Genomic DNA, 288,358 nt, shown 5'->3' on the forward strand with positions numbered 1-288,358 from the left:
ACAGTTTGGACACTTTACTTAGCTTCTAACCAACTCTAGTGATGAAACTGTCCTTTCCAGCCTCCAAATGTAGCCTTGGGTTCAAATCTGACTTCTGACAAAGACTCTTTTGTAGTGAGCAGACTAGAAATACAATTGTAACTAATTATGAGACAATCAAAAATATATATATTTGGATCCTTTATTTTTTCCATCTGACCAACTTCACTGTGAGAATTGCACTTCAGTTATTTGGGTGAATATGTCAAAAAGGCACAGTGCTCCAAGGCGCCAAACTCAAGAATTTTCACCCCTCTCAGTTGCTGAGTTTTCTGATTCCCCAATGGAGGTGCGGGATCTACTCACACTTCTGACAAATGCTCTTTTGGAATGACTAGACTAGAAATAGAAATGGAATTAATTATGAGACAACAAATAATATATTTTACATCCTTTATTATGACATCTGAAGAACTTCACTGATAGAATTTCACCTCAACTATTTGCAGAATATGTCAGAATGGCCGAGTGGTCTAAGGCGCCAGACTCAAGACACATTCCCCTTCTCAGTTGCTGAGGTTTCTGGTCTCCAAATGGAGGCGTGGGTTCAAATCCCACTTCTGACAATGGTTCTTTTGAAGTCAACTGACTTGCAATCAATGTTTAGAGATTTAATTCTACAGTTTGGACACTTTCCTTCGCTTCTAACCAGCTCTAGTGATAAAACTGTCCTTTCCAGCCTCCAAATGTAGCCTTGGATTCAAATCGGACTTCTGACAAAGACTCTTTTGTAGTGAGCAGACTAGAAATACAATTGTAACTAATTAGGAGACAATCAAAAATATATATATTTGGATCCTTTATTTTTTCCATCTGACCAACTTCACTGTGAGAATTGCACTTCAGTTATTTGGGTGAATATGTCAAAAAGGCACAGTGCTCCAAGGCGCCAAACTCAAGAATTTTCACCCCTCTCAGTTGCTGAGTTTTCTGATTCCCCAATGGAGGTGCGGGATCTACTCACACTTCTGACAAATGCTCTTTTGGAATGACTAGACTAGAAATAGAAATGGAATTAATTATGAGACAACAAATAATATATTTTACATCCTTTATTATGCCATCTGAACAACTTCACTGATAGAATTGCATCTCAATTACTTGTAGAATATGTCAGAATGGCCGAGTGGTCTAAGGCGCCAGACTCAAGACACATCCCCCTTCTCAGTTGCTGAGGTTTCTGGTCTCCAAATGGAGGCGTGGGTTCAAATCCCACTTCTGACAATGGATCTTTTGAAGTCAACTGACTTGGAATCAACGTTTAGAGAGTAAATTCTACAGTTTGGACACTTTACTTCGCCTCTAACCAGCTCTAGTGATAAAACTGTCCTTTCCAGCCTCCAAATGTAGCCTTGGGTTCAAATCGGACTTCTGACAAAGACTCTTTTGTAGTGAGCAGACTAGAAATACAATTGTAACTAATTATGAGACAATCAAAAATATATATATTTGGATCCTTTATTTTTTCCATCTGACCAACTTCACTGTGAGAATTGCACTTCAGTTATTTGGGTGAATATGTCAAAAAGGCACAGTGCTCCAAGGCGCCAAACTCAAGAATTTTCACCCCTCTCAGTTGCTGAGTTTTCTGATTCCCCAATGGAGGTGCGGGATCTACTCACACTTCTGACAAATGCTCTTTTGGAATGACTAGACTAGAAATAGAAATGGAATTAATTATGAGACAACAAATAATATATTTTACATCCTTTATTATGCCATCTGAACAACTTCACTGATAGAATTGCACCTCAACTACTTGCTGAATGTGTCAGAATGGCCGAGTGGTCTAAGGCGCCAGACTCAAGACACATCCCCCTTCTCAGTTGCTGAGGTTTCTGGTCTCCAAATGGAGGCGTGGGTTCAAATCCCACTTCTGACAGTGGTTCTTTTGAAGTCAACTGACTTGCAATCAATGTTTAGAGATTTAATTCTACAGTTTGGACACTTTGCTTCGCTTCTAACCAGCTCTAGTGATAAAACTGTCCTTTCCAGCCTCCAAATGTAGCCTTGGGTTCAAATCTGACTTCTGACAAAGACTCTTTTGTAGTGAGCAGACTAGAAATACAATTGTAACTAATTATGAGACAATCAAAAATATATATATTTGGATCCTTTATTTTTTCCATCTGACCAACTTCACTGTGAGAATTGCACTTCAGTTATTTGGGTGAATATGTCAAAAAGGCACAGTGCTCCAAGGCGCCAAACTCAAGAATTTTCACCCCTCTCAGTTGCTGAGTTTTCTGATTCCCCAATGGAGGTGCGGGATCTACTCACACTTCTGACAAATGCTCTTTTGGAATGACTAGACTAGAAATAGAAATGGAATTAATTATGAGACAACAAATAATATATTTTACATCCTTTATTATGACATCTGAAGAACTTCACTGATAGAATTTCACCTCAACTATTTGCAGAATATGTCAGAATGGCCGAGTGGTCTAAGGCGCCAGACTCAAGACACATCCCCCTTCTCAGTTGCTGAGGTTTCTGGTCTCCAAATGGAGGCGTGGGTTCAAATCCCACTTCTGACAATGGTTCTTTTGAAGTCAACTGACTTGCAATCAACGTTTAGAGATTTAATTCTACAGTTTGGACACTTTCCTTCGCTTCTAACCAGCTCTAGTGATAAAACTGTCCTTTCCAGCCTCCAAATGTAGCCTTGGATTCAAATCGGACTTCTGACAAAGACTCTTTTGTAGTGAGCAGACTAGAAATACAATTGTAACTAATTATGAGACAATCAAAAATATATATATTTGGATCCTTTATTTTTTCCATCTGACCAACTTCACTGTGAGAATTGCACTTCAGTTATTTGGGTGAATATGTCAAAAAGGCACAGTGCTCCAAGGCGCCAAACTCAAGAATTTTCACCCCTCTCAGTTGCTGAGTTTTCTGATTCCTCAATGGAGGTGCGGGATCTACTCACACTTCTGACAAATGCTCTTTTGGAATGACTAGACTAGAAATAGAAATGGAATTAATTATGAGACAACAAATAATATATTTTACATCCTTTATTATGACATCTGAAGAACTTCACTGATAGAATTTCACCTCAACTCTTTGCGGAATATGTCAGAATGGCCGAGTGGTCTAAGGCGCCAGACTCAAGACACATCCCCCTTCTCAGTTGCTGAGGTTTCTGGTCTCCAAATGGAGGCGTGGGTTCAAATCCCTCTTCTGACAATGGTTCTTTTGAAATCAACTGACTTGCAATCAACGTTTAGAGATTTAATTCTACAGTTTGGACACTTTCCTTCGCTTCTAACCAGCTCTAGTGATAAAACTGTCCTTTCCAGCCTCCAAATGTAGCCTTGGATTCAAATCGGACTTCTGACAAAGACTCTTTTGTAGTGAGCAGACTAGAAATACAATTGTAACTAATTATGAGACAATCAAAAATATATATATTTGGATCCTTTATTTTTTCCATCTGACCAACTTCACTGTGAGAATTGCACTTCAGTTATTTGGGTGAATATGTCAAAAAGGCACAGTGCTCCAAGGCGCCAAACTCAAGAATTTTCACCCCTCTCACTTGCTGAGTTTTCTGATTCCCCAATGGAGGTGCGGGATCTACTCACACTTCTGACAAATGCTCTTTTGGAATGACTAGACTAGAAATAGAAATGGAATTAATTATGAGACAACAAATAATATATTTTACATCCTTTATTATGCCATCTGAACAACTTCACTGATAGAATTGCACCTCAACTACTTGCTGAATGTGTCAGAATGGCCGAGTGGTCTAAGGCGCCAGACTCAAGACACATCCCCCTTCTCAGTTGCTGAGGTTTCTGGTCTCCAAATGGAGGCGTGGGTTCAAATCCCACTTCTGACAGTGGTTCTTTTGAAGTCAACTGACTTGCAATCAATGTTTAGAGATTTAATTCTACAGTTTGGACACTTTGCTTCGCTTCTAACCAGCTCTAGTGATAAAACTGTCCTTTCCAGCCTCCAAATGTAGCCTTGGGTTCAAATCTGACTTCTGACAAAGACTCTTTTGTAGTGAGCAGACTAGAAATACAATTGTAACTAATTATGAGACAATCAAAAATATATATATTTGGATCCTTTATTTTTTCCATCTGACCAACTTCACTGTGAGAATTGCACTTCAGTTATTTGGGTGAATATGTCAAAAAGGCACAGTGCTCCAAGGCGCCAAACTCAAGAATTTTCACCCCTCTCAGTTGCTGAGTTTTCTGATTCCCCAATGGAGGCGTGGGTTCAAATCCCTCTTCTGACAATGGTTCTTTTGAAGTCAACTGACTTGCAATCAACGTTTAGAGATTTAATTCTACAGTTTGGACACTTTCCTTCGCTTCTAACCAGCTCTAGTGATAAAACTGTCCTTTCCAGCCTCCAAATGTAGCCTTGGATTCAAATCAGACTTCTGACAAAGACTCTTTTGTAGTGAGCAGACTAGAAATACAATTGTAACTAATTATGAGACAATCAAAAATATATATATTTGGATCCTTTATTTTTTCCATCTGACCAACTTCACTGTGAGAATTGCACTTCAGTTATTTGGGTGAATATGTCAAAAAGGCACAGTGCTCCAAGGCGCAAAACTCAAGAATTTTCACCCCTCTCACTTGCTGAGTTTTCTGATTCCCCAATGGAGGTGCGGGATCTACTCACACTTCTGACAAATGCTCTTTTGGAATGACTAGACTAGAAATAGAAATGGAATTAATTATGAGACAACAAATAATATATTTTACATCCTTTATTATGCCATCTGAACAACTTCACTGATAGAATTGCACCTCAACTACTTGCTGAATGTGTCAGAATGGCCGAGTGGTCTAAGGCGCCAGACTCAAGACACATCCCCCTTCTCAGTTGCTGAGGTTTCTGGTCTCCAAATGGAGGCGTGGGTTCAAATCCCACTTCTGACAGTGGTTCTTTTGAAGTCAACTGACTTGCAATCAATGTTTAGAGATTTAATTCTACAGTTTGGACACTTTGCTTCGCTTCTAACCAGCTCTAGTGATAAAACTGTCCTTTCCAGCCTCCAAATGTAGCCTTGGGTTCAAATCTGACTTCTGACAAAGACTCTTTTGTAGTGAGCAGACTAGAAATACAATTGTAACTAATTATGAGACAATCAAAAATATATATATTTGGATCCTTTATTTTTTCCATCTGACCAACTTCACTGTGAGAATTGCACTTCAGTTATTTGGGTGAATATGTCAAAAAGGCACAGTGCTCCAAGGCGCCAAACTCAAGAATTTTCACCCCTCTCAGTTGCTGAGTTTTCTGATTCCCCAATGGAGGTGCGGGATCTACTCACACTTCTGACAAATGCTCTTTTGGAATGACTAGACTAGAAATAGAAATGGAATTAATTATGAGACAACAAATAATATATTTTACATCCTTTATTATGACATCTGAAGAACTTCACTGATAGAATTTCACCTCAACTATTTGCAGAATATGTCAGAATGGCCGAGTGGTCTAAGGCGCCAGACTCAAGACACATTCCCCTTCTCAGTTGCTGAGGTTTCTGGTCTCCAAATGGAGGCGTGGGTTCAAATCCCACTTCTGACAATGGTTCTTTTGAAGTCAACTGACTTGCAATCAACGTTTAGAGATTTAATTCTACAGTTTGGACACTTTCCTTCGCTTCTAACCAGCTCTAGTGATAAAACTGTCCTTTCCAGCCTCCAAATGTAGCCTTGGATTCAAATCGGACTTCTGACAAAGACTCTTTTGTAGTGAGCAGACTAGAAATACAATTGTAACTAATTAGGAGACAATCAAAAATATATATATTTGGATCCTTTATTTTTTCCATCTGACCAACTTCACTGTGAGAATTGCACTTCAGTTATTTGGGTGAATATGTCAAAAAGGCACAGTGCTCCAAGGCGCCAAACTCAAGAATTTTCACCCCTCTCAGTTGCTGAGTTTTCTGATTCCCCAATGGAGGTGCGGGATCTACTCACACTTCTGACAAATGCTCTTTTGGAATGACTAGACTAGAAATAGAAATGGAATTAATTATGAGACAACAAATAATATATTTTACATCCTTTATTATGCCATCTGAACAACTTCACTGATAGAATTGCATCTCAATTACTTGTAGAATATGTCAGAATGGCCGAGTGGTCTAAGGCGCCAGACTCAAGACACATCCCCCTTCTCAGTTGCTGAGGTTTCTGGTCTCCAAATGGAGGCGTGGGTTCAAATCCCACTTCTGACAATGGATCTTTTGAAGTCAGCTGACTTGGAATCAACGTTTAGAGAGTAAATTCTACAGTTTGGACACTTTACTTAGCCTCTAACCAACTCTAGTGATGAAACTGTCCTTTCCAGCCTCCAAATGTAGCCTTGGGTTCAAATCTGACTTCTGACAAAGACTCTTTTTTAGTGAGCAGACTAGAAATACAATTGTAACTAATTATGAGACAATCAAAAATATATATATTTGGATCCTTTATTTTTTCCATCTGACCAACTTCACTGTGGGAATTGCACTTCAGTTATTTGGGTGAATATGTCAAAAAGGCACAGTGCTCCAAGGCGCCAAACTCAAGAATTTTCACCCCTCTCAGTTGCTGAGTTTTCTGATACCCCAATGGAGGTGCGGGATCTACTCACACTTCTGACAAATGCTCTTTTGGAATGACTAGACTAGAAATAGAAATGGAATTAATTATGAGACAACAAATAATATATTTTACATCCTTTATTATGCCATCTGAACAACTTCACTGATAGAATTGCACCTCAACTACTTGCAGAATATGTCAGAATGGCCGAGTGGTCTAAGGCGCCAGACTCAAGACACATCCCCCTTCTCAGTTGCTGAGGTTTCTGGTCTCCAAATGGAGGCGTGGGTTCAAATCCCACTTCTGACAATGGATCTTTTGAAGTCAGCTGACTTGGAATCAACGTTTAGAGAGTAAATTCTACAGTTTGGACACTTTACTTAGCCTCTAACCAACTCTAGTGATGAAACTGTCCTTTCCAGCCTCCAAATGTAGCCTTGGGTTCAAATCTGACTTCTGACAAAGACTCTTTTTTAGTGAGCAGACTAGAAATACAATTGTAACTAATTATGAGACAATCAAAAATATATATATTTGGATCCTTTATTTTTTCCATCTGACCAACTTCACTGTGGGAATTGCACTTCAGTTATTTGGGTGAATATGTCAAAAAGGCACAGTGCTCCAAGGCGCCAAACTCAAGAATTTTCACCCCTCTCAGTTGCTGAGTTTTCTGATACCCCAATGGAGGTGCGGGATCTACTCACACTTCTGACAAATGCTCTTTTGGAATGACTAGACTAGAAATAGAAATGGAATTAATTATGAGACAACAAATAATATATTTTACATCCTTTATTATGACATCTGAAGAACTTCACTGATAGAATTTCACCTCAACTCTTTGCGGAATATGTCAGAATGGCCGAGTGGTCTAAGGCGCCAGACTCAAGACACATCCCCCTTCTCAGTTGCTGAGGTTTCTGGTCTCCAAATGGAGGCGTGGGTTCAAATCCCACTTCTGACAATGGTTCTTTTGAAGTCAACTGACTTGCAATCAACGTTTAGAGATTTAATTCTACAGTTTGGACACTTTCCTTCGCTTCTAACCAGCTCTAGTGATAAAACTGTCCTTTCCAGCCTCCAAATGTAGCCTTGGATTCAAATCGGACTTCTGACAAAGACTCTTTTGTAGTGAGCAGACTAGAAATACAATTGTAACTAATTATGAGACAATCAAAAATATATATATTTGGATCCTTTATTTTTTCCATCTGACCAACTTCACTGTGAGAATTGCACTTCAGTTATTTGGGTGAATATGTCAAAAAGGCACAGTGCTCCAAGGCGCCAAACTCAAGAATTTTCACCCCTCTCAGTTGCTGAGTTTTCTGATTCCCCAATGGAGGTGCGGGATCTACTCACACTTCTGACAAATGCTCTTTTGGAATGACTAGACTAGAAATAGAAATGGAATTAATTATGAGACAACAAATAATATATTTTACATCCTTTATTATGCCATCTGAACAACTTCACTGATAGAATTGCACCTCAACTACTTGCTGAATGTGTCAGAATGGCCGAGTGGTCTAAGGCGCCAGACTCAAGACACATCCCCCTTCTCAGTTGCTGAGGTTTCTGGTCTCCAAATGGAGGCGTGGGTTCAAATCCCACTTCTGACAGTGGTTCTTTTGAAGTCAACTGACTTGCAATCAATGTTTAGAGATTTAATTCTACAGTTTGGACACTTTGCTTCGCTTCTAACCAGCTCTAGTGATAAAACTGTCCTTTCCAGCCTCCAAATGTAGCCTTGGGTTCAAATCTGACTTCTGACAAAGACTCTTTTGTAGTGAGCAGACTAGAAATACAATTGTAACTAATTATGAGACAATCAAAAATATATATATTTGGATCCTTTATTTTTTCCATCTGACCAACTTCACTGTGAGAATTGCACTTCAGTTATTTGGGTGAATATGTCAAAAAGGCACAGTGCTCCAAGGCGCCAAACTCAAGAATTTTCACCCCTCTCAGTTGCTGAGTTTTCTGATTCCCCAATGGAGGTGCGGGATCTACTCACACTTCTGACAAATGCTCTTTTGGAATGACTAGACTAGAAATAGAAATGGAATTAATTATGAGACAACAAATAATATATTTTACATCCTTTATTATGACATCTGAAGAACTTCACTGATAGAATTTCACCTCAACTATTTGCAGAATATGTCAGAATGGCCGAGTGGTCTAAGGCGCCAGACTCAAGACACATTCCCCTTCTCAGTTGCTGAGGTTTCTGGTCTCCAAATGGAGGCGTGGGTTCAAATCCCACTTCTGACAATGGTTCTTTTGAAGTCAACTGACTTGCAATCAACGTTTAGAGATTTAATTCTACAGTTTGGACACTTTCCTTCGCTTCTAACCAGCTCTAGTGATAAAACTGTCCTTTCCAGCCTCCAAATGTAGCCTTGGATTCAAATCGGACTTCTGACAAAGACTCTTTTGTAGTGAGCAGACTAGAAATACAATTGTAACTAATTAGGAGACAATCAAAAATATATATATTTGGATCCTTTATTTTTTCCATCTGACCAACTTCACTGTGAGAATTGCACTTCAGTTATTTGGGTGAATATGTCAAAAAGGCACAGTGCTCCAAGGCGCCAAACTCAAGAATTTTCACCCCTCTCAGTTGCTGAGTTTTCTGATTCCCCAATGGAGGTGCGGGATCTACTCACACTTCTGACAAATGCTCTTTTGGAATGACTAGACTAGAAATAGAAATGGAATTAATTATGAGACAACAAATAATATATTTTACATCCTTTATTATGACATCTGAAGAACTTCACTGATAGAATTGCATCTCAATTACTTGTAGAATATGTCAGAATGGCCGAGTGGTCTAAGGCGCCAGACTCAAGACACATCCCCCTTCTCAGTTGCTGAGGTTTCTGGTCTCCAAATGGAGGCGTGGGTTCAAATCCCACTTCTGACAATGGATCTTTTGAAGTCAGCTGACTTGGAATCAACGTTTAGAGAGTAAATTCTACAGTTTGGACACTTTACTTAGCCTCTAACCAACTCTAGTGATGAAACTGTCCTTTCCAGCCTCCAAATGTAGCCTTGGGTTCAAATCTGACTTCTGACAAAGACTCTTTTTTAGTGAGCAGACTAGAAATACAATTGTAACTAATTATGAGACAATCAAAAATATATATATTTGGATCCTTTATTTTTTCCATCTGACCAACTTCACTGTGGGAATTGCACTTCAGTTATTTGGGTGAATATGTCAAAAAGGCACAGTGCTCCAAGGCGCCAAACTCAAGAATTTTCACCCCTCTCAGTTGCTGAGTTTTCTGATACCCCAATGGAGGTGCGGGATCTACTCACACTTCTGACAAATGCTCTTTTGGAATGACTAGACTAGAAATAGAAATGGAATTAATTATGAGACAACAAATAATATATTTTACATCCTTTATTATGCCATCTGAACAACTTCACTGATAGAATTGCACCTCAACTACTTGCAGAATATGTCAGAATGGCCGAGTGGTCTAAGGCGCCAGACTCAAGACACATCCCCCTTCTCAGTTGCTGAGGTTTCTGGTCTCCAAATGGAGGCGTGGGTTCAAATCCCACTTCTGACAATGGATCTTTTGAAGTCAACTGACTTGGAATCAACGTTTAGAGAGTAAATTCTACAGTTTGGACACTTTGCTTCGCTTCTAACCAGCTCTAGTGATAAAACTGTCCTTTCCAGCCTCCAAATGTAGCCTTGGGTTCAAATCGGACTTCTGACAAAGACTCTTTTGTAGTGAGCAGACTAGAAATATAATTGTAACTAATTATGAGACAATCAAAAATATATATATTTGGATCCTTTATTTTTTCCATCTGACCAACTTCACTGTGAGAATTGCACTTCAGTTATTTGGGTGAATATGTCAAAAAGGCACAGTGCTCCAAGGCGCCAAACTCAAGAATTTTCACCCCTCTCAGTTGCTGAGTTTTCTGATTCCCCAATGGAGGTGCGGGATCTACTCACACTTCTGACAAATGCTCTTTTGGAATGACTAGACTAGAAATAGAAATGGAATTAATTATGAGACAACAAATAATATATTTTACATCCTTTATTATGACATCTGAAGAACTTCACTGATAGAATTTCACCTCAACTATTTGCAGAATATGTCAGAATGGCCGAGTGGTCTAAGGCGCCAGACTCAAGACACATCCCCCTTCTCAGTTGCTGAGGTTTCTGGTCTCCAAATGGAGGCGTGGGTTCAAATCCCACTTCTGACAATGGTTCTTTTGAAGTCAACTGACTTGCAATCAACGTTTAGAGATTTAATTCTACAGTTTGGACACTTTCCTTCGCTTCTAACCAGCTCTAGTGATAAAACTGTCCTTTCCAGCCTCCAAATGTAGCCTTGGATTCAAATCGGACTTCTGACAAAGACTCTTTTGTAGTGAGCAGACTAGAAATACAATTGTAACTAATTATGAGACAATCAAAAATATATATATTTGGATCCTTTATTTTTTCCATCTGACCAACTTCACTGTGAGAATTGCACTTCAGTTATTTGGGTGAATATGTCAAAAAGGCACAGTGCTCCAAGGCGCCAAACTCAAGAATTTTCACCCCTCTCAGTTGCTGAGTTTTCTGATTCCCCAATGGAGGTGCGGGATCTACTCACACTTCTGACAAATGCTCTTTTGGAATGACTAGACTAGAAATAGAAATGGAATTAATTATGAGACAACAAATAATATATTTTACATCCTTTATTATGCCATCTGAACAACTTCACTGATAGAATTGCACCTCAACTACTTGCAGAATATGTCAGAATGGCCGAGTGGTCTAAGGCGCCAGACTCAAGACACATCCCCCTTCTCAGTTGCTGAGGTTTCTGGTCTCCAAATGGAGGCGTGGGTTCAAATCCCACTTCTGACAATGGATCTTTTGAAGTCAACTGACTTGGAATCAACGTTTAGAGAGTAAATTCTACAGTTTGGACACTTTGCTTCGCTTCTAACCAGCTCTAGTGATAAAACTGTCCTTTCCAGCCTCCAAATGTAGCCTTGGGTTCAAATCGGACTTCTGACAAAGACTCTTTTGTAGTGAGCAGACTAGAAATATAATTGTAACTAATTATGAGACAATCAAAAATATATATATTTGGATCCTTTATTTTTTCCATCTGACCAACTTCACTGTGAGAATTGCACTTCAGTTATTTGGGTGAATATGTCAAAAAGGCACAGTGCTCCAAGGCGCCAAACTCAAGAATTTTCACCCCTCTCAGTTGCTGAGTTTTCTGATTCCCCAATGGAGGTGCGGGATCTACTCACACTTCTGACAAATGCTCTTTTGGAATGACTAGACTAGAAATAGAAATGGAATTAATTATGAGACAACAAATAATATATTTTACATCCTTTATTATGACATCTGAAGAACTTCACTGATAGAATTTCACCTCAACTATTTGCGGAATATGTCAGAATGGCCGAGTGGTCTAAGGCGCCAGACTCAAGACACATCCCCCTTCTCAGTTGCTGAGGTTTCTGGTCTCCAAATGGAGGCGTGGGTTCAAATCCCACTTCTGACAATGGTTCTTTTGAAGTCAACTGACTTGCAATCAACGTTTAGAGATTTAATTCTACAGTTTGGACACTTTCCTTCGCTTCTAACCAACTCTAGTGATAAAACTGTCCTTTCCAGCCTCCAAATGTAGCCTTGGATTCAAATCGGACTTCTGACAAAGACTCTTTTGTAGTGAGCAGACTAGAAATACAATTGTAACTAATTATGAGACAATCAAAAATATATATATTTGGATCCTTTATTTTTTCCATCTGACCAACTTCACTGTGAGAATTGCACTTCAGTTATTTGGGTGAATATGTCAAAAAGGCACAGTGCTCCAAGGCGCCAAACTCAAGAATTTTCACCCCTCTCAGTTGCTGAGTTTTCTGATTCCCCAATGGAGGTGCGGGATCTACTCACACTTCTGACAAATGCTCTTTTGGAATGACTAGACTAGAAATAGAAATGGAATTAATTATGAGACAACAAATAATATATTTTACATCCTTTATTATGCCATCTGAACAACTTCACTGATAGAATTGCACCTCAACTACTTGCAGAATATGTCAGAATGGCCGAGTGGTCTAAGGCGCCAGACTCAAGACACATCCCCCTTCTCAGTTGCTGAGGTTTCTGGTCTCCAAATGGAGGCGTGGGTTCAAATCCCACTTCTGACAATGGATCTTTTGAAGTCAACTGACTTGGAATCAACGTTTAGAGAGTAAATTCTACAGTTTGGACACTTTGCTTCGCTTCTAACCAGCTCTAGTGATAAAACTGTCCTTTCCAGCCTCCAAATGTAGCCTTGGGTTCAAATCGGACTTCTGACAAAGACTCTTTTGTAGTGAGCAGACTAGAAATATAATTGTAACTAATTATGAGACAATCAAAAATATATATATTTGGATCCTTTATTTTTTCCATCTGACCAACTTCACTGTGAGAATTGCACTTCAGTTATTTGGGTGAATATGTCAAAAAGGCACAGTGCTCCAAGGCGCCAAACTCAAGAATTTTCACCCCTCTCAGTTGCTGAGTTTTCTGATTCCCCAATGGAGGTGCGGGATCTACTCACACTTCTGACAAATGCTCTTTTGGAATGACTAGACTAGAAATAGAAATGGAATTAATTATGAGACAACAAATAATATATTTTACATCCTTTATTATGACATCTGAAGAACTTCACTGATAGAATTTCACCTCAACTATTTGCGGAATATGTCAGAATGGCCGAGTGGTCTAAGGCGCCAGACTCAAGACACATCCCCCTTCTCAGTTGCTGAGGTTTCTGGTCTCCAAATGGAGGCGTGGGTTCAAATCCCACTTCTGACAATGGTTCTTTTGAAGTCAACTGACTTGCAATCAACGTTTAGAGATTTAATTCTACAGTTTGGACACTTTCCTTCGCTTCTAACCAACTCTAGTGATAAAACTGTCCTTTCCAGCCTCCAAATGTAGCCTTGGATTCAAATCGGACTTCTGACAAAGACTCTTTTGTAGTGAGCAGACTAGAAATACAATTGTAACTAATTATGAGACAATCAAAAATATATATATTTGGATCCTTTATTTTTTCCATCTGACCAACTTCACTGTGAGAATTGCACTTCAGTTATTTGGGTGAATATGTCAAAAAGGCACAGTGCTCCAAGGCGCCAAACTCAAGAATTTTCACCCCTCTCAGTTGCTGAGTTTTCTGATTCCCCAATGGAGGTGCGGGATCTACTCACACTTCTGACAAATGCTCTTTTGGAATGACTAGACTAGAAATAGAAATGGAATTAATTATGAGACAACAAATAATATATTTTACATCCTTTATTATGCCATCTGAACAACTTCACTGATAGAATTGCACCTCAACTACTTGCAGAATATGTCAGAATGGCCGAGTGGTCTAAGGCGCCAGACTCAAGACACATCCCCCTTCTCAGTTGCTGAGGTTTCTGGTCTCCAAATGGAGGCGTGGGTTCAAATCCCACTTCTGACAATGGATCTTTTGAAGTCAACTGACTTGGAATCAACGTTTAGAGAGTAAATTCTACAGTTTGGACACTTTGCTTCGCTTCTAACCAGCTCTAGTGATAAAACTGTCCTTTCCAGCCTCCAAATGTAGCCTTGGGTTCAAATCGGACTTCTGACAAAGACTCTTTTGTAGTGAGCAGACTAGAAATATAATTGTAACTAATTATGAGACAATCAAAAATATATATATTTGGATCCTTTATTTTTTCCATCTGACCAACTTCACTGTGAGAATTGCACTTCAGTTATTTGGGTGAATATGTCAAAAAGGCACAGTGCTCCAAGGCGCCAAACTCAAGAATTTTCACCCCTCTCAGTTGCTGAGTTTTCTGATTCCCCAATGGAGGTGCGGGATCTACTCACACTTCTGACAAATGCTCTTTTGGAATGACTAGACTAGAAATAGAAATGGAATTAATTATGAGACAACAAATAATATATTTTACATCCTTTATTATGACATCTGAAGAACTTCACTGATAGAATTTCACCTCAACTATTTGCGGAATATGTCAGAATGGCCGAGTGGTCTAAGGCGCCAGACTCAAGACACATCCCCCTTCTCAGTTGCTGAGGTTTCTGGTCTCCAAATGGAGGCGTGGGTTCAAATCCCACTTCTGACAATGGTTCTTTTGAAGTCAACTGACTTGCAATCAACGTTTAGAGATTTAATTCTACAGTTTGGACACTTTCCTTCGCTTCTAACCAGCTCTAGTGATAAAACTGTCCTTTCCAGCCTCCAAATGTAGCCTTGGATTCAAATCGGACTTCTGACAAAGACTCTTTTGTAGTGAGCAGACTAGAAATACAATTGTAACTAATTATGAGACAATCAAAAATATATATATTTGGATCCTTTATTTTTTCCATCTGACCAACTTCACTGTGAGAATTGCACTTCAGTTATTTGGGTGAATATGTCAAAAAGGCACAGTGCTCCAAGGCGCCAAACTCAAGAATTTTCACCCCTCTCAGTTGCTGAGTTTTCTGATTCCCCAATGGAGGTGCGGGATCTACTCACACTTCTGACAAATGCTCTTTTGGAATGACTAGACTAGAAATAGAAATGGAATTAATTATGAGACAACAAATAATATATTTTACATCCTTTATTATGCCATCTGAACAACTTCACTGATAGAATTGCACCTCAACTACTTGCAGAATATGTCAGAATGGCCGAGTGGTCTAAGGCGCCAGACTCAAGACACATCCCCCTTCTCAGTTGCTGAGGTTTCTGGTCTCCAAATGGAGGCGTGGGTTCAAATCCCACTTCTGACAATGGATCTTTTGAAGTCAACTGACTTGGAATCAACGTTTAGAGAGTAAATTCTACAGTTTGGACACTTTGCTTCGCTTCTAACCAGCTCTAGTGATAAAACTGTCCTTTCCAGCCTCCAAATGTAGCCTTGGGTTCAAATCGGACTTCTGACAAAGACTCTTTTGTAGTGAGCAGACTAGAAATACAATTGTAACTAATTATGAGACAATCAAAAATATATATATTTGGATCCTTTATTTTTTCCATCTGACCAACTTCACTGTGAGAATTGCACTTCAGTTATTTGGGTGAATATGTCAAAAAGGCACAGTGCTCCAAGGCGCCAAACTCAAGAATTTTCACCCCTCTCAGTTGCTGAGTTTTCTGATTCCCCAATGGAGGTGCGGGATCTACTCACACTTCTGACAAATGCTCTTTTGGAATGACTAGACTAGAAATAGAAATGGAATTAATTATGAGACAACAAATAATATATTTTACATCCTTTATTATGCCATCTGAACAACTTCACTGATAGAATTGCACCTCAACTATTTGCAGAATATGTCAGAATGGCCGAGTGGTCTAAGGCGCCAGACTCAAGACACATCCCCCTTCTCAGTTGCTGAGGTTTCTGGTCTCCAAATGGAGGCGTGGGTTCAAATCCCACTTCTGACAGTGGTTCTTTTGAAGTCAGCTGACTTGGAATCAACGTTTAGAGAGTAAATTCTACAGTTTGGACACTTTACTTAGCTTCTAACCAACTCTAGTGATGAAACTGTCCTTTCCAGCCTCCAAATGTAGCCTTGGGTTCAAATCTGACTTCTGACAAAGACTCTTTTGTAGTGAGCAGACTAGAAATACAATTGTAACTAATTATGAGACAATCAAAAATATATATATTTGGATCCTTTATTTTTTCCATCTGACCAACTTCACTGTGAGAATTGCACTTCAGTTATTTGGGTGAATATGTCAAAAAGGCACAGTGCTCCAAGGCGCCAAACTCAAGAATTTTCACCCCTCTCAGTTGCTGAGTTTTCTGATTCCCCAATGGAGGTGCGGGATCTACTCACACTTCTGACAAATGCTCTTTTGGAATGACTAGACTAGAAATAGAAATGGAATTAATTATGAGACAACAAATAATATATTTTACATCCTTTATTATGACATCTGAAGAACTTCACTGATAGAATTTCACCTCAACTATTTGCAGAATATGTCAGAATGGCCGAGTGGTCTAAGGCGCCAGACTCAAGACACATTCCCCTTCTCAGTTGCTGAGGTTTCTGGTCTCCAAATGGAGGCGTGGGTTCAAATCCCACTTCTGACAATGGTTCTTTTGAAGTCAACTGACTTGCAATCAACGTTTAGAGATTTAATTCTACAGTTTGGACACTTTCCTTCGCTTCTAACCAGCTCTAGTGATAAAACTGTCCTTTCCAGCCTCCAAATGTAGCCTTGGATTCAAATCGGACTTCTGACAAAGACTCTTTTGTAGTGAGCAGACTAGAAATACAATTGTAACTAATTAGGAGACAATCAAAAATATATATATTTGGATCCTTTATTTTTTCCATCTGACCAACTTCACTGTGAGAATTGCACTTCAGTTATTTGGGTGAATATGTCAAAAAGGCACAGTGCTCCAAGGCGCCAAACTCAAGAATTTTCACCCCTCTCAGTTGCTGAGTTTTCTGATTCCCCAATGGAGGTGCGGGATCTACTCACACTTCTGACAAATGCTCTTTTGGAATGACTAGACTAGAAATAGAAATGGAATTAATTATGAGACAACAAATAATATATTTTACATCCTTTATTATGCCATCTGAACAACTTCACTGATAGAATTGCATCTCAATTACTTGTAGAATATGTCAGAATGGCCGAGTGGTCTAAGGCGCCAGACTCAAGACACATCCCCCTTCTCAGTTGCTGAGGTTTCTGGTCTCCAAATGGAGGCGTGGGTTCAAATCCCACTTCTGACAATGGATCTTTTGAAGTCAGCTGACTTGGAATCAACGTTTAGAGAGTAAATTCTACAGTTTGGACACTTTACTTAGCCTCTAACCAACTCTAGTGATGAAACTGTCCTTTCCAGCCTCCAAATGTAGCCTTGGGTTCAAATCTGACTTCTGACAAAGACTCTTTTGTAGTGAGCAGACTAGAAATACAATTGTAACTAATTATGAGACAATCAAAAATATATATATTTGGATCCTTTATTTTTTCCATCTGACCAACTTCACTGTGAGAATTGCACTTCAGTTATTTGGGTGAATATGTCAAAAAGGCACAGTGCTCCAAGGCGCCAAACTCAAGAATTTTCACCCCTCTCAGTTGCTGAGTTTTCTGATTCCCCAATGGAGGCGTGGGTTCAAATCCCTCTTCTGACAATGGTTCTTTTGAAGTCAACTGACTTGCAATCAACGTTTAGAGATTTAATTCTACAGTTTGGACACTTTCCTTCGCTTCTAACCAGCTCTAGTGATAAAACTGTCCTTTCCAGCCTCCAAATGTAGCCTTGGATTCAAATCAGACTTCTGACAAAGACTCTTTTGTAGTGAGCAGACTAGAAATACAATTGTAACTAATTATGAGACAATCAAAAATATATATATTTGGATCCTTTATTTTTTCCATCTGACCAACTTCACTGTGAGAATTGCACTTCAGTTATTTGGGTGAATATGTCAAAAAGGCACAGTGCTCCAAGGCGCAAAACTCAAGAATTTTCACCCCTCTCACTTGCTGAGTTTTCTGATTCCCCAATGGAGGTGCGGGATCTACTCACACTTCTGACAAATGCTCTTTTGGAATGACTAGACTAGAAATAGAAATGGAATTAATTATGAGACAACAAATAATATATTTTACATCCTTTATTATGCCATCTGAACAACTTCACTGATAGAATTGCACCTCAACTACTTGCAGAATATGTCAGAATGGCCGAGTGGTCTAAGGCGCCAGACTCAAGACACATCCCCCTTCTCAGTTGCTGAGGTTTCTGGTCTCCAAATGGAGGCGTGGGTTCAAATCCCACTTCTGACAATGGTTCTTTTGAAGTCAACTGACTTGCAATCAACGTTTAGAGATTTAATTCTACAGTTTGGACACTTTGCTTCGCTTCTAACCAGCTCTAGTGATAAAACTGTCCTTTCCAGCCTCCAAATGTAGCCTTGGGTTCAAATCTGACTTCTGACAAAGACTCTTTTGTAGTGAGCAGACTAGAAATACAATTGTAACTAATTATGAGACAATCAAAAATATATATATTTGGATCCTTTATTTTTTCCATCTGACCAACTTCACTGTGAGAATTGCACTTCAGTTATTTGGGTGAATATGTCAAAAAGGCACAGTGCTCCAAGGCGCCAAACTCAAGAATTTTCACCCCTCTCAGTTGCTGAGTTTTCTGATTCCCCAATGGAGGTGCGGGATCTACTCACACTTCTGACAAATGCTCTTTTGGAATGACTAGACTAGAAATAGAAATGGAATTAATTATGAGACAACAAATAATATATTTTACATCCTTTATTATGACATCTGAAGAACTTCACTGATAGAATTTCACCTCAACTATTTGCAGAATATGTCAGAATGGCCGAGTGGTCTAAGGCGCCAGACTCAAGACACATCCCCCTTCTCAGTTGCTGAGGTTTCTGGTCTCCAAATGGAGGCGTGGGTTCAAATCCCACTTCTGACAATGGTTCTTTTGAAGTCAACTGACTTGCAATCAACGTTTAGAGATTTAATTCTACAGTTTGGACACTTTCCTTCGCTTCTAACCAGCTCTAGTGATAAAACTGTCCTTTCCAGCCTCCAAATGTAGCCTTGGATTCAAATCGGACTTCTGACAAAGACTCTTTTGTAGTGAGCAGACTAGAAATACAATTGTAACTAATTAGGAGACAATCAAAAATATATATATTTGGATCCTTTATTTTTTCCATCTGACCAACTTCACTGTGAGAATTGCACTTCAGTTATTTGGGTGAATATGTCAAAAAGGCACAGTGCTCCAAGGCGCCAAACTCAAGAATTTTCACCCCTCTCAGTTGCTGAGTTTTCTGATTCCCCAATGGAGGTGCGGGATCTACTCACACTTCTGACAAATGCTCTTTTGGAATGACTAGACTAGAAATAGAAATGGAATTAATTATGAGACAACAAATAATATATTTTACATCCTTTATTATGCCATCTGAACAACTTCACTGATAGAATTGCATCTCAATTACTTGTAGAATATGTCAGAATGGCCGAGTGGTCTAAGGCGCCAGACTCAAGACACATCCCCCTTCTCAGTTGCTGAGGTTTCTGGTCTCCAAATGGAGGCGTGGGTTCAAATCCCACTTCTGACAATGGATCTTTTGAAGTCAGCTGACTTGGAATCAACGTTTAGAGAGTAAATTCTACAGTTTGGACACTTTACTTAGCCTCTAACCAACTCTAGTGATGAAACTGTCCTTTCCAGCCTCCAAATGTAGCCTTGGGTTCAAATCTGACTTCTGACAAAGACTCTTTTTTAGTGAGCAGACTAGAAATACAATTGTAACTAATTATGAGACAATCAAAAATATATATATTTGGATCCTTTATTTTTTCCATCTGACCAACTTCACTGTGAGAATTGCACTTCAGTTATTTGGGTGAATATGTCAAAAAGGCACAGTGCTCCAAGGCGCCAAACTCAAGAATTTTCACCCCTCTCAGTTGCTGAGTTTTCTGATTCCCCAATGGAGGTGCGGGATCTACTCACACTTCTGACAAATGCTCTTTTGGAATGACTAGACTAGAAATAGAAATGGAATTAATTATGAGACAACAAATAATATATTTTACATCCTTTATTATGACATCTGAAGAACTTCACTGATAGAATTTCACCTCAACTATTTGCGGAATATGGCAGAATGGCCGAGTGGTCTAAGGCGCCAGACTCAAGACACATCCCCCTTCTCAGTTGCTGAGGTTTCTGGTCTCCAAATGGAGGCGTGGGTTCAAATCCCACTTCTGACAATGGTTCTTTTGAAGTCAACTGACTTGCAATCAACGTTTAGAGATTTAATTCTACAGTTTGGACACTTTCCTTCGCTTCTAACCAGCTCTAGTGATAAAACTGTCCTTTCCAGCCTCCAAATGTAGCCTTGGATTCAAATCGGACTTCTGACAAAGACTCTTTTGTAGTGAGCAGACTAGAAATACAATTGTAACTAATTATGAGACAATCAAAAATATATATATTTGCATCCTTTATTTTTTCCATCTGACCAACTTCACTGTGAGAATTGCACTTCAGTTATTTGGGTGAATATGTCAAAAAGGCACAGTGCTCCAAGGCGCCAAACTCAAGAATTTTCACCCCTCTCACTTGCTGAGTTTTCTGATTCCCCAATGGAGGTGCGGGATCTACTCACACTTCTGACAAATGCTCTTTTGGAATGACTAGACTAGAAATAGAAATGGAATTAATTATGAGACAACAAATAATATATTTTACATCCTTTATTATGCCATCTGAACAACTTCACTGATAGAATTGCATCTCAACTACTTGCTGAATGTGTCAGAATGGCCGAGTGGTCTAAGGCGCCAGACTCAAGACACATCCCCCTTCTCAGTTGCTGAGGTTTCTGGTCTCCAAATGGAGGCGTGGGTTCAAATCCCAATTCTGACAGTGGTTCTTTTGAAGTCAACTGACTTGCAATCAATGTTTAGAGATTTAATTCTACAGTTTGGACACTTTGCTTCGCTTCTAACCAGCTCTAGTGATAAAACTGTCCTTTCCAGCCTCCAAATGTAGCCTTGGGTTCAAATCTGACTTCTGACAAAGACTCTTTTGTAGTGAGCAGACTAGAAATATAATTGTAACTAATTATGAGACAATCAAAAATATATATATTTGGATCCTTTATTTTTTCCATCTGACCAACTTCACTGTGAGAATTGCACTTCAGTTATTTGGGTGAATATGTCAAAAAGGCACAGTGCTCCAAGGCGCCAAACTCAAGAATTTTCACCCCTCTCAGTTGCTGAGTTTTCTGATTCCCCAATGGAGGTGCGGGATCTACTCACACTTCTGACAAATGCTCTTTTGGAATGACTAGACTAGAAATAGAAATGGAATTAATTATGAGAAAACAAATAATATATTTTACATCCTTTATTATGACATCTGAAGAACTTCACTGATAGAATTTCACCTCAACTATTTGCGGAATATGTCAGAATGGCCGAGTGGTCTAAGGCGCCAGACTCAAGAAACATCCCCCTTCTCAGTTGCTGAGGTTTCTGGTCTCTAAATGGAGGCGTGGGTTCAAATCCCACTTCTGACAATGGTTCTTTTGAAGTCAACTGACTTGCAATCAATGTTTAGAGATTTAATTCTACAGTTTGGACACTTTGCTTCGCTTCTAACCAGCTCTAGTGATAAAACTGTCCTTTCCAGCCTCCAAATGTAGCCTTGGGTTCAAATCTGACTTCTGACAAAGACTCTTTTGTAGTGAGCAGACTAGAAATATAATTGTAACTAATTATGAGACAATCAAAAATATATATATTTGGATCCTTTATTTTTTCCATCTGACCAACTTCACTGTGAGAATTGCACTTCAGTTATTTGGGTCAATATGTCAAAAAGGCACAGTGCTCCAAGGCGCCAAACTCAAGAATTTTCACCCCTCTCAGTTGCTGAGTTTTCTGATTCCCCAATGGAGGTGCGGGATTTACTCACACTTCTGACAAATGCTCTTTTGGAATGACTAGACTAGAAATAGAAATGGAATTAATTATGAGACAACAAATAATATATTTTACATCCTTTATTATGCCATCTGAACAACTTCACTGATAGAATTTCACCTCAACTATTTGCGGAATATGTCAGAATGGCCGAGTGGTCTAAAGCGCTAGACTCAAGACACATCTCCCTTCTCAGTTGCTGAGGTTTCTGGTCTCCAAATGGAGGCGTGGGTTCATATCCCACTTCTGACAATGGTTCTTTTGAAGTCAGCTGACTTGCAATCAACGTTTAGAGATTTAATTCTACAGTTTGGACACTTTCCTTCGCTTCTAACCAGCTCTAGTGATAAAACTGTCCTTTCCAGCCTCCAAATGTAGCCTTGGATTCAAATCGGACTTCTGACAAAGACTCTTTTGTAGTGAGCAGACTAGAAATACAATTGTAACTAATTATGAGACAATCAAAAAAATATATATTTGGATCCTTTATTTTTTCCATCTGACCAACTTCACTGTGAGAATTGCACTTCTGTTATTTGGGTGAATATGTCAAAAAGGCACAGTGCTCCAAGGCGCCAAACTCAAGAATTTTCACCCCTCTCAGTTGCTGAGTTTTCTGATTCCCCAATGGAGGTGCGGGATCTACTCACACTTCTGACAAATGCTCTTTTGGAATGACTAGACTAGAAATAGAAATGGAATTAATTATGAGACAACAAATAATATATTTTACATCCTTTATTATGCCATCTGAACAACTTCACTGATAGAATTGCACCTCAACTACTTGCTGAATGTGTCAGAATGGCCGAGTGGTCTAAAGCGCCAGACTCAAGACACATCCCCCTTCTCAGTTGCTGAGGTTTCTGGTCTCCAAATGGAGGCGTGGGTTCAAATCCCACTTCTGACAGTGGTTCTTTTGAAGTCAACTGACTTGCAATCAATGTTTAGAGATTTAATTCTACAGTTTGGACACTTTGCTTCGCTTCTAACCAGCTCTAGTGATAAAACTTTCCTTTCCAGCCTCCAAATGTAGCCTTGGGTTCAAATCTGACTTCTGACAAAGACTCTTTTGTAGTGAGCAGACTAGAAATATAATTGTAACTAATTATGAGACAATCAAAAATATATATATTTGGATCCTTTATTTTTTCCATCTGACCAACTTCACTGTGAGAATTGCACTTCAGTTATTTGGGTGAATATGTCAAAAATGCACAGTGCTCCAAGGCGCCAAACTCAAGAATTTTCACCCCTCTCACTTGCTGAGTTTTCTGATTCCCCAATGGAGGTGCGGGATCTACTCACACTTCTGACAAATGCTCTTTTGGAATGACTAGACTAGAAATAGAAATGGAATTAATTATGAGACAACAAATAATATATTTTACATCCTTTATTATGCCATCTGAACAACTTCACTGATAGAATTGCATCTCAACTACTTGCTGAATGTGTCAGAATGGCCGAGTGGTCTAAGGCGCCAGACTCAAGACACATCCCCCTTCTCAGTTGCTGAGGTTTCTGGTCTCCAAATGGAGGCGTGGGTTCATATCCCACTTCTGACAATGGTTCTTTTGAAGTCAGCTGACTTGCAATCAACGTTTAGAGATTTAATTCTACAGTTTGGACACTTTCCTTCGCTTCTAACCAGCTCTAGTGATAAAACTGTCCTTTCCAGCCTCCAAATGTAGCCTTGGATTCAAATCGGACTTCTGACAAAGACTCTTTTGTAGTGAGCAGACTAGAAATACAATTGTAACTAATTATGAGACAATCAAAAATATATATATTTGGATCCTTTATTTTTTCCATCTGACCAACTTCACTGTGAGAATTGCACTTCAGTTATTTGGGTGAATATGTCAAAAAGGCACAGTGCTCCAAGGCGCCAAACTCAAGAATTTTCACCCCTCTCAGTTGCTGAGTTTTCTGATTCCCCAATGGAGGTGCGGGATTTACTCACACTTCTGACAAATGCTCTTTTGGAATGACTAGACTAGAAATAGAAATGGAATTAATTATGAGACAACAAATAATATATTTTACATCCTTTATTATGCCATCTGAACAACTTCACTGATAGAATTGCACCTCAACTACTTGCTGAATGTGTCAGAATGGCCGAGTGGTCTAAAGCGCCAGACTCAAGACACATCCCCCTTCTCAGTTGCTGAGGTTTCTGGTCTCCAAATGGAGGCGTGGGTTCAAATCCCACTTCTGACAATGGTTCTTTTGAAGTCAACTGACTTGCAATCAACGTTTAGAGATTTAATTCTACAGTTTGGACACTTTCCTTCGCTTCTAACCAGCTCTAGTGATAAAACTGTCCTTTCCAGCCTCCAAATGTAGCCTTGGATTCAAATCGGACTTCTGACAAAGACTCTTTTGTAGTGAGCAGACTAGAAATACAATTGTAACTAATTATGAGACAATCAAAATTATATATATTTGGATCCTTTATTTTTTCCATCTGACCAACTTCACTGTGAGAATTGCACTTCAGTTATTTGGGTGAATATGTCAAAAAGGCACAGTGCTCCAAGGCGCCAAACTCAAGAATTTTCACCCCTCTCAGTTGCTGAGTTTTCTGATTCCCCAATGGAGGTGCGGGATCTACTCACACTTCTGACAAATGCTCTTTTGGAATGACTAGACTAGAAATAGAAATGGAATTAATTATGAGACAACAAATAATATATTTTACATCCTTTATTATGCCATCTGAACAACTTCACTGATAGAATTGCATCTCAATTATTTGTAGAATATGTCAGAATGGCCGAGTGGTCTAAGGCGCCAGACTCAAGACACATCCCCCTTCTCAGTTGCTGAGGTTTCTGGTCTCCAAATGGAGGCGTGGGTTCAAATCCCACTTCTGACAATGGTTCTTTTGAAGTCAACTGACTTGGGATCAACGTTTAGAGAGTAAATTTTACAGTTTGGACACTTTTCTCTGCTTCGAACCAACTCTAGTGATAAAACGGTCCTGTAAGGATGAAAGAACCTGAGATACTTTGATCTCCTGAGAAACAGACAATACAAACATACACAGGCATCTTCAAGACACCCCACAGAGTGGAGGAGCAGGAGACCTCCTTCCCTTCTGGCCATTTGTTTCATTTTAAATCCCTTCACCCATTCTTCCTTCTACTCAGTCTGCTCAAAATGATTACAAGAAAATGTCAATGCAAGTGAACTAACACTCATGTCTAGTATCATTGGAAATGTCTCAGTGCAACTGGTACAATGGTCTCACTCTCACAAAAGTAGATTAGAAGATAATACAGATCTGAAGAGTCAAGAGATATCTTGATTACTGTGATGGGAGTGTCCTTTCCTGGGGCCCTCCATGTAAATTACCCCCTGTTCCCATTGAGTTGTAAAACCACCCAGGCTTGGGACCTGAGGTAATGCAAATACCAATTGTTAGTTTCTGTCTTCATCTCGGGGGGTTTGTCTTGGTGTTTGTCTTGGTCTGAGGTATTTAAAGGATTGCAGCAAAAGGATCAGGGCGATTTCTGTAGCCAGAAAGTCCGTAGTGTGTTGTGTGTCTCTTCACTTCATACTATGTATTTTCTAAGGTCAGGTATGCATATTTTACTTTTAGATTCATCTTTGAGAATTTGATGTTTTGTATTGATATGATTTGATATGATGTGTTTCAATTGGATATGTAATTGGCAAAATACATATCTACCTGACTGTAAATAAATTGTTACATTTTGATTCTATTCTGTCTTACTCTGTAATTATTGACTAGTAGATTACATTGTATCCTTGTTAGCAACATGAGCACCCGAATGAATGAGTTAATATAAAAATAGAGTTAACTAGAATAATCAAATGTCAGAAGAATATTAATTAAAAAGGCATACAACCAATTTGCATTTCAACCTAAATTCGAGGTCATACTAAAATGGAGTCAGATTAAATAATAAAATGGAGTCAGATTTGAGTTTAACCTAAAATGAATAACTCTACGCGCTGAAAGACAGAACACGCAGGAAACCTTCATCCAGCACCGGATACCTTCCTTGGGCTGAGTGTCTGGACCTTACAAAGTGGTGACCCCGCCGACGTGATCTCCCTAATTATGCGAGTGACGTCTTTCCAGCGCTAATTTCAAATTGATTCTCTCTGAAGATATAAGGTTTGAGCTTCTTCCCTGTCTACAACTGCTGTGGTAAGTTCATTCCTTTTTCTTATAAGAAGTATTGAGGGAAAGCTTTTTGCATTTCACATACAGACACATTTTTAGAACGAGTCGACATACCCATTGTTAGACCGGAGACGTAGAAATCCGGTTGGGGGAGAATTAACCGGGAAACATGGCTTTTCAGGGACAATACAGTGACAGTGTAGATCAGGAGATCATGGAAATTCAAGCATTACAAATAAAAGACACACTTCTTAGTTTAAACGATAAAGGATTCAATCTTAAATGGAAAAACAATGAAATTGTAGCTTGGTTTTTGGCCGAGGGCAAAAAATTGGCATCTAAATCGAAATATAAGAATATCCCAACTGCTATCGTCTACCTGCTTCGTAAAAATGACCTCGAGACAATAGCTGAAAACAAACGAACAATAACAAGCATCAAAGAAATTGAAAAAGGGCGCTCTGAAGAATTGCAAAAACTAAGAGCACAGATAGAGGCATTTACATTCGAAAAACAAGGTTGGGCAAGACAGAGTGAGATGATGTCAAGAAAACTCGAAGAGCTTCAAAAGAAACTACATACCGGCAATAATTATATATCAGCTCTTGAAGACTGCTGTAATAATGCGGGCTTCCCAGTGGCTGCAGTTAAGCAAGCGGCACTGCATGAAACCTTTGATTATGATAGAAACAGCGATAGTGACGATGATGATGTTGCCGCATTAGATTCTCAGAGAAACCGAGATCCCGTTCAGAGACATGGAGAACAAAATCAGCGAAGTCCGATTAAAACCAGAGCAAAATCCAGCGAAAAACCCTCCAAATCAGTTAAAATTGCTGTACTCAAAACCATAACAAATACAAACGATGAAATAACCACGATTAGCCGCCCATTAACATGCGAAGAGTGTACAACACACAAACAGATCGTGGGAATGATGCCCAGAAGAGGGCCATTCCAACCCTATTGGGAAACACTGATGCTACAAGCCACAGTGTATAAATTGGAAACTAGAGATGTATGGCAAATCGCACTCTTAACCATTCCTGAAGAACTCCGATCTAAATTAACCCCTCGAATGAAATCTGGAGACATAATCAAGCGAAACAATAACGAAACTGATGAAAGTATCTTTGAACGATTAAAACAGGCATTGCTAGATATAAGGGGTCCAACAAGCGCAGATTGGAGCAGGATACTCCAAATTAAGCAGGAAAGCAATGAACCGTTTGAAACATTCGCCGAACGTCTGTGGACGACATACAAAGAATATTCCGGTCTAGAAAATGCAAGCCGTGATCACGAACCATTGTTACAACTCATAAAGAACAATGCTGGCACTCCAGTCCAAAATGCTTTGTTAAACGGAGCAGATTCAGCCGAAAACACATTCAGAGCGATTGTAGATTGGGGTTCAAGGATAGAAAACAGATGGAAATCAAAGCCCCAAACCATTGCATCTGCACAGTGGATGACAGAAGGGAATTATTCTAAAAGCAATGGGGCTGAAAAGCATGTCCACTTCTTGGAGGAGGTGACTTGCTGTGATGAATCTAGAACTTTTAGTTCAGAGGAAGCCTGTGCCACTGGTCAAGATAGTGTGCCGATTTCAGTTCTTAAGGAGATGCAGCACCATAATAGCGTAGAGTCGTGGACCAGTGCGCAAGGTGTAAAAAAAGCATTAGAGATTCATAAAAATCCTCAAACTTCAGGAGAACACAGCAAACAAACCTGTGGCAAAGATAGCAGGTTTTGTTCTTCCTGTCAGAAAATAGGCCATACAGAGGAAAAATGCTGGTCACTGGGAAGGGGTAGACCTCCACCTTATTTTCTGAAACGTAGGATATCACTTTCTAAAGGAAAAGATCAGGGGTTGACATGTAACAAGTCTACCTCTGGTAACACTCTTAGTGAGTTGACTGCATTGTTAATGCAAGGCCTTCAGCTACTGACTTCACTTACTAGTGGGTTAGCAGTTTAATAGCAATGAGTTTAATATGAAAACATCCAAATTTCAATAATCTTGCTTGCATTTTCAAATTTATAATTGTGCTGAACATTGTGAGCATAGAAAACACATTATAGTTGTTTGTGCTACTAAATGTACACATAGCTTAGTTGAGTTTATTCTTTAAAAAACACATGACTGCTTTACTGTAAGTGTGTAAACACTTAGGTTTAAGGTTGTAGATGCTACATGCATTCTAGACCATGTGTCTTGTGTAAAATTGGAATAACTTTAATACTGGAATTGCATCGCAATTTCAAGTTGCATGTGTGTCTGTGTTGAATTTGTTTGTCTCCTGAGTGGTACACTCTGCTATTTTCTGTATAGCTGCAGTTAAACCATGTAGAGGAGCATAGAATAGCCATGTGGCCACAGTGTGATTTCATAAATGTCTCAATGAAAATGCTCTCCTCACATGTGAGAACTTAAACCTTGTGGCAGATTGATTTGCTTCACAGTGCCAAAAGGGAGGAAGTGTGATTTCATTTCAATAGTGTGGCACAAGCGATAGCAAACCAATTCATCATTCACTGAGGAGCGACAACTAAAAATTTGATCTGATCAGAGAGAATGGCTAACATTATTTGGAAATGGAAACTCTGAATTTGCAACTAATCTTGCAATAATAAAAACATTTTATGGAAGTATTTTGAGCCAGATCTCACCTCACACTCGCTCTTAGAGGCTATTACCGGTTACAGCAACAGGACCAAATTTACATAACAATTGTAAAACTTCCTTTCCTTTGTTTGGAGCATGACAGCATTTACACAAAGCCACAGTCGTATACAGCCACAAAAGACCATTTGATCTTTTAATCTTTTAAATTGACTTGAAAAATAATGAGAGGGGGGTGTAAAATACAAGAAGTTTTTATGTGCCACAGAGATCTGCATGTGTGAACAACACCATAAAACAACAATTGTCAAACAGACAACACCAAAACAGGTGAACACATTTCTGCCCACAGATCTGACTGTAATGAGAGCAACAGCAACTAAAGCCATGGACATTGGTCCATTGGAATGCATGATGACATGGGTGATAAAAACACCAATTAATCTAGAAAATGTCCCCAGTAGAACTGGGATCTCTAATGCTCATGACACAGCAGACTGTGAGGGCTCTACTGCAAGAGCAGCATCAGGTGTTACACACTCAGGCTGCACTGAAACAGGAGCAGTGATTCAGATCGGACCAACCAAACTCCGTTTCATGTGACATCTGGATTAAAACTACAATACATGAGGATGAACGTAGTTAAAATAATTCCACATGCCTGAACATGAAACTGATGAAAAGTTCAAAATTAACTGTGGTTATCTTTGTATCTGTTTCTGTCTCAGGTTGACCACTGCAATTCTTTGGAGGACAGATACCAGGAGGGTGTCTTGTCCCCTCTGCACCAAGCCAGGACAACAGAATTGTTACATAACCTGAAATGCGGGAGATGAATGTGAAGACACTTGAAGGGGCCATTCACACCTCACAGGAGAACATCACCACACAAATATCTACATGGCCTCCCGGATTAGAACCGGAACTAAATTTTTGCAACACAGATTGCTATAGATAAGACTCCATTCATCTCCCAGACATGACCATAGAACACACATCTCACCCATTGCATCATCACCTCACCTAGACTATCCAGTCTGTACACTACAATCAGTAGACAATGATGGCTTAGATCACAAACGTGATACTCCACTAAAGATCTATTGTCCATCATCACACTGACAGAACCACATAGCCTCACACACACAGGACAATAGAATTAATTACATTCCCAAAAGATATAAAATATCTACTATCTGCAACTGTCTAAAAAACTAGTGGAACAACACTGTAACACATTTGTACGACAAGTCACATATCGATGGTGCAAATTTTTTAACACAGAGGCAGACAAGCCTTTACAATTTAAAATTTTGAATCTTTCAGATTGTTATTGGGGTGGTTGACAAGCCAGAGGGCCCCTTGTTTCCCAACACATTACTAATGACAATAAACATTATTAAAATGATCAAATATGAAGTGCCTGCACTTCATCTCTATCAATCAATTATAAAATTAAACATTTTACCTAACCATCAACTGTGACTTAGCCTTTATATCTTTACATCAGATACCCATTCTCACACACACACACACACACACACACACACACACACACACACACACACACACACACACACACACACACACACACACAAACACACACACCTGTTACAAGGAATTTAGGATTTACATTGTAGAAAAATGTTTTAATCATGTTCTAAGTCACTTCTTAAAAACCTTAGATCATCTAAAGTGGCTTGCAATAGAAGATTCCTGAATTAACAGTGTGATATACCTTCATAATTATGATTGAATGTTCCTATTGTCATTATATGACTTGTTTATTGATTGCATACCTCTAAATTTATGCTCAAGTTACTGACCTCTTGCTGCATTTCCTTTGAGTCATTCATACCAAAATTTGTTTACATGGGACCACTTTTAACATCAGATGTACCACTTGCACTGGCTGACATGAATTCATCAGGTTTCTTTTTTGTTTTATTGCTCTTATGTTAATTTATGACCTTTTTATCTTACTCCATGGGTGATGACATTAAGCTGATCCGAATTCAGTCATTGAATGGCCACTAAGATGCTTTTCAGGTGTCCCACACAAATCGGTGTGTAAGCAAGGAGGACACCTTCATCTACTGAAGCCCACCGCTGGAGGAGAGAGGATTCACGAAGATGGGTCAGACTACCGTCCTAGAGAAGGTGCCATAAGGAGCAGAGGTTTCTCCACAAAGGAAGGACACGTTAACTGAACAAGTCGTAAAGGCTCAGATTGACCCACTGAACTTTGCTCACATGCTGAGCTCAACCACAGGTAGAAACCCTGGAGATATTCATCCACTTGCCAAACTCAAGCGACACACACATGCTGAGACAGAGTGTTCTGCAGATGAATACAGCCCTCAGAAGGTTTCTAAAGCTGCTTACATCACAAAGACAATTTTGAGATAACATCTCGAAGATAAACAATCATCTAACGGTGACCCCATTGGATTCATCTGAATGTGACCCATTGGGGGTCAAACGGAGGAACTGTAAGGACGAAAGAACCTGAGATACTTTGATCTCCTGAGAAACAGACAATACAAACATACACAGGCATCTTCAAGACACCCCACAGAGTGGAGGAGCAGGAGACCTCCTTCCCTTCTGGCCATTTGTTTCATTTTAAATCCCTTCACCCATTCTTCCTTCTACTCAGTCTGCTCAAAATGATTACATGAAAATGTCAATGCAAGTGAACTAACACTCATGTCTAGTATCATTGGAAATGTCTCAGTGCAACTGGTACAATGGTCTCACTCTCACAAAAGTAGATTAGAAGATAATACAGATCTGAAGAGTCAAGAGATATCTTGATTACTGTGATGGGAGTGTCCTTTCCTGGGGCCCTCCATGTAAATTACCCCCTGTTCCCATTGAGTTGTAAAACCACCCAGGCTTGGGACCTGAGGTAATGCAAATTCCAATTGTTAGTTTCTGTCTTCATCTCGGGGGATGTTTGTCTTGGTCTGAGGTATTTAAAGGATTGCAGCAAAAGGATCAGGGCGATTTCTGTAGCCAGAAAGCCCGTAGTGGGTTGTGTGTCTCTTCACTTCATACTATGTATTTTCTATGGTCAGGTATGCATATTTTACTTTTAGATTCATCTTTGAGAATTTGATGTTTTGTATTGATATGATTTGATATGATGTGTTTCAATTGGATATGTAATTGGCAAAATACATATCTACCTGACTGTAAATAAATTGTTACATTTTGATTATATTCCGTCTTACTCTGTAATTATTGACTAGTAGATTACATTGTATCCTTGTTAGCAACATGAGCACCCGAATGAATGAGTTAATATAAAAATAGAGTTAACTAGAATAATCAAATGTCAGAAGAATATTAATTAAAAAGGCATACAACCAATTTGCATTTCAACCTAAATTCGAGGTCATACTAAAATGGAGTCAGATTAAATAATAAAATGGAGTCAGATTTGAGTTTAACCTAAAATGAATAACTCTACGCGCTGAAAGACAGAACACGCAGGAAACCTTCATCCAGCACCGGATACCTTCCTTGGGCCGAGTGTCTGGACCTTACAGTCCTTTCTAGCCTCAAAATGTAGCCTTGGGTTCAATTCTGACTTTTGACAAAGACTCTTTTGTAGTGAGCAGACTAGAAATATAATTGTAAGTATTTATGAGACAATCAAAAATATATATATTTGGATCCTTTATTTTTCCATCTGACCAACTTCACTGTGAGAATTGCACTTCAGTTATTTGGGTGAATATGTCAAAAAGGCACAGTGCTCCAAGGCGCCAAACTCAAGAATTTTCACCCCTCTCAGTTGCTGAGTTTTCTGCTTCCCCAATGGTGGTGTGGTATCTACTCACACTTCTGACAAATGCTCTTTTGGAATGACTAGACTAGAAATAGAAATGGAAGTAATTATGAGACAATACAAATATTTAATATCCTTTATTTCGCCATCTGGCCAACTTCACTGATAGAATTGCACCTCAATTGCTTGCAGAATATGTCAGAATGGCCGAGGGGTCTAAATTGACAGATCTTTTTAAATTAGGTCCCACTTTATATTAGGTGGCCTTAACTACTATGTACTTACATAAAAAATAAGTACAATGTACTTATTGTGTTCATATTGTATTGTAAAACACTTTTGCTGCTATTGAGGTGGGATGGGGTATGGTTAGGGAGAGGGTTGGAGGTATGGGTAAGTTTAAGGGGGGTTAAGGTGTAAAGTATGGGTCAACAGTGTTATTATAAATGTAATTACAGAAATTAAATACAGATGTAATTACATGTAGTTTTTTTAAATATAATTATACTGTAAAAACATGTATGTACACAATTAATACATTGTTCTAAATTATTAATTAAAATGTAAGTACATAGTAGTTAAGGCCACTTAATATAAAGTGGGTCCTTAAATTATCTATGTAAAGGAAATATGTGTAATGTAGAGATGTGTAAAGACAATTTTCTGTATTTTCTATTGATTGTGTTTAATATATTTTATTTTATTGATTGAAATTTCTTAATAAAAAAAGGCACCAGACTCAAGACACATGCCCCTTTTCAGTTGCTGGGGTTTCTGGTCTCCAAATGTAGCCTTGGGTTCAAATCTGACTTCTGACAAAGACTCTTTAGGACTGAGCATACTAGAAATATAGTTGTAACTAATTATGAGACAATAAAAATACAGTATATATGTTTTGATCCTTTATTTTGCCATCTGACCAACTTCACTGATAGAATTGCACTTCAATTTTTTGGGTGAATATGTCAAAAAGCAGAGTAGTCTAAGGCGCCAGACTCAAGGAGAGGTTTCCACTCCCTGACTGCGGGTGTCGCTGTTGGACAGTGTTTTCTCTACTTCCTGCTGGCCTTCTGTAGCTAATCATAGCTCTGTGTAGCTGTTTTTTTCTAGAATCTTTATCTTACTATCACTCTCTGTTTTTGAAAGTGATAAAATATAACTTAATTCACACTATATTTCTGATATTATCGATCAATCTTATCAGATTAATTTTGAACGTTCACTTTTATTTTATAGCCATTTTCATTTGAAACTGTTGCTGTTTTTCTTTTCTCACATGTACAGTTTATCTATCTCTGTTGCAGATGAGGGATTCACATGTGATAAATGCAGGGAAGTAGTTAGGCTGACAGAGAAGATTTCAGAATTAGAGACACGCATCCAAACTTTAATTGAGGACAGTAAGAATGATAGGGCTCTAGATACGGCTTTGGATGCGTCTAGCTCAGGGATTCCTGTACATTGTTCGGTTCCGGCAACAGAGCCCCTGGGTGGCAGTGAGGCAGCGTAGTCGTGGGTCAAAACACCGCTCTTCTGTTCCAATCAAAACATTAAACAGGTTCTCCCCACTCAGTGATGCACCCACTGAGAAACCTGATGAAAGTGCTCTAGTTAATATAGAGACATCAGCCACCATAGTCAAATGTTTACCAGGAGCCAGAGCACCTGACATCTTGGCAAATAAAAAAGTGCTGGCTAATGCTAAACGTAAATACAGTAAGATTGTTATTCATGCCGATGCTAATGATGTTCGACTTCGCCAGTCGGAGATCACTAAAAATAACATTAAAGAGGTGTTTGAACTTGAAGCACGATGTCAGACACTGTAATATGCTCTGGTCCCCTCCCTGCTTACCGTGGTGATGAGATGCATAGCAGATTGTCATCACTCAATGGCTGGATGTCTAAGTGATGCCCACAGAATAACATAGGTTTCATAGACAATTTGACAAGTTTTTGGGGCAGACCTAACCTGTTGAAAAGAGATGGTCTTCATCCCTCCTGGTGTGGCGCCACTCTTCTCTCTATAAATATGGCAAATAGTCTTAGTGTTTATACTTGACTAACTGGAGCCCAGGTCAGGAAGCAGACAGACTGGCTAAACCAACTGTCTGCTACCTGACTCACGTCACAGATGTCAGCTAATTCTCAGCACATAGAGACTCTTTCACCTAGATATCACACTATAGAGGCTGTGTCTGTTCCCCGAACTAGAAAAAAAAAAAAAAAAAAAACGTTCAAACCAAGTTAAGATTAACAATTTAATTAAGGTTCAACAAATAAAAAACAGATGCAATATGGATAAACAAATGATAAAGCTTGGCTAATTGAATATCCGATCCCTTTCTACGAAAACACTTTTTGTAAATAATATGATCACAGATCATAATAAAGATGTGCTCTGTTTGACAGAAATCGGCTAAAACCTGATGATTACATTATTTTAAATGAGTCCACCCCCCCAAGATTATTGTTATAAACACGAGCCGCATCTAAAAGGCAAAGGGGAGGTGTTGCTTCAAGGGCAGGCTTCAAGTATAACTCGTTTGAAGTAATGGTGCTTCATATAACATTATCCAGAGAAACAAATGTTAATGATAAATCCCCTGTTATGTTTGTACTGGCTACTGTATACAGGCCACCAGGGCACCATACAGACTTTATTAAAGAGTTTGGTGATTTTACATCCAAGTTTTAATAGTTGGTGATTTTAATATCTATGTTGATAATGAAAAAGATGCATTGGGATCAGTATTTATAGACATTCTGAACTCTATTGAGGTTAGAAAATATGTTTCAGGACCTACTCATTGTTGAAATCATACTCTAGATTTATTACGGTCACATGGAATTGATGTTGATAGTGTTGAAATTATACAGCCAAGTGATGATATCTCAGATCATTATTTAGTTTTGTGCAAGCTTCATATAGCCAAAATTGTAAATTCTACTTCTTGTTACAAGTATGGAAGAACCATCACTTCTACCACAAAAGACTGCTTTTTAAGTTATCCTCCTGATGTATCCAAATACCTTAGCATATCCAAAACCTCAGAACAACCTGATGATGTAACAGAAACTATGGTCTCTCTCTTTTCTAGCACTTTAAATACAGTTGCTACTTTACGCTTAGGGAAGGTTAAGGAAAACAGTTTTACACCATGGTATAATGAGCATACTCGCACCCTAAAGAGAGCAACCCGAAAAATGGAGTGCAGCTGGAGGAAAACAAAACTAGAGGTATTTCGTATTGCTTGACAGGAAAGTAACCTATCCTACAGAAAAGCATTAAAAACTGCTTGATCCGATTACTATTCTTCTCTTTTAGAAGAAAACAAACATAACCCCAGGTATTTATTCAATACAGTAGCTAAATTAACGAAAAATCCCCATTTCCCAACACCACAGCAGTAATGACTTTATGAACTACTTTACTTAGGGAAAAAACATCATCCAAAACAAACCTGTCACGGAGACGAACCCCTGATTCCCTCTACTGGCCAGCAGAGGGCTCCATCTCCGGAATATTGACACTCACGCACTCTCTCACAACTACACTTCCCATCTACCCCGTGCATTGGACTCTGATCACCACACAGGTGCAGCTCATGAGTACTGCTATATAAGCTGCACAACCACATCAGTTTAACGCGAAGTCTTGTTTTGCTCCGGCTGACATTTCCAAGCGTTATTTCCCGTGTTTGATTTCCCGTTTACCAGTTCTGTTTGTTTACCGTTTCTTGAACCATTTCTGCCCGCCTCCTGACCTTGGATTGTTTATTGGACTCTGAATCTTGCCTGTGATCCCAATCTATTGCCTGTGTTTGACGACGATTCTGGTTATCTCTACTGTTGTGTTTGCTGGTTTTGACCCCTGCCTGTACGACCACGAGTTGTTTATTAAAGCTTGCAAGATGGATTCCCCGTCTGGTGATAAGTCATTACAGAAGACTTCGCCACAACCGAATCCAGCGGCTTACGATCATCTGTGTGCTACAATGGCAGCCCAGGCAAGTCAAGTTGCTGCTAACCAGCATCAATTGAATCGTTTGACTTCGATCACAGAGGAACTGGTAAAGGCTGTTCAAAGCCTCCACAGCACTGCCGTAACATCACCACCACCGGCAGCTGCTGCCATTGCCCACGCGGCAGGAACGCCAGCGCAAGTTAATCCACGACTGGCTTACCCGGAGAAATTTGACGGGGATTCTACCAAGTGTAAGGGCTTCCTACTGCAATGCTCGCTGTTTGTCGAGCAACAACCTACCCTTTACATTACAGATGCTGGTAAGATCGCCTTAGTTTTCTTACTATTAACGGGAAGAGCTTTGGAATGGATAACGGCTGTATGGCGCGAGGATGGAACAGCGTTCACCACTTTCACTGACTTTCTGGTGCGATTCCGTGAGGTGTTTGATCACCCCCGAGAGGGGAAAGGAGCGGATGAGCGTCTGCTTGAGTTGTCTCAGGGAGAATTAACAGCAGCGGAATATGCCATGAGCTTTCGTACACTGGCTGCTCAAACATCATGGGTGAGTGACACGCTGAAAGTATTATTTCGCAAGGGGCTTAATCACGAACTGCAAACCGAACTCGCTTGCCATGATGAGGGGAGAACCCTAAATGATTTCATTTCGCTAACTATCACCATTGACAATCTACAACGCTCCCGCCATGTCAGCGCTCAACGCCTCTTCCCCGTTACGACAACACGATCCGCTGAAACTACGGAACCCATGCAGATCAACTCCTATCATCTGACAGCTGAGGAACGCCACCGCCGCATATCTAACCGACTCTGTCTCTACTGTGGCGCTCCTGGGCATCAACAAATTACTTGCCCGTCACGTCGCTCTTCTGGCACTTCTAAATCGGTGAGTGCATCTTTAAATTCAGTCAGTCCCCTAAACTGTGTCTCAGTCCCTCTTGTGATCAAGACTAACAACGATCGTGTGGCTACCACTGCTCTACTTGACTCAGGAGCAGCTGGGAATTTTATCTCTGAAGAATTTGCCAAAAAGAATAACATTTCTCTAATGTCATGTACAAATCCTTTGTCTGTAGCCACAATAGATGGACGCCCTTTGGGGTCTGGACTGATTACTCACCTCACTCAAGAACTGCTAATGTTTACCGGTCTGCTACATCAAGAAACCATTCAATTCTACGTGCTCCCTGTATCTAACACTCCTGTTATTTTGGGCTTGCCCTGGCTCAGACTGCATGACCCTCATGTATCGTGGAGAGAGGGACAAATTCTTAGATGGAGCACCCAGTGTCAGAAATCATGCCTTCCGACCATCTCTCCCTTGCCTGTGCAAGTCGTCACGTTAGACTCGGAGTCCACCAGCATTCCCAATCTGCCCAAGGAGTATCACGATCTCGCCACCGCCTTCAGCAAGGTGCAAGCAAACACATTACCACCACACCGCAGTCACGATTGTGCCATTGATCTAATTCCAGGTTCCTCACCACCCCGGGGCCGAGTATTTCCATTATCATTACCCGAGTCAGAAGCTATGGCCAAGTATATCGAGGAGGAGCTGGAGAAGGGGTTCATACGTCCGTCCACTTCTCCTGCTTCAGCTGGCTTCTTCTTTGTCCGTAAGAAGGATGGAGGTTTGCGCCCTTGCATCGATTATCGAGGACTCAACGAGATAACGGTAAAGTTTCGCTATCCACTTCCCCTGGTGCCCTCTGTATTAGAACAGCTACGAACTGCACAATACTACACCAAATTGGATTTGCGCTGCGCATACAACCTCATCCGCATTAGGGAGGGGGACGAGTGGAAAACAGCTTTCTCAACCACCAATGGGCACTACGAATACCGGGTTATGCCGTTCGGACTGGTCAATAGTCCTTCGGTTTTCCAATCATTTGTCAATGACATCTTCAGAGACATGTTAAACAAGACTGTTATCGTATACATTGACGATATCTTGATCTATTCAGATACCCTGGAGGAACATATCCAACGTGAGGGCCGTGCTGCAGCGACTCATTGAACACCAACTCTATGCCAAGGCGGAGAAGTGTGAATTCCATACCACCTCTACCACCTTCCTGGGGTACGTCATCAGTCCAGAGGGGGTCGCCATGGATGAGAGCAAAGTCAACGCCGTTCTCAAATGGTCCGAACCCAAAACACTAAAGGAACTCCAACGCTTTCTGGGATTTGCTAATTTCTACCGCCGTTTCATCAGAAACTTCAGCTCTGTGGTCAGTCCCCTCACGTCAATGGTTAAAAAAGGAACCCATCGGCTACACTGGTCAGAGGCTGCCCTCCAAGCATTCAGAGAACTAAAAAGACGGTTTGTGACTGCTCCCATACTCCACCATCCTGACCCATCTCTTCCGTTTCTCGTCGAAGTGGACGCCTCCAACACTGGTATCGGGGCTATTCTCTCTCAACGCCAGAGTTCTACCGCTAAACTCCACCCATGTGCCTTTTACTCCCGCAAACTCAATGCTGCTGAACGTAACTACGACGTAGGGGACCGTGAACTCCTCGCCATGAAGGCGGCCTTCGAGGAGTGGAGACACTGGCTGGAGGGGGCCAACTTTCCTTTCACTGTACTAACAGATCATAAGAACCTTGAGTATTTGCGCTCAGCCAAGCGCCTCAATCCACGGCAGGCAAGATGGTCATTGTTTTTCTCCCGATTCGACTTTTCAGTTACCTACCGTCCGGGCTCCAAGAACACAAAGGCAGATGTGCTATCCCGTATCCACGAAGATGAACAGATCTCATCCGAACCTGAATCCATACTCCCTTTCAAGGTAATCATTGCACCCGTACAATGGGACATCATGACGCTTATCCAGCAACACAACTCTCAACATGCACCTCCAACAACTTGCCCTCCTGATAAGGTTTACATACCACCCACTCTACGCGATCAAATACTCAACCACACGCACTGTCTGCCCGCATCTGGCCACCCAGGTATCACGGCCACCATTCATCTGCTTCCCACCGGTTCTGGTGGGAATCATTGCCCAAAGACACCACTGCCTTCATCCAACAATGCCAAACCTGTAATGCACACAAAACTCCACGCCAATTGCCAACCGGATTACTCCAACCACTCCCTATCCCACAACGACCTTGGTCCCACATTGCAATAGACTTTATCACTGATCTACCTGTCTCTCAAGGTAACACTGTCGTTCTTACTGTGATTGATCGATTCTCCAAAGCCTGCCGCCTTATTCCCCTGCCCAAACTGCCTACTGCTCTGCAAACTGCTGAACTACTCTGTAACTGGGTCTTAGTACCTGAAGATATCGTCTCCGATAGAGGCCCTCAGTTCACTTCTCGTCTCTGGAAAGCCTTCTTCCAAGCCCATGTACACCTTCAACGAGCCATCCGTCATCAAAAGGAACATGCTGACCACCGTCTGCGTCCTGGGCCTGTATACCAACCAGGTCAATGGGTGTGGCTCTCTACCCAAGATCTCCGTCTTCGACTACCCTGCAAGAAGTTGAGTCCAAGGTACGTGGGTCCATTCAAAATTACACATCAGATCACTCCTGTTTCTCCCACGTTTCATGTATTTCTGCTCAAGCCCGCTGTTGCCCCTGGAGAGGAGGGAGAGGGGAGGTCCCGTGAGCAGAGTCCCCAGCCCGTCCAGATTGAGACTGAGGAAACTTACCAGGTGCGAGAACTTCTTAACTCCAGACGTCGTGGACGCATCCTGCAGTATCTGGTCGACTGGGAGGGGTACGGTCCGGAGGAACAATCCTGGGTCAATGCTGATGACATACTAGACCCCAACCTCATCACTGAGTTTCATCGGTTACATCCGGAGAGACCGGCCCCTCGACCACGCGGTAGACCCCGACGTCGTCTACCATCTCGCGCCAGGAGTCGCTCGCAAGGAGGGGGCTCTGTCACGGAGACGAACCCCGTGATTCCCTCTACTGGCCAGCAGAGGGCTCCATCTCCGGAATATTAACACTCACGCACTCTCTCACAACTACACTTCCCATCTACCCCGTGCATTGGACTCTGATCACCACACAGGTGCAGCTCATGAGTACTGCTATATAAGCTGCACAACCACATCAGTTTAACGCGAAGTCTTGTTTTGCTCCGGCTGACATTTCCAAGCGTTATTTCCCGTGTTTGATTTTCCGTTTACCAGTTCTGTTTGTTTACCGTTTCTTGAACCATTGCTGCCCGCCTCCTGACCTTGGATTGTTTATTGGACTCTGAATCTTGCCTGTGATCCCAATCTATTGCCTGTGTTTGACGACGATTCTGGTTATCTCAACTGTTGTGTTTGCTGGTTTTGACCCCTGCCTGTATGACCACGAGTTGTTTATTAAAGCTTGCAAGATGGATTCCCCGTCTGGTGATGAGTCATTACAAAACCATGGCTAACAGTCGGAATCAGCCATACATTATTTGATCCAGAATCAGATCCCGAGGCTGAAATTGAACAAGAGCAGCAGCAGCAGCGACTACAGTAGGACGTCTCTATGTGGTATGTATTGAAACTGTATATATTTGCTTAGCGGTTTTGGAAAATGACTAAGTTCCATTTTATGTCTTTTTTTTCTTTAAAGGTGTACATGTGGGAAGTGCAGTTTGATGCCAACATTGTATGTTGTTTACTTGATGTGCTTACGCGCTGATAGTTAAGTTAACAACACAGAGATATTTGAAGCAGTTTTACTCACCGCCTGCGGTTCCAACACACGATCGTGACCCTTTTTCATTGGGACTGCATCATCCTTAAGAAATAAACAATATGCAAATCCGGCGTCAAACTGGGCCTTGTTTGTAAAACAAGCATCTTCTAAATGCAGGGAACAAACAAAAACACTTGCACAACTCCGTTGATGCTCTGTAAAAATAAACTCCATCCACTGGTCCCTTAATGCTGTTTTTTTTGGTAATCTGTGCAGGGTTGTCTTGTCCTGGCAACCAAAAACACATTTCACTCTCTCACTCTGGTCAGTGAATGTCTATGCTCTGCTCTACGGGCGTGTGTGCGCTCTTCCGGGAGAAGTAGGACCCATATAAGGAAATTCCGCTCCATCTAACGTCACACAGACCCATACTCGAAAAAAAACTTTCCGAAACTTGTGACAAACCGGAAGTTCAAACATACAACTTAATTTTTGAAACTTTGTCCATGTTTAGCATGGGAATCCATCTCGTTAACAGTGTAAAAAACTCAGTATGCATGAAATAGCATTTCACCCCACCTTTAAATCATCTAAACCAACAACATGTATGTTAGACCCTATACCATCTAAGCTCCTAAAAGAGGTGCTTCCAGAAGTCAAAGATCCTCTTCTGACTATTATTAATTCCTCATTGGCATTAGGATATGTCCCCAAAACCTTCAAACTGACTGTTATTAAGCCTCTCATCAAAAAACCACAACTTGACGCCAAAGAATTAGTTAATTATAGACCAATCTCGAATCTCCCTTTTCTTTCCAAGATACTAGAAAAGGTGGTATCTTTACAATTATATTCCTTCTTAGAAAAAAATGGTATATATGAGGATTTCCAGTTCGGATTTAGACTGTATCATAGTACTGAGACTACTCTCCTTAGAGTTACAAATGATCTGCTCTTATCATCTGATCGTGAGTGTTTCTCTCTATTAGTTTTATTGGATCTTAGTGCTGCGTTTGACACAATTGACCAAACATTCTTTTGCATAGACTTGAACACTTTGTTGGCATTAATGGAAGTGCATTAGCATGGTTTAAATTGTACTTATATCTTATGTCTCAATATGATTTCCCCTGGTTAAATAAAGGAATAATAATAAATATATGACCGCCATCAGTTTGTAGCAGTGAATGAAGATGTATCATATTGATCACAAGTGCTGTATGGAGTATCTCAAGGCTCAGTACTAGGGCCGCTACTCTTCACGCTTTATATGTTACCCTTGGGAGATATCATCAGGAAACATGGTGTTAGCTTTCACTGTTATGCTGATGATACTCAACTCTATATTTCTTTGCGGCCCAGTGAAACACACCAATTTGAAAAACTAATGGAATGCATGGTCGATATAAAAAACTGGATGACGAGTAATTTCTTACTGCTAAATTCTGAAAAAACAGAGGTGTTTATTATAGGACCTAAAAACTCTGACTTTAATAACCTAGAACACTGTCTAAGACTTGATGGCTGCTCTGTCAATTCTTCGTCGTCAGTTAGGAACCTAGGTGTGCTATTTGATCGCAATCTTTCCTTAGAAAAGCCACGTTTTTAGCATTTGTAAAACTGCATTTTTCCATCTTAAAAATATATCTCAAATACGGCCTATGCTCTCAATGTCAAATGCAGAGATTTTAATCGATGCATTTATGACCTCAAGGTTAGATTATTGTAATGCTTTATTGGGTGGTTGTTCTGCACGCTTAATAAACTACAGCTAGTCCAAAATGCAGCAGCAAGAGTTCTTACTAGAACCAGGAAGTATGACCATATTAGCCCAGTCCTGTCAACACTGCACTGGCTCCCTATCAAACATTGTATAGATTTTAAAATATTGCTTATTACTTATAAAGCCCTGAATGGTTTAGCACCTCAGAATTTGAATGAGCTCCTTTTACATTATAATCCTCTACGTCCACTACGTTCTCAAAACTCAGGCAATTTGATAATACCTAGAATATCAAAATCAACTGCGGGCGGCAGATCCTTTTCTTATTTGGCGCCTAAACTCTGGAATAACCTACCTAACATTGTTCGGGAGGCAGACACACTCTTGCAGTTTAAATCTAGATTAAAGACCCATCTCTTTAACCTGGCTTACACATAACATACTAATATTCTTTTAATATCCAAATCCATTAAATGATTTTTAGGCTGCATTAATTAGGTAAAACCCGAACCGGGAACACTTCCCATAACACCCTATGTACTTGCTACATCATTAGAAGAATGGCATCTACGCTAATATTTGTCTGTTTCTCTCTTATTCCAAGGTCACCGTAGCCACCAGATCCAGTCTGTATCCAGATCAGAGCGTCACTGCAGTCACCCGGATCCAGTACGTATCCAGACCAGATGGTGGATCAGCACCTAGAAAGGACCTCTACTGCCCTGAAAGACAGCGTAGACCAGGACAACTAGAGTCCCAGATACAGATCCCCTGAAAAGACCTCGTCTCAGAGGACCACCAGGACAAGACCACAAGAAACAGATGATTCTTCTGCACAATCTGACTTTGCTGAAGCCTGGATTTGAACTACTGGTTTCGTCATGTCAGAGGAGAACTGGTCGCCCAACTGAGCCAGGTTACTTCCAAGGTTTTTTTCTCCATTCTGTCACTGATGGAGTTTTGGTTCCTTGCCGCTGTCGCCTCTGGCTTGCTTAGATGGGGTCACTTCATCTACAGCGATATCGTTGACTTGATTGCAAATAAATGCACAGACACTATTTAACTGAACAAAGATGGCATCACTGAATTCAATGATGAACTGCCTTTAACTATCATTTTGCATTATTCACACACTGTTTTCCTAATGAAGGTTGTTCAGTTGCTTTGAAGCAATGTATTTTGTTTAAAGCGCTATATAAATAAAGGTGACTTGACTTGACTTGACTCAAGGATTTTCAGCCTTCTCAGTTGCTGAGCTTTCTGTTTCCCGAATGGGGGTGTGGGATCTACTCACACCTCTGACAAATGCTCTTTTGGAATGACTAGGCTAGAAATAGAATTGGAAGTTATTATGAGACAATACATAATATATTTTACATCCTTTATTTTATCATCTGACCAACTTCACTGATAGAATTGCACTTAAATTTTATGCGCGAATGTGTCAGATAAGGTGCCAGACTCTAGAGTTTTCTGCTTCCCGAACAGAGGTGTGAGTTCTACTCACATATTTGACAAATGTTCTTTTGGAGTGACCAGACTAGAAATTTAATTGGAAGTAATTATTAGACAATAAATAATATATTTTACAACCTTTATTACAACCTTTATTTATTACCAGACTCAAAAATATTCACTCTTCTCAGTTGCTGCAAGATGTAATTCTAAATACTATATTTTAGATCCATTATTTTATCCATTATCTCCAAATGGTGGTATGGGTTCAAATCCCACTTGTGACAGACATCCTTTCAGTGTGTCAAGACTAAACATACAGTATTTGAAGCAACTTTTAGGCATTAAATGTTATATTTTGGACACTTTATTTTGCTTCTGACCAATTCTAGTGACAGAATTGTTCTTTTTTTGGTCTCCAAATGGAGATGTCAGTTCAAGTCCCACTTCTGACAAAGGCTCTTTTGGACTGACCAGACTACAAATAGAATTGGAAATAATGAGACAATAAACAATATACATGAAATCCTTTTTTTTACCATCTGATCAACTTCAGTGATACAACTGTCCTTCCCGTCCTGGATTGAACATCAGAATGGTCGAGTGACTCCAGACTCAAGATGTATCATTCTTCTCAGTTTCTGAGCTCTCTGGTTTACAAATGGAGGCATATGTTCAAATCCCACTTCTTACAGAGGTCATGTCAGAGTGACAGTATTGGAATTGGAGTTAATTATGATACAATAAATAATATATATTAGATCCGTTATTTTGCCATCTTACCAACTCCAGTAATAGAACTGACCTTCCCATCTTTATGTGAATATTTCAGAATATCCAAGTTATCTAAGGTGCCAGACTCAAGCCCTAGCACCCTTTTCTGTTGCTGAGGTTTCTGGTCTCCAAATGGAGTCATGGGTTTAAATCACACTTCTGACAAAGGCCATTTCAGAGTGACAGGACTAAAAATAGAACTGTGAGCAAATTTTGAAACCTATATTTTGCTCCTTACCAACTTCAATGATATATATGTCCTTCCCATTGCTGTGGCTATGGCAGAGTGGCCTAAGGTGTCAGATTTAAGAACTTACACCTTTCTCAGGTGCTGAGGTTTCTGGCGTCTAAATGGAGATGTGTGTTCAAATCTTATTTCTGACAATGGCTATTTTGGAGTGACCATACTAGAAATAGAGTTGGAAAGTAATTTTAAGATTTTTTTGTTTTTGTTTTTTTGACCAATTCCAGTGATAAAATTGCCCTTCACACCCTTGCATTATTGTGTCAGAATGGACGAGTGGTCTAAGGTGCCAGATTTAAGGCATGACACCCTTCTCAGTTTCTGGTTTCCCATTGGAGGTGTGTGTTAAAATCCCACTTTTGGCAAAGGCTCTATTAGAGTGACCAGACTCGAAATTGTATTGGAAGTAATGTTGAGATAGTACTTTTCATGGACTTTGACAATTTATTGAATGGACTATTAAATGGACAAATGTGTAAAGTGAGAAAAATTTGCTCAACAGAGAAGGTGGTTTCTTTTTTACGTCTGCCTAGTTATATCAAAGACAAGGATGTGCTACAGAAACTGCTAAGCTGGAGAGTTACTGCCTTTGAGAATGAGGTATTGCTTTGGGACAATGGTCAATGGAGTCAAATTCTTTAAAGGGTAACTAAACCCTTAACCAACTTTTTGAGTTAATGAGCTGTAAGAATGGGGCTTTATTAAAGCTGTTCATTGATTCATGTAACTTTTTTGACATTTGAGTATAAAGTGTTTTAATTCTACAATATATGATGTAAATATGTCTGAATGCTGCCCACTTCAGGATGAACGGTGGCTACTGCAGTTGATTTTTCCTATTGGATGTTTGCAGTGGTACGTGACCTAAGCGTAAGTTTCCAGCTCACCACGCCCTTGGCAGTATAAAACCATCTTGCTCCATCAAAATCACTGTAGCGAATCAGGAGTTGGAATTGCGAGTATTGAAAATGATCAGGATAGAGTATTTTAGCATCTATTTAGCATAGCATTCATATTGAGAGTGAGGAGTTGTCGTCGTAGTACAGTGCCCCTCCCCTCGATAGCACAGTCTTCGCCATGTTGGCAGGATCCTGGCGGCAAAACATGATTGTTTACATGTGTTGTTAACTCGGTAGTACAGGAGGTTTTTGCAATTCCGCACTGTTTTACCATGCCTGGAAGTCACTACTGCATTAAAAAACTGCTCCAGTACCACACACGATACATATGAGAAACATAGGAATACAGTTTTTTTTAGGTTACACCAAGTGCAAAACAGCAGTATTTGGAGAAGTTCTTTGGCATCCAAAATATTGACACATACAAGCTTCCTGCAGCGGAGTGGCAGAGAGACCTGAACCATTTACCTCCACGCACATATATGGACATTGTGAACTATCTTGTTTTTGGTCTAAGTTACTATACAATGCAGGAGTTTAAAAGCCACAAGTCTTTGGAAAGTTACGAGGCTTTCTGCTGATGTATGGAAATGGAAAAAGGTGGACTCTCGAAATTGAAATAAAAGACTGTTTCAGTGTTGTTGCTACGTAAAATTTAAAGTTCTATGTTGTGTGTGCTGTTGGTTGCCTCTGCATGAGCAAGATTAATTGTGCTGTTATCATTGAGTGCTTTGAACTGGATGCGCTTAATGCATAAAGATGATCGCAGAGGAAGAAACTGAGCTCGATAGAGCCAAAATTGCTTCTGTGGCTACAGATAAAAGTGATATTTCTGATAAGTCGAGTGTTGCTGTTGATGACTTGGGGAGGCTTGCACATAAAACAGTGGAATTTAATACATTTGAGAATGACATGAAAAAGTGGTTGGCCGATGCTGCTGCAAAAAATGATGACGGGAATCTTGATGTGCTGTCTATAGCAAATGTTGATATAAGGCCTCAAGATAGTATTTCCAATGTCTCAAGTAAAGGCAAAACATAAAGATCACTCTTCTGTCCATTCAAAGGCTTCCACGGTTAGTTCTGTGCATTTAAAGGCAAAGGCTAAAAGAGCTGCACTTTTACAGTCTACAGCTGCTTTGAGAAAAAAGCATGACATTGATGCTGAAGAAGCAGCCCTTCAAATGGAAAAGGCAAAGCTGAAAAGGAAAAAGGAACAGCTAGAGGCTGAGGCCAAATTGGCTGTTGCTACAGCTAGATTGTCTGTGTTTGAAAATGTGTGTGGTGGTGAAGATGTGGATGAGTATGAAGAGGATAACGGAGAGGATGCCATGAATACCTATCTTCATGCTCATTTGAAATCACAAACATCAAGTTATGCAAACACAGTTCCTGTCTTGCAACTTCCTAAAACTGTCTCTTTCCAACAGGACCATTCTCTGCCATTGGCTGTACGGCCTAAGGAAAGGCCGCATATTCCACAAGCCCAGTCTTCTGACAGATCCAGACTCACCAGTGCTTCAACAGCAGGGTTTCAACCGCTGACCTCACAAGGGAGTACATGTATCACAGTCACATGTAAGGGAAACAGGTCAATTTAGCTCAAAGGGAATCATTTAAGATTTTAAAGGGAATTTGAACAGAATCACTGTTTCACGGCTGTTCACGGAGACGCGCCTGCGGTTCAGTGAACGAGCCGTTTAACATCAAATCTGCGCTGAATACTAATATCCAAACTATAGTGAAAACACTATCAATTAGCACAGTAACAAGATCGGCAGTTTAAGACATTAACTTGTAAGCACAAAACACAATATACTTCTCTTTTCAATATGAATAAGGCTTTATTAGATAAATCTAAGACATATAAACTAATCTAACACATAAACGCACGCACTCACACATTCACACAAGTTGCAAGAAGATCGACAGTTAGGAAAAGATGAGTTTAAGAGAATGGAAATATGGAATCCCAAGTTTACAGCAATACGTTAAATTGCATAGGCATGAACAACCATCAATCACGTAATTAGCGCTCGCACTGAGTTCCTCAATGGGGTTAAAATTATATTAGATACAGCAGCACAACAAATATCTGGGAATACGTTGCCTTCGTTTGCTGTGAAAGGGACTCCCGTTGAAAGGGGTATCCCGGTGTCGCTGATTGGCTGGAAGTTCAGTTGGCTGAAGTGACGTCTTGGGGAGCCCGTGCTTGGGCGTTGGCTGAAGCTGGAGTTGTGTGGCTGGTTTGAGTTCAAACGCACAGACGAGGTCGACGTTACAAAACTTAACTCAGAACACGAAACTCTCAAACGGAAAAGAAAAGAAATAAAGTTTGACGAGACTAGGTTGTGTTCCTTCTCATCGTGGCATAGTAGCAGCAGGCAGGCCGAAGCACGCAGGAACCCCGCTCAAACAGTGATGACTAAACCACATGGCTAGGAGCTACAAGCTAGCAGAAGCATAGCTAGAGACTAGAAACAGACATGGCTAATAGCAGCAGCAAGGGACTAAAAGCAGACTAAAAGCAAGGCATGACTGATAGCACAAGCAATGCTCGAACTAAAAGCAAAATTTCATGGTGTCCAAAGTATTTAAACTTCCTTGTTGGCCACCCCTCAAATGTTGCCTTGACCAATCAGATATGGTCTTGGGTCTGGGGTATCATAAATCATTTGTTTATCTTACCAAGCATGTGGTTCTTGCCTCACAGGGTCTAATTTTGGACATGATTCCTATAACATGATTATGATATATTTTACAAATAAATGATTGTCAGGACAACATCAAGCAAGAAAATTCGATTATATCAATACTAGACATGACTATGTATCCTATAGTTATCAAAAGACATACACAATAAGTGATTATACATGATAGTCAAATGTGTGGGTTACACATAAATGAATATGGAGTTAAGCAATGGAACGATTCATTTATAAGTCTTTGTGAGTTCATTCTGGTCCATATATAATGTACAAAAAGCAGTTTCTTTGCCATTCTCTGGCAAAGGGACTTTTCTGTGAAGACAAAGGTTTAAAGCCCTTCCCCCTTAGGAATTTCAGTCTGGTTCTGCTGGCTGGGGGGAAGTCAATGCAAGTATTTAACTTGATCTCCTGGGTTTACATGTGATGTCCAGCGTTGCATTTCAATCACGAACAATAAATTTGACAATCTCTTCTTCGAATTAAAATTGTCAATAATTATTCTATTGGTGTTAATGTTGAAAGCTGTTGTGCGAACAAGTTGGTTGGTTGGTTATCTTGCTTGGTTCTTGTGGCACTAGAACTGATTTATGACTTCCTGAGGAGTTCGGCTCTCGTTTCAATGCACACAGCTCTGATAGACTCTTTGATTTGTCTGGTTCGACTCATTTCTGCTACACACACCATCATTCCTCTGTTGATAATGTTCAACACCCTACATTGTATGACCTTATGCAACAGCAAACTAACATAATCGGTCAGCTGGTACAGAACCAAGCTTTAGCCTCTCTTCCGCCATGAGCTATCCTAGAGTTTGATGGTGATCCACTTAAGTATGCTGCCTTCATTAGAGCTTTCGAGCAAGCAATTGAAAGGAAAACTACAGATAAACAAGAATGTCTTTATTATCTTGAACAACATACCAGAGGGCAGCCCAGAGAACTGGTTCGGAGTTGCTATAACATGGCTCCTGGGCATGGCTATGAGAGAGCAAAGAATCTATTGAAAGAATTCTTCGGAAATGAAATAAAAATTGCTGTAGCTTATATGGAGAAGGCTATGACGTGGCCTACGATGAGGGTTGATGACATTAATGCTCTGCAGTCCTTTTCCATCTTTTTAAGGGACTGTAATGTTATGGAAGATTTACAGCATATGGAGGAGTTGAATGTGCCATCCAATCTTCACCTGATAATGATGAAGTTGCCATATAAACTGAGGGAAAAATGGAGGTCTGTCGCCTGGGAGCTACAGGAGCGCAGTGGTTAAAGAGCTATGTTCCCAGACTTTGTGGCCTTCATTGAGCGTCAGGTAAAGATTCTGTCTGATCTGGGGCCGGAAGTGATGAATGTGTTCTCTCTATTGTGCCTGTACAGGTGAAGGCCAAGTCCGGGAGCGCGATTATGAACACCTGTGCCTTTCTAGATCCTGGGAGTTCAGCTTCTTTCTGTACTCAACATCTCATGAGAAAACTGAATCTTTCAGGAGTCAAGACTAGCATTCTTCTTCGTACTCTTGGCCAAGAGAGGTCTGTAGACACATTTTTGCTTAGTGGTCTTGAGGTGTCTGGTTTGAATGAAGAAAACTTCCTTGACTCACCTGAAGTTTATACCCAGAAGACCATGCCTGTGAGCAGAAATAACATTCTCACTCAACAGGACCTAGGGGGATGGAAATACCTCAAAGGCATCACAGTTCCCAATCTTGAGGCAGAGGTGGAATTGCTGATTGGCACCAATGCACCGAAGCTCATGGAACCATGGGAAATAATAAATAGACCTTATGCTGTCAGGACTCTACTGGGGTGGGTCGTGAATGGCCCGCTGAGAGGTGGTGAGCCGCGTAAAGGCAAGAAAGGCCATCCTGAAGTCACTGTCAATAGGATCTCTGTCGCCAAGCTACAAGACTTATTGGTTTCCCAATACAATCAGGATTTCAATGAAAAATCAGACCACGTTTGCCTTTCTAGAGAGGATCAAAGATTTATGCAAATAATGGAGTCCTCAATTCAGCTTGATGAAGGACACTATTGCTTTGACTTGCCGTTTAAGGCTAGAGATGTCATCTTGCCAAATAATTGTAGCATTGCAAAACAGCGTCTCTTAAGTCTTCACAGGAAGTTCAAGAGGAATAAAGATTATCATCAAGAGTCACAGCTTTCCTCTCCGAAGTCATTGAAAAGGGTTATGCTGAGCTTGTTCCACATCAGCAGTTGAAGCGAGATGACGGCAAGGTGTGGTATATTCCCCATCATGGGGTATACCATCCAAAAAAGAAAACCCTTCGAGTTGTCTTTGACTGTGCTGCTGTGTTTAAAGGAATTTCATTGAATTCTCAGCTGTTGCAGGGGCCTCACCTCACAAGCACCTTACTTGGCGTACTTACTAGGTTTAGACAAGAACGAGTAGCGCTGATGGCAGACATCCAAGCCATGTTCCATCAGGTGAGGGTGACTCCGGAGCACACAGACTTTTTACAGTTCTTGTGGTATCCTGATGGCGATACAAGACAAGCTTCCATGCAATACAGGATGAGAGTTCACCTCTTTGGGGCCGTGTCTTCGCCCAGTTGTGCGAACTATGCACTGTGGATAATTGTGCAAGACTACAAAGACAACTTTGAACCTAGTGTTCTGAACACAATACTGCACAATTTCTATATGGATGATTGTTTAAAATCTGTGTCATCAGAGGCTAAAGCCATACAAATGGTGCATGAATTGACTGAAGCCTGTGCGAAGAGAGGATTCCTCCTGTTGAAGTGGACAAGCAACAGCAGTGAGATCTTGGCTAGTATTCCTCAGTCACAGCGCTCCAAGACCACCAGGGGCTTAACCTGGATCAAAAGGCAAGTCCTGTCGAAACAGCTCTTGGTCTTCATTGGTGCATAGATACAGACATGTTTATCTTTAGGATAGCCATCGAAGAGCGCCCACATAAAAGACGTGGCATATTGTCTGTGGTGTCATCTATCTATGACCCTTTGGGTTTTCTTGCACCATTTACTTTACCTGTTAAAAGGATGCTGCAGGATATGTGTAGGCTGAACATCGGCTGGGACACCAACATACCTCATGTCTTCTCCGAGCAGTGGTCTAAATGGCTGGTTGATCTCCATCATATCACTGATCTCACTGTGGACCGGTGCATCAAGCCAAAGGATTTTGGAACACCTACTCACCTGCAGTTGCATCACTTCTCCGATGCCAGTGAGTATGGCTACGGAACTGTGTCATATCTCAGGATGGAGAATAAGAGAAATCATGTCAGTATTGCTTTTATCTTGGGCAAGGCCAGGGTTGCTCCTTTAAAGCAAATAACAATTCCTCGCCTTGAGCTGACTGCTGCTGTCCTGGCTGTCCGGGTGGACAACATGCTGAAGAGGGAGTTGCAGCTGGATTTATACCTATCAGTATTCTGGACAGACAGTACAACTGTTTTAAAGTATATTGGAAACGAGATCAGGAGGTTTCATACATTTGTGGTCAATAGGGTGGCTGTGATTAGAAATGAAACGGATGTCGCACAGTGGAGACACATTGGCACAAAACTTAATCCAGCAGATGAGGCCTCCAGGGGTCTAAGTGCGGAAGAATTTATTGCATGTAGGCGGTGGCTGAAGGGACCAGACTTTCTCTTGAAGGGGGAGGTGGAATGGCCTAAGACCGTCATGGAACAACCTCTAATCCCTTTGGGTGACCCAGAGGTGAAGAAAGATCTACTGGTGAATGCCTTTGTATCCCATCATCCACTGAATGCAACAAAGGTGTTTCTAAGCTACTTTTCAGATTTTAAGAAGCTGAGAACGTCTGTGGCATGGATGTTCAGACTCAGAGATGTGCTTCTAACCCTGTCCAAAAGGAGAAAGGTTCTTGAAGCCTCTAAAGGCATTGGCCATGATAATGGAGGCCGAAGAAGCAACTACCTCTATGCCGAAATGTGAAATGTGAAATTTTCAGTTTTGAAAAATGGAGGATTTGTCAAAAGAAACAGTGACCTCTACAAATTGGACCCAGTGTTGGAGGATGGATTGCTGCATGTGGGAGGAAGGCTTAGTAGGGCTGCCATGCAAGAAATTGAAAAACATCCTGTCATTCTTTCTAAAGAGCAGCATGTGTCCAAACTCATCTTAAAGTATATCCATCAAAGACTGGGTCATGCAGGTAGAAATCACATGCTCTCTTCTCTCAGGAAGCAATACTGGATTACTCATGCCAATTCTGCTTGCAGGAAGGTCATCTATGAGTGTGTAATTTGTCGCCGCCTCCAAGGAAAGATGGGGGAACAAAAAATGGCTGACCTACCAGTAGAGAGGATTGTGCCAGACTTACCTGCTTTCACAAATGTGGGAGTCGACTACTTTGGGCCAATTGAGGTGAAGAAGGGCCGGGGCAGAGCAAAGCGCTAAGGCGCACTCTTTACCTGAATGGCGAGCAGGGCAGTTCATCTCGAAATTGCTTATGCTTTAGACACTGACTCATGCATAAATGCCATTCACCGTTTCATTTGTCGTAGAGGTCAGGTGACACACCTGACATCAGATAATGGCACCAACTTCATAGGAGCTGAGCAGGAGTTAAAGGAAGCCATTGCTGAGTTAGACCAACAGAAGATTCAGCATAAACCCCTCCTTTAACCCTCCAGCTGGGTCTCACCATGGAGGGGTTTGGGAGCGTCTTATTCGTCTTGGGAAAAGGGTCCTTTCTTCCACGCTCAGACTCCAAACATTGGATGTTGAAGGGTTTCATACCATTCTTTGTGAAGTTGAAGCCATTCTCAATAGTCGTCCCATTACAAAGGCTTCTGATGATGCAAATGACCTCGAAGCACTTACACACAACTACATCCTGCTCTTAAAGTCAAAGCCACACCTCTCTCTTGGGCTCTTTTGTAAGGATGACCTGTCTCTGAAGAGAAGATGGAGGCAGGTGCAGTTCCTATCTGATCTATTTTGGAAACGCTGGGTGAGGGAATACTTACCAGTATTCCAGGAGAGACAGAAGTGTATGAGACCAAAAAAAAGCTTTTCTGTTGGAGACATTGTGGTTATAATGGATCCTGTCGCTCCACGAGGGTCCTGGCTGATGGGAAAAATTATGCAGACATATCCTGACAAGAAAGGCTTCGTTCGCTCAGTGCTGCTGAAAACAAAAACGGGTCAGCTGGAACGGCCAGTAACAAAGATCTGACTATTGATGGAAGTCAAAGTGTCACAGATGAGGTCCTGACTAGCTGATCTGCCTACAGATGTCCTAAGCTCAAGAGAAGAAGATTGTACTTAAGATTATCATTGCACAAATGGCTCCTTTAGTTTAAAATTGGTAATTTGGGTAATTGTGGTTAAAGTAAACATTCACAATTATGGTGCCGGGGTGTGGGAGCCATTTATTTATTCACCTTCTCTGGATAGGTAAATATTGCTATTATTATTCTAGCCACTGGGTGGGAGTGTTGCACTATGTGTGACACGTCACTGGGATGTAGATATATTTACAGGTGTTGCAATTAGTTAGGAAAGGGTGTGGATGGCGAGGAACACACGGTTCTTACCATAGCCTGCTACGCTACGCGTTGAGAACACCATGCCATTTATGCCGAGGCTTGTAGGATAGCCTCAACAGTTAGGATATGTTCAAGTTAAGACTGCACGATTTCAGCCCAGTTTTTGGCTCGCCAAACGGTTTTGAGAAATCATCGACAATTGCTTTAAAATTACATGCCAATTTGGTGCTCATTCACGCGAGTGACAATCACGCAGTGTGAATGAGCAAAAAAGTGAACTGAGAGAATTGCAGATGAGTCGCCGGCGCCCGTGAGATATTTGGGATGCTAAATATCTGGACCTGTCTGCGATTCAAAATCATGCTGTGTGAAAAGTGTTCTGACAGAAAACTACATCTGCGATGACCGATAGCCAATGAGAGAGCAAGATACAGAGCAGCGGGGAGTTCGGATAGGAGTTATAGACCACAATATCCTAGCGTCTCCCCAACCATTTCCTCCTCCATATTCTTCTTTTCTTTTTTTTGTTTTCGCTCCAAATCAGTGCACAGACAATTCATATTGCAAGCTTCTTGCAGGCTACCAATTAAGAAAATAATCCCAGTCTCACGTGAGAACTCCGGTCTTGCAAGCATGATATCACATTGTTTCCTTGTCACATCTCGCGTGCTCTATATTTAGAACAGTGGTCAGGGTGGTACGTAGGTTTCGTATCGCTGGTTGCAACAGCACAGCTGGACTGCATAGTTTTCTAGCAGACTTGAAAATTAGGCGCCAATGGCTGCATGCACTTAGCCTGGAAGACTGCGAGTTCCTGCCTAGAGCTGGAGTGTGCAAACTGCATTTTACACGGGATTGCTTCTCCATTGTAATGGAGGTGGAAATGGGCTCCTCCACACAGCTCGTGCTGAAAAGCAATGCAGTGTCGATCGCGATGCGGAGTTAGGACCGCAGTTTGAGCCAGCGGCTTGAAAAGATATGGCTCAGGCCCTGGCCCTGTGTCCACAGACACCTCGACATCCTCCACTTCAGGTGGGGGGGGGGGGTCCTCTGCTTCAAATGAACGCTCTGTTGCAAAGCTACTTGTGTCACTACAGTCACTCTCCATTTTAGCGACTCTGACAGCAGCTGTCAGTTAATCCGTCACTGTAGGTCTCAGGTTCACACCTCACCCGCTCAGCCCCACCTCGGTTCTTCCACTCATTCTCCGCTGTGTTCTGCCCACTTTTCAGCATTTAAAAAATATTGCCAGTGGGTGGAGTCAGGCTCTGACCAGGGGTCTAGTTACACTTTAAGGACATGGTGTCACTTCCATTTAAAACCCAATTTAAACAGAGGAACATAGTTTTCACAGTCATTCATGATTAGAAGGTAAAAATATGCAGAATATGTTCATGTGCTGAAAGACTGCCCTCAAATAACTTGCAGAGAATCCCTGGAGCAGGGGCACTGTACAGCCCAGAGGTGCCAAGGCTGCAGAAAGGCATTGCTAAGATGCACATGTGAAACAGATGAAGAGTTTTATGAGGAAATGGAGATGGAAACAAAAAATGAAGTGGAGTTTTTGGAGGAGGCTGATGATGGATATGTATCACAACAAACAAGTGGATAAACAAGGGATGTACTGAGCAGTGAAGTAGAAGAAGAAGAAGAAGAGGACGCAAGTTAGTAAGTTGAGTAAGTTATAAAAATGTGATTAAAAACACACATTTTTAGACATATGGTGGGAAAGAAATGGAGCATAAAGAGAATATCCCAGCAGGCAAATTGTGAGCACATTCTTAAAGCAAAGTATGCTTGATTTGGTTTTATGTAACAGACAGGTAGAACTGTTCATATCAAAATTTTTATAAAAACTTCAATGAAAGTGATCATGATTTTTTTAAATGTAGTCATTGATTTTTGTGGAGTTGAGAGAGGTCCAGGGGTGTGGGTTTTCAATGCAGAACTTGAGTTTTACTAAAAATTAGTCTTACAAATTGGAAATAGAAAAGTGTATAATTTATAGCATAAACAATGTCCTATGTGAAGAAGCAAAAAGCATGTAGTGGGATAACTTGAAAAAAGCTATTAAAAATATCCATTAAATATTCAAAAAGAATACAAAAAGTAAAGAAAAGTAAAGTAAGATTTTTAAACGAAGAATGGGAAGAAGAAATTAAAAAGGTGCCTGAAGGAAAGATGTATGTGACGAAAATAGTGTTTTTAGAAGAAGAATTTAGGAAAATGGAGGAGGAAAAGTGCAGGGGAGCTAAAATTAAGAAGCAGAGAGAAAAAGAAGTAAGAATTTATTTTATGAGTTGGAGAAAACAAGAAAATATGCAGAACTGATCAAAAGTATATTAAAGGATGGGAAAGTTGTGAAGGAAACACAATGTATTATCAACGAAGTGAAGGATTTTTGTACTACTTTGTTTAAAAAAAATGATAGAAATGTGAAAGATGAAGAGTTTTTATTGAGTCAAATTCAAGTGCAAGTAATTGTTTGACAAAATTTTTCACAATTGTTATTTTTAACAAAATGCAATTTAAGACAAATTATAAATGAAACGTTGTCCTTTTATTATTTCTACAATGAAATGCTGCACATTTCTTTGTGAAATTGACATATGTCAAATAATAAAACTAACTAGAATTTTTTTTAAACAAATCCCAAATAAAATTATTAAATAATACAAATAAAATATTTATCTTTGTATAAACAAACTAAGGCTTTGGCTGTGCTTTTTCCATTTAAAATCAGTAGCAACCACTGCATTTTGATCATGATCCAAACAAAGATGCTAAATACATGTTATTTAGATTGCAATTAGATAGTATCATTTTGAAATTTGAAGCAAAAACAGAATGGTCTGATTTTAGCTTTGCAAATTAGACTCAAATCTCAGTAGCCAAACACTACGGAAGGGGGTATAGTGGCTCCATGTCTAGGGGGTTGAGATTGGTAGGTTTACTGGTGGAGATCAGAGGCATCATGCCCATTCAAAAATATTTTTAAGCTAAGTGGATTTTGAATGCAGCTTCCAAAAGACAAATAGCCGAATAATATTTTCTATATTTAATATACAGTCAAACTGGCGTGATTAAATGTCTGAATACCTCTTTCTGGTGAATTCTCTCATCTGAAACAAAAAAGTACAAATGTCAAGTCAAGTCACCTTTATTTATATAGCGCTTTAAACAAAATACATTTCATCAAAGTGTAACCCCTCTCTCCCGGGTCCACTCTGCCGCTCCAAGCGGGGCTCAAACCCAGGTCTTTGGCATGGGAGGCAGACACACTAACAAGGAGGCTAAATGGCTATAGTCACTAGTGTGTCTCTTGAGATCGGGGAGTGAGGTTTTACCTGCACAGCACTACTCGCTGGCCTCCGTTACACTCAACCCCCTAAACCTCATTCCCATCCGGCTCACGGCACCAATGTAACCCCTCTCTCCCGGGTCCTCTCCGCCGCTCATCGAACCAGGTTCCGGCATGGGAGGCAGACACACTAACAAGGAGGCTAAATGGCTACAGCCACTAGAATCAGTCGCTAGTGCATGTCTTGAGATTGGGGAGTGAGGTTTACCTGCACATCACTACTCGCTGGCCTCCGTTACACCCACCCCCCTAAACCTCACTCCCATTTGGGTCTCGGCACCAATGTAACCCCTCTCTACCGGGTCCTCTCCACCATTCCTCACACTCACTCCCGAGTGGGGCTCAAAACCGGGTCTCCAACATGGGAGGCAGATGCACTAACAAGGAGGCTAGTGAATGAGGTTTACCTGCAGAGCACTACTCACTGTGCCTCCGTTACAAAAGCAACTGAACAACATTCATTAGGAAAACAGTGTCAATAATGCAAAATGACAGTTCATCGTTGAATTCAGTGATGTCATCTCAGTTCAGTTTAAATAGAGTCTGGACAATCATTTGCAATCAAGTCAACGATATCGCTGTAAATGAAGTTACCCCAACTAAGCAAGCCAGAGGCGACAGCAGCAAGGAACCAAAACTCCAAAAAACCTTGGGAGAAACCAGGCTCAGTCAGGGGTCAGTTCTCCTCTGACCAGATGAAACCAGTAGTTCAATTCCAGGCTGCAGCAAAGTCAGATTGTGCAGAAGAATCATCTGTTTCCTGTGGTCTTGTCCCAATGGTCATCTGAGAAAAGGTTTTTACAGGGGATCTGTGTCTTAGGCTCTAGTTGTCCTGGTCTCCGCTGTCTTTCAGGGTTGTAGAGGTCCTATCTGGGTGCTGATCTACCATCTGGTCTGGATACGTACTGGATCTGGGTGACTGCAGTGACCCTCTGATCTGGAAACAGACTGGATCTGGTGTCTACGGTGACCTTGGAATAAGAGAGAAACAGACTAATATCAGCATAGATGTTATTCTTCTAATGATGTAGAAAGTACATAGGGTATTATGGGAAGTGTTCCCGGTTCCGGTTTATCTAATTAATGCAGCCTAAAAATCCTTTAACAAATTTAGATATTAGAAGCACATTAGTGTGTCATGTGTAAGCCAGGTTATAGAGATGGGTCTTTAATCTTTAATTTAAACTGCAAGAGTGTGTCTGCCTCCCAAACAATGTTAGGTAGGTTATTCCAGAGTTTAAGCGCCAAATAGTAAAAGGATCTGCCGCCCGCAGTTGATTTTGATATTCTAGGTATTATCAAAGTTTTGAGAACGTAGCGGACGTAGAGGAGTATAATGTAAAAGGAGGTCATTCAAATACTGAGGTGCTAAACCATTCAGGGCTTTATAAGTAATAAGCAATATTTTAAAATCTATACGATGTTTGATAGGGAGCCAGTGCAGTGTTGCAGGGAGCCAGCAAGTCTTAGACAGTGTTCTAGGTTATTGCATGCAGAGTTTTTAGGTGCTATATTTAACACCTCAGTTTTTTGTTTTTTTTCTTTCAGAATTTAGCAATAAGAAGTTAAAGAATGTTGTATTAAAACTAATAGAGAGATACATCCACGATCAGATGATAAGAGCAGGTCATTTGTAACTCTAAAGAGAGCCGTCTCAGTACTATGATACGGTCTAAATCCTGACTGGAAATCCTCACAGATACCATTTTTCTCTAAGAAGGAATAGTTTTTCTAGTATCTTGGACAGAAAAGGGAGATTCGAGATCGGTCTATAATTAACTAATTCTTTGGGGGTCAAGTTGTGTTTTTTTGATGAGAGACTTAATAACAGCCAGTTTGAAGGTTTTGGGGACATATCCTAATGACAATGAGGAATTAATAATAGTCAGAAGAGGACCTATGACTTCTGGAAGAACCTCTTTTAAGAGCTTAGATGGTATAGGGTCTAACATACATGTTGTAAGTTTAGATGATTTAACAAGTTTATACAATTCTTCCTCTCCTATAGTAGAGAATGAGTGGAACTGTTCCTCAGGGGATCTATAGTGCACTGTCTGATCCGATACTGAAGCTGATGGCTGAATGGTTGCAATTTTATCTCTAATAGTATCGATTTTATAAGTAAAGTAGTTCATAAAGTCATTACTGCTGTGGTGTTGGGAAATGTCAACACTTGTTGATGCTTTATTTTTCGTTAATTTAGCCACTGTATTGAATAAATACCTGGTGTTATGTTTGTTTTCTTCTAAAAGATAAAAAAAAAAATTGGATCTAGCAGTTTTTAAAGTTTTTTAGTTTTTTTTAATGTTTTTATCACCAAGCAATACGAAATACCTCTAGTTTTGTTTTCCTCCATCTGCGCTCCATTTTCCGGGCTGCTCTCTTTAGGGTGCGAATAGCTCATTATACCATGGTGTCAAACTGTTTTCCTTAACCTTCCTAAAGCGTAAAGGAGCAACTGTATTTAAAATGTTAGAAAAGAGAGAGGTTTTGGATATGCTAAAGATGATATGATGATTTCAACAATGAGTAGGTCCTGAAACATGTTGTCTAACACCAATAGAGTTCAGAATGTCTATAAATGCTGATCCCAATGCATCTTTTTCATTACCAACATGGATATTAAAATCACCAACTATTAAAACTTTATCTGCAGCCAGAACTAACTCAGATGTAAAAACCAGGGCGGGACTCGCCGGGCGGACGGGACCTGGGTAAAGGGACTGGCCGAGAGAGAGAAGGAGAAGAGAAATAAGGAGAGAGAGAAGCTGATGGGAGAGGTTCACCGACCCAAACCACGTCATAGTTGAAATAATAATATTGCCAATGTTTTTTGTTTGGTTGTTGTTGTTGTTGTTGTTGTTTAAGAAAAAAAATCAACATTGTTTTAACATTGAACCATTGTCACTTTGTAATGCTGGTTAAAATAAAATCACAGAGCCCACAACTGCTCCCCGGGCACTGAAGCATAAATGGCTGCCCACTGCTCTGGGTGTGTTCACGGTGTGTGTGTTCACTGCTGTGTGTGTGCACAAAAAAAGCCCAAAGATTAAGTGGCAGTCACAGTGTGCAGGTTTGGCCTAAGTCAAGCGGAATCACTCTCTCCTCCCATTTGTCCTCCCTGGTCCTTCATTGTTCTCAGCTTCATTAGTTAGTGCTAGAGATGCCAGTCAAGAGAACCCAGCATTCATTTAAACTGGACCACAAGAAGGGTGCTGAAAACTCCTCTCAAAGAGTACAGGATCAGAACAGGATCTTTGGGGATAAACCGTGAGAGACTCTAGACGCGGGCTGTGCTTCTGAAAGGGTGCTCAGGATGAGGAGGAGAGGCAGTTATGATGGCACCACTGCCCCCATACAGCCAGTGAGTAACTCTGTGGGTAGCTTTTAAAATTACAAATAAAAATTCTTAGGATTCAATTTTCTTAATTTAAATCAATAATAAACTAGCTAATTCCAAAGACTATCTTTGCATTGCCAAGTTTCACATTCATGCTAATAGTGAATGTTTTTGTGGGTTTTTTTATTTATGTAAATAATACAAAATATTTTTGTACTAATTAGCTTTGAAATAAACAATACCAGTATTAGAAAATGTATGTGCATTGTCTGAATGTGGACTGAAGCTGGATTAAGTGGCTTATTTTATGGCCAGTGTTTAGAATGGAATAACTATTTACAAAAAAAAAAAAAAAAAAAAAAAACATATTAGCATGTCAATTAAATAATTATTTTCTTTCTTTCTTTACTTATTTGGCAAGCAACACTTATTTTCATGCCTAAATATTTACATTTTCTACAGTATGTCTATCAGAAAGAGATTATTCAAATATATTAATTATAGCCTCTCATTCTTATGTTTAACACTTGAATATTACAAGAATACAAGACTATTACAAGAATATTATACAAAATATTTTCTATTTCTGTCAGTTAACTAAGCTATGAGCTATTATAACTACATTTTTATACTACATTTTATATATGACGTTTATGCAAGTTGTAGGCAACTTTAGAGGCAATATTTTATAATTATTATATTTTAGTAAAGTAATTCTAACAGTGAAAATTACTGGTCAAAGTGGGATATTGTGAGTGGAGTCTGCCTTGCCATCACTTGAGTGTTATACACTTAATACTCACATACAGGCGAATACAATTTCTAATAGAGAAATCTGATGGCATATTGACTTTGCTATGAATAAAGTGCCTATTTCTCCTTTTTGCAGCCAAGAGTTCATTGCCAATCTCAGACAGACTGATAAATTGGCTCCATGCTATACAAATGACACAGTATTGTTTTTCACTGGCTGTGTGAACAAGTGATAATTGTTTGGGGCAGCATAATTGCCCCAGAATTCAATAGTGCGGAAAAAAAGTTTCCAGGAAGGCTCGGTAATTATGTCATGTTGCATTAATAAATACTAAATAACTGATGCATGCTGGGCTTGAATAAGTTTTGCTTCTAGTGGGACTCAGATTCTTACAAATCCTGATGACGTGTGAATATTAAACACATACTAAAGGGAATTCTTAATTATTAAAATATATGAAAGCATAATTAATCATGTATGCATTGACAGTCTACACAATCACTTTAGAAATGTATTTTCATAATCCAGTAGCATGCTTTCTTCCAGTGCTATGTGTATTTTATAATGAACTGAATAGGATTTTTTTCCCCTTTTTCTTTTCTGTACCAAAATGGCTCCAGAAAACAGTTTTCTAAGCAAATACCTCTAGACCCATTTTGTTTGCATTGTTTGATATTTAGTATCGCATCCAAAGCCATTCATGCAGTTAAAAATGCGACCTAAAAGACCAAAATGATATTCATTGTCACTGTGTCAGGACTTAGCATGAATATCACTGGAGAAGCCAAATCGGTTAAGATCAGTGACTTGTTTGGGATAAAAAAAGAAAAGATGATGAAAGAGGAGGTCTAATTTTGCATAAAGTGCAAATGACCCTTGCTCAGATTAATGAACTTTTACAAAGAGTGTAAAATGCGGTTAAGTCTGAGCCAAGACTAGTCCTACTAAGGGAACAGAATGTTCAGTCTCATTTTAGATGTATTTGAAAAGAAATAATGAGACCTGCACTTGAAAGATCAGGGATTAGTCCTGCTTTCTGCACTAGTGATCATTCATTCCTTAACCAACAGGAGGTGCACAAACAAAGCGGTTGTGTAAAGACTGAAAAGACCATTGCAGAGTCATTAGTCCTCATGAAAAACATGATTTATGTGGGTGACCCTAAACGTTCTCCTTCCTCAATGCTCCGTATCCCTGCCGCGTTAAAGACACTAAACATCAGAAATGCTGAATTGTACTTTTATTACTGCTGTACACACTGAGGTTAGTTCAGACTCTTGTCTTATGGCCTTGCTTTGAGAGTATTTACATGACCTTTAAATACTGCTCTGATGCAGGAGTCTGCCTTTAAAGACATTAACCTGCATGTCTTTTAAAGGTCAGTATGTTTACTCTCTCTGCTTGGTTACTATGGAAATGGGAACGCAGAAGGTCATTTCCTGTCTTAAGTTCCCTAATCTTGTTCGATTGAGCTGTCTCAAAGCTTTGATGGGTCATTCTCTTATTTAAGTCTTCGGTCTTTAGAGAATCTATAGAATTATAGTCAATACCATCTGATGTTATCTCTATGGCTGAATCTTGGCTTGTGAAAATTCAAAGTACCTCATTCATTGACTGTCCTCTGAACATATTCATGGATGTGATTTGTCACTAAACATTTTTCACAATACTTTTCATTTTACAAAACAAATGGCTGTACATGGCAGCAGGTTCAAACTTCATTCTTCGATTATTTTTGTGTTTCATTATTTAACATACATTTGTGACATAACTTTAAATATACAGCACTTTGACTGCTAAAAGTACATTTTATCAGCTCGGTATAAACGTTTTGTATAATTCAATGATATACCTGCTCTTATTCCTACAGTTTGCAGTTCAGTTATTTGAATAAATAAATGTTGTAATTAACAAAATAGGTCAAATAAAAGATCAATGAATAAAAAAGGACTGCTCTATACAGCACCTGCGGGGTCTGGCTCAGAGGAGACGTTCTGCACCGAACCTGGTGCTGGGGAAAGCTCTAGGAATGTCTTGGAGCCCAATAAGGTATGTTTTATAAAAATAAATAAATACAAATCTAGTGACTTTCTTTTAAGAAATGGAATATTCTTTCAGTACAGATCGACCATGAAACTAATGGTTTAAACAAAGATTCAATATTTTAACTCGGTTAGAAAATTGTGAAACTCATGCAAAGAATAATTCATAGGATTTTCTTTTAGATATTTAATGTGCTATATTGCTCATTGATGTTTTTACAAAGCACTTTCGACCCAAAGCAACCACACACTATTGGGTTTTCCCAACTGTACTATTTTGAATTAATAATCTGTGGTCATAGTTGTTGAGTTGGTAGTTCATACTGAAAGCTTTTTTTTTTTTTTTCATCTTCAGGGAGGAGGCTCAGTGTCTGGTGGCCGTGGATCAGTGTCCCTTTGTGCTCGGACTGACCAGTGAGCACTCAGAGCTGATTCTGGATGAATGTGCTCAGCTGACCGAAGGACTGAAGACCAGGGAAAGACACCTCTTCCTCCTCAGTGATGCCCTGGTCATTGCCAAACTCAAGTAAGAATTGTGAAATCTACTGATATGCCCAAAGCGCAATCGCAGAGGGGGTCTGATTCAATAAACTGATCAGGCCCAGAAACCATAGCAGTGCCCCTGCTCAAACGCATTCATACACAAACTAAAAGTATCCATAAACCATAAAGTGCTCTTGCTATATTTAGAGCTGCTGCTTTCATTTTTGATATGATTTGGGAATCACCTAGCAAACAAAGAGGTTTTTTTTGGTATTCCCCCACAGTCTAGTTCAGGCTTAATGTATTATTTTGGCCTCACTTTATTTTACAGTTTAAAATGCTATGTTCAACATTTAAAATAATTATTAAATGCAATGCACTTATTGCATACAGCACATATGAATTTTTTTTTTTTTTTTTTTTTTTATAAATAGACTGAAAATGTATCTTTATTCCCAGGCGTTTTTGTCTTATTGGTTTTACTATTTCATATTTATTTCATTTTTATTCTATTTGACTTTGGTTTTCTCCGTTCTGCACTTCGGTCTGCTTTGTTGTGTTTAAATGTGCTATATAAATCAAATTGATCTCCTTACTATTAATTTATGTAATTAATTAAATACAGATAATTAACACTACCCCCTAACCCACGCTTAATGTTTTGCAATACAATAGTACATTTATTTTAAGAACATAGTAAACTGGAACCTTTATTTATTAATGATACAGTATAATTCGCTCATTTAATAAAAAAACAAACAAACAGATAAATCAGGATTCTTTGTTTTCATATTATCCTTACCACACCTTTAATTATTGGGTCAAATTTGACCTGACCTGATCCACGTTAATAAAAAATCTATAAATGTATACATTCATGTTTGTATAGCCTACCTATTTAGTACAGATACAGGTCTAACAAAATAAAATAAAAAATACAGACTTACCTGAAATAATATGGTTTTATTCTAGTTTAAGAAGAATATGTTTAAGGTACTATACATTAAATAATGTTTATTTAATGTCGTATATGATTTATTTGTAAGAGAGAGAGAGAGAGAGAGATTTCAACACCTTTATTAAAATACACAAATCATACAAACAACACTGAATCATGCATCAGTCATCAAAATCTTATCTTAAATAAGAAATAATTAATACATAACAATTTTACACAATAGCCTTTTAAAACACCAAATTAATTCAAACTTTATAAGATTGTTCATTGCTATATCTTAAATAAGGTATATTTTGGGGTCAAATTTGCTTCCTAGATTTATTTTTAAAAGAGAGAGTTTGCATTTACTAAATGATTTAAAAAGTTTACAAAGCAATTTGGAAAATCTTGGGCACATTTCTGAATCTTGGCACTGGCATGCTCCTGGTTGACCTTTATCTGTGATCTATTCCTACACAGCCGAGAGATTTCATGCAGGTTTGATCTGTCCTGACACATGGCTGCTCACAGTTGTTCGATATTGACTGTTTCCTTCAGTATTGACTAGCTGGTTGACCTTAATGTAATAGAGAACAGAGGATGCTTGGATGATTGAACTCCCATTAGGATCTGAGAAAGCCAATAATCTCAGCTGCAGTTAGTTAAGAGACAATTCAAATACTGTAATGAGTTGCTAAAAATAATAGAAGCTCCTTTAATCTGCAGAAAACTGTTGCGATTACATAACACAGGACCCATGGTGAGGCTTATGCAATACATGTTGCTTAACAATCTATCAGAGGTACTGAAAGCACAAATCCAACAAATAAAAAGTCTTAAAACGTAACACACAGAATGCACAAATGCATTCTTTGGCAGATGCACATCTTTGGTGGATTGTGAATTTGTGGTGATCTTAATTTATTTTTATTTTTCAGTTTTTTTAAGCAGTGTCTCTTAACCATCTTAATGGAATGAACATGTCATTGAAACAGGGAAATTAAGCTACTTCCTTTTTTTTCTAAATGAGGCGTCTAAAGTAAATGCTGGTGTTTCATTAGTTTCATTCACTATTTAAGCAGCTGTTATATATGAATATACTAGAATATAGAAGTATAAAATAAGTACAAACTAGGTCTAATCTCATGGTGCAGATGATGAGGATGATGTTATTACTTTCCCAAACACCTGTTTGTCGATTCGAAGTGAAAACTTTAATTGAACTTTGCAGTTATGAAGTGCAATGACAGTTTACACATTGGTGAAATAATATTCTGATTTAATAGTTTGTAAAATGTTGCCAAGCACACTTTCTTCATCATTGTCTCAAAACATGTGATGTGTTTCAAAAGGTTGTTTCAGTTTTGTTTTGAATATGATTCAATCAATCAATTTTTTATTTTTTTTGGTTACTACATTGTTTGGGTCAAGAAGGGATTTGGAACAGAAAGAGGGTGAATAACTGATGACAGAAGGTTCATTTTTGAGTGAACTATCCCTGCAAAAATATATTTCTATATCAAGAGTATTTTAATTTAGTAAATTAATTTACCATGTCACCAGGCGCCCAAGTGTAGGGTAAAGGCAAAAGTGTTGGATGAAAGACATTTAAAGATAATTATATTTTGTGACCAGACAAATATCTTTTTTTTTCAGCTTTTGGCACTATTGTTCCCTTTCATTAGGGTTAGCTGTAATATACATTACATTTTATAGCATAATATGCAATGGTTTTCTGTTTTAAATGTTAACATAATTACCATGCAATTCCATCTTACATGTATGTGTTATTATGTATATTATTTGGAAAGTGTATGGAAGCCTGTCAGAGTTTATTTTGTAATGTGTTGACTGTACATTATGCCTTACATAACCCCTCACTGATTAAGAACAATAAAAGATTGCACACAATAGTGTATGACTGTCCAAATGTAGTACATGGTACATGTTTCTGTAGATCATCACCATATTGCAAAACATAACAAGACATTAAAACTGAGATTTCTGTGTTTACAGGTCAAATGCGAGTTACAGACTGAAACACAGGATTGATCTGAAGGACCTGTGGGTGTGCAGCTTTGAAAATGATGATGAGGCAGAGGATGAAGATACAGATGTTGATCTAAGAACCTCTATCATATTGGCTTGGTCTGTTTCTCTGTGCTTAGCCTCATTCTGGTAAGGTTTTTTATTTTATTTTATAAACCGAACTGAGCTTTGCAAGACATTAGATCTCCAAGATTATGATTGATCACTCACAAGAATATGTTCACACGACCATGTGACAAACAGCAGAGCATGTGGGTAGTCTGTGGGCATGCTGCTGATGCTGAAACTAGGTTTCTAACCAAAGACATACATATCTAGGATGCTACTGTAAACATATTATGGCAAAGCACAGGGCAATTAGAGCAGGTGTATAAGGTCTTTATGTAGTCATTCCGAGAAAAAGAGTAGGTGTTCTTTGCAGACTTGGTTGAAAGTGAGGTATGTAGCAGGTGTTCCCACAGGTGTTGGTAGTTGGTAGCACCACTGAAGAGCAACTTGTAACACAAAGCTTGCCTGACTTGAACAAGTTGAACCCATTAATGCAATAAAATATGAAAGTAGAAACAGCAGATCATTCACGCTGCTTTGCACAACATGAGTACGTGAAGCCATGAAAGGGAAGTCAGTGATGATCTTCCATGTGTAATCATTGGCAGTTAGTAGTTAGATACAGTCACATGATTTAAAAGTCAACAGAGGCCTTCCAATAATTCTGCAACACTATAGGAACCACGACAATGATGTGGCAGAGAAAGAACTTTATAATTTACTTAAAGATGTTGGGCACTAACGATATTGTAGTGCACTTCAAATCTTATATAAATATATTCGTTTTCAATAAATGCTGGTCAGTAAATTTGGCAGTTTTTAAGTCCTACTTAAGTGGGTTATGAAAGAAAAAAGTGAAAGTTTAGCTCATTTTCATTTACTTCCAGTTAACATGGAATGGAGTGTCCGAAGACATTTATTTTTCCCCAAGTCAATATATTTCAGTCACTCAATAAATCAATCAATCAATGTCTTTTTAGTGTTATTGTGATACGGAAATGTTAAAGATTAGCATTTGCTATTTTCTAAAACAAATATTCAGTGGATAACGCATATAGTTATATAGAAATCTGGATGTGTATTTTACATTTATACACCTAACCTCACACCTAAAGTGTAATACTAGATGTTAGAAAAGCAGAAAGGTTCCATGTCTCTTATAAATACAGAAAATATAAATGTTTACACACGTTTCATAGTCATCCAGTCTACAGGTTTTATTAGGCCTAACCTACCTAGCATCTGTGAACTGCAAGTCGCAGAGAAAAACTTTCCACTTGTCGCCAAGCCACACTCTGAAATGAGGAAGTGGTAGCTGCCGCTGTGATGCTGCTTCCTGACCCCGTGACTCACTGAGACTTTCCTGCCCTTTTCTGATGTAAAGAGGTTGAGACAGTGTGGCCTCTTCATATTCACAACATATCGACGAGCACTGCACTCTCTGTGGATTACTAGCTCACACCATGCTGTTCTCTCACTTGCAGTCTGCCTGAGCTAAAGGACCACTGGCTAGATACTCTACACAGGTGAGACGTCGTTTAGTACATGTCGTGAATGCAAAAGGGGAACATACTGAAAATGCATATCTCTTCAGTTGATGATGCTAAAGTGTATTATCAGCTGTTTACTCAAAAAAGTTTTTGTGTACTTCTTGCTGTAAGTCACTATATGTGATGCGTAGAACAGAAAAAGTCAATTTCAAATGTCATGGCAGGAAAACTGCAGAGGCTAGATCGAGATCAGGCAACACTTCTCCACCGCCCAGTGTCCTCATGAAGGTGCTGAGTGGCAATACTACGGTATGCATTCCTCTGTCATTGATTTGTCTACTTTAGTGAACAGCTTCCCAAAAGATAAGAACACATAAATGCTTGGAATGGGATATTTTTCTTCTGTGGCATTTATCACAGAATGCATAAGTCATTGGCCCTGGTCTGTGAATGGAAATATGTTTTGGGTCTTAAGGTACTGACGATACTGAACTGACATTATTTTTTTCTTTCTTTTATTGACAGAATAAAACTCTAAGTGGAGTTGGGATGGACTCTGCAGAGTTGCCTTTAGATGTGAGCACTCAGTATTTCTCATTTCCATTTTCATCTCTTCATATTTGATTTATGACAGATATATATTATTTCAATTATTTCCAATGACACTTGAAAATGACTGGAGCAACAACAGCAACAACAAAAAATGGATGCTAAAATGAATGAAAAATGTCTATCGTAGTTTGGACAGTTGAGTGTGTGTAATTTGTAGTCACACCCTACTACTTCTTCATGTCCTCATGTCAAACATGTGCCTGTTCCCAGGGCAACGACAAAATCTCCACCCTCTCGAAGCAGTTTCATAACCAGGAGGAACATACACAGCAGCCTATTGGTGAGTTTAAACTAGTCAAAATGACTGTTTGAAACCACATGTTGGGTTGCGTGTTCGCCAGAAAAAAAAAAAACAAAGCAAAAAAAAAAAAAAAAAAAACTGTGAAATTGAGTGGGAGTGAAAAAAAAAATAGTGCATGAAAACAAAGGTGTGAAAAACTTTTAAGTCTTTATTGGTAAACTCAACAAAATTAAAATCATTTGAAGTGTTACCAATAATATACTTTTCTTGGCTTCAGGAGAGAATGGAAGCAAAAGGAACTTTTTCTTCAAGTTGAAGAGAAGCTCCACCAATATAAGTGTACCTGCTCCTCCTGAGTCCAGTGCAAAGAACTTGCTGTTTGGACGACATCTCCAAGATGATGCCCCACTTCCAAAACCAATTACTGTACGTCAGTGTATTGTATTGATGTTGTATTGTTTACTTCATGATTTGATGATGATGATGATGATACACATGATTTTTTAATACATTTTTAGTTCAAGAACATGGAAAAAGTTATCTGTATACAAAAACATCTGCACCACAGATACAATTAATACAGTAGCACACGTAATGTTTCTTTTTATAGGCGCTGTGCAGTTTCTTGCTAAACTTATCAAGACCACAATCAGAAGTGCTTAAGATCTTTTTGATTAAAGCCAAAAATATGGCCAAGGCTATTAGTGTAGTTTTTGCAGAAACACTCAAAACCCTTGTCAAACAGACCTTGGAAAGTGATGGCATGCAGAAAAAGTGAAGTGGACATGGTGATGTCATCTCAAAAGTAAAACTGTTTCTGACGTGTAGTGAGTCAGTGATGAAGTCAGTAGAAGATGTCTATTCAGTAGAAGATTTCCTCAGACTTCTCATGTTTTTGGTCTTCCAACAGGAAATACTACTGTTGTTGTTCAGGAAGGGTCCACTTACTGAGGGTGTCTTTAGAGTGTCGTGCAACAGCAAAAAACTGAATGCTCTCAAAGATCAGCTGAACTCTGGAGCGCAGGTGGACATGGAAGACCTGCCTGTGACACTCTTGGTTGGACTATTGAAGGTGATTAATACTCTATGTTTACAGTAGGCCTATGAATGTCTCTTGAAAACGCCCCCTTTTCCATTATGACATGTCTGTGAAACAATGAATCATTTCTTTATTTTTAATGTACTGACAGATTTTCCTGAAGGAAATCCCCGGAGGCCTGCTAGTATTTGAGCACTATGAAAGCTGGATCAGTGCTCTGGAAACAGAGAGGACAGAGGATGCTCAAAGAGAGCTGAGGAGGTAAGCAGGAGTCTTTCTCCCGCGACCTAGCAATAAACTCACTGTAATTTCAGAATGGGTAGAGAGAAACTGGCAGGAGATGTGGGGGCTGTTAAAAAAAAAAAAAGTCCCTGGCACAAGCAAGGTGGTAGAAACGGGGCTTTTTTTGTGGACTTTCTATGTACTCTTCAGAGATTTGAAAATAGGGAAATTAGAAGCTGAAGTCTGACCACAAAATGTCAGAAAAACAGTTCTGTTTTTCTTCTTCCACCCTCACCATAAAAAACGCAAGGAGTGGTTCATAGAAAAAGGACCTAACTTTTTTTCTTTTGTCCTCAACTTGCAGAATGGCCGAGAGGTTGCCCAAAGCAAACAGTCTCCTCCTGCAGCACCTGCTGTGCCTGTTTCACCACATCAGTCAGCGTTCAGAAACCAACAAAATGGATGCCAGGAACCTGGCAGTGTGCATTGCTCCAACCTTGATGCATCCTGACAGCCAGCCCCTAGACAGGGATGATGTCGCAAAGGTCAGAAACTTGGTCCTTTTTTGAAGAAACTTCTAAATAATCTTTTATGTCATGAAATTTTTCTCTGGTGGTCTGTCTTGGTTCTGACAACATGAGCCTGTAGCGCTAAACTTAGGTCTGGATCAATGTTTTAGCGAGAATGACAGAAGTGTTTTTTTATTTTTTTTTTAATACACCTCTTCAGTCTCATTTTGACTAATCTTTTGACACCGTCGTATGCATGATGCGGTTTTAGATGCATCGAAACCACAACACCGAAAGCACTGTGACATTGAGCTGCACACAAAACTGAATACATTACAGCATATTAAATATACATAATTATTTTGCTTTTGTGTTTTTATTTAGGCCACACATCTTATCCAGTTCCTAATTGAAAATTGCTGTGAGGTATTTGGAAATGCTATACTGAAGCTTTCTGAAGATTTAGAGGATCAGGAGTCCATATACAAGTCAGGTAAATAAACCTTTAACTTTTTTTTTTTTTTTTTAAGAACTGAAATATCAAATGTACATTAAAATCTATGCACCATTTCTGAGCCCTTTCGGGTGCTAGATCAGGCCATTTTAGTTCTTAATATCTTTACTCAATATCTACCCAATCAAGAGCTCCATTTTTGATTTTGAGGTTGACCACAACTTCAAGTCTCAATGGGATTCTCACTAAACTATTATTGTAAAGACCATTTCTGCCATTAATACTTTTGTATTTAAAAATATGGCCTAAAAGCAGATGTTTCTGCACCCCTAGTGTGGCAAAATCGAATTGCATTACCTCAATCCTAGTTAGTAAATCAAGCTTAGGTTGTGTTTTGGAACATGACAGATCATACGTTTTTGTAAGCTTAGCATTAGCTTGTTTATTCAGCATGACCACCTAGAGCTGGTATGGCAAACCTGGTTTGTTGCTGGTTCATGATGTTATTCTAGCATGAATAAACTAATGATCAGCTTGGACTGACATATAATTAGCATGTCTAAAATCTACCCATAGTCTCGACCCAACCTCACAGCATTGTTTGAGTAAATGTTGCTGTGTTGGGCTGCTTGGAATGCTCCAGTGAACAGAGCACTGTTTTGATAGCATGACACAGCCAACCAGATCTTTAACATTGACTTATTTTCTATAGATTCAGCCTCCTTGGCGTCCCCTGATATCTCTTTCGATGTCCACCGGCATGATTCAGCGTATGACAGCACAGATCCCGATGTTGATTGTGACAGTGAAAGCCAGACTCAAGAGGACAACATGACGGCACATGGGAGCCTAGGCCTATGCAAGCTAGGACTCTCTGACATTCATTCGTCTTCCTCTGACACTATATTTGAAACTTTCACAAAACCTTTCAATCGGCGGTGCTCTGAGCCCTCCATTTTTCCTTCTGACCCGATCATGGGTTTAAGAGAGCTTGCCCGCAGCCATGACGACTTTTCAACAGAAAAGGAAGACTTTGACGACCAACGGCTCAAGAAGCAGAACTCAGATGACTCTTTCTTGCATCCCAAAAGCTGTGAAAACAGAAGATCCCAGATGTTCCTCAAGAAACTGGTCAGGAACATGGACTTGCCAATCAGTGTGTCTTCTCCAACATCTAAGACTGGTTCCTGCCAATCATTTTGTTCCTCAGAAAGCACCTCCTCCAATCTCTCAGAGCAATCTATAACCACGTCACCCCTGCCATCCCCGGCAAGCCCCCGCAAGTCTACTAGGCATTCATCCTTTATGAGTAAATCTAAACACAGCAATGGCCAAGGAGACTTGGAAGGGACCCGACGATCCCTCTCAGTGAGGGCCAAAAGCCTTGGAAACTTTGCATTTAATAGAGGCAGTCTGAAAAAAGGGGAGTCCAAGAAGGAAGTTGTCTTCCCTTGTGAAACTCTCCAAGAGGACTCACAAAATGAGAGAGACAGTGTTGATGAGCTTGTTCGGCGTCGTCGGCCTCTCTCTGCCATTGAAGTCTTCCAACATGTGGATAGTCGTATGCCATGCAGCCCCCCATCCTATGAGCAGGCGCTGCAGACCGGAGCACAACCGGCCCCTCCACAGTACAGGGCCATGACGGTCCAACGTGCCAGAGAGCTTGACAGGAAATCCCGCCCCATATCCATGAACGACTACCTACTGGACAGTTACAAAGTTAACGAACCCATAGAATACATAGAAACATTCACAGAAAGTGTTCGAGTAGAAGAACCACAGCCGGTTTCATTCCGGCAGAGGGCCATGTCTGAGTCAGTGTCCCAGTCGAGGCAAGAACAAGTGTCCCGCAGGTGTAGTCAGCCTGTGTTTGAGGAGTTCTCCTATGCAAAAGAATCTTATGTGTGAGTGTTTCTTTCTTAATTGCAATACTGAACTCCTGCTTAGGTTTAAATATGAAGTGTGCAATTTGTTTGTGATCAGCATCAGCAAGTGGAATTGCAAAAACAATGATTGTTTTCAGACAAGTTTCCCAAACACTCCACCCACTGGTCAGATAGCCCTGTCCCAAACTTACATAACTGGGTGAACCACTGTGTTGTGCTGGACAGGATGATAAGCCAAGTAGAGTAATGTTTTGATAGTGCTACAATGATTACACAAATCAGCCCATAAAAATGGCTTACTTATAGTTAACTCTTAAGTTAAGCAGGGATAGAGGGAATGTATTTTAACAGAAAAATTGCACACTTTAGCTTTAAAATAACATGCAACTCTCAAGCTGAACTCTTTGACTTAGTGACACATATAATTTAATGTGTTACAGCAATTTCATATGCTAATATTGAATTTCTTTTTAAATTCTTGCCAGTATGAAGCTATGTAAATAGACAGTTCAGATAATTAAAAGTGTATAATATAGTACAATAGTAATAAAATAATTTTGATGTAGTAAGAATGTACAGCTGTAAATAACATGATTTCTGTATTACTATTTAACTACAATAAAGAATCTTAGAGGACACGTGTGTTTGAACTCATCTCTGACAGTCTTAAAAAGCTGTTAAGTCTAATGACGGTTATTTCACCATATGAACACTGGATTGTTGGGAAACCTTTTTTTTTTTTTTTTTTTTTTTTTTTTTTTTTGCTGCCCTTAAGGTGTTCCAAGTAAATAATGCACTGGTTGATCTTCTCCCTTACAATCATAATGAATGGTAACTAGATTTCTATAAAGTATAAATATAATGGCATCAAAAAATTAACATAATATATTCAAGTCTTCTTATGATAGTTTTATTGATGATACCACTGTTACTTTTTGTGATACTTTCTTTATTTGTAATTTTGCAGGTTGATTACATTAAATTATATATATATATATATATATATATATATATATATATATATATATATATATATATATGTATATATATATATATATATATATATGTATATATATATATATATATATATATATATATATATATATATATACATATATATATATATATATATATATATGTGTGTGTGTGTGTGTGGCCTGGATAAAATTCTAACATTTATCTTGAGTGTTCCACAAGAAGAAAGCCATACTCTTTGTGGTTGAAATAACATGAAATTGAGTATAAAAATTACAGAATTGTCATTTCTAGGTCAAATATTCCTTGTTCCTTTGGAATACCAACAGAAAAGAGTTAAAAGAGGTTATGAGGAAACTACAGAAACCAGTCCTTACATACATATGGCATATTGAACAGCCATGTTCCCCATGCTTGCCAAGGGGTTGTATAACATGCAGATCAAAATGGCATTGAGAACAGCGTGTTCTGCATTAGAGAGGAAGTCGGCGATCATGTGGACTGATTTGGTTTTTCGCTGAATTTGGTGTATCGTCTCACTTGTCTATAGATATGCCCCTATTTCCTCCTCTTTTAGCCTTACTAAGAAACAGACTGCAGTGTGTCAAATGTCAGCTAGCACAGCTGTGCACACACTAACATTAGTCTGTATATAGGCATGTGGGTAAAATTTCTAAAGATTCATATCGAGAAACAAAACACTCAGCTGCTCTGATCAGCCTCTGAAGTTTGTCTGCAGCCGTGACTATTAAAGGAGTACTTCACCTTAAAATAAAACTTTATTCACTCACCTTCATCCTGCTGCAAGCTGCAAACCTGTACGCTGTGCAGGCACTGTTCCAAAAATAGACCTTTTTTTTATGAATCATCTTGAATCAGCTGCCTGTGACGATGACAAGAAGACCATTAACTACTACAGGAGCTATATTCTTATATAATATACATTCAGTATTTTTGAATTCAAGCTAAATTCAGAATCAGTGAGTGAAGTAAACATTTTCTGACACATTTGTAAAGTGAAAATGCCAAGGACTTTTCCAAAATTGACCAAAAATGCAAGCCAGTAAACATTCAATAAAAGAGACAATCAACAGATAAATGTTACATAATGAAACGGTGAATACTAGCATGTGTTCGTGGACAGAGGTCTCTAGTTATATAACACAGCGGTTCTTCCTCTTTTGCCAATGCTGTGTTCATTATACAGTGATGAATGAACACTTTATGTAATGAATGTTTTAATGCTAAAAGTTAAATTAACAACCAATTAGTGACTATTCAGTGACACAAGTATTGGATTACCAACAAATCTAAATAGGGAACAATGGTATTGAATTTCTGAAACAAAGCACACAAAGCCAATGACGTAGTCTAAACAGACAAACGTTTTAAGTAATCAAGATGACTGGAAAAAAGATGCTCTAAAAATAAAATGGCAGTGATGCACATAAGTTCAAACACAACAGATTGCACATACAATAAATTATGTAATGTGATAAAACAGGGCAGGTATGCATAATCAGTATTAAGTAGGAAATGTTTGTAATGGACGGAGAACCAGACATGGTTTTGAGAGAAATAACTAAAATATGGATAGAAATATGTCAAATAATATATAGCTTGAAACCAGCAGGAATGCCAAAACTGTGAGATCTGCTGAATTAATCAAATTGAGGAAACCCACAATGGCTCAGTTCCTCTAAATATGGCAAACATGCTTTCTTAAAGTAATAGTTCACCAAACAATGACAATTTTATTGTAATTTACTGACATGCATGAGGTTGCATGCAGTGCAATGTTTGTTTTTTTTTTTTTTTTTTTTTTTTTTTTTTTTTACATTTTTAAAGAATTATTACATACCTCTAGCCTGTCAAGCTCCAAAAAGGGACCAAACAAAAGTGGTTCATAATATTTAGTGCTAAGTTTTCAAGTCATATAATAACTTTACCAAAATATTAAGACTAAAATTTAATATATAGTGCCTATAGACTGGTCACATTTTCACAAATTAGCATTTTTGAAGATTGCGCAGAGACTATAAAATTTCTAAGAACTTGCACTTTGAAACCTGTTTTTCGAGTTTGCATTTTCAGGCCCCCAAAATGCTGTCATCGTGTAAATTAACAGCAAAATGTATCAAATTAAGTTTTCATTTTTTAAATAATAATTTTTAAATGATATATCCTTTGAAAATTCATATTTCAGCATAATGCTTGATACAGTAAATGCACACTGTAGTGCCTTTCAGTAACTTGAGACATAGGTTTAGCATTTTTAACCATGAAATGTAACTATTTGTGGTGACTAAATAATTTCTGTTAGCATCAGTCTCTAAGACAGATTAAAAACTACTTCTTGAGTCACAAATTTACATTTCTTATTTTAAAAACAAGCACTGCAATGTGATTCTGATAAAAGTAAATGCTCTGAATGTGTTATATGCCCAAGGTGTGTATTGGGCCCTATATATATTGTAATTAGTGCATGCATTGGTAGATTACATTTCTAATTATTATATAACTGTATATGAAACCTGGTCACATTCATGTAATCTTGTGTGCAGCTCTTCCTTCTGTTTAGTTTTGTTTAGAGCAAGCAGAGCAGAAACATGCATCAGTTTACCTGTCTCCCCCTACTGATTGTTAAGTAGTTTTACACAAAGATTTACTACACTAAGAGTTTGGCAAGCATTCACAATATATATATATATATATATATATATATATATATATATATATATATATATATATATATATATATATATATATATATATATATATATATACAGTACAGACCAAAAGTTTGGACACACATTCTCATTCAAAGAGTTTTCTTTATTTTCATGACTATGAAAATTGTAGAGTCACACTGAAGGCATCAAGGGCTATTTGACCAAGAAGGAGAGTGATGGGGTGCTGCGCCAGATGACCTGGCCTCCACAGTCACCGGACCTGAACCCAATCCAGATGGTTTAGGGGTGAGCTGGACCGCAGACAGAAGGAAAAAGGACCAACAAGTGCTAAGCATCTCTCGGGGAACTCCTTCAAGACTGTTGAAGACCATTTCAGGTGACTACCTCTTGAAGCTCATCAAGAGAATGCCAAGAGTGTGCAAAGCAGTAATCAAAGCAAAAGGAGGCTACTTTGAAGAACCTACAATATGACATATTTTCAGCTTCACACTTTTTTTGTTATGTATATAATTCCATATATAATTCCAAATGTGTTAATTCATAGTTGTGATGCCTTCAGTGTGAATCTACTAGTATATATATATATATATATATATATATATATATATATATATATATATATATATATATATATATATATATATATATATATATATCTGTGTGTGTGTGTGTGTGTGTGTGTGTGTGTGTGTGTGTGTGTGTGTGTGTGTGTGTGTGTGTGTGTGTGGCAGGAAAGATTACTATATTAAAATATTACAGGTTTGCTGATGAACAACACACACTCACTCACTCTCTCTCTCTCTCTCTCACACACACACACACCCTTTTCTCAGTTAGTAATGCCACCACACTTTCACACATCTTCTTCGTGATTCATCTCTGTGGAGTTAAAAATAAGCTTCAGTTTAGTTGGAATTTGTTTCATCAGATTAAAGTGAATCAACACAATAACACTAGGATACAATTTTAGTTCGGAGTTTATAATATCATTGAACGTTAATGTGCTTTGCATAATAGTTCACTGTTTTATAATGCCACTGAATAACCACCCCGCCCCTCTCATGTCAATCACTGTGTCACACCCCCCACCACACACCACACACAACACACTACACCCCCCTCCACCACAGCCCTGGCAGGGTCACAAGTTTCCCTGGCCTCTCACTGAGCCTCCCTTGTACTATGAGCAACCTCAAGTATCTACATATTGTTAATTAATATTACTCAGAACTTATATATATGCCTGATAGTGTGGGGCAACGAGTCCGTCTCTCATCAACCAAAAGTTAACGATTTCAGTCTAAAAAACTCATTACATTGGTGAGTTTTTTTTATTTCAGACTTTTTTTCTTTTTTTGTGTGTGTGGGTGACACCAAATTTATCAATGTTGGGGACTTGGCTATATTAATATTATTAATGCACATATGATAGTTTAAACATAATTTTAATAATGAATTAAAAATATATATTAAAAAAAAACACAAAATTCAAAATATGCAAAATACTGATTATTTGAATGCTTTTTTTTCACTGTTTGGTGCAGGTTAGAAAACTCTCTAATAAGCAGATAGAGTTGTGTGTAATGTGTAGTCTTACAGCATAATATAAAAATGCCAGAGAATAAAGAACAGACTGAAAGCTCGTTAATATAATGAATCATAACACAGTGTCTGTTCATATGGTACTGTGATGAGAGCGCAGTTGATACATGAAAAGAATATAAATTAATATAAGTGTGTTTAATAGAAATCTCATGCTGATCCAGTGGAGTTTCTTAGACAGCAGGAGGCCAGAAAAAGAGGTTTGGCCCAAAAACCCCAAAACCACAGGAGGGCTGAAAGAATATAGATGTGCTGACAGGTAAATGATTTCACACAATAAACTCGAGGTCTGCAGGGATGAGTGCTGCATTAAGTGCTGCAGGGATTACGTAGGATTTTTTTTAGGCCAAAACCTGGAAAGGAGTTAGCATTTAACACTTCCAGTTCCAGCGTCCTGAAGTCAGTGGGTTTTTGAATGCATTTTTGGTTAAATGCCTGAAACATATAATGTCTGTGGTTGACACAAGCTCAAGATATAAACGCAAGATATTTTCATATTTTATTCAACGCTACATCAAGTGGTTCTACAGAGGTTTTCTGAAGATCACACTGAACAGAACAATTAATCTATTTAATAGTCTGCTTTGGCGGCATCACTGTGTTTATAATCACACTCTTGCAAACTATTCTAACTCACACTTTCAGGGAACTGTTTTTTAAATAAAAACTGAAGCTTAATGGTGGAGACGTAAGTCATGTCACAAGTTATGTGGTTTGTTTATAGTTGAATTCTGGTAGTTTAACTTATTCCAACAGAAAAATCCTACTGGTTAGTGAAGCTAACTTCAGGAGAGAGAGAGAGAGAGAGAGAGCGAGAGCGAGAGAGAGAGAGAGAGAGCGAGAGAGAGAGAGAGAGAGCAAGAGAGAGAGAGGGGTGTTCAAGGAGATCTGTGATGCTGAGCTGGTGGAGGTGCTGAGGCTAGAGGAGAGAGAATGGCGCCTCCGTGTGGAGAAAGTGAGAATCACTAGAAAAGATAACAAAACCAGCATGGTTTTCAAGTGATGCCGCGGTTTAAATTAAGTCAAAGGTAAAGACTATGGCAACAGTGAAGCAGGCCACAAAACCATTTTGCTGTCTGAAAATAAAATCACGATTTATTGGGCAAAGGTTGGACTGGTACAAAGTCTATGAATAGATATTTTGTGGTCTGAAATAGATGTGCCTTTTTTTTTTTTTACTTAAAGGGGGGGGGTGAAATGCTCGTTTTCACTCAATATCCTGTTAATCTTGAGTACCTATAGAGTAGTACTGCACCCTTCATAACTCCAAAAAGTCTTTAGTTTTATTATATTCATAAGAGAAAGATAGTCTGTACCGATTTTTCCCGGAAAAACACGAGCGCCTGGAGGCGTGACGTGTGAGCGGAGCTAAAGAATCACGAGCGCCAGTAGGCTTTTGAGTTGAGAGCGTTTGGAAGCTGTGACACAGATCCAGAGGCTGAAATTTAACAAGAGCAGCATAAGCAAAGGCTTCTTTATGTGGTATGTACTGAAACTGTATATATTTGCTTAGTGGTTTTGGAAAATGACTAAGTTCCACTTTATGTCGTCTTTTTTTTTTTTTTATTATTATTTAAGCTGTACCCTACATGTGGAAAGTGCAGTTTGATGACAACATCGCATGTTGTTTACTCGATGTGCTTACACGCCGATAGTTAAGTTAACAACACAGAGATATTTGAAGCCGTTTTACTCACCGCCTGCGGTTCCAACACACGATCGTGACCCTTTTTCGTTGTGACTGCATTATCCTTAAGAAATAAACGATGTTCAAATCCGGCTTCAAACTGGGCCTTGTTTGTAAACAAGCACCTTCGAAATGCAGGGAACAAACAAAAACACTTGCACAACTCCGTTGATGCTCTGTAAAAATAAACTCCATCCACTGGTCCCTTAATGCTGTTTCTCTTTAGGTAATCTGTGCAGGGTTGTCTTCCCCTGGCAACCAAAAACACACTTCTTTTGTGACTTTTCGCGACGCTCTCGCTCTGATCAGTGAATGCCTCTGCTCTCAGTGCTGTGCTCTATGGGAGCGCGCGCTCTTCCGGCAGAAGTGCCCTTACGACCCATATAAGGACATTCCGCTCCATCTAACGTCACACAGAGCCATACTCGAAAAAAACTTTCCGAAACTTGTGGCAAACCGGAAGAGTTTTTTTTTGGAACAAAAATACTCCTTCAAACGTACAACTTAATTTTTGAAACTTTGTCCATGTTTAGCATGGGAATCCAACTCTTTAACAGTGTAAAAAACTCAGTATGCATGAAATAGCATTTCACCCCCCCCCCCCCCCCCCTTAAAATGTACTGACAACCATGACGATAACAGAAAGCCATGACTAGTTCTCACATGTAGACAGTGCACAAGGTCAAAACACTATCAGAGGAAAACATACAACACAGAAATAAGGCATTAAACATGAACTAAATGTTACACAAAACACTCTAATGCAGTGGTTCCCATCCATGTTCCTGGAGGCCCCCCAACACTGCATATTTTCCATGTCTCCTTAATCAAACACACCTGATTAAGTTTCGTCAGCTCATTAGTAGAGACTCCAAGACCCAAACTGTGTGTTAGACAAAGGAGAGATGCAAAATGTGTAGTGTTGGGGGACCACTGCTCTTAATGTAACTGTTCACAAACATAAGACGAAACAAAAATGTTGAAAATATAAGTATGGAATTAAAATGTAATTAGATTTCTTGTGTCATGCATGGACTTTTCAGAAGTCTGTTTTTTGTTTTCACTATAAATTATACAGTAATTCAGTTTTTACTTGCAAAATAAATGAATAAATGAATCTGATGGGATTTTATGATAAAGTTTTTCACCACAGTTGCTTCCTCACAACTGCAGGAGAACCAGATAAAGCAGCAGAAGGCAGTGCTGGAAAAAGAGAAGGAAACAGCAGATAAAACTGCCATGAGAGCAGTACATGTCTGATTTGTTGCCCTCCATTCATTCCAATCTAAACGATTGTGGCTACTTGTATGACCCTGTGCAGAGAGGCAAGTCTCCCAACATGTGTCCATGAAAAACAGAGAACTCATTCAAAGTTATCGGAATTATATGCATTAATTTTCTTGAGATCAAAGGTCTTTATTTCTCAATAACACATTCTCAGTCTGCTGTCTAGTGAATTAATTTCTACACCAGCTATAGAGACCGGATTCCTCCCTTGGCTGATGGAAGAAGTCACCAATACTTTAGAAAGGAGATATGTAGCAAGAACAATGTGTGTGTGTGTGTGTGTCCTGCTGTTTAATACATAACATTTGATTAATCTAAGCTTGTTGTTGTCTAGTGAGATCCCTTAGGCAATGATAAGAGTATTTTGGGCATAATTTGGACTTCCTGTTCTTCCACAGTGCTTATTCAAGACATCATTAACCAAAGATTCTAAGGCCTTTCAGATGAAAGAATAAAGTCCTACATGCGATTTTCTATCAGAGGTAAACAGGGACGCACATTTAATCACTTTCACACTTTATTTTGTAAAATAAAATAGAAAATATAATAGAAAACATTATCAGTATTGTATGATTTAAATTTAAATTTCAGAAAATCAACAGAAATAATACGGTTAAATCTATTTAAATATTATTAGTTTAATTATTAGTTGAAGTGAAGAGTTAACCTTATAATGTTTCTTCATTTCCTGATCATATCATTACAAATGTATTATTCATATATACAAAAAATATATATATATATATATATATATATATATATATATATATATATATACAATATATATATATATATATATATGTGTGTGTGTGTGTGTGTGTGTGTGTGTGTGTGTGTGTGTGTGTGTGAGAGAGAGAGAGAGAGAGAGAGAGAGCATAGTTATTTTTAAACTGCTAATGTGTTTAATGTAAACTGTGACTATACGGTACAAGAACTGCACTTCAAGTACAACCCTGTAGGAGGCGATGTGTCTGATAAATACTGGACTAACCATCACTCAAAACTAATCTTGGCCAAGTTATTGCTGTAAAAACGTTTGACCAGCTCTCGTTAATATTTAGAGTTTATCTAAAATCTGTAGAAGTTACATTATAGAATTTTGAAGAGCTTTAAGAGTATATTAATTGTGCTCCTTAAATGTGTCATATGCTTTAGCACAGAGGAGCTCTTTTTAAAATGTTTACCATGATGCTGTACTATATAGAGATGCTGTTAATTTTTATTACGACTTAATAACTTTATAAACCACATTTTCAGTTTCCCCGCCTCCCTGTCTCGCCTGGTTCTTTGATGAAACCGTAACGTCAACTGTTTGATGATCGCTTCCTCCAGCTTTCATTCACCTCGCCTATATATACGGCTCTATTTTAATCCTGCTTCACCATTGGTCAACTCCCACCTTTGGCCACGCCCACTAGGTGCATCGGAGTTTCGCTTCCGCTGGGGCTGCAGCGCTGGCAACACAAATAGAAACAGGCGTGTTGATGTAAATATATCATTAAGGAAAGACTTCTGATTCACATTACAGTGTACTAATTCAGACCGACGTAAATGTTTGAATGACCTGATTACTGTCGAAGATTATTCAAACCTGAGCTTTCATTATAAAATAAACAAGACATAAAAGATGGATGAACTTGGAGAACTTTATGGGCAAAAGTTCCATCTGACTCAACAATAAAAGTCTCTCTCTCTCTCTCTCTCTCTCTCTCTCTCTCTCTCTCTCTCTCTCTTATATTAAACAGTAACCTTTAATTATTCAACAGTTTGCAATAGTCATCCGAATGAAAGTGCTGACAGAAGTTTTCCTAATGTTACGGATGAAATTAGTGAGCACTTGTAATGGCTGTAAAAGAATGCCCCATCCGTTTCATAATGAGATTTTCCTGTAGTCTGTAGTTGTGTAGGCTGATGACTGTAATAATGGGTCTCTTTAGTGAATCACTGAACAAATTAACTGTTTATCATTCCTGAGGTTGAAGCAAGCAGGGAACACACAGGTTTCATTGTGGTAGATGAAGACACCCTTACACCCTTTTTAATACACTCATAATAAAAACTCAATTATCCAATAATAAGAAAGGCCCCAAATGCAGATGAAATGGTATGGAGATCATATTCTCACAGAGAGCACTTGAAAAGCAGAATCAAGCCCCACACCCGACCTGTCTTAAATAGCTCATGAAAATAGAGTTTGGAGAGAAATTAGAGCACAGCCCACATTTTTTAAATTTGTGCTCAACATGCTCAGTCGGGTAGAGTGAATGTAAAAAGATGAAGGAAAAATTCTAAACACTTCCAAGTAACTGACTTGCATTCCCAGCAATGTGATATAAATGTGTGTGTGTGTGTGTGTGTGTTGAGCAATAATGGCTGTAAAAGAGGCTCATTGTGTACACACACACACACACACACACACACACACACACACACACAAACACACTTTTTTGAGTTAAAATAGAGCAGAATCATCTTATTTAAGGTAATATTGTAAATTCCTAAAACTTTATTTGTTGATTTATTTAATTCAGATTCTTGAACTTCTGCACTGTGTATGATGAGGTTCTTGGCAAGAGTGTAAACATGTAAATATATATGATGTGTGATGTGTTTGTTCACTCATCCAATGTTTTCATGCCACATGTGTTTCAAATCAGCGTAGTTTCTTTTAAAGCATTAATATTTAGCAAATCAGTGCTTTGTCACTAAACTGGCAAAACCGTTTCTTCACAATACATTTCATTTCCCTAAAAATGACTATAGTTGGCTAAAAATCTGTTGTAGAGGATGTTATGCAATAACTCCCCACCTATTGCTCAGTTCCTGTGTCACACTTTCACTTTACGGACAGATAAATAGGTTAGATCTAAACGCCTGTACCTTTCTTCCAACAATGTTTATTTATTTATCCATCTTATCCTTCTTTCTGTGTTCTACACAGTGATGGAAGTTTGCATGAATAAAAAAAGCATTCAAAGCAATTAAGAAAATATTACAACCAATCAAAGTGACGCAAAAGATTATAGCCTGTGCAGGGAAATCATTTTCTATGCAAGGAACCGGCTCCTATTTTACTTAAATATCCTACTGTGCATTATTCTGTCTTTGCATTCATTTTTTTTAAGTAAACTTATACCAGTCAGATGCATGATATGAAAGGCTTTAAGCCACTTGAGCAGGGCGCCTTATTGATCGTATCAGTCGTTTGTGGGCGTCGCGCCGCAGCGTGTCTGAAACAGGAACTGGAGCCGCTGTCATCATTCAGCTGAGCGCACAAAGGTGAGCAGCGTCAGCCATATTTCACACCCTCACACCGCCGGACTCATTTCCTCGGAGGGAGGGGAATCTTGGGCCGAAGCAGGACTGAATTGATTCACCGGCTTGGTAAGATTTACTGTCTATCGATTATCGCCTGGGTCAAAGACCACAACGCAGTTAGTGCGCCTAGCATTCATGCGTTTCTCTTTGTGCTGACGCCGCCCAGATCAAAGAGAAATCTCTACAAACAGGTGTCGCTCTGATTACCGCGGTGGGATAGCCTGGATCTCACTACACACATGGGGCGTTTTACAATCATGAAAAGGGACAAAAATGACAAGCTTCCCATTTTTATAGGTAGGCTATGACTAACGTTACCAGGTGGCTAATAAAAGCTCTATGCAAATGTATGTTTAGAGATAGTGAGTGACTACGCATGGAAACTGAGAACGGTTTTCAGTTCTATTTACTAAAAATAATCGGTCGGTTCCGTTAACTGTGGTCAGATGTGCTTTCTTCTGACGGAGCGAATGAATCAACCCAGTTAAATATTCCCAACAGTAGTGTTTCACAACGTCAGTTTTCAGCTTAACGCGGCATTGTTGTTCGAATCCCGAACGGATGACTCTTATGAGCCAGGTACGTTTAGTGAATCTAAAACACTCTTACAGCCATGGCAAATGTAATCCAGCTCCCAAGCGAATGATTCGTATGAGCCGGTTCTTTTTTTAATGAATCAAAAACGTAGGGTTTTGTTTACAGTCGGTTCTTTTTTTAAGTGTATAAATAAATGCAGCGCGAGCCGTGGAATGATTCCCGAATAAATGACTCCCATGAACCGGATCTTTTTTGTGCATCAAAACATACCCGACGAAAGTAAATATGACACACTTATTGAATTGTATGCTATTAATTTCGTCATGTCCGACTCAAAATGTGCCAAAACTAAGCTGTGCTATACTGTAGCCTAGGCTATATAGGCTCATAAAATAAAAAAAATAATTAGTTACTAACTGTGTGTTAGATCAGATTCATGCCGTGGCCTATTATTATATTATTTGTGGTATTTTATAAACACGATTAAATGACAGCTTAAATATTTTACAGCGTTCTTCTGTATTTTAAATCATATTTAGATAAGCATTAGGCTAAATGTAAAATATAATTCAATTTAGCTGTTTCTGTTTTGTTTTATCTAGTCTATTTAAAGTAAAAGTTAAATAAAATATTATCATTTAGCGATTAGCATTAAACAAATTCTTTCTTTATTTCTTTCTGTTACTTGTTAGTGGGAGTGTTGAAGTTGTTTAATACCTAAACATGACCGAACATATTCTGATTTGCCCTCATAAACTTTAATAGCCTACAAACGTGTCTAAACTACCATATATTTCGAAAACTATGTTCTTCAGCGTTGTCTCTTATCCTAGGCTACATAACCACAGTTAGTTTTATTTATAAATAGTTTTATATTTTATGTGAATATATGTATCTCGCATGATTCAGTTACCGCTACATTTAGTCATCGATTATTTGACTTAATTCCCTATCAGGGGTCCGTTTTTTGATAAACAAGACAAATATTTGTAGAATGGGGTGGGGACTTAAAATTGTCAGGTAAAAAGGCGGTGTTACCTCTTTTAGGTGAGGCTGTCACAAGTCTTGAGTTCCAGTTTTTAATCGTGATTCACATGGAGTGTGTCAGATTTTATTCTCACCGATGTATAAATGACACAGACTTGTTCGTGAGTCATTCTCACTAGCGCTGCTCAAACGCGTTTCTCCTCTTTCTGCTTCAGATCGAGGCTCTGTGGAAATACACAGCATTCTTTGACAGAAGAGAGAGACAACAGCATTCAAAATGCCTAAACCTGTAAGTATTACCGAGTTTTACTTTATTACTGTTAAAGTGTCTACAAGGTTTATGTATAGAAGGTTCAGTAGGATTGTTTGTTTTGAACTTCTGTTACAAGATCATTTCTGGCCTCATTAACGTTTTTGGTATCGGGACCTTATATTTTAACTTGAAAGACTGGTTCTTACTTGCTAAACCACTGTCAAACCATAAACTCTAGTTTTTAAATGTTAAAAAGTTGTCGTTTTCACGTTTAAGCGGTGTTCGAGAAATGATGTCAGTTCTCAAGATACTTCTTAAAGACGCATTTATTTGTTTCAAGGTAGGGTTTAGGTCTCGTTTGCACCTGCTTTTGACTTGTTTGTCCTCAATAAAGTTGTAGTAAGAATGTTCGACTTTTAATGTTTGAAACAAACTCTGTTTTGAATGCTATGTGTTTGCTTCAAAACACTCTTAAAACAGCAAGTGCCGTCTGAAGCATGTTGTCAGTTTGTTTAAGATGGTAACGGGGTTGTCAGGAAGAAGAGTACAGAGGAAATGACATCATGATGACTTTCTCAGAGCTTCTCATTCATCCTTGGCCCTCAGCACTGCCTGCTGAAATGCTGAATAGAGTTGCTTGTTGTTGGTGCCATGGTCAGTGGTTGAGTCATTTTTTCAGTCATTTTTTAGATGCTTTTAAATTGAGATAAGCCAGCAATAAAGGACTAATTATCTGATAAATTTTTAAGTTATATATATATATTTAGTTTCTACACTGAACCCCCTATAAAGATATTTTGTGGGTTTCTGTTCCCTCTTAATATTTTCCCTTCTGTTTCATAACATGTTTCAGGTGTGTCTAAAATCGGCACTTTCAGCAGCTGAGGGTGTTTCCTCTTAAATCTTTGTTATCGTTTGTTCTGCTGAATAATTGATAACTAGACAATGCCTGTTATGCCCTTCGGTGATGCAGCACAAAAGCTCTTTGTGCTGTAATCAATCCTCATCTTCTCGGGCTTTAGCTCAAACCAGCTCAATGAAAGACTAACAGTGCCATCCAAATTGGAACTTTAGGAAAAAGGCGAGTTCAACATGGAGATAAGTTCGTGTAACTCGAGACATGCAACCGTTAACAAAAGTGCTATAAATTTTTTTTTGTCACTACTTTTTATAGTACATGTCATCAAGGCAACATTTCGTGCCCCTTACCTAAATGTTTAGCAAAAAAATAAAATGTAGCAATCCATACAATTTCCAAACAGTTTCCAGTTGAAATGGACACTAGTGGCGTAGAAAAATGCCAACACCTTTTTCACACAAATTATGATTACACTGGCAGATTGATTAGATAAAGTCTAATTTTCTCACGGTTTCTTGGCTGTATAATGACCTCAAAACACTTTTGCCATAGTGCATGATTTGAAAACTAATACATTTAAGTGTTTACACCATATAACCAGCTCCATAATGTATGGCTTTATGTAGTAAGTTTGCTAGAGTCCAGATTTTTTTTTTTTTTTTTTAAAAGCTCAAACTTGTAAAAGCATGCAAAAGTGGGATGCATTTCAGGATTCTGTGTTTGTCGAACATTATTTGTGCAATAGAGCATTAATTGTTTAGCACCACTCACAATACATTTAATTTCCTGCCGTAATACATTACATACAACGACCAAAGTAATAAATCTCGGCAGATTCACCTTTGTCAGTTTTCCACACTACACACTTATAGCGCCACTCACTGAACAATTCACTTTGAAAGTGTTGTGAAATGTGCAAGAAGCAATGCAATATCATTGTAGAGAAATGTTGCACGTTTATTCAACATTTGCAGATGCTAAGTATAGGTTTTGAATAATTTGGTGGTTTCTTTGCTGTTGTTTTGGCCCAGCTGCTATGTAATTCAGGATCAACCTAAAATAAAGTTAAATGATTTAAGAACTGTAAAAATCTCAATTTAGATTTAGATTTTTTAGAGAGCATGTCATAGAGAGTAATCGATTGGTCAGTAGCTGACTTGATATGTTTCCTGCAGATCAAAAGCATGCATGTGTCTGTGATGTTACGTATTTCATAAGCAAACCGTTTTTAGCAGTCAGTCAGAATTTGAACCGCCTTGTAATGTAGATTATTCGGTCTGATGACGTCTGTTGCCCGACGACGCTGAGCTTGGTGACTGTGCACGATTTTGCCAGTATATTGCAGGCCAAAAAAAAGTTTGTCTGTGAACTAAAACCTTTTTAAGAGCAATGCAGAGAAATGGTGAGACTCTATTAAAATGCAGCCTGATGCAGGAGGTGGACCTTTGAGAGGATGTTTCTGAAAGAGACCCTTTGTTTTGTTGGGTAAATGGATACCCCGCCATCCCCCCCTCTTCGGCGAGTTGGATGCCAGTCTTTAAACTGAACTCTTCACCACCACAGCACGCCTATGATTCCTTCTCTATAGCAAAATTTGTATAATTTATTAGTGTTAATTATTTGTGATTGTATATTTATTTATTAACCAACACCAACCATGAATTTGTCTGGGTTTGTGTGCTTACTATCACAGTGCTGCGTTCAGGAAAGGCTCCAGCAGTGCAGGAAGTTCTTTTCATTTACTGAAGCTTGTGGATTGATCATTCACTAGAATTGCTCGAAGTCATTCTCTTTAAACTGTTATGTTGAGTAGGACTGAGTGAGCAAAAAAGTTATGATGTTTGGTAATTATGGCTTGATATTTATAGTATACATTTCTTCGTTTAGCACATGCCTTAATCCAAAGCAACTTGAGAATGATACCAAAAAAGCAATCAATCAAAGTAAGAGCAGAAGTAGTGCTTCCATACAATAGAAATACCAGAGTAATACCATGCTGGATCAGTGGATTTAGCTGTTCTGCTGACGGTTGACAAGTTTTGGGAAATGACCACACTCTGATGCCATTGTCAGGCATGTGGTATTATTATATCAATATTTATGGACGGTATTTGCTGTAAAAATAGCTGAAGGTTTTTGTTTTTTTTTTTCACACAGAAACTGTCATTTCAAACGAAGTTGTCAATGCAAGAAGAATATTGTATATATTATCATATGCATTATAATGACAGCAATCTAATTAATCTTATTATTAGGGCTGTGCAAAAAATCAAATGTGATTTTCACGCACATCTCATCAGTAAAGACGCTCCTGTAATTAGAAGTATATCTCCAGCATGTGCGTTCAGATCAGGGTTGCCAGGTTTTCACAACAACAAATCCTGCTCAGTTGCTTCTCAAAACAAGTCAAAAACTAGCCCAATCGCGCTTCCAGAAGGTTCCCCGATAAAAAAAAAATTCCCGGGGTTAAAATATACTTTTTTTTTTTTTTTGCATGGTAGCGTTGGTAAAATTCGCATTTTAGGGGCTAAATATCACGTTATTTGTATTGGGGTCGCTTTGACCCGCGGACATGAAAAACAACCACAGACCTGGCAACACCGGTTGTCATTTACTACACCAAGCCGTAATTCACTGACAATCTACACAAAATCAATGTTAAAATCGCAGGCGATTCTTTGTCGATTTTGAAAGCGATTTTGTGTTAGTTGTCGGTAGACTACGGCTCTGTGTAGTAACTGCCGCTCCACCTGAACCAGTGTTGCCAAGTCTGCGGTTGTTTTTCATGTCCGTGGTTTGAAGCAACCCCAATACCAACAAAGTGATATTTAGCCCCTAAAATTAGGGGTGCTCCGATCACGATCGGCCGATTGTTAATGCGCATCTCGTCAGTAAAGCCGGTTCTCTAATCAGCGGTTAATTCCGAGTGATTTCACATAGAGCAGCTGTTACTACACAGAGCCGTTGTTAACTGAGAAGATGCACCAGAAAACGCTGAAAATGAAGTGGATTTGCGCATCTTCTCTATTAACAACGGCTCTGTGTAGTAACAGCTGCTCTATGTGAAATCACGCACCTGATGGAATTAACCGCTGATTAGAAAACCGGCTTTACTGACGAGATGTGCATAACGAGCACCCCTACCTAAAATGCGAGTTCATTATATGGCTTCTTTTCTCCTTTTATTTTCCATGGAAGAAATGTGGACTGGTGCTTTGAAGCTTCAGAAAAATGACACACAATTATCATTAAATGATCATAAAAGCAGTCTGTATGACTTTTATATTTGTTTGGAAAAAATGATGAGTATATCTTTTAAAATTCCCTCTTTTGTGTCCCATGGAAGAAAAAAAGTCATACAGTGTGAAACAATGTGAGTGTGAGTAAATGATGACAGAATAGTCATTTTGATATGAAATATTCCTTTGTTTTTTTTTTTATTAATGGAAAGGGTGGGATCTGTGTTGTCTGCTCTGCTTTGGTCTGAACACTTGTGGGATTTTCTGTTTACTTAATTATGAAATTTCATAGTGGACCATTTGTTTTATAATTAGATTCTTACCAGACAGCACACTCATTGCTCACACCCAGTATGGTGTGTCTGTGATTCTCCACCAGTAGTCTCGACACTTATTTTTGTTCAGTCGCCATCATTGCTGACAGTTCTCATGGTAATCATAAAGTATGGATCAGAACCAGATGTGCGCTTAAAGATTGTGCCTCACGATCTCATCATTGCAGATTTTTTTATTTTTATTACCTTTGCCTCTGAGTTTGCTTCAATAAAATGGAAACCGTAGTCTTGTAAAAGATGACCATTTCCTTCTCTACTGTTTTTGTATTTTGCTAATGTATTATTGTTTTTTCTTTCTTCAGGTAAATGTTCGCGTCACTACGATGGACGCTGAGCTGGAGTTTGCCGTTCAGCCCAGCACAACTGGCAAGCAGCTATTTGACCAGGTGTGCAACTAAACAACTAGACAAGAACTAGATTAACAAGCATTAGTTAGGGTCAGTGTCCAGTGGTTTCATAGAGTTTTCAGAGTGTTAGCTCAAACTTTTAATGTTTTCTGCCTTTTCCCTTTAATTATATTTATCACGTGCGAGAAAATGCACTGAAAATATTATATTAAAAAGATGGCACATTCTGTCAATTTATTAATTATTCTTTTAATTATAATGGTGGTTATAATTATTTAAATTATTTTGTCAAAAATAGAACTTGCGTGCACAGAAATGATCCAGGTTTCCTTTTTTATGTAAGCATTGTCTGATTTTATATATATATATATATATATATATATATATATATATATATATATATATATATATATATATATATATATATAATTTTTGTTTTTTTGTTTTTGTGTAAATATATATATTTTTTCCCAAAAGAGCAAAGTTGATGAGATACGTACCCCCACTCTGATGTGTAATGAGATGCATGCAGAAAATGCCGACTTATTTGCAAAATCTATTCACATTTGCTTTACCTAATTATTTTAAGTATATCTTAATATTTGTTTTATATATATATATAAATAATGCATGCATACATACATACATTTCTATTTATACATCTTAGCAGAGCAAAGTGAAACAAAAAGTGATTTTTTTGTTGTTGTTATTTTGTTTTTAAGCAGGTATTTGGTCAAAATTAAAATTGTATAATATATGAAAGAGGCAATTGATTTTGCTCTGTTCTTAGAAGTTCTGGTTGAGTAACAGTTGGGTTACACAGTCAATCATTTTAATCCCTCATTGACATCATCTCGTTGTCTTTCCACGATTCCTTGATCTTAAACAAATCTATGTCCCTCAGGCGAAGCAGAGCGGTAAAACATTGTAGACAGTTACTCAGAGAAATGTTATAAGGTAAATCAAGAATTCAAAAGAGACTTGTTTTCTTAGTCAAATACTTGTTGCTCAAACGAAAGCAGGAATTGCAAAGAAAGTGCATTGGTTAAGCACAAAAAAAAAAAAAGAGCAGAAGGAAAAAATGTTTACAATTAAACTTGTATTGGATTTGAATATATAGTATATGAAACATTAAGTTTTACATTTTTTTTTTATATAAAGTATTTTCATATAAATTGTAAATCATTTTTATTTTTAATAATAACAACATCCAGTTAAGGACGTCACAAAACAAACTCCAACCTCACTGGACATCCGTCTGTTAGTAGCTCCAATGCCTATGACCTAATTTAATTACCGGCTTGGTGACATGGGATAATCCCCTGCAAATAGAAGGCCCAGGACACAGCGGAAACCTCACTGGAAGAGTTTTTCTTCTTTAAAACAGCATATCCCTTGATGCATGACTCACTGACCATTACACTGATGTGCTCATTGACTGCCGCAACTGTGGAAACGGTGAATAAGGGCTGTCCCTCTCAGAACACAATTTAGTATTCCAGCTGAAGCAGTGTCCACTTAAAGAGCCAGACATGAACTGTGGATGGCACACTGCGTGGATGAGATGTTTTCGTGGAAGCCTCTGGCAGTCCAGCTGTCCATTCTGGCAGGTGCATGCAAAAATAATAATAATAATAAAAAATCCAGATCATTGTTATGTTCTTATTAAATATATCTTAGCAGGGTGTTTAATTTAAATAAAGCTGGTGTTACCTTACTTCAAGTTTCTGAAAGTGGTGCCGTGACCCATGTCTGGGTGACTCTTGCATTTCTTCTTATTGGATTGAAGCACAACTATTTTTAAAAGTGGGCTTTGGTGTTTTTTTTTTTTTTTATCTTAAAAACTAAATGCATAATAAGTAGTTTAAGTGAATTCTAGGTATTACTCTACTTAGGTTAAATCCACTTTCTTTAATAGCTTTGACAGTGAGCTTAGAGATGTTTAGAACCTGTTGAGCTGGTTTACAGCATTTGTTGTGCCCTCGCTTCTTTGGATTAGTTTTTTCCCTGGGATATGGTATGACTGTGAATTGTCATAAAAATCGATCAAAGTGAAATAGAAGATCTAATTGTTTAAAGAAAAAAACACTGAAATGTAGTTTTTATCAAATGCAGATCTGTGAAACATTTGTCATGAGTTTAAACTTTCTATCATAATTTGTCCCCTAACTGAATTGTTCATCATTTATGTTCACACAGACGAGAAATACTGTTGTCAGTCCCGTTTGGAGTGCTAAATATGACCGTTTATATGAACTCTTCAGTTGGTTACTAGACTGACAAGCTCATTTTATAACCTATAATCTAAAAGCATCACACTTGGGAACGAATTGTCTGTCATGTCGGATTGACATGCGTATGTGCACATGCTTCAATCAAACTTTGAAAAACTGTATTTGTGTTGGTGGAACAGAGAGAAAAAAAACTGAACAAGAAGAAAAAAAAAACACTAGCCAGAACATTTGAGGCAATGCAGCTTATTAGTTTACTTGCACCTTGCATTTCCTGCAGTGCAGTTTTGTGTTTCAGAAAGCTACAGTTGACACACATCCTGTATTTATTTATTTATTTTTAGTGGTTATTCATACTGAATGTGTGACACTTAATAGATCAGTACTAGATCAGTATGTTTTATTTTTTTTATTTTTTTTGTAGTAGCACGTGGTGTAAATATTCAATAATTTTGCATGCTTTTGGGATGTTGAACTAAACTCCAGTTGGACCAGCAGGTGTTGGCCACTTCATGAGAGCTGCAACATTTGCCAAAACTGTAATAAATACTATCGTGCACAAAGCATGTGGGAAATATGTGTACGTGCATGTAGACTCATCGAAATCTAAAGTTTTCCCTTCAGGGCCTCTGGTGTTCATCACCCTCCACCCCTGCAATAGCTAATGAATGTGAATGAGCTAATGGCCTAAAGTACTTGGTGATGGGAAGAAGGCCAAAATGTACATACATTCAGTATTTACTGTGGTATAATCTTTAAATATGGCTTTTATTCAGTTTTCATGGAAATGTAACCCTGAAGTCTGTTGTATTTCAGACACATAGCAGTTAACTACAGTTTAATAATTCATTCATCTATCTATTGTGTGCTAAAAGGTGTCTTTTTTTTTCTGACAGGTGGTGAAGACCATCGGGTTACGGGAAATATGGTACTTCGGACTACAGTGTATGGACAGCAAAGGGTACCCTACATGGCTGAAACTTGATAAAAAGGTAATTGTGGATTTACCAAAATCACAATATTCACATTTTCTCTAGAGAATGTGTGTTTTAATGGACCTTACTCAGGGTTTTCGCTTTCATCCACATGAATTCAATAGGGTCTTATCCTAATTACAGGCCAGTACTTTACGGAAGTACTTAATCTTCATAAACGTATCTGAATTGGACGTTTTTGATGACGTATAGTTTATCAAGCACACATGACTCATACATGCCTTTCACCTGTCGGACTGACAGCCAGTAGGTTGAACATTTGAATTATGCGTTTCCTCGTTGTTGTCTTTGTACAGCTGATACAGAATACTTCAGAGGAAACTGGATTTCCTCATACACGGAAATGACTTACTTTTTGCGAAATTGAATTGAATTACATTTTCTTTTTTTACTCAAATGATTTAGTCTGTGATTTTTATTTTATTAAAATAAGGCTAATTTGAATTACTAATTGATATCATTTACAATATGAAGAGGAGACAATTAAATCCACATGGAAATAAATCTAGACAGAAAACACTAAACTGAACCCAAAGCCCAAAGTGTAGCTGTAAACTTAGTCCGACTTACTGAATACAAGATGCTTGTGTCCCTTTTTTGTTAATGACTACCAAAATAAATGCAAACCAATGCATGTGGTGAGAAACCTTAGGCTAGTACTACAAAACAGTTGTGGATCTAGAACTTGAATTGTGCGTATTAAATTAATTTGTGATTCAATTAAAATGTTATGTGACTATGATTTTATTAGTTAGCTATGGTCAATATACAATGACATAGAAGGGCTGTTATTTTAAAAAGGTATGAGATGTTTAAGCAAATGCAGCTCATGTGTGAGATCTTAACCCACCATAAAATCAGGAGCAGTCGAAGTAAAGGAGATTTTCAGGAGGAAAAAAAAAACTTGTTTGTTTTCATTCCACTCGTAAACGCTCTAAATGCAGAGACGTGAGAGAGAGAAAACGAGAACTTGTTTAACCCTGAAACATCCACGTTTAATAAAATCGCTTTGTTTGGTGTTGATGGCTGAATGTTTACTTAAAAAAAAAACACTGCGCTCCAACTGTACTCCATTTGGGGCTGCACAACTAATTGAAATCATTGGGAATTGCAATATAGCTTAGTGCTATTGTATTAATATGTGCTGCATGTTTCAGATTGAAGCGTGGCACTGCTGATTTACACATGAGCAGCTCACGATCTGATGTTTGATCTGATCTGTTAAAAGTGGCTCGGCTCACTGAAAATGCTGCTCGGTGCAAACTCTTCTTCGAAGATTGCAACCAGAAGAAAAAACAAAAACTCATCTCCCCCACAGTGCTGCCACACCTGTCACATACCAAACAAACACATACATTCAAATAGTGTGGTTTTCACTAAATATGAGCACTCTTGCTCTTGGCCCTCGTTCTGCTAAGCCAATCAGATTAAAGCACCAAAACGAACTTTGATTTAAATAAAAATGTACTGAAATGAGTACTAGTCCATTCATGAGTAGTCCGCAGAAGCTCAGTATGAAATCTTCCCATTTTTTTCCAGGTCTCCGCTCAAGATTTGAAGAAGGAGAACCCTCTCCAGTTTAAGTTCCGTGCCAAGTTCTTCCCAGAAGATGTAACGGACGAGTTGATCCAGGATATCACTCAAAAGCTGTTCTTCATGCAAGTAAAAGACGGCATTCTGAGTGATGAGATCTACTGTCCACCAGAGACTGCAGTGCTTCTGGCCTCCTACTCAGTGCAGGCCAAATTTGGTGATTTCAACAAGGAAGTGCACAGACCTGGATACCTGACGTCCGATCGCCTCCTGCCTCAACGGTGAGAAAACACAAGACTGGCCTAACTGGGGCATGTCTTCCCAGAAGAACGGGATTTGAATTCTGCCATATTTACTCATCAACACTTGGTTCTGGATAATGGATGAAGGTTTAGAAACTTTGAAAATGAGTCTCTGTCCCTCCTGTTGTTTGATTGTAGGGTTCTAGACCAGCACAACTTGTCACGGGACCAATGGGAGGAGAGGATTCAGGTGTGGCACGAGGAACATCGTGGGATGCTTAAGTAGGTTGACATCCTCTTAAAAGCTATTGTCTTAGTAACAGTATCTTCACAGTTATCGTTCTTGGGCCTCAATGCTAAATGTAGGTTTTAAAATGTCTCTAGATATTGAAACTAACACTTTAGTCAATTGGTCAATCAAGCAAATTTGTTGACTGATGCTTAATAATTGACTTCCTATGTATATATTAGACTATAGGCCTTGGTGGTTCGTTGCTATACCAATTTCAGTTAGCCGGATGAGCCTGTGTTATTAGCTTTTACCAGTTTTTATCGAGGAATAACAGACTTCGGAATGTCGCAGCAACTAACCAATCAGAATCAAGTATTCCATAGAGTGGTGTTATAACATAAAATAAATAACACATACTATGCTAAAAGATTTTGGTCAAATAATCCACCAGCCTCTTACAAACTGAAAGTGATCCTTCTGTTTTATTCTCTGTTCTTAGAGAGGATGCAATGCTCGAGTACCTGAAGATTGCTCAGGATCTGGAAATGTATGGGGTGAACTATTTTGATATCAAGAACAAGAAGGGAACACAGCTGTGGCTGGGTGTGGATGCCCTGGGCCTAAACATCTATGAGAAAGAAGACAAGTGAGTTCAGCCTCTTCCTTACCTTCATTTGACGCGATTCACATCTGAACTGCTATTTCAACTTCTCTGTGTCTTCAGCAAGTTTGTCTCTTGTTATTTAAATAGGATTTAAATTATCTTCCTTTGCATTGCGGGAATACCATGAAAAAATAATAGTATTAGATGGTTATACTGTAGATATACATTACATTATTACATGTACCATGGTTATTTTGTGGTATACCATGATACTTGGTAATATCTTTATCCATCATCGTCTCTTCATTTACACCAATCTGTGAAATGTAAGATATTAAGGATTTTTTAGTTTTTCGATGACATGTGATGTAGCTTGACTTGAGGACATTGTTCTCAGAACACTGTGCTCTTCTATCCACCTACAGAGATCTCTGTGTGTATGTGTGTGAGAGAGTACGTAAAGTGCAGTGGCAGCTAAAGGCTTTTCCCCCATAATGCCCTCTATTTTAACCATGGCAACAAAGACTGGTTTTTCAAGCTGAGCAGTCCTTGAAAACGTTGGGCAAGGATTGTGTATGCGACTGAGAGAAGGCTTCGCGAGTACACACATGCAAAGATAAGAAAACCATGTTGCACAACAACCTTTGAAATAGTTGACATTCACTGGATCTTTTCTTGTGTTAGCTGTGCTCTTTTAGCTTCAAGGTATCTGCTGAGTGGCCCATGTCCTTCACATTTGTTCCAGATGAACTGACAACGTCAGTCCCCAGAAGCTTGTACTCATAGTTTTACACTGAACACTCTGATCAGAAATGATGGAAAATGCTGTAGTCGACGCCAAAATGCATTAAAAGGTGTTTTTTTCATTATCCCCATCAAACGAATATTAGACTAGTAAATTATTGAAGGAAAGAACGAACAAGCTTCTATTAGAATTCTTATGCATTATTATTATCATTATCATATAACACTCCGTTTTACAGTGTCCTTGTTGCACATATTGCATGCACTTACTATAGCAATAACATAAATTATGCATCATTACAAGCAACTAGCCATAAACCAGACCTAACCCTATAGTAAGTATTTGTGGTTAATAAGTGTAACAAGGACACCTTAAAATAAACCTATAACTGGTTTAATACAATTTATTTTTATTGTAATACAACTGGTAATTTTCCTTCATTTAAAAGGTAGAATAATCTATTAAAAACATTGTATGTCTTCAGTCCACAAGAGGAAAAACTTAGCAAGTACGTTTTAGCAGCTCTATTCCACCTAGACCAAGTCTTTCTGGAAATCTGTTCCCACTAGACCCAATCGAAGCCAAGCAAGAGACTTTTTATAGACCAAATGTACAAACATAGTACTATGAGGACAAAAACCATGGCCTTTTAAAAATACTGTAAATTATATAAATTATATGATATGATATTGAACAGTCAGGACTTGTTGTATTCTCTTCCTGTTCCTCCCTAGCCTGAAATGTACTATAAATCCGCCAAAATACTATCGCTGCAAATATAAACCATTCAAACATAATATCTCAACAGAAAAGGATTTTAAATTGTTCTCAATAGTAGTAGTACATTAAACTACCGTATTTGCTTCAGTTGTTAAAATGGTATAACTTTACAATAAGGTCACATCAGATTAATTAAACATTGAACATTAATTGCATTAGTTAACATGAACTAACATTTGAAAAATACTTCTAAAGCATTTATTAATCTTTGTTAATGTCGGTTTCACCATTTAGTAATACATTATTAAAATGTAAAGTTGTATCTGCTGACATTATTTAATGGAAATGAGTTAACGTTAACAATGAACAGTTAATGAATGTTAACAAAGATGAATAAATATGCATGAATAAACGCAATAACTAATTTTATCAAACCTGACCTTATTGTAAAGTGTTACTGTTAAAATATGGCTACCATTATTATTATTATTATTATTATTATTATTAAGAGTATTTAATAAAATAAATAAGAACTGTTGAATGAGCTACAAGTGCAGGATCTTGCATACCATATTTATTACCATCGTTAATTATTTTAACCATTTATGTCATTTGTTTTAGGGAACATTTGTGGTGTGTCATGTGGTGTGGTAGATAATAGCTTGGTGTTCTCTCAGCGTAGAGACAGTGAGGCATGCATGTTAGAAGGCGTAGATGTAACGACACTCCCATGAGCTTCACAAAGAGATCACATGACACACTCCTTACTGTGATGATGTCATCCGCTCACGTTAATCACACGCCTGACCTTGTCTTTGCATTCCTTGAGTATCTCCGTGTTTGACCGTCATTCCTGGGCTACAACATTCTCACTGCATTACAATCTCATCTCGGTGCTAGATGTCTAGATTTTTGCTCATTCAGCAACTAAAGATCTGATTGTTGTCATCCATGCCTTTCAATGGGGATTTCAGGTTTTATCCACCCTACCGTGTGTGTTTTGCGTGACTGTATGTTCGGGAATGAATGCAGAACATTTCTCATGATTTTACTATTGTCTTGACAGACTCTCACCGAAAATCGGATTCCCCTGGAGTGAAATAAGAAACATTTCCTTCAACGATAAGAAGTTTGTCATCAAGCCAATAGATAAAAAATCTCCAGTAAGTGAAACACCAGCTGACCTTCATACCTCACAGTCACACCTGAAACTGAAAAACTCGTTTTATTCCATTCTAATATACAAACATTTGATGTCACGCCAATGTTTGAACTTCTAGGATTTCATTTGAGATACAAAATCCAATTCAAACACAGCTTTAGGATTAAAACCAAATGTTAAAGAAGTGTTATGATGGAAACTGATTTATCTGCACCATTTGTAGGTAAATTTACACTTGTAAATATGAGACATTGAGCTTTAGACATCATGCTGGAGAACATGATCAGGTTTTACACAAAAAGGTTCTCCTACCAAATACTTGTTTTATTTTTTCGGCTTATCTAAAAGGTTCTGTTATGGAGATAATTTATAGATAAGAATAGATAAAGGATATTCAGCACAGCACTATTATAAATACTATTACAGTGTATAAATGATACTGAAACAACACCGTATTGTGACGCTCACAAACACTGGAAAAGATGGTGAGATGCTTTCTAGCGATAGCTTCAGCTGTGTTTTGATACACACACATTAGATCCCTGTAAGGTCTGCAGGTTCACAGTCACGAGTCATTAGTTTTAGCAGGTCTGTTGTGGCTGATAAACACCAGCAGCCAGTGTCCTCTGACAGGTTGGCCTTAATAGAGCATTATCTCTGAGCATCAGAGCCGGTCTGTCTACGGCTGCTCAGAACAAAAGAAAGTGAAATTGACATACAGCCACGTATGGTGACCCATACTCAGAATTCGTGCTCTGCATTTAACCCATCCAAAGTGCACACACACACACACTACCTTCACTGCTTTTGAACACATACCCAAAGCAGTGGGCAGCCATTTATGCTGCGGCGCACGGGGAGCAGTTTGGGGTTCGATGCCTTGCTCAAGGGCACCTAAGTCGTGGTATAGCCGCCGAGACTCGAACCCACAACCTTAGGGTTAGGAATCAAACTCTCTAACCACTAGGCCACGACATCCCCCCCCACACAACAGCTTTATGGTTTATACACAATAGAACAACAGCTTTCTTTAGGTTTTACACTTGCATTGTCACAGGAACTTTATTATATAAATAAACCGAGCTTTTAGTCTGATCGTAGAATGAATGGTTTATAACCCCTGCACCTCCTTATCTTGTTTCTTCCCTGGCAGGATTTTGTGTTCTACTCCCCGCGGTTGCGCATTAACAAGCGTATCCTGCAGCTGTGTATGGGGAACCATGAGCTTTACATGCGCCGCAGGAAGCCGGACACCATCGAGGTGCAGCAGATGAAAGCCCAGGCTCGAGAGGAGAAACAACACAAACAGATGGAGAGGTGAGAATGAGTCTCCATGGTGACGTGACGACTGATTTGGTCTCATCAGCAGATAATGCAGTGTCTGTGCAGCACAGTGCAGTAAAAGAGACCGTATTCTACATCTGTGTAGCATCCTGTTTCTTAACTCGAAACTTTGGCTTGGCAAAGCCTGATATGAATTGATTTTTGTTTTGTTTTGTGTATTTTGTTGTTGTTTTGTGTGTTGTGTTATTGTGTTTTTTTGTTTGTATTGCTGTGTCTTCGTGTGTTTTGTTTTTGCTTTGTTTTGTTTTTTTGTTATTGTTTTGTGTGATTTGTGTGTTGTATTTAGTTGTTTGCGTTTTTTTTCTTGTTGTTTTTTTTTTTTTTTTTTTTTTTTTTGTGTGTGTGTGTGTTATGTGTTTTTTTTTTATGTTTTGCCTTTATTTGACTCCAATTGCTTTGTTGCAAAATACTTTCCAAATGGCTGGCATTTAAACAGTTTTTAGTGTTGTGGTGGGCTGATCAACGCTCACATCGCTGCCGTCGATCAGGGTGGGCTGCGAGTGGTCGTATGTCAATCTTCTCATGTTTGTGACATCATGAAACCATAAAGATCTCTGAAGAAGCTGTTTGTGCAGCTGGTCAAGGAGCTTTGAATAATTAACATCAGACTATTGCCAGGGAAAATTGAGTTTTGTAATATATGACCACTTCAACATGGTCTCCCTTGGCAGGTCAGAATGAGAGCTGACTTTGGCACTGTGCATCTCTTTTGTTGTGACTTATCTACAGAGCTCAGCTGGAGAGTGAGAAGAAGAGACGAGAGGCCATAGAGAGAGAGAAAGAGCAGATGGAGAAGGAGAAACAGGAGCTGATGGTGCGACTCTACCAGTTTGAGGAGAAGACCAAAAAAGCAGAGAAGGGTAAGACGTCAGGGTCCCGCGTGTTTGTTTCTTATGATATTTTTCTAGTTAAAAAACTTGTTTTGATTTGATTGCTAATATTTTCATGTCTAATGCAAAATGATTGTATTTAATGCTTTCACATAACCAGATAAAACAGCCAGCATATGAATTATTTGAATTTGAGGAAAATGTCAAGCTTTATCATGTTTATATGATTTGAATTCCGAAAAAGACATGTCATTTTATCTGTTAGTATTTTGTTTAATTAAAGAACACAGTATGGATTATAGTTGTAAAATTCGAACAGTTATTTCTGATTGTTGTTGCGCTGTAAGTCCATATGGAAAATGTGACTCATAATTGAAGATGTCAAGCCAAATATATTCACTTTGGTCTTTTCAGTTTATGTAACCTTTTAGATTAACTCTATAAAGCCTCAGAGATAATATAGTCAAGTCACCTTTATTTATATAGTGCTTTCAACAATACAGTGTCAAAGCACTTTACAGTATTAAATAGGAAAATAGTGTCAATAATGGAAAAATATATGTAATTAAATAATATATAATAATACTTTGATCATGACTGTGCTCAAGCTGACAATACCATTTGACCGGCAATGCAAACATAAGCTGGTGTCATACTGCACCTGTTACTCTGTTTCTGCTGTTCGCATGCCATATTTCTTTTGTGTTTGCCACAAAGCTTGCCTTTCTGATATTCAGAATACGACTACATTATTAAACAAGGATTTTTTTCATTCAGAAAAAATATATATATACACACACACACACACACAAACATTTATTCTTTGTTTTATTTATTTATTTTGTCATGGAAGCAGTAGTATGTGTGTTGTTATTCTGGATTGAGTAATGTTGCTGAATCTTGTGGCAATCTCTTACTTTACACAGTCCAGCAAAGCTTTCTGAATTTCCATTTATAAATCGGTCACAATATTACATAATTTCTGCTTTTTTCGTCAGCTTAAAGGAAAATTCTGTCATTTTTTTCCATGGAGCGCACAAGAAATGATATGAACCAGAAAGTCCAAGCTTCTCTTTTTACATACTGTGAAAGTGAAATGGTGTCCACAGCTGTCAAGAAAGGGTTCAGTGAATATCAGCTGCTCTTCATATAAAGCTGTTGTATGTCTTTACATAATTTGGAATATAGTGAAAGAGTCATAAGTACTTATATGGTGCTTCATTGGGCCTTTCTGGAAATTCACAGCCAGTGGTTCCCATCCACTTTCATTGTACGGGTTTATCATTTGTTCCAAGGGAAAAAAGAGGTCATACAGTGTTTGGAAGGACCGTTATAATTTTGGGGTGAACTATCCCTTCAAAGAAGAATAATTACAGGGACCAAAACTACTTAAGATGTGTTAATAGTTACTCTTTAAATGAGATCCGGATGCATGTTTTCAGACCTACAGGAGCAGATGCAGAGGGCCATGCAGCTGGAGCATGAACGGAGGCTGGCAGAGGAGGAGGCCGCCCGACTGGAGGCAGAGAGGCAAGCAGCACTGTTGGCAAAGGAGGAACTGGCCCGTCAAGCCCAGGATCAGCTGAAGAGTCAGGAACAGCTGGTGAGAGCACAGCACTCTTTCCCTTAAAAACTTACTTTGCCTTCATAAGCTTTTCTCCCATTAAAAATCCTCCCCATTCATCTCTCTCAGGCTGCTGAGCTGGCAGAACATACAGCTCGTATTGCACTCCTCGAGGAAGCCAAACAACGCAAGGAGGAGGAAGCTATGACATGGCAGCACAGAGTAAGACATGAACCCGTACTGGAAATTGGGATATCACCTTTTTATCTTGCATTCCTGCAAATTTGCCCAAAAGCTCTCTGTTTATCCATAACTGTGGTGAATTCTTGAGTTCTGGTAGACTGATCTTTGTGGTGTTGGACTGTGTTCTTCCAGGCACAAGAGGCCCAAGATGACCTGGTAAAGATCCGCGAGGAGCTTCACACGCCTCTCCCTCCGCCACCTCCTGCATTTGAACCTGATGAGAACGAGTTTGAAGATGGGGAGAGCAACAGTAGCTACAGTGCAGACCTGCAGACAGGCGGTATCAATGACCACCGCTCCGAAGAACAGCGAATCACTGAGGCCGAGAAGAATGAACGAGTTCAGAAACAGCTGTTGGTAAGAACAAACACTGCAGCAGCAACTGTTGAAACTATCATAGGCTCCAGATTAGAGTTTAGGGCAGTGGTAGCCAACCCTGCTCCTGGAAAGTTACCTTTAGTTCAGACTCTGCTCCAGCACACCTGCCTGTTATTCTCAAGTAATCCTGAACACCTTGATGAACTGGTCCAAGTCTGTTACTGTTATGTTTAAACCCTAGTTCAACAATTTAGTAGGGCTGGTAATTTATAACGCGTTAATTAGATTAGTTCATTATGGCGAAAAATAACATGTTAAAAATATTAATGCATTTAATGCACTTTCCCCGCCTCAGACCTATGTAGATCATCTGCCATTTCATACAGTCGATTGATGACTACTATGAGGCAGAGCAACAACTTACTACATGATGGAGCCTAGAAAATATCCCTAAAATACACTCGTTTTTACGAGTTTTGCATTGTGGGACTGAATGAGTGCAATTGAGAATGTCCACTATTGTTTCGGACACCAATACAAATGGCTGTCCCCTTAAATAGTGCCCTGTTTAAGGGTATAGGCGGCGATTTCAGATACAGCCCAGGTGTGTCCAAACCTTCTCCTGGAGGGCCAAAGTCCTGCAGAGATTAGCTTCTACACGCTAGCCTGGAAGTTTCTAGTGTGTCTGAAGACTGGTTCAGATCTTTATGCAGGACAGTGGCACTGTAGGAGTAGATTTGAACACCCCACAGCTAAACTCTGCAGGGCAGTGAGAATAAGTATGGACCTTTTCATAGTACCAGAACTAATTGTGGAACTACCCACTTTTTGGCGTTTTCGCACAGCCTGAAATGGGTGCTATTTTAGTACCGGACTGGTTTTTGGAAAACCAAATTAGCTCCTACTCCAGAGCAGGGTCTAACCAGCACAACTGGTACTAAACGTGACATAAGTAGACATTGATTGGCCAAACTCATTCGAAAATGCTGTGTAAACATACTGTAAACATTGTGTTAAACCAATTTTGCAAGTATGATGAACAGCAATACATTGGCGGATGCCGGCACTTGTAGCAAATGTAGCACTGCCAGTAGTTGTTGGAGATTCTTAATCCTCCTTTCGGTTCTTTTAATCAATTTACGTATACATGGACATCCCGTGTCCATTATTGTGAAATCCACGAGACTCAACAAAAACACATCTCTGATCACTGCGTCCTCCGTCCTCCTGTTGTTAACGTTGTTCTTTGTTAACGTTGTCGAACGGCGCGCACAAGTGACATCTCTGTTGCCCGGTTTACATCAATTCCTAGTACACAGCTACAGATATCTACCTCCTGTGGCTCAGTGGTAGAGCATTGCATTAGCCATGCAAAAGGTTGTGGGTTCAATTCCCAGGGAACACACATACTGGTTATAAATGTAGAACCTGAATGCACTGTAAATTGCATTGGAGAAAAGCGTCTGCGTCTAACCTTTCTGTAACATCTTAGACCTAACTGGTCCCAGACAAGGGACTGTAATCTTGAAAGCCTTGGTTAGATGGTTCAGGAATGTTTGATTAGGGTTGAATACCCCTGTCCAAAACGACATTCGTATTAACCTGTCATTGAACTCTGACTTTAGGTTTAGGGCCTAGAACAGAGTTACTCATTCTGACTCGTGGAGATCTAAATGGTACATGAACCAGCTTGTCAAGATCTTTCGGTTTACTTAAAAAAAAAAAAAAAAAATTAGACTGTAGGAATAGCCCCTATCCAACAAAAAGGAACTTATCAGGAATTGATTAAATACTTGCACGAAAAGCACAAAGTTTTTTTGTTGTTGATTCCTAACTCATGTTAATAACAGAAAACCAACAAAAGTATCCAGAGGATTACAAACATGTGGCTCTGATCCTGCCATCCTCTATCATCATAGCGGTGTTCCCATTGTAGGTGCAAAAGCAAGAAAACAAAGTCTCTTCAGGTTTAGGTCCCCTTCAGGCCCCTAAGCCATCTTGGGGAGTACCAGAACTACTGTATGTCAGAAGGTGGCTAATATAGCTCTCTGTGAGTAGGAATGATTAACCCCTGCCCTATAACATCTACTAGCAAAAATGCCTTTCTCTTTAGGTGAACGTTGAGGTTAGGGTTAAATAGACCTAAAGCTATTCTTGGTTGAGATGAACAGCACCAGGGATGTCTATACACATGGAACATGTCCTACTTTATCTCATAGATTTAACTGTGGTACTGCTAACAGATCTTTGTTGGTCCAGGGCTACACTCTTTTCAACCAAACAGATTTTGGAAATGGGATTAGGTTTAGGATTTAGGCTCGGTCTGGGACTTGACTTAAAAACCTAAATTTCCCTCTGCCTGTAGGGTTAGTTAATAATTAGGGTAAGGAATGGTCAATGTGATTTTGCCAAGTAGGTCATGTTCCTGAAACATCAGTCCACACACTATTATCCCAAAACACTCTGTAACACATTCCTAACCATCATAAGAGAGAACTATAGATCAATACGAATGTTATCAACTAGATATCCACTTGTTCTGAATGGGTTTAGGGGCTGACATAGACCTAAACAGCAATGTTGTTATTCCAAACACATATTCTACATGACAGAATCACATTAAACTGTTGGGGATAGGGTTAGGACTGTGTTTTTTTTTTAAGTCCTTCTTTTAGGCAAAATCACATGGATCCAGCTCTCTTCAGCCACGGGGTTCAAAGAAGCATCACTAAAGTTCTGACATTATCTTCTTTACAGGCGCTGACATCAGAGTTGTCCCAGGCTCGTGACGAAACCAAGAAGACTCAGAATGACCTGTTGCACACAGAGAACATGCGCGCCGGCCGAGACAAATACAAAACTCTCCGGCAGATCCGCCAGGGCAACACCAAACAGAGGATCGATGAGTTTGAGGCCTTATAAAATATCTGGACCAGGAAACTTTGGGAGGGAGGGAGGAAATGAATCTCAAAGCCCTTGTCTGTTTTCTTTCGTTCCCAATGTCTGAGTGGTCAATGCAAGAGGCACAACCTGCGAACACGTACCGTACACACACACACACACACACACACAGTAATACAACAGTTTGGATTCGTTTATGAACACTGGTTTAACATGCACTAAAAATGCACACTTTTTTTGTCATTAAAGTTAACATAAACACATACGTTTACCCCACAGTGGTGTACATAGAATGTAACGGTAATATTTTACAGTAAGGTTCTATACTGTAGCATTAGTTAATGTACGAGGAATCATAAACATTTTTATCATTTATTAATGTTAGGTCATTTGTTCATTCTTGGTGTGTAATGCTAACTAGTGATGACTGTTAATGTTTATTTATACAGTATATGTAGCAACTAACATTATCCAAGATTAATCAATTGTTCAGTTAATTGTGTTAACTAGTGCTAAGGTATACAGTCTTATTGTAAAATATTACCAATTTCACAAATGCACACCAGTTTCACAGAATGTACTAAAATCTGCTTTTGCCATAAAAATATGAATATAAATAATATTTAAACGCACGTGCCAACAATGCATCCCACTTTTGTTAGTAATTTAATAATCTGGCCAAATTATAGTTTTTACTAGTTTTGGGTTATAATAAGTGGTTGTACCCCCCCCCCCCCCTCTTTCTTGTTAATGATCCACTCAGCACAGGACTTGGCAGTATAATCGTAATTTTATGTATTGTCTTATATTAAAACTCTTTCATTCATGTTGAATATGGCTTTTGCCAGAATATTTGTTATAGTGTTTATTTATTCAGTCTTTTGGTTACTTCAGGTTTACGGGTAGATGTACTCTTCTTCTTTACCAATGACTACAGATTCATTTGTTTATTCAATTCTGTATTGACCCAAATGATGATCGTATTAGATTCTTTTTTTCTATTTAAGAGATTTATATTAACTTATACTTTTTTTATGTATAGGATTATGTTCAAATGCATCGTTAGATTTCCAACATAAGATATAAACAGATTTTTTTAAGGACTTAGTTACTGAATATCCATTGCCATGACAGTGGGCTGAAGGCAGATTTGTTTAATAGACTTCTGTAATCTCAGTAGGTATCTAAAGTCTCAGTAGGTATCTAAATGGATTTTGATTCATGCTGTTGGTGGTTTTCTAAGCAGAAGAGTTTTTTCATGGACATGCTAGCAGCTCTTCATATTATAATTAAAACTAAAATAGCATACATCAGGTAGTGTTGAGACACCTTTACTCTACTGGTGGGACCAAATGTAAAATATATCCAACAGAAGAAAGGAGTTTTTAGACATTTAGATTTATTAGTGACATGCAAATGGACAAATATGACAATTTAGTAAATTGTGTCTGGGATGCCTGTAACCATATATATATTTATGGAGACTGAGACTAAATCTTAAATGTATTTGTTTCCTCCAAATGATCTTGTTAATTCATTCTTGATTTTCCACCATCAATCAATCAGCTGTGAGCGCTTGTATTCAAATAAGCTTTTCACATGAAGCACTACCAACCAGTGCCAGAGGAGAAGTGGGCTTAACACTATTGTTTTAACCCTCTGTTATGAAGCTGAATTGTGGTATCAAAGCTCAGGCACGTGCACACATACACATCAAAGGGGGGCCTACTTGCCCTTGTTTCAGGGGATGTTTTTTTATGCATAAATAAATGTATGTATATTTGTGCGTGTGTGTTTCTGTTTGCGCACAGCTTTCCCTGTGGATGCATTTCTCTCCTCTGCGTCTCTGCACCACAGAAGTGTAGCACACCTCGATCGGCTCGTGCACATCACAGACAGGTAGTGATGGGCAAACGAAGCCTCGTGGACCACTGAGGCTTTCCTCTGACCGTCTCAGGAAAAGATTCAGAGCTTCGAGAATGTTGAAAACAGCGCCATCTGGTGGTTAGTAGAAATAAAGCAGCCAAAAGCCTGTGAAAGACGCTCCATAAGACGAGCATCCGCCACACATCCATCCCACAGATCGATTGAACTTACGTGCACAAGTAAAAGCCTAACAATGGCACGTCCTGATTTTGCCAAGTCCGATGTGTTCCTAGGTCAACATATTTTGTTGACCCTGGAACAACATTTTACTCCAAAAATATATTCTTAACCATATCCCTACACCTAAACCTAACCTTAACCATGAGTAATCCCTAAAATCAGAGGAAATGATAGATGAATGACACTGATGTACAAGCACCAAACACTGATTTTAAGCATAAACTTCACAAAATCTATAAACTGGTTCTTCAAATCTGATTGGTTAATCACAATGTTGTTCCAGGGTCAACAACGATGTTGTCCCAGGAACATGTCTCACTTGGTAAAATCAGGTTAGGCCTAACAATGTGTGTTTGTTTTGGTTGAATATCTATCTTTGATGAATTGAGCTTGCGATGTAATATTAGTAAGAATACCAATATGATGTAATAGACGAATAACGTACACGTTTGAACTGCATTATGACAAATAATTTACATTTCGAAACGCAAAGTGAATCGCGCATGTGACTGGACAGAATGTGAAGCTTCGGCTGACACTGGTCACGTGATTTCTACGTTAACACACAAGCTTCGAATCGAGGGTTCGTCTGGGACGCCCGTTTATTCTCAACACAAGCTCCGAATTCTCGATTCACGTCACATCACTGACAGAAAAAGAGCAGAATTGAAGTCTATATAGTTGTGTTTGTCTTGGTGTGGAAGTGAGTGGTGAAGAACAACAGACTACGCTATCTCTGCCTCGGATTTAAAACTAATTATCCAAGAGGCAATTATAGTTAATGTGTCACAAAATTCAAGATATGGGGTCAGAAATATATATATATATTTATATAATTTCAATTAGTAATTATAACGCTACAACTGACGTTTATTTTTCCACCAAAAAGGCAGCATGATTACAAATGTGGTATTGGTTTTATACAGCAGTTCAATAAACAAGAATTTAATATTAAAACACCTACGTTTTATACACATTATTGACTGTTTTTTGCTCTATTTCGCCAACAAATATAATTCCAATTTGCGTCTCTGAGCAACATGACGCTGTTGTTCCTGAATGAATCAGCCGTTTGAATGATTCGGTTCAATCGCAATGACTCACTTATTAACAGTGACTTGTTGACAACTACTGACAGTTTTAATTTCACAATTTTAAAGTATCTTTTTTTCATATATATTTTCAAATTTCAGTATTCAACATTTTATGTTTAAATATAAAAACGGTATTAATGGATTTGTAGCTACAGGTTAAAATTAATGTCCTGCATTAAACAGTGTGTAAATGCATCTAAATGCCCCTTATTCCCTTTTTTCCACTTGAGCCACTTTCCCTCAAAATGTGCACGTCCCGTCAAAGCTATATTAGTAACTAACCCAGTTTAAGATCTAGTTGACATTTTAAAGTGTGACTTATGTGTATGATAAAAATGAGTTATTATAATTATATAAACCAGTAGTGATATAAACTCAGTTATCAAGTTTTTTTTTTTTCTTTTTTCTAAAAAGCGTTTATTAGAAATAAAGATTTATGATGAACAGCTTGGGTGTGTTTTATTCAGAGGTTAAGAACAGAACACTGCACCACATGCCATCTTTGTAAATATATTAAGTTTATTAAATAAGTTATGAAACGATGAAAATTAAATAACATATACTGTATATATATAACAACAACAACAGAAAATGGATCATGTCTGAAGAAATGAGAATAAGGCTCTTTTAAGACGATCTGGGCATTCGTTGTCAGGATTCTGGTTCTTTGTCAGCTTGTAAAGCACAACTGTCACTTTCCAGGAACTGTGGGTTGATGGAAAGGATCCACGTTACTCAGTTATGACCTCATGCTTGTGCTGACATGAGCATGAAGAGGAAGAACGAAGTCATGCCACTCTCCTGGCATCTGCTGCAGCCGTTGCCATGATGATTCTGCCAAAATAAGCAGACACGATGACACACAAGCCTATAGTTACACATTCTTTTCAGAGATGCCTACTGGTGTTCATTTATAGATATAAAAAAAAAAACAGCTACTGACGTCAAACATATGACTGAAGTCTTCCACTTTTACTGGAAAAAATAACTAGGCCACCTTTAATGTCTGTTTTGTGTGGGGTATTCACCTCTGTCCAGTCGTGCTGTTCTCAGTAAACGGTTGGCGAGGCTGAAGGTGTTCTTCTCCCACAGGTTGAGCTGCAGCGTGGCCTGCTGGAGCGCCTGACGTGTCAATCTGCTGAAGTTCATTTGGACAGAACCAGTCGTCTTCTTCAGCACTGGACTCCTCTGCACCAGCTCTCGGTCTCCAGGAATGCTAAGGATTCTAAAAAGACATCAATAGCCAATTAATGCACCGAACATCAAGGCATGTGCCACATATGTCCTCAGATAGTATGGTACAACATTCATATTCTTGTGGCGAGAACAGATCCAGTCATTTTTATGGAGTACTTTTCAAAAATTAGGGGTCAGTAAGTAAAATCAGCATATTAGAATAATATCTGAAGGATTATGTTACACTGCAGACTGAAGTAATGATGCTGACAAATATTTAATATAAAAGTCTCACTATATTAGTAACAATGTGCATGCAAGGCTTGGTTAGTCCATATTTGACCCAGAGTTGGGTTGAAACAACCCAGCATTTTTTGTGTGTATGATATATATATATATATATATATATATATATATATATATATATATATATATATATATATATATATATATATATATATATATATATATATATCTGACTCCTTTTATGCATAGCAACTATTTAATGTATCCAACCTAGTATAACTATACTATAAAACATTGCAAATGATGCATTAAAACTGTTTACCTTAGCAAACCTAATGATCTGGTTTGCACAAAGTTTGGGAAACTGAGAGAAGATAAAAAAAAACTCAATATCTTTCTCTTGATTATTAAAGATGAAGCTAATCTATAATTTGTAGTAAAGTCTATTATATGCAATGTCCGGTTTTGTCAACATAACAATGTTCTTTATATAAATAGGCTTCATACACAGGTAATGTCCACTCACCCTTCAATGTAAGCTGCTTTTGACAGAGAGAGGAGCTTCGACACGTCAGTGATGACGACTTTGAGCTGTCCTGCTGCTCCAATCAAAACATCTGTATGTAGACAGAGGGATTATACTTAATACATTTTCATTCGGGAACAGGCCTAATTTTAATTAAATGCATTTCCAAATGAGCACTTAAGAATAGAACCGAAGCTCAGAGAAGGCAGTCTTTTGTGTGTGGGTCGGCTGAAAGTGTGTAAGGAGTGCTCGTCTCATACCGGCTGTGTGTGGGTAAATCTGAGGCAGGAACTGGAATTGAGCTTTCAGCAGCAGCTCCACATCGCCCCCCAGTGGATGACCCTGCCACCAAAGAACAAGCTTCAGCAGATATACCTCGGAACATGAGCAGATGTCTGCATGTGCAGTTAATTTGTCTTATGCAGCTTGCCCAGCAGTAGTAAGTACTTAAAGACTTAATTAAAGAGCAGATCACTTCATAATGTTTGGCTGACCTTACCTTTGGACCGAGTTCGTAGCAGACCGAGCGCTGAGAGTCTGTGCTCTCCAGACACACGTCTGCCAGACAGATGTGTGTCTCGCCCAGAAAGAGCTTCCGCTTGAGTCCTCTGGAGTGCCACACTGACACCTGAACGACACAGCTGCCCAGCTGCTCAGCAGCTACCACACACTGCAAATAACATAAATAAATGATAAATTATATATATCACACATTCAGTGCATTTCTATTTATGTAACTGAAAAAATGTAATAAATAAATATTAATTTAATTAATACAGCTGAATTAAATAAAAACGATTAAACTAATAATAAAAACATAATTAAATTAAATTCCATGAAGCTACAGTATTCTAAAGATTTTTAAAGAATAAACTGTCTTTTACGTTTTTTTATGTATTGTTTCTGGTTGTAAATATTAATTGTGTGATTGTGGAATCTCAAATCATTTTCATAGGTTCTGAGAACAATGAGTAAATAACAGATAATATATATATTTTTTTTTTCAGTGTCTGTTGTACTCAAAATTCTATAAATGTGCATTTCTTATTGCAAACTTGACTAACTTTGCTCCTTCATTTACTCTCACCAATAATGTCTGTTTATCTCAGTATTTAGATATACTCACAGTTAAGGTTTCATTGTAAACAGGGTTATTTCCTCTCTTGACTGCTGTCTTCATCTCATAATTATGGTTTTTCTTTGGAAGCAGACAGACCTTTGCATATCTGTTTGTTCAGAGAGAAACACCATTTCTTATTAGGCCAACCTTATATCAGCCAAATATGTTACAGCAAACAATGTTCTCCCAACATTTTTTCAAACATTTACAGTACCATCTTTAATACAAAGCAACCAACTTACGGATGGCATTTCTTCTTCATATCTCCAAACATTTGCAGATTTTTGCAGGCTTTGACAGTTATCTCCAAACAGGACGTCCTGTTATTATAGCCAAAGGCGACCTCGACTTCTCCCGTCACACAAGGGTTTTCAGTGATCCCACAATCCAGTCCTGTGCTACTGTTGCTGTCCTGTACAGAACAGGATTTAGAATTAATTCCATTTTACTAACATTATTTTTTAAGTCGTGAGAAAGAATCATTACAAAATACATCACTCATCACCACAAGCCTGTAAGCATTATGTAAGAAGTGTTTTTTTGCAGTTGTTAGGCAACGGGCTTCCTGAGAGACGAGCCCTCATCAGTTATCTGATGAAACAGAAGACTGATTAAATATTGTGTGGATCCCTACCCTCTGCTCATCGCTGCACGCAGATGTATATGAAGCGTCGTCATCTGTCAGGTAAAGTGTGCTCGTGGAAGCATACGGCTCCGTGCCTCTTCTGTTCTGGGATAGATTGGGTAGACTTGGTGCTTTGCACAGCTGTGAGGAGACAAGACCCAGGCTTACACAGTAAAACAGTGATTCACACAATGCTTCGATTACTAGGAGGCCACACCAAACTCCCAAATGGACCAATATGACTTCAATTAAGGCAAAATAACCAGAAGTCTCCTTATATCTATTTACTTATTTATTTATTTTTAACCTTTTTTGTATTTGAAAAGCCAGGATTTCCACGGTATTTGAAAGTATCTGAGGAAGCTATACTTTAGTGATGTGTGATGTCTAGACCTGGAAAAGTCATGGTAAAATTTTAGAATTAATATACATTTTTCTACTTTTGGTAACACTTTGCAATCTTTCAGTTAATGCATCATTTCTTAAAACTATAGTTATACCTAAAGTAACAAGCATTTTTAAATCTCAATGTTGATTTCCGAAATGTACAAATACATTCTTAAAACAAATCTTTGTGCATAATATTATTAAATGGACCTGACCATGACACTAGCTTTGTGTTTATCAAGTAACGCTAACAAAGAATAATAAATACTGTAACAAATGTGCTGTTCATTGTTAGTTAATGTGAAATAATGCATTAACTAATGCTAAAAAATATAACCTTAATGTTAACTATAAGATGCGTTGATTAAAGGAACATAAGAATTACATGAATTGAACAGAACACAAAAACAGGACGATGCACTGCTGTTAAAATATCCTGTTTTACATTGAATCCTTTTAACGTTCTCAAAAGAGATAATCGCTGTTGAGTTTTCTTATGTAGACACTACGATCCTTATCAGTCTCATTCCATGCCATTGAAATGCTTGTAGAGAATAGTGGGTGGACGTACATTGGTTGTGTTGAGGGCACTCTCTGATCGGCTCTTGTGTCTGGAGTTCTGCAGGAGTCCGTGATCCACAGTCAGCTGAGCTGCTTCTACACTCAGATCATTCTGAGATTTGGAGAACTCTAGCATCAGGACAAGACAAAACATCCCCGATCAGGCTGCTGTGTATGTGTGTGTGTATACATATAGTTATTACAATGTTATTACAGTTAATAGAGGAGGTTTGTTTTGTTCTCTTACTTCTTAAATGAGCACTGACAGACACCATCAGGTTCTCCACAGATTTAGTAAATGGCTTTGATGTTTTGAGGTCCTATTATATATTATATAAAACAAACACATTATTGGGTGACGAAGAAACGTAAAGAATAAAAAAACATAATACTCTTTTTACCTGTTCTGTTAAATAAACCAGTCTGTTTTGTGAAGGGGCTTCATAAACAGGAGGAGGAGTTGGAGGCACGACTGCAATAAAGCTAAAGCCAAAAATAACAACAATAAAAACACATTAAAAAGAGCTTGAATTCTCAAAGTAAAAAATGTGCTTATATTGTTTATTATAAGAAGGTTTATTTTTGAGGGTTTCCAACCTGAGCCGTTGATAAGACTGTAATAGTTTGTCTCCGATGGTTTCATAACTGCTTTCTAAAAAACAATACAGCAAGAGCACATTCAGGTTAAGATCAACACAGAATTCACAATAAATACATATGCATGTATCTGTGTTTGTGTATCTGTGTATGTGTGTGTGTGTGTGTGTGTGTATATACATATATATATATATATATATATATATATATATATATATATATATATATATATATATATATGTAGCAACTATTATCTAAACAGTATACATTTCATTTATATATGCAATACTACATATTTCCAAAAATAAATGTATGTACTCAAATAAAATTAACACATATTGACAGGTTTTAGGATGGCTTGTCATACATGCATGTCCAAAAATGCATTATATATATATTGTTTTGGCTATGTATAGATGTTAAATATATTAAATTGTTCTATTTCTAATAGGTTTTCATTTCTAATTGTTATAATTTGATATGCACATATGCAGTGTTGATGAACAATAGACAATGGTCAATTATACAATTTACCATCATTACTAAAACATTTTGGCTGAGGTGACTGCAGTGACTGACCAATCAAACTCTGAGTTGAGTAATAACATTGAAAGAGTAGATTTTGTAATGTCAAAACAACAACTGTCCTCAGAAATTATATCTAACAGTTAGGTAATGGGAACAGACAAACCTCTACCATCCGGATATTTCTTTGCTTGCTGCTCCAGAAACCATTCGCCAGATTTGATCTTAAACTCCCTGCAAAGAAGTTATTATGAAAATGTATCTAATATACGCCATTCATTCAAAGCTTTAAAGATCGTTTGATAATGCATTTCTTATAGATTTGAATGTTTTAGTACAAATCTGTGGGGTGTTTTGTCTTTACCTGTATGCATGACACATGGTGCACTTCCACTCCTGTGCCGACCGGACGACCCGACAGTGTTTGCAGATGAGATGACTGCACCCGCAGCACACCGAGCCACAGTCCCAGAACTTCCCCAGAGGACGCTGACATCGCGCGCATGATCTCTGACCGTAGGGAAGCGCGTTGAGCTCGGCACTCTGTCGACTGATACCTTGAAGTTCTACCTTCAGCCTCCTAAACAAATTAGTTTGAAATGTCATGCATTTCTATTTTTCTGCACACTGACAAAAGTTAGGACAAATATGTTCTAAACTTGTTCCAATGTAGCTGTTCTAAAAACATGTTCACACCTGATTCTGTCTGCTTCAATGGTTCGAAGTGCTTTGTCTCTCTGAAGAACCTCCAGGACTCTTTCTCTCTCCAGAGCCTGGAATAACCCGAGATCCATAGGGCAGACATGATCGTAGATGATTTCCCAGTTTTCCTGTTCCAGTTTCATTTCCTCCGAAGCTCAGCTCAGCTCAGTTCAGAAGATGCCACTTGGCTCAGATTCTGAAAAAATGTTCAATGGTCAAGATGTTGGTGTTTTTTATTTTGGCTTTTCATCAAATAAAGTGGTCAATACATATTAAATGACGTGTATGCTTCTTAGTCAAACTAATTGTATATAAAACAAATGCTTATAAGGCATGATTCTGTCAGTTCACAGTCAGCGTAGCCAAATGTTCCCAAACGAAACGACAGAGTTGTGACATTGACAGGGTTGATTTGAAACATGGCAGAAATATTAATTTATAATTTAACTATAGATTAAATATAACACACTGTAAATCTAGAGATGTGAGCGGAATAAAGTCTGGAGTGAATGGTTTTAACTTTCAACACTCAACTGTCACGGTAAAACTTTTCATCATTTTGAATTCAGATGTTGTTTTGTGGTACCATGTAAAAATAACCAAAATAAATTAAAGGGGTCATATGATGCGAATTCAAGTTTTCCTTTTTCTTTGGACTGTTACAAGCTCTTGGTGCATGAAAAAGATCTGTAAAATCGCAAAGACTAAAGTCTCAAACCCAAAGAGATATTCTTTATTAAAGTTAAGACTCGTCCACACCCTCCTGAAACGCTTCGTTTAAACACGCCCCCACGTCTATGTCACTATGTGGGAAGATTTGCATAACACCACCCAAATGTTCGCACAAAGAAAGAAGGCGTAACTTTTATTCACGCTGTTACTCGCGCCATCATGTTGTGGAGACACTGTTTCACTGTGAAAGCGAAACTACTTTGTTTAGGCTTCCAAAGGAGGACACAACTAGAAATCAGTGGTTAAGATGTATTTACAACACTGTTCCTGAACAGTTCAACCCAAATATACTGATGTGTGCAATTCCAACTTGGCAAGGACAGTCTGGCGCTTCTGACTCACAGTCTGTAAGTAAGTTTTCATATTTAAAGGATTTGCCACTGATGATTCAAACACAAGTTTTGAGCAGTGTAGAGTAGCGCTTGTTGTTTGTTGTTTCTCCGATCACAAATGTAGACATGGTTTTATGTTTACATGGCGCGATATGCAACGCAAGGCATAAAAAGACAGTATAAGTCATTATAATCAGTAATATTTCCCCACTGGATGCTACAAATGCCTAGTTTGTAATGGGTTTTATTGGTGTTGTCTCGTCGTGCTGAGACACACAGCATCACAGTATAGTGAGGGATGTAACATTTCGGTCACATGATTGAGGCCTTCGGCCAATCACAACGCACTGGATAGCTGGCCAATCAGTGTACACCTCACTTTTCAGAACGATGAGCTTTGTAAAAAAAACTATGTGTTTCAGAAAGGCGAGGCATAGAGGAGAAAGAATAATGTACAGTATGTGGAAAATAATACCTTTAACCTTAAACCACATAAACACATTTCGTTACACCAAATACACCAAATAATGTTCCTTTTTAGTAACGTCATATGACCCCTTTAATACTATTCATAATGTTGAGTTTCCCAGCAGCTTTACTTAAATACGAGGCGCCTGTGATCCAAGTCGACATACATTCATGCTTTTATATGGCAATGTTTCCTTCATCTCTTGTTAATGCTGAGAACCTCTGACCACATGGCCCACCAAACCAAACCACATCATGAGCAAGCAGTACAGAGTAAGATCGAGTGGCTAAACGGAGTGAAACAGAACTCATGACTTCTCTTAAACAGTCAAGGTGTTTTAATTAGCCACACCATTTTAAAATATATTCCTTGAAAAAAAAATATATATATTAATATATATATATATATATATATATATATATATATATATATATATATATATATATATATATATATATATGTATATATATATATATATATATATATATATATATATATATATATATATATATATATATATATATATATATATATATGTATATATATATATATATATATATATATATATATATATATATATATATTTTTTTTTTTTTTTTACAGTCACTTTTTGTAACATCTATTCAGTGGTATGCAACAATATCATCTTAAAATGCAGTGTTTTCTCAGTAACCATTGTTTGAGATATTAATTTATAATTATATCAAAACTAGTGCTGTCCAATGATTTATCGCAATTAATCACATACAAAATTAAAGCTTTGTTTACATTATATATCTATGTACTATGTGTATATTTATTTTGTATATATAAATACACACACATGCATGTATATATTTCAGGAAATATATTTTATATATTAAATGTATTTATGTAGACATGTAAATCTTTTCAAAATATTTACTTTATGTCTATATATATATATATATATATATATATATATATATATATATATATATATATATATATATATATATATATATATATACAAAACATCATTTATGCAAACAAAATTTGTACTTTGTATGCGATTAATTGTTTGACAGCACTAATCAAAATAATTGCACTAAAATATATCATAGATTTACATTGCTAGTTAAAATGAATCAGAAAATATACATAACGAATGCATGTAGGAAGTGATATCATTCTGAGGGTGTGTGAGATGACCTATAGCTGCAGTGAACCTACTGAGTCTACAGACCTACACAGAACTGTGGGAAGAGTCTGCTGTCATTTCCCACGTTCTACATGAGCTCATTTACGTGAAGTGTCTCCAGTCGACTCATATCTGGTGGTCTGTGCTTGTCATGCAATGATGGTGTTATGAGGGAAACCACAACGACTGGCCCTGACAGCTCACGAGGGGCATTTGCTGCAAGAGCTACCTCCAGGAAAGGTTTATCTAACAAATCCCACACACATCTATCACATACGTAGCTGTGATAGGAGATGAAAATCAGGTGCCCATAGATCAGTTTTCAGTTACTGTTTTTTTCCTCTTGAAACAAGTATATGTTTGAATTGCTAAACACAAAAACTAAACTCATCCACAGTGACTGGTTCAGGTCCTTCTTTCAGTTTTTCAACTGCATGCATCATCTGCATGCATCACCTCTCTCTAGCAGGGACATCACATTTGTGACACCCTATAGAGGGATTTTTGTAAATATGAAAAACGAAAAAGAAGAAAAACATGTCAAGCTGTCATTAGAATAAAAAAAAGAGAAAAATGTATTGTACTATTACAATCACCTAATCTCACAATACAGTGAATATTATTTAGAAAGGTGGAAAGAAATTTGATAAAATTTAGATTTTTAACAAAATTTGGGTTTTTAACAAAATTTGGGTTTTGAACATATTTTCTATGTCTTTGCACATATTAACATTGACAGCCATACAAACAAACAAACTAAACGTTCAAAGACCCTGTATTGGTTTATAGCACTGAATGTTCTTTGGACTTTTAAGTGTTAAGTAATCAGTGAAAAATGCGAGGAACTAAAACATCAACACCATCCAGGTCCTGCAAAGTCTAAAAGTTTACTGACATTGATTTATTTCTGTAAAACATGAACTTTACCCCAGCCAAAAACTCTTGTAGTTTTTGATGAATGCTTATAATAATCGCTAGATTGATGTTTTCGTGATAAAATATTGAATGCAGACTTACCTTCCAGCCAGTCTGATCTGATGTGAAGTGAACTGACAGCTCAGAGACCAGAAATCTCAACTCTATATAAAGAGACAGGGTTGTTCGTCATTCTCCACATCCTTCCTGTTCACACAAAGATGACACGGGTCCGTGGAACTGAGCTAAACCAGAAGATGTTTAATTCAAGAGAGCTGTGCAAGGCTGAAGACTATCTCAAGCATCGGTTAAGACCACTAAATGCGACTGTACACAAGGATTTAAAAAATATTCCATTAAAAGTTTTTTTTTTTAGTTTTATTTTTTATTTGATGTGTTTTTAAATAATGAACATAAATGTAACAACCTGAAGTAAACTTATCATTATTGTTAGGTAAAATGTTCGGAATTTTACCTTGAAACATTCTTGAAGGTCTGCAGGGGGTCCACTCTGATTTCATTTCCTGTTTTACGGTTTTCTTGTCATGTGAAAGCCAAATTGTTTCCTGCTAGTTCATACTACAAATAACTTTGATATTGAACAAGGATTTAAATATGAATATTTTAAAACAAAACACTCTGTTAATTGCATTGCTTAAAACACAGTGATAAAATATTATATAAAATATTTAAGCCTTTTAATAAGACTCTTCTCTAGCCTTAAGAAATTGTTATATTTTATTAGATGTAAATAAAAATATATACACTAAATAAAAACACACACACACACACACACACACACACACACACACACACACACACACACACACACACACTGCCATCAGGTCAGATGATTCTCAGGCCTACAGCAAATCCAGGGCTAACCTGAAAAGGGGCATCAAAGAGGCCAAGTACTGCTACAAGCTGAAGGTAGAGGAAAACTTTTCCGACTCTGACCCCTGACGCATGTGGCAGGGCATCCAGATCATCTTCCTTAACAAGCTAAAGGACTTTTATGCTCGAGTCAACAGCGACAGCAAGGAAATGGCCACCAAAATCACACCCTCAGCAGACCCTCACCAACCTCTCAAACTCACCTACACAGATGTCTACATTGCATTGAGGCAGATCAACGCACACAATGCTGTTGGCCCTGACTGCATTCCTGGACATGTGCTTAGGGCATGTGCAGAGCAGCTTGCAGGGGTCTTCACAAACATTTTCAAACTGTCCCTCACCCAAGCAACTGTGCCAACATGTTTTAAGTCCACATCCATTGTGCCAGTGCCGAAACACTCCTCCCCGATGTCCCTGAATGACTCTCCCCCCGTAGCACTCACACCCATCATTATGAAGTGCTTCGAGCGACTGGTCTTAGCGCACCTAAAGGACTGCCTCCCACCCACACTGGACCCACACCAATTTGCCTACCATAGGAATAGGAGCACAGAGGATGCAGTATGCCCAGTGCTGCACTCTGCACTCACACACTTGGACAATAACAACAGGTATGTTAAGATGTTGTTCGTTGACTTCAGCTCAGCTTTTAACACTGCCATTACCTCCAAACTGACACAAAACTTGGTGACCTAGACATTAACACCTCCCTCTGCAACTGGATTATGGATTTTCTGACCAACAGGCCTCGGCATGTTCGGTCAGGCCACACCCACTCCACCCCCATCACACTCAACACCGGCGTACCACAGGGCTGTGTGCTGAGCCCATTCCTTTACTCCCTTTACAGCCACGACTGCAAGCCTTTGCATGGATCCAACTCCATCATTAAGTTTGCAGACGACACCACGGTGATTGGCCTCATCAGTAACAACGAGACTGCCTACAGGGAAGAGGTACAGCACCTGGCCACATGGTGCGCTGACAATAACCTGTGCCCGGTTGCATGAAACTCCTTAAGCTAAGAAATCTCTTAGATATAAGGTTAAGGGTACCCTTAGAGAAACTTGGGTTGCAAGAAAAAACCCTAAGGTTTTCCTTAAGGAACTTAAGGCTGTTATTAAATTGTTCCCCTTAATTATCTAAGTGTTCCCTTAAGCGTTGCTACAAAGTCCTTAGTGACCATTTCACCTTAATAAATTTAAGGCACCAAAACAGCTCCCTTAAGTCAACTTAAACTCAAAATACGATGGCTGATTTAGTGTTAATTGAAGATGAAATTATTGAAGAGTATTATTATTATTATTATTATTATAACCACTTATGAAAACAATATTTGCCTTTTCGTCCTCTGTCCAGTTTGGTTTAAGTTTTTTTGTTTTCTTTTATGTTTGTACTCTCAATAATATAATAATACAAGTGTGATTTTAGCAAGGGTTTGGCTTTGTGGTTTGTTATGTTCTGTTTACTGTTAGAGGTAGTAACTATAGCAACCGTGGCAATCTTTGCCATATGTTGTCAGAAACTACTGTGAAACACTTAGGTAAGGGTGACAGTTAAGAGGTTTCTTGCAACACTCTTAATGAAATCCCTTACCTCTGGGATTTTTTCTCCCTCAGGGAAACCCTCACTTTTAAGAAGTTTCATGCAACCGGGCACTGCTCCTTAACACCAGTAATACAAGCTCATTGTGGACTTCAGGAAGAAGAAAGGAAGCATGCATGAACCCATCCACATGGTTGTTGAACGTGTCTCCAGCTTCAATTTTCTGAGAACCACCATCTTGGAGGACCTGTCCTGGACCACAAACACCTCCAGCCTGGTCAAGAAGGCTCACCAGCGCCTCTTCTTCCTCAGGACGCTGAAGAAGAACCAGCGATCTTCAGCCATCCAGGTGAACTTCTACCGGTGTGCGATAGAGAGCATCCTGACCATTATTTACAACTAGCAAAAAATAGTAAACTTGTTATTACTTGCACTACTGTCTGTTCATCCAGAAACACTGAGTAATCCATTTGCACACACTGTGATATTTTCTATGCACTTTACACTCCATTGCAATAGTGTAAATTGTTCATATGTTAATAGTTCTGCCTATAGTGTACATGCATCTTTACATAATCTGTCTGTATAGTATGTTCATAGTACACCTATCTGTATATCATGCTGATAGTATTTAAAATCTATAAATTATGTCCATAATACTTATCTGTATAGTTACTGTACATATTGTAGACCTTGTATATTCTGTACTTATTGCTTATTGCACTTCTGGTTAGATGCTAACTACATTGCGTTGCCTTGTACATTACATATGCAGTGATAATAAAGTTTAATCTAATATAATCTAATCTAAATACAACAAAATGTACACCTACTGATAATGTTGACAGTTGTACTGAACAATAAAAAAAATTGCACAACCAAAATACACATACAAATATTAAATATTTATCCAATAATCACCAAATGAGAAAACCTACAGTAGAATCTCATCTCTGCTGCTTACACATTATAAACTTTGAATAACAGAATTAACATACAAATGTAATAAGAATATTTATGCTGACCTGAGAACTTCAGAAAAAGATGCACAGTGACAAGTTTTTTCTTCTGTTGTTTGATGAAATTCTACATTCTGGCCTAAAGGTGCAGCAGGAAGCACTATTATACTGGAGTTAATACATCAGTTGGCTGTGTATGCTACGAACTGCTGGAAAGAGCATTTGTTTTCATTTGTTGTAGAACAAATGAATAAAACAATGTATAGCAAGTGACATTTTGAAAGTGATTGCTGTGGAAAGTGTGGTTTTCAAGGTTTGCACAAAAGCTCTTGATGCAGTTTCAGTTTTGGATACTTTATCTTTTTGGCTGAAATGCTGAATGCAGGACCAAGTCCAACCACAGTTAAATCTTTAACTGCTAAAAAAACATTTGTTCTTTTTTGTTCTCCTTTTTTGGAAAAACTGAATATTCTGATAAACTTGGTACTTCCCCAGTTATAAATAGATCGCCTCTGAGAATAAAGATTTCATTAAAGCAAGAGAAACATAAAACGTTTTATTTTCCCTTTTTAGGAGTTTAAAAACTCTCCGGATGAACTTGCATCTTTTTATCAGAGTCTGGTAAAGCTCAGCTGCGTTTCGATGGTGAAAAGATCCATTCCATTCTGAAGGTGTCGCTTGTGGCCTACAGATACAGTGAAATGAGATCTAAGGTCACAAATGTTTCTAGAAAGTTTTGAGTGTGGTCTTGAGTTGTAACATTTCAGCAACAGATATCCTGTCATGGTAAAAACTCAAGCCCGTCAGAAGCTCAATGTCCCTGATTCGTGCCACGTGAAGCTGAACCCAGTCCTGGAGCCATGAGTAGTCGGAGCCATTCTGGAGAAATAAATGATAAAAAAAATTAAGATTTGTAAAAAATAAATGCATAATGAGAAACACACCAAATCCTCTTCTTTAATTTGATTGAAAATGAGTAGGTTTTCTCATTTCATGTTTTTTTTTCAATACCTTATTTCATATTACACTTGCCCTTCTGAAATAGAAGTACACTTTGGCATACTTTAAAGAGTACTTAAGGAAATAATAAATTTGAAATGAATGTAATGATTTCAACCACTTCACTACATGTTAACTGCAATTAATTAAAATGTATTATTACACTTTAACTCTACATTAAAGGGGTCATATGATGTTGCTAAAAAGAACATTATGTGTATTTGGTGTAATTAAATGTGTTTATGCGGTTTAAGGTTAAAAAAAACAATTTTCCACATACTGTACAATATTGTTTCTCCTCTATGTTCCGCCTTTTTGAAATGCTTAGTTTTTTTACATACTATACTGTAATGCGACACACTGGCGCGACAAGACAAAAACATTAAAACTCATTACAAACTAGCCATTTTTTGCATCCAGTGGGGACATATTTACTGATTGTAATAATTTATACTGTCTTTTACGGGTTGGGTTACATCGGGCCACATAAACATAAAACCATATCTGCATTTGTGATCTGAGAAAGACAAACAACAAGCGCTTCTCTACACTGCTCAAAACTCAAAACTCAAAACACTGCGCAAATCCTTTGAAATATGTTAACGTACTTACAGACTGTGAGTCAGAACTAGAGCCCTGCATTTCAGCCCGAGCCCGACGGGCCCCGACTTATTTATGCCCCTAGGGCCGGGCTTCGGGCAAATTTTCACGTTATAGCTCACATGCGGGCCGGGCCTCGGGCCTTTTTTGGGTTATCCTTCTATTTATATTTTTAGACATTACATAAAAAATTTACGTTGGCGATAGGAAAACAAACATAGAAAGACATTTCATAACCTCATAACTTTCATAATCTGATAATTCAACCCGTTATAATTAAACTGACATACTGACATGACAGTCGCACGCACACGCGCGCTTTTCCGTCAGCGCGACCCACAATTACACTTCACTTATATCCTCTTATTGTAGTAGTAGCTATTATAGGCCTCTAAAGTAATGTAAATTAATGTATACAGCACGAGACCCTGCTACCGCGACTGTCAAGACTGGCTCGCTCTGTGTTTAGTGTCCCGTCAGCAGCAGCAGCGAACGAGTCTTCAGCGCAGCGGGAATAGTGATAGAAGAGAGGAGGACTGGGTCAAAACCTTCCTCTGGAGGCTAATTTCTCATTTCGTTTGCGAGTGCTGTTGCGAGCCTGCCTCCGTATTTCATTTTTTTTATTTTATTTTACTCACTGTGGTTTAATAAATAAACATTTATTAAACTAACTGTCTGTGTGATATGCTTGAAGTGTTTTATATATGGATTTTATTGTAGCCAAGTAAAGAATTAGCGTTAATTTGAGAGGCTTAATTGATTAAATATGTTTTAGGCTACTCGCTGTCGGCTCGGCTGTTTAACGTTAATCGTCATTTTAAAAAAATGCTCCATTTTTCGAAATTAACTTGATAAAGAAACGAAAAGAAACATAACACAAAACTGACACCTTTTTTAATTGTTGCAAATAGGACAGACTCCCGCTGTGTAATAAAATAAATAAATAAAAACATGGGCTCGTGTCGGACTCGGGCTGATAATTCTGATGAGCTGTCGGACACGGGTCGGGCTAGGGCCTGAGCGCCTCGGGCCAGGGCCGGGCTCAGGCCTAGATTTGAGGCCCGTGCAGGGCTCTAGTCAGAACAGCCGGCGTTGTAGTCTACTCTCCCAGATTCACACATCTGAATATTTGGGTCGAACTGTTCTGGAACAATGTTGTAAATATAACTTAACCACTGATTTCTAGTGTTGTCCTCTTTTGGAAGACCAAACAAAGTATTTTCACTTGCTTTAGTGTCTCCACAACATGATGGAGGCAGGAACAACATTTGTGCAAACATGTGGGTGGTGTTATGCAAATCTTCCCACATCATGACGTAGACATGTGGGGGCGTGTTTAAATGAGGTGTTTTAGGAGGGTGCGGACAAGTCTTAACTTTTATAAAGAATATCTCTTTTGGTTTGAGACTTTAGTCTTTGCAACTTAAGGGATCTTATCTATGCATGAACAGCTTGTAAACACTCTTTAAATTCTATTAGTTGAAATTTAGAGTGACCCACTTAATAAAAATCTTAAGTACATCTTTATATGTCACTTCATATTTTGTTCTATCATCTTTGAAATAAGGTTGAAATGTACTGCCAAATGTTTGTTGTTTAGCTAGTTTCATTTTGTAGTTAACTTTTTTTAAGTGGTTAAAGGCATCGTATGATTCTTTTTAAAAAGATCATTATTTTGTCTATTTGTTGTAACAGAATATGCTGTCGTGCTTTAATGTTCAAAACACACATTATTTTTCAAATATTGTACATTATTGTAGGTCCTCTATGCCCCGCCTCTCTCAAACAAATTGTTTTCTACAAAGTTCCTCCTTCCGACAAGCACAGTCTGCTCTGATTGGACAACTGTCCCAGTGCCCCCTTTCCATAATCACAAGCTTCATCTTTCAAAATAAATCAAGACAGTCAATAATGTACTTAGTTTTACCATCAGTTCAAGCCCAAAAGAGGAACAGAGTTGCGTGACAGACACAGTGATGATGCTCGTATGTGTTTGCAGTACATAAGCCATGGTTAAGACAGCTGAATCCACTGCGTGACTGTGTGACCCTCTCTCTCTCTCTCTCACTCTCACACACACACACAACACGCGATGTGCAAAACTGCGCATTTGAACAGCAAATAGCAAATACTGAAACTAATAACACACTTATACTTAAACTAATTCTCACACTCATTTGCTGCAAGCCCGCAGATATCAACAAAAAAAACGGCAGGTCCCCCAACCCCAACCACCAAAGCCCATGGGCCCTGCTCCTGTGAGAACTCTCTGACCCCTGCCAAAACGCCAGGGGCCAAACCCTCCATCTGCTGATGGTGAACTAAAAACAACTGATAGCAGCTCTCAGTGATATGTGTCATGTCTCCGCTATAATAGCAGGAACATTTACTAATTTTTACAGAACAAGCGGGAACCCAGTGTGCCTGTAGCTTTCTCTATGTCATATTTATCATGTGATAGATAAAGTCTTCGGCCTTTTCAAGCCGAAGGGCAAACTCATCTAATCTGTGGCCTATTATGCATCAAACTAAGATTGATGTAAAGATCATGGGCGTAGGTTTAGGGGGGGACGCTAGGTACTAGTCCCTATCAATATTTTGAGATAACAAATTTGTCCCCACCAATATTTGGCAAGCTCCTTTGAACTGCTATTTGGATCTTTGCACTGCAATTTGGATCGATTCTAATGGCCAGGACGACGACAGTACAAGAAACGGCGTAATTTGATTGGTGGCGGGGTATCTGACAGGCTACACGCGAGGGCCGGGACTACTTTTGTGCTTGCACTAGCAGCGAGCGGGTGGTTTGTGTGCGCGCGCATGTTGACGACGCTGACGGTAAGTTACAAGGGCTGTCTCTCTGCCACATACAAAGGCCAGAGTAAAAACCCCACCAAAGCTGACACCAAACCTACGCCCATGGTAAAGATACAAAGCACTGCCATCAAGTTAGTATTTTTAAATATTTGCTCACCAAAATATAAATAATTTCTAATCAATGACTTTATAACCACAAACAATCTGGATTTTATGTTTCTAAATGAAACATGGCTTGAAGACAGCTGCAGTGCAACAATCCTCAATGAAGCAGCCCCTCCTAACTTCACTTACATGAGTGTCTGCAGGATTGTTAGGAGAGGTGGGGGTGTAGCTGCTCTATTTAAAGATGTCTATCAATGCAAGCAAGTGTCATTTGGTCAGTACTTGTCTTTTGAATATCTAGGGATTGTGCTCAAAGGTGCTCCACGCATTCTGTTTATTATTATTTACAGGCCTCCAAAATACTCTTCAGCATTTGTTGAAGAGGTCATAGAAATGTTATCAATCATTTCCTCAGAGTTTCACTGTTTTGCTATTGCAGGGGATTTTAATATTCACATAGATAATGCAGAAAACAGAACTACAAAAGAAATGATAACGATTTTAAACACTTTTGACTTGATTCAGCATGTGCATGGACCCACACACAAAGGTGGACACACTCTAGATGTAATCATCAGTAGGGGTCTAAACATTTCATCCATTGTTATTAAGGACGTAGCACTATCTGATCACTTCTGTATTTTCTTTGATATATTGATCTCTGCTACAACTGAATCTAGATCTGTCTCTGTCAGAAGGAGATGCATAAACAAGAACACAAGTGTACTATTTATGGAGGCTATATCTTTAACACCAAGCATTTCTGCAGACTCTGTTGATATTCTCCTTGATTCCTTCAACTCAAAAGTTAAGAATGTTATTGATGATATTGCACCAATAATAGTCAGTAAGAAAACAAACAGACAGAAATCAGTTTGGAGAAGATCAACAGCAGTTCAGAATATGAAAAGACAATGCAGAAAAGCCGAGCGGATGTGGCGGAAAATTAAATTTGAAATTCACTATAGCATCTATAAAGACAGCCTTCATGCTTTTATAATAATAATTAATAATTCCTTACATTTATATAGCGCTTTTCTAGACACTCGAAGCGTTTTACATAAACAGGGGGTATCTCCTCATCCACCACTAGTGTGCAGCATCCACCTGGATGATGAGACGGCAGCCATAGTGCGCCAGAACGCCCACCACACACCAGCTTACTGGTGGAGAGGAGACAGAGTGATGAAGCCAATCAGTAGATATGGGGATTGTTAGGAGGCCATGATGGTCAGGGGCCAATGGGCGAATTGAGCCAGGATGCCGAGGTCACACCTCTACTCTTTTCGAAAGACATCCTGGGATTTTTAATGACCACAGAGAGTCAAGACCTCGGTTTAACGTCTCATCCGAAGGACGGTGCTTGTTGACAGTATAGTGTCCCCATCACTACACTGGGGCGCTAGGACCCACACAGACCATATGGTGAGCACCCCCTGCTGGCCTCACTAGCACCTCTTCCAGCAGCAACCTAGTTTTCTCAGGTCTCCCATCCAGGTACTGACCAGGCTCAGCCCTGCTTAGCTTCAGTGGGCAACCGGTCTTGGGCTCCAGGGTGATATGGCTGCCTGGAGAAACTAGCCACAGCTAGATAGAATTTCTTCTCAAACCTTATAAACAGTAACTTAAACAACACTCATACTCTTTTTGCCACTGTTGAGAGACTGACAAACCCCAAAGTCAGATTCCCAGTGAAATGTTCTCAGAAAGCAAATGCAATGAGTTTGCTTCCTTCTTTTCTGAGAAGATCATCAATATCAGGAAGGCGATTAGCACATCCTCAAGTAATCAAGAGGTCAGACAGATTAGGCCACAATATAAAAAAGATACTATGTCTACTTTTGAAGCAATTGATAGCAAAAATAGTGCATCACCTAAAATCGTCAACATGCTATCTTGACACTTCCCACATCTTTTTTCAAAAGTGTGCTTAATTGTTTAGAAGCTGATCTCTTAGAACGCCTCACTTCTTTCTGGGACATTTCCAAACTCCCTGAAAACTGCTCTTTTTCAGGAGGGTCTTAAGAACTGCAATCTTGATAACACCATTTTGAGCAATTATAGACCAATATCTAATCTTCCTTTTATAGGCACAATTATAGAAAAGGTAGTTTTTAGTCAGTTGAACAAATATTTAAACTCAAATGGATACGTGGACAATTTTCAATCTGGTTTTCGACCGCATCACAGCACAGAGAAAGCACTAATTAACATAAATGATATTCGCTTAAATTCTGACTCTGGCAAAATAGCAGTGCATGTATTGCTAGATCTCAGTTCTGCGTTTGACACTTTCTATCATAACATGCTACTAGAGAAGCTGGAAAACTCAAATGGTTCAGGTCATACTTAGAAGGGAGAGGCTATTATGTGAGTCTAGGAGAGCAGTCTAAGAAGACGTCCATGACATGTGGAGTCCCACAAGGCTAAATTCTTGCACCGCTCTTGTTTAGCCTGTATATGCTCCCACTAAGTCAAATAATGAGAAAGAACCAATCTTTCACAGCTATGCTGATGATACCCAGATTTACCTAGCCTTATCTCCAAACGACTACAGCCCCATTGACTCCCTCTGCAAATGTATTGGTGAAATGAATAGTTGGATGTGCCAGGGCTTTCTTCAGTTAAACTGAAGGAAAAAACTGAAGTTATTGCATTTGGAAACAAAGATGAAGTTCTCAAGGTGAATGCATACCTTGACTCTAGGGGTCATACAACTAAAAAACAAGTCAGGAATCTTGGTGTGATTCTGGACACAGACCTTAGTTTCAGTAGTCATGTCAAAGCAGTAACTAAATCAGCATACTATCATTTAAAAACATTGCAAGAATTAGATGTTTTGTTTCCAGTCAAGATTTGGAGAAACTTGTTCATGCTTTTATCACCAGCAGGGTGGACTATTGTAATGGGCTCCTCACAGGCCTTCCCAAAAAGACCATTAGACAGCTGCAGCTCATGCAGAACGCTGCTGCCAGGATTCTGACTAGAACCAGAAAAAATCTGAGTACATCACACCAGTCCTCAGGTCCTTACACTGGCTTCTAGTTACATTTAGGATTGATTTTAAGGTACTTTTACTCGTCTATAAATCACTCAATGACCTAGGACCGAAATATATTGCAGATTTGTTCACTGAATATAAACCTAACAGAGCACTCAGATCACTAGGATCGAGTCAGTTAGAAACACCAAAGGTTCACACAAAACAAGGGGAGTCCGCCTTTAGCTACTATGCTGCCCGCAGTTGGAATCAACTTCCAGAAGAGATCAGATGTGCTAAAACATTAGTCTAATTTAAATCTAGACTCAAAACTCACCTGTTTAGCTGTGCATTTATTGAATGAGCACAATGCAATGTCTGAACTGATTGCACTGTATTTTACGTATTGACTGTATTTTATGTAAAATAGTTTTCTATTTTTAACTGTTTTAAACTCTTTTTAAATAAGTCCATTTTTAAATCATTTCCAAAGTTTTAAAATTTCTCGTTTTTATTTTTGTATTATTTTTCTTCATGATTATTTTACTTTCTTTTATGTTAAGCACTTTGAATTACCATTGTGTACGAAATGTGCTATATAAATAAACTTGCCTTGCCTTGCCTATAGTAGCTGATTCAGAAGCACCAGATTGTCGTAGCGAAGTCAGAATCCCCTCCTCTCTTTAGGTTCACGAAACGGTCGTAGATAAAATGCATTGCTGTCCTGTTGTAAGTAATCTTAAAGATTCCTAAATTCATCTACTTTCAGAAGCCCAAATAATGTGCTTTTGCTTTCACCTAGAAATACACCGCATCTCCCTGACATGGCTGCTTCAACATGGCTGCTGAAACCACGCCTTCCTTGCGCGAACATTTGTCAGCATTACGCAAATATTTCCACATAATGACGTAGACATGTGGGGTGTTTAAAAAAAGGCATTATAGGGTGGAATGGCAGAGTCTTGACTTTGATAAAGAATATCTCTTTGCATTTGAGACTTCAGTCTTTGCAACTTTACAGATCTTCATTATGCACCAAGAGCTTGTAACACTCCAAAGAGAAAGGAAACATTGAAATCGCATCATATGACCCCTTTAACAAGTTACCTAACAAGCGAGTTTCACAGCTACTTCCTCTGTACAATCTCATGGTCACTGTGGTTTATCGTGAATGGCTTATTACATACATGACATGTTTCCAGACGATCAGGTCGGTGAGGAAGAACAAAAGACACAGCATCTAGAGGACCGTCACACTGTTGGCTGGGAAGAGATGAGTTCTTACAACTTGTAAGAATCACAAAGAAATGTGTAGGGATGGGAGCCCCGTTCCTGAAATCAGAAGAGAATCATCTTCATGAGGAAAGAATTCAGTCTAATACATTGTTAAATACATTCTGGCAGTGTTTGGCCAGCAGTGGGCAGTATGTGAACTACCTATAGATCTAATAGTAAAGGTGCATTTGGAATAATAAAAGCTGTTTTGTCTCACATAGACACATATTTGACTAAAGCATATCTGTCCATTTTGCATCTTATTCTTGTAAAGAATCTTGAGGTTGATAGACTTCATAGAAAATAGCGTAGTGTATGATGGTCACAGACTGAATTTTTTTTAAGCTTTAGATCAGGCTTCTTCAGATCTTACCCTGGAGGGCCAAGGCGCTGCAGAGTTTAGCTCCTACCCTTATTTTGAACCTGTGATTTCCTAATAGATCTAACTGAATCTGATTTAAACCCTTGTGAAATTTTGAAGATAATTTACCTCTTAAAAATGTCTTGTCTTAAAAGCTAACTAAAGCTAACAACATAAAACCAACCAATTTTTTCATTTCAATCTTTAATTGTTTGAATTTGTTGTAAGTTGTAACTTTCTCAAAAACAGAATAAACATAGGATTCGCTGAGTAAAATTAAATATTAGAATGAATTAGAAATAAATGTCACTGAAACGAATAAATATTTTAGTCAAAATAATCTTGACATGGTTGCTTTTCTGCAATGTCGAACAGGCCATTAGGGACTACAGGTTGAAAAGTATACATTATTATAATTTGATAAAAAGCATCTTCTGGTTCTTATCAGAGAAAGATTCGATGAACTTGTATACAGTCCCTATCAAATAAACTACAAAAAAGTACTTATAAACTAAACCAATTGCATAATATCACATTAAAATACCAGCTTATACTTCATAGACTTTTTTTTTAATTGGATAAATTTGCTTTGATGTAATTTTATCTGTCATGCTAAAATTCTACTTTGACAAGCCAAAAACTGTTTGGTTATTATAATTTTTCTTGTGATCACAACAAACATTTTCCCACAGATTTTACATAATAAAAGCGGTTGTCTCATTATCTCGACATATTTTTTAGTGATCTCAACCATACAAAAAGTAGTTTCTCATTATCCAATTAAATTTGATTGTAACTATAGCAACAGTAGACTTCTAAGAATCAAACAACGATTACTAGGTTATGTCGTAACGACATTAGGAGTTTACTTGGGAGCCCCAATATCCTCTAATATAAAAAGAAAACACCAATCCACAGTGGAATCTCTACAAGGGGTGGACACAAGTTTACTATGAGGGAAACCTTACCATGGAAGGTAATCCCACATCTCGGATTACCCACAGGAAATTACACAGGCAGGACACCTATCTTATTACAGGGGGTGGCCCTAAAACCTCACAAAGGTGAAGGTTCTGAAGCTCCAGGTGCGGTCCATGTATATATGCAAGGCTCTTACGGGACATAGCAAAGCCAAGGCTGGATGTCCCCCCTTCGGGGAACAGTGTTTACACGTTCAATGCTTAGACCCGGAACAGCAGCACAATACACTTTTCAAGGTGGAGGGTGACAGAGGGTGCAGTAAAGAAAGCACAACTACTGGGCATCTTCAGGGGTCTTCTCAGCGAGAAAAACACCAGTCTGTAAACAGAGTCTACATAAGTTTGCCTGGTTGAGGGGGCTCTGGCTTAAAAGATAGTGTCTGTGTTGAGGGAAAAGAATGAAAGTATCCATCCTTCAGGTCAACTGCTGCAAGCCAATCCTGGGATGCGCTTTTGCGTCAACATCTTGAACAGGAGCTTGTGAAGAGTGATTCAAGATTCGCAGATCCAGGATTGGCCTCCTCCGGGTGAAGGTTTGGCGATGTCCACACCACCTCCTGGAAAAGACCAGCTCCCCAATGCTCTTAGTTGCCCATGTCAGGGCCGCTTAATCATCTTCCTTGAGGACTTGAGCAATTTAGAGGAATGCAGACAGGAGGAGGATCATTTCGGGGCAGGATATGCTGGAGATATGATGTGTTCCCCAGTCTTCTTTTATACTGCCAAGAACTGTTGGCCAAAGTCCTTGACAGTGTCGCCAAAAAGGCCACCCTGGGAACATCAAGAAAGTGTACTTTGTCGATGTCTCTCATCTCGTGGTGGTCAATAGAGGATATGAAAAGACCGCAACAAAGAGGACATGGATGGAGTGGCATCTTAAAGAAAAAATGCAGACCATCTGTGATTTGCTCTTTTAGAGGAACTGCTCATTTTAGTTGAAGCGCTCAGTGGACCTTCCGACTCAGGGATACTGCTGTTTGCAATGTAACACCAACCAGGACAGCCCTCTTCTTAACAGCAAAGTGAATGGCTTTGTGGCAATGAATAAACATAAAACCACTGGGCTCCAAGGCAAAAACCTGAATGAGTGAAAGAACCGGAGTGGATGTACTCTGTTGTCTTATACCCACATGTACGGGATGTGGCTTGGCATGCAAAATCCACAAGCCAATACTCACTGGCGTTTTCACTTAAACTCAGAGGTTATTGGAGCTCCCAAGTAAACCCCTAATGCTGTCACAACATAATTTGTAGTGACCAACAGAAAAAGTTGTTTTAAACAGTTGTCTTCAATTGTAATAATTTCACAATATTATCTGTTCTGCTTAATTTTTGTCTTTGGGAGATTTTTGGGTAGTCTGTTTAGCTAATGGACCTTACACACACTCTTCTAGCATTGGGTTATTTTGCAAACTTACAGGGTTCCATTGTTCATTAAGTCATAGTTCCCATCATAGTCGTTGTCAAATATTGGTCCACTCACAACATTGACTCCATTCAGCTCTTGTGAATACTTCACCAGCAGAACATTGTGAAAGCGATTCCAAATATCTGTCACAAAGACATTAGACATGAACAACAGTGACCCTATGATAACACATGAAACACACAGAACATACACACCAGGGTTATTATTGCTAACTAAAACTAAAACCATATATATATATATATGTTCTAACTTCAGCAAGGTGCAAATTAATGTGACTAAAACCAAACAAGATGTTTCAAAAGAGCCACAAAAGAGCTTAATGATCATTCAGCTGTTTAGATTTCTTATTAATAATATTCCTGTGATACATACATGAACATACATACTTGTGTAATAGACTGATAACAGATCAATGTGTTATGAAATGCTGGTCCACCCAAAGTCCAAACCACAACACATCCTGGTGTACAGATTATCACTCTGTAGTTGCACTAAAACACAGATGATTGATTTCTAATGGAATGCAGAGAGTTATTATTCTACATGCACGCCGTTTGGTGGAGTTAGTTTGGGAAATGAAATGAGTAATTTTCACTTTGACTAAATACTCACACAATACAGAATGAAGAAAGGGTTTACCATACACAAGTGTTGCAATTACCAATGATTCTCTGAGATTAAAGCAAAACATCAGTTCATTTGTTTTACAGGTCTGGTGGAAAACACTCAATACTGGCTATTAATACAGCAGGTCTGCCTTCATTATGGCTAGTGAGGATCACCTGACTTAAACCTTGTTTAATGATTTCTGTAATTGTTGGGATGGGTCTCTTCAGAGCATAACAATTTAACATGGACATTTACAAGATGGGTCTGTATGGGGGTAGAATTGTTGCATTATTCCAAATAAATAAATTATGATCCACAAATCAATGTAAAGTGATTTACAAAAAAAAAAAAAAAAAAAAAAAAAAATTGATATAGTGAAAAATAAAGAATAAGAATGAGATCCACAAATGAATCTCAGAGTTTTACAAACATTACTTAAATTGACAAATAATTAAAATGAGATTTGCAAAAAAAATAAATAAATAAATAAATACATATTCACAAATACATTGTTATGTCACAATAAAACTTTGCCTGCCATTCATTTTAAAAAAAAAAAAAAAAAAACTGAAAATCAACAAATGCGTGGACTCCACCCACCATCTGCTCAAGCCAATTAGATAACAGCCACACTTCGCTGACCAATCATTGCACGTTCTCGTTATAACCAACCAAGTGTTTTTTGCACAAATATAATAAGTAATAATGGTTAAAAAAAAGCTTGGTTCCCAGCAATCTATACTTGAATCCCAAAGAAAATATACAGTTCAACCAACCCCAGAGGTAATTATGCATAGAATCTGGACTTGGGGATTCATTCCAGCATGCCATTAACTTTCCTTTTATTTTCCAAGTATACAAGTCAACAGTAAATATTTTGGAACTATTTGTATTGGCAGTCCGAAGAAAGACTATGTAATTCTTGCCAGAACAAACATGCAAATATGTTAAACATGTAAATTGTACACGACATTACATGATAAATCACAAAAAGTGCAAATAAGAAACAGATCCCAGTTGTCAGGCTTTCTTTAACAGCAGTCTGAATTTGTGTAATGTTATAAGCTGAATATAAAACACAACTTGCCTTTGAAAGCAGGAAACATGGGCACCATGTTGCCTGTAATTAAGGAGTCTTGCTCAGTTCCCGTAGGACTGAAGTCTGAGGGAGAAATGATGCATTTAGAGAAGACTGTCATACAAAACACAAACAGATACAGTAGAATAAACACAACTGCTCTTTTATAACACAGATCTCTGGATACTTTTATTGACCAAACTGAAGAATTGAGTGGTTATATACTTTTATACAACGACCACTAAGTTGTACACTGCTGTAAAAGATTACAGTCAGTAAGATTTTTGTTTTGAAAGAAATTGCTATTTTTATTCACCAAGAATGCCTTAAATTTGATCAAAAGTGACAGTAAAGGCTCGTATATAGCTACAAAATATTGATTTTGAAATAATTCTCTTCATTTGAACTTTTTATTCATCAACAAATCCCCAAAAATGTTAAAATATAAAGTAGCTATTTAAAATTGTAATACTATTTCACAACATTTCTGTTTATACTGTATTTTTAATCAAATAAATGCAGCCTCAGTGAGCATAAGAGACTTTTAAATAATATATTTCCCAATTGTTAAAGACAGCATACCATATTTGCTTACGATATTATAAGCAACTTTGGGTTTGTTTTTCAACTGAATCGCTTATAAACATCTGTATTTATGAGCTGCTTTTCAGATTGTAGCATATAATATACTTCATAAAAAAAATATATAATAATAAAAATAAAACACATTAGATATGATCACTCATAGCTCTAACTGAACTCCAAGATCTTTCCCCAGAAGTAAAAAAGGGCAGAAAGTGAAATAAATAGTGAGTTTTGTATAAAGGTCTTAAAGTGAATACAGATATGCGGTTTTACTCACTGGGTGGATGCAGCAGGCCAAAGGTCAGAGTGGAATTGCTCTTATAGAAAGAGCAGGACTGTCTCGCACTGGCCTGCACACGCACATCTGCACGCACACATGTGTCTACTGAGGGCTGGACACTCACCTTTGTTTGAGAAGAAAGAAAATCAATGATCAGAGCAAACAGTGCTTAGTGATTAAAGGATTAGGTCACTTTTAGAATAAAAAATCTTATTTTAGATAATTTATTCGTCCCGTCATCCAAGATGTCCATGTCTTTCTTTCTTCAGTCACAAAGAAATTAAGGTATTTGAGGGAAACGTTCCAAGATTTTTCTCCATATAACAGACTTATATTAAATTTTCTCCTTCAACTTCAGAATTGTCTAACATTGTTTTTTTTGGGTTTTTTTTACCTGTTTTGTAAGGCCATTATCTTTCTTTGCACATTCACTTTGTAAACACTGGGTCCATACTTCTGCCGACGTCAGGTGTGACCTTTAAATTGTGACAACATAAAGCCAGTCCAGTCCAGCTAGTGCAAGTCGAGCATTTGTGGTTGAAAAGTATAATTTTTTTTTTTTTTTTAATAAAATGACCAATTTATTCGCTAGATAAGACCCTATTCCTCAGCAGGGATCATGTAGAGACCTTTGAATCTGTAGTGAAATTGCAGCACGTTGGTCCGGCCATTATGTGGAGAAAAATCCTGGAATGTTTTCCTCAAAAACCTTAATTTCTGAAGACAGATTCCTGGTAGACACATTACATTACAAGAAACATATCTTAAGTGTTTGCCACATAAATTAGATTTTCTTATATTCATGTCTTTCGAGTTTTGAGAGAAAGGCCTTTTTGTATTTTAGGAAATATCTCTAATCTTTACATAATGGTACTTAAAATACATGCTTCACAATCTGACTTTTAAATCATTTGGAAAAACTAATTTGTTAGTCATGATGAGTCCTGATATTTATCTCTTCAAGTCACACCCACACAAAACAAAAAAACAAGATCACGCCTGAAGCCTGAATAACTCCATCGTGGTCACATTTGTCATTCCTTAGCTTGTGGCTTGTAGTTGGTTTATTTATCATGAAAATTAGAAAATATGGTTCTCTGAAAAGATGATATCAGTTAGTTCACACACACAAACACACACACATGATTGTTTTGTGAAAAGTGGGGACATCCCATAGGGGTAATGGTTTTTATACTGTAGAAACTGTATATTCTATCCCCATTCACCAACCCTACCCCTAACCCTCACAGGAAACTTTGTGAATTTTTACTTTCTCAAAAAAACTCATTCTGTATGATTTATAAGCGTTTAGAAAAATGGGGACATGGGTTATGTCCTCATAAGTCACCCTCTCCTTGTAATACCTGTGTCATACCCATAACATTATACAGAGTTGTGTCCTGATATGTCACAAAAACATGCCCACACACACACACACACACACACACACACACACACACACACACACACACACACACACACACACACACACACAGACTGCAAACAATATCAAATGAAATAAATACAAGTTATGTATTCGATTGTGGGAAGGAAAACAAAACCAGTGTGTAATAAGTGTTTGGGTCAAAACTGATGCATACTTTCATTATTCATTAAAATTCATTATGGAAATCAGTGGCCAGCACATTCTTCAAAAACTCATTTTTGGTATTGCATGAAAGAAAGCAAGACGTACAGATTTGTTAAGACAATAAGGCTAAGTAAAAAATCAAGGAATTATCTTTTGTGGATGAACTATCACTTTAAGCCAATATACAGTAAGACTCAAAACGAGTGGTTGAGAAAGTGTTAGCGTCTAGTGTTAGCGAGTGTGATGATGATGAAGCTAGAGACTGTGATTTACTCTGCGGTCAGCCCATAATGAGCAGCACATGCTGAAGGGAGGAGAGTGAGGCTGTCTGTCATACTTTCTGACCTCACAGAGCATCACCATTAAACCCTCTTCACATGAACACCGTCCTTTTTGAACCGTCAATACAAATTTCCCTTGTTAATAGGAAGTGTGCTTAATTGTATTAAATATGCACTTGGTATTGCACTAAAGTATATCTTTAAATGTACTAAATTGCAAATTCATCATTACAATTGTGTATTTATGAACATATTTCACACGTCTGTATGGAAATTTAACTTAAGTATATTTTAGTTTACCATAAATACTTGTCAGTACATTCAGCAGCACTTTAAATTTATTTCAATGACAATAGTAGTAACTATGAAGTAGTATTCAAACTATGAAAAAAGAAATTGACTATTTAAAAAAGCACTGTGAAACACAGCTAATCATTTTAATATAAATTTAAACTATAATACATTTCCATGTATCAGTTAACAAACAATAAAGTGTATGAAAACATTACAAATATGTTTTTAAAAGTACATTATTTACAAATTATAGTATTAAATAATATAGTATTAGTTTTATAGTGTGATTAAAAAGGGGTGTAGCTCATTTAAATCCATTGGACTGGACATAAAACATTTTAACAGCTTATACTTAACTATTGTTTGAGGTCTCCAACACAACAAACTCCACTTTATAAAGACCCCATGACAAGTTAGTCACAGTTAGTCATGAAGGTTAGTGTTAAAAAAAATCATCTTTATGATGGCGTACTCCTTAAACTTTTTAGCAGATATACCTGTTTATCTCTTTTGGGAGTTTACTCATCTACATGACTCATCATGTAAGACTCGTCTTGACTTGAATATTAAAAAGCTCTGTAGAAGAAGAATGTTACTCCCTAACTATACATTCCAACTTAAAGGGGGGGGGGGGGGGGTGAAATGCTCGTTTTCACTCAATATCCTGTTAATCTTGAGTACATATAGAGTAGTACTGCATCCTTCATAACTCCAAAAAGTCTTTAGTTTTATTATATTCATAAGAGAAAGATAGTCCGTACAGATTTTTCTCGAAAAAACACGACCGGCTGGAGGCGTAACGTGTGGGCGGAGCTAAAGAATCACGAGCGCGAGTAGGCTTTTGCGTTGAGAGCGTTTGGAAGCTGTGACATTACCGTGAAGGAAAAACCATCATCCAAAACAAACCATGGCTTACAGTCAGATTCAGCCGTTTATTTATGATCCAGAATCAGATCCCGAGGCTGAAACTGAACGAAAGCAGCAGCAACGACTTGCTCCGAGCGGGGCTCGAACCCGGGTCTCCGGCATGAGAGGGGACGCACTAACAAGGAGGCAGAGATATTTTAAGCAGTTTTACTCACCGCCTGCGGTTCCAACACACGATCGTGACCCTTTTTCGTTGGGATTGCATCATCCTTAAGAAATAAACGATGTGCAAATCCGTCGTCAAACTGGGCCTTGTTTGTAAAACAAGCATCTTCGAAATGCAGGGAACAAACAAAAACACTTGCACAACTCCGATGATGCTCTGTAAAAATAAACTCCATCCACTGGTCCCTTAATGCTGTTTTTTTTTTTGGTAATCTGTGCAGGGTTGTCTTGCCCTGGCAACCAAAAACACACTTCTTTTGTGACTTTTCGCGACGCTCTCGCTCTGATCAGTGAATCGCTCTGATCAGTGATTGTCTGTGCTCAGCCTCTCAGTGCTGTGCTATATGGGAGCGCGCGCTCTTCCGGCAGAAGTGCCTCAGGACCCATATAAGGAAATTCCGCTCCATCTAACGTCACACAGAGCCATACTCTAAAAAAACTTTCCGAAACTTGTGACAAACCGGAAGGAGTATTTTGGGAACAAAAATACTCCTTCAAACGTACAACTTAATTTTTGAAACTTTGTCCATGTTTAGCATGGGAATCCAACTCTTTAACAGTGTAAAAAACTCAGTATGCATGAAATAGCATTTCACCCCCCCCTTTAAATAGCAAATAGCAATTCATCCACCAAGAAAAAACAGATTTGCTCGTCAAGTAATTTCATAGGGTCTTAATAGTCTTACTGTTGCATTCAAAGAATATGAGACCCAAAGGGGCATCAGGATGTTTCTGCTGTATCCGCTGATGTAGGCACTGTGGTGAAGTATACAGTGATCTGACTGCTCCTGAAGAACACGAGGGATTCCATACGGCAGATGAACAGGCTTCACATTAGAGTCTATAAAAAGATTAAAAAACAAAAACTCACTTAAAAAGTTTCAAACGCAGTGTTTTATAACACAATGCTGATAGGAACTATTCCTGACAAACAGTTTACTGACTTGAGTCTGTGTCGATGAGACGCTGGTTCAGACGGTTCACCTGAAAAAGTTTTGGGAAATGTATGTTAGGATACATGAATTTCAGATATTTCATTGAAAAAAAAACTTTTTTTGTATAATTTAAAAGCCTTTACTGTCAAATCTGATCATTTAATGCATTTTTACATTCATAATAGAGACACTAAATCATTTGTATCAGTTAAGCACAAGAGGCTTGACTCACTTCCCTTTCAAAATCTAAAAAGCTATGTGATTGTAACAAGCCACAGGAAAAAATAAAGAAATCCAGACAACACCACAAAGGCAAATATGAAAATGTGATGTGGTTCAACATAGAGACACACAAACAACAGTCATAACTCAAAGAAATTCCTTGGAGCTTGAGACTGTAATCCATTCCACAACATTAACTGGAAGACCAATGACGAAGGGCACAAAAAAGCAACTTCAAACATGCTGCTGTTTCCCTTTGAACCATGTTTGATTGGCATTATGAAACTATCCACTTATTTATTTTATTTTTTTCAGTATTGTAATATGGCAAATGGAATGTAGTTGGCTTTCCAAGCTTTTCAAACATGCAGTTTTGGTTTAAATCCCCTGTTCAGAAGCACAAAGCAACAATGGCAAAGAACAACTCCTCAAGAAAAAGGAGGAAACCTTGGGTGGAACCATGAGAAAATTCAGTCATCTACTAACAGCCTGTTCAAAGACATGGGATTACATCATAAATAACAGCAGACATTTGATTTAAAACTTAAGCTTGGCCTTTGAAGGGAACTCGACTTGGCTCATATCAAGTCAAATAAAGCATGCATGCTCAAAAATGTCCTTAAAATTAGACATTGCAATCCTTTAGTAATATCATGATCTGCATTAATCCATCAACATGCTAAATTATATAACATACACCATTTGAAAAAAGGTACAATTGAATTCTGATGGTTTCATGATCTAATGCTGTTCAGTGTAGTCTGGATTTCTACTTACAGTACATTACTTGAGTAATTCATGTACTCAAACAATACACTGACTGAACTGCTGTGAAGAGAGAATTGAAGATGAACACCGAGCGAGCCAGATAAACGAAAAGATTGACTCGTAGTCAAGATCCAGTTGCATCGGTTTTCGGATCACCAGTAGTGATGGGAAGTTTGCCATTCGATTCAATAAACCGGTTGAAGAAAACGCTTCACCGATTCTTTTGCGCTCTACGTAATTGACGTCAAGCCTTCGGTTCACCTGTGCTCATAACATTAGCACAGAATCAGTTCTGAATCAATCATCAAAAAAACCAGTTCGGTTCAGATCCGCTGTGTGTCGGTCTGCTTCACGCTGAATCACACATGCGCAGTATCATCAGCTCCTCGGTTCACGAATCGGACGCGTCTGACAGAAACGGTTCTTGACTCATGAACGAGTCAGTTTGTTGTTCATTATCTGGCTCAGCTTGGTGTTCATCTTCAGTTCTCTCTTCACAGCAGTTCAGTCAGTGTACTGTTTGAGTAAATGAATTACTCCGGGATATTGGTTTATTTTAACTCAGGGGGAGTGTTAGCCACAGTACAAAAGTTAACAGCTTAAGTAATTTGTGGATTAATGCTTATTGGAGACTTGAACCGTTTCAAACCATTCAGTTTGATTTGGTGAACTGGTTCAAGAAGATCCGGTTACATCGAGTGATTCGTTCGCGAACCGGATATCACTACACTGCAGTGAACGTGCTCACAACAGACACGGAAGAGAAGACAATGCTGAATGAAGTCATAGTTTTTGCTATTTTTGGACCAAAATGTATTTTCAATGCTTCAAAAAAATTCCCTCTGATTTCACATGGACTACTTTGTATATGTTTTTATTACCTTTCTGGACATGGATAGTGTATCGTACACAAACTTTCAATGGAGGGACAGAAAGTTAAATCTAAAATATCTTAAACTGTGTTCCGAAGATGAATGGAGGTCTTACAGGTTTGGAAAGACATGAGGGTGAGTTATTAATGACATAATTTTCCTTTTTGGGTGAACTAACCCTTTAAGCAAATTATGGATTTGTATGAAGCTATCATAGAGTTTGACTGGATTCACGACCTTTGACATTATTAGTAAAATATATGATAAGCCAACAGATTCTCACTCGCATTTTATAACATATAGTCACCGTTTCCATCTATACAGAGCCCCGAACATGACACGCAGGAAAAAATATATGGCTAAATCGTGTGCACGATTTACTAATTCACTCCCTCAATGTACTAAAACGTGCAAACAATTACTATAGTGTTCCCTCAATTTACTATTGCGTTCACTCAATTTATAAATTGTGCACACGATTTACTAATTCGGTCCCTCGGTTTGCTAAATCATGCGCACAATTTATTTATTTTTTCTTGCATGTCATGTGCGGGGCTCCGTACATCTACATTACATTTACATTTATTCATTTAGCAGACGCTTTTATCCAAAGTGACTTACAAATGAGGACAGTGGAAGCAATCAAAAACAGTTAGCTTAACACAGTACATGTGTTAATATATATAATATATTATATATATATATATATATATATATATATATATATATATATATATATATATATATATATATATATATATATATATATATTAGAGGTCAAATATAGATGGAACCGACGGGTTTTAAGCCGATTCTTGAAGATGGCTAAGGACTCAGCTACTCTGATTGAGTTGGGCAGGTCATTCTGTCTGAAGTAATAAATTTAGGTAAATGGGTGCAGAGCCAGTGGTAGTTTTGTAGGCAAACATCAATGCCTTGAATTTTATGCAAGCAGCTATTCACAGCCAGTGCAAATTGATAAACAGAGGTGTGATGTATATTCTTTTTGGCTAATTAAAAATTAATTTTGCTGCCACGTTCTGGATTAATTGTAAAGGTTTGATAGAACCGGCTAGAAGACCTGCCAAGACGGCATTGCAATAGTCCAGCCTGGACAGAACAAGAGCTTGAACAAGGAGTGCAGCATGTTCCGAAAGAAAGGGCTTGATCTTCTTGATGTTGAATAAAGCAAATCTGCAGGATCAAACAGTTTTAGCAATGTGGTCTGAGAAAGTCAGCTGATCATCAATCATAACTCCAAGGCTTCTGGCTGTTTTTGAAGGAGTTATGGTTGATGTTGATGGTGAAATTGTGATGGAACGATTGGTTTGCTGGAATCACAAGCAGTTCTGTCTTGGCAAGGTTGAGTTGAAGGTGATGGTCCATCATCCAGCAAGAAATGTTAGTTAGACAAGCTGAGATGCGAGTGGCTACTGTCGGATCATCAGGATGGAATGAGAGGTAGAGTTGAGTGTCATCAGCATAGCAGTGGTATGAAAAGACACGTTTCTGAATGACAGAACCTAATGATGCCATGTAGACAGAGAAGAGAAGTGGCCCACGAACTGAGCCCTGAGGCACCCCAGTAGTTAGATGTTGTGACTTGGACACCTCACCTCTCCAAGATACTTTTAAGGACCTATTTGATAGTCCAAACCACTGAAGTGTGGTTCCTGAGATGCCCTTTGCCAGTAGGGTTGATAGGAGGACCTGGTGGTTAACCATGTCAAAAGCAGCGGACAGATCAAGCAAGATAAGTACAGAAGATTTGGATTCCGCTCTTGCCAGTCTTAGGGCTTCAACAACTGAGAGCAAGGCAGTCTCAGTTGAATGTCCACTTTTAAAGCCAGATTGGTTGAAGAAGGTTGTTCTATGTGAGAAATGCAGAGACTTGGTTAAACACAGCTCGTTCAAGTGTTTTTGCAATGAAAGGAAGAAGGGAAACTGGTCTGTAGTTAGATCTAACACAACGCTCAAATTACAAACACATTCAAAACAGGCTGATTGAGAAATGTAATATATATATATGTGTGTGTGTGTGTATATATATATATATATATATATATATATATATATATATATATATATATATATATATATATATATTTATATATATATATATATATATATATATATACACACACACACACACATTTACAAATACATGCAACTAATTAAATACACCTGGATCTGATGCATAAGGAAAACAACTGAAAGTAATTGTATTCCCTGCATGTTGAAAAATGACACTAACTGGTACCTAGTATGGTAAAAAGTGACACCAAGGGCCAAAATGACACTAAACTGATGAGTTAGGAGTGAGAATGTCTTAGATAAGCATTTTGTTCTCCCTTTTAAAAATGCTAACCTCAGCCTCAGTGAGGGAGTCACAGGTGCAGCCGCGGGGGTCCCGTAAGGAGCTGCTAATAGGGGTGCACGTCGATGGTGCCGAGCGCTCTGCTGGGTACACTGGCTTGTGGGGTGAGCTCTTCAGAAGATGGTTTAAACTGCCATGGGTGCCGTTATTTGGGGCAGGAGGAATACCGAGCAAATCTAAAGAGAGAGAGAGAGAGAGGAAAAACAGAAGAACAAACTTTTCTTAGAAGATTTTTTTTAACCAAAATTAATTTCAATACAGTGGTAAAATTATGTTATTGTCGGTTACTGGTACAGGAGGCCTATAACACATATTTAAATAAAACCATATTAATAGTAGGTCTATAATTAGTTTAAAAAGTAGTATAAATGTTCTAAATTAGTTGTTTATTAGTATGTAATATAGATTTATGCTGTAAAATATTAAATTAAATGTCTAATACTTATAGGTGAGAGTGGGGTAAGATTAGTCTTTTTTTTACTAATGCAGTCCTCAAGATAATGGAAAATGATGCCGAAGTACAATGAAAGTGTCTCCTATCCAAATGAAAGTATTTATATCATTTTAAGTTATCAGAATGTATCTACAGTATAACAAAGGGTTCTAAAATAAATTCCCATGGCTCAGTTTGGCCCAGGTTTGTGGTAAGTTGACCCGAGTTGAGTCAGTGGGTAAGACCATCTGTGTGTAAAATGACCATCTGACTGAATCTGATTCAAACCCATGTGAAATAAATAACTTAGAAGCTAATTTAATAATTTCCTTTTACAGACAGTAATATTTTTTTTTCTTAAAGTTAATTTAAACAACATAAAACCAACCAAGTGAAGTTTAAATTTCAATATTGAATTGTTTGCTTCTGAAACAATATGTTGAACACCAAAGTTGTAGCCTTCCTAAAAACAGACTAAACAGAGAGTTAATTTCCAATTATAATTGACTATATGTGGAAAGATATTTGTATTTTATTTATTTGTGATGGTTTTCTTAGAAATATCTGGCAACACTTCCAGGACTTAAACTGATATTATTCAAAAGAGCCCACAAATATGTTATTGCTGACAGGATAACACATATAGCAAGGCAAACGCAAAAAAATAAATAAAAATAAAAATAAAAACACACACATCATGATATTATCTGTAAGAAACGCCATCAACACTATCAAAACAGTAGCATGTAATACTTGTGCAGGGATCTGTAGAACAAGTACAGTATGTTACGTACAGTATGTTATGCTATTTCATATTGTAGTTAAATTTTGTAAGTCGTTTTTGTAAAATTTTGTAAGTCGTGCCAACTACATTATTAAGGGCACTAGACAAAGTTATCGTCTATATAGCAATGATTATTAATGAAAACTATAACAGTAATAGGCCTATGTATTGCTGAATTAATAATAAACAACTGATCCAATCATATACCCCTAACCTAAAGTATTGGTGCAATGTGATATAATTTAACAGTGCTCATTCGTCCAAAATAGAGAAAACATCTTTCACAAACATCTACATCTAAAGTGTTTAGTGTATATAATGAGTGGGGTTATTATAGCACAATTCCCACCCAGACCACACTCATTTTCAAACCCTGGCTATTCAAATTCCCACAATGTGTTTCTCCTTTTCACAGTATGTCAGAAATGATGGGTGGTTCTAAAATACATCTTCACATGACAGTAAAAGTGTACGGTTGCCAGAATGCAGCGGGTGGGTCAACTTACCCACTGGGCTCAACTTACCCCACTCTCCCCTAACTTGTTTTGAAGATGAGGCAGAAGCAGACTCAGAGAGTGAGGGAGAGCCCACTCTTATCAAAACATCTACAACAAAGTCAATTATTACAGAGTTTGCTTCTCTTTTCATTGAATATTTGTAACAACTGGATAATTTGTATTAACAAGAGCCCACCCTCCTTGGGCCACTGCCCCTCAGAATATGTGTGCATGGCCTGCTCTCTTATTTAACACACTTGATTCAGATCATCAGCTCAGTAGAAGTGAGCTCCAAGCATGAACTGTGCTCCGATTGAAAGTGTTCCTACATACTGTTCTTTGTTCCCTTTAGTAAGCAAAATACATTGTAGTTTCCTGCACTTCAAAACATTCATTCATAGATTTGCACTGCCTGCAGTGTCTTAGAGTTATTAGAGTGTGAAGTGTGACATAATATACATAAATACATGTCTCGCACACTTTATTGCCCTTTAAATGGAACATATATAAGCTTCTTTCGAATTGGAATCATTTTGGAATATCCTGTGATGTCTACTTCGCAAGGCATTTACGGTCAAATAGAACAAACATCTGAAGTGATAAGAGATACATACAAAATGTGCAGAGTGGTGGTATGTGAGAACTAGAAATGAGAAGCACTGAAGTAAAGAGAAAAGCTGAATGGGTGAGAAAACCAGACGTTAGGTAACAATGCCGGCAAGCTTCGAAACTCTAGCCTGTCAAGTTACAAGCTACAAGTCACTAACTATGTAACTTCTACAAGTCACTAACTATGTAACTTCCCAACAGTGGTAACAGACAATAAGCCGCCAATGATGGCCACTTTGTTTGTGAAGTGGGTCATTATGTCCTTGGAAGTGATTGTGGTTGACGCTGGTGACAGAAAACAAGACTCTCATAGTTCTGCACAATTTCCCACATGACTCTCTTGGATTTAAACCAGTATTAGCTCCAGAACTCGCATTCGTATATGAGGACTGACCAGTTGGCATTATGTATTATATATTAAATTTAGTATGTTGCTAAATTTAGAAACTTTGATGAAACTTTCAAAAAGTGATGAAGAATGTCAACACAATCATTTTAATTGTTAAAGGGAAGTTGGGGAAAGGGAAGTCGTGACCTAATGGTTAGAAAGTTGGACTCGCAATCGAAGGATTGTGAATTTGAGTCTCGGGCCAGCAGGAATTGTAGGTGGGGGGAGTGCATGTACAGTGCTCTCTCCACCCTCAATACCATGACTTAGGTGCCCTTGAGCAAGGCATCGAACCCCCAACTGCTCCCCAGGTGCTGCAGCATAAATGGCTGCCCTGTGTGTGTGTTCACTGCTCTGTGTGTGTGCACTTTGGATGGGTTAAATGCAGAGCACAAATTCTGAGTATGGGTCACCATACTTGGCAGAATGTCATGTCACTTTCATAACTAAATTCATTTATACTCTGTTCCAAATCAAAGACTTACTTTGTATTTTTGCACTTTGTTTTGTATTGAATGTGCACTTGTAGTGTACTTTAAATCTTAAAACTACATTTAAAAAACTATACTTGCAGATCATTCAATATTAAATTCACTTTAAGGCGACCTATTATGCAAAATTCACGTTCACATGTTGCTTGGATATAAATGTGTGTTGGCAGTGTGTGTACACAACCACCCAATAATGATAAAAATCCACATTTTTTTAATCCCCGTAAGTAAAAAGCAGTTTCTCACAACTATCTGTTTTCAGTACTGCTGCTAATGTGACATCACATTAACCACATGCCCCACACACGAAAGTTGACAGACACTGCCTTTTATAGAAAGAATCGCCCTGAGTGAGTTCACGGTGAGTTGAACACAGTCCGCCAGAGCTGCGCTAACGAGAATGTCTCCCAAAGCGCTTTAGGTGTTCTGTAGCTGGATGTATGATTCCACATACAGTAGCTCTCCACTTACTCCTGGAATCTGAGACGCTGAAGACGAGGTGGATTAATTTTGATTTTGAAGAAGATTCTTTTTGTAGGTGGGCTGGCAGAAAACTGGATAGGCCAGTTAAAACAATGAATGACGTCCACCAACGGATGTATTTCATTGGATCACTTGCTGGAGTCCACAAGTGGGGTAGAAGCCAATGATTGGCTAAGAAGCTTTCACTCAAAGCTTTCCTCGGGCTGCTAATTGGATAAACCGCTAGAATGAAAATCACTCAATACTCATAGGCATGGTACAAAATGGATGGGCCCGGACCTAAAATGGGTGGTAGCACCGTGGCTGCTTGTGATCCAGCTACACCAAATTTCCTTCCTGAAAAACCTTCTTGGCACTCTGTAAGGCTAATGTTGCTAAAGCTACTATTGTAGCAACTTGTTACCAGAATGATTGTAAATATGGAAGTGGGAGTTAAATTAGTAGAGCTCATAATCACAAGTGGGGCTTATAAAGTTTGTAATAGATGTGCGTTGGCACCATGAGTTATTTTTTTATCGTACAGTACAATCAGATGACTGACTTTTAATCCAAGTACATTTTCTGTAAAGATAACCGGCTTATACTAATAGTGGAGCATTTATTTGCAAAGGCTAGCACCGGTATTGCAGGAGCTTGAGCTCCTGAAGCTCCACCCTCTTCCACCGGAGCACCATCCATTTGCATTCAAAGGGGAAGACATGAAAATGATGCGTTTTGGATCATACCTTAAAAGTGGCAATTTTAACTGGCTATAAAAATGACCTGTAAAATATTTTGAGTTTAAACTTCACATAAACACTCTGGGGACATCAGACACTTGTCTTACATCTGGTGAAAAGGGGCATAACTGGTCCCCTTTAACACTTTCAGTCCGGTATTGTTCGCATTTTCCCATCGAGCGCCAAGTTGCTTAAAGGTCCCCTTCTTCGTGATTCCATGTTTTAAACTTTATTTAGTGTGTAATGTTGTTGTTAGAGTATAAATAATATTTGTAAAATGCTAAAGCTCAAAGTTCAATGCCAAACGAGATATTTTATTTAACAGAATTTGCCTACAAAAAACGACCCGTTTGGACTACAGCCCTCTAGTTCCTGCAGGAATGACATCACTAAAACAGTTTTTTGACTAACCTCCGCCCACATGAATTCACAAACAGGGGGCGTGGCTTTGTCCAGCTCTGACGGAGAAGAAGGAAGAGCTGTTTGTGTTTGTCGCCATGTCGTTGAAACGCTGTTATTTTCATCTCTGAGTCCAATCATCTTTGTTTGGGCTTCCCAGGAACACTGTACTTTGAGATTAATGGTTACAATTTATGTTTAACTCGGTTCCCGAAAATTATAATGCACATGTAAAACTATGTGCAGCTCATTTAGCTGAGGACAGCTTGCTGAGGACAACTTTCTCAATCTCAATCAGTTTAATGCCGGATTTGCACAAAGATTATTCTTGAAAGATGAAGCAGTTCCCTCTTTGTCTGAAGAAGGCGTTGTTTATGGACCATGACCGGTAAGTGTATTTTATTATTTAAGTTGGTGCGTTTAACAGTTTCTGTAACTTATTACACAAAGGGCAACGCTGTTTAGCTTTGTTAACTAGATGTTAGTGCTGAGCAAAAAAACAAATGCGGTTTTCATGCGCATCTCGTCAGTAAAAACGCTCCTCCTGTGACTATAAATACATCTCCAGCAAGTGCGTTCTAGCCCAACCACATTACCAGGAGGGCAGCCTGCTCTCAGCTGCTGTCGAATCACTACACAGGTACCGCTGGCCCAATCAGAACTCGTTATGTATTTCTGAAGGAGAGGCTTCATAGAACAAGGAAGTCATCAGCCCGTTTTTGTGACAGTGAAAACAGCAGTATACCGATAGGTGAATTGTGTGAAAAATACTGTGTTTTTTTACACGCAAAACATGAACACATGTTATATTGTACACTGTAAACACAATCAAAGCTACAAAAAAGCACGTAAAACGGGAACTTTAATTAGCAAATGCATTTGCGCCCATTTGTGCGCTCATGGGCATGCTGGTCTAAAAAAGAGGTGTGTTCAGGCAAATAGAGCAACTCAAACCTGCATTGTCAAAGTCTAAAGTCAATGGCGCAATATAGTGTTGCTAGAAAATGCACCTCTGGGCTGGTCCACAGTGCGCATTGGCTTTGCTTATTACAGACAGGGATGTGCATCATACAAATATGCCAAATATTTAAAAACAAAAGGATTACAGTGTAAATTAATTTAATTGTCTATGCTACATAAATATAAAAATGGTTATGATGGATAGTCATTGCATGTATTAGAATTAGGCTACCTATTTGCAATTCAGCCTATTACTACTTATAATGATTAATGGAATTGGCTAATAACTTGAACAATCGGGCCAATATACACACACATATATATTAACTGAGTCATCGTGAAGAGATTTGGTGGATTCCTGCTTGTCCCGTAGATGATCTGCTCGAGCGCTTTAACTTCGTGCATGAGCAGATCGGTTTCTTCGCTTTCAGCTTTTCCGCCAACAAACGGCGCTTGTTAATAGCTATCTGCCGTAGCGCGAGCACATCTCACTCTTAAAGTGAATGGGTGATGACACTCATGATTGGTTTATTGAACATTACACCCATTACTCATTAAGAGAATAGGGACAACCCATTACAAAAATGCACCCCAGCGCACGGACTGATTTCCATCATTAAAATAGCAAAAGTGGATTTGGACACGCCAACGCTTTTTAAATTTAAATTTTACATTTATGCATTTAGCAGACGATCCAAATTTTATCCAAAATTTTAACCCCCCCCCCCCCCCAAAAAAAAGCATTTTATCCAAAGCGACTTATAGATCGTTAGACTTAAGCAATCGTTTATATCGTTAAAATAGGGCCCTAAGTGTTCTGAAAGAGAGAACAATTTTATGACAGTTTTTCTGGAATATCAATTGAAATGTAGTAAGTTAATATATTTTAAATGTACTATTCGCAACTTTATCTTTACAAATGTATAATTTTAAATATATTTACACAGAATATTCGATAGAAGTGACATTTAGTTTACCATAATTACTTGTCAGTACATTCACTACACTTAAACTATTTTTCAAAAGTAATGACAAAATAATATATTCTACCTGAGTGGCTCAAAAAAGCAGGTAATTTAATCAAATAAATAAGATATAAATATACATTTAATATACTGTAAATATAATATAATTTTAACAATAAAACACATTTTAACAATAATATTCATCCGTCCGAAAACGTTACATTCAGTTCTCATGTATTCTTTTTTATTTTTTAACAACTACTTTTTTTTTTGTGAAGTATGCTAAAGTGTTATTTTTCACAAGAGCTTGCAAATGCACACAGTCCTAAGAACTTCAATACTTGTTATTGAACTGGGATGTCAAACTGGGTTTGGTACTGAACTGGGATGTGATTAATATGATTAACTGAACTGGGATATGATTAAAGAGACTCCTTTAACACTTTCATGATACCTCTCAGGAAATTAATCTTACCACATAGGAGGTTGTAGACTTCAATGTTCTCGAAGGGAGGTACAGTCATCTTAGAATTGATACCTGGTCCATATCCAATAAAAATGGCCTGCAAACAGTTACATTTAATTCATGAAATCACACTTAAAACAAACTTTTAGTTTACACTTGGCATTTGCTAAATATTTTAAACATTTGGTTGTCTTTTTGTTTGCAAAGGTTGTGTTTCAGTTGTTGAAAACTGTTTGATAAAGTGTTATTGTCTAATATTTCATGAAGAAAAAAAGCTGGTTCTGAGAAAAGGTTATTTGTTTGCAGATGCCACTTAACATTTTCTTATCTAATGTGGTGAAAATAAGACATTTTTAAATGTGGCTTTAGTGTCCAAGTACTATTTGGGGCCCCTGAATATGTCAACATAACACCCACGATATAGCTCCAAAAACACAGAACACAGTTAAAAATAACTAAAAGCACTTATTTGGATTTAGGGTCACAGAGAGACACACATTCCACTCGCCTTCGGCTGAAACACGGAACAATTGAGTAGTAGAAACTAGATTGATCTCATTTCCTTGACACAGAGTCTTAAGAATGATCATCCTAGCAGGGGATTTCACTTCATCTGAATGGCCTGAAGTGAAGCTCTTGCCATAATAACCATCCCTGTGGTTGTGACTTGAGCAATTTACCTCAACTAGACCGTTGCCTCATAAGAGTTCCTGTAAGATGTTTTTGTAAAGCCTACCAGATGCATTAGACATTCCTAGTCAACCACACAGACCATGGGCACAGATGGCTGAAAACACGCATTCACACACACACACACACACACACACACACACACACACGTCACAGACATAAACAAGACTAAGTCAAAGGTCCAACATGTGGGTTGAGTGTGTGTTTAAAACTGCAATCTGAATACCTTCCAGTTTGAAAGGGAATAGTGCCAATCTGGCACCGAGAAGTTACATTCAATGGACGAGAGTTATGTTTTTTTGTGGGGTTTTTTTTATCCGTTTTTGTGGAAAAGCCCTGTAGATGATAATCCCCTTCATGGAAATGTATTAAGAATTAAGCATAATCCTTATTGAAATGCTTGTCTCCTAAACCTCAGAAGCATAGACACCAGTAAACATTTCTTTCTTCAGTTTCTGCTCGAGCCTCTATGACAGATTTAAGAACTATTTTATCTAGATTTAGGGGATAATGGTTAATTTTGTGATTGAGGGTTTAAGTGGATGGTGTGGAAGGGAAGCTGAAACAGAAGAAAACGCTGGAGCAGCCATGAGAAGAAATGGAGAACTGATGTTTGCCAACATTTCTTCTTCTTCAAATTTTATTTTTTTTACGTGAAGTAATAAATAATTAATAAAAACTGACAGTGATAAATGCTTGTGTTTTACCCAAAGTGGAACTTTCTTTAACTTTTTGCACCAAGAAAAAAACTCTGAATGCCCAGCGTGAAATAAACCCTCAGTGCCTCGTCATGCTCCTGGTGCTTTATGATTCCATTGAAATCATTTAAAGATAAAAAGAATGCTAGCCTTGGGGAAAAAAATTTAATTGTATGTAATTAGAGTACAATTTTGTGATTAACGTTTGTTTCTTAACACACTTAAGTACGCTTAAAAAGTGCACTTTGTAATAATGCAAAATTAAAAGTGTTACTTTAAAGTATATTTGAAATTATTATGTGTTAGGAAGGCATTTGAACCGCAGTCACATCAGTCACAACAATCTCTTTGTCACATCAGACTTTGGTATTCTAAAACCTCAGTATTGAGATGAGCGTGCTTTCCAACCTGCATGTTCATGAAGACGTTATCTGAACCATGGAAGCCCCCACTGCAGTATTTAAGTTCACTCGATTTGCTGTCGGTCAAAGTGGGAGAAAAATACTGTGAAAATACCAGTTTGAGTGCCGATTTAAAAAATAAATAATAAAATCTTCAAATGCCTTAAATCATAGAGAGGTTAAACTTATTTCCAATAAGTCATTAATGTCTTAAAGATATATATATATATATAAACTCATTACACTCAAAAAATATTTGACAATTTACACAATTGAATTGCGTATACAATTGTATCCATTTCATCTATTTATTTGGATTTGCACAGTTTAAACATAAACCTAATTTAATGTGATGCATATTTGTCAGTCATACACAAATTATTATTATTTTGAGCATCAATTCGATTTTATATAAATCATATTTTCAAAATGCATTTATTCAAATTAGGATCAGCATACATTTAAAATACATTTCTTTTCAGCAAAAATATAAAATATGGATAGCTATGGAACAAGGAATATTAGCTAAAATATTTGAGATGAAAAGAAATTGGATTTATCAATGATAAATATATAAACCTGGTTATTGTACATACATACATACATACATACATACATACATACATACATACAATTGATATGTTAAACTGACAAATATGAATTACATTATATATAATTTGTTTATGTTAAAACTGTGTAATCCAAATGGATGGACATTTTATATGAAATGTAAATTTTTTAATTCAACTTTTTTTTTTTTTTTTTACATGACGTGCATCAGATGTGGTTTCTCAAAGCTCAAACTCACAGTGCTGCTTGCCAGCCGTGCTGCATGTAGAGATGTGCTCTCTCTATACGGATGTTATTGGCAAAGTGAAGCCGTTTGGGCAGATGCTCCTTCAGATACGGCCTCATCGGCTGATCAGGTTCTCTGCACTTCAGACACAGAAAGAGAGAGCGACAGAATAAAGGATTCAATATGATAAAGAGGAAGATCTGGTCTATAAGTGAGGTGTGGGGATGTTGAGACAGGATCATACCGAAAGATTCTTTATCAGTCCTTCATAATCAACTGCCAGATGAAAACAGGAAAGAAAAGAGATGGATCGTTGGACTTACATTTTATGAACAAAACACTTATTTTAATGAGAATTTCTTCAACTTCAGTCACTTTAGGCGCAGTTTATCAAGCCTCAACAGTTTTGGGTCAGAAATATATTTTTTAATGCTCACCATTTATTACACAAAAAAATCCTGTGAAATATTATTATCATTTTCGTTCTATTTTAATATATATTAAAATGTGATCTATTCTTGTGGTGGTAAAGCTGAATGTTCAGCATCATCACTCCAGTCTTGAGTGACTCCTTAAGAAATCATTTTAATATGCTGCTCGTGAAACATGTTTTATTATTATCAGTTGAAAACAATTGTGCTGCTTAAAAAGAACAGCATTTGAAGAAGAATTTATTTGCAACCATTCAACGATTTTGTTTTTACTGTTACTTTTGATCAATTTAATGCATCCTTGCAAACATTTTACATCTGCAATATTTCATCTCAAGTTCGTTATGGTACAACTAGTACTGTAACATTTATACAGATATTTAATGGATGGATTTTCTTTCTAAGACCAGGGTATGAAAAAATGAAATCTAAACATGGCATATGAAAACCAACAGAAATAATTGATAGGCCATTTTAAAAGTCATGTGACCTTTATACCACAAATCTGCTAATTTTTAATAAATAAAAATCAACCGCTGCAACATGAAAGTGTCAATAGTTGAAGAAGCACTCGAATACAAAAACACTCGAGCAACAAATGAATACTTACAGGAGAAGAATTCATCAGGCAAACGTTTGGGACGGACTCTGGCTGCAGGACCCTGGATGACAGTGATGTCATCGATGTTATCCAGATAATCAGAGACGTACACAGCTTTCTTACATGACGCTTCTTCCATCCCTGCATGTTTCGAGACACAAATCAAGACAAAAACATTCAAAATGAACTATTTACCATTGCTCATTTAATTGTGCATGTAAAAATACCTTTATTTTATTTCTTTTAAAGTAAATGATGAGAGTACATTTTTGGGGTAAACTACTACATTAAAACATTAAGACCAGTATTTAAAAAAAAAAAGAAAAAAAAAAGAATGAAGCATCGAAGAAAAAAAAAAACATATAATTCACCAACATTAAGGCTTACAGCCAAACCTCCACATCTTTCATTATTTTCTTGAGCGAGTCCTAATTAAGCATCAGTGATGCAACCGAAGTTCAGCGCATAAAAAACATACCAGCTCAATATGCATTCACAGTCACTCCAACCACAAGGGCAGAGCGGAAACAGACAATTAAAAGCCTAAGAGTCAAAATTAGCATGCTAGCAAGCCTCATGGCGTACTCCAAGGGCAGGATACACATGTGCAATCCCACAGATCTTTAATTTGCCCTAATCACAAATGAAGACACGCTTCAAGCAGATGTCACTCACTGCTGAAGAACTTCTGTGATACCTCCCAGATAGATGGGAACCAGTACTATTTTAGTATCTCTGAGATGCTGTTTTCATTAATACTTTCAATTAGTCTTTATATTTGATATTTTTGTTTTTTGATTTTAATGTTACTGTTTTTTATTAACATTTGGCATTTTTATTTTTTGTCTTCCTTTTAAATTCGAATTATTTAGTAATTTTGTTGTGTGTGTCTGTCATATATGTATGTATATATATATATATATATATATATATATATATATATATATATATATATATATATATATATATATATATATATAAATATATATATATATATATATATATATATATATATATATATATATATATATATATATATATATATTATATGTCTGTCAAAATGTGTTTTGGCAACTAGCTGAAATAAAATAAGTTTGGTTTTTAAGTTAATATTTTATTTTAAGTAAAAAAAAAAAAAAAAGTCATTTTAGTTTAATTAAATATAATATTCCTTAGAACTGGCCACATTTTTCTAAGTGAGGCTTCTGACCCCATTGTAACTCTATTTATCTAAAATTGGATTATACTGTACAGTAGATTATATCAAATTTATCTGCATACATTAGCTACACTCATAAACACAATGTGATATGTGATCTTATATATTTCATTCCTAAATGTAACTATATTATCACTCATCTCTTAATATAAAATTGGATATACTGTATAATTTCATCCACATACAGTACTTAAAGTATACTAACAAAGGGCTATATAGCTGCTAAATGCGACTTTAAGGCATGAAGATATAAAGATATTATAAAACTCACATTCATTATTTTCTATAAAACTGCTTTGAGGCATTGGATATGATAAAAAGTGCTTATGATTTTGCCAAAATGTCTTTTTGCGTCTATTAATGTGTGTGCGAAAGACACACAGTGCTCACCGTGATCAGAGACCAGAACCAGGTTAACACATCTGTGCAGCTGTCTTTGCCTGAGACCCTCCATCAGCAATCCAATAAGTCTGTCGACATTCAGTAAAGCCTCAATGACCTGCAACACAAAAAATCATTATAATTTGGAATGCATTTCACCAGCAGATTCCGAATCATATTGATTATGAACAGTATTTAACAGCACTAAGTCCAAAAAAAAAGAAAGCTGGCTGTTATGTTTCTTCTTTGCAGCTGTGCACTATGTCAATCATTGCAAATGTTTCTTGTATTCCATTCACTTCATCGAGAAATCATTCAGTTAATGCTTCATATCCTAAATCAGACATTTACCCCCAAAACTAAACAGAAATTGAAGTTTTTCAATTCATTTCCACGTGGTTTGTCTTCAGGTTACCTGGCTACTCATTGGTCCATATCGATGACCCGCGGAATCAGGCTCTTCAAAGTATAAGGTGTAAAAGTCTGGCCTAAAACAGAGTATATACATTGTAAACTGGAAAACAATAGTAAATAGCTAAGAATAGCATCTAAATTAACAATGAATTCAAGTCAATAATAGTATTTAACATCAGTGAATCAACCTAAATACATACATTTACACATTTTATGAGTTAAATAAGGTAGAAATAGTTATTTGTGGTAACAATTGCCGTTTTTTACAGTTTAGGCAGAACCAAACCAAATCAGTTATTTAAAAAAAAAATAACTATAGATTAAAAAATGCGTTACCTTTCTCCTTCAGGTAAATGCAGCCATTCAAAGATTTTTGCCACCCTCTTTTCAAAGGGAATTTTCCTAAAGAAAGCAAAAGAATATACATTTTAAATGAGGTAATTATCTTCAAACCTACTATTTAAATTATATCGTCCTTTTAAACTAATTTGTTGGCCCATTTAAAATCTGAAATCTTCTATTGAGTTCAGCAGAAGCCTATATTCAGAGTCATTATCTGTGTAAACTGCTTAAAACTATTAATTCTGAATTTATTGTAATATGAAGTGTTGCTCATAACTGCTAGTTTTAGATGTCAATTATAGCCAGTCCTAACAACTCACAAATAAACTCTAAAATCCAGTTGATAACAAGGTTAAAAAAACTCACTTGTCATATTTCACCCAGAAATCTGGGTATTTTCCATTGACTTTCACGTCAGATCCAGGCCAGAAGAAAGTAGCTGTTTTTAGTTTGTTTCTCATGGCTGTGAGCCAAACCTAAAAACAATCACAGGAAAAACTGGATGACAATGAAAAAAGATAAAACACACTTGAAAAAACAATTGCACGCAAAGCAAGATGAGAGAGAGAGAGCCTAAGTATAAAAAAGTGACAGCGATAAAAAATACAAACGTAACAAATTACATTACATTATTATACTATAGTTACTTCGATTTTAGTTTTAATCAAAGTTTCAGTAATTGTGTTGTTTTTATTAGTTTTTTTTAATGTTGATATAGTTTTTAAGTTTTCGTTTTTTGTTTGTCTTTCTTTATTAAATGTATTTATTTTAGTACTTCGAGAACTGTTGCATTGGCAAGTTAAATAAAAATACATTTCAGTGTTTCTATATTTTATTTAAGTTAATGCTTATTTTATTTTATTATATATAATATATAATAATAATAGCCCTGGGTTGAGGAACTGGCAGTCCTGTTTCAATCACAATCACAGTTCATATGGACCAATATCTGACCTTTTTATCCCCCCAGTGCACCATGCACCAACAGACCCCCTTAAATTTTTCACTCTTTGTTATATTGCAGCCATTGGCTAAAATCATTTAAGTTATTTTTTTTTCCCTCTTTAATGTACACACAGCACCCCATATTGACAGAAAAACACAGAATTGTTGACATTTTTGCAGATTTATTAAAAAAGAAAAACTGAAATATCACATGGTCCTAAGTATTCAGAGCCTTTGCTGTGACACAGCAAATAACTTCTGTTACAAATGATCTGCTCTTATCATCTGATCGTGGGTGTATCTCTCTATTAGTTTTATTGGATCTTAGTGCTGCGTTTGACACAATTGACCACAACATTATTTTGCATAGACTTGAACACTCTGTTGGCATTAATGGAAGTGCATTAGCATGGTTTAAATCGTACTTATATGACCACCATCAGTTCGTAGCAGTGAATGAAGATGTATCATATCGATCACAAGTGCAGTATGGAGTAACTCAAGGCTCAGTACTAGGGCTGCTACTCTTCACGCTTTATATGTTACCCTTGGGAGATATCATCAGGAAACATGGTGTTAGCTTTCACTGTTATGCTGATGATACTCAGCTCTATATTTCTTCGCGGCCTGGTGAAACACACCAATTTGTAAAACTAATGGAATACATAGTAGATATAAAATACTGCACGACGAGTAATTTCTTACTGCTAAATTCTGAAAAAACAGACGTGTTAATTATAGGACCTAAAAACTCTGATTTTAATAACCTAGAACACTGTCTAAGACTTGATGGTTGCTCTGTCAATTCTTCATCATCAGTTAGGAACCTAGGTGTGCTATTTGATCGCAATCTTTCCTTAGAAAGCCACGTTTCTAGCATTTGTAAAACTGCATTTTTTCATCTCAAAAATATATCTAAATTACGGCCTATGCTCTCAATGTCAAATGCAGAAATGCTAATCCATGCATTTATGACCTCAAGGTTAGATTATTGTAAAGCTTTATTGGGTGGTTGTTCTGCACGCTTAGTAAACAAACTAAGCGTCACATCTGACAAATGAACAAGTGACAGGGAAAACAAGAGAACACAGTCAGATGAGCACATGGCCAACAGAACTGAGGTCATGTGGGTTTTGTTTCTGGAGCATACATCCTGGATCCCACACCAGAATTATAAACGCAAATGCCAGGATCCTGACATTATGCAGAAACAAAGCCCACAAGACACAACACCGAACCAAAAACAGAAAGTGTTACACAAGTGATGGGATCCAGAAACTAACATTAGAATGAAAACCAAACAAGAGTGTTGGGATCCTGACAAGTAGCATTTTTATATTGTTGTGACTTTTTTATGTCATGTACAGTAGGCAGCTATTAATGGTAATAAACTATATTTGCATTAGAAAATGATAACTCATTTTGGTTAATTATCTTAACATTTAAACACTACCCTTACGAAAGGAAAATATATTTACCAATATATTTCTTAAAATATATTGTGATATATTGTAATATATTATTTTCCCTTTTTATTTTCTAATATTTTATGTATTTGAATACATTTAATAATATATTGATGATACATATATTATATCATATATTGCAAACTATACAAATGATTGCCGCTTTCAATATACTGCAATATATTGGAAAAAATAAATATATATAAGAATATATGCCTAATATATTACATGATATTTTCCAATATACTGAAATATATTTTTGTTTCATAAGGGTAAATGCTAGCAGGGGATGTAAACTGAATTTAAAGATTTCACAAGAAAATTCCCTAATCTTTATTAAGAATATAACCAAAGAAATCAAATCTATAATTACTGAAGATGTCTTTAAACTGTGCACATTGTTTTTGAGCTTCATGTGTGTGCATATACTCACGGGTTCACCCTGGTACCATGCAGGGTTAAATTTCTCATCAGCTTTCAAACTGAAAGAGGCATTGTGAGTGACATCATACATGTTATTGTCCACAATTCCATGGGATTCTGGATATAGTCCCTGCAAACGAAAAAAAAAAAAATACTCATTAGAAAACAGGAGCTAAGCAAAATAACTTTTAATGTCTGAAAAGCAACCACTGGAACTAAGAGTAATTTACTAAGTTAGCCATTTTTTCATAGGAACTGCAAAAAAAAAAAAAGGGTGGCAGAACTACTAAAGAGCAATTGTGGCTTAATTTCTACCTGACACTTACTGTCACTATGGTGTAATGATTTGGGAAGGTCTTAGTGGGATAAGCAGGTCGCATATACGGTGTAGAGGTCCCACATTTCCCTGAAGAGACAAGATGAGATTAACCAGCGAATCTTAACCTGTTTTTACATTAGTTTAAACCAGTGGTTCACAACCAGGGGGCCAGGACCCATTAGTGAGCTTCAGAAACCTTCCAAAGGTGCTTTAAGATTATTTCAAATTATTCAAAATAAGACCAACCAACCATTAAACTTTGAAAATATATAGAATATATAAAATAAATATTGACATTTGATTCATTATTTAAACACAATGCTAAATGTTAAGACATTTTAAAGGCGACATAACACACAGTTTATGCCAATCTCAAATTAATCTTGGGTACCTATAAAGTACTACTGCAGCCTTCATATCTCTGAAGAGTCTTTAGTTTTATCAGATTTATAAAAGACAGATGTACCTCTTCTCTCCGAAAACAGCTGAATTGTTTTTTTTTTTTCTTAGTGTACACCTAACAGATATGACAGATCTAATTCTCAGGCCAGGGTCAGGCTCTGAGTGAATGTGACATACTGAGTTTGCTGATGACAGGAAGCAGGCTGCTGTACGCTTTCATGTATCCTGCCCTGAATCCATCCAGAGACACCAGAAGCAGCGGCGGTTTAGAAAACCTACAGAAGAAGACGACGGTTTTTAGAAATGCTTGTCATGGCATGGAAAAAGTAGCTTCCCTTTTCAGTTGAAGTACCCATGGGTAAAAATAGCAATAGGAAACTTGAGCAGGGTTTCACCCAGAGAACAGCAGATGTTGATGTATGTCTCCAGCAAAGCCCAAAACAACCTCTCTCTCCCAAAACACCAAATACTCCAACCAGACCAACGGGGAAGAACATGCTATCAGGCTTGAATTACTGCAAAATCTCTCAATAAATAACAAGCTAGCTTCATGCATGGTCTAACTTGTAATATTATTAAATGTATTTTCTATTTATTCTTATTTTCTCATAAAGCCTTTATCTGTTTTTGCATGAGTGATTTAATAGACTCTTTAGCTTACTGTAGATGTCCCTGTAATGACAACATGTTACGGTAACAGTCCTGCCTGCTTACATACAACTCTCATAGAGCATTTCAAAACATTACAAATAATACACAGTACAGACCAAAAGTTTGGACACACCTTCTCATTCAAAGAGTTTTCTTTATTTTCATGACTATGAAAATTGTAGAGTCACACTGAAGGCATCAAGGGCTATTTGAGCAAGAAGGAGAGTGATGGGGTGCTGCGCCAGATGACCTGGCCTCCACAGTCACCGGACCTGAACCCAATCCAGATGGTTTAGGGGTGAGCTGGACCGCAGACAGAAGGAAAAAGGGCCAACAAGTGCTTAGCATCTCTCGGGGAACTCCTTCAAGACTGTTGGAAGACCATTTCAGGTGACTACCTCTTGAAGCTCATCAAGAGAAGCCAAGAGTGTGCAAAGCAGTAATCAAAGCAAAAGGTGGCTACTTTGAAGAACCTACAATATGACACATTTTCAGTTGTTTCACACTATTTTGTTATGTATATAATTCCATATATAATTCCACATGTGTTAATTCATAGTTTTGATGCCTTCAGTGTGAATCTACAATTTTCATAGTCATGAAAATAAAGAAAACTCTTTGAATGAGAAGGTGTGTCCAAACTTTTGGTCTGTACTGTATATATATATATATATATATATATATATATATATATATATATATATATATATATCCATAAAATCTTAGCTCAATTTATTGTGATACTAATGAATTCCAAACTATAATAAAATGAGCGATGAAATAAAATGACATTAAATGTACAATTTTCTTGAGTTTTCTCTTTTTTTTCTTATGATGAGATGCAATGGCAGCAAAAATGATTTTAAAGTTAAATCACATGGTTCATTTGTGTTTACAGCAGTGAATGCCATTGTGGCCAAAGCTGAATGCATTTCAGAGTATGTTGAAAACTCAGAGTATGTTTATTAAAACCGATGAAGCCTCATGTTTATTAAAGCTAATGGAAAAACAACACTTACCAAACAGTGCATTTACCCAGAGCCAGACACACACACACACACACACGCCTAAACATCTCTCTAAATAGATGCATTCATATACAGTGCCATTTAAAGGTCTGAGTCCACATGTGATTTATAACCTCATTTAAACTCGGAAAGACATATAGTTTTAGCATGCAGACAATTTACAAAAAATACATGTTATGATATAATATTAATACTATTTCTAGACCATTAAATAATTGCATTGGTGACACTGACCAGGTGAACTTATATGTGCAAAAAAAAACTTTTTACCTTTTCTTTTTTTTTTTTTTTTACTTTTAACACCATTAGACATAACAGAAGTCTGTCTAAAACCAATGTTCCTCATACAAAATCTCTGCCTGTGAAGTATTTTGCTAAGTTTTGCACTAAAGCAGCTGTCTTAGCTTTCAGTCACAGCCAGTGGTAATGTTCTCAAAGAAAAAATACATATTGTGGCCATAATAGTGGCCACCACAATGTGCCTAGAAAACCGATGAAGCCTCATTAACTACAGAAGGAGCTCATTTCTAAGTGCTGAGTTAAGGATATTAGCCTGATCTCATTTATAAACATAAGTTTGTTACCCAGCAGGACACTGAGGAGTCCTGATGTCCTCGCAATCCTCTTCAATCCAAGGTTTTTCACCTTGAAGGAGAGAAGGAAGAGAAAGCAAGTATTAATACTAACTGGAAATGCAGCTTAGGTGTATTCTTCTTTCACTTTCCAATTTTCTAATGTATCCTTTGATTAAACAGAGAGAAAGAGAAATGACAGGACAATGAGGAACAGTTCACTTTTCAAAGGCAGGAGAGGGTGCAAATGCATTCAAACATAATCAGTCTGGAAATCCTGGAACTACATCAGTCCTCTAATGATAAAGATGACACAGTCCAGGTAGCTTTTGTCAAGTGATAGTGATTAGCTGTCACTGGCTAATGCACAGACAGGAATAAACATGGCTGTGTACATAAGCTTTACTGAAGTAAGGTAGTGGAAGTATGAGTTAACAGCCAACATGAGAAATCTTACATCCCCATTGTGTTTAACCATAGACAGTAACAGAAATGGACACAACGACCCCATTGCATTCAACGGAGACAAGTGAAGTCAATTAGAAGTACGCACATCCTGGGGATCGAGCAAACTCAAACTGAGCTTGATGACGTCGATGTGACGTGAGCAACCTCTCTGACAACTGTAAGTCTTCTAATAGCATAGACTTGCCACATACCGAATTATTTCCAATTCCTTAAAACGTTGTTGAACAATTTTGTCCCGTTGCTTTTATGGACTCTCATGTAAACAATTTGTGTTTTCAGAGGATTCAAAGAGCAGATGCGGTGCTTTCAACTACAGCCAAATATTTTGTTTGTTTCGTCACAAGGACTGTATTTCATTAACCAGATGTTTTGAGTCAACAGTCAGTTTTACAAATGCTTGTTTTCTATACTAGCATTTCTTTTAAGTTGGTTTATGTAATGTTTTCAAACACTTAAAAACAAGTTAACTACAATTAAATAATTTATTTTAAATGCAATTAGCTGAACTTATATATATATATATATATATATATATATATATATATATATATATATATATATATATATATATATATATATTGTGACGAGCACTCCCAGGAATCAGCGTCGCCCTGGAAACCAAAGCAAAACACCTGCACGTCCTCGTCACCGGCTGATCGGTCACAGCTGCTCCCCCTCAGCCAGCACATTTAAAAGGAGCACATGTTACACTCAGAAGAGGTTCTCAAACCGAATGCAACAGTGGTCTAACCTCTCTTCTCTCTTCTCTCTTCTCTCTTCTCTCTTCTCTCTTCTCTCTTCTCTCTTCTCTCTTCTCTCTTCTCTCTTCTCTCTTCTCTCTTCTCTCTTCTCTCTTCTCGCTTCTCGCTTCACGCTTCACGGAAAGCAGCAAGTGACCGACAGCCCACACACTTTGGAGCACGTCAGGACACCCACTTTCCCCTTGATTGTCACAGAAGAGCAAGGAGAGCACACGGGAAGCACCAACCAGTGGAAGGCGGATCAGGACACTTCACCAGGCACCCTTCACTTTTCAATAAATCCACCCTCCGGGGCATTTAATTCATGCAATCTCTTGTCGAGTGTTTCTTCAACCCGTGACTATATATATATATATATATATATATATATATATATATATATATATATATATAAAATATTCATCCACTTAAGTAGAACTTAAAGGCATAAGACCTCCCATAAAATAAAAAATAAAATTCAGTCATTTACTCACCCTCAAGTTGTTCCAAACCTAAAAGAAGATATTTTGACTTCTATAGAATGAGAAAAAAATACTATGGAAGTCAATGGGGACCAGCAACTGCTTGGTTACCCACATTCTTCAAAATATAGTTTGTGTTCAACAGAATAAATAGAGGCTTGAAACAAAACGGGGGTGAGAACTTAATTTTTTGTGTGAACTATTAAATATATAAATGTAATTTCATTATGACTTCTATTGTCTTTGAAACATGGTTCTTTAATGACAGGTGTAAGGTTTGACAATTTGCTATATAAAGTGTGACACCATAACTGTATTACATAAACCATGTCTTTTTTACAATGTAATAAAACTGAAATGCTTCTACTGCAAATATTTTAAAATCCAATACAGAAACTAACTTTCAAAAATACACCTATTAATTGGAGGAAATATGTGATGACTACACTATTCTGTCCATCCACACCCAAAAAGTGACCAGAAATAATCAGCTGAACATTTGTGAAAATATTCATATTAATATTTACAGTGAAAACACCATGCAGGGAAGTTTCGCTGTTTTCTGTCCAGCTGAAGGAAAATGAACTCCAGGCCCAAATAACTTCAGATCCATCACAACCTCACAGACGCTCATGAGCCTTTTAATGAAAATCATAAACCTAACCCTTTAAGGATTTCATTAAGGATTTGGTCAACAAAAATGTCTTTATTGACAATCCAAAATATCTATTTTCATTTATATAACATAAATGGCAACTAACACGTAGCAGTGTACAGTAGCTATGAGAATGCAAAGCTTGTCTTGTACCTTCACATTTGCTCTTGTAGTTTGAGCAGCAGTCACCCACTTTCACACAGTCTTCAGAGCAGGAGCAGAGGCTGTTGAGCAAACGCTCCTCACCGCAGCGGAATTTCGAACACGTCCAGCTCTGACCTTGAACACAGTGAGTGACGAAAGTTAAACAGCAGGGAAGAGATGACGTGGGAAGAAATGACAGTATCATGGTTGTTGAGCACTTCGGAGCTTATAGAAGAATGCTTTCCAAACCAATGGAGCACATACATCGTATTTACTTGCAGACCTTTGATTTAAAACTCATTTTGTATTGGGAGATTTAATTACAAGTGAAAAATAAAGTCAATGGAAGTGGAAAAATGGTTTCTGATTCTGAAAGGGACAGTTTACCTATTACTCATCCTGCGTTTTAATTCAGCAGATCATTTTGAGCAAACACAGACAATTCTTCATGAGCTTTACATACTGTCAGGCTGTAAGGCCACAGACAAGCAGGTGACAATTCGTACAGCTGAGTCTTTACTCATTTTCAAGAAACATCTAAAGACTCATCTTTTTCGCCTGCACTTAACCAACTAACACCAGCACTTTTCCTTTTCTTGCCTTTTCATTTAATAAAATAAAAAAACCTGGCTATGCGTTCTATACTAGACTAACTGAGACTTGTCATGGCACTTGTATACTGTTGTTGTTCTCTTGTTGACCTGACTGCTTCTATTGTTCTCATTTGTAAGTAGCTTTGGATAAAAGCGTCTGCTAAATGATTAAATGTAAATGTAAAATGTAAATGTGACAATATGAAAAACAGCGGACCCAAAATGTGAGCAACTAAGAGAAGTAAACGACGATTATAATTTAATACTGTAAAATATGTTACATTTTGGGAACATTTGCCAAGTTTTTGATCTCCGACCTCTTATTTTCAGTCATTTTCACAGAAACACTGAAAGACCAATATCTGAATGTGCAGCAATATGCTCAACCATTAACACGTGTGTGTGTGTGTGTGTGTGTGTGTTTATCAATCCAACATTGATAATAAATCAGTATATTGATTTCTGAAGGATCATGTGACACTGAAAACTGGAGAAATTATGCTGAAAATTCAGCATAGAATCACAGAAATAAAATATATTTTAAAGTATAGTCAATTTTTTGTCAAATAAATGCAGGTTTGATGACCATAAGTGAATTCTTGCAAAATCATAAAATAGAAATGTATCCAAACTGTTTTGTTGTATTGTGTTTTGTCATTTCTATTAGTTTTTTTTTTTTTTTTTATGTGTTATATAGTTTTTGTTAATATTTCAGTTTTAATTGTAGTTGTATTAGCATCCAGTTAAAATAAATGCTTATTCTATTTTATTTCAGTTAAAGTTGATTTTAATGACGTTTTTATAATAACCCTGATGTAGATTCTGCATTTTAGTTGTAATTATTATTATTTACATTATATTACAATATTATTATTTAGTTGTAACTATTATGAAAGATATAGTATTATTATTACAATTAAAGTTCAATCATAAAAAAAAAAAAAAAAAAAAAAAACTTGGCTGTCATGCTTTCAAATAATGATATCACATATTTGTAACAACACATTATATATCACATATCTTAAAAATTCCCTAATTTCTTTCTTCTGAAACTTGACTGGTCTGAGGAATGCAACTGCATGAATGATCTGTGGGAGATGTCATTAGAATAAGTAAATGATAACAGAAATCTTAACCACAAACACTAAGGTCTAGAATTTGCTAGCAAGATAAAGATCATGTATGTGTGTGTTTGCAGGAAATAGAAGTGTTTATCTTGAGACATACCAGTAAAGCTTTATTCTAGAAAAAAGATGTCAGACATAAACATCTATAGCTGTTTTACTGGCAGTTCCGTTTGCCCCAATAAGGAGCTATCCATTTAAAAATTTGAATTAAAATTAGAATTTACACTCAATACGTTATTACTACATACTGTTTTATAATGTAATATAATACTAAGGGCGCAGATAACTACCACTTTTTGCAATAAATAGTTTTTGTCTTCTGTGTAAAAATAACTTTCCTGGGTATATATTTTTTTGTAATAAAACAATTTGGTTTCATAAACTTGTATGGTTTTCTAGCCTTGACTCTTACGCACAAAGATTGTTCCAGATTCTCTGAATCTTTGGATGATATTATGCACTGTAGATGGTGATAACTTCAAACTCTTTGCAATTTTTCTCTGAGAAACTCCTTTCTGATATTGCTCCACTATTTTTCACCGCAGCATTGGGGGAATTGGTGATCCTCTGCCCATCTTGACTTCTTAGAGACACTGCCACTCTGAGAGGCTCTTTTTATACCCAATCATGTTGCCAGTTGACCTAATAAGTTGCAAATTGGTCCTCCAGCTGTTCCTTATATGTACATTTAACTTTTCTGGCCTCTTATTGCTACCTGTCCCAACTTTTTTTGGAATGTGTAGCTCTCATGAAATCCAAAATGAGCCAATAGTTGGCATTACATTTCAAAATGTCTCACTTTCAACATTTGTTATGTTATCTATATTCTATTGTGATTAAAATATAAGTTTATGAGATTTGTAAATTATTACATTCCTTTTTTTACTCACAATTTGTAGTCTCACAACTGTTTTGTGACTGGCCAGATGGCGCAGTCCTTTGTAATTGACTGGTCTACTGCGTACAGCACCCTGGAGATTTGTCAATTCATAGAAAACATGGTATGGATTGTAGCTTACCAACTCGAGCCAAAATCTGTTGATGAAACATTTGAACTGGCTGACCCACAAGAGACTGATTCATAAGCATGACTGGAGCAGGACATTTCTCAGTGGTAAATGTCAAGTGTTGACAAGTATGCTAATTATGAGATATTACAGCATCTCCTCGAAATGATGTTAACCACATAGAAATTTTACAGTGTTCACTGTGTTTGTGGGCAGGCAAGTTGGCGACCTAAAACATGGGCGGACATTATGCAAATGCTTTACTTTATGACGTAGGGTCATAACAGAATAAGATTCAATTTTCTTTCTGTTCGCCTTAAAAGAAAAGAGTTTACAGCACATGCATTTATTACAGTGACCAGTCACAATCGTGCACTAAACAACACTGTGAAATCCAGTAAGAAGCACTCGAGTTCTCCAGTACAATTCATGTCTCTTTAAGTAGTTTAAAGCTAAATAAATCGGAGCGGTTATTCTCATCAACACTGATGCAGAAAGCAGCATAGACAGTGCAACAACGATCCGGTTAGAAGGCGTTTCGTCCCCAAATCCCCCACATTTACCATAGTTTTACTGTAGTAATGGATTGTAATTAGATTATTTTGGCAATTATCCTATCAGTTGATGTGGAATTGTAATTGAATGTCTTTAGGCTACTGTTTTTCAATACAAACACAATAGAATCCATATAGTTAGGATATTTTTTTAACATGGTGATGAGATGCTGTACTGTTGGTCATGACCTACAAATGTATGAAAGATGAGGCTTTTTACAGATTTCACAATAGTACTGTTTTTGTTAATGAAAATAAATGCACATCTGTCAGGGTTTTGCACTGACACTGTTTGTCTTGTTTTTCTTTCTTGTGTCTATGTCTAGTTTCAACACATGGTCTTGTTTTCCTTGTGCATGTGCTTCCTTAGCCCCTCCTCCTTGTTTCCTCTTTACCAAACCCTCTTGTTAGCCTAGTTTGTCTATTTGTGCTCACCTGTTCCTCATGTATTTTCCTCCGTATTTATAGTGTACCTTTCCCTTTTGTGTTTGCTGGTCATGGTCATTCTCACCCCCTCTGTCTGAATATGTGTCCGTGTCTCCCTGTCTGGTTGGTCTTGTGCCCTTGTTTTGTCTAGTCCTTGTAATTCCATGTTCTTGTCTTGCTCCTTGTTTTAGTAATTTGTTTGTTCTTGCCTTTTGCTTTTATTTGTAATATTTTAGTTTTTCTAGCCTTGAGGTTTGGTTTTGATTAATTATTCTGAGTTTGGTTAAATTTGTAATTTCTTTCTTTGTTACTTAACCTTATATTGGTTTGTTTTTCCTTGTCTTGAGTTTTGTGTGGGGTATTTTTATTTTTATTTTATTTTTTATTTTTTTTGGAACTTCTGTCTAGTCTTATGTTCGAGTTCCTGACCTGTCCCCATGTGTGCTGCCCTGGTTCTACCAGCCTGGCATCTGGTCTGTCTCCAGAGTCGGTGGTCAAAAAGTTTCTGAGCTCTGCTCTATGGTGCCTTGTGTGGCCTTCTCTATCAGCCTGGTCTTGCTTCCCCCTGTATTGCCAAAGTATTCTGCCAGTTGTTTCCTGAAGTCTTCCCAGTGACCTTCCCTAGTTGTTCCTGTTTATTGTGTTCCTGTTGTGGTATCTTGTGCACTTCACTACCTCCTTATATCAGTCTGTCTTGTCAATAAAACCTTGTTATATCTCACTGCAATTGGGTCCTCCTTCCTAGATCCCTTTGCATCTGCATCCCAACTCATCCTCCTGATACTCTGAATTCAAGCTCCTGTTCTAATGTACATTTCTTTGAGACAAAACGTGTAATATTATTACGTGTCCAGTGCTACTAAATCAGGTGCTAGTGCCACCACTCTCGAATGTTAGTCTGGAGCCCTGATAATGTAAAATGTTACTGTAACTTGAAATTTCGTCTGTTTAATTGTAAATTAAATATATAGCTGTGGTAAACCATTTTCTTTTATTTGTTTCTTTTCAGAGTTTCAGTATAACATTGTTATACCATGCATTAGTTTACCTTTTTTTTTTGTATATATTGGTTTGGTTTCTTCTTTAAACAAAACATGTACAATTATGCATGGTCTGTCATGTATACTACATCGTTTTGTGTCGGTTTTGTGGTTTCATGTGGAAGCAGATATTTCTTGAGATGAGGAAAAAAAAGGTTGGATAGGAAAGCTCTGTCTTTGTGTGGATGTAGGCTCTGAAGGTCACTGATCCTTTACATGCAATTCACCAAATGAAAGCGAAATCCACCCATCCCACACATGATGCTGCACACAGGGCAAGGAACATTCGGTTACTGTGTTGGAAAGTAGAGCTGATTAAAAACATCAGGTGAAACAGCTACAGGGAGCGGCTTTAAACCCAAACTCAGAGACACGCACAGCTCTAACCCTTTACTGAGGGAATTTCAACAGATGTGTGTTGATGGTATAAACAGACATTCTTGTTTTCTAATGTTTGCAGGCTATTTCAGGCTGTTCCAGCCCTGAATAAATGGTAATTGTCTGTACACATACTATGCATATAACTTCATTTCCCTTTTCTTTATCTATCTCAGACATATCATCAAACACAGCTGGTTTGCCAAGCTACCATAAAAAAAGAGGGAGAGGGAGAGTTCACGTCTAGTATTAACTATTTCAGGTGATGTATTTAAAAACGAGTAAGCAAAATGTCTCCAAATCACCCAAAGTATTACAGTTTAAATATATATTAAATACACTAAGTTAAACTTTATTTTTGACCCATATAAAGGTTAGCTCACCCAGAAAATACAGGTTTGAGTTTCAATTTTGAGTGAACTATTGCTTTAAGCAGGACTTAAGTACATTGTTATTTAAAATACACTTTAAAGTGAATGTTTTAATTTAACATTATTATAAAGGACATTGTTTAAAAGTGTACTTAAGTGTGTTAAGAAACATATTCATGAAATTGTATCCTTTAGTACACTAATGCGGCCTTTGATTTAATTAACATTACGCTATCTGCAATTACAGTGTCAATTAACTACTTAAAACATTAAAATAACCGTCAGAATAATCTTTCATTGTTTACCCATCCTTACTGACTTAGGTCCCTTACTGACTAAATTATGACTTTTTCTTTTGTTTTCTGCTTTATCAGCATTCAGTGACACATTGACGTTAAAGCTGATGTATGCAGGGATGAAATCAGAGACATCCCATCTAATCTGACCAGAAGAAGTCACACAAGATGCATGAAATGTCACTTACTTGGTTCCTGACACACTTCCTTGTAGTCCAGACAGCAGGTGCCTTCATTTACACATGCAGGGTCACAGTGGCACACTGCATTAGAGTCACGACTTTTGGACAAGCAGCGATTTCTACAGCTCTCGGTAACTAGAAAACACACAGAATAAAGAGCATGACAAGATGATATATCAAATGTAATGTGGATATATAAGACAAAGGATAACTGTATATTTATTAAATTAAATTAAATTAAATTTAATGAAATTAAATTAAATTTAATGAAATTAAATTAAATTTAATGAAATTAAATTAAATTAAATTAAATTAAATTAAATTAATGCATTTAGCAGACGCTTTTATCCCAAAAAATTTTTTAAACTAATTTTACTCAGGCTATCAATTTTTACCTATCATGTGTTCCTGGGGAATCGAACCCCCAACCTTGCGCTTGATAGCGCAATGCGTGACCAATTGAGCTACAGGGACACATATGTATATATATATGAATTTATGTACAATTATATAAAAAAAATATTACAAAGGATGGGCTTTAAAACCACAACCAGATTAAAAAAGTTGTAAGCAGTAGACTGATATACCTTTATCACTGCAACGGAGTTTTAGTATAAATATGATTGTGAGAATTAAAGCCAGCAAGCCAAGCAGAAGGACCTATAGAGAGAAAGAATAAAAAGAAAAGAAAATAATTTTAGTTACAAGATTTAGGGTAGAATGAATCATCTGCATTAATATTCTGTAATTGGCTTCAATCTTATGAAACATTAAATAATAAAAGTTTATTAATTGAAATTATATATTTAAAAAATATATATATATTATAGTATTTTGCAAACGTCTCTGTAACCCTAGTTCCTCGAGGGAATGAGACACTGCGTCAAATACACTTTGGGGAAAGTGCTTAGGGTGAGCGACTCTGAATATCATGTGTAATCAGTCCAATGGAAGAGCGTGACGTCACAGGCAGGGTGACGTAAGCAACCAAGAAGCTATAAAAGCACATGAAGCGCAGCTGGCGTCAGCTTCGAGTACCAGCAAGCACCGGTAGGGGTGCTGGGGGTATGACACAGCGCCTCGTTCCCTCGAGGAACTAGGGTTACATACATAACCTAGAGACTCGAGCTCGAGCTCGAGCTGCGTCAAATACGCTTTGGGGAACGAGTACCAACGCTGCCAGACTACCAAACCCCAGCCTAGTGTGTATCTGAAGAGCACAGCTTAGGACAAGAGGACAGAAGCGCCTGGAGTGACTGGCATGCCTAGGCCATAGGATTTAACAATGTAGAGGGTGTGGACCACCCCGCAGCATTGCAGATGTCCAGCATGGATACATCTGCTAGGAAGGCCTTGGAGGTCGCCATACCCCGAGTAGAGTGAGCCTTGGCTCCCGACAGCGGGGGATGACCAAAGGACTCATAGGTGGCATTGATAGCCTTGCCTATCCAATGACTAATAGTCTGCTTAGAAGCAGAAGAACCCTTCTTGGGGGGACTGTAGCATACAAGCAATTGGTTCAATATTTTCTCCACAGGGCAGCTCTGTGGACGTATGCGTCCAGCGCTCGAACTGGACACATACAGTTTATGGTCGGGCTCCCGGAAGGAAGGAGGACAGAAGGCCTGCAGCACTACAGGTTGTGGTGTAACAGAGGGAACCTTGGGAACATATCCTGCTCGAGGGTATATAAATGCTTTGGTCATGCCAGGTGCAAACTCAAGATAAATGGGGGCCACAAAGAGGTGATAGCCAACAGAAAGGAGGTTTTAAGTGTAAGATGTCTGTCTGAAATATCTTGAATGGGTTCAAACGGGGGTTTGCATATTGCCTAAACCAAAACCAAGTCCCACGGGGGAATACAGGGCCGTACTGGAGGTCACAGCCTCAGCGCACCATGGAGGAAACGTGTAACTAGGGAGTGTTTTCCCAGTGACTGGCAATTGAGAAGGGCATGGTAGGCCACAATGGCCGCCACGTAAACCTTCAGCGTGGAGTGGGTCAACCCTGCAGTGAGCCTGGCCTGTAGAAACTCCAGAACTGTACCAACTGGGCAGTTTGCAGGGTCATGACTGCACCCCAGCCAGTGAGAGATGCATCCGTCGCTAGTATTACACGGCGACAAGGAGCTCCCAGCACCGGGCCCTGATTCAAGAAACAAGGTTTCTTCCACATGTCTAAGGCACGGAGGCAGCGCTGCTTGACCTTGATAGTGCGAAGTAGATTGCCCCTCGGGGAAAACCCCTTGGTCTTGAGCCACCACTGTAGGGGTCTCATGTACAGCAGGCCAAGAGGTATCACGCAGTTGGACGCAGCTGCCATCAGACCCAACAATCTCTGAAATTATTTGACAGTAAGTGACTGGCCTTCTCTGACTCTCTCGACTGAGATGAGGATCGACTCAATACGAGCAGGGGACAGTCATGCCTGCATCGTGGTCGAATCCCATACTACGCCTAGATAGGTGGTTTTCTGAACTGGAGAAAGTATACTCTTCTTGGCGTTCAGTCTCAAACCCAGCTCCCCCATACGTGCGAGAACGACATCTCGATGCCGAGCCGCAACCTGCTCTGACTGAGCTAAAATCAACCAATCGTTGATGTAGTTGAGAATGCGGATGCCCTGCATGCGCAAGGGAACCAGAGCCGCGTCTACACATTTTGTGTGGGGTGAGAGTGCAAGGCCGAAGAGAAGTACTCTATATTGGTAAGCTTCGCCCCTGAAAGCGAACCTCAGAAACTTCCTTTGTTGTGGAAGGATGGATATGTGGAAGTATGCATCTTTGAGATCTATTGTGACAAACCAGTCCTCGGACCTGATCTGAGCTACAACATGCTTGATTGTGAGCATTTTGAACTTCAATCTTATAACTGAACGATTTAAGACCCTCAAGTCCATAATCGGACGCAACCCCCATCCTTCTTTGGAACTCTTGAGGAGGGACCACCTCGATGGCCCCCTTCTCTAATAGGGTTTTCACTTCCTGTTCCATAACCAGACCCTGCCTGGGGCCGACTATCGTCGGGATGACCCCGTTGAATATTGGCAGCGCAGTGCCGAACTGAATACAGAAGACTTTTTCTACTGTGTGCAGGACCCATTGAGATATTTTTGGCAGTAGTTCCACGCTGCTAAATAATCTACTAAGAGAATCAATCTCTTGAGACTGACTTCTGGTGTAAGAGGCCCTCACAGGGGACGCTGGGGACCGCTGCGCCCTGGAACACTGGCAGGGTTGGCCCAGAGGGCGCTGAGGTGAGACAGGCACCGTGTACTGCGTTGTGTACCGCTCAACCCCAGCAGAGGCTGCCCTCTGAAACCCTGGGCTTTTGGTGTCAGGGTTTCTTGGCCGAGGACTTCTTAGCTTCTATGACTGCCCTGAGATCTTGCTTGGGCCTAGAAGACCTCGGCCGAGAGCGTTGCTGGGACTCTCGTTCCCGCCGCTTGTTTGCGGGCCTCCTGAAACCTGTCGACGACAGAATTGACTGTGTCGCCGAACAGTCCAGTAGGCTGGATCGGGCGTCCATGAGTCAGACTCTGTCCCGCTCTTTCATATCTGACAGGGTCAACCATAAGTGCCTCTCTGCTCGGGCGGTCTCCTTGGTGGCGTGTAGGGAAAGATCAGCGGTCCTTCTTAACTCAGATATTCAGATTATGTGACTTGATCTCCTCTCCCTCGTCTAGCTCCTTAAGCAGGTTGGCTTGGTGTGCAGACACGCACCAGCCTGACCTGCAGCTGCATACCCTTTGCCCACCAAAGCCGATGTTGTTCTGAGTGGCTTTGAGGGCAATGCCGGGGCCTTCAGAGACGATGCCGCACTGGGGGACAGATAGCTTGCGAGCGTCTGTTCCACCCAGGGCATCGCTCTATAACCGTGCTCTCCCATCCCCACCACATTTCCATAATAATCAGACGAGGGGATGTAGAGGCAGGCCGAGAATGGGCTTTTCCACGACCTGGCGATCTCATCATGCAGGTCGGGAAGAATAAAAGGCCCCAGCTGGGAGGTGGCTGACTCGCGCGCGGGAAGCGTTCATCAAGCTTTCTTCAATGCGGTTTGGTTGTTTTTTCGGCGGGCCATTCAATACTTAATTTGGCCACTGTGCGAGTAACCACCTCCAATTCTCATATTGCGGCGAATAGGGTGGCGAATCCCTGTTGACCGACTCCACATCAACCTCGTCGGAGGAAGAGAGGCGGAGCGTCGAATCCTCTCCCTGGGTGGAAGGAACCGAAGAGCGTGCTCCCGACTCCAGGGATGGGGCGCCGGATCTGGCGGAAGTGGAAGGAGATAGGGACCGGCCCGTCTCCATTCCCTCCACCAAATCCACTTGTGAACCCCATGAATGCAGCCCCTGTTCTGCCTCGGGGAACGCTGGTGAAGGCCCCCTCCTCAAAGAGGGCCCTCCGGGAATGAAGCAGCCACACAGACATTCGCTCACAGTGTGGACAGTCGGCCCCCTTGAGAGCCGATTCAGCGTGCTTCGCTCCCAGGCAAACCACGCATAAGCTGTGTGTATCCCCACCCATTATATATCGCGGGCAGGGAGGAACACACAACCTATAACGTGATTTGTAATCGCCATCACAATGCTTAGATTTCGGCTTGTTCTTCGGCATGTCTAGGAGCTCTAACTGGACTGACAACAGTAAATAAGACACACAAGACAAACAAGTGACATTTACACACAGAGCACTTGCTGAAAGATGCGAAGCTGATGCCAGCTGCGCGGCACATGCTTTTATAGCTTCCTGGTTGCTTACGCCACCCCGCCTGTGGCGTCACGCTTTTCCATTGGACTGATTACACACGATATTCAGAGTCGCTCACGCTAAGCGCGTTCCCCAAAGCGTATTTGACGCAGCTCGAGTTCCTGAAGAGGAACCATGATTTTATATACAGGATTTTCAAAAGTTCAAAAGAACAGCATTTATTTGAAATCGAAATCTTCTGTAACATTTGAAGTCTTTACTGTCACTTTGGATCGCTTCAGTGTGTCCTGGCTCCTAGGTGTGGAGTGTGAGTCACTAAACTTGCACACACTTTTCATTCCCTCTTAGCTTTAAAGTAAATTGTTCAGCTTAAATTGTTCAGTTTAATTGTTCAGAGGGTTGCTGAAGTATGAGATGAGAAGTCTGGGAAACATTAGACATATGCAGCTTTGCTGAATTTAGAATGTCATACTAAATCAAAACCGGGTCATTTTAGTCAATATACTAGCAAAGTAAAAAAAAAAAAACTAATAATAATAATAATAATAATTAAAGGTATCAAGATGAAATATTACATACTGTACACCATCCACAAATTTGCACCTTTGTTTTTGAAATAACAAAACAATTAATTGTTGTTCTTGACCAGCTCAATTCAAATAATGTAACACTACATTACACAATGACGTACTCTGTATGCTGGCTTCTAGAGGTAATGATCAACCTTTCATCTGAATCTCTAGTACAGCCAGATCTTACTTGTTTGTTTTCACAGCTTTATAAACAGTGCAATGTTTTATAGAAAGAAAACAAGCTGGTTCTAGCACTGTTTGATAAATGTATTCCCTTGACCTTTTGTTTTAAGATTCTATTCATTTCCATGACTTTTCCTGGCTTGGATATCACATTTGTTTCCAGGTTTTCACTGGTCATGGAAATCCAGATGGATTATGATGCAAGTGTGAGCTAAAATCTCAGCTAATACATCCTAATTCTAACAGCAGGAATGGTGAAACAGAATTTACAAATCCAAAGAAAAAAGAAATGGGGGAAAAACAGACAGAGAAACTTTACACACAACATAGTTCTCCTAAAAATATACACATACATTTTTGATGAAGTGGCACTTAAGCCTCAATATCTCATTCAAAAAAAAATACTGGGTTATTTTTACCCAACTTTGGGTCAAATTTGGAATAACTCAACTTTTGGGTTTAAAATTGAATGCACAAATTTAACCCAACGGTTGGGTTAATCCATATGTGACCCAATGTTGGGTCAAAATAACCCAGCATTTTTTTAGAGTGTAGTTTAGCCCATGTGTATACAGACTATACACTCTGCTATAGTCTTGTGCACAAACTGTATGTAAACTCACTTGAAATAAATAAATAAAAATAACAAAATGAAGTCTTTATCCTTATACAAACCAGTAAAATTAAAGGTTAAATGAGTAACAACGAGTCAGTCATGGGTTACTTGTTTAACCCAGTCTCAGATACCCGTTTTTATTTCCCCCATAGCGTCCAATGAGACTTCGCTTACCGCACAGAGGATTTTCAGGTATCTTGACTGTGTTTTTGTGGCGCTCTGTGTCCGTTTGGACCTCTGTGGTGTCCCCAGTAGGTTGGCGGCGTGCTCGCTCATGTGTTCATCCCGCTTGGCTGAGTCCATTATTGCTCGCGCGCTCGCTTCAGAGTGCGTCACACAGGTTTGTTTTGCAGGGACTCATTTCAAACTTTGTTCTCTGGTGACTTTGTAGCCCGTGCAGTTCAAGAACCGCCCAGCTGCAGGCTAGGCTAGTCAACCAAAGGTAACACGAGCGGCAGCACATGCCCTCTGCTCCTGTGTAATTATATTGTAACCAGAGAAAGGGTCGTCGACTGGAGCGAAGAATGGGTGCACTGAAATGACCTTTCTAATCTGGCGACATATGATGTATATCGTGTTTGGAACAGCGTCTTTGACTTATTTATGAAAGCTCTTCTTTAATTTCACTGACGCTTGCAACATTAAGAGCTTTGGGTATACACTGTCAGAAAAAAAAGGTGCAAAGATTGTACTTTTAACAGCTTGTCACTGGGGGAGTGTCTTTAATTGGACTCATTTGTTCCTTCTTTAACCCTAAAGAGTGCATATTAATACCTTAAAATAATTAGATGTATATACTGTAGATCTGTTACTATTGTAAAAGCAAATAGGTGTGCCTGTTGAACAAAAAAAAAAAAAAAAACAGCATATGCTGGTTAGGTATGTTTTGAAGCCGGGATGCTGGTTTAAGCTCGTCCTTAGCTGGTCCTAAACTGGTCCAACCACCTTAAGACTAGCAAAGGACCAGCATAAACCAGCAAAACACCAGCTTAAACCAGCAAAGCACCAGCTTAAACCAGCAAAGGACCAGCATAAACCAGTAAAGCACCAGCATAAACCAGCAATGCACCAGTTTAAACCAGTAAAGGACCAGCATAAACCAGCAATGCACCAGTTTAAACCAGCAAAGGACCAGCATAAATCAGTAAAGCACCAGCATAAACCAGTAAAGCACCAGCATAAACCAGCAATGCACCAGTTTAAACCAGTAAAGGACCAGCATAAACCAGCAATGCACCAGTTTAAACCAGCAAAGGACCAGCATAAATCAGTAAAGCACCAGCATAAACCAGCAAAGCACCAGCATAAACCAGTAAAGCACCAGCATAAACCAGCAATGCACCATCTTAAACCAGCAAAGGACCAGCATAAACCAGCAATGCACCATCTTAAACCAGCAAAGGACCGGCATAAATCAGTAAAGCACCAGCATAAACCAGCAAAGCACCAGCATAAACCAGTAAAGCACCAGCATAAACCAGCAATGCACCAGCTTAAACCAGCAAATGACCAGCATAAATCAGTAAAGCACCAGCATAAACCAGCAAAGCACCAGCATAAACCAGCAAAGCACCAGCATAAACCAGCAATGCACCAGCTTAAACCAGCAAAGGACCAGCAATGCACCATCTTAAACCAACAAAGGACCAGCATAAACCAGCAAAGCACCAGCATAAACCAGTAAAGCACCAGCATAAACCAGCAATGCACCATCTTAAACCAGCAATGCACCAGCTTAAACCAGCGAAGGACCTGCATAAACCAGCAATGCACCAGCTTAAACCAGCGAAGGACCTGCATAAACCAGCAATGCACCAGCTTAAACCAGCAAAGGACCAGCATAAACCAGCAATGCACCAGCTTAAACCAACAAAGGACCAGCATAAACCAGCAAAGCACCAGCATAAACCAGTAAAACACCAGCATAAACCAGCAATGCACCAGCTTAAACCAGCAAAGGACCACCATAAACCAGCAATGCACCCAGTTTAAACCAGCAAAGGACCAGCATAAACCAGTAAAGCACCAGCATAAACCAGCAAAGTACCAGCATAAACCAGCAAAACACCAGCATAAATCACCGAAGGATATTGCTCAAGTGACAAGCTGTTGTACCCCTAAAGATACAATTTTTGCACTTTTTTTGCAGACAGTGTTTTGAACTGTTTTGAGGAGGAAAACCTTTGTTTGGAAATGTCAAATAGACTCTGTATGTTAAAGTGTGGGAGATGCACCATAAGGTACATGCCAATACTGGTTTTGGCTGTAATTTGCATTGCAAAACAACTATCCAGCCACTGAGTAACATGCAAAATATGCTGCACCATAAAGGTCCAACTCTTTATTTATTATTGAATGCATTCAGATTCCGAACGAATTGGTGCATTACGTTATGGTGACCTCAATATGCATAAAAGAAGTTTGTATCTGCTTAACTACATGGATGTATTGCACAACTACGCCTCCTCATGGTCAGTCGATGCATGTACACTTGACTATTTACCTGTTATTCAGTAATTACGTATATGAGCGTGACCTGAAGGTTAAGAGTTAGGCTAAGTCATTTGACTAAATACAGATCACAATCTGTATTTAATTTTTGGTATTTTTTTTTAATATATATATATGACCTCTATATATATATATATATATATATATATTTTTTTTATATATATATGACCAATATTTTTGAATCAACATAAACCATACAATTATGAATAAAACGTTTTTTGCCTATGACAAGTTTTATTATTTCTATCAGTGTTTCTATCCAAATGAAGATGGCAGTTTTTTTGCTACCTGTTACTGTGGGATATCTGCGGTATCTGTTGTCTGAACATGGGCAGAGCCAGCGAGGCTGATTATCTGAGCTGACAGTATCACATTCCTAATTCATTTAGTCTCACTTACCACATCCTTCAGGAAATGAAGGGGGAATGAACAATACAGAGAGAGGTCATTACATTAAGCTCAATTATTGATCGACATCAATTGAATTTTTATTATGTAATTTTTAAAATGATACGAAATTAGGATAGTTTTGGGAGATTTTACTAAATTGTATGTATTGATCTTAATGTGAAATGGGCATTTGAGCATACTTAGGCACTGCATTTCATTTGAAATGTTTTGTGGGACAAATCTTAAGCTAAGGGAGGCTGTTTTAAAAGTATGTGAAATACTACAAAACGTTACAAAAGTCTCCTTCTAAAAAAAAAAAAAACAATAATTACAATATTGTTTAGTCTGTGTCATCGTAATCCTTCTGTAAATGCTCATTGGCTTAACAAATATAATGTTTGGGAAAAAAAATAGTGAAAGGTATGTTACTGGTGAAAGCTGAACTAATTGCTTTAACCAACTTAATTAAGGTCTACCAGTTTGGTTTCAGCCCCACAACCCAACAGTCCAGCTAATCCATTATCGAAACCAGCTTGGACCAGCAGTAACTAGAAACCATGGAAAATCCCTTTCAGACATGTGCTATAGTATGGATATCACAAAACATCCAGATTCTATCCAGGATAGATGCTCCAAACCTCTATAACTTTCTTCCTTCTGTTGAACATAAGAAGATAGTTTGAAGAATGCTGGCAAATAAACAGTTGACAATTAGCAGCCATTGACTTTCATATAAAAAAATACTATGAAAATCAATGATGGTTATCCACATACTTATATATATATATTATTACTTGAAGCTAGATCGCTTCCACTATGGTTATGTCATGCAATTTTATTTTTGAACCATTGTTACATTTCATTGCTTTATTTGTCATACTTTCCCTGATGTTTGCTGAACCCACCCTATATAAAATGAGGTTATTATAGAGAATGCGTTTAGCTCCCTTTAAAATCTGTGTGTAAACGGCCTGTCCGGTTTGTACCAATGGGAGGTCATGAAGATGAAGCTCGGCTGAGATGTGTTGACTCAACAGGCAGATGTGCGCCCGTGGTGCTGAAGGAACAGCTCAGTGAGCCCCGTCGCAATGAAACTGTCCGGCGCTTCCTCATCACCATCACTCCTCAAAGTTTGCTGCTCGTTTCATTCGCTCTGACCATGAAGAGACAAAACATCAGGACCCTCGTGTTAATCATCTGCACTTTCACTTATCTGCTCGTCGGGGCGGCTGTTTTTGACGCTTTAGAGTCCAAGATGGAGATCACCCAAAAGAAAGTCCTGGACGATCGGAAGCGAGAGCTGATGGACAAGTATAACTTGAGCAGGCTGCATTTCGACGAGCTGGAGCGGGTCGTGCTGCAGCTGAAGCCGCACAAGGCTGGGGTCCAGTGGAGGTTCTCTGGCTCCTTTTACTTCGCCATCACGGTCATCACCACTATAGGTATGTCAGACTTCCAGATCTCGCGTCCGTCAACTTGTTTTCTTCATCAAACTTTTTTTTTTAATTGCTGTGGTTTTGTTCAAGTTCGTCATACGAGACTGTGCGCATATGATCATGATAAATCATAAATTAGTTCTTGGTCGCCCACTAATCTGCGTATTTGCGTCAGTTTGATTAGTAAAGTACGAGGATTTTAGACAATAAAATACTCTTGTTACGCTGAATTAATCCAAACGAATTTATTTTCTGATGATTAATAGCTTTGTAAATCATTTTGGGAGTGTTTAAATAATAGAAACCCCAGTTTAAAATGGTAGCTGTGTTTGGAACATGCTAACTGATTTCTTCTAGCTAGTCTAAGATGGTTATTAGATGGGCTAAATCGTCTGTTAGTTGCTCTAAATTGGTCATTAGCAGATCTAGGGTGGCATGTGGTCCAAACAAGACATTGGCTGATCTAATATGATCATTAGTTGGTTATTAGATGTTTAAAGCTGGTGGACCGTTGTGGACCAGCAGCAGATCATCTACAGTCTCCTCATACTATAGCTTAAGGGGGCCGCAGTGATTGTTAGGGGTCTGGTCAAACAAACAAATATCTTAAAGACCAGCCACAACACGTCCTCTTACCATGTTCCAAAAACACTGCGACGAGCTCAAACTGGATTGTCCAGCAGGGACACAGATAGCTTATGCATCACTCTCAGAAAAACCTTTTCAAAAGGCACACCTTAAGAGTCCATATTGGTACAATAAAGGTACATATTAGTTCCTGAAAGGTCGAAAAGTGTACCTTTTGAAAAGGAACCAACCCAGCGAGAGTGTGTGTACTTAAACTTACACAACCTTCAGAAAAAGTCCGACTTCCTAGAGATGTTGAGTCATCTGTGGGCTTTGGTTTAGCTTGGCAGTGTACTCTGTGTGTGACACCGGACAGCTCTTGAAGAATCAGACACTTAGCTGACAGAGCAGGGTTGGACAAGGTCTTTTAATTCATCCAAAGACCAACAGACCATGTTCAGTGACCAGCCTTCATCTGTCCGTGTCTCTCTGTCTCATTCTGTCTTGCGGCAATAGGAAATACGGAGTGGACATGACATGTCGAGCAGTGACAGCAATGTCCTGCAGTGTGACCTGCTGTGCTTAATCTAAAATGACATCAAACATTTATTTATTGTTCTTGAGTAATATTATAGTTGCTTATTTATCATTTCATATCATTTGAGTGAAATATTTTGTTCATTTGACGGTATATGTGTGTGTGTGGAACAAATATATGGAACAAAAGTTGAAAATTAATTATAAATAAACAAACAAACAAACAGGGACCAGTTAGAGCACCAACAATACTTTCCCTTATGCATTTATAATACATCTGTGTATTATATAAAATACATACATCATTTTTACTCCTTACTCTTTAAATAATAATTATACTGCTTGTGACTGATTGTTTTGAATGTGTACTTATTAACTTAAGTTTACCTAAAAGAGTGCACTTTGTGACAATGTCCAAAAAATAATATACATTAAATACACTTTAAATCATTAGGTTTAATAAGGTTTGTAAAGAAGTACATTTATTTTAATGCACTGACAAACACGCTAAAGTACTTGGTTACAGTTTCAACTGTGTTAAAACTGCAACTTTAACCGTGCACTTAAAGTTGCACTTAAGTATTATGTAGGTGGGTCGAAAACACTCTTACTTTAAGTTCAATTACTTGCATTTAATATAAATTTAAACTATAATAAAGTTTTATTAAATTGCAATTAACATACAGTTATTTTCCCCGAAAACATTACGTTTGCATGTTAAGTCTGTTCCATACAATATAAAGACTAAATTATATACTAAACTCGGCTCATTATGTAATGGACTGTAAATCATATTAAAATCTCAACCGCATTTTCGGATTCACAAAAACTCAACTTAATTAATTTTTCCATTGTCATGTGTGCTGCGTTTCCTCTTATCAGACACATCCATGGTCAGGTCTGTTTCATGTGTCTGCTATAGATCAGGTTACTGTGTACACTTGCCGTGAGTAATCTAATCATCAGTTAGGCAGCCAGCCTGCCAGCACCTTATTGTCAATGCAGGACACTCTGTAAACAAGGAACTGTTTACTATCTGCGGTCTGTGGTATCGGCTTAGTTCACTCAGCTAACCTGATCCATTAGTCTAGTGGAAGTCCGTGCTGTAATTATCAGCCCGCAGTTCTGTATAACCAAGCAGGACCGTAACAAGCATAGATATTGAGGTAGATGTGTACGCCCGAATATCTAGATGAGGGGTCAATCAATACTGTCTCAGAAATCTTCCTTCCTTACATCCTTACAAGTTTAGTTTGGTGACCAGATCAGCTGATTTAAAGATGGGAAGATTTTATAGCACATGACTCACCCACAGATAAAACTATAGCTAAAAAAGTTGTTTTTAAAACTCATTTAATATTTTGAATATTAAAGCTGCGGTAGGGAACTTTTGACGCTCTAGCGGTTAATAAACAGGACTGCTTGTGTCTTGCGGAAGAACATCGTAGCCGGATCTACTTCTCTCTGTTTATGTCTATGAAGAATCACAAAGGTACTGGGTTACTCCGCCGCGGTGCCCCCGAAGCAATCTAAAATAGTCCGAATATAAACACTTATTATAGGTGTACCCTAGTGATTCAGGACAAGCTAAAAACACGGTTTGGAAAATGGATTCATGGTCTACTCACTTATTATATACATTTTTCTACATTTTGAACACAAACAAAGTTACGGACCGCAGCTCTGATTGGTTATTTCTTAACGGGAGCGATGGAGTTTCTGCAAATGGCAATAGGACACTGGGAGGAGCCAGAGGAGCTTGATTTTTTCACAGAGTATCTGTCTTATATTCTACTGTCAGGACATAATTACAGGTTTAACAAATATGTAAAAAAATATATATTTACAAAAGTTCCCTACTGCAGCTTTTGGGGGGGGGGGGGGGGGGGGGGGGTTCTTCAGCGCGCTTCAGTTAATCACTCTTAGAAATTGACTCATTTCCCACAATTAGGAAATAACTTAAAATAGTAGAAATGGAGAGAGATTTTTATTAGTAGTATTAGTATTATAGACACTGAACTTCCCGGGTAAGGTCAGCTAATTAATTAGTCATCCAACATCCGATTAATTAATGAGTGAGGTGTACTATTAGCCTGTGTGTAACATAATGCAACCCAAGGTAATTAAAAAACATGTCTGTGCCAACATTTCTTCAAAATGATATTCAGTTGCTTCTTGCAGGTTTCTTGTCACTTTCACAGCTGATGTGCCCAGTGAGTGAATGTCTTGTGTAAAAGGAATAAAAGTCGTTGACAAATTGACAATTTGATGAAAGAAAATCTAAAATTGTTCAGCATGGTTTTTTGGGGGATTTTAAATCCAAAAACGCTAGAAAAACGTTGTGAACGTTGATGTGAAAGATGTGGGATGAGTAGGGTTCCAGGGTCCGGCGACAGTGCAGCAGGACATGAGCACCTCTTCTGTCCTCCTCTGCAGGGAAGGAGTGTTTTGAATGGAAAGAATGTGAACTGAAAAAACAAACAGCCTCCTGGCCAGCAGAGCAGCAGGTCATACATCAGTCGGAATCTGTGGCTTTTTGCACTTTATACATTTCAGACAACTTTTCACATAGAGAATCTGTTGATCAGCTTGACAGCTTTAGTGACTCAGCCAGTGTTTCAAAAGGACAATCTAGGGACTATCAGTGCCTTATATTTGCAGCATTTGAATGTATTACTTTATTTATTTAATATGCCACTTTACCAAAAGTCAACCAGCCAGCTGGATAGACCTTTTTATGACACCGGCGGTGCTAAGACACTTATAGAGAGATTACAACATGCAATGCACCACATATCCTGCCCTAAAACGAACAGAAAAATCATTGTTTGCTGATATTATGTACAGGATCCGGTGTATCTACATGGCAAGATACAATTTTTACAACTAATTTAGTTTTACCCACACTTAAATCCATCGATATTTCATCCAAAATCATTTACATGATGCCGTTGTCCCACAGATGTTCCCACTGAGCTCACAGAATGCTACATTTTTAAACAGTGATTGGGTTAATGCATGCATAAATGAATGCACAAATGAAGATCGGTTGAAAGGGTGACAAAATCTTATCTACTCCACAAACCGGCTGGTTATCTGAGAAACAGATGTTTAAGCAAATGGCCTTGGGATGTTGTTAGCCTGACTTTGTGCAGTGCAATTATGCTTACTATATGTGGATACATGTTCATCCAGTGTGACACATGGCCAGTTGCCCAGTAGTGACAGCATCACTGGTGCTTTGCATGGACAGTCACCATCAGTCATCATAAAAGACCCGTTTCTGCATCCAAACAAAGCTCTGTTATTATATTACCCCATAACTCTATACGCAGTTATATTACACTCTGTAAAGCTGCTGTATTGGATTAAGTGCAATATTAATAAACCTGACTTGACTTGATGCTCTCTCTCTCTCTCAAAAAAAAAAAAAAGCATATAAAAGCTTGTCACCTTCAAAAGGTACAAATAGGTATTATTAAGATACTAATATGTAATATTTGGATACTAAAATGTCCCTTTTAAAGGCTACTGCCCCAGTGCCAGGTTTTGTACAATATAATATGCATTGTATTATATCATATATTTATGTCAACATGTTATAGTCAGAATAAAATAAAGCATGCACTGTAAAAAAAAAAAAATATATATATATATATATATATATATATATATATATGTGTGTGTGTGTGTGTGTGTGTGTGTGTGTGTGTGTGTGTGTGTGTGTGTGTATATATTGGAGTATGTTTTACAATAAAATACCTTTTTAGTTTTAGTATATCTTCTTCAAAATTTTAAGTTTAATTCAGCGTGTTACCTGCCATTTATTTGTAATTGTTTGTGGAATTTACTAGCAATTTCTGAGTGAAAATCTATACTGTACTTTTTTTTTTCTTCTTCAGAGTAAGACATTTGGAAAAGGGCATGCATTGGACAATTTGGAAAATGCATTGGACAGTTTGCTGCTTTAGTAGATTTTTTTTTTAAAAAAAAACAGTGATAAGCATATCATAAGCTATAAATGCTTTTATTGACAAAAAGCATATATGAGACCATGGACCCGTGGTTTTAACCTAACTGTCACCCCGTCCCGTATACGGGACGCCTACGTTGACTATACTATATTACAATCAAATCTAATCTAATCTTGACAAACTATATATCGTTGGAAAGGTCTAAGACTCCCAAATATATATTTTACCAATGATCTTAGTTAAAAATTATGTAGGAAAAGTAATAGATTAATTTATGACAAGAGTGCAGCCTCAGAAATCTACATTACAAAAGGAGTTTTGACCTTTGTTTAAAAAAAAGATTTCCTCGTTGCCTTTTTCTCTATCACATTTTAGAAATCATCAGAAGTTATATATCACTTGAAAACATAAAATCTCAAAATTCATTCTTTAAAACCCATTTTAAAATCAGACATCGCATTACCATGTAAATGGTACATCAAAATCAAAATGTTTTCAGTCATGAATTATAAAAATGTAGGTTTGTATCATGCACATTCAAGTCTATCTTCAAAAACGTGAGTGACAGTTGACAGGTGTGTAAATTTTCGAAATTGAGATTTATACATCATCTGAAAGCTAAATAAATAAGCTTTCCATTGATGAATGGTTTATTAGGACAATATATGGACAATATCGGCAGAGATACAACTATTTGACAATCTGGAATCTGAGGGTGAATTTTTTTTTTTTTTTTTTTTTTTTAATGCTGAGAAATCTCCTTTGAAATTGTCCTAATGAATTCTTTGCAATGCATATTACTAATAAAATATTAAGGTTTTATATATTTACAGTAGAAAACTTTTCAAAATATCTTCATGGAAAATGATCCTAATGATTTTTGGCATAAAAGAAAAATCTATAATTTTTACCCAAACAATGTTTTTTTGGCTATTGCTAAAAATATACCCCAGCGACTTAAGACAGGTTTTGTGGTCCAGGGTCAACATGTCATGAGTCAGTATCTACAGTGTTGACCCTTGTTCTTCATAACCTCTGCAGTTTCCTCTGGCATGCTGGATATTAGCTTCTGGGCCAAATCCTGACTGATGGTGATCCATTCTTGACTTATTAGTTCTCAGAGCTGATCGCAATTTGTGTCCTTCTGCTTGTCCACTTGCCTTTTGAGGACTGACCACAGGTTTTCTATATGACTGAGATTCGGGGAGTTGCCTGGCCATGGGCAAAATCCAAAATTTCAATGTAATGATCTTTGAGCCACTTCTTTATCACTCTGTGACATGGTGCTTCATCATGCTGGAAAATGCACAGATCATCACCAAATTGCTCATGTATTGTTGGAAGAAGTCGCTCTTGCAGGATATTTTGATACCATTCTTTATAATCTTTATTCTTTATAATAACATAACAATAACAATAATCTGTGAATGAGCACAACAACAGCTTAAACTGCAAACTGAACCTGAACTTTCTATTAATCAAAGAAATTCATCAAATCATCACAAAAAAAAAAGATGAGATGAGTATGTAAGGATAATTTCTGAAGGATCATGTGACACTGAAGACTGGAGTAATGATGCTGAAAATTCAGTTTTAACATAACAGGAATAAATTTACATTACAAAATATACTAAAATATAAAACAGTCATTTTTAAATGTATTCATTATATAAAATAAATTCTGCCTTGGTGAGTATAAGAGCCCTGTGTTTATGCAAATGTGTTTAACAATAATACAAATTGTACAAAATTGAAAATGTAGTACGACTATATCAAAGAATCTGACGTTTATCATCAAGTAACTAAGTGCTGTCTTGCGTAAAAGAGAAAACCAAATAGCATTATATAATCACATGACTCTGCAACACTGGTTCGCCATCTCGATTTTCAGCAAGATGTGAATGATTAAAAGTGACAGTAGCGGGACATCTGACCAGATTCTGTCAAGCCCCAAAACACTGCTATAATTACATATAGCCTACTAAACATAACAGCTCAGCACGTGTACACACACACAAATATAACAATGATTATATACATAAATACACAAGTGGGATTTTTTATTTCTTCATATATCCTGAAACATCTGTGGAGGGTCCTATAAAGCTGTTTTATATGTGCCATAGGATAATTTGATTATTAATAATTTCATTAATCCTCGATGTGGGACTGGTGAGCTGACAGTGATGTAATTCTAATAAAGGTGGATGCATCCCAGATAATCCTTTGATCTGCCTTTAACAAACACATGCACACACTTAGGTACATATATATTACATTTTGTCCCTTATATTTATTATTATCAGCTATTATGTTTGTCCCTTAATATGGGTTATACTGTAATTTAACCAGTGGCAAACATCTTTAATTCTTAATATTGCACCATCCATTCCTCTCACACCTTTTCTAAGTATTTAATCCCCAAACCCTTTATAATATGTGTTCAACTACTGAATGGATTTGCAGTGACTGCAGCACATTTGATGATAATGATTCAGAAAAAAAAAAGAGTTATTTTAGGAGATGTAAGCTGAATGGATGGAGAGAAGCAGAGACATGAGAATGAACTCTAAACAGCAGCCTGTACGTACAGATGGCTCGACTGAGCCGCTCTCAAAGAAATAATTCATGCTGCTTCTATAATAAGAGCAACTGGACTCCATCAAAGTGCAATGCAAATACAATTACAGAAGATCAAGCAAGATGAATCTCAATTTAAAAAAAAAAAAAACTGAACAGATGCAGGGATAGTAGGGATATTGTACTAACAGTCACCTTTCATCGCAAATGGGAATATTTTAGCAAACAAGATTGAGAATTTGTAACACTGGAATCCTGTGGAGCAGATCTTCATCATTTATATATATATAGTCTTTTAAAATTAGCAGCATGAGCTGGTGTTTGTCATTTTTGTATTATAATTTCTCATTTCAATTCTGCAAAAACTAAATGGTCTGGCTCTAGATTTTGTGAAATTATGCTACAAAAGACACCTGCACGAAACAAAACCGACACAGATGGAATGAAAATGTAAATCCACTCTCTGACAGCAGGTGGTGCTTACGGAACAGCAGTGATATAGCATTTCCTTGGTTACCGCTGTAAACTAAGCAGCTGTGCTTGATTGACCTTGATTGATATAATTTTTAAAAATATTTTTCTTCCTATATTTTGCACAACAATGAGCTTGCTTCGCCTGTACAGTTTTTTCTCCTTTTTGTGTCGGCCTTCATCCTCTCTTTTGATGTCCTTTGTACCGTAATATTGCATAATTTATGAGATTGATTATTGACAACCCTAAAAATAATGAATTACGTCCATTCTATTTTCTAGGATATGGTCATGCGGCCCCCAGCACGGATGGTGGGAAGGTGTTCTGCATGTTCTACGCCCTCCTGGGGATCCCCCTCACGCTGGTGATGTTCCAGAGTCTGGGTGAACGCATCAACACCTTTGTCAAGTACCTCTTGCACCGTCTCAAAAAGTGTCTTGGCCTTCGGAACACAGAGGTCTCGATGGCCAACATGGTGTGCATTGGCTTGATTTCCTGCATGAGCACCTTGTGTGTAGGAGCAGCGGCTTTCTCCCGCTATGAGGACTGGAGCTTCTTCCATGCGTATTATTACTGCTTCATAACCCTCACCACCATTGGTTTTGGGGACTATGTAGCCCTGCAGAAAGATAATGCGTTACAAACCAACCCCCAATACGTCGCGTTTAGCTTCATGTATATCCTCACGGGACTCACGGTCATCGGCGCCTTCCTGAACCTGGTGGTTCTGCGTTTCATGACCATGAATGCTGAGGATGAACGGCGCGATGCCGAACAGCGTACGCTGCTGTCCCGAAACAGACAGACCGGCGGCACTGGAACCAACCATTGCATGTCCGACCCGCCGTCTTCATCCACTGCGGGCCACGGAGGAGGGTCCGGGAAAGGGTTGTGTAATGTCTACGCCGAAGTGCTGCATTTCCAGTCTATGTGCTCTTGTCTCTGGTACAAAAGCCAGGAGAAGATGCGCTACTCAATTCCCATGATTATCTCTCACGATCTGTCCACTTCAGACACCTACATGGAGCACAGCGAGACCTCCGATGCCCTCCACTCCAACGGCTGCGTGTGCAGTGCCTTGCAGGAGCACTTGGCCACCAGTTCAGTGTACACGGGCCTCCTCTGCCCAGCACATTACCAAAGACTCTCCAAACGCCGCAGCTCCATCTAGAGGGCCGGAGGATGTATTGCATGTGAATCTCTTTCGCCTTACAAAACCAACCACTGTTATACTTGGGGTTGAAAAAAACGCTGCTTCTAAGCTGCTCGGATCCTCTGTCAGTCAAATATATATATGTAATGTAGCGATAGATGGGGGACAGGTGCTGCTTGAGGACCGGGGACGTAGCAGCGTGCAATAAAAACAGGGTAACGGCCTGTATCATTTGAGGTACACTTTCAGGATTTTGAGAAAAGACAAAACACAAACTGCTTGCTCTCCACTGAGCTCAAGGGTAAATGCAGGTCCTTCAAAACCAACAAGTCCCAAAGTGTCAGGCTCTTCTGGTTTTGAGCTGAATAGATCGTTTTTGTGATGCAACTGTTTCTACAGTGAATACTTTATTATCTTTGCAGGATTTAGGAAGTAATAGTAATTAGTAAAGTAAATAGTAAACTATTATTTTATATGAGATCTTTGCTAATGATTAGTATAAACCTTGGTCAGGGAGTGCCATATTGAATTTCTGATAGGAGCCGAGTGCTGCAGTGATGTTGTATTTTTGTAGGCCAACCCGAAGCTTAGCTCGTTCCCTCAAAGTTTTGTTCATCATAATAATCTTCGTAAATTAAAACAACTTTTATGAATTTTGAAGCATAAATTCCATCGCCAGAACTTAAAAGCTAAACATAGGCTATAAATACTGAACTAAATACTCATAAAGGGGTCATATGATGCAAGTTTTTGGAGTGTAACAAGCTGTTCATGCATAGATGAGATCCCTAAAGTTGCAAAGACTAAAGTCTCAAACCAAAAGAGATATTCTTTATAAAAGTTAAGACTCTTCCACGCCCCCCTAAAACACCTCGTTTTAAACACGCCCCCACATGTCTACATCATTGTGTGGGAAGAAATGCATAACGCTGCCCAAATGTTCACGCAAAGAAAGAAGCGTAACTTTGAGTCTCACTGTAATATTGTTGCTGCTGCCGTCACATCGTGGAGACGCTGTTTTTCGATGTGGTCACAACACTAGAAATTAGTGGTTAAAGGGGGGGTGAAATGCTATTTCATGCATACTGAGTTTTTTACACTGTTAAAGAGTTGGATTCCCATGCTAAACATGGACAAAGTTTCAAAAATTAAGTTGTACGTTTGAAGGAGTATTTTTGTTCCAAAAAAACCTCTTCCGGTTTGTCACAAGTTTCGGAAAGTTTTTTTCGAGTATGGCTCTGTGTGACGTTAGATGGAGCGGAATTTCCTTATATGGGTCCTGAGGCACTTCTGCCGGAAGAGCGCGCGCTCCCGTATAGCGAGGCTGAGCAGCACAGACATTTCACTGATCAGAGCGAGAGCGTCGCGAAAAGTCACAAAAGAAGTGTGTTTTTGGTTGCCAGGGCAAGACAACCCTGCACAGATTACCAAAAAAAAAAAAAAAACAGCATTAAGGGACCAGTGGATGGAGTTTATTTTTACAGAGCATCAACAGAGTTGAGCAAGTGTTTTTGTTTGTTCCCTGCATTTCGAAGTTGCTTGTTTACAAGGCCCAGTTTGATGCCGGGTTTGCACATTGTTTATTTCTTAAGGATAATGCAGTCACAACGAAAAAGGGTCACGATCATGTGTTGGAACCACAGGCGGTGAGTAAAACTGCTTCAAATATCTCTGTGTTGTGAACTTAGCTATCGGCGCGTAAGCACATCAAGTAAACAACATGCGATGTTGTCATCAAACTGCACTTCCCACATGTACAGCTTTAAAAAAAAAAAAAAAAAAGACGACATAAAGTGGAACTTAGTCATTTTCCAAAACCACTAAGCAAATATATACAGTTTTAGTACATACCACATAGAGACGTCATTTGCTGATGCTGCTCTTGTTAAATTTCAGCCTCTGGATCTGTGTCACAGCTTCCAAACGCTCTCAACGCAAAAGCCTACTGGCGCTCGTGATTCTTTAGCTCCGCCCACATGTCACGCCTCCAGCCTGTCGTGTTTTTCCGGGAAAAATCGGTACAGACTATCTTTCTCTTATGAATATAATAAAACTAAAGACTTTTTGGAGTTATGAAGGATGCAGTACTACTCTATAGGTACTCAAGGTTAACAGGATATTGAGTGAAAACGAGCATTTCATCCCCCCTTTAAGTTGAATTTACAACACTGTTCTAGAACAGTTCAACCCAAATATACTGATGTGTGCAGTGCATTTTAATGAAGGCCTGTATGCTGATCCTGGTTCTGCACAAAAGCTATTTCTATAAAGAGGTGCAATTCCAACTTTGCAAGGACAGTCTGGCGCTTCTGAATTATAGTCTGTAAGTACGTTTTCATATTTAAAGGATTTGCCACTGATGATTCAAACAAGAGTTTTGATCAGTACAGAGTAGTGCTTGTTGTTTGTCGTTTCTCCAATTACAAAATGCCGGTTTTATGTTTACATGGCGCAATATGCAACGCAAGGCATAATAATACAGTATAAGTCATTATAATCAGTAATTATGTCCCCACTGGAAGCAACCAATGCTTCGTTTGAAATGGGTTTTTATTGGTGCTGTCTCGTCGCGCCGGGACACATGGCATCACAGTATGTTAAGGGGCATAACATTTCTGTCACACGCTTGAGGCACTCAGCCAATCATGGATGCTGGATAGCTGGCCAATGGATAGCACTGAATAGCTAGCCAATCAGTGCACACATCGCTTCTCAGAAAGGCGAGGCATAGAGGAGAAACAATAATGTTTTTTGAACCTTTAACAACATAAACATTGCATTACACCAAATGTACAAAATTATGTGATTTTTAGCGACGTGATATGGCCTCTTTGAAAGCTTGAATCAAAATAGTTTGGAAGAGTGCAATTATAAACACAACAAAGCTGTGAAACGTGTCTAATAAGTAACTTCTGCAATGCCATTTAGTCACGTGTTACTACTGATGTAGTTAATGTCATAGTCTAAAATGTGAAAACATCTTGAGCTTGTGTAAACCACGCACCTTATTTCAGACATTTAATCAAAAAACCGTTCATAAAACATTTTGTCTTCAGAACCATGGAACCTACGATTTATGTCATCTCTGCAGCACTCAGTGAAAACAAGGCTTTGAGGGATAGAAGTGCATTCAAAGGATTGCATCGCTGTTCAACAACATGCCGATTGGAAAAATTTTGAGGAGCTTTATAAATTTGCAAAGACTGCAAGTATATTCCTTATAGCCTTTTTTTTAATCCATGTAAAATTAAATATGGGATCTAACCTGACTAAGAGCTATATGATTTTGTTTTGTTCCACACTCAAACTCACATTCACAATGAGTTGTATTGTTCATTTATCTTTTCTGTTTTATATCCACTATTATTTTAACCCATCACTATGTTTGTCTGAATAATTATTTGTTTGCATTATTGTAGCTATTGTATCATCTATGTTTTAAAATAATATTGGATTATATAATTGAATAGGATTATATTGTATTTGAAGTTGCACTTTAGATGAAAATTATAAGCATTAGCGCTGTAGCCAAGAGTGCACAGATGATCTTTTAAGTTCGATGTGAAATCTGAATGGACCCGATATACTTTCTTCTGCTCTTATAGTGCACAAATCATCACGTTATTCCAAATGGATGAAAATGTTTGTTTTTGCAATCTTTTATTTACAATTTAGAAAATAATTTTAATCAAGCCAAGCCAATTTTTAAAAATAAAACCACCAACAAACATTGTTTTAGGCCAATTTTCTCGGTAATGTCTTTATAAAAGCTTTCAAATGAGGCAATAGGATGCTGATTAATAAAGTTTACAGCAATAATAGCAAGTAAGAATATGAAATACTTAATATAACATCACTAATTTTTAGAAACTGGATATTTAATTTGATTTAACTATACTTAAGGTGAAAACAGCAGTGGCTTGTTCTGTTCTAACATTGTATGCATTTGCAATTTTAGAGCAATTAATCAAAAAGACACTGCTTTTCGTTTAAAGACCTTAAACTGTCATCAAAATCTGTTTTCTAATCCAAACTCAAGATTTGGAAATCCAAAGTGGAATCATTTTACATATAGATCACGAGGGCCTGTCATTTCTTAGAAATGTCAAATGTGCTTGTTGTTGCTACTTTTAGCACATAGGAAATATAATCTAAGCAATACGTCAATATGTTATTGTATTAACATCCTAGTTTCACATAGTTGCGTACATATCTACAATATCAATAACCCGTCATTTGGTGCTTGTCATGTCACGTTTATGAAAACAAGTTTGATATTGTTTGCTGGGTGCCTTAGATTGCTACTAACGTTTGTTCCAAAATTGCACATTGCATGATAGAGTGTAATACCTCCCCAAAACATGTCTGCCTTGATCCTGTTTGTTCTTTAACTGACTGTAAATCAAAGAGCATCCCTGCTAATGTTACTCTACCTCAGAAGGTTGAGTCACTGTGGGTTTTTCCCATCTCCTTCATCTCCCTTCTCCTGCAAAAAAATGATTGCCCCTTCTCAGCAAAGATGTCAGTTCGGATCATCTTCATCCATGCCTCTCTTTCTATTTGGGAATGAAGCTGCATAATATATCCACCTAAGGGCAAAGAAACTATTTGACAAGTGGTTGGGTGGAGGGCACACATTAAAGCTGAGAACTGTGTGTTTGTGTTCACATTTCAGTTAAATAATCATTATTTTTGCCACTTTATCCACTGGACTTCTGTCGTTAAAGGGAGGGAATATACCAATTCTGCTTCATTGAAGAATCTTGACATTAACTCATTTCTATTCTCTAAACATTTCTTGCTGAATTGATCGTTTAAACACTTATTTGAAAGCGCCTGTTAAATGTCATTCGTAAAGGATGTATTTTTCAACTGTTTTATTGTATTTTGCGCTCATAATCAACTTATGTCCCGGCTGTCTGTTCAATAAACACATGATGTTAAATATGTATTAATATCGTTTTTGTCGATAAGCTGCACAAGTTCTTCAGTTAATCCATCTTGCAGCTATTGATTGTTAATAAAAAGCACAGTTGTTTAATCATTATTTAGGTTAGTGAATGGGTGCCGTCAGTCCAAACAGCTGATAAAAACATCACAATAATCCACACCTCTCCGGCCCAACAGTGAATGTCTTGGGAAGTGAAAAGCTATGTGTTTGTAAGATTAAGATGATTTAGATCATAGTTTCCTTCTGTAATAAGAGTAATCCATTCATGATATTGTTTTCTCTCCTGATGAATAATGTCATTGTGGATGTATGGCATGAATATAACATTTAAATAATCTAATATTCAACATTTGGAATGACTGTTATCAGCTTGTAGATGCTGGACGGCTTCAAACTCGTTTTTAAAACATTTCGGAACTCAAGCCAAGTCTCAAGCCCTTTTTTTCATAAAGAGAGAGGAACTGAAAAGAGCGGGAGCTTGGTGTTTTGTGGGCTGATTAAAGAATACAAACACGGCTCGCGCAGCTGTGACATTCCTCTGTCACGTGAGGGCCTCGCAGAGCCTCTTATACGTCTCCAACTTCAGCTTCTATCAGCGTCAAAAACCACTCAGCTGAGATCAGATGCCCTCACGTTTCAGACGAGGACAAACTCAAATTATGCAGGCGTTAAAAAATAACGGGACTGCGACCGAGTTTACGATTTACTGACGAGGCAGAAAGAATGTCATACAGAATATAAATTGTGAATTTAATGAGCATTTTATTAACCCTTTCTTACCTCAGCGCACCTCATCAAATCTCTGCTGACTCGTTCCTGGCTTTTATCGTATAGTGTTAAAAGCAAAGTGTGACTGTATATTATGTGCCTATTATACAGCAAAAACAAAACTCATATAGATACTGCGGAACTAGTAATATTATACATTTTTTTGAGAATTTGACTGTGTAAGGGGCTCTTCTGATGTTTCTGACAGAGCCCTCGGGTCGCAGGAGTCCTCTGTTACGCAACACTGCTGACTGAACCCTTACTGATGTTCCAGCATGTGCTCCAGGAGTCTGCACCAGTCTACCTCACTTCCTGTGCAAATGTTCAAATGCAAGGCAAGAATCAGCTTAAACATATCACAAAATGAGTTTAACTTTTCATTGAGTTTAATAGCTGCAAAATAAATAAATAAAATATATATATATTTGCTTTCAATATTAAATAAAAAATATGTATATAAATAAAAATATTTAAATAAATAAATAAATAAATAACAGAAATGCCCCAAAGGGAAATCGAACGAATATTTAATGAGCTAAATGTATTTATTCGTTTCTTTATTTCAATATTTGACCACTAAAATGAAGGAATGAATGGAAAGGTAAGCAATAAATAATTCAATAGATAATTTTATCTCATGAATTATTCATTCAGTTTTCCTTAAGGACATTTTTATTTATTTAATTATTATTCCGTTTATTTGTCCTTAGCGGTCCAATACTGTATCTCAATAATAATAATAATAATAATAATTTATTCATTAAACTTTTCATCACATTTATTTTAATCCGATTATTCTTTTCTTTTTCTTTTTTTTAAAGGTCAAATGTTGTCAGTTCAGGTGGCATGGTCAAATAGTCTCACTTAGCTTGGGGTAGAAGGAAATCTTTAAGTGGCAGTCTCTGTCCTTTCAAATGATGCTTTTCGGTCCCTGCTGCTTCAGGACTGTCTGTACAAACACAGTTTATGGCACTATTAAAAGACCAAAAACACATACTTAAATAGACTGCAGTGAGGGAAAGATAAAGAGTGAGAAAATAACACAGTTAGCGCTAAAAGTAGCTCTAAATAACTGGCTTTGTGTATCATCTACCAAATTAAGACAGCAAATAAAGACTTGTTTAACTGTCTAATTTCCAAAACATGTCATATTTGAAGTTTGCATAGAATTAAGCGGATAATCAGCTTTACGAGCTGCTCAGTCGGGTTTTATTGCAAACGAACCTTGATGAAACATTCAGAAACCTCTCATCTTGTCTGCATTTGCGTCAGTGGTCTAAAGTGAAAGGTTAATTGAAAGCAATGGGGTTTCTGAGAGCATCAATACAGTGAGTCTGAGGGGACCGGCTGACGTCTGCTGACTCACAGGGGTCCTGATGTCCTTCACTAGATATACTTGACAAACAGATCCCTGCTCATTAAAACCTGCGTAATAGGGTTCTATAATGTAGAGCAACATATAGACTAGCTGCTCACAATTAATGCGTGCAATAAAAAGGGCCGATGACATGGAATAATTTTGCTGTCCTAAGAGAAAAATATCAGCTTTTATCTTATATTTTCATCTTTTGGTTTAAGCAATTAAAAAAAAAAATGTATTACAGTGATTGGACTAGCTATTTATCAAATGTGAAACACAGAAATGAGTTTCCTGAGTGTCACGAGCATTTTGCTACTCAGGAACCCAAAACCTGGTCAAATATAAAAAATATTTCAAGCAGGATCATTATAGTCAACCAAAACTATCAAGTAACTCAACAAAGTAAATAAACTGAAAATTATACACACACATCTATCTATCTATCTATCTATCTATCTATCTATCTATCTATCTATCTATCTATCTATCTATCTATCTATCTATCTATCTATCTATCTATCTATAGGGTCTATATTAATTCCCTTAATGCATGAATTATAATTAAAAAGTTTACTTTACAAAGCATCAGAATAGCTTGATGCCTTGTCTTGCAGTGTAGCATGACAGAAATCTAAAACGCTTTTTGCAGCATTTTACTAGCTATAATTACACATCACAACACTACTAAAATGAACTAGTGAAATGTTGATTAAACGTGGTGAAAACGTAAAATGAATAGCATCTAAAATATGAACCAGAATTGCTGATGTTAAAGAGTTTAATGAATATGTCTTGTGTAAGCTATCTAAAAGCATAGGAGTTGAATCTATTGAACTGCACACAACGCTAGAATAGAGTCGATGACTGTTCGTTTTCCGGCCAGTAGGTGGCGTCCTCTGATCATCCCACTAATATTCCTCGGTAGTGTTCAAGTGTTGTTTCTAAATCTGATAGAACTGTTACTGTACTTTCCTGATACGTCATCACGTGGCCACACTAGGAGGGTTGCGACGCCACCTTCTGGAGAAGATACAGAACACACATGTGGAGAAACAGTGTGCTTTAGACTAGCCATTGATGGGGAGATCTAAATGTGTGGCAGAAATTCAGTCCTGGAGCTGATATTATCCAGCAGAGTTCAGCTCCAACCCCAAGCAAACACACCTGAACCAGCTGATCGAGTTAACATACACTGCAGTTAACTAGGAAAAACAAATGGACAGCTCATCATCAGAGGATGACATTTAGCATGCTATATTTGTGATGAATGAATCTCTTGCTGCTAGCTGACCTTTATTTCTAAGTCTCAATGATTAAAGATGCTCACGCTTCCATCCTGAGAGTAACTTACCTGATAATTAAAAGAGCCAGTCCAAGCCTTAAAGGCCTTATTACACTTCAGCACTTGTCTTTAACAAGTCAATGACGTCAGGACAACAATAAATGATGTCTATCTATCCACTGTTAGTTAAAGCACACACACACACAAGAACACTGTAAAAAAAAAAAAAAAACGCTGCACATTTATTTGTCTATTGAAGATATGTTATCTTTTAGTTTACAGAGATCATTATAGCAATTATGTTCCTGTTATAATATCACAAATTAAATTCATATTTATCAAATCTGAAAACAACAAAGAGAAACTGCATGTGCAGTGGATTTAATTTGTGTCTTAATCGTCCTTGTGACCCATCAGTTTACTTATTTAAACAGATTCAGACTTTACACAGTGTAACTTCTTTTAATCGTACAACATACTGTACATACACAAGGTTTCTAAATCAGCTGCTGGTTCACTCAGATAACTGGATTTATATTTGGGGACGGCATTCTGTAAAGGACCTCCATGCATCCAGACCACTAGTATGACGTGAAAAAGAAAGAAACATCAGCCTGGCATTTTAATGCAGGATAGCACATTACCACAAGGTTATTTTACACATTCTCACAGAAGAAAAAAACAGAGAGTCTAACCTAACAGCATTGAGACCATTTTTGGTTGAAGCAAACCAATAGAACGTTGAATGGAATGTCAGTGAGTCTCATTTAGAATATCTTTTGCTTCTTTAAACATTATTGTTCTGTCTTTGACTAAATAAACCTAAAACCTTAGTTATCCCTGAGTTAAGTTACGTCTATCGTCTGTTTGTTTTAATCGCAACCTGTGAAATGTATAGTAAGTGACCTGAATGGTATAGAAAGCAATGTGTTTTTATTTAAAATATAGTATTTAAAGAGGTTGCATTTATAATGCAAGGCTGGTATTATGAGAAAACATATATATATATACTGTAAATACTTGGACAGGGGTTTCTGACCACGTTCACTACATTTGTGCTTCACTTTTTGCATTTCTAAGGCTCATTTTTGACACTTCCATGGAGTATATCTTTATGTATCATGTGAACTATAAGCAACAAATCTTAATATTCAGCTCAGGTCACATTTATGGTCAAATATAGTTCAAACTCCAGATTCGTGGTAGTGTTTTTAAAAAGACATTTAATTGTCAAAGCTCGCTCATATGTCTCTAAATATAGCCTCAAGAAACAAAAAGGTTTTCTTTTGTCAGTATTTTTGTCTTATTTTCCGGAAACAAATTCAGAAGCCAAATTGTTTGAGAACAGTTCTTAGAGAATATATCTCAAGAAATAAGTTACTTCAAGCTATATTCCCATTTAACAAGATGTATCATCTTAAACTAATATTATTATTGGTCGTTCTATTACAAATGTATTTTGTTTACATATTTCGAACTATTTCAGGTGGGGGAAAAAGGCAAAGTACTGATTAAATCTCACACATCTGGCACATTTTTTAAACTAGCAGCTTTCTATTGGACAGTGGAGAATCCACATGACCCACCTGAACCAATGCAGGTTAACCTAGGAAGTCTTTCATCACAATACCAAATTCCTGAACACTTGGGTTTCTATTGAAACTTCTGAATTTCACTCGTGTAAATGGCAGTAAACGTGATCGCACTTTCAGAAAATGATTTCTTGCAATGCAGGTGGAAATCTTACATCTTTGATTAGACAAAAATTTGTAATTTACTAGAACCACACTTTACATCCAAAATAGACTTACATACAGAAAATATATTATCCTTTAGCAGGAGAAAATAGCATTCTGATTTAGTTTTACACAGGTTTAAAATCTGTAAGGTGATGATTGCTGAAGGTCCATATCCTCACTGCTCTCTCAGGATCATACAGAGAAAAAGACAAGCGAGGGCAGTGTTATTTGGCCCAGGTGTCACTCTCAGCTCTGTCTGTGACGGCTGCTGCGGCTGTGTTTTCATCTTTATCCTGACGGTTCTTCTTGTTATTGTTGTACGTGAACTGGATCTCATGCCTGTTATTCTGGATGGCTGTTCTCTCCTGAAGTCGGAGTTCATCCAGCTTCCTCCACAGTTCCTCTCGTTCCTGCTCTTTCTTCTTCTCTCTGAGGGCAGAAGAGATGGTAACCATGAACAGGTTTCAAACTAGAAGCAAAGGTGTGATCTTACCGTTGTCTGTCATCTTTGTATGAGGCCGTCAGTTCATCAAACAGTTTGCTGTTCATCTCCATCAGTGTTTTTAATACATTGTACACCAGGGCCACGATCGTCCTGACACAAATACAAGACACGAGTTACTAACACTCTTGCATAGAATGCATTTCATTTCTTTAAAGTGCCCCTATTATGGATAATGAACGTTCATATATTTAGGTTTTGGGATGAGATGCATGCAAGGTCAAAAAACCCTTTCAGTGTCTTATAATATGCCTCTATTTTTACCTTACTTGCTCAACTACCCCCAAATGATTCATTTAACGATTCATTTTTTCAGTGATGCTAATCTGTGTTGATTGGTCTGATTAGTCTCTTTTTCATTTCATCATGCCTGTAGTGTCTGATAAAGCAGTGTTTGTGAGCACAGTGCTGCTTTGTGTACATTGTTACCGGGCAAACTGATATTTTTACCGCTTCAATAGTGCCATCTGGTGGCAATAAAAAGAATATGCTAATGTTTCATGTTGACATCAACATGAAACAGCTCGGGATTCGTTTTAAAAGTGATTAAATGATTCAATGATTCAAAGTCGACTCTTTCTTTTGAGGGACATTTACTTTATAAACAGTGCACTTTCAGATTGAAAACTTTGCAGGACGTTTTTATTCACTTAGATCTATTACTCACTAAATGAAAGGTCATAAAAAAATTATAATAATAGAGGTACTTTATTATTAACTAGAAAAAGTGAATGAAACTGATGAAATGCACATTTTTAAAATTAATATATACATTTAAAAGAGCAACTGGTACATTTTATCAAAATATCTGATTTTGTGTTTGACAGATTTATAAATAAATAATGATTGCTTTAATAAATCATACACCGGATTCCAATTTGTGGCAAAGTTCAAATGTCTCAATTAAAAGTTGAAAACATACTGGTTCCAGTGTTCTTTGGAGATCCGGTACAAGTTTCCAAACATGATGGGAAGGATTTCTGCATTATTCTCCTCGATTAGACTCAGAATGTATTCATTGTTCCAGAAGTACAGTGCTCTTTCTGCTACCTGCAAATATCAGAGAGATGGTTTCATATGAATCACCACAGGAAACATACGCTATCTTTCAAAAGTTTAACAGCTTAATGACTTTATTCAGCAAAGAGACATTCAATTGGTCAAAAGTGACACTAAAGACATTTAGAATGTAACAAAAGATTTTGGTTTCAAATAAGTGCTGTTCTTTTGATTTTATTTATGAAAAAAAAAAAATCAAAAAATGAGCAGCACGACGGTTTCTGATTTCTGAAGGATCGTGTGACACTGAAGACTGGAGGAATGATGCTGAAAATACATCTGCGCATTAAACTATTATTTGACATTAACATGTAAAAACACAAAACAATTTAATGTTTATTTTTAAATGTATTAAAAATGTTTTATTATATATATATATATATATATATATATATATATATATATATATATATATATATATAAAAATGCAGCCTTGGTGAACATAATACATTTCTTTCAAACACATTTTGGGTAAAAAAAAATCCATGGCAAATATCATTGGTAAAATAAAGAAGTATTGTAAAAGAAATGTATTTAATTGCAAAATATGGCATAAAGGTGAAGACTGTTGCAGAATCATTGCTGCTTTATTTTTTATTTTATTTAGTCTATATTTTCCAATTATTTATTTTTGTTCACAAAACCTTTTTCCTCAATGCTGTCTTTCTTTCTTTCTTCATTCATTCATGTATTGGACAGACTAACTACACTGTACCTGAAAATGAGCGCTGGCTACACATTTAGAGATTTGCTTAAATAAAGGCTCCTGAATCTTCTTGAACTGCGTGGGTTCAATAACGTCCAGGATCTCTTCAATTTCCCCTAGAAACATGACCTGAGAGAGCAGAACACAGGAACACATCAGACTCCAGTCTGCTAACATATACAGAGAAAGTGAAAAAACAGAATAGCCACTCGTTTTTGTAATAACTGGACCATAAGATATCAGACACTTTACCTCCTTCTGACTGCACGTCTTGGGCCAAAATTTAAGAAGACCACGAACCACCTGAGAGCAAACAGAAAAGATCGGATGAATGGAGCAATTCTAATGAATTTAAGCTAGAAAATATTCATCACGGAATACAGGGAAAGGTATTTTTTTGTTGCTTGTTTATAATTTAGTGCAAAGCCACCATGGCTATATTCATGATGAGAAACAAGTGAAAAAAAGAGGAAAGAAGGAAAGAAATAAATATGAACAAAAATAAAAAAATAAATTATCTTTGATAAAAAAAAAATTAAAAATTCTGACCTTACTCCATTAAAAAACCTCAATTAAGAATCAACAAAAGTTGATGATGATAATTATATAAATACTAAAAGGTACGAGTACTTGACAGATAAATCATGTCAGAGCGATTGGATCAGATGGACGTCTCCTGTGCCATTTCCTCTGCTGTTTACCTACACTCTCTCTCCAAACCCAGAAATATGAGGCATCACAGCAGTGGTAATGAGCTCACGGTGAACTCTGGGCTTCCTCAGGATGAAGTCACACGACTGTGCAGCCAAACCCAGCAGCAGCCGTATTACCACACTGGCTGAGAAATACACAGATGGCCAGCGACAGCGGCTTGAAAACCCGGCGCTAAGCCAAACCTCCAGAAGCCCTCCGCATCTTCACACTCTGATGTCTGAGTTATGTGCTTTTGGTTTATTCTAGAACTACTGATGACATTTCTTCAGATGCGGATGTGAGGACTGTGTGGTGTGTAGTGTGAGGAGAGCCGTACCACTTCAGTCAGGGCCGGGTCCTTCTCGATGAACTGAACCACACAGTACGCCAGCTGAAACACAACAAGGTCAAGGGTCAGTGTGAACAGTGCACACTACAGGAGAGATGGGTCGCGCAAACAATCAGCCTGACCATACTTTCATATCAGCATGCTTATCAAAAGGAAATCATGGAAATGGAAAGTTTACATATGTGTTTTTGTTAAATATAATTTTTGACAAAAAGCTTTTTATAAGAGAATATGGAGCTCATTCTTGGATGAAAAAGATTCCTCATTTTTATTGAGAGGCACACAATTAGCAAAAATATCAAATTTGGTGCAGTTGCTTATATGACCAAACAGAAGATTATTAGCCTCTAATATAAATCACGCATAACAGCCTGACATAAAATGCGTATTAATGTCTATATCTCCCAATAATATGTGACCCTGGACCACAAAACCAGTCAATGTTTTGAAATTGAGGATCGGACATTATGTAGCCGGGGTAAAACTATATGAAAATATGGAATTTGAGGGTGCAAAAATATCTAAATATTAAGAAAATCAATAAATGAAGTCCTTAGCAATGCAAATTACTAATGATAATACATTTTACAAAATATCTTCATGTAACATGATCTTTACCTAATATCCTAATGCTATATATAAATATAACATTTGGCCCCTTACAATGTATTGTTGGCTATTGCTACAAATATCCCCCAGTGACTTCTGACTGGTTTTGTGCTCCGGGGTCACATGTGTCTTAGTAAGATGATATTTAAATCTTTACATTTTATGATCAAAGCTCTACACTTTTGATTGTGGTGCAGTGCAATACAACGACGACTGAGAGATTTCCTCAAAAGCCTGATGGACCATATTTTATACATTAAAACATGATTACTTTTCTTTCTTTTTTTTTTATGATGTACAGATGCATCATCATACTGCAGTTCAGGAAGTGTAGAAGTCACTCGTACCTTTTCTTTATGAAAAACCAGTAAAGATTTGACAGCAAAAAGACACATAAATCATGACCTGAAGTTGGAGAGAAGGCACTGGGGTTGGTTGTAGAAGATTGTGCACTACAGGTTTTTCAGTTTTGATCATGCTGATCATTTAGAGGTCATTTGCGTATCGAATGTGTGACAGTAGGCTTTCCAGGGTTACCTGAGCGTGGAACAGCGCCAGTCCTTTGGCAGTGTGCAGGGGAATGAGGATCTTGGTGAGGAACTGCTTGTGTTCAGCCTTCAGCGGCAGAGCAAAGCCATTGATGATACTGCGATTAGAAAGACAGCGACACAACCGATGGCATGAAGAGTGAAACGTTTGACATTAGAGGACTGCAGCCAGCCGACACAGACCTTACAACCTTTACCCAGCATGCATCAAACTGCATGAAATGATCTGTGAACTGAACCTGAAGGGAAATGAAAGCAAGACTCACCTTCCCAGAATCTCAAGGAGTTCAGCAACTCCATTAAAGTGTTCAGTTTCATAGATGTATCTGGGAAAATTATGATATGAACGACTTACATTTCAAATAAAATATCAATAATGTATTATAAACATATGCATTGCAATTCATAAACTTTTTTTTTTTTTTTTTTACTTAATGCACAATCTACAATCCAATACAATAGCATAGTATTCAAAAAATAAAAAAAACAGTCAGAAATTGTTTAATATTTATTTGAATATAATTAAATATTTTTCAATTTTCTTTATTTCCTACATTTGGAAAGCTTCGAGTAATCGACACTGTTTACCCTGAAGCATTTCACACACTTACACAGCTGTCATTATTGAAAATCTTATTTCATAATGCACGGACAATCTTTATCCAAATCATTTGCATGGTTTATACTAGCAGTTCACCAACTAATTAGCATTTATATTTTGCATAAAGTCAAATGCTGAAACATTTCTTATTATTATCAATGTTTAAAAAGTTTTGCTGCTTAAGATTTTTGTGGAAGAGAAATTTGTTTCTAACATTATAAATGCTGTTACTGTCACTTTTGATGCATTTATTTGATCAAATATTGTGCATCCTTGCTGAATCAAAGTATTGATTTCTTTCAAAGAACCTTTGAATAGCAGTGTATATGTACGAGTGTTTTTCTGTGTACCTCAGAAAAATGTTGTTGATCTGTTTCCGAACACAGGCACGCAAACCCAGAAACTTCCCGTAGATGCGGTGCAGAATCGTTTTTAAAAACTCTCTCTCACGAGGATCTTCACTGTCAAACAGTTGTAAGAGCTGAAACAAAAGCAAGGAATCATTACTTTGCCGCTCTCTCTCGTCTCGCTTGAAGATGCTAGTTCAGCGCGGTTTCTCTGTTCTAATATCTCTGAAAGTGTGACATTTTATTTGCGGTCAAGATGCTTGGGTTATCTGAAACCATTCTGAAATGATGTAATCATTATCTTGTTTTTTTAATTTTCAAAATATGAAAAAAGGTATCAATTTAGAATAAATGAAGCCAGTCTTTAATGCCATGCAGTTGGGACTCCTAATGGAAGGTTTTATGGGATGGTTTGATCTGGCAGCATCACATCAGACTGTGTTATGTAATGCTACCTTTAGCCTCCAGACAATGAATCCCTGCCATGAGTGATGTATTTGACTACAGCATTTATGCAACATGATATTAGTGAATGAGTCCAACCTCAATCACATTCATGAGGCCGTTAATGTTGTCTAAAACATTAGTAACTAAATCAAAATTCAAACAGGACTATAAATGCTCATCCTCCACATTTTATCACCCAAAAATAAAGCAATTTTGAATGGAAATTTAATTCATTCAAGCAGTTAAGTGGTCATCTATCATTAGGACCAAGTACATACATATATATACACATTATATATAAATATATATATATACACACATTATATATATATATATATATATACACACACACATATATAAATTGAAAACAAAAACAGAATTATAATACATTCTATATACAGTATAGAGTATGTTTTTTTTATAAAAAATATTTAAAACTTTTATGCAAGAATGCATCAAAAGTTTAAAATAGACTTAAAAGATAAACTAATAATAATAATGATACGAATGGTTTCTTCAGCAGCAAATCAGTATATTAAAATGATTTCTGAAAGATCATGTGACACTGAAGACTGGAGGAATAATGCTGAAAATTCAGCTGTCATTAAATGAATAAATTACATTATAAAATATATTAAACAAGAAAACAATTATTTTAATTTGTAATAATATTTCATAATATTGTAATGCACTTACAATTAAATAGATTCAGAATGTTTGAGCATAACTGACTCTCTTATAAAAAAAAAAAAAAATCAAGTATCATCATAGGAAATATCCTGTTTTTTTTAAAAATACAACAAAATGGGTAGTAAATGCAGTTGTGTAATTTCTGTACAAATGGAACAATTTGCTCCCAGTAACATGATGTAGCTCATCTCTACTAGTTCAGCTCTTTGTGTGTTGTGTCTGCTGTCGGTCATTATGTGCTCCATCCCAGCCTGCACTACAGCGCTGCCTCTTTCCTTCCTGTGGCGTAAACAACAGGGCGCTATTTAAAGCAGCCCAGGAAACGCTCACATCATGGAAAGTCTCCTTTACCAGCTTCCACACTGACTCTACATTCCAGAGCATTCAGCGCTCTCCGGGGGAACGACCGGGTCGATTCGGACAGCTGCTTTACACAGGAACACACACTGACCGAGGCAGATCCAAAAGAGGAAGAGACCAGGCCTGCCGAGCGTGCAATTACATTTTTACAAATATTTACCACTTCAGCTGAAAAAGGGGTCGTTATGCGCATCTCGTCAGTAAAGCCGGTTCTCTAATCAGAGGTTAATTCCATCAGGTGTGTGATTTCACATAGACCAGCTGTTACTACACAGAGAGCCATTGTTAATAGAGAAGATGCGCAAATCCACTTCATTTTCAGCGTTTATTGGAGCATCTTCTCAGTTAACAACGGCTCTGTGTAGTAACAGCTGCTCAATGTGAAATCACACTACACCCCTATATATATATATAACAACAACAAGCAATGATTACTTATAATTACAAACTATAATTTTATGAAAAATAACAATAAATAAATGTATTGTATTCATATAATTGCAAGTGATTCGTTAATAGAAAGTTCATATACCTGTAGCACAAACTTCTGGTCAATGTAGCGTTTGGCGGTGCTTGGCTGGAAGTCTGGATTTTCTAGGAATCGAAGGAAAAACTCATACACCAACTGAAAAAAGACAAAATAATATTGATTTTTTTCTCTAATGCTTTAAGCATTTAGAAACCAATATTACATACAGCTTTTATGAACAAACAAAAAATGTATTTACATGTCAACAATTATACTGACTTTAACCTTAACAAAATGGCACTTTAGACAGTTTAATTAATTCACAAAATATACTGTGCGTGTATTTCATTAAATATAATAGTACATAATAGAATGTGCGGGCAGCAGGCTACATCTGACCTGCATGTGTGGCCAGGAGGCTTCTAGAGTGGGTTCATCTTCCTCTGGGTCAAAGTCAGGGTTATCACTGGGTGGAAGCGTTCGGAAAATGTTTGTGCTAACCTGAAAACAGAAATGATTGGGGGTTTACTTTCACAATGAAGACATTTTTATTTTTGCTAATATCAAGCACATGAATTTAAGGCTGGTGGACATGCCATGAATGCTGACCATTGTGGTGATCTCGGGGTAGACAGGCTCCAGCAGAACTCCTCTGTTAGTGGACACATGATCCACCAGTTCACCGAGAGCGGCCCGTTTGGTCTCTTTGCTCTTCAGGTCAGTCACCGTGTCGTAGAAGTCGAACATTACACAGCACTGCTGTAGTTTCTGCACGAACAGCTCATGCTGCTCTGTGGAAGATGCATCTGAAACGAAGAAATAAAAATAATAATAATTAAAAAATCATTTATTTATTCTCCTGTATTATGAATTCACTTTTTCAACATTTCTATAAACAAATAATAAGACATTTAGGCTTGACAGTTTCACTCAAACAAAACAAAACAAGACAGAACAGAAACAAAAACAAAACAATACAAACAAAAAAGAAAAACAAAATGCAAACTAAAGCAAAACAAAAACATGACAGAACAGAACAAAAAACAAACAATGCAAAGCAATAAAAAAAGCAAAACAAAACAACGAAACCTTAAAATAGATATGCATTTACACATTAGGCTACTACATGATCAAATGTAGACATTTCCTTCTAATTTGCATTTTTCCTTTAACTTTAATAAAGACTGATGTTAACGCTGAAACGCTTTTTTTCTTCTACCGCACCATATATAGCTGCTTTATTACAGTTAATAGGATACCGGATAAATAGTGTTGCTATAGAGCAATCACACTTTTGCAGTAGGAGACATCTGCATCTTATTTCACCAAAACTAATGTCTTTGGTACCTAGTCTAGTCCAGTTATGCTCAAGTGTATATGCATGCACTGAGTTAGCCATACACTCAAGTGGACAGGACTGTTAATATACACTTGGGAGTGTGTCTAATTTCAGTAATCGGGATGAACACATCTGGAGTAAGAAGGGAGAACAGTTCACAGCACAAAATGCTCTTCCACAAGCAGGTGTTTTTGCATATTGTTTTTTCTTTTTTACTCTAACTATATAAATGCACCCTCTTTTTAACATTTAATTAAAATTTGACAATCTTTTCAGCTGATGTCAGTCTGATGGCACAAGCAGTAAACTTTCACATTGTTCATTGTACTTCGTCTGGTCTGATCACACAGAAGAGCTACTGTACTTCAAAAAGGTGTCAGAACACACTGTTTACTGCGTATGGAGCCGTGTAGACCGGTCAGAGAGCCCATGATGACCCCTGTCCTCCACTGAAAGTACAATGTGTACATGAGCATCAGAACTGGACCATGCAAGCAATGGAAGAAGGTCACCTGGTCTTTTAGATCAGGTATGTGATGTGGCTGGCTGGCTGTGTGTTTGTTGTTTACCTTAGGATGTAGGGTTGTCAAAAAGATACCAGGTTTGTTACAAATGGGTACTGAAATTTTAAAAATGTGACGATACCTGCATTTTCCACTAGCCTTTTGCTGTTCAGCGGATTGTTAAACAGCTTTGATTGGCCCTTGTGTTCACGCGCTCAACAGATATGTCTGTGATTGGCTACAGTGATCATCGCTTCAGTGCTAGGTTACAAACTCAATTCGAAACAGAAACACAGGGGTCTAATTTCACACTGGCTGTGGAATCTTTACAGTCCGTACACTTTACTGTAAAATAGACGACAATATAATAAACACAGGGAAGTATCTCCACACACTTACTCATATCATTAAAGACACTGTACACTAATAATAAATCAACAGTACTCTACAAATACCAGAAGGATTGTACTGACATTTAGTGAACCTGAACTTTGGCCATTAATGGCATACACAATCTATAAACCCTGACATTTCGGGACTTTGATCAGAATATTAGCCTCAGTTATTTCCAGAAGAATTTTTTCACATTGTAGAAGAAATTCAGAACATAGAGGAGGTTTCAGTAAAGATGCATCGAAGTAACCAAAAAGTGACAGTAAAGACTTTGACATTACAAAAAATTTAAATAATGTTTTTTTGTTTGAATTGATCAAAGAATCCAGAAAAAAAAAACTTATCACAGTTTCCAAAAAAATATTAAGCAGAACAAATGTTTTCAACAAACACTGATAATAAAACTAAATGTTAGAATGATTTTGCACATCTGACTCTGAAGAATGGAGTAAAGGCTGCTGAAATTTAGCTTTGCATGACAGGAGGAAATTGTATTTTGAAATATATAAAAACAGAAATCATTGGTTTTAAACTTAAGATTTCACAATATTACTTATTTTTTTACTGTATTTTTGATCTAATAAATAATGCATTGGTGAGCATAAGAGACTTTTAAAGCATATAAACCACACACTTCTGAATGAAGTGCACTGCAGTTATACAATGGTATTCAAGTACAATTTAAATTAATTTCTGTTAAATATCAAATATTGAGCCATGGTACCGATACAGTATTTTTTTAAGTTAATCCAATGGAGATCAAATTCAGTGCAGCCCTGTAATACACACTGCGCAACAGTGTAAGCTAGAAAAAGTCCTTTTCTTAATATCATCTAAAGGATTTTTCTCTCAATTATAAAGTTGTTACAGCTGCTGTCTGTCTTGTTCCAGGCCGCTTTAACTTCAATTCATGATGTTTTTCCACTCCGAGAGGATATAACAGCACGAGAACAGTAGTGTAAGAGCTGGAGGGGTGCAAACACAACCCCTCCGCTGCTCTATTAATACACCTTATGTAACCCATCTGTGTCTTTCCAGGACAACTGCTTAGAGTCTCTGCATTCAACACAAAACTGAGCCAAGTGACCGTAAAAAATGAGCCGACATCAGAAACATGTTCATTGATTGCCTCACTTTTATTTGTCCTCATGCACACAAGAGCACCAAAGGATGAGGTTCCCATCAACACCCCAGGCCTGTGGTTGCCATGGCTACATGGCCCATCCCTGGAGAGTCATAATAATGTCAGTATGACACAACTGTAAATGCATTTCCCAGATATACTGAACACAAGGAACAAGTAAATGAGTTCTGAGTATATATATATAGCCCATAATTTATGGCCATTTTGTCTTTATGGAAGAGCAAAGTGCAGAATAACAGGAGAGGACTAAGGGAAAGAGAACGAAAAGGAAAACTTTGATATGGTGAAATTAAAATGTAGTGACAGTTCCTGAGTGACCACACTGTACTGTAAAAAAAATAAAAATAATTATATATAGATATAGGAATAATATATATAATGATTTTAGGAATAGATTATGGGCAGGGTTAGGTTTAGGGGTAGGGATTGGGTTAAGTCTATATTTTTGGACAATAACGATGATCCAGGAACATGTCTTGGCTAAATCACGGTGACCCTGTGCGTACACAGAAGAGACGCGCATCTCAAAGAACTTGAACACCAAAATTTTCCTCTTCTTGCTCTTGTACTGACAAACACACAAAATGTGGTCAAAATACCCATCTAGGAAAGTATCCTTGAAAAACCTGTTGGTTATGTCTTAAGTGAAGGTAAACGGTGGAGAAAGAAATCGGATGTGTATCATTATAATGGATGCATTGTCTCTTAAAGTGACCACGCCTAATATACTGGCTGCTGTAATGTTAATCCAAGAAAACTAAATTAAGAAAATCACTCACTGATCTTTAACGAATTACTATGTAGTTTTAACAAGAATTAATCCACAGTGAAACCAATTATTATTCAGACCCCAGACATAATTTTACATTTTTACTAGTGGGTGCAGGATACTGTAGTTCAGTTACATGTGCATCTCAATAAATTAGAATGTCGTGGAAAAAGTTCATTTATTTCACTTATTTCAATTCAACTCATGTATTAAATTAAATGCACACAGACTGAAGTAGTTTAAGTCTTTGTTTCTTTTAATCGTGACGATTTTGGCTCACACTTACAAAAACCCACCAATTCACAATCTCAACAAATTAGAATATGGTGACATGCCAATCAGCTGATCGACTCAAAAACACCTGCAAAGGTTTCCTGAGCCTTCAAAATAGTCTCTCAGTTTGGTTCACTAGGCTACACAATCCTGGGGAAGACATCTGATCTGACAGTTGTCCAGAAGACAATCACTGACACCCTTCACAAGAAGGGTGAGCCACAAGCATCCATTGCCAAAGAAGCTGGCTGTTCACAGAGTGCTGTATCCAAGCATGTTAGCAGAAAGTTGAGTGGAAGGAAAAAGTGTGGAAGAAAAAGATGCACAACCAACTGAGAGAACCGCAGCGTTATGAGGAATGTCAAGCAAAATAGATTAAAGTTTGAGTGAACTTCACAAGGAATGAACTTAGGGTCAAGGCATCAAGAGCAACCACACACACTTGTCAAGGAATTTGGTGAACCACAGACAACTTCAGAGGTGTCTTACCCTGAGCTAAGAAGAAGAACTGGACTGTTGCTAGGGTTGGGAACCGAGAATCGCTTTAAAAACAACCGGAAGCATGAGCAATTTGGTTTCGGTTCTGAAAACGGTTCTGGTGCGACACGTGACCAAGTGCTGTGAGCAGCCTTGTGCCGGTGTTCTGATGATCCAGCGTTTCCCGTTAAGGATGTCATAAACCGTAAAACAGAAACACCGCCATGCCTCTTTAATAATGGAGCACACTGATTCCAGTGAAGTGCATTCCACAGATGCACTGCACAGGAAAACTTCTAACAAACCCCAACCCTGTATACTGTAATATGTTGCACTTCGACATTGCCAATCTTTCCCAAACTACACTCAGTGATGCTCATGGTCCATGATATTGGCACAGATTCTGCATAAAGAACAATGATTTTTTTTTTTTTTGTGGCTATATTTCAAGTTGGAAAATACATTTAGTTCTCTCTCTAAGTGAACCTTAGTTTCCAGGTCATCTACAAGATAAAGTCAAGAAAAGATGAGACTTATACATGACAGTAGGCTTGAAATGTTAATAAGATAATAAAATCAAATAAATAAAACACGTTCTGTGGCACTTGATTGTTTTTTTATTTCTTAGACTAACCAATGGCTCCTTACTCTTTTTTTTTTTTTTTTGGTCCGGAAAAAACCTAATTCATTAACCTATGTAATGTCAATATACCAACCCACTGAAGTATTAATATCTGTTTTGAACCATACTAAACCAAATCATGGTAACCCTAAAGTACACAACTAAGAAGAAACAAAACACATCAAACATGAAGTGACATGCAGGGACTTCTGGGCTGTGTCAATTTGCGGTTTTATGGATGGAGGGATTTGATTGGGTGAACGTTCTTCCACAGACAATATAAATACACAAACACATTTAGACCACTTAACTTCCTGATTACTATAGAGATGTGAAGAGACATTCAGACAGCATAACATATTGATTTTTTTTTAACCAAATCACCAACCCTTCCTTTAAAAATTATAATTCACCCTTTGTTTTAGAATTTTTTTACAAATACTTCATACTCAAATGTGTTATTGTTTATTCACATAGAGAAATATTACATGCGTTTTAAATAGATTTCTATTGCCTAAAATAATCAGGCTTCTGCTCTCTATCTCTCACAGTTCTTGGATGTCAAACACTGATCAGTCTGCGCAGCGCTGCTTCAAGAAGTCGAAAGCAAGTATGCAAACAAGAAAACGAAGCCTAAACCTGGATATTTTAGGAATGATAGAAATCCTGGCCAGGACATGTCTGGGGAAAAAAATGGTATGTATGGTCACCCTACATATTGCTCGTGACTGGAGGTTTTGGGAACCAGTTCAACCATTATTGTGAGAACTTTGTGCCCTTTGCATGACAATTTAAATATGCATGTTATTTGTGTTAGATAGGGGTCACCAAACTCTGTCCTGGAGGGCCGGTGTCCTGCGGAGTTTAGTTCCAACTTGCCTCAAAACCCCTGCATGGAAGTATACCTTGATTAGCTGGTTCAGGTTTGTTTAATTTGGGTTGGAGCTAAACGGTGCACCGACTGGACACCCCTGTATAGAGCCACGGAGGACGGCATTTCTCAATAATATCTTGGTTCTTTGACATGTACTGTATGGACAAGAAACACAATGGAAGTCCATGGGAACCAAAACTGTTTGACAAGCAACATTCTTTAAAAGAAAGAAATTCGTAAGTGCGCGTGAAGGATATAGTTTTCATTTTGGGGGGTGAGATACCCCTTTAAGTATACAGTCTTATAACTTGGTCTTTTCATCAGATTCGTTTTTTCCTTCAGATTTTTATATTTTTGCCATTTTTTGGTTCATGACTTCTAACACTTTAACGAAGACATTTTTAAAATGCCTGCGGGAAAGATACTTCCAGAACCAAGGCCACTGGAAAAGTGACAGAATAACAGAATTGACAACCACGTGACTTCCAAAGGCAAAAAAAAAAAAAAAAGAAAAAAAAAAAGAGGAATGGAGGACCGGAACTTTGGGAAACCACAGGTTGGACCATACAATAAAGATGCTTCCCTTGATAAAGCGCTGAGACACAGTTTTGACTCAATCACCCAAGCGCGCGCACACAGGACGAGTTCTCCTGCAGTTAGGGCCTGCTGTAAATACTTCACTTGTGGCCCATCGGTGATGCGAATATATAACTTCGGCGCCTGATTACACTCATATAACACCTGAGGCATCATTTATAAGAGTACATTTGTTTTATTTATTAGTTTATAGCGTTGCGGGAACTCAGGCGCCCGTGCAACCCCAATGCTGTCTAGGTAGGTAGCGCACTAGTGTTGAGACGCAGCCTGCGAGTCTATTTCCAGCGCTTGATCTTGATCCTCTTACCTTTGAGCTGCGGGAGCGCGGAGATCTCCGGAGCCGAGGGCCTGCTGCTGTTCACCGCGAACTGAGACGAGCCCTGACCAACCCTCTGCCTCTGAGCCTTCCTCACAGACTTCCGCGTGAATCCATCCACTTTCTCGCACGCAGATATCGCCGACATTTCCAAGGCAGCTCGATGACTTGAATGTGCCCTGTATGTTTTCTAATCTGACTGACGTCCCATTGACTGTGCTGTATATTAAACTCTAATGACACGCACTGTGAAGCCACTTATGAAGGCTGCATGTTCTCCAACAGTCCACAGGTATCCTGCGATGAGAATATGGGGGCGAGTGACTGTAAAAACGTAGTTAATAGTAGCTTTGTATCATGCTGTAATGTTCAAACAAGCGCGCCTCATTAAACCTGTTACTCCACAAAACACAGTTCAAACTCAGCCGAGATACAGGCAAAGCAGCGAGTCACAATTTTAAAGTCGCTTGGAACAGGTTCCATGTATTGACGACGCGAGGAAAGAGTTTAACGTGAATCCGCGCGGGCGCAAAATTCCTCGCATCCGCTGAACTTCATTCAGCCGCTGTTGCGCCTCACTGGGGGTCTAAAAATAAAACCCGGTGGCGCGCCTGAGTGACAGAACATTCATCCAATGAGCGCTCGCGCAGACAGTAGGCTCCGCCCCTTGACCAATCAGATTCTCGTTTTAATTGTATTTGGGAAATATACAAAGCCAGAGGTTCGGTATCCTTGAACTCAAATGAACACAAATGTTCACAAACACTGATCCACTCAAATAAATAAATATACAAAGAAAACGTGCACGTGTAAGAAATAAATATTAACGAGAATTCACGAATTAACAGCGCTCTTGAACACAGTTTGAGAACGTGTAGCAGAAACGAGTCAGAAACGGGTCATACCAAAATTGCGACATAAAACCAATTGCTCAATGTTCACTCCATGCATCGTTTTCCCCATGCAAGTGACTGACCTGGGCTGTCATTTTACAAAACTTTCTCATCAGTTTTCATTTCTAGGTTAGGTTAACAAACAATTCAAAAACCAGAATTGCATATTTTGATTCAAAACTGGTTGTAGTAAAAACTGAACAACTCCAATCCAAAAGCAAAATAGTTTAACCAACCCTGCTAAACACCTGAGGTAAAAAACACAAGCAAGACGAAAACAAGCAGGATGGAAACATGGAAGCTGGAGTGGATGATCAGGTCGAGTTACATTCCAGACAAACCTGCAAACTTTTAAGAAATAGCCCATGGCATGGAGTCTGTAGAAAGTGTTTAAATCGTTTCAAAACTCACTGCATTATATATATTCAGTAACTAAAAAGCACTGAGCTAATTAAAAATGGATTTGTTATGTAAAGTGCTGCTTTACAATCAATACAGAACTGAGAATGCGACCGTGGTTCACGGCCAGACAAGCTCAAAGTGCATCACAGACTCGGAAAGTCCAAAAAATGTCCAACACAATGCATATTAAATTCACCTAGAATTTGACATATATGCAACGGTTTTAAATGCACGTCGTATCATGTACGAAGCTCGAAACTATTTTCAATGCACCACAGATGGACGTGGAAGCTTCAGAAACATGTCGAGTTTACTAGCGGTGTCAAATGACTTCATCTGGTTTTGTAATGTTTACCAAAATGATTAGCAATTTGACCCATTTTGAAACTTGTACATATTAAAAAAAAAAACAATTAGATAAAATATATACACACACATCACATTCATAAATACATAAGCTTGGTCTGCAAAAAAAACACCAGACCTGAACTCAAACCATAGAGGAGTCGATTGACTGACACTAATCTCTCGACACACAAACATCAGTCTTGGGGTCTTTTCACAAAGTAGCTGGAGATTTTCTTCATGTGTCTGGAGGGTGATGCTTTCTTGGTTGGCGGTGGAGAGACAACTCTCATGGGACACGGTGAGACTGCTGCCTAAAAAGACAAAAAATAATAATTGGCAACAAAAAATTAGTTACACATTTGGCGAACACTTCAGAATTATTAAATGAATGATAATAAAAGAAAAATGGTGTAATAGACATAAAAAACCCAGCAACATTGAAATATCACAATCATCATGCATCTACTCACTGAAGAGCTGTGTGTTCTTGCGTCGTGCCGTTTGCTGCAGCCGTTGGGGCTTCTTGGCTGAGCTGATCCTTTAAACCTCTGGCTGATCACAGAAAGCCAATCAGAGTTCCTCGGAGAGCGGTTTTCTTTGCCCGTGCCAGCTTGACAATCTGAGCTGAGCTGAGTCTCTGTTTGCAAACAGAATGGCTCCGCTTTCTCCTCTGGACAGTTCCGTGTGCTCCCCGAACTCCTGCTTCTCTTTACATTGGGATAAAGTTCAGACACCCCGTCACTCTCCTCTCCCAATCCAGATCTCTCACCCGTTTCCAGTCGTCGCTTCGCTCGGCGTTCAGATGAGGGGCTCTGGAGGACGGGTGTGAGCACCTTACACAGAGGAGGTGTCCCGCGGCGAGCGGGGGAACTACTGCGGCTGATCCACTGCTGGATGGACGAGGGACGTTTGAGGCTGCTGACTTCGGCCGAAGGTGCAGATGTGTTTGATGGCAGGGGTAAATCAGCACCCATAGGGGCGCAAGCAGCAGGCTGGGGCGAAGCCAGAGAGACGGCCCTCTCGGAGCCAGGACTTTTGGCTGGAGTGACTTCAACAGGGCTGTAAGGGTCTAAGAAGACAAATAGTGGTCAAAATAATAAATGAATGATTTGGTTTGGAATTGTGAATTTATAAAAACAATACACTGTCCGTCAAAAGTCTTGAATAATTAAGATCTTGTAATATTGTTGAAGCAAGTTCTGTATATTCACAACGGCTGCATTTGATCAAAAATACAGAACAGCAGTAATACTGTGAAATATTAAAAAAATAATAATAATAATAATTCCTGTGATGCAAAATTGAATATTCAGTATCACTACTCACTCTAATATGCTGATTTGGTAAACAAGAAACTTATTTAGAAAATATTTAGAAAATAGTTTTTGCTGATTAATGTTTTCATGGAAAATGTGATAAACTACCATGTATATTTTGTGTTAAGAAAGGTTTTAAGAAATTAATTTACAAATTGCATCACAGTGTGGTGGGGGAAAGATAACATTCCCGTCACACGCTTGAGGTTTTCGGCCAATCACAACGCACCGGGAAGCCGGCCAATCAGAGCACACCTCGCTTTTCGACGTGTTTCAGAAGGCGGGGCATAGAGGAGTAACAATAATGTAAAGTATGTGAAAAATAATGTGTTTTTTTGTAAGCTTAAACCACAAACACATTCATTACACCAAATACACAAAATAGTGTTCTTTTTAGCATCATATGACCTCTAAGCAGAAAAATCTCTTCTCAACATACCAGAACCAGTAGCTCTGAATCTAAATAAAGTTTAATACACCAAAAAAAAAAAGGGATGTCTACCAGGTGTCCTAGTCGGTGACTGGATTTTCCGAAGTGTCCAGCCGACCACATTTGGATCTCGGTTCAATGAATCTTCTCCATCTGGTCTGCGGTTCAGTCGCCAGATCCTGACAGTGTTGTCATCAGAGCAGGAAGCGATCTGCAAAGAGAGTGATTGATTTGACAATATCCAACTATAAAGATTTGTTTTTCTTTAGTGCATTTGAAAAGTACCAACCTTAGTGAAATCTGTGGGGCACCAGGCCACTGATGTGACTTCCTGACTATGGCCTTGAAGCATCATGGGAGCTCGTTTTGGCTCGGGAATCTGGCACAAAAGCAAAGAATGCAGATCGTGACCACAGATGTTCTCAGACAGGTTATATCTCTAGCTTTCTAGGATAGTCTTACCTTCCATATGTAAGTATGATGATCACTCGAACCACTGGCCAGGAACTGGTCGTCTGGGCTGACACTGGACTTCACATAAAACGAGGAGTTACTGTGACCGCTGAAAACAGCAACTGTGAGAAAAAAGAAAAAAAGTTCACCTTTTTCACACGCCTGACAAAAACGGGAAAGGTAAACTAAAGAAAAAAATTGAAAAAAAAATGCATTTAAATACCACTTTGGAATAATTCTCAGATCATATTATACATACCATTAATGCATTAAGTCACAAACAAAAATAACATTTATAATTTACCTGGAGTTGTTTTCAAACTGCTGATGTTGAACATGTAGATATTGTCATCAGTGCAGTTGGAGAACAGTCTGGAGCCAGTGGAGTCCAGTGACAGACCAGAATAACCTACATCAAGAGAGAGAAACATCATATTAACACTCATTACTAATGCACATTAATGTAGGTCTAAGAACAGGCTGTGCGTCAGATGTGCACCTAGTCTGCGTGTGCAGGAGCCTGGGTAAGGATAGGCCTGCAGAGGGAGGGGGCTGGGCTGGTGTGCAGTGTAGTTCTTCCGCAAATCCCACATTTTAATGATCCTATGAGGAGTTATGGGAAAATGTGCTCTCAGAACATCAGGTTGAAAAGCATGACTGAGTGTGGTAATAACATTATTTAGAAACAATATTTATAAAAAGCTATCCGTACATGAGTCCATGATCCACTCACCCATCGACTGCTCCTGAAGAGACGAGTTTGCTCTCGTCGCAGAACAAAACCACCGTCACACCCTGCTGCGAGTCCTGAAAAGGGAACGATCTCGGAATCAGTAAAAAAGACCTTCCATGGTTTCTATAGTTTAATAAAAAAAGCGAAATCAAGGAGCATTCGTATAACATATCAAGGCTGTACCACACCGCAATATTTTTTTTTTAAATGAATGTCTCCTCACCACAGGGGGCGCCATCCCACGCCTCTTCTTTATTTGAGGAGTGTATTTTTCAAGTTTCATATGGGCACCGGTGATCTGTTTGACTTGCCTGTAGAAACCATCTGTGATGGATGGAAACATTATTTGCGTGCTTTAGAAATCATTTTGATGGCCATAAGTTTGAGTTTAGGTGGTAAGAATAATAAAGTACCTTTTTTACTGCATCTTGAATCCCAAATCATTATGTTCCCATCTCTGCCTCCAGTGCTAAAAACAGCTGCATCGACAGAGCAAACGGTTTTAAAACAGGCCACCGATTCATTTTATTTAATAAAAAACACTGTGCAAATACGGTTTTTACATCTTTTTACATTTTAATTTAGGTTTTAGCAATTTTATGTGCTTTTGTCATTTTGATAGTTCTATTTAGCCTCATTTATCTTTATTTCAACTTAGTAATTTTAGTACTTATTTCAGTTTTGAATATTTGAATCTTGCGAGGGGTTTCACGCTTTTCTGTCTAATATTTAGATTTCATTTCAATTCATTTCAACTTTATATTAACTTATCAATCCAATTATATTTACGTAGCATCTTATTACAATACAGCCGTAACTCAGTAGTCATGCAAATATTTATTTTGTAGTTTCATTCATAATTTCTGTGAATATATGTCTTCATCGTTGGCAGTCAGATCAAATATTGCTTCAAGAAAGAAGTTTTTTTTTATCATGTTAATGTGTCACACGGGAAAATGGAAGGATAAATTGAGTGCATCACATTATCAGAGCATCAGTATAACAACAGTAAGTCACTCACACTTTCATGCACAACATGTACAGTATATACACTGCGCATTAAGAGTAGTAACAGCGTATGCTATTTAGACAACAGAGGTTGTGTAAGCCTTGTGATCAGTAGAACCTTACCTTTCTCTTGCTTGGAAAAAGCCACAGATTTAAGACTGCACTGATGTCCTTTAAATGTTCCCAGCAGGTCACCAGTAACAACATCCCACAGACGGGCCGTTTGGTCACCGGACGCTGTCACCTGTAAATTAATATTTACATTTTAAAAATATACAGCATAGGGCTCCTGGGGACCCGCTATAAGAATGGTTTAAAACTCACCAAGCTGTTTGCACCAGGAACCCAGGCAATATCAAAAACTGCATTATCGTGCGCCTGCCACTCTGCAAGACAAAAGTTGAAAAATACATGAATCAATTTCACAGAAATAAGACCACCTTGAATCCAGGTAAACATAAACCAACCTTTCAGGACAGAACTCTGCTTTTCTCCAGTATTGAAGATGGTCACAAACCCTTCTTCATTTGCAACAGCAAGGCTGTTCTGTTGGCCAGGAGCTGAACAACAAATAAACACCACTCACTAAGTAGGTTTTACGCGCTCGTGGGGGTCTATGTTACATTTGAACTCATTGTGAATATATAATTAAATGCGTACCGGAGGAAAATGTGCATCCAAAGGGCGGCACAGCAGCAGCTGAGGCTCCGTATGAGATGTGTTCATCGTGTCGCGCGCACTGGTACCCGTCCAGCAGAGAGGACAGCGGATAGTCGCGACGCTGACCTGATTATTAAAGGACTCCGCGTGAAAAAAAAAGTCCAATAACAAAGATTTCTATTAGCATATTCCATTACACTCACCATTGCGTCTTCTTTTTACATCTCCCCGATCAACAACATGGTGAAACAGAGTCATAGCTCCTGTTGGATAGAGCTTTCAGTCAGAAGTAGCCAGGCAGTTTCCCGCGAACTATGAAAAAGCGGCGAAGACGAATTCCGCGCGAGACCGACGTTCGCAGTTCTGATTGGTCAATACGTCAAGAACACCGGAAGTGTTGAGCCGCGGAGAGTGGAATAGCTGTGGAAAATATGCAGGCAGCATGACACTAGAGGCACTCTGTGGCCCGGGAAGTTAGCTTTAACATTACATATTTATTATGATTGTTATTAAACACTTGCTTGGGGAATACAAAAGTGAAAAAAGAAGAGCCAGGGGTTCAAGGATAGCTAAACAATACAGCAATTAAAATAGAGAGAGGGAGAGAGAATAATTACAATAAAATAATACAAATAAAATAACAACAACAAAAACAGTTACATTCAAAATAAATAAATAAACAGATCACGTAACAATAATAATAATAATTATATATATATATATATATATATATATATTATATATATATATATATATATATATATATATATATATATATATATATATTTACAAAAAAACAAAAGGTGAGCATACACTCAAAGTTTTAGTTGGATTTTTGTTACAGAAGGATTTCATATAGATCTTAATATCTTGAGAAGTGAGAAAAATGGGGACGTAACTTTCATAATCATGAATTTGTGGTTAAAATATTTTGCAAGAAAAATAATTAGGTTGCATAGAATGTAAACATTTTCATATAGCTTCTCAAAATTGAAAAATCCAAACATCTTTAAAGTAAAGATCAAAGACATTATTTATGAAGATTACAATGAACTGGCAAATGTCTTGGCAAAGTTTTCTTGCATGAAAAAAAAAGAAAAGAAAAGATGTCTACTTTAACATTATATATCAACTGAATATTTTGGTTATGATATAAAATGTCAAAATTTCAACACAAAAAGTCAGAAATACAAGTCATTTTTTCGAAAATTTGTCTTGTCATAATTTTGACTTAAAAGTACGGTTTATCTCAAAATTTCAACATTTTATGTCATAATTATGACTTTTCTTAAAAGTCAAATTATGCTCTTTTTAATGTATTTATAAAATTATGTCTGACGTCAATAAAAATCAACAATAAAATCACTGCTATTTTATTCATTAATTAAAATGTTCCTAATCTGTGAATAACATACATCATATATACATACACATATCTCAGCAGAGATTGAGACCAATCAGAGTTGACGCCGACTCATGGGCCACGCCCTCTTTGGAATCCTGCCGTCTTTTCTACAAGCGTTCTTTGTGGTTGAACGGAAACCCGACGTAAGATCCCTTCTTCGTCTGTCACGTGACCTGCATTGCTGCCGGGTCATCCGCTTCAAACTGCATACACGGAGTCTTTCTAATATACCAAATCTAAACTCAACTGAATCTAAAACCAGACTGAAGTTCCGCATCTTTCACAATTTAACAGTAGATAATGTCGCTGTCCGCGGCGCGCTCGTTTCTGTCGGAGGCCGCTTACGGCGAGCAGGAGCTGGACGCCAATTCAGCGCTGATGGAGCTCGACAAAGGTGCGTCTTTATAAACACCACACTCTCACACACGTGCGTGTCTGTTTACTGCATGATTGTGTGCTCAGATTAAATTACACATGCCTTATATATATTATCCGTTCATCTGATCACACAGCGCTGTGTTTGTTTATCTTCAATGGCATTGTATTGTATTGTATTGTAATTATGAACAGCCCGAACCCGTTGCACATTAACTCACACAGTCATTCTCATTTTCTCGGAACTGAAGGTTTAAGGTCTTGTAAACTGGGTGACCAATGTGAAGCCGTGGTCCTTTTCCCCAAACTCTTTCAGAAGTATCCCTTTCCCATCCTCATCAACTCTGCCTTCCTAAAACTGGCAGACATCTTCAGACTTGGGTAATTATGCGCATTAAATAAAGTCATATCTATTAGCTTTGAGGCTGTCTGTATGAGGTTACTACCTTGCTCTCTGGAATACTTGCTTCTGATTGGTCAAATGTTTCAGAATAATGCTATTAGTCCAGGACAACTCTATATGTAACGGACAACTGGAGATCTGTTCTGTCTCCGTTATGAAATGCACATGCCATTACATTTGTGTACATAAAATGCATCTGGAACTGAAATGTTTTGTGCTGAGCGAAACTGCATCTGTAATTTCACCCCTGTCAAATTAGGAACAACTTTCTGCGACTCTGCGTGCTGAAGGTGACGCAGCTGAGCGAGAAACACCTGGAGAAGATTCTGAACGTGGACGAGTTTGTCAAAAGAGTGTTTTCCGTCATCCATAGCAATGATCCTGTTGCCAGAGCAATAACTCTCAGGTACTTTCACACGCAGGGGCTTCCGGCATGCACCTGTTTTACAATCATCATGCGCTTCTTTTCAGCTTCTTACTAATATTTGATTTAGATGATGTTATCAATTATTATTATTATGTCAAAGACCATCCTAGAAAATGCTCAGGAATAATAATGTGATTGTATACATTGTCAACATATTTGTCTTTGTGCATTTTGGCAGGATGTTGGGAAGTTTAGCCTCCATTATTCCAGAGAGGAAAAATGCCCATCACAGCATCCGGCAAAGTCTGGACTCTCATGATAATGTTGAAGTAGAGGCGGCTATTTTTGCAGCTGCTAGTTTCTCATCGCACTCAAAGTAAGTGTGCACTTTGACCTCTGACGCACTGATGGACAGAAGGGTTTTGTGCATTGGTGTGGATGCTGATATAGTTATTGTTGTAGTTATCTTTATAGTTGTCATTCTTAGCATGAACAGGCCTGGACTGAATAATGGATAGGACCGATAAAGAATAGATAGAGAGATATTAAACTATATATCATTTATTAACAATATATCACCCAGATATTTTATTTTTATTTTATTTGTTATTTATTTATTTAGAGTAAATGAACTGAACACATGTTCAGAAATGGTAAATGGTCTGGGAAATAGTTCTTTTGAGAGTGAGGAATTATAACTCTTAATTTATTATACATTAGTTGCTGTTAAAAAGGCGAGGAAATACAAAACACAAATATATAAATAGAAGGACTGTCATGGCAAAGATAACTGGTAACAACTTTGCACCCATAATTATAATTTTCTTATATTGTAGAAATAATCAGTGTTATTTTAGTATATATATATATATATATATAAAGGATTCATCTAAAAAAAATATATCTAACAATCTGTTATTTTTGTTGAGTTTTTGTTATATTGTTTATCAATGTCTGTATAGATTTTAACTTATTTTGTTTGTAATTTTAATTATTTTAATACATTAAAGTAAAAAACAAAAAAAAACAAATGCAGATACAAAAGTCTTAAGTCAAATACAAAAGTCAAATACAAATTTGTTTTAGTTCTTTTTTTAGTTTTAGTTTGTTATACACACACACACACACAGTGAGTATAAAAAAGAAACCTTAAAAGAAAATCTGCTGCCCTCTAAAGAAAGTTGTCAATGGGAAGAAGGTTTACCTTCCAACATGACAGTGACCCAAAAGCACACAGCGAAACAGAGAAAACAAGGTGAATGTAGTTGCATGGCCCAGTCAGAGGCCAGACTTAAACCCCGCTGAAAATCTGTGGAATGACTTTAAGACTGCGGTCCACAAACACTCACCATCACTTTGAACTGAACTTCTACCACAAAGTCTAGATGTGCAAAGTCGAAACATATCCCAACAGACTAAAGGCTGTAACTAAAGCAAGGGGGGTGATTCTTTTCGTAACCCATTGTATACACACACATATTATATATGTATATATTATGAAGTTGGCTGACGGCTATTTTAAGTTAGAAAACAGCATCTCAATTTAAATGTCACTCACCGTATGTTTTTTTTTTTGTTTTTAGAGATTTTGCTGCAGGGATTCGCAACAAGATTAGCGAAATGATTCAAGGTACGTGCTCTCTTCATGTAAGCGGTCCTCATGGTTTGGCTTAGTGGTCTCCAGTCTGACCGAACTCTCTGTGTGTGTGTGTGTGTGTGTGTGTGTGACTGAAGGACTGGACACTCCAGTGGAGCTGAAGCTGAAGCTGATCCCGATGCTGCAGCACATGCACCATGATGCCAGCCAGGCCTCGTGCAGCAGGGAGTTACTGCAGGAGCTGGTGTCCTCCTACCCCTCCACACCCATGCTCATCGTCACGCTGCACACCTTCACCCAGCTCGCCACCTCCTCTCTCGTCGACATCCCCGAGCAGGTCAGCCCATCTCTGTCTGAAAACTTTAAATAGTGTTTGTGGCACAAGACTGATCCATTCCAGCAAATGACTCGTCCGGGTTGTATTGTAGATTCATCTGCTCATCCAGTACTTGAAGGAGGACCCCAGAAAAGCCGTGAAAAGACTCGCCATTCAGGATCTCAAGCTCTTGGCTAAAAAAGCTCCTCATTTGTGGACTAGAAAGAACATACAGGTCAGACATGGATATTTGTGAAACGGCTGGTTCTCTTCTTACTTCTGCGAATGCATGTAATCTGTGATAAGCGGTGTGTTTGTAGGTGCTATGCGAATGTGCTCTCAGCACCCCGTATAACAGTCTCAAGCTGGGGATGCTGTCGGTCCTCTCTACGCTATCTGGTACCATCGCTATTAAACAGTACTTCAGCCCTAATACAGGTGCAAACTCATAAAGTCACGTTGACTACTAAAAATGCATGTATGCTAGTGAATGTAGATTATTTTAATGTGGCATGCGAGTTTAACCCCTGGTATCTCTGGATGACGCAGGTGAGGTGCCTCCAGCGCCCCGTCACACTGACCTGGTGAAGCTGGCGCAGGAGTGCTGTTATCATAGTAATCTGGCAGTGGCAGCCCACGGGATCACAGTGTTGACCAGTATCGCCGTTTCCTGTCCAGAGAAAGGTTGGTTTCTATTCACCAAGAATGTGCAGACTTATTTCATTTGGGTTGTGTAGACCCAAATTGAGAAGATTTATTACTTACTTGAATTATTCTGTCAGAGGTCATCCAGCTGGAACAGGAAACAGTGATGGGGATGGAGTCTCTCATTCTTCTCTGCAGTCAAGATGACAGTAAGACTGCACAGGACACACTGAAAGTGAGTGCTTCGTAGATGTGACTGGATGCACTGATTCAGCTTTCTCTGGCCTTGAGCTGGACACTTAATCTTACTTTTATACGTTGCTATACTATTGTTACAAATTTGTATGAGTTCCTTTCTTTAGTTGAACCCAAAAGGAGACCTGTCTCTCCGGAATACAAAACCAGCCTTAAGTAGCATGGGTATATTTGTAGCGATAGCCAAAAATATATTGTATGAGTCAAAATTATAGATTTTTCTTTTATGCCAAAAATCAGAATATTAAGTAAAAATCATGTTCCATGATTTTTTGTGAATTTCTCACCGTAAATATATCAAAACGTAATTTTTGTATAGTAATATGCATTGCTAAGAACTTCATTTGGACAACTTTAAAGATGATATTCGCAATATTTTTTAATAAATTATTTGCACCATGATGAGATTCCAGATTTTCAAATCGTTGTATCTCGGTCAAATATTGTCCTACACAAACCATACATTAATGCATTGTTTCAACCTGTGAGCCGCGGTGGTATTACAGATGGGCCACCAATTACTATTAAAATAAATAATATTGTTCATATATGGAAAAATGTCATAACATAATAACATAATTTCATGTACATATAATTAAATAACAAAAAATAAATATTAAATTGTAACTATGCTTCCACTATTCAAGCTCGCAGATTGTTTTAAGAATAAACCGCCAATTTATCTTCTATATTTTTGCTACATATGCTACAGAACAACAGAGTTATTTTCTGTTCATTGCCAGTTCATTCAGTAAATCCAGTTAACAATCTAGCTTCTGAGTGCAAAGTTATTAACCAAATAGTAGCAGGGTCAGTTTTTGCATTGGGCCGCCCAAACATATGTGTTTGGTTGTGTGGGCCGCGCGTTGAAAAATGTTGGGAACCATCAAATCTTAAAAAAAAAATAATAATAATAATGAAACTTGTGACTGGTTTTGTGGTCCAGGGTCACATATTTTGAAGTATGTGGGTAACCAAACCAAGTTAGCATTTTTCGTCCTGTGGAAGTGAGTGGGAACCATCAACTGTTTGTAACCAACATACTACAAAATATCTTCTTTTATGTACAACGGGAGAAAAAAACAAAACTGGAACAAGTGAAGGATGATGACAGTTCAAATTTTGGGTGAACTATAATTTTAATCTCTGTTTCTTTTGCCTCAGACGGCGCTCACCTCTCTGGTGAAGATGTTGAAGAGCTGTCCTCATGTGAGTCCGAGCTCTGTGGAGCTGCTGCTGGGACAGCTGCACTGCGCGTGTGACTCTGCGCGGGTGCTCGTGTGTCAGGCTCTGGCTGCTATCGCCACTCAGCAGCCGGTGCTGGCAGAGGGGATGCTGGGAGACCTGCTGGACCTCTTCAGGGTGGCAAGTCACAGAGCCTCAGAGAAGCAGCAGGAGCTCCTGGTAAGCACATACAGCCGTTATGCCCAACCGTAGCTGTTTAAGTCTCACGTTCCCGAAACCGTCCAAATTTGTCCTGATGTTCTTCTCAGGTGTCTTTGGCGACAGTGGTGTTCGTGGCCAGTCAGGCTTCACTCTCGGCCGAGGTGAAGACGGTGATCAGGCAGCAGCTGGAGAACGTGGCCAATGGGTGGACCGTGTACCGTATTGCCAGACAGGCCTCGCGCATGGTGAGCTGGGCTATGAGGGAGAATCTTGTATATTATACTTAATGTGTATATATGTGTATGTGACATTTACCCAGAAAGTTTTGTCTATGTATTTGCACTAGTAGCTGAATACAATGTAAAATGACTCCTGTGTTATTTGTCCACACAGGGCTGCCATGATTTTTCCCGGGAGCTGTACCAGAGCCTTCGTACCCGCGTGGCCTCGGAGCACTTCTACTTCTGGCTGAACAGTCTGATGGAGTTCTCTCAGGCCGAGCAGTGCCTCAGCGGCCTTTCGGACGGGGACTACAGCGCAGCCATGAGCGCCATCTCCGAAGCACTCAAATCCTACCAGAAGGGAATTGCGTCGCTCACGGTCAGGATTCACCAGTCCGTGCTCTGTCTGTTACCGGCTGCTTTTGACGGTTCCTCTGTTGTTGTATGCCTATTGAAGCACAGACTTTTTTGTGACTGACTGTAATCCTGGTTCGTCTTCAGGCCGCCAGTACGCCGCTGAGTCCTTTGTCGTTCCAGTGTGAGTTTGTGAAGCTGCGGATAGACACTCTTCAGGCCCTGTCCCAGCTCATCTGCACCTGCAACAGTCTGAAGACCAGCCCCCCTCCCGCCATCGCCACCACCATCGCTCTGTCGTCCGGCGGCGAGCTGCAGCGCTGCGGACGCATTTCAACACAGGTGCTCAACATCTCTCTGTCCGCCTGCTCTGTGTGTTAATGTTTCTGCCTCATCATGTGGTCTAAATTATGTTTTGGATTTTTTTATGAGGATGGTACATTTATTGTATTTTTTTGGATGTACTCAGATGAAATTATCCATGGATGAATTTAGAAGTCTGGCAGCTCGTTACGCTGACCTGTATCAGTCTTCGTTTGATGCCGACTACGCCACCCTCCGTAATGTTGAACTGTATCCTCTTTTTCTTGGAGGACTATTTCCGTGTGCAAAAATCTTTCCCTTTTTTTTATATAAATAAGTTATTATTGCTAATAATTGTCAAAAATGCTTCAGAACATAAGATGGTTCCATTTGAATGTATTAATTTTCTATATATATAAAGTATTATTAATATTGTACATTCATTTGTATTAATTTAACAAACTTTTTCATTGAATTATGATTGTAATATACACTAGCAGTTAAAAGTTTGAAGTAATTTAATCTTTTCTAATGTTTTTGTGTGTTTGTGTGTTTGTGTGTGGATACCACAACTCATTTATTTCTTTTTAAAATGTTTTCTTTTTTTTAATGTAACACTTCACAATATTCCTGTTTTTACTGCATTTTTGATGAAGGCATATTATATGAGCTTATAAAACAAATCAGATTTTTTTGCAATTTCATCAAAATTATAATTTGCATGATTAATTCTTTTAAATTTAAAATACATATAACCCTAACTTATTTAGAATTTTAATGATTTTGAACTTAACATTTTCTAGCGAATGAATTTGCATGGTCAGTGTCACAGATTTGTTTACATTAGTGAAGTGGTTTATACTGCTCCAAAAGTAGCACTTTTAACTTTTTCTGCTGTTGTTTCAAACTGAATATGGCATTTGCAAGGCCAGGGTTGAATGATGACGTCATCCTGAGATGAACTGTACTTTCCTTAAAACTCTTCTCAGACAACAGCAAAGCTGCTTGCTTGTATCTTACGCTATTGAGGCTTTAATAATTGATCCACAAACGGCCAGGTAAGAAGAATCCAACTCTTAACATGTATAACACTCACAATTATGCAACCTATGAAAATGTGTAGGGTTTCCCAGCTTTCTTCTGATATGATTTACTGACCAGATGAATTAATCAAATTTTAATCATATTAATGATTATATAATAGATTTTAGTTTGAGTATTTCATTGGCACACTGTAATGGCATCCATGTGGTTTCTCTGGTTCAGTTTCCAGGAGTTCGGCACACACGGATCAGTTCAGGCAGAGAGCGAGTATGAACTGAAAATGCTGGCGGTGTTCAATCACGTCCTGGAGGAAGTGGAAAACTTAAGCAGGAAGCACCCTCCTGTCTCTTACCTGGTAGTGTTGAAGTGTTTCCATTGCAATCCTTTTGTATTCACTCTTTATAGGCCTGTTTGCACTTCCTTTTTTAATGTGTCTTTTTTTATCTGTTTCAAGCACACTGGATGTCTGTGTGATGCTGTCATAGCCATTTTGAAGGTACCACTGTCATTCCAGAGATATTTCTTCCAGAAGCTTCAGTCCACCAGCATTAAAGTAAGTAATCTGTTCCATGGCAAAAAAATAAATCCACTGAAATATTAATTAATTATATATATATATATATATATATATATATATATATATATATATATATATATATATATATATAGCAGTAAACAGTAAAATTATAAACTTCATCAGAATTGCCACATATATATGCAAATCAGGTGTTAAGTAATTAAAATGCATTAATTGGCAAACATTTGACACATGGCATTGCAGTTAAAGAGGATAAACAAAATAACTAAACCATATCACCACAGAACTTCCCCAGTTATGAGTTAATGTCTTACATCAAGAGTCTTTAAATATGCAGGTAGAAGGCTTAAATCAAACACCCTAACGTATATTTTGGAAATTTCCTTTGCCTTAGAGGGAACGACGACATGGAAGTGAAATAGACCAAAATCTCAACATTGAATAGTCCATGAAGTGTCCTGCCTTAAACTTTAACTTCATCATTTGGATCTCAGGCTCCTCATCTAAAACCTTTCCACTCTATTAGTGGATCTTAACAGCCCTCCCTCAAATCTGAAACACAGTTCTTGTCACCATCAGTTTATATATCTATATAACATTTGTAAATGTTATTGTTTCAGCTTGCTTTCTCTCCATCTCCTCGTACACCAAACGAGCCAATCCCGGTTCAGAACAACCAGCAGCTGACGTTAAAGGTGGAGGGGGTGGTGCAGCACGGCTCGTCTCCAGGCCTGTTCCGCAAGATCCAGGCCGTCTGCCTCAAAGTCAGCTCTACTTTACAGACCAAACCAGGATCTGACATCAAGGTCAGTGCAACACGGAGTACGCAAGGTTTTGCTCCCAGTCTTGATTTCCCAGCAGTAATGAAGGATTCAGTTATGTGCTTTTTGTGCATTTTTAGGTTCCTCTTGATTCAAAGAGCAATGAGATTGAGCAGAAGGTGGAGCCTCATAATGATTACTTCAGCACACAGTTCCTGCTCAACTTCTCCATCCAGGGCACTCACGTCGTCTCTGTTGAGGCCTCGGTTGTAGACACCAGTGGGATCGAATGGAAGACGGGACCGAAAACCACCGTATCGGTCAAGTCTCTGGAAGACCCTTATTCCCAGCAGCTGCGGCATCAGTTACAGCAGCAGCAGCAGACCGGCCCACAGCCGGGACCCCAGAGGAACGTCTGTCCCCGCCAGTGACCTCCAGCCCTCATCCACTGCGTATCGCTGATCTATACACTGCTTTCTTATTTGACTTCTCTAGTGTCTTGTATGAGTAAATGTCTATCTGCTTTATGTTTCCTTCAGTTCTATACCGGAATAATCATCTGTGTAAATGCTTAATAAAACTACTAAACTAAAATATACTTTGTATTTAATGTTTTTTTGTGTTTCCTTACTTCGTTTCGCCCTAAAGAAGGCTTTCCTTCAGAATTAAGTGTTATTATAATTTTTTTCAGGTACAGATTAGTCTTATTTTCTGTGGTAAATATATTAAATCCATATTAAATGGATAGGTAAAATTGTGACTGAAATGCTAATGTCAGAAAAAAGTATTGATTGATTTAAATAAAAATTATATTAAATACTTTTACCGTTTGATTATCACTATAAAAACTTTTAAATTCAAAACAAAACAAATCTGTTGCCTGTTTCATCCACTCTTTTCCAGATGTGATAGCTTTATTTGAATTCATGCAATTAAAAGGAAATGTATTAAAGTAAAATATTAATATTAAATGCAGTTAGTTGAATTTATGAGTGCTTTTTGACCCACAAGTCCATCTAAAAAATATGTGATAAGATTTGAAGTGAATACGCACTGAATACACTTCTTCAGAAGGACAATTAATAGTAAGTTTAAGATTGTTCTAATTAAATTTGCATTGCTGTTATTTTGTGACAAACCTGTAATCTTGCTTCACTCAACTAAAGGTAATAAAGTCTAGTATGGTGCAGTTGAATCTGGTTTAGTAGTATTTGCGTCTTCAGTAACTGAATGTTCAACAGTGATGGAGGTGTTTGAGTCTATGACATTGACTTTTAGATGGGTTTTAAATCAATGGACCACAACCCTCTGCTGTATAGTATATTCACAGGAGCGGAAGTCCATTTAAAATCCATTTGTTGAAGACTGCGTTTGTAAACAGCGTAACGCAGAATATCTTGTAGAAGTTGTTTGACATAAATGTATTGACTTAACCCAGATCATTTCTCGTCCAAATTTCTATGTATAGTGTATACAGGATATATTTATAGTGATAGTTCACCTTAAAAGACAAATATTGGAGGATAAGATTACTAAAGTGATTTTAGCTTAGCTAGCATAGACTGGGATCATAGCCACCAGCCAGAGCTAGTAATGCTAGGCCTAATGAACCAAAGAGAGAAAGGAATGAGGAGAAAATGAGATTTACACTCCAACACGCATAGGCTACCATTTTGAACTGCTTATTCAGGTTACACTCGCAGCTCTCGATTACAGACATCCGTGCAGAAACACACATATACGCACAAAGTCGCTCACCCGAAAACTAGCAATAATGAATTAGCAATGCAGCTGAGCACTTGAGCACACTTGCTAGTCCAGCTTCAACATTAAACAAAAAGTTAGAATATGTTCCTTTATACAGATGGTCCGATGTTCTTTGTTTAATTAATGTTTATTTTTGTAGCACTTTTCACAATGATTGTAATTTAAAGATAATGGAATAATAATGGCAGTCTTGCCAATAAAAAGTCCATTCCACTTGATTTATGGGGGAAAAAAATAAACTTCTTCAGAAAATGACATACATATGTATATAGTGCATTTGAATCAGAGAAGGCTGTAATGGGTTTGGCTTAATATTTGTCATGGCCCAACAAAGGTTTTAAGATGACAACTGACATTTAAACACATATTGATTATAAACTGCTGTTGTCTGTAAGATTATAACATAATGGGCAAAAGAGACCTGACTTCACATAAAAAGACAACTCTGTTTGTGAAACTTGAAATTAAGCATATTTGACCATTGGAAATATGATAGGATGGACATTTCACTGCTGCTCTGAAAGATTTGATCTGACTTCACGATCCTAAAGACAGAGGAAACGGCTGTTTGAATGTAAGAACTGGGAAGGGAAACCGTCATTTTGCAACTCCATATAGTGCTGCCAGTGTGCATCAGATGCTTCTCTAATGAACTTACTGGAAACTGCGGAATGTAGAATTTTCACACATTACAGCATTATGATGTCATAGTAATCTGAAAGCTGTTAAGTTGCTGCTCTGACTGCTATCTGGTACAATTGTTGTCAGATACACTAGAACAGATCTTTTGTGGATATTTAACCCAACCATTCACTTTGCAGCTCCGAAGAGACTCTTGGTAGACATTTCACAGCACATTGGCAGTATTCTGCAGCAGTGTTTTAGAATGGCACTGTTTTGCAGTCTGTTTAAATGGATTCAATGTTATGTTCACTGCATACCCAAAAGGAGAACAAAAAAGGAGGTGCAGAGGTGGACAGTACCAGAATGGGCCCCAATGGAAGGGGTGAGTAGACCCTTTGATGTTGGCAATATTGGCCAGATAAAGAAAAATACGAAAGAAGGTGAAAAGGATGAGATGATGATGAAGGGATGGAGTGAGAATGAGGAAATCAGGCAGGCTGAAGAAAAAAGAAAGATTATGGTAACAGGAAGTGAACATGAGACCAACAGAGAGGATAAAGAGAAGAGAAACAAAAAAATGAAGGAAGAGGAGAGTAAAGACCCAACTCCATTACGTATTGAGGTCAAACCACAACCAACTCCACCAGCCACTGAGATCAAAACCCTGACTGGTTCTCCCTTCATAAAGTCATCAGTGGAAGAACCATTGGTGGCTAAAAGGGTCCCTCGACACCTGCCTCCACTGGCCACTGAGACCAGATCTCCATCATCAAGGGAAGAGCCATTGCTGGTTCAGAGGGTATCTCAACACCCAGCTTTACCAGCCATTGAGGTTAAACACCTGCCTGGCTCTTCCTTCATAAAATCATCAGTGGAAGAACCTCCTTTATCAATGGCAGAACTTCCAGTTCAAAGTGTTTCTCAATACCCATCTCCACAACCACAAGCCATTGAAAGCAGACCACTGCAATCAGTTGATAAACCACTGATGGTTCACGAAGTCTCCAGGCATTTTGCTCCAAAAGCTACTGAGACCAAACCTCTGCGTCGTTCTTTTGTGGTGGACCCTGAGATGGTTCCGAAGACATCTAGACACCAGGCTCAACCAGCCACAGAATCATGGGCGGTTCCACAGAAGCTAACGCTAAAACAAATAAGATCAATGTCCAGGTCTACATCCTCTAAGTCACCAGAGGGGGAACCACAGATGGTTCAAAGGGCCTCTCTAAACCTGGTTCCACCAGCCATCAAGAGTACACCACTGCAACCGGTAGCTGAGCGATTGATGATTCAAAGAACCTCTAGACATTTTGCTCCAAAACCTGCTGGATCTTTTGTTCAAGGACCCAAGATGGTTCAAAGAGCATCTCAACATCTGGCTCCACCAGCTGAAGGACCATCATGGGCAGAACCAACTCCAGAATCTCTGTCTCATTCAGTGGAAGAACAATCGACGGACCGAGTTATGGTTCCTGCAAGACAAATTCCTAAATGTGTTGAGGTGAAGCCAAAGTCGGCCGCTTCATTACTTGTCCTAATGGACATTGAATCTGGAGATGATGAGTTTGTGGAGCACACAGAGACACAGATACCTTTCAGAGAGATTGAGAAGGCTGATCATGAGCAGACGCTGGATGCTGTGGTGAAGCAGAAAGGAAAGTTTGAGAAGGTCCATCCTAAGGTTCTGGAGCAGTCAAGTGACTCTGGGAAAAAGACATGTGGAGACTCCAAAGCTGAAGCGTTACGAAAAGCTAAGGAACTGGATGAGCGACTGACGAGGCTGTTCTGCGTAGACTACAACCATGGTCCTAAGAAAGAGAACCAACAATGTTTAAAAGGTCAAGAGAAGCCTAAGACCAAAGGGAAAATAAGAGCTGGTCCTTTCAGCTGGGCGGAGAAAAAGTTAAAAAGGCTAAATAAAGAGAAGAAGTCAGAAAAGGATGGAAAAGCACAAAATGACCTATTTGAAGAATTCCTAAAGGATCCAAAATCACTGTTTAACATACAGCCATATTTATAACTCACTCTATCTAACGGCAAAAAAAAGTGTATTTGCAGAAAATGTAAGGCTACTTAAATGTACTTAAAGAGTGTGCTTTCATGACTATGTTTTATAACATACTGAAGTGTTCATTGTAATTCTGTTGTGTTCTATGTTGATGTACTAATAAAGCATATGTAAAAGAATTTATTCAAATTTCAAGTGTGTGCATTTGTTAATGTATTTTAAATGTTTTTTTTAATATATAATATTAATATACAGTCTGCATTAATTCACTTGAAATGTATTTTTGCACTTGAAATGAAAATATAAAATGATTTTTTTTGTGACAATGTACCATAAAATGTAATATAATTTTGAATAATATGGTTCGAATCGCATTTTTATTATCATTGTGCACTTCAGAAATAATATCTTACATATATATATTTGTAAAAAAACATATATATATATATATATAGTCACGGGAGGAGCACAAGACAGACACAGTGGGCGTGGCGTCAGGCCTCGGAGAGACTTTTATTAACAGAAATCTTAAAATAACAGGGAATAAAAGTAGCCAAAGGGAGAAAGTGTCCAAAATAAAAAAAATGCCTTGACCCCCCATTTGACCCCCCAGCCTCTTCCTGATTAAAAAATATATATATTCGGGATAAAGATCCAAAGATGTTTCTCTTCAAACTACGCAGAACAATAATAAATAATAATTATTTCGACATTTATTCATACACTGAACCGAGAACCGTTTCTGTCGGACGCGTCCGATTCGAGAACCTATGAGCTGATGATAACTGCGCATGCGTGATTCAGCGTGACGCAGACTGACACAGAGCGCATCAACCGAACTGATTCTTTTGGTGATTGATTCTGAACTGATTCTTTGCTAATGTTATAAGCGCGGGTAAACCAAAGGCTTGAATGAAGGGCAATCATCGCCAATGACGGCATTACATCGAGCGCAAAAGAACCGGTGAACCATTTTTTTTTCAGCTGGTTTATTTGATCGAATTGTCCGAAAGAACCGGTTCACTTGAGCACCTGCTCCTTTGCCCCTTAAGTGCCTTTTTGTCAAAGCAAAATTTCCTCAATTTTTTTTTGTAATAACATAAACTTTTGTGAATGCCTGCCCACGCCCAATCATAATATTAGTACAATTTATTAATAATAATTTAGCCGTAAATAAAATGACCAACATGATGACCGTTCACCTGACTACGACCTCATCCAACCGGGAAGATTCCTCATGCTGCACGCGCATTTTTTAATTGCTAGAGTATATTTTCAACATCGTGGCAGCTGGTAAGTGGTGTTTCATTCTCAGCGAAGTGATTTTGATGTTTATTTACTTATTATTATTTTACAAGAACGATGTGATGTGAGAACATGCAGATACGTTGTTTATATTGCTGTGTGTAGCCTGTAGTGTAGAAGTAACACTAGCGTGCTGTTTGAGGGAGAAAAGTTTCACAGGCATCGAGGGGTCTGGTCTTTTTTATGTTATTTGAATAAACTTTTATTATATTACAGTACTTATTTATTTTTAACACGTAAAAATAATTATCACAACACTGGTAAGGCTTATTCAGATTTTCTCATTCTCTGAATTATCATTATAAAAATAAAAACAATTCAGAAATGAATTAAAATATAATTATATTTTAAAATGTGATGCAAATATTTTTTCTACAAAAGCAACAGTGTTTACAACAGCAAGACCACTTTAGCCTGTAAATTCAATAATATCTATCTGGAAATAAATGTAAAAATATCAATGTCAATAAAAATGCATAATATACCTGACATGAAAGTGCAGTGTGAAGGATATGAATAACAAATGTAGCCTGTCATTTGTTTACATTGCAAAGGTGTTTTTGTTGTTTAGTAGCAGAAATATGCAGTTATTATGTCCACTGTATTTTTTGTTGGTTTTCATGAGACCCCCCTTGAAAAGACCAGGACCCCCCCATTGCCCCCCCAATCAAAATTGTCTGGAGCCGCCACTGGGCAGCAGGCACGTGCACAGGTAGGGCTCAACCTGTGCAGAGCACATGCCCTTTTTGCCCTTACACTCCGAAGTGCCCTTTTTTTGGTGGTTTTTTTTTTTTTTTTTTTTTTTTTTTAATCAATGCTATTGGTCACCCTTTACGACTGTCTGTCTGTTTTACCAAATTAGAGTTCTTAAAACGAGCTTGTGTAAATCTTATTCGATCCTCAAGCTGTCAGTAAGCTGATAACTCCGCCCCCTTTATATTCATTGAATCAACTGAAGTTCCACAGCAGCCGCAAAGTAGACAACAACTGAGCTGAACAAAGTTTTGCGAAGGGTAAATAAATATCTTCTTGTTTGAATAAGTACTACTAAACACTGTCTATAAAGGCTCATATTTTATTTATTTGATGTCTGACTGACTCACTGACTGAGACATGTGGGACGTCGCCTGAGAGAGAGGGCTAGCATTTGCCATCTAGTCATAGCCAATATATAGCCAACACTTAAATAGCCTGTGCATACAGTAGCATTTCATCTTTTATAAAATGCGATTTTGGCCAAATGCATTTGACCACAGGAAAAACTGAGCGCTCCGTCTATATAGCTAAAAAAAAACTAGTTTGTAACCTGTAGATGAAAATGTAATGTGATGCCTGTAGCAGCAGGCACCGTCGCCGTTTTAATGACGGACAGAAAAAAAAATCACATTTGCACACATTCGCTGGTCAAAAACTATATATTGATAAGTAATACAACAACATAATTTGTTTTTACCATCGGGAAATCATAACAGGTGCGCCCCCCGCTGTTTCGTACTGGAACTTACACAAAGCGACGAGCGATCCTCGTCACCTAACATATATTTCTAAGAAATTTCTTCTTTGATTCATGATTGCTGATAGACTTAATTTATTAACATTTAGGCTAATCATGTTATGATATACTCTCTGTATACTCTCTGTATAAAATGTTGTAAAACATGGTTTTACTACAGTAATGTAGTAGTAGGCTAACTAAAAAAAAAATTACAGAAGATCACTGAAATCTTTATATTTTATCATGCAGAATGTAATTCATGATTCATTCCAAGGCTTCATTTATTTGATCCAAAATACAGCAAAATCAGTAATATTGTGTAATATTTTTACAATTTTAAATAACTGTTTTCTATTTGAATATATTTTAAAATGTGATTTTATTTTTGTGATCTAAGCTGAATTTTCATCATCATTACTCCAGTTCAGTACTCTTCAGTGTCACTTGATCCTTCAGAAATGCTTTTCACTGCAACTGTACTTTTCCACACTATTTTTATTTATTTTTTCATTGCTGGCTTATTTTAGGGAAAGTGTAGTGAATAAGAGACCTTCAAGAGACCAACATCCCTGGTCCACCATAGTATCAAATTTTGCCAGATACATGGATCACAGAAGGTTGCTGTTGTATTAGATTTAAAGAAGCCCTTAAAACCCTGTTTATCTATATTATCTAATTATCTAATATTATTATTATGGTTGTTATTAATCGTGAATAAATCTAAAGCTTTTGAGACTATTATTTTGTGTTATTGAATTTGTCATGAAGATGTGACCATTTCTTCCTTTTATGCAGGCTTACTAAATAATCTTGATATAAAGGGGGGGGGGGGGGGGCTTTTTCAGTTTCAGCACATGCCCCTCAAAAGGTCTGTGCACGGCCCTGTCGGGCAGTGTTCATCGAGGAAGGGTCCAGGCAAGGGGCGGAGTCCGGCGGCCGCACGCGCTCCCCTCCTCGGTCCGGGGCGCGAGGGGCGGCGGCTTCTCCTAGCGGCCGCATCTCTCTCGTTGGCCACGGCGCTGGTAGGGGATGGACGGCCCGGTCGTGTATACGGGTGCGGTTCCCATCCGGATCGTGGGTCCGGCAGCTCACATCTTGGTGGCGCGGGAGTCCCTCAACGCACCCTTCCTGGACCCACGAGGACACCAGTGTGCATGCACGGGGAAGAGACCGGTCTCCCGAGGAGAGGCGCGTTGGGCTTTTAAACAGCGGCGGGGATGAGGCTCCATTCACATCAGGTGTGCCCCATCACACGCCGCCAGCCCTGACTCGTCCAGCGCCCCTCCTCTCACACACCCACTCCAGTCGGGAGCCTGGTGAAGGGCGGCGATTTAGGACGGGGTGCCGGTGACAATCAGGGAGGAGGCAGCTGACTCATATATATATATATATATATATATATATATATATATATATATATATATATATATTTTTTTTTTTTTTTTACAAATTATATTGTATAAAATGAGGCCAAAACTGCACATTTATAGTGTTGTAAAATACACTAAATTTAACACAGATTAAATGTTTTAAAATGAACTCTTAATTACAATTCATTTCAGCAATCAATCAATATCCTTAAAGCGAAATTATTTTATTTAAATTCAGTTAAAATACATTAAATTTTATTCAGACTGCTTATTAAAATAGTGTTAAAATAGACTTTAATAGATTGTTGTACAGTACAGACCAAAAGTTTGGACACACCTTCTCATTTAAAGAGTTTTCTTTATTTTCATGACTATAAAAATTGTAGATTCACACTGAAGGCATCAAAACTATGAATTAACACATGTGGAATTATATATGGAATTATATACATAACAAAAAAGTGTGAAACAACTGAAAATATGTCATATTGTAGGTTCTTCAAAGTAGCCACCTTTTGCTTTGATTACTGCTTTGCACACTCTTGGCATTCTCTTGATGAGCTTCAAGAGGTAGTCACCTGAAATGGTCTTCAACAGTCTTGAAGGAGTTCCCCGAGAGATGCTTAGCACTTGTTGGTCCTTTTGTCTTCTGTCTGCGGTCCAGCTCACCCCTAAACCATCTGGATTGGGTTCAGGTCCGGTGACTGTGGAGGCCAGGTCATCTGGAGCAGCACCCCATCACTCTCCTTCTGGATCAAATAGCCCTTGATGCCTTCAGTGGGACTCTACAATTTTCATAGTCATGAAAATAAAGGAAACTCTTTGAATGAGAAAGGTGTGTCCAAACTTTTGGTCTGTACTGTATATCACATGAAAAGTAATTGTCTTAGCCAAGATTACCGATTCTTTTTGTCATTAAGTTTCAGCTTCAGTTTCAGAAAATTACATATATATATATATATATATATATATATATATTTTGTGCATTTGAATCAGAGAAGGCTGTAATGGGTTTGGGTTAATATTTTTCATGGCCCAACAAAGGTTTTAAGATGACAACTGACATTTAAACACATATTGATTATAAACTGCTGTTGTCTGTAAGATTATAACATAATGGGCAAAAGAGACCTGACTTCACATAAAAAGACAACTCTGTTTGTGAAACTTGAAATTAAGCATATTTGACCATTGGAAATATAATAGGATGGACATTTCACTGCTGCTCTGAAAGATTTGATCTGACTTCACGATCCTAAAGGCAGAGGAAACGGCTGTTTGAATGTAAGAACTGGGAAGGGAAACCGTCATTGTGCAACTCCATATAGTGCTGCCAGTGTGCATCAGATGCTTCTCTAATGAACTTACTGGAAACTGCGGAATGTAGAATTTTCACACATTACAGCATTATGATGTCATAGTAATCTGAAAGCTGTTAAGTTGCTGCTCTGACTGCTATCTGGTACAATTGTTGTCAGATACACTAGAACAGATCTTTTGTGGATATTTAACCCAACCATTCGCTTTGCAGCTCCGAAGAGACTCTTGGTAGACATTTCACAGCACATTGGCAGTATTCTGCAGCAGTGTTTTAGAATGGCACTGTTTCGCAGTCTGTTTAAATGGATTCAATGTTATGTTCACTGCATACCCAAAAGGAGAACAAAAAAGGAGGTGCAGAGGTGGACAGTACCAGAATGGGCCCCAATGGAAGGGGTGAGTAGACCCTTTGATGTTGGCAATATTGGCCAGATAAAGAAAAATACGAAAGAAGGTCAAAAGGATGAGATGATGATGAAGGGATGGAGTGAGAATGAGGAAATCAGGCAGGCTGAAGAAAAAAGAAAGATTATGGTAACAGGAAGTGAACATGAGACCAACAGAGAGGATAAAGAGAAGAGAAACAAAAAAATGAAGGAAGAGGAGACCAAAGACCCAACTCCATTACGTATTGAGGTCAAACCACAACCAACTCCACCAGCCACTGAGATCAAAACCCTGGCTGGTTCTCCCTTCATAAAGTCATCAGTGGAAGAACCATTGGTGGCTAAAAGGGTCCCTCGACACCTGCCTCCACTGGCCACTGAGACCAGATCTCTATCATCAAGGGAAGAGCCATTGCTGGTTCAGAGGGTATCTCAACACCCAGCTTTACCAGCCATTGAGGTTAAACACCTGCCTGGCTCTTCCTTCATAAAATCATCAGTGGAAGAACCTCCTTTATCAATGGCAGAACTTCCAGTTCAAAGTGCTTCTCAATACCCATCTCCACAACCACAAGCCATTGAGAGCAGACCACTGCAATCAGTTGATACACCACTGATGGTTCAAGAAGTCTCCAGGCATTTTGCTCCAAAAGCTACTGAGACCAAACCTCTGCGTCGTTCTTTTGTGGTGGACCCTGAGATGGTTCCAAAGACATCTAGACACCAGGCTCAACCAGCCACAGAATCATGGGCGGTTCCACAGAAGCTAACGCTAAAACAAATAAGATCAATGTCCAGGTCTACATCCTCTAAGTCACCAGAGGGGGAACCACCGATGGTTCATAGGGCCTCTCTAAACCTGGTTCCACCAGCCATCAAGAGTACACCACTGCAACCGGTAGCTGAACGATTGATGATTCAAAGAACCTCTAGACATTTTGCTCCAAAACCTGCTGGATCTTTTGTTCAAGGACCCAAGATGGTTCAAAGAGCATCTCAACATCTGGCTCCACCAGCTGAAGGACCATCATGGGCAGAACCAACTCCAGAATCTCTGTCTCATTCAGTGGAAAAACAATCGACGGACCGAGTTATGGTTCCTCCAAGACAAATTCCTAAATGTGTTGAGGTGAAGCCAAAGTCGGCCGCTTCATTACTTGTCCTAATGGACATTGAATCTGGAGATGATGAGTTTGTGGAGCACACAGAGACACAGATACCTTTCAGAGAGATTGAGAAGGCTGATCATGAGCAGACGCTGGATGCTGTGGTGAAGCAGAAAGGAAAGTTTGAGAAGGTCCATCCCAAGGTTCTGGAGCAGTCAAGTGACTCTGGGAAAAAGACATGTGGAGACTCCAAAGCTGAAGCGTTACAAAAAGAACTGGATGAGCGACTGACGAGGCTGTTCTGCGTAGACTACAACCATGGTCCTAAGAAAGAGAACCAACAATGTTTAAAAGGTCAAGAGAAGCCTAAGACCAAAGGGAAAATAAGAGCTGGTCCTTTCAGCTGGGCGGAGAAAAAGTTAAAAAGGCTAAATAAAGAGAAGAAGTCGGAAAAGGATGGAAAAACACAAAATGACCTATTTGAAGAATTCCTAAAGGATCCAAAATCACTGTTTAACATACAGCCATATTTATAACTCACTCTATCTAATGGCAAAAAAAAGTGTATTTGCAGAAAATGTAAGGCTACTTAAGTGTACTTAAAGAGTGTGCTTTCATGACTATGTTTTATAACATACAGAAGTGTTCATTTTAATTCTGTTGTGTTCTATGTTGATGTACTAATAAAGCATATGTAAAAGAATAAAGAATTCATTCAAATTTCAAGTGTGTGCATTTGTTAATGTATTTTAAATGCTTTTAATATATAATATTATTATATATATATATATATATATATATATATATATATATATATATATATATATATATATATATATATATATATATACAGTCTGCATTAATTGACTTGAAATGTACTTTTGCACTTGAAATGAAAATATAAAATGATGTTTTTGGTGACAATTTACCATAAAATGTAATATAATTTTGAATAATATGGTTCGAATCGCATGTTTATTATCATTGTGCTCTTCAGAAATAATATCTTACATATATATATATATATATATATATATATATATATATATATATATATTTTATTTTATTTTTTTTACAAATTATATTGTATAAAATGAGGCCAAAACTGCAAATTTATAGTGTTGTAAAATACACTAAATTTAACACAGATGAAATGTTTTAAAATGAACTCTTAATTACAATTCATTTCAGCAATCAATCAATATCCTTAAAGCGAAATTATTTTATTTAAATTCAGTTAAAATACATTGAATTTTATTCAGACTGCTTATTAAAATAGTGTTAAAATAGACTTTAATAGATTGTTGTACAGTACAGACCAAAAGTTTGGACACACCTTCTCATTTAAAGAGTTTTCTTTATTTTCATGACTATGAAAAATTGTAGATTCACACTGAAGGCATCAAAACTATGAATTAACATATGTGGAATTATATATGGAATTATATACATAATAAAAAAGTGTGAAACAACTGAAAATATGTCATATTGTAGGTTCTTCAAAGTAGCCACCTTTTGCTTTGATTACTGCTTTGCACACTCTTGGCTTTCTCTTGATGAGCTTCAAGAGGTAGTCACCTGAAATGGTCTCCTGAGAGTTCCCTGAGAGATGCTTAGCACTTGTTGGTCCTTTTGTCTTCAGTCTGTGGTCCAGTTCACCCCTAAACCATCTGGATTGGGTTCAGGTCCGGTGACTGTGGAGGCCAGGTCATCTGGAGCAGCACCCCATCACTCTCCTTCTTGATCAAATAGTCCTTGATGCCTTCAGTGGGACTCTACAATTTTCATAGTCATGAAAATAAAGGAAACTCTTTGAATGAGAAGGTGTGTCCAAACTTTTGGTCTGTACTGTATATCACATGAAAAGTAATTGTCTTAGCCAAGATTACCGATTCTTTTTGTCATTAAATTTCAGTTTCAGAAAATTACATATATATATATGGGTCAGTGACGTTTTAGAATTTCAAAACAGTAAAAAAATAAAAATAAAAAGACAAATTAAATCTAGCATTTTTTGTGTAAATCTATGTGTATATTTTTTGTTTTTATAAGTGCCCTTTATAAAAAATAACAATATATGACATTTTAATGTGTTTCTTTGTATACAGTCCTTGAAAATGTCATACGGTAAAACGAAGTGATTTTTAGAAATAAATTAATATTGATATTCGATATTCATGAAAAAATAAATACAACCAAGAATGTAATAGTTGATCTGTAAGTATTCTATAACAAGTTGCAAAATATAAACACCTACACCACAAATACTACATATTTTGTTTTTAACGGCTACAGCATGTCATCTATGGAAATTTGTTCTATTTTTTTGCTAGAAATTAGTCAAAAATGCCTTGAAGTTATGTGTATATATATATATCATACTAGCTCTCCTCCATTATTTTCATGAACCATGTAAACAAACAAAGTATTTATTTTTATTTCTTTTAAAATTCGATGTTTTACCATATGACATATTTTGTTTTACTGTATGACATAGTACAATTTCAATGTTTCATTGCATTTTTAATGTAATAAATTGATGTAGGCCAATTCAGAATGATTTCAAAGAAACACAAGGCATCTCAAGTGAACCTTTTATTAACAGTAAAATATATATTCCCAACACTTGGAACATTTCTTTTCTCAACTCTCTTTCAGTACAAGGAACACATAGGTGGTGCTATACAGTCATGCCCACAAATATTGGCACCCTTGGCAAATATGATCAAAAAAGGCTGTGAAAATTCATCTGCATTGTTAATCCTTTTGATTTTTTTATTTAAAAAAATTCACAAGAATGTATCCTTTCATTGGATAATAAGAATTTAAAACGGAGGGGAAATATCTTTATGAAATTAATGTTTTTCTCAAATACTCGTTGAACACAATTATTGGCACCCCTAGAAATTCTTATGAGTAAAATATCTCTGAAGTATATTCCCTTTCTAATATAATCACAATTTTGAGCACTCCAGCGTGATTATAAACATGAAATTATCCAGCCATTGCTTCCTGTTTCACAGAAATATAAAGTGGAGGGAAAACAAAGCCCAAATGCCCTTATTAATCCTTCAAAATGATAAAAACCAAAGAATATATTTCTGATGTGCAGCAAAAGATGATTGAGCTTCAAAAATTGGTGAAGTGGCTTTAAGAAAAGAGCTAGAGCAGTGACAATTCCCATTTCCACCATCAGGACAATAATTAAGAATTTCCAATCAACAGAAAATGTTACGAAACTGCCTGAAAGAGGACGTGTGTCTATATCGTCCTAATGCATGGTGAGAAGGAGAGTTTGAGTGGCTAAAGACTCTCCAAGGATCACAGCTGGAGAATTGCAGAAAATAGTTGAGTTTCTGGTCTGGTCTTCTAAATCATGACAACTACTAGTACAATTATGTTAAAATTAAGTAAATATAGCATAACATTTTAAGTATTTGAATGTGAGCCATGTGATATGCTGTTTCCTGCCAAGGAGCCATTTTGTGAAGCACATGTGAAGACGGTGAGAAGAGGTAAGCTAACTTTTTTTGGAAACTAAGTATAATATTAGATTTATCTTGTTTATTGCGTTTGTGATCTAAAAAGGAACTGTTAAACTGAATTTCTGATTCTGAATAATGCTTCTGAAATTAGAAACGTGTTATCAATACTTATGAAAACAGAGTCTGTTCGTGTTAATCCATTCCAGAATAATAATAATAATAATTGTTCTCATATTCTCCATAAGTGGCAGTCTGGGCCTGGGCACAGGTTAATCTTGAGGTTTGGTTTATATTACATTGTAAAATATATGCTACATGTCAATATGTATGCATGATAATTGAATAATGGTGATCTCGATTCAGACACATGCAAACTTATTTCTAAATGACAATGATTCCTCTGTCTAGTAAACCTTCTAAATTATGATCACAACTGTAAATTTAAACCTGTGTTCCCTCTGCCGCTCATCCGAAGAGAGGGCCATTAATGGATAAGGTAGAATGTGCAGAGCGGTGGCTCCTCGGGATCAGGATTGAAAATCACTTTCTGTTTATCTAAAGAAAGTCATTAATTAGGAACAGTGTGAGGATGAGTAAATAATGAAAACATTTTGTGTGAATCAACTGACTGACTTGGCCATTCTCCAATTAGCTTAAAAAAAAATCTTCACTGTAGAAATTTCAGATCATTGTTGTGGTGTATAGATTTTTTATTTTCTCTTTCAAAATTCATTTTCCTTTCAACTTCATTTCCATCAGCAGTTTCACCGTCATTAGAGATGAGTTGGTCAAAGAATGCCTTGATTCACAAACTCTATGGAGTCACTGTAGTTGTGATTTTGTGTGTATGCAGCATAACAAGCCACATTTTGTTTTACTTTTTAGACCAGCCCAGAAGTTGTAATTCTATGCTTAACTGTCTGCCTCTCTGAGAATCTCATCAAGCACCATCAGGTGAGCATCTGAAATCGATCAAAAACCAAGTTACTCTCCAAAACTAAATAAACAACTTATATAAAGGCAGTTAATTAAATTCAACCAACATAGCTAAAAATAAAATGAATGGCTGCAAATCACTTATTTAATTTTTAAATATACATGTCTATTTCAAAATCATATATTTTTGTGTATGTGTGTGTGATATTTCATTGAAATTTATTTTTTTGCACTGAGAAACAATCAGAAAAAATATCAAGTGGTGTTGTAAGTAAATACACATTTGCTTTGTTTTGTTTTTTAAAGATACTCATGGGAATAAGGAGAAACTGGAACTGCTCACACTTAAAATCATCATGAAAGGTGGCTCAACAGATGATCCATTACAGACTAGGATAGTGCTGGAAGGCATAGAGGTGATGATGTAATTGGAAGGTGTAAAAGGCTTGTGTTTCTCTGCTTGGCCTAATTTATGCAATTAATCTGAGTTACCCCAATGAGCTCAATGTGTAATGTTTGTCTGCAACTGTTCGATTAAATTCTTGATTTATTCTTACGATATTTGTCGTGTGTTCCAAAAGTAAATGTAAGAAAAATTGTTGCAAAGGGTGAAAAAAAAGTGTAATCGATTGTGAAGTTTGCAATCTCTGTGTTACAAAAAAAAAAATGTAAATGTTTGAAAAATGTAAACCCTTTAAGAAGTGTTGCAAAGGGTGAAAAACCAAGAAAATAACATGTTGGAAATGAAGCTCCATTTGTATATTTGTCACATTTTGTTGTACATTTATGATGTGTGGTTTTAGGCTTCACCTTCACCACAGCCTGTCAAAAAAATAAACTGAAATGCTTTATTTTGTGTAATTTGCTTGTTTAATTTATTTAAGATGCGATTACTAAGGAGACCCCAATAGCTGAGGATCTAAAATCAGTTAAAATGTTAAGTTGGTTCAACTCAATTTTTTTAATATAAATGAGCTTAAATGTTACATTAACACAACTTGAAATTACTTGGTAGATTATATAATGTTGAATATTTTAAGTAAAGAACGTTGAGTCAACTCAAATAATTAAGTTCATGTAACAAATATTATCTTGTTCATTTTAAGTAAAATTGTTCCAAGTTAGGTTTACTTAAAAAGTGTGTTGCAAAAATGGTGCATATATATTTTAAGTAAATCCAACACATCATTTTTACCAGTGTACATCAACACATGTTGTTTGGGAGGGTTTCAAGAAAAATTCTCCTAGCTCATCCAAAAACAAACTAAAGCATATTCAGTTATCAGCCATGACTGGAACTTTAAATGGGTCTGGCTTCTATGATCAGATGAAACTAAAAATGAGTTTTTTAGCAGTAAACACTCAAGATCTCAAGATGGGTTTGGTGAAAACAGGGATAAAAAGTACCCCATGTGTACAGTGAAATATACTGCTGTATTTTTGATGTTGTGGGCCTATATTTCTGCTGGAGGTCCTGGACATCTTGTTTACACACATGGCATCATGGATTCTATCAAATACCAACAGATAAAAAATCAAAAAGTGACTGACTCTGTTAGAAATCTTATAATGGGCCATGTTTGGATCATTCAACCGTACAATAATCCAAACACAAACCTCAAAAACAACACCGAAATGTGTCACTGAGCTCAAACCCAAGTTTCTGCTATAGCCATTCCAGTCCTCTGACCTGAACCCTACAGAAAATAAGAGGAGTGAAGTGAAGAGGAGAAGCTGGGAATCTGAAGGGTCTGGAGTGATTCTGGATGAAGGAATGGTCTCTGATCTCTTGTCAGGTGTTCTCTAACCTCATAAGGCATTATAGGAGACAGTTTAGAGCTGTTAAACTGGCAAATGGAGATTTAAAAAATAATTCAATAAAAGGGTGTCCTTAATTGTGGCCAATGTGTATAAGAGAAAAACATTTATTTCATAATGATATTTCCCCCCATTTTAAATTCTTATTATCCAATAAAAGGATAAATTTTTGTGAATTTTTCAAATAAAACATCAAAAAGATTAACAATGCAGATGAATTTTCACAGCCTTATTTGATCATATTTGCCAAGGGTGCCAATATTTGTGGGCATGACTGTATGTAATACATGACAATATCAGTCAGATTTACAACAGTGAGATAACTTGTGAAAAATTCAGTTTTTTAACATTCATTTAAAAAAGAATTCATGTCTGTTATCAAAAGGTTATGAACAACCAAATCTCATATAATTTACAACAGTTAGATAACTTGTGAAAAATTCAGTTTTTAACATCAGTTAAAAAAGAACAGTAACATTCATGTCTGCTATCAAAAGGTTATGAACAACCTAATCTCATATAATTTACAATAATAGCTCATATCAAAAGATTCAGCACTTTTTCATGAAAAACGTATAACAGTAACATTGTGGAGACAAATAGTAACATTATCTTTCATCAAATGTTTTTTCATCAGTTTTTTTGGCTTTCAGCTACAACAAAATTCATCACTTTACTAAACCATTTCAAATTAAGACAAACCTGTTATTCTTGATGAACAAACATCGCCTTCATATATATCTATATATATGAAGCCACTTTCCAGAAACATTGTGATGCTGACTTCAACTCAGTTCTATAGATAAGATACTGCCTATACTGACAAAACTGGCACATCCTGACATTACTGACATCATGTACTCTCACAGTTATACCTTTCCCTCCTCTTAGCTAGGTTCTCCTCTCTAGCTGCAGGATCTGCCCTTTGCTTTGCATGGAAACTTGCACACCTCTCCTTACTAGAAAGAGGCATCTGTAATAATGTGAAAAAATGCTTGAAATAGGCAGAAATATATTATATATGTTAATATTAATTCATAGTAGTTGTACAAACTATATATGTGATAAAACAATTAAGAAATAACTAAATAAATCAGTTAAATGCTCTGTGTCATATGGTATAACAACATGTCATACGGTAAAATAGTTTGTCCGTATGACATTTTTTGTGTGCCCTTATGACAGTTTCATGCTTTGTCATTTATAAAAGGCAGTTGCTTGGTCACCTCCTTCCACCATTACACTTTACCTTGACTTTTAAACTTTATATTTCACCTGTAAATCAATATTTTTTCAAATTTTAAATGTATTAAACCCTTTTTTGACGTTTGACCATATGACACCCAAATCTGCGACACATGGTAACACACTTGGAAAAGGTGAAATTACCTGAAATTTGGGAGCAAAATCTTAAACTTACATTCAACTTGGCTGGTCTTCAGGGGTCCTCTGAGTGATGTCATCACATGTCACATGACTTAAGTCATTAATATTCAGTTCCAAAATGGCTTCCAAACTTTGTTTTACCGTATGACATAGGGGATGGGGGCGTGACGTCACTGATCTAGCGCCGCGGTGGCTGATGGGAAAAATCGCCATTTTGTGAGGCCACTTGTTGTTACGCGCCAATGAAGTCGTAGCTATGGGAAGAACATGTTGTGTCGTTGGATGTAAGGTCCGTTCACACGATCGAAGGGGCAAAAAATTAGACAACGGACTTTCTTTTTATTGTTTTCCGGCCTGGAAACAGAATGAAGGGAGTCGTGTGTCCGATGTAACCAAGCGGAGACGGATGGCCTGGATATCCGCCATAAGACGCACGGACATACACTTCGCAGACATCCCACGATCACTGAAAGTGTGTTCCAGGCATTTTCATTCGGGTAAGTGTATAAACTTCACTTAGCAAATGATTATGTGTTCTTATTTTGTTCTGTTCCCGAGTGGAGTAGTCTTAGGTTCCTTTGCATTTTGTAACTTAGCACTATTCTGTCGACACTGTGGCACAGTGAGCAAGCTAAGTTAGGCTAGTTCAAATAAAGTGCGCTAAATGAATGTGATCAAAAAAAGCACCCAGAATGTCTGAGGGGTAATCCAGCCGAATCTAGAGACCAATTTTTGATCACTATGACTGAAGCACGATAAATTCTCTTAACATTTGTATGTGTGCCACCTGTTAGTATTGTTTACCACATGAGTTAAGTTGGAACTGAAGTATATAGCATTCCCACTGTTGTTTGCAATATTTATTTTCAATTCGGATAATTTTGTCTCCCCAAAGGTAAACCAGCATATGAGATGGATGAGTCTCATCCAGACTGGGCTCCAGCCCTGCACCTGGGTCACTCTGAAGTCACAGCCACAGTGTCAGATCGGCATGCCCGCAGACAGCATAGACATCATTTGAGAGAATCTGAGGGAGGAGGCCACAATGATCAAAACATCATGAACGAAGATGAGAGAGAAGATGCAGAAGAAGAGGGATATAGGGATCAAGCAGAGGCAGCTGTGGAAGAGGAAGAATACAGGGAAACGACAGAAACAGACCAACTAGCGGCTAAGAGACTAAGAGTAGAATGCCAGTTCTGTGAGCAAAGCAGTGCAGAAGTAACACGCCTTTTGCAAGAAAATAGGGAGCTTAGGTCTGAGTTAAACAAATTGAAGATGGATGAAGAGTTTTTCAAAGATAATACAGAGAAGGTACGATATTATACGGGACTTCCATGTTTTGCAATTTTGTTTTCAATGTTTACCACTGTTAAGCCCTTCCTGCCAGTTGCAAAGAAGCTGTCACAGTTTCAAATGGTTTTACTGACACTCATTCGTCTAAGGCTTGATCTTCCAATCCAGCATCTTTCACACATTTTTAATGTGTCACGTAGAACTCTTTCTGCTACCTTTGCAGACACCATAGATGTGCTGTATGCACGCCTCGCTCCCTTGTTGTACTGGCCTGAGTGGCACTGTTTACAAGCCACAATGCCACCTCAATTTCTGCAAGCTTTTGGAAAGCGTGTTGCGATTATTGTTGACTGTTTTGAAATACGTACAGAGAGGCCGTCAAATTTAATGGCGCGTGCACAATCATTTTCCCACTACAAAGGTACACACACAATGAAATACTTGATAGGAATTACACCCCAAGGCCTAATTTCATTTATTTCTAAGGGATGGTGGGGACGAGCATCTGACAAGCACATAACCGAGAATTGTGGGCTTCTTAACAAACTGTTGCCTGGTGATGTAGTGTTAGCAGACAGAGGCTTTAATATTAAAGACAGTGTGGGAATGATGTGCGCGGAAGTTAAAATTCCTGCATTCACTAAACGCAGATGTCAACTTGATGCTAAGGATGTGGAAGACACACGTGCTATAGCACACCTTAGGATACATGTAGAAAGGGTAATAGGTAGCTTGCGCAATAAGTACACACTTTTACATAACACCATACCAATTAGTTTGTTGCTTCCCTGTAAGGATGAAGAATTTACCCTTCTTGATAAAATAGTTAATGTTTGTTGTATTCTAGTTAACATGTGTCCAAGTGTTGTTGTAAGGCCAGATGAAACAGAAAAGTGTGCATGTTAAATGGTAAAAAGACCCCTGGAGAAATTTGGTGTGTGTGAATGTGTGGTACCCTCCTGATATTGAGCATGTTTGTATTTGGAGTGTGTGTACCTTCTTTAGAATGAACTTGGTATGCTATTTGTACATGAAATACTTCAGATGAAAATGGATGACAATTTGAACATTAAAAATTTTTTCATACAAAAAAAAGATCCTGCAAATGTTTTTGTTTCTTGTGCTTCTTGTGTTGAACTACTTTGAAACACTGAATTTCAAGTAACAAGTTTCAAGTAACAGGCTAATACTTTGAGTCAAGTAAAACATTTTAAAAAAAACAACTCTTAACTGAGTAGGCCTAAGTGCAATTCTTTCATGAACAACAGCCACTTCTTTACTACTGCTCTTTTTCACTTGGAACATGAGGCTGCATGTCCTTTGAGTGATATTTTGCAACAAGTTCTGGGAGGCACACTTTCTTGAAGAATTCTTGTGCTTTCTGTAGACGAGGTTCCCAGAACTCCTGGTCTGGAAAGACACGCACCACTGTGAAATCGTTTTTGGTCCAAACAACAAGATCACAGTGATTTGATTGGGTGACAAAAATTTGTGTCTGGATCCGTGTGTAGAAGCGATGGTACCTTTTCAACTGAAGGTTGTCTGATGACAACTGGAGACAAAAGTCTTTGTCCTTCATGTCCAATGCCTGCTGGATGTTGCAGGACCGATACTTGAAAGGACACTTCACCTCCAGGCAGCCCTTCCCACAGCATTCACACATAGTCAGGCCATCCGGTGACGCTCCGATTTCAGGGAAGCTACTGTTAATTATAAAGCCACACGGTTCAATTTTGAAGTTTGTGTGAGATGCAGCTCTGGATTCAGTGTAGGCCTTTCTAGCATCCCCCTCATGACTGATACCCCATCTGGTTTGGACAGTTGATACTGTGTGCTGTATGTGTGGGTAACACACCTGCGTAAAAACTGTGTGGGATGGCCTCTCCAGAGAGGTGGCATATACTGCATGCATTTTTGATGCTGTAATTCTTCCGCTTCTGTAATCATACCATGCAGATGACAGATGTTGTTGCCTGGTGTACTCTTCTACAGCTACTGCCTGCTCGTCAGTCACACTTACAGCATTCATGTGCTTCTCACAGGCCAGCAGGACAGCAGACAGGTCACTTGCATCTATGCTTTCATCATACAGGGATTTTGCCAGGCATGGAGGTAAAGCAGAGGATGGTGCAGCAGCTGTGTGTTGTGTGTATTGGGCATAGTACTTCTCCATCCCTGACAAACCAACAGCCTTGCTATGGTGCAGTAACGTATCAAGAAGCGGTGATAAATCTTCAAGATTACCTCGAGGAGTTTTCAGTTTCTGTGCCCGACTCCTTATGGCTGGTGCTGTGGACTGCATATTTATTCGCTGGTCTAATGTCTTCCTTTGTGCAACTGAGGAGGTATAGTTGATCCTATATCCCACTTCTGGGTGAATCTTGCTTAAGTTACTGGGCAAAACCCAGTATGCTGGCACATCAGTGACAGTCTTTGTGCCACGAATTCGAACTGTTGCCTCCAACTTAAACAAGAGAGCACCTACATGAGTACAGGTCTCAGCTATCCCTGCCATGCAGGTACAATGGGCACACTCCACCTTCCCAGCGCTGCTCACAATGACCCAGGGCTTTAGAGGAGGCTCATTCAATCGCTGTGAGTGCATAACCTGTGTACATACAGAACAACAGTAAATGAAAAGAGCAGTGGGCAAAAGTATTATATATATTTGGGTCCTGTTGCTAATTTCACATAATTTTTTAAAAAAGGTTTTCATTTAATGAAAAAGTAGCCTTATTAAATGAACTATTATTTATAAGCTCTCTTTTTTCCTTCTTGGGCCTGAAATGGAGGAATTTTTGTCAATATTGATAATTAAACAATATTTTGCTAAATGTGCTTTTGTGCTAAAACCTTGCCTAGTTTAGGCCCGTCATGGATAAATAATGATGACAATAAAACGATCAATACTATTTAGGGCAGATAGGCTAGATAGTATGCACATTGGGAGGCAGGAAAATTGTCCATCTGAATGGGCAGATAAATCACTGGCTCACTCGATTCTTAAATTATTCGTTCAAAACCTTATTCATTCAAGGAACGAGACACCGTGTTTTTAAAAAAAGATAATTTAACGAACACGTTTTTACATTGTTGTATATAATATATAGGTCATTTGTGATCGCAGGTAGGTAAGCAAGATGATACTCACCTTTGTACGGACGACGGTGTTTTCACAACTCGGCGATTTGTAGGCTTCCAAGTCATGGACCCAGCCATTTGTGAACTGAACGTGGGCTTCCATAGATTTAAAATTACGAAATTGAGCCTCGGTATAAGCACTCACACCACATACTAAATATACAAAAATATCTGGAAAAGTCAGAGGAGGTAAATCGTCGGGGTCTCGAGTACATTCTCTTGAAGGCACCTCATATGGATCCAGATTTCCGATCAATGCCATCTTTTCCAGGTACCGTTTTCTTGCGTCCGGTAGAAGTTTGTCTCTATATAGTACATTTCGTTCATTTAATCCACTTTTCAACATTGTTTTGATAAATTTTTGTGTGGCCTCACAAAATGGTGGCGCCCTCCTGTTTACGTCCCAGAATGCAGTGCGCTGTGACGTCGGTTGCCAAGCTCTATAGGGAAAATGTGTTTTTGCGGAACAATTTGTTTAAGATACTAATGACATTTCTTAAAGGTCTATCTTACTGATACTTTAATATGCTTATCTTAAGACTTGAAAAAATATGCCAAATGAAAAATGTTATCATTTTTAAATATTTTTAATCATTTTAAATGCAATTGTCTTAAATAACTTAAAGTGAATTCCGTTTGACCGTATGACATTTGACCACATTAATAGTCTAAAAGTTACCTATTTTTGAATTTTTCACACAATTATGAACAGTGAGGAGGAAAAATGATGTGAGATTAAAACATATATATAAATTTAAACCTATTTTATATAAATATATAATATTTATTGCTTGTGGAAGTCCAAATCAGTGCGGCACGTCACTGACCCATATATATATATATATATATATATATATATATATATATATATATATATATATATATATATATATATATATATATATATATATATATATATATATATATATATATATATATATATTATTGTGCATTTGAATCAGAGAAGGCTGTAATGGGTTTGGCTTAATATTTGTCATGACCCAACAAGGTTTTAAGATGACAACTGACATTTAAACACATATTGATTATAAACTGCTGTTGTCTGTAAGATTATAACATAATGGGCAAAAGAGACCTGACTTCACATAAAAAGACAACTCTGTTTGTGAAACTTGAAATTAAGCATATTTGACCATTGGAAATATGATAGGATGGACATTTCACTGCTGCTCTGAAAGATTTCTTCTGACTTCACGATCCTAAAGACAGAGGAAACGGCTGTTTGAATGTAAGAACTGGGAAAGGAAACTGTCATTTTGCAACTCCATATAGTGCTGCCAGTGTGCATCAGATGCTTCTCTAATGAACTTACTGGAAACTGCGGAATTTTCACACATTACAGCATTATGATGTCATAGTAATCTGAAAGCTGTTAAGTTGCTGCTCTGACTGCTATCTGGTACAATTGTTCTCAGATACACTAGAACAGATCTTTTGTGGATATTTAACCCAACCATTCGCTTTGCAGCTCCGAAGAGACTCTTGGTAGACATTTCACAGCACATTGGCAGTATTCTGCAGCAGTGTTTTAGAATGGCACTGTTTCGCAGTCTGCTTAAATGGATTCAATGTTATGTTCACTGCATACCCAAAAGGAGAACAAAAAAGGAGGTGCAGAGGTGGACAGTACCAGAATGGGCCCCAATGGAAGGGGTGAGTAGACCCTTTGATGTTGGCAATATTGGCCAGATAAAGAAAAATACGAAAGAAGGTCAAAAGGATGAGATGATGATGAAGGGATGGAGTGAGAATGAGGAAATCAGGCAGGCTGAAGAAAAAAGAAAGACTATGATAAGAAGAAGTGAACATGAGACCAACAGAGAGGATAAAGAGAAGAGAAACAAAAAAATGAAGGAAGAGGAGACCAAAGACCCAACTCCATTACGTATTGAGGTCAAACCACAACCAACTCCACCAGCCACTGAGATCAAAACCCTGGCTGGTTCTCCCTTCATAAAGTCATCAGTGGAAGAACCATTGGTGGCTAAAAGGGTCCCTCGACACCTGCCTCCAGTGGCTACTGAGACCAGATCTCCATCATCAAGGGAAGAGCCATTGCTGGTTCAGAGGGTATCTCAACACCCAGCTTTACCAGCCATTGAGGTTAAACACCTGCCTGGCTCTTCCTTCATAAAATCATCAGTGGAAGAACCTCCTTTATCAATGGCAGAACTTCCAGTTCAAAGTGTTTCTCAATACCCATCTCCACAACCACAAGCCATTGAGAGCAGACCACTGCAATCAGTTGATAAACCACTGATGGTTCACGAAGTCTCCAGGCATTTTGCTCCAAAAGCTACTGAGACCAAACCTCTGCGTCGTTCTTTTGTGGTGGACCCTGAGATGGTTCCGAAGACATCTAGACACCAGGCTCAACCAGCCACAGAATCATGGGCGGTTCCACAGAAGCTAACGCTAAAACAAATAAGATCAATGTCCAGGTCTACATCCTCTAAGTCACCAGAGGGGGAACCACCGATGGTTCAAAGGGCCTCTCTAAACCTGGTTCCACCAGCCATCAAGAGTACACCACTGCAACCAGTAGCTGAACGATTGATGATTCAAAGAACCTCTAGACATTTTGCTCCAAAACCTGCTGGATCTTTTGTTCAAGGACCCAAGATGGTTCAAAGAGCATCACAACATCTGGCTCCACCAGCTGAAGGACCATCATGGGCAGAACCAACTCCAGAATCTCTGTCTCATTCAGTGGAAAAACAATCGACGGACCGAGTTATGGTTCCTCCAAGACAAATTCCTAAATGTGTTGAGGTGAAGCCAAAGTCTGCCGCTTCATTACTCGTCATAATGGACATTGAATCTGGAGATGATGAGTTTGTGGAGCACACAGAGACACAGATACCTTTCAGAGAGATTGAGAAGGCTGATCATGAGCAGACGCTGGATGCTGTGGTGAAGCAGAAAGGAAAGTTTGAGAAGGTCCATCCCAAGGTTCTGGAGCAGTCAAGTGACTCTGGGAAAAAGACATGTGGAGACTCCAAAGCTGAAGCGTTACTAAAAGCTAAGGAACTGGATGAGCGACTGACGAGGCTGTTCTGCGTAGACTACAACCATGGTCCTAAGAAAGAGAACCAACAATGCTTAAAAGGTCAAGAGAAGCCTAAGACCAAAGGGAAAATAAGAGCTGGTCCTTTCAGCTGGGCGGAGAAAAAGTTAAAAAGGCTAAATAAAGAGAAGTCGGAAAAGGATGGAAAAACACAAAATAACCTATTTGAAGAATTCCTAAAGGATCCAAAATCACTGTTTAACATACAGCCATATTTATAACTCACTCTATCTAATGGCAAAAAAAGTGTATTTGCAGAAAATGTAAGGCTACTTAAAGAGTGTGCTTTCAGGACTATGTTTTATAACATACTGAAGTGTTCATTGTAATTCTGTTGTGTTCTATGTTGATGTACTAATAAAGCATATGTAAAAGAATAAAGAATTCATTCAAATTTCAAGTGTGTGCATTTGTTAATGTATTTTAAATGCTTTTTAATATATAATATATATATATATATATATATATATATATATATATATATATATATATATATATATATATATATATATATACAGTCTGCATTAATTGACTTGAAATGTACTTTTGCACTTGAAATGAAAATATAAAATGATTTTTTTGGTGACAATTTACCATAAAATGTAATATAATTTTGAATAATATGGTTCGCATCTCATGTTTATTATCATTGTGCACTTCAGAAATAATATCTTACATATATATATATATATATATATATATATATATATATATATATATATATATATATATATATATATATATATATATTATTTTTTTTTTTTTAAATTATATTGTATAAAATGAGGCCAAAACTGCACATTTATAGTGTTGTAAAATACACTAAATTGAACACAGATTAAATGTTTTAAAATGTTTTAAAATGAACTCTTAATTACAATTCATTTCAGCAATCAATCAATATCCTTAAAGCAAAATTATTTTATTTAAATTCAGTTAAAATACATTGAATTTTATTCAGACTGCTTATTAAAATATTGTTAAAATAGACTTTAATAGATTGTTGTACAGTACAGACCAAAAGTTTGGACACACCTTCTCATTTAAAGAGTTTTCTTTATTTTCATGACTATGAAAAATTGTAGATTCACACTGAAGGCATCAAAACTATGAATTAACAGTAGTCCTATCATACACTTTATCTCAAGTCTTGATGATTTATTACCCTGATTTATGGCCTGATTTATGGCCGTACAGTCCGTGTAGATTGACAGGTAGTCAGAAGTGTGCATGGTCAGTTTGGATTGATTTATGACTATAAGGCCTGTCAGTCAAAGCGGTTGCCATGCCACTGGGTCCTGTGACCCTTGATTGACATGGCAGAGGTGTGTAAATCAAAAGATCAAAGAGATCTCAGATTTGACTTGTGTTGTGTTTATTACTGGATATATGATGGTTGTGTCTGTAACCAGAGCTGTGGGGGGTTTCTTATGATGGTTGTATCTGTAACCAGAGCTGTGGGGGGTTTCTGTGAAGTTCCTTTCTGGCTTGTTGTTCACACCTAAAGACAGTGGGAGGTGTTTGGGTTCTTCCTGGGGAAAAAAAATGGCTGTGCAAAAGTGAGGGTTTTGACGTCCTGACAGGATCAATGTTTGTTTGATCTATATGGTGTTGATACCTAGGCACCAACAGGCCACATGCTCCCCGTCTACAAACACATTTGAAAAGGAGGACGATGTCTGGTGTCTTTCCAGGTGAGAATTTCAAAGAGTGAGAGAGACCATTATCTACATCATCAACTAACCAAGTCGCTGAAGAGATAAATAATTGAATGTTATCTGGAATTAATAAAATCAAACAAGCATTCCTTAATTTTAAGAAAATACTATCCATAATATGTTATGTGTAAAAGGAGTTGAAATCTCACGCTAATTTTAAAACCGACTTTAAACACACACACACACACACACACACACAAATTGGTTTTCCATGTTCTATGGGACATCCCGTAGACGTAATGCTTTTTTAGACTGTACAAATTGTATTTTGCATCACCATACACCAACCTTACACTTAAACCTACCCCTTACAGAAAATTTTGTTAATTTTAAGATTTTCAAAAACACTTCATTCTGTATGATTTATAAACTTGTTTCCTCACAGGGACAAAAACAATCCCCAAGGATTTTGGATATTGCCATCATTGTTCCCCATAACATGGGGTATACCTGAACCACACAAACACACACACACACAAACACACACACACACACACACACACACACACACACACAAACACACACAGACACACGCAGTAAAACTGAGTAAACTAAATATTATTTATGAGCAAATTCGTATTTGTTGTTTTTACTTTGTGTTATGTAAGAAATGTTTTAATTTAATAATCTAACCTGTAGTATGTGTACTGTAAATGAACAAATATACATTTAGCTTAAACTCAGTAAAATAATTACACTTACCATTTTAAACATGTTTAAAAGATTACACATTGTGTGTCACTAAAGCAAGGCACACTGTCTATTGTCTTAAAAAATGTTTAAATAACCTGATGACCAGCATTGTTTCTTTAGATCATTTATGCACACAAGTGCTTTTTTCGCACGAGTAGAAAACTCTTTGGATGTGTTTGGCAAAAACATCATTTCTACATCTTAAATGCATGACTGAACTTTTCTCATTCGACAGAAATACTATTTTCTAATTATTTAGAAAATAATTGCATTTGGTGTAAATGTTCTTACCTAGAACAGAAAACATACACTTTGACTATTTGAATATTTTGTAGGCATCGTGTAATGTTAAATGGTTTACAAAAAAAAAAATTGCACCAGCAGCTGTGATTTTCAAAATGAAAGAAATGTACAAGCTAAGGATGTTTCAACTATTATCATCATTTCCTTTTGACTCTGATAAACTCGTAATGAATTTTCTATGCAAGTGACACGATATACAGTTCTCGTACTATTTGTGTAGATAGCTGTGCTAAAACATTTATGACTATTTTTGCATGCCAGCAGATTATGTCAAGGGTGTTTCACATCTAGGAATCACAATGTTTTGTAAATGACATTTTTCTTACACCTCAAGATTTAGCCATATCAAGATTTTGGACGGCCGTTCACAATTTGTTTGTTGGACTGTACGTTTTTAGGTGATCTCTGTGTGGTGTCATCATAATAGGAATAAATGAAAATTAAGAAATTAAGTTACAGTTTTTCTCTTCGAGATATTTCTTTTAGTGCAACTTTGTGTCTGTCCAAAAAGTGTGATCACATGAAGCATCGACACAACAAAAAATTAAGTCTAGCTGTTTTACACTTAAAACTATTACAACCTAAACAAATGAAATGGTTCCACTGAAAGATGCCCACTCGTTTAAGTTTGAGCATGTTAAAGTTTCCACACTCCTGTGTAGAGATAAATTTTATCCATAACCTTTTGTGTATTCACGTGACCAAATCACTAAGAAGGAGAGTATAGCAAGAAAGCAAATGTTTACAATGCATATAAAATTCAGAATACAATTGTTAAAAAAAATTATGTTGATTTGTAAATGGTATTTTTATTAATCCACTAGATTAAGTCATCTTGTTCAGATAGCAGATGAAACCATTCACATTTTGGGCCCTATCTTGCACCCAGCGCAATTGACTTTGTACACCGACGCATGTGTCATTCCTATTTTGCACCCACGCAAAGCGCGCTTTTCCCTCCACAGAAGCACGTCGCTAAACTAGTGAATGAACTTGCGCTCCCTGGGCGGTTCAGCGCAAAAAAGGAGGCGTGTTCCGGCGCAAACAATCCGTGGTGCTATTTTGCTGTTCCATTAAACAATTGCGCCACTGACTTTAGACTAGGTTTTTTCTGGTCAGTGGCGCAATTGCGTTGCGCGTTGTTCATTATGCTATTTTAAGGGCGCATGCTTGACCATAATGTATAGCGTGCACAACGCGCATACACTTTGCTCATGTAATCTACACAGATGCAACAGTTATTTTTGCAAATCATAAACTGTTACACTAAAAAAAAATATTAACACATGAGATGACGGAAATCATTGTGGTGTGCCACGAAGATGTGAAAAAATAGGCATAAATCTAGCTTACAAATTATTCAGGCTAATTGTAGTAATTAAGGATCAGACCTGTTTGCCCAATAGTGGCAAGACATATAGGCTATGTAAGGACATCTGACAAATATGTTTGTCCGTCAAGAACCAGGAAAAAAATCGATGAAACAATTGTGGCTATTTCCTCCCACGCCTGTTTAACCGACGCAATTTTGGGTGGGTTTCTCCCATCCCCATACAACACAACTTCTCTGTCTTTCACTGCTCTTACAAGAACATCAGTCTCCTCGGCTGTGAACCGCTCCTGGCGTGCGCCTGGTAAATACGCCATAATAATAGCAATCCATAATGGAACTTGCGCACCTGCTTTTAAAGGGAATGTTGGATGACGCTCTGATTGGTTTATTTCACGTTACGCCCAAACCACACCTATGAATAATGAAGCTACTTCAGACCAACCCATTTTAGATTTGCGCCGGGCGCAAGAGCCATTTATCCCGCCGGGAAAATAGCAACAGCGCCGAGACCCGCCCACAAAGTTACTTGCGCTTCGCGCTTTGACACTTGCGTTTCAGATCGTTAAAATAGGGCCCTTTGTTTGTTTGGCCGTTTTTGTTTGAAGACTCCTGTAAGTTCATGTTATGGGAAAGAGAGCAGGGTGAGCACATCCTATTCATTTAAGAAAAAGTATTAAACATTTGACCAAACTTTTTTTATTATTTTGACAAAACACAACAACATTAAAGAATGTTATCCGTTCCTATGGCCATCTTCTTTGACTCAAATGAAGCAACATCTCTGGTGTATGTAAGCATCTACAATGTGTGTATGTGCTAAACATCTGTTTCTCCACTTCTGCCAGATTTGTTAGATTGGCTTTTGTTGTAATACAGACACATTTGAGAACTATGATGTTTTATTTTCTCACTTTTGTAATGATTATAGAAAAATTCAAACATAACTTTTGCATACGGAGCAAAACTGACTAAAAAAATCACTGAATTAAAAAATGCAAAAGTGTGTACGGCATTTGGCAAAACAGGATTTTAGCTGTAATGAGCACATAAGACAAAAATTGTCAATGTGTGACTTGTAAATATATTCTATTTTATTTTATTTATTTATTTATTTTTACCAGAGATAGTCGACTGATGAAGAGTTTTCTCTGACTGTGGTCAAACATACAGTGCCTGTTCATAGGAATTTTTACAGCATAACTACAGCAAAAAAATATCGCCCCTACATCTAGAGCTCTTGTTCATATAGCTGATGATGGTGTTCACATTTGTATTTGTCGTACTCGTTAGTTTCAACATTTCTACTGGACATTAAAGAGTAGGCCTGTGTGTACTCCCTTTATGTCAGAAGCATTAACATCTACTGTGTGCTAAGAATTTTCTGCTTTCTCCACTTTTGGTGGATTTGCTAGAGGGACTATGTGACCTTGTTGTAATGTGATTACGTTTAAGATCCATATGATTGCACTAAACCCCCCTTGAATAGGTTATAGACATACTCTTTTATACAGGAAATGTTTCCACAACAGAAATATGTATCAGAATAACAAATACCTAATTTGAAAATATGAAATCCTCTCTTCTAAACTATTGTGAAAACTTTTAATGTTGATCCGGCCCACCAGCCGTGTATCTTTTTCATTGTTTTTTAGATAAAGACTATTCTCAGAGTTTGGTAAACAGGCAAAAACATGAACAAAATGTAGTACAAGATGATTAAATGATTGTCAAGAGTCTGTTTAAACTGAGATTGTGATGCACTTTAGAGCTTTTTCTGGTCTACCAGTGTCACAAAGACACAACATTTTCAATTAACTTGAAAATGAGTCCTGCCATTTTCTGTTCTGACTGTTACACTTAATACAAACCCGTCTATTACACTTAAAGTTAGACATTAAAAGTCATGGATGCCACAGGAACTATTTCCTTTCTCTGTTTCTCTAAACATCACACTAAATAAACCAGAGATCACATGTAGAAAGAATTCATTGAAAGGGGCATGTTTTAGTCCATTTTAGATGGTCTGCACCAACACATGTTTTAGATGTTTTAGGTATTCATCAGACTAACAGCTTTGATTCGGGAAACACACACAACTGGAACTGAGTGTTGTCATGTCTTTATAATTGATCTACTTTTACTTTTAAAACAACACAGTGTGAAATTATGGTCTTCGACAGCATGGGCCCCTGAAATGTTGTAGTATATCTTTGTTTTTTACAAAATATCTAAACATTTATCTATCTTAAAATATTAGTTATTACGTGTTTACAAAGTTGTCATGTCTGACGTTTACATTTTTAAGAACATCTGATATAGTTTATCATCTTTTACATTTTATAACGTATATTTCACAAAACCTTGACGCCTGAAAAACGGGTTTAGCATCAGTCCACATTTCAGTTGTTAGCCAGAAAATGCAAGTGAGCCGAAATTTCATTACTGAGATTATCTACATGATGTGAAACTAGCTCACAGTTACATTAGAGTTTTGGGGTTCTAGTTTATGTTGAATAGTGTTTGTTACTGCTCCAAATGTTTAACACCACATTACTCCATTGTGAAGATATGTACTGTACAAAAAGTTTTTCACTGTAGTAGTCCAACTCTGAAACCAGACCAAACAAAAATGAGCTTGAGCCTTAGTTGTGGCAGAATTAAAATGTTTTCTTTTTATCTTTCCATGATTTGTGCGTGTTGTTCTGAACCACAGTTTCATTTTAAACATCACAATCGTATTGTATTGTCATGCATGATTGTAAAGAGTTTTGTGTGTGTCAGTCTCTGGATTTTTTATTTTTTTTTGCAAACAGAACTGCTGTAATGTTAGCGAGCTCTTTGTGTTGTCTGCTTTACTGTGTTTATATACGTCAGATTTCTTTAAATTTGCTCGATTAAAGTATTTAACACAGTTTTGGGTAATGTGTGTGTGAATATAGAGGATCTTTACAAATATTTTTTCTTGAAATAGCCATGTAACACTCTGAATCGAGACTGCTTCTTTTAAATATAACATTACACATTTTTCATGAGCTCAGACCCATTGTTTTATAAACCACGAAAGATTAAAATGTGATTCAACTTTTTATTTCAACAATACATTTTTGAATATACATTCATACACTGAAGTAGTGAAGAAAATGGTCAAATTGGCATTATTAACAAACAGTAATAATGACATTACAGGTGGTCTAGCCAGAAAAGAAAATCTCTACAGGCCATCATGTTTTGTTCTAGTATGTAGTTGACATAAGTTTGAACAATCTCACATGTCATGGAACCATAATTTTTTGAAACCAACAATGTACATAAATCTGTTACACATGTACACAGACAGAGAACCTGGTTAATGTCCATCTCATCGTCACATTCAGACACCACATCCAGAACTTTTCAAGTCGTTACACAGACTGATTCTTTACTGGTAATAAACATACTAGTCAAATCACGCCATGGTTTATTTTTCAGGCTTCTTACAACATTCATTTCATTTTTAAGATTTTTTACACACTTGGTATCCCCAGTACAATCATGATTTGGATTCTCTATGACAGCATGCATCAGTTTGATCATTTGTTCTCGGTAACACTGTTTAAACATAGTGTCTACGTAGTCTGTTACATGACACGCTTCACCCAGGGTGCAGTCGCACTTCATCTGATCATCCGTAGTGGCGCCAGAACTCCAGTTGCAATCCATCTGCTTTTGCGCAGCGTCAGACATCCTTTTCAGAATTTAATTCAAGAGATAAACTTTGTACCCTAATCAATATAGAATGTTGTCACCATTTCCCAGAATCTGGACTGACTGTATTAATCCACGACGATCCAGGCCTTGTTCAATTTCAGTTTCAATTTCTGGTTTATGGTTCAGATCCGTCGAAGCCTTATTATTTGAAAAATTAGAGAGTGCATCAGTTTCAGACAAATTTGATTGTTGAAGCTGATTCTGTCAGTCCACGTAGATGATGTTTTGATCGACAAGATGTTGCAGTAGCTCCGCTGACCGTGCTGTAAAACCCTTGTTCGCAGATCTAGGAAAACCTGCGATAACTGCAGAGTTTATGAGGTCAGCCGCTCACAGGGGATGAAGACTAGCCATAGTCACGAAGAAGTAGTGGTGGATATTCTGTACATTTGAACAAAAAAATAAAAATGGGTGGTCTTGTTTCTATGTTTCAAATGTTGGTTGGTTGTTGAGATGGGGTGTTGCACTCTAAAAGTGGAGGAGGGTGAAGGGGCCTAATTAGGAATGTGTTTTGACCGGCGAAGCCTAGCTTATGTCACCAAAGAGAATTCTGTCATTTTCACTGGAAGATATTTGGATTAAAGATTACAAGGTTTATTAGGATTTTTGTTAAGACACTTGTTTCAAGTAACGGTAATGTATTGTGCCTTGGGAAAACTTAATCCAACAGCCATTTATTAAACACAGAGCAAGGAACACATAGAAGGGTGATTAAACACTGAAAAAGAAACATTACAACATCATTGTTCAGGTTTGTTATACCGAATACACTATTATCTGACTGATCATTCGGTTTTAAAATAAATTTAAATTGACTTGTTTATCATTGAAAAAATTGTGTTCAACATGGGTATGTCACATTGCTCAAAATATAGTCTCTTTTTGCAGCATTCGTAAGAGTTGACCTCAGGAAGGGGCCAGTCACGATCAGACTCATCAGAGTCAAAGTTTGTTTCAAAGTCCTCCCGACGTTTATTTATCTGCATGAGATAATTCTGGTCATGAAGCGTTTTGTTCCAACAGGATGCTATAGATATGTAGTCTGGTGGCTTTCTTGCATAGTACCGCATACCAGGCGTTGTACCATCCCATTGGAAAATGTACCAGATGTTTTCATCCATATTAAAGTTTCTCCAAATTTGATTGTAGAAGTATGCCCAGTCTACGGCGGTCAAAAGCAGGTAGGTGCATTCGGATGTATATTCTTCATAAGATTCCAAAACGTAGAGCTTCACAATCTGCAACTCTTTGTCAAACACAAATCTCCCCACACGATCATAAGACACGGTGAAATCTTGTTTCACAATATCTTCATCTTCACTGAGAACTTTTCTTATGCTCTTCCCTTGATTTTTTCCTTGGTACAAAAGTCAGCTCCTCTCTCATTTCAGCAGAACTTCTTGGCGGTGTTACACACATCATTCTTCTAGATGTTTCAGGACTGTTTGGAGCAGCGGCCGCCATTGTAACAGGAGCATGCAGAAAGTCTTCTGTGGTTAACTATATGCCCCTAAAGCTTTTTTAAGTATCACACTTGGAAAGTAGGTAGGACCCCACAGGTGTGAAACAATCAAGGATATGACACCTTCAGTAGTCATAAAACATTGGATGCTTTAGCACATTCAGTGAGATTATTTTCTCTTAAACAATGTATGTTTTCCTTGTGAACAAAGCATCAAAATTATCTTTCTAGTAAATCTAAAGTACACTGTTGCATGCTGGTTTTGTTTACACCTTAAGTTTGTGATGACCACTAATATAATTTAATAATGTACAAATCGGCCGAGAACTATAATTATTATGAATGTGTTAATGTTATATTTAAAAGAAGCACAGTCTTGGTTCAGAGTGTTAGATGGATATTTCAAGAAAAAATATTTGTAAAGATCCTCTATATTCACACACACACATTACCCAAAACTGTGTTAAATACTTTAATCGAGCAAATTTAAAGAAATCTGACGTATATAAACACAGTAAAGCAGACAACACAAAGAGCTCGCTAACATTACAGCAGTTCTGTTTGCAAAAAAAAATAAAAAATCCAGAGACTGACACACACAAAACTCTTTACAATCATGCATGACAATACAATACGATTGTGATGTTTAAAATGAAACTGTGGTTCAGAACAACACGCACAAATCATGGAAAGATAAAAAGAAAACATTTTAATTCTGCCACAACTAAGGCTCAAGCTCATTTTTGTTTGGTCTGGTTTCAGAGTTGGACTACTACAGTGAAAAACTTTTTGTACAGTACATATCTTCACAATGGAGTAATGTGGTGTTAAACATTTGGAGCAGTAACAAACACTATTCAACATAAACTAGAACCCCAAAACTCTAATGTAACTGTGAGCTAGTTTCACATCATGTAGATAATCTCAGTAATGAAATCTCGTCTCACTTGCATTTTCTGGCTAACAACTGAAATGTGGACTGATGCTAAACCCGTTTTTCAGGCGTCAAGGTTTTGTGAAATATACGTTATAAAATTTAAAAGATGATAAACTATATCAGATGTTCTTAAAAATGTAAACGTCAGACATGACAACTTTGTAAACACGTAATAACTAATATTTTAAGATAGATAAATGTTTAGATATTTTGTGAAAACAAAGATATACTACAACATTTCAGGGGCCCATGCTGTCGAAGACCATAATTTCACACTGTGTTGTTTTAAAAGTAAAAGTAGATCAATTATAAAGACATGACAACACTCAGTTCCAGTTGTGTGTGTTTCCCGAATCAAACCTGTTAGTCTGATGAATACCTAAAACATCTAAAACATGTGTTGGTGCAGACCATCTAAAATGGACTAAAACATGCCCCTTTCAATGAATTCTTTCTACATGTGATCTCTGGTTTATTTAGTGTGATGTTTAGAGAAACAGAGAAAGGAAATAGTTCCTGTGGCATCCATGACTTTTAATGTCTAACTTTAAGTGTAATAGACGGGTTTGTATTAAGTGTAACAGTCAGAACAGAAAATGGCAGGACTCATTTTCAAGTTGATTGAAAATGTTGAGTCTTTGTGACACTGGTAGACCAGAAAAAGCTCTAAAGTGCATCACAATCTCAGTTTAAACAGACTCTTGACAATCATTTAATCATCTTGTACTACATTTTGTTCATGTTTTTGCCTGTTTACCAAACTCTGAGAATAGTCTTTATCTAAAAAACAATGAAAAAGATACACGGCTGGTGGGCCGGATCAACATTAAAAGTTTTCACAATAGTTTAGAAGAGAGGATTTCTTATTTTCAAATTAGGTATTTGTTATTCTGATACATATTTCTGTTGTGGAAACATTTCCTGTATAAAAGAGTATGTCTATAACCTATTCAAGGGGGGTTTAGTGCAATCATATGGATCTTAAACGTAATCACATTACAACAAGGTCACATAGTCCCTCTAGCAAATCCACCAAAAGTGGAGAAAGCAGAAAATTCTTAGCACACAGTAGATGTTAATGCTTCTGACATAAAGGGAGTACACACAGGCCTACTCTTTAATGTCCAGTAGAAATGTTGAAACTAACGAGTACGACAAATACAAATGTGAACACCATCATCAGCTATATGAACAAGAGCTCTAGATGTAGGGGCGATATTTTTTTGCTGTAGTTATGCTGTAAAAATTCCTATGAACAGGCACTGTATGTTTGACCACAGTCAGAAAAAAACTCTTCATCAGAAAACGGCAAAACAACATGTAAACAGATCAGTCGACTATCTCTGGTAAAAATAAATAAAATAAAATAGAATATATTTACAAGTCACACATTGACAATTTTTGTCTTATGTGCTCATTACAGCTAAAATCCTGTTTTGACAAATGCCGTACACACTTTTGCATTTTTTAATTCAGTGATTTTTTAGTCAGTTTTGCTCCGTATGCAAAAGTTATGTTTGAATTTTTCTATAACCATTACAAAAGTGAGAACATCATAGTTCTCAAATGTGTCTGTATTACAACAAAAGCCAATCTAACAAATCTGGCAGAAGTGGAGAAACAGATGTTTAGCACATACACACATTGTAGATGCTTACATACACCAGAGATGTTGCTTCATTTGAGTCAAAGAAGATGGCCATAGGAACGGATAACATTCTTTAATGTTGTTGTGTTTTGTCAAAATAATAAAAAAGTTTGGTCAAATGTTTAATACTTTTTCTTAAATGAATAGGATGTGCTCACCCTGCTCTCTTTCCCATAACATGAACTTACAGGAGTCTTCAAACAAAAACGGCCAAACAAACAAAATGTGATTGGTTTCATCTGCTATCTGAACAAGATGACTTAATCTAGTGGATTAATAAAAATACCATTTACAAATCAACATAATTTTTTTTAACAATTGTATTCTGAATTTTATATGCATTGTAAACATTTGCTTTCTTGCTATACTCTCTTTCTTAGTGATTTGGTCACGTGAATACACAAAAGGTTATGGATAAAATTTATCTCTACACAGGAGTGTGGAAACTTTAACATGCTCAAACTTAAACGAGTGGGCATCTTTCAGTGGAACCATTTCATTTGTTTAGGTTGTAATAGTTTTAAGTGTAAAACAGCTAGACTTCATTTTTTGTTGTGTCGATGCTTCATGTGATCACACTTTTTGGACAGACACAAAGTTGCACTAAAAGAAATATCTCAAAGAGAAAAATTGTAACTTAATTTCTTAATTTTCATTTATTCCTATTATGATGACACCACACAGAGATCACCTAAAAACGTACAGTCCAACAAACAAATTGTGAACGGCCGTCCAAAATCTTGATATGGCTAAATCTTGAGGTGTAAGAAAAATGTCATTTACAAAACATTGTGATTCTTAGATGTGAAACACCCTTGACATAATCTGCTGGCATGCAAAAATAGTCATAAATGTTTTAGCACAGCTATCTACACAAATAGTCAACCCATTCTCACTCCAAAGGCGTCAAAAACCGAAGCATGGTCAAGCGCCCCTAGCGTCACTTTTATGACGCCAAATGTGCCTCTCGGCGTCGAATATCGAAGCACTACGACCTTCATTGCTTTCAATGGGAAACTTTTGCCGTCAGAATTTGACACGAGGACATGAGATGTTTATCGCTATGAAATCACGTTCAAGAAGTCTCATTCAGCACACATCGCGATACTTGCTATCAGTTCCACAGTTTGGGTGAGTAGTCGTATATACGCTCTTTTAATGCCTTTTATAAAATGTATTCTGTCTTCTTTATTAATCAAATTAGTGCCATATGTTTAATCGCTGTATTATATCGGTCATCCGCGGCTGTCTTTGAGTTTCATTGCGTTTAAATAAATGAACACAGCTGCTAATTAGTGTGATTAAACTCTATCTGTCACGTGACGTGCCATAGACCTTCGAACAGTTTTATATTATTATTAATTTCAGGATTAATGATGTAAGTTGTATTTGTAGTAAAATCATGGTAATCACGACACTTACAATAGTAATAAATGAAATGTGAAGTTAAAACACAGTAAACAGGACATTAGTAACTGTAACTGTAGTTTTACTATGGTATATTAATAATCAATACAACAATACAATAATCACCAAACCAGCTATGTTTGTATCACTGTAATGTTAGTGTTTTTATGTGCTTTTATATGACAGATATCACAGTAATCATATGTTCTGTACCATGCTTTTAATACCTTTTAATGTAAATCCCAAAAAAAAAAAAATCAAATTAAAAATAAATAAAAAAACATGTATTTTTCCATTTTGCAGTTCATTCATATCAGTTTATATTTATATATACATTTATATATATTTATTATATCTAAATATTTTGCTCACAGATCATTATTAACATTCTTTATATAATTCAATTTTATTTACTCTCCCCATTTTATTATTTTTATTTTTATTTTTAGCTGAAAAGACGTAAAGGCAGTCAGCCCAGTGGTGTTTCTGGAGAGGGATTCCTTCAGAAATGAAGAAGACAGAAAGCTGTGGAGGCAGATATTTGCAGCAGTAAGTCTGTGATAGTTTGTCTCTTTTATCAAAAATTCCTGCTGTTATAATTTGTACAGCATTTGTTGTTTCTTAAACTGTTGCACTGTCCAAATACCCACACTTGCCATCTTTTCACTTGACCACTTGATTACTTATTTGACGTCTTTCCTGTATTTGGCCTAGTGTTCGAGTGAGCATGATGACCACAAGTGTGTGTCGAACTTTTCATGACCTGATGACTGTGTTTCCCAATCCTGATCCTGGAGAACCCCAGCACTGCACGGTTTTGGTGTCTCTCTTATCTGCCTTGGAGTCTTCACTGATGAGCTGATGAGTTGAATCAGGTGTGTTTGATCAGGGAGACATCTCAAATGTGCAGTGTTGGGCTTCTCCAAGACCAGGATTGGGAGCCACTGCCTTATGGGACACTTATGTGTTTACAGAGATTTTTAATAACTAATTATCAATATTTCACATACTGTACATTGGACAGCTTCCCATGACCTCTTGTGAGATCTCGGCAAAAAGTCTGACGATTTATTCCAAAACATGATGCATGATGGGATACACTAAGCTTTGTATAGCGCTCCGGAGCAGTATTGGAGAGGTTTAGTGTGTGTTAAGGACGCTGTGCTTTGGCATTATTAAGACCGTGGACAGTCTCGTTCACACACTGTCACGTACACACACTCTCAAGTTTTTACAGAGGCTTCTTTTATGGTCTAAACAAAACACAGTGTAATGTATAAGTTGAATGTAATTTAATATTTCCTTCCTTTCTGTCTTACAGGATTGTTTGAGGATAACGCTGTAGCTCCATCATGCACAAGGACTCACCTCGTTAACTCTTTATCCCCCGCACACACAGAAATAGTCCCTGGATCAGTGATTAGACTTTGCAGTGGTTTGATTTTTGCAGAAGATGTAACTTTGTTTTAATTATAAGCTCATAATGAATACATTACAGAACCAGTGATGAAAACAATAGTTAAAAATAGCGCTCCATATTAAAAATATATTGCACACTTGACATGCATGTCTTCATGGTGTTTTTTTGTGAGTTTGAAACATTTACATTGTGTTGTATAACATTTTGGTCACAACACTTTTTCCAGTGTTCTCTGAAAGACATACTGTATTTACTGTTTTGTTTTTTAATAAAAGCATTTTCATTTGCATACTGAAAATAGTTAATGTTTACAACATAACTGCCTTTTTATTCTTTATGGCTAAAACGAGCTTGGTGACAGAGGATGCAGTGTAGTAATTTGGGCATGCTGTCTTTAAATGAGTTTGACATATCAATAAATAATGGAAGATCCTTACAAAAATATGCATGTTTATTATGCTTTATGTATTTATTTGTTCATTCATTCATTCATTTATAATTTCTGTTTTTATTCCTAGAGTTCAAATGGTAGAGAATGGTAAATCACAGAAACACAAATGTGAACAATTTTAACTTTAAAACACAATGTAATATACAATGTAAAGTTTAGAAGCACGTCATTTGATTAGTAAATATATTTGTCTTTGGTCAAAAAATATATATATATAAATCTTAAAAATGTGTCTTATATTTATTATAGAGGAATCTGTCTGTTGGATACAACTGCGACTGCTGGGCATGTGCACATCAATATTGCCCAATTTTTGTCAAGCTGAACAACGGAGGAAGGTGAAGACGTTAATAAAACAGAATCTAATAAGTAGCAAGCTTAATCTATTGTTAACCGAATCTATCCCTTCAGCCGAAAAACGAAAGACGTCGGTCATACATGGATAAGGAAGTGTGACGCTGCTGCTCAGCTTAGATGCCATTGGCTATGACTTTTCAGGACAGTCTGTGGTTGGACTATCTTTTAACCCATATTAAACAGCGCATCATGTAAAAAAGTATGTTTTGCTGCTATCATCACATTAGTAATATATTAAGTCAACAATGAAGTGTTGCTATCTTGAGAAAAATGACATCTTTAGCGAGATCCTAATCCTAACCCTAAGCATAACTTCAATGAACTACAAAAAACAGCCCCCTAGTGTTGCCTTTGCATAGATAGAACGACGGAGGCTTGTGGGTAATGTAGTTTAAAACTTTTTATTAACGAAACGAAATAAATTATTTATTTTTAGGAAAACTGGATATCTAAATATGTTTATTGTGCAAACCTCTATGATATATTTGAGAGGCAGGCTGAAATGTGGTATTTTACAGTGAGCAATATTTAAAATGCCTTTATGTCAGCTTTCCATTTATTTCTGAAAACTGAGCTCAACATTATTTTATCAGCATAGCATAAGTAGTAATCCTGCTGATTTTCGCTTTGATATGGTAATTGGACTCTGATATACAGCCATTTGAAATGTACAGTTTTGGGCTCTTCCGGGGGGTGCTACTGGGCCCCTGGGGGTAGAAGGGCAGTAAAACCTACATATATGTATTCTCCTCATCATGGACAACAAACTGAGCTGAGTCACATTTATATCTGACAGTTTTCACAGTCCTCTGTTTTCTATTCTATTCATCATGGTTATTATACCTTTTGACAGGACATTGTGAGGCCTGATGAAACATGGAAAAATTAGAAAGAAATGATTTAATAATGAAAATAATAGATTATTTATTTGATTTTTGAAGTATATGGCAAGAAATATAATGGATGAACCTGCAACAACTTGCCTTTATCTATTCCCCACTGTAAAGCAGTAATCAAGGACAATGTATACACATTGTGATACTTCACTATTACACAAGGACAAATTCATGCAGTGCTAAGAATATTAATTTATATATATATATATATATATATATATATATATATATATATATATATGTATATATATATATATATATATATATATATAAAACTATTTAGCAAAAATCAGTGTAAAAATGTCCTCCTCACCCCCGTATCTTGCTCCTCAGGTGCTGGACATTAGTAATGTGCCTGCTCTTGGTTTTAATGCAGTACAAGATCCACGTTGATCATTCCTGCTACATTCTCAGTTATCCGTCAAGTGTTTGTAACAATAAAGCCCGTGGCACCATCTTGTAATGCAGAATAGTTAATCTCGTAACTCCCTTTATTTCACTAAAAAATGTGCATATTTGTTACTAAAATATAAAAAAATTACTTTCTGGTGTACTGATGTCCCAGATGTTATTAATCCGATCAAAAATGTTTATGTCTTAAATAAAAAAATAATCCCAATAATTAATATGTAGTTTTTCCAAGTCTAAAATAAACACATATCAGCCTACCTAGTAAAATGATGTATTTACCAAGAATCTTCAGAACACAATATTCACCATTTTCATTTTATTGAAGCATAGACTATAAAGTTGATAAAGTAGCATCAAGACGAATAAGATTCAATGAAAATAATTATCATCAAAAATACATTAACCTCATATATAAATCAGTTCACACAGATGAGTGATGAAATGTCCTTAAAAGTCACAGTCCCATCCAGTCAACTGTGATACAGATCATGTGATATATATAAGACATGTGATACTGTTCCAGAAAATAATGATTCCCATCATCACATCTAAACTGGTTTCATCTGCCCATTATGATCTTCTTCTCTCGTGTCTGGAAACAGTTTGTGGTTGATATCCAGCACTGATGTGGTGTAGCTTGTTCTCAGCCAGATGATCTCTCAGTCCTAACATCCCAGACCTGGTCAAAGTGAAACAAACAATGCAGAAGAAGTTGTTTAATGGACAGAGAGCGCAGCTTATGTTCTGTGTGATTTTAGCAGTGTGAGCAACTATGACCCTTGTAGTACTGTACACTTACCATTCTTCAAGCTGTTTTAAGACCTTTTGAGAAGCTTTTTCTCTGAAGAGAATTTAGCACATCCTCTTCTTTCACTCCTTTCAAGAGCATCACTTGGTCAAAACCCCCCATTTGGCTGATGAGATCATCTGTACAAATAAAAATACTGCAATAAAAATTAAAGAATTAAGAAAAAGTTACAGAGGCAAAGATCTTGCTCATTAGACTCCATTAGCACGTGTAGTTCTCAGAGACTCTAGAATTCATCTATTGTTGCAGTAAATGTGTTTTCTTCCTCTAGAATCTTTCTCCAAAGTTCCTGACTTCTCTCACAAATGTGTTTTAGTCTGTGCAGTGTAAGGCCTGGCTTCAAACCAATCAACTATCAATTCACAATTTATAACATAACATTTAGAAAACAATGAAATAATGTACATTGGTGTTTATATCAACTAAACCAATTTCATGATACTTGTCTACTCTTAAAACAGGTGGTGTGTTTTTAAAAACATAATATTAAAAATGTCCAGTCACACTTTGCTAACATGCTGTAATTGTAATAGTAAAAAAAGAAATCAAGGCTGGCATGACCAGTTCTGTGAGAGATCATCATAAAATGTTGTATAACAAAGCATTGCTTCAACACACACATACCAGAGGACTTCTGTTTGCACAAGATGGCCATCTTCATTCCTCATCCTGAGCAAATCATTTCCTTGGTCTTCCTTCTCTTCTGTGAGACAAGATAATCTCTACTTACTCTGTGTGCAATTAACATTGCTCATTAAACATAATTAAGTTAATTTAAAGTAAGATTCAGACCAGAGCATTTTAGGAGTAAATGTTGATTCAAAAATATTCTAAACAAATGTACCTGGGAAGAGCTGATCATGGCAAGATTCGCTGAGACTCAGTAATAGCTCTTTTAGTTTTTAGGAAGGTTTGTGAGGGTTGGCTCTTGAGTGAGTTGTTGAGCTTGATATTTTAGACCTGAAAAAGAAGAACAGCATTATCTGCAAAAAATCCTGTAAGACAGAAAGAAGGAAATATTATTAATTACGTGCAGCTTGTACATTACACCTCTGTAAAGATGCTGTATAATTAAATGTTAAATGCATCCATTATTGAAAGCAAGTAATTAATAGCAAGCTATAGTCATATGAATTCTTTTGATAGTGTCAGATGAGACCGTCCTGGGGCTTGTACAATATCATACAAGTGTTAAACTGGATTATTAAGACTGTGATGTGTTTAGGGATCATTTTTAAGACTTTGACCCTGTCCAGATACCCACACTTGCAGTCTTGGCCACTTGAGAGTGTGTGTACGTGACAGTGTGTGAACGAGACTGTCCCCGGTCTTAATAATGCCAAAGCACAGCGTCCTTAACACACACTAAACCTCTCCAATACTGCTCCGGAGCGCTATACAAAGCTTAGTGTATCCCATCATGCATCATGTTTTGGAATAAATCGTCAGACTTTTTGCCGAGATCTCACAAGAGGTCATGGGAAGCTGTCCAATGTACAGTAACAGTGAAATATTGATAATTAGTTATTAAAAATCTCTTTAAACACATAAGTGTCCCATAAGGCAGTGGCTCCCAATCCTGGTCCTGGAGAACCCCAACACTGCACATTTGAGATGTCTCCCTGATCAAACACACCTGATTCAACTCATCAGCTCATCAGTGAAGACTCCAAGGCAGATAAGAGAGACACCAAAACCGTGCAGTGCTGGGGTTCTCCAGGATCAGGATTGGGAAACACAGTCATCAGGTCATGAAAAGTTCGACACACACTTGTGGTCATCATGCTCACTCGAACACTAGGCCAAATACAGGAAAGACTTCAAATAAGTAATCAAGTGGTCAAGTGAAAAGATGGCAAGTGTGGGTATTTGGACAGTGCAACAGTTTAAGAAACAACAAATGCTGTACAAATTATAACAGCAGGAATTTTTGATAAAAGAGACAAACTATCACAGACTTACTGCTGCAAATATCTGCCTCCACAGCTTTCTGTCTTCTTCATTTCTGAAGGAATCCCTCTCCAGAAACACCACTGGGCTGACTGCCTTTACGTCTTTTCAGCTAAAAATAAAAATAAAAATAATAAAAAGGGGAGAGTAAATAAAATTGAATTATATACAGAATGTTAATAATGATCTGTGAGCAAAATATTTAGATATAATAAATATATATATATATATAAATATATATATATATATATATATATATATATATATATATATATATATATATATATATATATATATTTATAAACTGATATGAAAGAACTGCAAGATGGAAAAATGCATGTTTTATTATTTATTTTTAATTGCATTTTTTTTTTTTTTTTGGATTTACATTAAAAGGTATTAAAAGCATGGTACAGAACATATGATTACTGTGATATCTGTCATATAAAAGCACATAAAAACACTAACATTACAGTGATACAAACATAGCTGGTTTGGTGATTATTGTATTGTTGTATTGATTATTAATATACCATAGTAAAACTACAGTTACAGTTACTAATGTCCTGTTTACTGTGTTTTAACTTCACATTTCATTTATTACTATTGTAAGTGTCGTGATTACCATGATTTTACTACAAATACAACTTACATCATTAATCCTGAAATTAATAATAATATAAAACGGATCGAAGGTCTATGGCACGTCACGTGACAGATAGAGTTTAATCACACTAATTAGCAGCTGTGTTCATTTATTTAAACGCAATGAAACTCAAAGACAGCCGCGGATGACCGATATAATACAGCGATTAAACATATGGCACTAATTTGATTAATAAATAAGACAGAATACATTTTATAAAAGGCATTAAAAGAGCGTATATACGACTACTCACCCAAACTGTGGAACTGATAGCAAGTATCGCGATGTGTGCTGAATGAGACTTCTTGAACGTGATTTCATAGCGATAAACATCTCATGTCCTCGTGTCAAATTCTGACGCCAAAAGTTTCCCATTGAAAGCAATGAAGGTCGTAGTGCTTCGATATTCGACGCCGAGAGGCACATTTGGCGTCATAAAAGTGACGCTAGGGGCGCTTGACCATGCTTCGGTTTTTGACGCCTTTGGAGTGAGAATGGGTTGAAATAGTACGAGAACTGTATATCGTGTCACTTGCATAGAAAATTCATTACCAGTTTATCAGAGTCAAAAGGAAATGATGATAATAGTTGAAACATCCTTAGCTTGTACATTTCTTTCATTTTGAAAATCACAGCTGCTGGTGCAATTTTTTTTTTTGTAAACCATTTAACATTACATGATGCCTACAAAATAGTCAAATAGTCAAAGTGTATGTTTTCTGTTCTAGGTAAGAACATTTACACCAAGTGTTATAGGCCGGGTAAATAATTAGAAAATAGTATTTCTGTCGAATGAGAAAAGTTCAGTCATGCATTTAAGATGTAGAAATGATGTTTTTGCCAAACACATCCAAAGAGTTTTCTACTCGTGCGAAAAAAGCACTTGTGTGCATAAATGATCTAAAGAAACAATGCTGGTCATCAGGTTATTTAAACATTTTTTAAGACAATAGACAGTGTGCCTTGCTTTAGTGACACACAATGTGTAATCTTTTAAACATGTTTAAAATGGTAGGTGTAATTATTTTACTGAGTTTAAGCTAAATGTATATTTGTTCATTTACAGTACACATACTACAGGTTAGATTATTAAATTAAAACATTTCTTACATAACACAAAGTAAAAACAACAAATACGAATTTGCTCATAAATAATATTTAGTTTACTCAGTTTTACTGCGTGTGTGTGTGTGTGTGTGTGTGTGTGTGTGTTTGTGTGGTTCAGGTATACCCCATGTTATGGGGAACAATGATGGCAATATCCAAAATCCTTGGGGATTGTTTTTGTCCCTGTGAGGAAACAAGTTTATAAATCATACAGAATGAAGTGTTTTTGAAAATCTTAAAATTAACGAAATTTTCTGTAAGGGGTAGGTTTAAGTGTAAGGTTGGTGTATGGTGATGCAAAATACAATTTGTACAGTCTAAAAAAGCATTACGTCTACGGGATGTCCCATAGAACATGGAAAACCAATTTGTGTGTGTGTGTGTGTGTGTGTGTGTTTAAAGTCGGTTTTAAAATTAGCGTGAGATTTCAACTCCTTTTACACATCACATATTATGGATAGTATTTTCTTAAAATTAAGGAATGCTTGTTTGATTTTATTAATTCCAGATAACATTCAATTATTTATCTCTTCAGCGACTTGGTTAGTTGATGATGTAGATAATGGTCTCTCTCACTCTTTGAAATTCTCACCTGGAAAGACACCAGACATCGTCCTCCTTTTCAAATGTGTTTGTAGACGGGGAGCATGTGGCCTGTTGGTGCCTAGGTATCAACACCATATAGATCAAACAAACATTGATCCTGTCAGGACGTCAAAACCCTCACTTTTGCACAGCCATTTTTTTTCCCAGGAAGAACCCAAACACCTCCCACTGTCTTTAGGTGTGAACAACAAGCCAGAAAGGAACTTCACAGAAACCCCCCACAGCTCTGGTTACAGATACAACCATCATAAGAAACCCCCCACAGCTCTGGTTACAGACACAACCATCATATATCCAGTAATAAACACAACACAAGTCAAATCTGAGATCTCTTTGATCTTTTGATTTACACACCTCTGCCATGTCAATCAAGGGTCACAGGACCCAGTGGCATGGCAACCGCTTTGACTGACAGGCCTTATAGTCATAAATCAATCCAAACTGACCATGCACACTTCTGACTACCTGTCAATCTACACGGACTGTACGGCCATAAATCAGGCCATAAATCAGGGTAATAAATCATCAAGACTTGAGATAAAGTGTATGATAGGACTACTATTAACACATGTGGAATTATATACATAACAAAAAAGTGTGAAACAACTAAAAATGTCATATTGTAGGTTCTTCAAAGTAGCCACCTTTTGCTTTGATTACTGCTTTGCACACTCTTGGCATTCTCTTGATGAGCTTCAAGAGGTATTCACCTGAAATGGTCTTCAACAGTCTTGAAGGAGTTCCTCGAGAGATGCTTAGCACTTGTTGGTCCTTTTGTCTTCTGTCTGCGGTCCAACTCACCCCTAAACCATCTGGATTGGGTTCAGGTCCGGTGACTGTGGAGGCCAGGTCATCTGGCGCAGCACCCCATCACTCTCCTTCTTGCTCAAATAGCCCTTGATGCCTTCAGTGGGACTCTACAATTTTCATAGTCATGAAAATAAAGAAAACTCTTTGAATGAGAAGGTGTGTCCAAACTTTTGGTCTGTACTGTATATCACATGAAAAGTAATTGTCTTAGCCAAGATTACCGATTCTTTTTGTCATTAAGTTTCAGCTTCATTTTCAGAAAATTGAATATATATATATATATATATATATATATATATATATATATATATATATATATATATATATATATATATATATATATATAAATAGATATAGATATTGTGCATTTGAATCAGAGAAGGCTGTAATGGGTTTGGCTTAATATTTGTCATGGCCCAACAAAGTTTTTAAGATGACAACTGACATTTAAACACATATTGATTATAAACTGCTGTTGTCTGTAAGATTATAACATAATGGGCAAAAGAGACCTGACTTCACATAAAAAGACAACTCTGTTTGTGAAACTTGAAGTTAAGCATATTTGACCATTAGAAATATGATAGGATGGACATTTCACTGCTTCTCTGAAAGATTTGATCTGACTTCACGATCCTAAAGACAGAGGAAACGGCTGTTTGAATTTAAGAGCTGGGAAGGGAAACCATCATTTTGCAACTCCATATAGTGCTGCCAGTGTGCATCAGATGCTTCTCTAATGAACTTACTGGAAACTGCGGAATGTAGAATTTTCACACATTACAGCATTATGATGTCATAGTAATCTGAAAGCTGTTAAGTTGCTGCTCTAACTGCTATCTGGTACAATTGTTGTCAGATACACTAGAACAGATCTTTTGTGGATATTTAACCCAACCATTCACTTTGCAGCTCCGAAGAGACTCTTGGTAGACATTTCACAGCACATTGGCAGTATTCTGCAGCAGTGTTTTAGAATGGCACTGTTTCGCAGTCTGTTTAAATGGATTCAATGTTATGTTCACTGCATACCCAAAAGGAGAACAAAAAAGGAGGTGCAGAGGTGGACAGTACCAGAATGGGCCCCAATGGAAGGGGTGAGTAGACCCTTTGATGTTGGCAATATTGGCCAGATAAAGAAAAATACGAAAGAAGGTCAAAAGGATGAGATGATGATGAAGGGATGGAGTGAGAATGAGGAAATCAGGCAGGCTGAAGAAAAAAGAAAGATTATGGTAACAGGAAGTGAACATGAGACCAACAGAGAGGATAAAGAGAAGAGAAACAAAAAAATGAAGGAAGAGGAGAGTAAAGACCCAACTCCATTACGTATTGAGGTCAAACCACAACCAACTCCACCAGCCACTGAGATCAAAACCCTGGCTGGTTCTCCCTTCATAAAGTCATCAGTGGAAGAACCATTGGTGGCTAAAAGGGTCCCTCGACACCTGCCTCCACTGGCCACTGAGACCAGATCTCCATCATCAAGGGAAGAGCCATTGCTGGTTCAGAGGGTATCTCAACACCCAGCTTTACCAGCCATTGAGGTTAAACACCTGCCTGGCTCTTCCTTCATAAAATCATCAGTGGAAGAACCTCCTTTATCAATGGCAGAACTTCCAGTTCAAAGTGTTTCTCAATACCCATCTCCACAACCACAAGCCATTGAGAGCAGACCACTGCAATCAGTTGATAAACCACTGATGGTTCACGAAGTCTCCAGGCATTTTGCTCCAAAAGCTACTGAGACCAAACCTCTGCGTCGTTCTTTTGTGGTGGACCCTGAGATGGTTCCAAAGACATCTAGACACCAGGCTCAACCAGCCACAGAATCATGGGCGGTTCCACAGAAGCTAACGCTAAAACAAATAAGATCAATGTCCAGGTCTACATCCTCTAAGTCACCAGAGGGGGAACCACCGATGGTTCATAGGGCCTCTCTAAACCTGGTTCCACCAGCCATCAAGAGTACACCACTGCAACCAGTAGCTGAACGATTGATGATTCAAAGAACCTCTAGACATTTTGCTCCAAAACCTGCTGGATCTTTTGTTCAAGGACCCAAGATGGTTCAAAGAGCATCTCAACATCTGGCTCCACCAGCTGAAGGACCATCATGGGCAGAACCAACTCCAGAATCTCTGTTTCATTTAGTGGAAGAACAATCGACGGACCGAGTGATGGTTCCTCCAAGACGAATTCCTAAATGTGTTGAGGTGAAGCCAAAGTCTGCCGCTTCATTACTCGTCATAATAGACATTGAATCTGGAGATGATGAGTTTGTGGAGCACACAGAGACACAGATACCTTTCAGAGAGATTGAGAAGGCTGATCATGAGCAGACGCTGGATGCTGTGGTGAAGCAGAAAGGAAAGTTTGAGAAGGTCCATCCTAAGGTTCTGGAGCAGTCAAGTGACTCTGGGAAAAAGACATGTGGAGACTCCAAAGCTGAAGCGTTACGAAAAGCTAAGGAACTGGATGAGCGACTGACGAGGCTGTTCTGCGTAGACTACAACCATGGTCCTAAGAAAGAGAACCAACAATGTTTAAAAGGTCAAGAGAAGCCTAAGACCAAAGGGAAAATAAGAGCTGGTCCTTTCAGCTGGGCGGAGAAAAAGTTAAAAAGGCTAAATAAAGAGAAGAAGTCAGAAAAGGATGGAAAAGCACAAAATGACCTATTTGAAGAATTCCTAAAGGATCCAAAATCACTGTTTAACATACAGCCATATTTATAACTCACTCTATCTAACGGCAAAAAAAAGTGTATTTGCAGAAAATGTAAGGCTACTTTAATGCCTATGTTTTATAACATACTGAAGTGTTCATTGTAATTCTGTTGTGTTCTATGTTGATGTACTAATAAAGCATATGTAAAAGAATTTATTCAAATTTCAAGTGTGTGCATTTGTTAATGTATTTTAAATGTTTTTTTTTAATATATAATATTAATATACAGTCTGCATTAATTCACTTGAAATGTATTTTTGCACTTGAAATGAAAATATAAAATGATTTTTTTTGTGACAATGTACCATAAAATGTAATATAATTTTGAATAATATGGTTCGAATCGCATTTTTATTATCATTGTGCACTTCAGAAATAATATCTTACATATATATATTTGTAAAAAAACATATATATATATATATATAGTCACGGGAGGAGCACAAGACAGACACAGTGGGCGTGGCGTCAGGCCTCGGAGAGACTTTTATTAACAGAAATCTTAAAATAACAGGGAATAAAAGTAGCCAAAGGGAGAAAGTGTCCAAAATAAAAAAAATGCCTTGACCCCCCATTTGACCCCCCAGCCTCTTCCTGATTAAAAAATATATATATTCGGGATAAAGATCCAAAGATGTTTCTCTTCAAACTACGCAGAACAATAATAAATAATAATTATTTCGACATTTATTCATACACTGAACCGAGAACCGTTTCTGTCGGACGCGTCCGATTCGAGAACCTATGAGCTGATGATAACTGCGCATGCGTGATTCAGCGTGAAGCAGACTGACACAGAGCGCATCAACCGAACTGATTCTTTTGGTGATTGATTCTGAACTGATTCTTTGCTAATGTTATAAGCGCGGGTAAACCAAAGGCTTGAATGAAGGGCAATCATCGCCAATGACGGCATTACATCGAGCGCAAAAGAACCGGTGAACCATTTTTTTTTCAGCTGGTTTATTTGATCGAATTGTCCGAAAGAACCGGTTCACTTGAGCACCTGCTCCTTTGCCCCTTAAGTGCCTTTTTGTCAAAGCAAAA

General features: G+C 37.8%; 10 protein-coding genes, 2 long non-coding RNA genes and 36 other non-coding genes across 52 annotated transcripts; 44 read left to right on the forward strand and 4 right to left on the reverse strand.

Annotated features, from left to right (window-relative positions):
• The first annotated feature begins 493 nt into the window (after positions 1-493).
• Positions 494-605, forward strand: trnal-caa (transfer RNA leucine (anticodon CAA)). The gene is made up of 2 exons: positions 494-531; positions 560-605. It is a non-coding gene; the product is annotated as a tRNA-Leu (tRNA).
• A 546-nt stretch (positions 606-1,151) lies between these two features.
• trnal-caa (transfer RNA leucine (anticodon CAA)) lies at positions 1,152-1,263 on the forward strand. The gene is made up of 2 exons: positions 1,152-1,189; positions 1,218-1,263. It is a non-coding gene; the product is annotated as a tRNA-Leu (tRNA).
• Positions 1,264-1,809: 546 nt separating this feature from the next.
• trnal-caa (transfer RNA leucine (anticodon CAA)) lies at positions 1,810-1,921 on the forward strand. Its single transcript has 2 exons — positions 1,810-1,847; positions 1,876-1,921. It is a non-coding gene; the product is annotated as a tRNA-Leu (tRNA).
• Positions 1,922-2,467: 546 nt separating this feature from the next.
• Positions 2,468-2,579, forward strand: trnal-caa (transfer RNA leucine (anticodon CAA)). Its single transcript has 2 exons — positions 2,468-2,505; positions 2,534-2,579. It is a non-coding gene; the product is annotated as a tRNA-Leu (tRNA).
• A 546-nt stretch (positions 2,580-3,125) lies between these two features.
• trnal-caa (transfer RNA leucine (anticodon CAA)) lies at positions 3,126-3,237 on the forward strand. The gene is made up of 2 exons: positions 3,126-3,163; positions 3,192-3,237. It is a non-coding gene; the product is annotated as a tRNA-Leu (tRNA).
• Positions 3,238-3,783: 546 nt separating this feature from the next.
• trnal-caa (transfer RNA leucine (anticodon CAA)) lies at positions 3,784-3,895 on the forward strand. Its single transcript has 2 exons — positions 3,784-3,821; positions 3,850-3,895. It is a non-coding gene; the product is annotated as a tRNA-Leu (tRNA).
• A 954-nt stretch (positions 3,896-4,849) lies between these two features.
• On the forward strand, positions 4,850-4,961 carry trnal-caa (transfer RNA leucine (anticodon CAA)). The gene is made up of 2 exons: positions 4,850-4,887; positions 4,916-4,961. It is a non-coding gene; the product is annotated as a tRNA-Leu (tRNA).
• Positions 4,962-5,507: 546 nt separating this feature from the next.
• On the forward strand, positions 5,508-5,619 carry trnal-caa (transfer RNA leucine (anticodon CAA)). The gene is made up of 2 exons: positions 5,508-5,545; positions 5,574-5,619. It is a non-coding gene; the product is annotated as a tRNA-Leu (tRNA).
• Positions 5,620-6,165: 546 nt separating this feature from the next.
• On the forward strand, positions 6,166-6,277 carry trnal-caa (transfer RNA leucine (anticodon CAA)). The gene is made up of 2 exons: positions 6,166-6,203; positions 6,232-6,277. It is a non-coding gene; the product is annotated as a tRNA-Leu (tRNA).
• A 546-nt stretch (positions 6,278-6,823) lies between these two features.
• trnal-caa (transfer RNA leucine (anticodon CAA)) lies at positions 6,824-6,935 on the forward strand. The gene is made up of 2 exons: positions 6,824-6,861; positions 6,890-6,935. It is a non-coding gene; the product is annotated as a tRNA-Leu (tRNA).
• A 546-nt stretch (positions 6,936-7,481) lies between these two features.
• trnal-caa (transfer RNA leucine (anticodon CAA)) lies at positions 7,482-7,593 on the forward strand. The gene is made up of 2 exons: positions 7,482-7,519; positions 7,548-7,593. It is a non-coding gene; the product is annotated as a tRNA-Leu (tRNA).
• Positions 7,594-8,139: 546 nt separating this feature from the next.
• On the forward strand, positions 8,140-8,251 carry trnal-caa (transfer RNA leucine (anticodon CAA)). Its single transcript has 2 exons — positions 8,140-8,177; positions 8,206-8,251. It is a non-coding gene; the product is annotated as a tRNA-Leu (tRNA).
• A 546-nt stretch (positions 8,252-8,797) lies between these two features.
• Positions 8,798-8,909, forward strand: trnal-caa (transfer RNA leucine (anticodon CAA)). The gene is made up of 2 exons: positions 8,798-8,835; positions 8,864-8,909. It is a non-coding gene; the product is annotated as a tRNA-Leu (tRNA).
• A 546-nt stretch (positions 8,910-9,455) lies between these two features.
• On the forward strand, positions 9,456-9,567 carry trnal-caa (transfer RNA leucine (anticodon CAA)). Its single transcript has 2 exons — positions 9,456-9,493; positions 9,522-9,567. It is a non-coding gene; the product is annotated as a tRNA-Leu (tRNA).
• A 546-nt stretch (positions 9,568-10,113) lies between these two features.
• Positions 10,114-10,225, forward strand: trnal-caa (transfer RNA leucine (anticodon CAA)). Its single transcript has 2 exons — positions 10,114-10,151; positions 10,180-10,225. It is a non-coding gene; the product is annotated as a tRNA-Leu (tRNA).
• A 546-nt stretch (positions 10,226-10,771) lies between these two features.
• Positions 10,772-10,883, forward strand: trnal-caa (transfer RNA leucine (anticodon CAA)). Its single transcript has 2 exons — positions 10,772-10,809; positions 10,838-10,883. It is a non-coding gene; the product is annotated as a tRNA-Leu (tRNA).
• A 546-nt stretch (positions 10,884-11,429) lies between these two features.
• trnal-caa (transfer RNA leucine (anticodon CAA)) lies at positions 11,430-11,541 on the forward strand. Its single transcript has 2 exons — positions 11,430-11,467; positions 11,496-11,541. It is a non-coding gene; the product is annotated as a tRNA-Leu (tRNA).
• Positions 11,542-12,087: 546 nt separating this feature from the next.
• On the forward strand, positions 12,088-12,199 carry trnal-caa (transfer RNA leucine (anticodon CAA)). Its single transcript has 2 exons — positions 12,088-12,125; positions 12,154-12,199. It is a non-coding gene; the product is annotated as a tRNA-Leu (tRNA).
• A 546-nt stretch (positions 12,200-12,745) lies between these two features.
• On the forward strand, positions 12,746-12,857 carry trnal-caa (transfer RNA leucine (anticodon CAA)). Its single transcript has 2 exons — positions 12,746-12,783; positions 12,812-12,857. It is a non-coding gene; the product is annotated as a tRNA-Leu (tRNA).
• Positions 12,858-13,403: 546 nt separating this feature from the next.
• Positions 13,404-13,515, forward strand: trnal-caa (transfer RNA leucine (anticodon CAA)). The gene is made up of 2 exons: positions 13,404-13,441; positions 13,470-13,515. It is a non-coding gene; the product is annotated as a tRNA-Leu (tRNA).
• A 546-nt stretch (positions 13,516-14,061) lies between these two features.
• Positions 14,062-14,173, forward strand: trnal-caa (transfer RNA leucine (anticodon CAA)). Its single transcript has 2 exons — positions 14,062-14,099; positions 14,128-14,173. It is a non-coding gene; the product is annotated as a tRNA-Leu (tRNA).
• Positions 14,174-14,719: 546 nt separating this feature from the next.
• trnal-caa (transfer RNA leucine (anticodon CAA)) lies at positions 14,720-14,831 on the forward strand. Its single transcript has 2 exons — positions 14,720-14,757; positions 14,786-14,831. It is a non-coding gene; the product is annotated as a tRNA-Leu (tRNA).
• A 546-nt stretch (positions 14,832-15,377) lies between these two features.
• trnal-caa (transfer RNA leucine (anticodon CAA)) lies at positions 15,378-15,489 on the forward strand. The gene is made up of 2 exons: positions 15,378-15,415; positions 15,444-15,489. It is a non-coding gene; the product is annotated as a tRNA-Leu (tRNA).
• Positions 15,490-16,035: 546 nt separating this feature from the next.
• trnal-caa (transfer RNA leucine (anticodon CAA)) lies at positions 16,036-16,147 on the forward strand. Its single transcript has 2 exons — positions 16,036-16,073; positions 16,102-16,147. It is a non-coding gene; the product is annotated as a tRNA-Leu (tRNA).
• Positions 16,148-16,693: 546 nt separating this feature from the next.
• Positions 16,694-16,805, forward strand: trnal-caa (transfer RNA leucine (anticodon CAA)). Its single transcript has 2 exons — positions 16,694-16,731; positions 16,760-16,805. It is a non-coding gene; the product is annotated as a tRNA-Leu (tRNA).
• Positions 16,806-17,351: 546 nt separating this feature from the next.
• trnal-caa (transfer RNA leucine (anticodon CAA)) lies at positions 17,352-17,463 on the forward strand. Its single transcript has 2 exons — positions 17,352-17,389; positions 17,418-17,463. It is a non-coding gene; the product is annotated as a tRNA-Leu (tRNA).
• A 954-nt stretch (positions 17,464-18,417) lies between these two features.
• Positions 18,418-18,529, forward strand: trnal-caa (transfer RNA leucine (anticodon CAA)). Its single transcript has 2 exons — positions 18,418-18,455; positions 18,484-18,529. It is a non-coding gene; the product is annotated as a tRNA-Leu (tRNA).
• A 546-nt stretch (positions 18,530-19,075) lies between these two features.
• On the forward strand, positions 19,076-19,187 carry trnal-caa (transfer RNA leucine (anticodon CAA)). Its single transcript has 2 exons — positions 19,076-19,113; positions 19,142-19,187. It is a non-coding gene; the product is annotated as a tRNA-Leu (tRNA).
• Positions 19,188-19,733: 546 nt separating this feature from the next.
• Positions 19,734-19,845, forward strand: trnal-caa (transfer RNA leucine (anticodon CAA)). The gene is made up of 2 exons: positions 19,734-19,771; positions 19,800-19,845. It is a non-coding gene; the product is annotated as a tRNA-Leu (tRNA).
• A 546-nt stretch (positions 19,846-20,391) lies between these two features.
• trnal-caa (transfer RNA leucine (anticodon CAA)) lies at positions 20,392-20,503 on the forward strand. Its single transcript has 2 exons — positions 20,392-20,429; positions 20,458-20,503. It is a non-coding gene; the product is annotated as a tRNA-Leu (tRNA).
• Positions 20,504-21,049: 546 nt separating this feature from the next.
• Positions 21,050-21,161, forward strand: trnal-caa (transfer RNA leucine (anticodon CAA)). Its single transcript has 2 exons — positions 21,050-21,087; positions 21,116-21,161. It is a non-coding gene; the product is annotated as a tRNA-Leu (tRNA).
• Positions 21,162-21,707: 546 nt separating this feature from the next.
• trnal-caa (transfer RNA leucine (anticodon CAA)) lies at positions 21,708-21,819 on the forward strand. Its single transcript has 2 exons — positions 21,708-21,745; positions 21,774-21,819. It is a non-coding gene; the product is annotated as a tRNA-Leu (tRNA).
• Positions 21,820-23,023: 1,204 nt separating this feature from the next.
• trnal-caa (transfer RNA leucine (anticodon CAA)) lies at positions 23,024-23,135 on the forward strand. Its single transcript has 2 exons — positions 23,024-23,061; positions 23,090-23,135. It is a non-coding gene; the product is annotated as a tRNA-Leu (tRNA).
• Positions 23,136-23,681: 546 nt separating this feature from the next.
• Positions 23,682-23,793, forward strand: trnal-caa (transfer RNA leucine (anticodon CAA)). The gene is made up of 2 exons: positions 23,682-23,719; positions 23,748-23,793. It is a non-coding gene; the product is annotated as a tRNA-Leu (tRNA).
• Positions 23,794-24,339: 546 nt separating this feature from the next.
• trnal-caa (transfer RNA leucine (anticodon CAA)) lies at positions 24,340-24,451 on the forward strand. Its single transcript has 2 exons — positions 24,340-24,377; positions 24,406-24,451. It is a non-coding gene; the product is annotated as a tRNA-Leu (tRNA).
• A 546-nt stretch (positions 24,452-24,997) lies between these two features.
• Positions 24,998-25,109, forward strand: trnal-caa (transfer RNA leucine (anticodon CAA)). The gene is made up of 2 exons: positions 24,998-25,035; positions 25,064-25,109. It is a non-coding gene; the product is annotated as a tRNA-Leu (tRNA).
• Positions 25,110-26,139: 1,030 nt separating this feature from the next.
• On the forward strand, positions 26,140-31,551 carry LOC113063402 (uncharacterized). The gene is made up of 2 exons (XR_003278683.1): positions 26,140-26,411; positions 29,742-31,551. It is a non-coding gene; the product is annotated as an uncharacterized LOC113063402 (long non-coding RNA).
• Positions 31,552-61,289: 29,738 nt separating this feature from the next.
• Positions 61,290-74,854, forward strand: tagapb (T cell activation RhoGTPase activating protein b). Its single transcript, XM_026233764.1, has 14 exons — positions 61,290-61,474; positions 64,168-64,253; positions 64,602-64,772; positions 67,683-67,844; positions 69,248-69,289; positions 69,478-69,562; positions 69,779-69,829; positions 70,076-70,145; positions 70,384-70,532; positions 71,017-71,178; positions 71,297-71,406; positions 71,732-71,912; positions 72,261-72,369; positions 73,043-74,854. The coding sequence occupies exons 1-14, from the start codon at positions 61,427-61,429 to the stop codon at positions 74,236-74,238; spliced, it is 2,622 nt and encodes an 873-aa protein (XP_026089549.1). The 5' UTR covers positions 61,290-61,426; the 3' UTR covers positions 74,239-74,854.
• Positions 74,855-85,692: 10,838 nt separating this feature from the next.
• On the forward strand, positions 85,693-108,832 carry LOC113063404 (ezrin-like). 3 transcript variants are annotated; one of them, XM_026233765.1, is made up of 14 exons: positions 85,693-85,844; positions 87,518-87,591; positions 92,291-92,374; positions 95,463-95,558; positions 97,101-97,375; positions 97,535-97,618; positions 98,068-98,214; positions 100,704-100,800; positions 101,953-102,116; positions 102,873-103,003; positions 104,416-104,576; positions 104,667-104,759; positions 104,913-105,137; positions 107,856-108,832. In XM_026233765.1, the coding sequence occupies exons 2-14, from the start codon at positions 87,580-87,582 to the stop codon at positions 108,018-108,020; spliced, it is 1,734 nt and encodes a 577-aa protein (XP_026089550.1). In that variant the 5' UTR covers positions 85,693-85,844; positions 87,518-87,579; the 3' UTR covers positions 108,021-108,832. The 3 variants fall into 3 exon arrangements, with proteins under 3 accessions (XP_026089550.1, XP_026089552.1, XP_026089551.1); XM_026233767.1 differs by lacking the exon at positions 85,693-85,844 and adding an exon at positions 85,892-86,075; XM_026233766.1 differs by lacking the exon at positions 85,693-85,844 and having other exon boundaries at positions 87,383-87,591.
• Positions 108,833-111,722: 2,890 nt separating this feature from the next.
• Positions 111,723-121,502, reverse strand: LOC113063406 (synaptotagmin-like protein 3). The gene is made up of 16 exons (XM_026233768.1): positions 121,374-121,502; positions 117,659-117,860; positions 117,327-117,542; positions 117,129-117,196; positions 116,438-116,492; positions 116,242-116,323; positions 116,088-116,160; positions 115,851-115,969; positions 114,902-115,033; positions 114,510-114,679; positions 114,274-114,373; positions 113,647-113,817; positions 113,408-113,489; positions 113,148-113,238; positions 112,228-112,424; positions 111,723-112,033 (listed from the first exon to the last, which is right to left on the reverse strand). The coding sequence occupies exons 2-16, from the start codon at positions 117,805-117,807 to the stop codon at positions 111,939-111,941; spliced, it is 1,800 nt and encodes a 599-aa protein (XP_026089553.1). The 5' UTR covers positions 117,808-117,860; positions 121,374-121,502; the 3' UTR covers positions 111,723-111,938.
• Positions 121,503-124,597: 3,095 nt separating this feature from the next.
• On the reverse strand, positions 124,598-181,162 carry LOC113063407 (ectonucleotide pyrophosphatase/phosphodiesterase family member 1-like). Of its 2 annotated transcripts, XM_026233769.1 has the most exons (26): positions 180,898-181,162; positions 175,226-175,298; positions 175,034-175,102; positions 174,645-174,773; positions 168,674-168,799; positions 166,188-166,248; positions 164,102-164,199; positions 163,530-163,609; positions 163,214-163,333; positions 160,736-160,845; positions 160,364-160,429; positions 160,029-160,101; positions 159,623-159,731; positions 158,023-158,154; positions 157,226-157,257; positions 156,994-157,121; positions 156,193-156,262; positions 154,406-154,493; positions 147,194-147,378; positions 142,973-143,012; positions 142,715-142,869; positions 138,768-138,894; positions 137,915-137,989; positions 136,208-136,340; positions 133,361-133,505; positions 124,598-125,551 (listed from the first exon to the last, which is right to left on the reverse strand). In XM_026233769.1, exons 1-26 carry the CDS (start codon positions 181,024-181,026, stop codon positions 125,399-125,401), a joined length of 2,706 nt encoding a protein of 901 aa, XP_026089554.1. In that variant the 5' UTR covers positions 181,027-181,162; the 3' UTR covers positions 124,598-125,398. The 2 variants fall into 2 exon arrangements, with proteins under 2 accessions (XP_026089554.1, XP_026089555.1); XM_026233770.1 differs by lacking the exon at positions 175,034-175,102 and having other exon boundaries at positions 180,898-181,161.
• Positions 181,163-184,514: 3,352 nt separating this feature from the next.
• Positions 184,515-194,440, forward strand: LOC113062759 (potassium channel subfamily K member 3-like). The gene is made up of 2 exons (XM_026232721.1): positions 184,515-185,066; positions 193,472-194,440. Exons 1-2 carry the CDS (start codon positions 184,613-184,615, stop codon positions 194,359-194,361), a joined length of 1,344 nt encoding a protein of 447 aa, XP_026088506.1. The 5' UTR covers positions 184,515-184,612; the 3' UTR covers positions 194,362-194,440.
• Positions 194,441-203,314: 8,874 nt separating this feature from the next.
• LOC113063409 (serine/threonine-protein phosphatase 2A 56 kDa regulatory subunit alpha isoform) lies at positions 203,315-219,691 on the reverse strand. Its single transcript, XM_026233773.1, has 13 exons — positions 219,122-219,691; positions 212,433-212,629; positions 212,223-212,324; positions 211,887-211,979; positions 209,861-209,991; positions 209,176-209,235; positions 208,899-209,007; positions 207,741-207,794; positions 206,963-207,013; positions 206,720-206,839; positions 205,868-205,995; positions 204,937-205,038; positions 203,315-204,872 (listed from the first exon to the last, which is right to left on the reverse strand). The coding sequence occupies exons 1-13, from the start codon at positions 219,276-219,278 to the stop codon at positions 204,668-204,670; spliced, it is 1,509 nt and encodes a 502-aa protein (XP_026089558.1). The 5' UTR covers positions 219,279-219,691; the 3' UTR covers positions 203,315-204,667.
• A 108-nt stretch (positions 219,692-219,799) lies between these two features.
• On the reverse strand, positions 219,800-225,715 carry LOC113063408 (denticleless protein homolog). Its single transcript, XM_026233771.1, has 15 exons — positions 225,577-225,715; positions 225,374-225,499; positions 225,181-225,273; positions 225,038-225,099; positions 224,837-224,957; positions 224,119-224,184; positions 223,929-224,029; positions 223,706-223,779; positions 223,472-223,575; positions 223,277-223,381; positions 222,982-223,094; positions 222,809-222,898; positions 222,592-222,730; positions 221,244-221,842; positions 219,800-221,084 (listed from the first exon to the last, which is right to left on the reverse strand). The coding sequence occupies exons 1-15, from the start codon at positions 225,629-225,631 to the stop codon at positions 220,968-220,970; spliced, it is 1,965 nt and encodes a 654-aa protein (XP_026089556.1). The 5' UTR covers positions 225,632-225,715; the 3' UTR covers positions 219,800-220,967.
• Positions 225,716-226,924: 1,209 nt separating this feature from the next.
• On the forward strand, positions 226,925-235,941 carry LOC113063410 (integrator complex subunit 7). The gene is made up of 20 exons (XM_026233774.1): positions 226,925-227,172; positions 227,405-227,534; positions 227,816-227,962; positions 228,162-228,299; positions 229,507-229,553; positions 229,658-229,857; positions 229,949-230,071; positions 230,157-230,274; positions 230,386-230,520; positions 230,619-230,716; positions 231,901-232,140; positions 232,230-232,367; positions 232,516-232,722; positions 232,845-233,039; positions 233,167-233,270; positions 233,990-234,058; positions 234,267-234,399; positions 234,499-234,597; positions 235,203-235,388; positions 235,484-235,941. The coding sequence occupies exons 1-20, from the start codon at positions 227,079-227,081 to the stop codon at positions 235,772-235,774; spliced, it is 2,892 nt and encodes a 963-aa protein (XP_026089559.1). The 5' UTR covers positions 226,925-227,078; the 3' UTR covers positions 235,775-235,941.
• Positions 235,942-245,249: 9,308 nt separating this feature from the next.
• On the forward strand, positions 245,250-247,260 carry LOC113062709 (protein transport protein SEC31-like). Its single transcript, XM_026232677.1, has one exon. It carries the CDS (start codon positions 245,509-245,511, stop codon positions 247,258-247,260), a length of 1,752 nt encoding a protein of 583 aa, XP_026088462.1. The 5' UTR covers positions 245,250-245,508.
• A 2,893-nt stretch (positions 247,261-250,153) lies between these two features.
• On the forward strand, positions 250,154-252,006 carry LOC113062761 (uncharacterized). Of its 2 annotated transcripts, XR_003278588.1 has the most exons (3): positions 250,154-250,239; positions 251,095-251,163; positions 251,452-252,006. It is a non-coding gene; the product is annotated as an uncharacterized LOC113062761 (long non-coding RNA). The 2 variants fall into 2 exon arrangements; XR_003278587.1 differs by lacking the exon at positions 250,154-250,239 and having other exon boundaries at positions 250,285-251,163.
• Positions 252,007-254,186: 2,180 nt separating this feature from the next.
• On the forward strand, positions 254,187-256,645 carry LOC113063411 (uncharacterized). Its single transcript, XM_026233775.1, has 2 exons — positions 254,187-254,846; positions 255,245-256,645. Exons 1-2 carry the CDS (start codon positions 254,606-254,608, stop codon positions 256,549-256,551), a joined length of 1,548 nt encoding a protein of 515 aa, XP_026089560.1. The 5' UTR covers positions 254,187-254,605; the 3' UTR covers positions 256,552-256,645.
• The last annotated feature ends 31,713 nt before the right edge of the window (positions 256,646-288,358 follow it).

This window comes from Carassius auratus, chromosome 45 (genome assembly GCF_003368295.1).
Source record: "Carassius auratus strain Wakin chromosome 45, ASM336829v1, whole genome shotgun sequence".
Taxonomy (NCBI): Eukaryota; Metazoa; Chordata; class Actinopteri; order Cypriniformes; family Cyprinidae; genus Carassius; species Carassius auratus.

Bases quoted from the DNA above. Each gene is read 5' to 3' on its own strand.
- tagapb (XM_026233764.1), top strand. From the start codon at position 61,427: ATGAGGAGGAGAGGCAGTTATGATGGCACCACTGCCCCCATACAGCCA. The intron at 69,830-70,075 runs GTGAGCACTCAG...GCCTGTTCCCAG, and splicing joins CTGCAGAGTTGCCTTTAGAT to GGCAACGACAAAATCTCCAC. The intron at 71,407-71,731 runs GTAAGCAGGAGT...CTCAACTTGCAG, and splicing joins GCTCAAAGAGAGCTGAGGAG to AATGGCCGAGAGGTTGCCCA.
- LOC113063404 (XM_026233765.1), top strand. The intron at 97,619-98,067 runs GTAGGTTGACAT...CTCTGTTCTTAG, and splicing joins GAACATCGTGGGATGCTTAA to AGAGGATGCAATGCTCGAGT. The intron at 104,760-104,912 runs GTAAGACATGAA...GTGTTCTTCCAG, and splicing joins CTATGACATGGCAGCACAGA to GCACAAGAGGCCCAAGATGA.
- LOC113063406 (XM_026233768.1), bottom strand. From the start codon at position 117,807: ATGAAACTGGAACAGGAAAACTGGGAAATCATCTACGATCATGTCTGC. The intron at 113,490-113,646 runs GTAAGGTCAGCC...CTTTGGTGGCAG, and splicing joins GCTACGAACTCGGTCCAAAG to GGTCATCCACTGGGGGGCGA. The intron at 113,239-113,407 runs GTATGAGACGAG...GTCTACATACAG, and splicing joins GATTTACCCACACACAGCCG to ATGTTTTGATTGGAGCAGCA.
- LOC113063407 (XM_026233769.1), bottom strand. From the start codon at position 181,026: ATGGACTCAGCCAAGCGGGATGAACACATGAGCGAGCACGCCGCCAAC. The intron at 164,200-166,187 runs GTAACAAACTTA...CTTCTTCTGTAG, and splicing joins ACTCCTCAGTGTCCTGCTGG to GTTTTCTAAACCGCCGCTGC. The intron at 143,013-147,193 runs GTTAGCATTTTT...AAACTTTTTCAG, and splicing joins ACTCCCTCACTGAGGCTGAG to GTGAACCGTCTGAACCAGCG.
- LOC113062759 (XM_026232721.1), top strand. From the start codon at position 184,613: ATGGGAGGTCATGAAGATGAAGCTCGGCTGAGATGTGTTGACTCAACA. The intron at 185,067-193,471 runs GTATGTCAGACT...TCTATTTTCTAG, and splicing joins CACGGTCATCACCACTATAG to GATATGGTCATGCGGCCCCC.
- LOC113063409 (XM_026233773.1), bottom strand. From the start codon at position 219,278: ATGTCGGCGATATCTGCGTGCGAGAAAGTGGATGGATTCACGCGGAAG. The intron at 209,992-211,886 runs GTATATGAACTT...CTTTTGTTTCAG, and splicing joins ACCAGAAGTTTGTGCTACAG to CTCTTACAACTGTTTGACAG. The intron at 209,008-209,175 runs GTGAGTCTTGCT...TTCTAATCGCAG, and splicing joins CTCCTTGAGATTCTGGGAAG to TATCATCAATGGCTTTGCTC.
- LOC113063408 (XM_026233771.1), bottom strand. From the start codon at position 225,631: ATGACTCTGTTTCACCATGTTGTTGATCGGGGAGATGTAAAAAGAAGA. The intron at 225,500-225,576 runs GTGAGTGTAATG...TTTAATAATCAG, and splicing joins TGTAAAAAGAAGACGCAATG to GTCAGCGTCGCGACTATCCG. The intron at 225,274-225,373 runs GTACGCATTTAA...TTTGTTGTTCAG, and splicing joins TGGATGCACATTTTCCTCCG to CTCCTGGCCAACAGAACAGC.
- LOC113063410 (XM_026233774.1), top strand. From the start codon at position 227,079: ATGTCGCTGTCCGCGGCGCGCTCGTTTCTGTCGGAGGCCGCTTACGGC. The intron at 228,300-229,506 runs GTAAGTGTGCAC...TTTTGTTTTTAG, and splicing joins AGTTTCTCATCGCACTCAAA to AGATTTTGCTGCAGGGATTC. The intron at 230,521-230,618 runs GTTGGTTTCTAT...TTATTCTGTCAG, and splicing joins CGTTTCCTGTCCAGAGAAAG to AGGTCATCCAGCTGGAACAG.
- LOC113062709 (XM_026232677.1), top strand. From the start codon at position 245,509: ATGGCACTGTTTCGCAGTCTGTTTAAATGGATTCAATGTTATGTTCAC.
- LOC113063411 (XM_026233775.1), top strand. From the start codon at position 254,606: ATGGGAAGAACATGTTGTGTCGTTGGATGTAAGGTCCGTTCACACGAT. The intron at 254,847-255,244 runs GTAAGTGTATAA...GTCTCCCCAAAG, and splicing joins TTCCAGGCATTTTCATTCGG to GTAAACCAGCATATGAGATG.